This window comes from Oncorhynchus clarkii, unplaced genomic scaffold (genome assembly GCF_045791955.1).
Source record: "Oncorhynchus clarkii lewisi isolate Uvic-CL-2024 unplaced genomic scaffold, UVic_Ocla_1.0 unplaced_contig_12468_pilon_pilon, whole genome shotgun sequence".
Taxonomy (NCBI): Eukaryota; Metazoa; Chordata; class Actinopteri; order Salmoniformes; family Salmonidae; genus Oncorhynchus; species Oncorhynchus clarkii.
This window is the reverse complement of record NW_027261138.1, coordinates 351,875-603,372: the sequence shown is the minus strand read 5'-3', so window position 1 is coordinate 603,372 and position 251,498 is coordinate 351,875. Positions and strand designations below refer to the sequence as shown.

The 251,498-nt window shown below is 44.2% G+C and overlaps 5 protein-coding genes, 1 non-coding gene and 1 pseudogene across 8 annotated transcripts in view; 3 read left to right on the top strand and 4 right to left on the bottom strand.

Annotated features, from left to right (window-relative positions):
- The first annotated feature begins 13,611 nt into the window (after positions 1-13,611).
- On the top strand, positions 13,612-22,282 carry LOC139405196 (sodium-coupled monocarboxylate transporter 2-like). The gene is made up of 8 exons (XM_071147627.1): positions 13,612-13,687; positions 13,959-14,071; positions 14,909-14,976; positions 15,068-15,154; positions 15,607-15,800; positions 16,936-17,039; positions 19,520-19,641; positions 22,062-22,282. The coding sequence occupies exons 1-8, from the start codon at positions 13,617-13,619 to the stop codon at positions 22,230-22,232; spliced, it is 930 nt and encodes a 309-aa protein (XP_071003728.1). The 5' UTR covers positions 13,612-13,616; the 3' UTR covers positions 22,233-22,282.
- A 10,754-nt stretch (positions 22,283-33,036) lies between these two features.
- LOC139405187 (anoctamin-3-like) lies at positions 33,037-114,003 on the bottom strand. Its single transcript, XM_071147614.1, has 26 exons — positions 113,851-114,003; positions 110,324-110,375; positions 107,722-107,727; positions 106,033-106,160; positions 105,311-105,466; positions 100,344-100,444; positions 100,057-100,101; positions 99,098-99,232; positions 92,594-92,700; positions 89,321-89,376; positions 81,486-81,607; positions 80,062-80,196; positions 77,916-78,012; positions 71,422-71,482; positions 62,613-62,695; positions 62,215-62,355; positions 60,713-60,877; positions 59,111-59,147; positions 58,491-58,602; positions 58,101-58,158; positions 52,302-52,399; positions 42,684-42,853; positions 40,866-41,018; positions 37,140-37,287; positions 34,727-34,922; positions 33,037-33,222 (listed from the first exon to the last, which is right to left on the bottom strand). Exons 1-26 carry the CDS (start codon positions 114,001-114,003, stop codon positions 33,037-33,039), a joined length of 2,901 nt encoding a protein of 966 aa, XP_071003715.1.
- Positions 114,004-159,171: 45,168 nt separating this feature from the next.
- LOC139405188 (small VCP/p97-interacting protein-like) lies at positions 159,172-166,147 on the top strand. 3 transcript variants are annotated; one of them, XR_011633864.1, is made up of 5 exons: positions 159,208-159,562; positions 159,894-159,944; positions 161,238-161,302; positions 163,109-163,228; positions 165,211-165,229. XR_011633864.1 is itself a non-coding variant. In XM_071147615.1 (4 exons), exons 1-4 carry the CDS (start codon positions 159,500-159,502, stop codon positions 165,217-165,219), a joined length of 243 nt encoding a protein of 80 aa, XP_071003716.1. In that variant the 5' UTR covers positions 159,172-159,499; the 3' UTR covers positions 165,220-166,147. The 3 variants fall into 3 exon arrangements, 1 of the variants encoding a protein (XP_071003716.1); XM_071147615.1 differs by lacking the exon at positions 161,238-161,302 and having other exon boundaries at positions 159,172-159,562; positions 165,211-166,147; XR_011633865.1 differs by lacking the exons at positions 163,109-163,228; positions 165,211-165,229 and having other exon boundaries at positions 161,238-161,851.
- Positions 166,148-166,772: 625 nt separating this feature from the next.
- On the bottom strand, positions 166,773-166,963 carry LOC139405198 (U2 spliceosomal RNA). Its single transcript, XR_011633868.1, has one exon. It is a non-coding gene; the product is annotated as a U2 spliceosomal RNA (small nuclear RNA).
- A 14,810-nt stretch (positions 166,964-181,773) lies between these two features.
- On the bottom strand, positions 181,774-229,848 carry LOC139405193 (growth arrest-specific protein 2-like). Its single transcript, XM_071147623.1, has 8 exons — positions 229,583-229,848; positions 208,077-208,240; positions 201,839-201,978; positions 193,939-194,080; positions 191,333-191,396; positions 189,938-190,151; positions 189,379-189,486; positions 181,774-182,520 (listed from the first exon to the last, which is right to left on the bottom strand). The coding sequence occupies exons 2-8, from the start codon at positions 208,219-208,221 to the stop codon at positions 182,311-182,313; spliced, it is 1,023 nt and encodes a 340-aa protein (XP_071003724.1). The 5' UTR covers positions 208,222-208,240; positions 229,583-229,848; the 3' UTR covers positions 181,774-182,310.
- Positions 229,849-231,442: 1,594 nt separating this feature from the next.
- Positions 231,443-240,412, top strand: LOC139405195 (uncharacterized; annotated as a pseudogene).
- A 288-nt stretch (positions 240,413-240,700) lies between these two features.
- The window catches only part of LOC139405190 (2-oxoglutarate receptor 1-like), a 14,712-nt gene continuing 3,914 nt past the window's right edge, over positions 240,701-251,498 (bottom strand). Inside the window, exons 3-8 of the mRNA XM_071147618.1 lie at positions 250,198-250,283; positions 249,922-249,939; positions 245,960-246,326; positions 245,392-245,770; positions 242,358-242,415; positions 240,701-240,708 (exon numbers count right to left, since the gene is read on the bottom strand). Of these exons, the coding sequence (XP_071003719.1) occupies positions 240,701-240,708; positions 242,358-242,415; positions 245,392-245,770; positions 245,960-246,326; positions 249,922-249,939; positions 250,198-250,283 (916 nt within the window). The remainder of the gene's footprint in view (positions 240,709-242,357; positions 242,416-245,391; positions 245,771-245,959; positions 246,327-249,921; positions 249,940-250,197; positions 250,284-251,498) is intronic.

Sequence of the window (251,498 nt, the reverse complement as noted above, 5' to 3'; positions counted from 1 at the left end):
CTACTACTACTACTACTACTACTATCTATAATGTCTCTGGTTGTCCCTTTATACAGTTGTACACCAGACCAGGTTATCTCTACTATCTATAATGTCTCTGGTTGTCCCTTTATACAGTTGTACACCAGACCAGGTTACCTCTACTATCTATAATGTCTCTGGTTATCCCTTTATACAGTAGTACACCAGACCAGGTTATCTCTACTATCTATAATGTCTCTGGTTATCCCTTTATACAGTTGTACACCAGACCAGATTATCTCTACTATCTATAATGTCTCTGGTTGTCCCTTTATACAGTTGTACACCAGACCAGGTTACTACTACTACTACTATCTATAATGTCTCTGGTTGTCCCTTTATACAGTAGTACACCAGACCAGGTTACCTCTACTATCTATAATGTCTCTGGTTGTCCCTTTATACAGTAGTACACCAGACCAGGTTACTACTACTACTACTATCTATAATGTCTCTGGTTGTCCCTTTATACAGTAGTACACCAGACCAGGTTATCTCTACTATCTATAATGTCTCTGGTTGTCCCTTTATACAGTTGTACACCAGACCAGGTTACTACTACTATCTATAATGTCTCTGGTTGTCCCTTTATACAGTTGTACACCAGACAAGGTTACCTCTACTATCTATAATGTCTCTGGTTGTCCCTTTATACAGTATTACACCATACCAGGTTACTACTACTATCTATAATGTCTCTGGTTGTCCCTTTATACAGTTGTACACCAGACCAGGTTACCTCTACTATCTATAATGTCTCTGGTTGTCCCTTTATACAGTTGTACACCAGACCAGGTTACTACTACTATCTATAATGTCTCTGGTTGTCCCTTTATACAGTTGTACACCAGACCAGGTTACCTCTACTATCTATAATGTCTCTGGTTATCCCTTTATACAGTTGTACACCAGACCAGGTTACTACTACTACTACTACTACTATCTATAATGTCTCTGGTTGTCCCTTTATACAGTTGTACACCAGACCAGGTTACTACTACTACTACTACTATCTATAATGTCTCTGGTTATCCCTTTATACAGTAGTAAACCAGACCAGGTTATCTCTACTATCTATAATGTCTCTGGTTATCCCTTTATACAGTTGTACACCAGACCAGGTTACTACTACTACTACTACTACTATCTATAATGTCTCTGGTTGTCCCTTTATACAGTTGTACACCAGACCAGGTTACTACTACTACTACTACTATCTATAATGTCTCTGGTTATCCCTTTATACAGTAGTACACCAGACCAGGTTACCTCTACTATCTATAATGTCTCTGGTTGTCCCTTTATACAGTTGTACACCAGACCAGGTTACTACTACTACTACTACTATCTATAATGTCTCTGGTTGTCCCTTTATACAGTTGTACACCAGACCAGGTTATCTCTACTATCTATAATGTCTCTGGTTGTCCCTTTATACAGTTGTACACCAGACCAGGTTACTACTACTACTATCTATAATGTCTCTGGTTGTCCCTTTATACAGTTGTACACCAGACCAGGTTACCTCTACTATCTATAATGTCTCTGGTTATCCCTTTATACAGTAGTACACCAGACCAGGTTATCTCTACTATCTATAATGTCTCTGGTTATCCCTTTATACAGTTGTACACCAGACCAGGTTATCTCTACTATCTATAATGTCTCTGGTTGTCCCTTTATACAGTTGTACACCAGACCAGGTTACTACTACTACTACTATCTATAATGTCTCTGGTTGTCCCTTTATACAGTAGTACACCAGACCAGGTTACTACTACTACTATCTATAATGTCTCTGGTTGTCCCTTTATACAGTTGTACACCAGACCAGGTTACTACTACTATCTATAATGTCTCTGGTTGTCCCTTTATACAGTAGTACACCAGACCAGGTTACTACTACTATCTATAATGTCTCTGGTTATCCCTTTATACAGTTGTACACCAGACCAGGTTACTACTACTACTATCTATAATGTCTCTTGGGTTCCCTTTATACAGTAGTAAACCAGACCAGGTTATCTCTACTATCTATAATGTCTCTGGTTGTCCCTTAATACAGTAGTAAACCAGACCAGGTTATCTCTACTATCTATAATGTCTCTGGTTATCCCTTTATACAGTTGTACACCAGACCAGGTTACTACTACTACTATCTATAATGTCTCTGGTTGTCCCTTTATACAGTAGTACACCAGACCAGGTTACTACTACTACTATCTATAATGTCTCTGGTTGTCCCTTTATACAGTTGTACACCAGACCAGGTTACTACTACTACTACTACTATCTATAATGTCTCTGGTTGTCCCTTTATACAGTTGTACACCAGACCAGGTTACTACTACTATCTATAATGTCTCTGGTTGTCCCTTTATACAGTTGTACACCAGACCAGGTTATCTCTACTATCTATAATGTCTCTGGTTGTCCCTTTATACAGTTGTACACCAGACCAGGTTACCTCTACTATCTATAATGTCTCTGGTTATCCCTTTATACAGTAGTACACCAGACCAGGTTATCTCTACTATCTATAATGTCTCTGGTTATCCCTTTATACAGTAGTACACCAGACCAGGTTATCTCTACTATCTATAATGTCTCTGGTTATCCCTTTATACAGTAGTAAACCAGACCAGGTTACTACTACTACTATCTATAATGTCTCTGGTTGTCCCTTTATACAGTAGTACACCAGACCAGGTTACCTCTACTATCTATAATGTCTCTGGTTGTCCCTTTATACAGTAGTACACCAGACCAGGTTACTACTACTACTACTATCTATAATGTCTCTGGTTGTCCCTTTATACAGTAGTACACCAGACCAGGTTATCTCTACTATCTATAATGTCTCTGGTTGTCCCTTTATACAGTTGTACACCAGACCAGGTTACTACTACTACTACTACTACTATCTATAATGTCTCTGGTTGTCCCTTTATACAGTTGTACACCAGACCAGGTTACTACTACTACTACTACTATCTATAATGTCTCTGGTTATCCCTTTATACAGTAGTAAACCAGACCAGGTTATCTCTACTATCTATAATGTCTCTGGTTATCCCTTTATACAGTTGTACACCAGACCAGGTTACTACTACTACTACTACTACTATCTATAATGTCTCTGGTTGTCCCTTTATACAGTTGTACACCAGACCAGGTTACTACTACTACTACTACTATCTATAATGTCTCTGGTTATCCCTTTATACAGTAGTACACCAGACCAGGTTACCTCTACTATCTATAATGTCTCTGGTTGTCCCTTTATACAGTTGTACACCAGACCAGGTTACTACTACTACTACTACTATCTATAATGTCTCTGGTTGTCCCTTTATACAGTTGTACACCAGACCAGGTTATCTCTACTATCTATAATGTCTCTGGTTGTCCCTTTATACAGTTGTACACCAGACCAGGTTACTACTACTACTATCTATAATGTCTCTGGTTGTCCCTTTATACAGTTGTACACCAGACCAGGTTACCTCTACTATCTATAATGTCTCTGGTTATCCCTTTATACAGTAGTACACCAGACCAGGTTATCTCTACTATCTATAATGTCTCTGGTTATCCCTTTATACAGTTGTACACCAGACCAGGTTATCTCTACTATCTATAATGTCTCTGGTTGTCCCTTTATACAGTTGTACACCAGACCAGGTTACTACTACTACTACTATCTATAATGTCTCTGGTTGTCCCTTTATACAGTAGTACACCAGACCAGGTTACTACTACTACTATCTATAATGTCTCTGGTTGTCCCTTTATACAGTTGTACACCAGACCAGGTTACTACTACTATCTATAATGTCTCTGGTTGTCCCTTTATACAGTAGTACACCAGACCAGGTTACTACTACTATCTATAATGTCTCTGGTTATCCCTTTATACAGTTGTACACCAGACCAGGTTACTACTACTACTATCTATAATGTCTCTGGTTGTCCCTTTATACAGTAGTAAACCAGACCAGGTTATCTCTACTATCTATAATGTCTCTGGTTGTCCCTTTATACAGTTGTACACCAGACCAGGTTATCTCTACTATCTATAATGTCTCTGGTTATCCCTTTATACAGTAGTACACCAGACCAGGTTACTACTACTACTATCTATAATGTCTCTGGTTGTCCCTTTATACAGTTGTACACCAGACCAGGTTACTACTACTACTACTACTATCTATAATGTCTCTGGTTGTCCCTTTATACAGTTGTACACCAGACCAGGTTACTACTACTATCTATAATGTCTCTGGTTGTCCCTTTATACAGTTGTACACCAGACCAGGTTATCTCTACTATCTATAATGTCTCTGGTTGTCCCTTTATACAGTTGTACACCAGACCAGGTTACCTCTACTATCTATAATGTCTCTGGTTATCCCTTTATACAGTAGTACACCAGACCAGGTTATCTCTACTATCTATAATGTCTCTGGTTATCCCTTTATACAGTAGTACACCAGACCAGGTTATCTCTACTATCTATAATGTCTCTGGTTATCCCTTTATACAGTAGTAAACCAGACCAGGTTACTACTACTACTATCTATAATGTCTCTGGTTGTCCCTTTATACAGTAGTACACCAGACCAGGTTACCTCTACTATCTATAATGTCTCTGGTTGTCCCTTTATACAGTAGTACACCAGACCAGGTTACTACTACTACTACTATCTATAATGTCTCTGGTTGTCCCTTTATACAGTAGTACACCAGACCAGGTTATCTCTACTATCTATAATGTCTCTGGTTGTCCCTTTATACAGTTGTACACCAGACCAGGTTACTACTACTATCTATAATGTCTCTGGTTGTCCCTTTATACAGTTGTACACCAGACCAGGATACTACTACTACTATCTATAATGTCTCTGGTTGTCCCTTTATACAGTATTACACCATACCAGGTTACTACTACTATCTATAATGTCTCTGGTTGTCCCTTTATACAGTTGTACACCAGACCAGGTTACCTCTACTATCTATAATGTCTCTGGTTGTCCCTTTATACAGTTGTACACCAGACCAGGTTACTACTACTACTACTAATACTATCTATAATGTCTCTGGTTGTCCCTTTATACAGTAGTACACCAGACCAGGTTACTACTACTACTACTATCTATAATGTCTCTGGTTGTCCCTTTATACAGTAGTACACCAGACCAGGTTATCTCTACTATCTATAATGTCTCTGGTTGTCCCTTTATACAGTTGTACACCAGACCAGGTTACTACTACTATCTATAATGTCTCTGGTTGTCCCTTTATACAGTTGTACACCAGACCAGGATACTACTACTACTATCTATAATGTCTCTGGTTGTCCCTTTATACAGTATTACACCATACCAGGTTACTACTACTATCTATAATGTCTCTGGTTGTCCCTTTATACAGTTGTACACCAGACCAGGTTACCTCTACTATCTATAATGTCTCTGGTTGTCCCTTTATACAGTTGTACACCAGACCAGGTTACTACTACTACTACTAATACTATCTATAATGTCTCTGGTTGTCCCTTTATACAGTAGTACACCAGACCAGGTTACCTCTACTATCTATAATGTCTCTGGTTATCCCTTTATACAGTAGTACACCAGACCAGGTTACCTCTACTATCTATAATGTCTCTGGTTGTCCCTTTATACAGTTGTACACCAGACCAGGTTACTACTACTACTACTACTATCTATAATGTCTCTGGTTGTCCCTTTATACAGTTGTACACCAGACCAGGTTATCTCTACTATCTATAATGTCTCTGGTTGTCCCTTTATACAGTTGTACACCAGACCAGGTTACTACTACTACTATCTATAATGTCTCTGGTTGTCCCTTTATACAGTTGTACACCAGACCAGGTTACCTCTACTATCTATAATGTCTCTGGTTATCCCTTTATACAGTAGTACACCAGACCAGGTTATCTCTACTATCTATAATGTCTCTGGTTATCCCTTTATACAGTTGTACACCAGACCAGGTTATATCTACTATCTATAATGTCTCTGGTTGTCACTTTATACAGTTGTACACCAGACCAGGTTACTACTACTACTACTATCTATAATGTCTCTGGTTGTCCCTTTATACAGTAGTACACCAGACCAGGTTACTACTACTACTATCTATAATGTCTCTGGTTGTCCCTTTATACAGTAGTACACCAGACCAGGTTACTACTACTACTATCTATAATGTCTCTGGTTGTCCCTTTATACAGTTGTACACCAGACCAGGTTACTACTACTATCTATAATGTCTCTGGTTGTCCCTTTATACAGTAGTACACCAGACCAGGTTACTACTACTATCTATAATGTCTCTGGTTATCCCTTTATACAGTTGTACACCAGACCAGGTTACTACTACTACTATCTATAATGTCTCTGGTTGTCCCTTTATACAGTAGTAAACCAGACCAGGTTATCTCTACTATCTATAATGTCTCTGGTTGTCCCTTAATACAGTAGTAAACCAGACCAGGTTATCTCTACTATCTATAATGTCTCTGGTTGTCCCTTTATACAGTTGTACACCAGACCAGGTTATCTCTACTATCTATAATGTCTCTGGTTATCCCTTTATACAGTAGTACACCAGACCAGGTTACCTCTACTATCTATAATGTCTCTGGTTGTCCCTTTATACAGTAGTACACCAGACCAGGTTACTACTACTACTATCTATAATGTCTCTGGTTGTCCCTTTATACAGTTGTACACCAGACCAGGTTACTACTACTACTACTACTATCTATAATGTCTCTGGTTGTCCCTTTATACAGTTGTACACCAGACCAGGTTACTACTACTATCTATAATGTCTCTGGTTGTCCCTTTATACAGTTGTACACCAGACCAGGTTATCTCTACTATCTATAATGTCTCTGGTTGTCCCTTTATACAGTTGTACACCAGACCAGGTTACCTCTACTATCTATAATGTCTCTGGTTATCCCTTTATACAGTAGTACACCAGACCAGGTTATCTCTACTATCTATAATGTCTCTGGTTATCCCTTTATACAGTTGTACACCAGACCAGGTTACTACTACTATCTATAATGTCTCTGGTTGTCCCTTTATACAGTTGTACACCAGACCAGGTTACCTCTACTATCTATAATGTCTCTGGTTATCCCTTTATACAGTAGTACACCAGACCAGGTTATCTCTACTATCTATAATGTCTCTGGTTATCCCTTTATACAGTAGTACACCAGACCAGGTTATCTCTACTATCTATAATGTCTCTGGTTATCCCTTTATACAGTAGTAAACCAGACCAGGTTACTACTACTACTATCTATAATGTCTCTGGTTGTCCCTTTATACAGTAGTAAACCAGACCAGGTTACTACTACTACTATCTATAATGTCTCTGGTTGTCCCTTTATACAGTTGTACACCAGACCAGGTCATCTCTACTATCTATAATGTCTCTGGTTGTCCCTTTATACAGTAGTACACCAGACCAGGTTACTACTACTACTATCTATAATGTCTCTGGTTGTCCCTTTATACAGTAGTACACCAGACCAGGTTACTACTACTACTATCTATAATGTCTCTGGTTGTCCCTTTATACAGTTGTACACCAGACCAGGTTACTACTACTACTATCTATAATGTCTCTGGTTATCCCTTTATACAGTTGTACACCAGACCAGGTTACCTCTACTATCTATAATGTCTCTGGTTATCCCTTTATACAGTAGTACACCAGACCAGGTTACTACTACTACTACTATCTATAATGTCTCTGGTTGTCCCTTTATACAGTTGTACACCAGACCAGGTTACTACTACTACTATCTATAATGTCTCTGGTTGTCCCTTTATACAGTTGTACACCAGACCAGGTTATCTCTACTATCTATAATGTCTCTGGTTGTCCCTTTATACAGTAGTACACCAGACCAGGTTACTACTACTACTATCTATAATGTCTCTGGTTGTCCCTTTATACAGTTGTACACCAGACCAGGTTACCTCTACTATCTATAATGTCTCTGGTTGTCCCTTTATACAGTTGTACACCAGACCAGGTTATCTCTACTATCTATAATGTCTCTGGTTATCCCTTTATACAGTTGTACACCAGACCAGGTTACCTCTACTATCTATAATGTCTCTGGTTGTCCCTTTATACAGTTGTACACCAGACCAGGTTATCTCTACTATCTATAATGTCTCTGGTTATCCCTTTATACAGTAGTACACCAGACCAGGTTACCTCTACTATCTATAATGTCTCTGGTTGTCCCTTTATACAGTTGTACACCAGACCAGGTTATCTCTACTATCTATAATGTCTCTGGTTATCCCTTTATACAGTTGTACACCAGACCAGGTCACCTCTACTATCTATAATGTCTCTGGTTGTCCCTTTATACAGTTGTACACCAGACCAGGTTACTACTACTATCTATAATGTCTCTGGTTGTCCCTTTATACAGTTGTACACCAGACCAGGTTATCTCTACTATCTATAATGTCTCTGGTTATCCCTTTATACAGTAGTAAACCAGACCAGGTTATCTCTACTATCTATAATGTCTCTGGTTGTCCCTTAATACAGTAGTAAACCAGACCAGGTTATCTCTACTATCTATAATGTCTCTGGTTGTCCCTTTATACAGTTGTACACCAGACCAGGTTACTACTACTACTACTATCTATAATGTCTCTGGTTGTCCCTTTATACAGTAGTAAACCAGACCAGGTTATCTCTACTATCTATAATGTCTCTGGTTATCCCTTTATACAGTTGTACACCAGACCAGGTTACTACTACTACTACTACTACTATCTATAATGTCTCTGGTTGTCCCTTTATACAGTTGTACACCAGACCAGGTTACTACTACTATCTATAATGTCTCTGGTTGTCCCTTTATACAGTTGTACACCAGACCAGGTTATCTCTACTATCTATAATGTCTCTGGTTATCCCTTTATACAGTAGTAAACCAGACCAGGTTATCTCTACTATCTATAATGTCTCTGGTTGTCCCTTAATACAGTAGTAAACCAGACCAGGTTATCTCTACTATCTATAATGTCTCTGGTTGTCCCTTTATACAGTTGTACACCAGACCAGGTTACTACTACTACTACTATCTATAATGTCTCTGGTTGTCCCTTTATACAGTAGTAAACCAGACCAGGTTATCTCTACTATCTATAATGTCTCTGGTTATCCCTTTATACAGTTGTACACCAGACCAGGTTACTACTACTACTACTACTACTATCTATAATGTCTCTGGTTGTCCCTTTATACAGTTGTACACCAGACCAGGTTACTACTACTACTACTACTACTATCTATAATGTCTCTGGTTGTCCCTTTATACAGTTGTACACCAGACCAGGTTACTACTACTACTATCTATAATGTCTCTGGTTGTCCCTTTATACAGTTGTACACCAGACCAGGTTATCTCTACTATCTATAATGTCTCTGGTTGTCCCTTTATACAGTAGTACACCAGACCAGGTTACTACTACTACTATCTATAATGTCTCTGGTTGTCCCTTTATACAGTTGTACACCAGACCAGGTTACTACTACTACTATCTATAATGTCTCTGGTTGTCCCTTTATACAGTTGTACACCAGACCAGGTTATCTCTACTATCTATAATGTCTCTGGTTGTCCCTTTATACAGTAGTACACCAGACCAGGTTACTACTACTACTATCTATAATGTCTCTGGTTGTCCCTTTATACAGTAGTACACCAGACCAGGTTACTACTACTACTATCTATAATGTCTCTGGTTGTCCCTTTATACAGTTGTACACCAGACCAGGTTACCTCTACTATCTATAATGTCTCTGGTTGTCCCTTTATACAGTAGTACACCAGACCAGGTTACTACTACTACTATCTATAATGTCTCTGGTTGTCCCTTTATACAGTTGTACACCAGACCAGGTTACCTCTACTATCTATAATGTCTCTGGTTGTCCCTTTATACAGTTGTACACCAGACCAGGTTATCTCTACTATCTATAATGTCTCTGGTTGTCCCTTTATACAGTAGTACACCAGACCAGGTTACTACTACTACTATCTATAATGTCTCTGGTTGTCCCTTTATACAGTAGTACACCAGACCAGGTTACTACTACTACTATCTATAATGTCTCTGGTTGTCCCTTTATACAGTTGTACACCAGACCAGACCAGGTTACCTCTACTATCTATAATGTCTCTGGTTGTCCCTTTATACAGTAGTACACCAGACCAGGTTACTACTACTACTATCTATAATGTCTCTGGTTGTCCCTTTATACAGTTGTACACCAGACCAGGTTACCTCTACTATCTATAATGTCTCTGGTTGTCCCTTTATACAGTAGTACACCAGACCAGGATACTACTACTACTATCTATAATGTCTCTGGTTGTCCCTTTATACAGTTGTACACCAGACCAGGTTATCTCTACTATCTATAATGTCTCTGGTTGTCCCTTTATACAGTAGTACACCAGACCAGGTTATCTCTACTATCTATAATGTCTCTGGTTGTCCCTTTATACAGTTGTACACCAGACCAGGTTACTACTACTATCTATAATGTCTCTGGTTGTCCCTTTATACAGTAGTACACCAGACCAGGTTATCTCTACTATCTATAATGTCTCTGGTTGTCCCTTTATACAGTAGTACACCAGACCAGGTTACTACTACTATCTATAATGTCTCTGGTTGTCCCTTTATACAGTTGTACACCAGACCAGGTTATCTCTACTATCTATAATGTCACTGGTTGTCCCTTTATACAGTTGTACACCAGACCAGGTTACCTCTACTATCTATAATGTCTCTGGTTATCCCTTTATACAGTAGTACACCAGACCAGGTTATCTCTACTATCTATAATGTCTCTGGTTATCCCTTTATACAGTAGTACACCAGACCAGGTTACTACTACTACTATCTATAATGTCTCTGGTTGTCCCTTTATACAGTAGTACACCAGACCAGGTTACTACTACTACTATCTATAATGTCTCTGGTTGTCCCTTTATACAGTAGTACACCAGACCAGGTTACTACTACTACTACTATCTATAATGTCTCTGGTTGTCCCTTTATACAGTAGTACACCAGACCAGGTTACTACTACTACTATCTATAATGTCTCTGGTTATCCCTTTATACAGTAGTACACCAGACCAGGTTACCTCTACTATCTATAATGTCTCTGGTTGTCCCTTTATACAGTAGTACACCAGACCAGGTTACTACTACTACTATCTATAATGTCTCTGGTTGTCCCTTTATACAGTAGTACACCAGACCAGGTTACTACTACTACTATCTATAATGTCTCTGGTTGTCCCTTTATACAGTAGTACACCAGACCAGGTTTCTACTACTACTATCTATAATGTCTCTGGTTGTCCCTTTATACAGTAGTACACCAGACCAGAGAAAGTGTGTAAACACAAAGCACCACTTTTCCCTAAAAGGTTGATATTTACTGTATCAAATATGAACTTGACAGGAAAGTGTGCGTATCTCAGACCGTAGCGTAGCACGACTCGTAGTGGTTGAAGAACTGTATTACGAGCAAACATTGTTATTTTGGGTTGTAAATGCAGGCGTTTGAATTCAAATAGTGGTAGGTTAATAAAAACATTAAAATGTAGACTAATGATAAAACAGAAGCATCGTCTAATTTAGTTATATGGGCCTAAATCATAAGCATATTTTCTGACATGACTGCTAACTACACAACCAATATTAGGTTACCATTCATCCAATAGCCAAGCACGCTTGATTACCATTCATCCAATAGCCAAGCACGTTTGGTTACCATTCATCCAATAGACAAGCACGCTTGGTTACCATTCATCCAATAGCCAAGCACGCTTGGTTACCATTCATCCAATAGACAAGCACGCTTGGTTACCATTCATCCAATAGCCAAGCACGCTTAATGGAAATAGACTGGTAGCCTAGACGTATGGCAGGCTGCGGTATTGCTGTGACCGAGAAAGGAGAGTGATGTCTCATAGCCTTTTTAATGTCAGAGCCTATATACAAATACAATATGGCTCTGATTTATGTATCAGTGAAAACATGCGTGTGATTTATCAATAAAAACATGTGTCTGATTTAAGAGCAAGAAACAGGGGAAACAAACGCTGGAAGGTTTCATGAACAAAACGAACTGGCAACAGACAAACAGAGAACACAGGTAAAAATGCACAGGGGATTTTTTATTTAACCAGGCAAGTCAGTTAAGAGCAAATTCTTATTTACAATGACGGCCTACCAGGGAACAGTGGAGTTAAACTGCCTTGTTCAGGGGTAGAACAACAGAATTTTACCTTGTCAGCTCGGTGATTCGATCCAGCAACCTTTCAGTTACTGGCCCAACACTCTAACCACTAGGCTACCGACCGCCCCAAAACAATAATGGGGAAGATGCGTGACACCTGGGGGGGGGTGGAGACAAGCACAAAGACAGTTGAAACACATCAGGGTAGGACACCTGGTTACTGTTACTATCCTTTCTACACCAATAAGTGTCTCTGGACATGTTGTGTCCCATGTCACCCTATTCCCTATATAAAGTAGGGCACTACTTTTGACCAAAGCCTTATTGGCGCTGGTCTAAAGTAGTGCACTATATAGGGAATAGGGTTCTATATGGCTCTGGTCTAAAGTAGTGTACTATATAGGGAATAGGGTTCTATAGGGCCCTGGTCTAAAGTAGTGCACTATATAGGGAGTAGGGTGCCATTTGGGACACAAACTGTTATATTTCTAGCCCTAATTAACTTGTCTTCTCCAATTCTTACTCTGTCACAGCCACAAACCACATAGGTCACTACTGTCTAATTAGTGGGGCTGTTCTACATCAAATTATATTAATCACATACACACATTTAGCAGATGTTATTGTGGTTTTTTTTGCGAAATGCTTGTGTTTCTAGCTCCAACAGTGCAGTAATATCTAACCCTTAAATTCACATCTGGTCGTTAGTGTTTACAGAGTTCGGGTTAATTCCATTTCAATTCAGGAAGTGACTGAATTGAAATGGAATTGACTCCAACACTGGTGTCTAGTGGCCGACATTGATACAGTCTCCAGTGTTTGTGTCCAGTGCTCTGCTACCCAGTACTCATTAACTTCCCCTTAAGTCTCTACTCATGCCATGACCTTTTCATGCTGTGTCTCTACAGCTCATGCCATGACCTTTTCACGCTGTGTCTCTACAGCTCATGCCATGACCTTTTCACGCTGTGTCTCTACAGCTCATGCCATATCCTTTTCACTCTGTGTCTCTACAGCTCATGCCATGACCTTTTCACTCTGTGTCTCTACAGCTCATGCCATATCCTTTTCACTCTGTGTCTCTACAGCTCATGCCATATCCTTTTCACTCTGTGTCTCTACAGCTCATGCCATATCCTTTTCACTCTGTGTCTCTACAGCTCATGCCATATCCTTTTCACTCTGTGTCTCTACAGCTCATGCCATATCCTTTTCACTCTGTGTCTCTACAGCTCATGCCTTATTTTGTCATGGAGATTCTGGGGGATTATCCTGGTCTTCCAGGGCTGTTTGTTGCCTGTGCGTTCAGTGGAACACTCAGGTTAGAGGAATCACTGTGTAGATCATTTTAAATTGACAGTTTTCCCAAAGCCTTCGTAGCTAAAGTAGGATGTTATTTTGCTCCACAACGCAGCCACAAGAGAGTCATTGTAAAATCAGTGTTTCGGAAGGTCAATCGTCAATGTATTTACAAACTAAGGCTTTGGGAAAACCCAGCCCAGAATTACAGTCTCTTGCCTTCATTGCACTCTAACTTAAGTACAGTATTCATTAGGAGATCTGAACTAATTCCCAGTCATTGCCTCTCTCAGTACTGTGGCAGCCAGCATCAATGCCCTAGCCACGGTGACCTATGAAGACTTTGTTAAGCAGTGTTGTACTAACCTCTCCAACAAAGCCAGCGGCTGGATCAGCAAAGGACTGTGTAAGAATAACTCCCTGTTATTATTATAATAGAATAACTCCCAGTTATTACTATACTAGAATAACTCTCAGTTATTACCATAATAGAATAACTCCCAGTTATTACCATATTAGAATAACTCCCAGTTATTACCATATTAGAATAACTCCCAGTTATTACTATAATAGAATAACTCCCAGTTATTACTATAATAGAATAACTCCCCGGTTATTACCATATTAGAATACCTCCCCGGTTATTACCATATTAGAATAACTCCCAGTTATTACCCTAATATAATAACTCCCCAGTTATTACCATAGTAGAATAACCCCCCAGTTATTAGCATAATATAATACTTTTGTTATTACTATAATAGAATAACTCTGTTATTACTATATTAGAATAACTCCCAGTTATTACCCTATTAGAATAACTCCTAGTTATTACTATATTAGAATAACTCCCAGTTATTACTATAAATAGAATCACTCCCATTTATTACTTTAATAGAATAACTCCTCAGTTATTACTATATTAGAATCACTCCCATTTATTACTTTAATATAATAACTCCCCAGTTATTACCATAATAAAATAACCCTGTTATTACTATAATATAATAACTCCCCAGTCATTACCATAATAAAATAACTATGTTATTACTATAATAGAATAACTCCCTCGTTATTACCCTATTAGAATAACTCCCCGGTTATTACCATAATATAATTTATCCCCAGTTATTACCCTATTAGAATAACTCCCCAGTTATTACTATAATATAGGCCATAAATTGGAGCCCAGCTTGTGAAGATTAATGCCAACGTACACACTCTACCATCTTTACCTCTGCAGGTATCGTGTTCGGCGTCGCCTGCACCACTATGGCGGTTGCTGCATCCTACATGGGAGGGGTTGTCCAGGTAAACGCTGTCCCCGTTAGTGTTTGAAGGACTAGTACGTGCATGGAGCTGATGCCTATGTGATTAATACGTCTTGATGTGTGTTTCCCAGGCAGCTCTGAGTATCCATGGTATGTGTGGTGGTCCCATGCTGGGTCTCTTCTCTCTGGGAATCATCTTCCCCTGGACCAACTCTATGGTCAGAAAACACCTCTTCGTTGTCTCCACAGCGCTTCCAGACAGATTAAGTCTAGTTCCTGGACTAAGAACCTATTTCACTATTAACAATAATGAATGATTAAGAAATTAGGCTTTAATCCAAGAATCTGATCCTGGAATTGTTTTTTTTTACCAAAACTCACTTAAAAACACAAGCAATTCTACATACATCTATATAAATTCAGTTATCAAGTAACTCATTTATAAATTATCATCTTCCTTAATTCAGTTCGTGTGCTGTACTGGCTGTCTTCAGGGAGCAGCAGGTGATAGTGGGCGTCGTCCTTGTCGTTCTGGGCAGGTGTTAACATAAGTTATTATAAGCCTTACTATGGGACATTATAAAAGTCTCATACATGCTTATATAACAAGCTGTGATAAAACCTGAATGTTGTAAAAGTGTTACTGTGACCTGTTGACGTCTGCCTTCAGGGAGCAGCCGGCGGTCTGATAGTGGGCATCGCCATGTCGTTCTGGGCAGGTGTTGGAGCCTTCATCTACCCTGCTCTAGACATCAACACTAGACCTCTGTCTCTCAGTATAGAGGGATGTCTTCAAGCGAACTCATCGGACCCCACCACCGCTGTTCCACCTTCTCACCTGGACCCTGCCACTCTACCATCAAGGTATAGTACTGTATAGTCTCTAACCTGGACCCTACCACTCTACCATCAAGGTATAGTACTGTATAGTCTGTCACCTGGACCCTACCACTCTACCATCAAGGTATAGTACTGTATAGTCTGTCACCTGGACCCTACCACTCTACCATCAAGGTATAGTACTGTATAGTCTCTGTCACCTGGACCCTACCACTCTACCATCAAGGTATAGTACTGTATAGTCTCTAACCTGGACCCTACCACTCTACCATCAAGGTATAGTACTGTATAGTCTCTAACCTGGTCCCTACCACTCTACCATCAAGGTATAGTACTGTATAGTCTCTAACCTGGACCCTACCACTCTACCATCAAGGTATAGTACTGTATAGTCTCTGTCACCTGGACCCTACCACTCTACCATCAATGTATAGTACTGTATAGTCTCTGTCACCAGGACCATGTTCAGTTCGCGAGAAAATGTAGCAAAAATATTTAATGGAAAATGGAATCTGTGTTGTTATTGGACAAGTTCAGGTTGTGCGTGACCCTCTTCAAGATATTTAAAAATGATTCCTCCCCGCTGAACACAACCCACGTTTACTAAGCTATGATACACTAGATGTATTGTATTATGTACAGTACAGTATATATACACACACACCTCTCTTTAATACAGATGGAGGATCTTAATTTGAGCCAGTTTGCTACAGCAGGAAAATAATCCTTCAGCAACAGAACATTGGTATTAATATTTGGATTATAATTAATAGATATACATTGATACATTTTTCGTAAAATCAAGTTTGACATTTTAAAAAGTGGAAATTAGAGACTTCAGAAGCCTTTTAAAAACCTTGAATATACATTCTCAGAAACAAACGAGTAATGAAATTAAGATGACATTGGATTTCCCATACTTCACATCCAAGTGATTTGTAGTTAAGGTTGCAGAATTCCAAACATTTCCCCACATTTTTGATGCTTTCCAGAAATCCCTTTTGGAAAATCCCCCCAGAGAGAATAGAATAAACAAGAAATTTGTTTTTCTCCAACTATGATTTCTGGAAAACCTGGGAATTTTGGGATAGTTAGCAACCTTTATTTTGTAGGCGATCTTGTGGACAACAGGATATTGTAACTCCTCTGTCTTCCACAGGTCGTCCCTGGCTGATCACTGGTACTCCATGTCCTATCTGTACTATAGCGCTGTTGGGTTTTCAGCCACCGTTACTGCTGGCCTGCTCATCTCCTTCATCACAGGTACTGTGTGTCTGCAGCGTTGACATATACAGTGGGGCAAAAAAGTATTTAGTCAGCCACCAATTGTGCAAGTTCTCCCACTTAAAAAGATGAGAGAGGCCTGTAATGTTCATCATAGGTACACTTCAACTATGACAGACAAAATGAGGGGAAAAAATCAAGAAAATCACATTGTAGGATTTTTAATGAATTTATTTGCAAATTATGGTGGAAAATAAGTATTTGGTCAATAACAAAAGTTGATCTCAATACTTTGTTATACACCCTTTGTTGGCAATGACAGAGGTCAAATAAGTTTTCTGTAAGTCTTCACAAGGTTTTCACACACTGTTGCTGGTATTTTGGCCCATTCCTCAATGCAGATCTCCTCTAGAGCAGTGATGTTTTGGGGCTGTTGCTGGGCAACACGGACTTTCAACTCCCTCCAAAGATTTTCTATGGGGTTGAGATCTGGAGACTGGCTAGGCCACTCCAGGACCTTGAAATGCTTCTTACGAAGCCACTCCTTCGTTGCCCGGGCGGTGTGTTTGGGATCATTGTCATGCTGAAAGACCCAGCCACGTTTCATCTTCAATGCCCTTGCAGATGGAAGGAGGTTTTCACTCAAAATCTCACAATACATGGCCCCATTCATTCTTTCCTTTACACGGATCAGTCGTCCTGGTCCCTTTGCAGAAAAACAGCCTCAAAGCATGATGCTTCCACCCCCATGCTTCACAGTAGGTATGGTGTTCTTTGGATGCAACTCAGCATTCTTTGTCCTCCAAACACGACGAGTTGAGTTTTTACCAAAAAGTTATATTTTGGTTTCATTTGACCATATGACATTCTCCCAATTGTCTTCTGGATCATCCAAATGCTCTCTAGCAAACTTCAGACGGGCCTAGACATGTACTGGCTTAAGCAGGCGGACACGTCTGGCACTGCAGGATTTGAGTCCCTGGCGGCGTAGTGTGTTACTGATGGTAGGCTTTGTTACTTTGGTCCCAGCTCTCTGCAGGTCATTCACTAGGTCCCCCCTTGTGGTTCTGGGATTTTTGCTCACCGTTCTTGTGATCATTTTGACCCCACGGGGTGAGATCTTGCGTGGAGCCCCAGATCGAGGGAGATTATCAGTGGTCTTGTATGTCTTCCATTTCCTAATAATTGCTCCCACGGTTGATTTCTTCAAACCAAGCTGCTTACCTATTGCAGATTCAGTCTTCCCAACCTGGTGCAGGTCTACAATTTTGTTTCTGGTGTCCTTTGACAGCTCTTTGGTCTTGGCCATAGTGGAGTTTGGAGTGTTGCTGTTTGAGGTTGTGGATAGGTGTCTTTTATACTGATAACAAGTTCAAACAGGTGCCATTAATACAGGTAACGAGTGGAGGACAGAGGAGCCTCTTAAAGAAGAAGTTACAGGTCTGTGAGAGCCAGAAATCTTGCTTGTTTGTAGGTGACCAAATACTTATTTTCCACCATAATTTGCAAATAAATTCATAAAAAATCCTACAATGTGATTTTCTGGATTTTTTCCCCTCATTTTGTCTGGCATAGTTGAAGTGTAGCTATGATGAAAATTACAGGCCTCTGTCATCTTTTTAAGTGGGAGAACTTGCACAATTGGTGGCTGACTAAAAGCTTTTTTGCCCCACTGTAATTGGAACCATAGAATGGGGATTCATCAGCACAAACATTAGATGACAGAATCAAATATAACTTTTTTAAACGGGTAGATCCTGGCTGATGATGGGACGAGCAGCTTTCAAAAGGTTATATTGCTGCCGTGCTTGTCTCCTGAAAATGATGTCATTGGAATATGAGGATCTGTTGTGAAGAATAGATCGTCAGCCCATTCCAGAGCTATAGAGTCACTCTGCTATTATGCTATTATACGTTTCTGTGGTCCTGCTGCAAAGAGACATTAATCAGCAGGAAGCAGTCACAGAGAACAGGAATCAATGGCTTCTGTCTGAAAGACACGGTGGTCTAAACCTCTTAAGTTATGTTGCTGTGGTTCCAGTACTCTTCTGTCATCACATGACCTGTCTGTTTCTGCAAAGGTTCAACACACACTGTCTGTCTGTCTGTCTTTAACTACATCTGCTATAGAATATGTCCCTAATGCGCGTGTGGTACTTTACACTCACACAAAGGCCATTTAGAAAACCATTGATTATATATGTACAACTGCACTGAGAAAGACTGATTTAATGATCTCATTCATTACTGATTGACCAGAGATGGAAAGTCTATTTGGCAGACATGGTATATGGTGTGCCATGTATTTACTGCAGTGGGTCTAACGTGTTGTCAGTATACCACATACCTACCAGCCATCCCATCTAGCACACGAGTGTTCCTGTAGCATCTCTTAATAGAAGGTTCTCATTTCGATAACTTGAATTCTAAATTTTCCCACAACATTCCGAGAACCAAATTGAATTAGTTTGTGTCATTCTCTGAACTTGAAAGTGGAATCTATCTCCGACCTCTGACAGGACACACCAGGAGTCAAGATGTGAAACCGTGGCTCCTACGACCGGTGTGTAACCTCTTCTGCTTTTGGTCAAAGAAGTACAAGAAGATGTGTTGGTGTGGCGTCCATCACGAATTAAAACAGGTGAAAGAGACAAAAGGCCGACATGTAAGCATGGTAATAAAAGTTAGCATATCAGAATACAGTATAACATAGCATAACCAGCATGGCCATACAAGGACCTTGTCAGCCAAACAACGTTAGGACATATGATCCTAGAAAAAAAAGTGGTAATATAAATCAAATCAAATTTTATGTTACATGAGCCCGAATATAACCGGTGTAGCCCAAATACAACCTTACCGTGAAATGCTTACTTATAAGCCCTTAACCAACAGTTTTTTAGAAAGAGAAGCGTTAAGAAAATATTTACTAAATAAACTAACGTAAAATAATTACAAAATAAATAAACACAATAAAATAAAAATAACGAGGCTATGTACACGGAGTACCGGTATCGGGTCAGTGTGCGGGGGTACAGGTTAGTCACGGTAATATGTATCAATGTCACAGTCCGGTGGCCATTTGATGAGCTATTCAGCAGTCTTATGTCTTGGGGGTAGAAGCTGTTAAGGAGCCTTGGTCTCGGTGCTCCAGGTACCGCATGCCGTGCGGTGGCAGAGAGAACAGTTTATAACTATGGTGGCTGGAGTCTTTGGTATAGAGGTTCTGGATGGCAGGAAGCTTGGCCCCAGTGATGTACTGGGCCGTACGCACTACCCTCTGTAGCGCCTTGCGGTCTGATATTGAGCAGTTGCCGTACCAGGCGGTGCCCTTTTCACGACAGTTTTGGTGTGTTTGGAACATGATTGTGGACACCAAGGAACTTGAAGCTCTCGACCTGCTCCACTACATCCCCGTTGATGAGAATGGGGGAGGCATGCTCGGTCCTCTTTTTCCTGTAGTCCACAATCATCTCCTTTGTCTTGATCACGTTGAGGGAGAGGTTGTTGTCCTGGCACCACACGGTCAGGTCTCTGCCCTCCTCCCTATAGACCGTCTCATCGTCTTCAGTGATCAGGCCCAACCATCGTTGTGTCGTCGGCAAACATAATGGATGGTGTAGGAGTTGTGCCTGGCCACCAGTCGTGGGTGTACGGGGAGTACAGGAAGCACCCATGAGGTGCCCCGTGTTGAGGATCAGTGTGGCAGATGTGTTGTTGCCTACCTTTACCACCTGGGGGCGGCCTGTCAGGAAGTCCAGGATCCAGTTGCAGAGGGAGGTGTTTAGTCCCAGGGTCCTTAGCTTATTGATGAGCTTTGAGGGTAATATGGTGTTGAACGCTGAGCTGTAGTCAATGAACAGCATTCTCATATAGGTGTTCCTTTTGTCCAGGTGGGAAAGGGCAGTGTTGAGTGCAATCATCTGTGGATCTGTTGGGGCGGTATGCAAATTGTAGTGGGTATTGGGTTTCTAGGATGATGGTGTTGATGTGAGCCATGACCAGCCTTTCAAAGCACTTCATGGCTACAGACATGAGTGCTACGGGTCGGTAGTAATTTATGCAGATAACTTTGGCTTTCTTGGTCACAGGGACTATAGTGGTCTGCTTGAAACATGTAGGTATTGCAGACTCTGTCAGGGACAGGTTGGAAATGTCAGTGAAGCCAGTTGGTCAGCGCATGCTCTGAGTACACGTCCTGGTAATCCATCTGGCCCTGCGGCCTTGTAAATGTTGACCTGTTTAAAAGGTCTTATTCACATCGGCTACGGAGAGCGTGATCACACAGTCGTCTGGGACAGCTGGTGCTCTCATGCATGTCTCAGTGTCATTCATGCAGTGTTTCTTGCCTCTAAGAGCGCATAGAAGTCATTAAGCTCCCGCCTCCCGAGTGGTGCAGCGGTCTAAGGCACTGCATTGCAGTCACTACAGACCTGGGTTCAATCCCAGGCTGTATTACAACTGGTAGTCATCGGGAGTCTCATAGGGCAGCGCACAATTGACCCAGCTATGGAGAGCGTGATCACACAGTGATTAGGGAAGGGTTAGGGAAGGGTTTGGTTAGGGTTAGGGAAGGGTTAGGTTAGGGAAGGGTTTTACTTGGCTCAGCGCGCTCTAACGACTCCCTGTGGCGGCCTGGACCCCTGCAGGCTGACTTCGGTTGTCAGTTGAACGGTGTTTCCTCCGACACATGGGTGCGGGTGTTAAGAAGCGCGGTTTGGCGTATGACTCGACCTTCGCCTCCCGAGCTTGTTGGGGAGTTGCAGCGATGACACAAGATCAAAATTTGGGAGAAAAAAAAAAAAATGGGTAAAAAATGAATAAATAAATAAAAATAAGTTGAGCATCAGAGCCGGTGTAGTAGGATTCAATCTTAGTCCTGTATTGACGCTTTGCCTGTTTGATGGTTCGTCGGCGGGCACAGCGGGATAGCGTAGCGCATAGCTGTAACTACAGTAGTACTACACCGGTATTTGAGAAACTCAATGCTAAGTCTTACCAATAAAGTGCATGTGTTCGGTCTAGTGTGACATCTCAATACCTATTTCTCTTGTATACTAGGACATGGAGTGCCCAGACACAGACACGGTTAAAGACGAAGGTCCCTTTGTCAAGGAAGATATCGGCAGGAAGGGGATGAAGAGGAAAGTACAACCTGCCAAAAACTGTTATAACCTGCAAGAGAAAGCCCATGACAACGCTGGCTTTACCGAAGACACAAAGCCTTTTTAAAAAGCCATAGAACTAGAATGACTACTGACTGTAATTCTATGTGTGTGTTAAAAGCATTATAATGTTTAGTCTCTGAAAGGTAATAAAAATGCTTAGATTGGTGACTACATGATAAAAGCAGTAACACCCACTCTCTGACACCCACTCTCTGCTCCACTTTAAACACACATTCTGTGTGTTCCAAATGGCACCCTATTCATTGGGGCTCAGGTCTAAAGTAGTGTACTATATAGGGAATAGGGTTCTATAGGGCTCTGGTCTAAAGTAGTGCACTATATAGGGAATAGGGTTCAATAGGGCTCTGGTAAAAAAGTAGTGCACTATATAGGGAATAGGGTGCCGTTTGGGACAGTTATTTTTAATACTGTAAAACCTGGCGGAAGCAATCAAGAGTGCAGGTGTTTTTCCTTTGTACACCTGGAACACAAAACGAGGCGTGAATATAAATCTACTTCCTGGAACACAAAACGAGGCGTGAATATAAATCTACTTCCTGGAACACAAAACGAGGCGTGAATATAAATCTACTTCCTGGAACACAAAACGAGGCGTGAATATAAATCTACTTCCTGGAACACAAAACGAGGCGTGAATATAAATCTACTTCCTGGAACACAAAACGAGGCGTGAATATAAATCTACTTCCTGGAACACAAAATGAGGCGTGAATATAAATCTACTTCCTGGAACACAAAACGAGGCGTGAATATAAATCTACTTCCTGGAACACAAAACGAGGCGTGAATATAAATCTACTTCCTGGAACACAAAATGAGGCGTGAATATAAATCTACTTCCTGGAACACAAAACGAGGCGTGAATATAAATCTACTTCCTGGAACACAAAACGAGGCGTGAATATAAATCTACTTCCTGGAACACAAAACGAGGCGTGAATATAAATCTACTTCCTGGAACACAAAACGAGGCGTGAATATAAATCTACTTCCTGGAACACAAAACGAGGCGTGAATATAAATCTAACACACTCAAACAAAAAGAACATTCCCGAACAGCTGATACAAAAGATAAATCCATGATTTATTACAGAAAAAGTCTGATTATATTCCATCATATTATTTTTAAGTCTTCATATCTAGGCATGTTTTTCCACGTATACAGGGATGAAGTGATAACAGTGTTCAGTGTTGCTGCACCTCATGTTAGAACAATTGATGACATGGTAAAGATAGTAAATCCAAGGTCTACTGGGCCTCCTCCTCAGGGGCGGTCTCAGGGACACACATTAAGACTAATCCTGAACTTTTTAATGGTGACTCCATTGATCTTGCTTTTTTGGTCCAGAACTAAGCTTCACCTGTGTCCGGGAAACCGTCCCCAAAAAAATCTAATCAAATCAAATTGAATTTGTCACATACGCATGGTTAGCAGATGTTATTGGTCACGTACACATGGTTAGCAGATGTTAATGCGAGTGTAGTGAAATGCTTGTGCTTCTAGTTCCGACAATGCAGTAATATCCAACGAGTAATCTAACCTAAAAATTTCACAACAATTACCTTATACACACAAGTGTAAAGGAATGAATAAGAATATGTACATAAGGATATATGAATGAGTGATGGTACAGAGCAGCATAGGCAAGATGCAGTGGATGGTATCGAGTACAGTATATACATATGAGATGAGTAATGTAGGGTATGTAAACATATGAAAGTGGCTAGTGATACATGTACTACATAAAGATGGCAAGATGCAGTAGATGGTATAGAGTACAGTATATACATATGAGATGAGTAATGTAGGGTATGTAAACAAGATGCAGTAGATGGTATAGAGTACAGTATATACATCTGAGATGAGTAATGTAGGGTATGTACATTATATTAAGTAACATAAAGATGGCAAGATGCAGTAGATGGTATAGAGTACAGTATATACATATGAGATGAGTAATGTAGGGTATGTAAACAAGATGCAGTAGATGGTATAGAGTACAGTATATACATCTGAGATGAGTAATGTAGGGTATGTACATTATATTAAGTAACATAAAGATGGCAAGATGCAGTAGATGGTAGAGAGTACAGTATATACATATGAGATGAGTAAAGTAGGGTATGTAAACAAGATGCAGTAGATGGTATAGAGTACAGTATATACATATGAGATGAGTAATGTAGGGTATGTAAACATAAAAAATAGCAAGAGATTCAACTAAAACCGTTCTAATTTCCATTACCCACCTCATTCATTTGATATTTTTTCATTCATCCTTTTTAACCTCTTGAGTCCCAAAACAATATAAACAAAACAATATTTCCAGCCAATTACAGTCTTAAACTTCAAACAAGGAAGATTTTGCTGCGTCCGTCCTAGAAACACGACTTGAGCTTTTTGTTTTTTAATACGTTGTCATTAAAGCCTTTCTTCAAAACGTCTTGGGAAGAAATATTATCAATCGGTACTTTAATCAACAATCTATTATCTCGACTGATTAACAATCATGACGAAATAAGATAACTATTTTCTTTTGACCGAATAGAGACACATTGCTTTCCAAGACTTGTTGATTTAACACAGGTAAACTCTGGCTAAAAGCAGTCATGCATAGATTTCCAATGACCAATCACATCGAAGGGGAAGATGTTTTCTGACCAATCACATCGAAGGGGAAGATGTTTTCTGACCAATCACATCGAAGGGGAAGATATTTTCTGACCAATCACATCGAAGGGGAAGATGTTTTCTGACCAATCACATCGAAGGGGAAGATATTTTCTGACCAATCACATCGAAGGGGAAGATATTTTCTGACCAATCACATCGAAGAGGAAGATGTTTTCTGACCAACCACATCAAAGGGAAGAACATTCAGAGGACACGGTTTACATTCATAGAAATATGATTACTAGAACAGGAAAAGCCCATCACAACACGGAGGATTGAAAGGGAAAGTCAGTTCTATTGATTCTATTTCTATGGTTACATTGCCTTGATTGCAGGTACAGAGACGTGAACGTCATGCTGATCGATTGCATTCAGAATCGCTACAAAAATATTACACACAATCATAAATAATACATTTGAAAAGTATATACATAGGAAAAAGTAAAACAGTTTTATAGAAAGTGTATATAGCAAAGTAAAAATAGAAAATTATAACAGTTAAACAGGAAATAATATACAATAAAAGTAACAACAAGTAGAGTTGCAAAATTCCAGCAACTTTCCCAAAATTCCCAGACATTTTCAGAAAAATCCTGCTTAAAAACAAGTGAAGTAAATGATTTGTCCCAATCAAGCCCGTCTGTAATCCCCTTAAAACCAGTCTGTAATCCCCTTAAAGCCACAGTCTGTAATCCCCTTAAAGCCAGTCTGTAATCCCCTTAAAACCAGTCTGTAATCCCCTTAAAACCAGTCTGTAATCCCCGTAAAGCCACAGTCTGTAATCCCCTTAAAACCAGTCTGTAATCCCCTTAAAACCAGTCTGTAATCCCCTTAAAGCCACAGTCTGTAATTCCCTTAAAGCCAGTCTGTAATCCCCTTAAAACCAGTCTGTAATCCCCTTAAAACCAGTCTGTAATCCCCTTAAAGCCACAGTCTGTAATCCCCTTAAAACCAGTCTGTAATCCCCTTAAAGCTACAGTCTGTAATCCCCTTAAAACCAGTCTGTAATACCCTTAAAGCCAGTCTGTAATCCCCTTAAAGCCACAGTCTGTAATCCCCTTAAAGCCAGTCTGTAATCCCCTTAAAGCCACAGTCTGTAATCCCTTTAAAGCCTGTCTGTAATCCCTTAAAGCCAGTCTGTAATCCCGTTAAAGCCAGTCTGTAATCCCCTTAAAGCCAGGCTGTAATCCCCTTAAAGCCAGTCTGTAATCCCCTTAAAGCCAGTCTGTAATCCCCTTAAAGCCAGTCTGTAATCCCCTTAAAGCCAGTCTGTAATCCCCGTAAAGCCACAGTCTGTAATCCCCTTAAAACCAGTCTGTAATCCCCTTAAAACCAGTCTGTAATCCCCTTAAAGCCACAGTCTGTAATTCCCTTAAAGCCAGTCTGTAATCCCCTTAAAACCAGTCTGTAATCCCCTTAAAACCAGTCTGTAATCCCCTTAAAACCACAGTCTGCAATCCCCTTAAAACCAGTCTGTAATCCCCTTAAAGCTACAGTCTGTAATCCCCTTAAAACCAGTCTGTAATACCCTTAAAGCCAGTCTGTAATCCCCTTAAAGCCACAGTCTGTAATCCCCTTAAAGCCAGTCTGTAATCCCCTTAAAGCCACAGTCTGTAATCCCTTTAAAGCCCGTCTGTAATCCCTTAAAGCCAGTCTGTAATCCCGTTAAAGCCAGTCTGTAATCCCCTTAAAGCCAGGCTGTAATCCCCTTAAAGCCAGGCTGTAATCCCCTTAAAGCCAGTCTGTAATCCCCTTAAAGCCAGTCTGTAATCCCCTTAAAGCCAGTCTGTAATCCCCTTAAAGCCACAGTCTGTAATCCCTTTAAAACCAGTCTGTAATCCCCTTAAAGCCACAGTCTGTAATCCCCTTAAAGCCACAGTCTGTAATCCCTTTAAAACCAGTCTGTAATCCCCTTAAAGCCACAGTCTGTAATCCCCTTAAAGCCACAGTCTGTAATCCCCTTAAAGCCACAGTCTGTAATCCCCTTAAAACCAGTCTGTAATCCCCTTAAAACCAGTCTGTAATCCCCTTAAAACCAGTCTGTAATCCCCTTAAAGCCACAGTCTGTAATCCCCTTAAAGCCAGTCTGTAATCCCCTTAAAGCCAGTCTGTAATCCCCTTAAAGCCACAGTCTGTAATCCCCTTAAAGCCAGTCTGTAATCCCCTTAAAGCCAGTCTGTAATCCCCTTAAAGCCACAGTCTGTAATGCCCTTAAAGCCACAGTCTGTAATGCCCTTAAAGCCACAGTCTGTAATGCCCTTAAAGCCACAGTCTGTAATGCCCTTAAAGCCACAGTCTGTAATGCCCTTAAAGCCACAGTCTGTAATGCCCTTAAAGCCACAGTCTGTAATGCCCTTAAAGCCACAGTCTGTAATTCCCTTGAAGCCACAGTCTGTAATCCCCTTAAAGCCACAGTCTGTAATTCCCTTGAAGCCACAGTCTGTAATCCCCTTAAAGCCAGTCTGTAATCCCCTTAAAGCCAATCTGTAATCCCTTTAAAGCCACAGTCTGTAATTCCCTTGAAGCCACAGTCTGTAATCCCCTTAAAGCCAGTCTGTAATCCCCTTAAAGCCAATCTGTAATCCCTTTAAAGCCACAGTCTGTAATTCCCTTGAAGCCACAGTCTGTAATCCCCTTAAAGCCAGTCTGTAATCCCCTTAAAGCCAGTCTGTAATCCACTTAAAGCCAGTCTGTAATCCCCTTAAAGCCAGTCTGTAATCCCTTTAAAGCCACAGTCTGTAATCCCCTTAAAGCCACAGTCTGTAATCCCCTTAAAACCACAGTCTGTAATCCCCTTAAAGCCAGTCTGTAATTCCCTTAAAGCCACAGTCTGTAATCCCCTTAAAGCCACAGTCTGTAATCCCCTTAAAGTCACAGTCTGTAATCCCTTTAAAACCAGTCTGTAATCCCTTTAAAGCCAGTCTGTAATTCCCTTAAAACCAGTCTGTAATCCCTTTAAAGCCAGTCTGTAATTCCCTTAAAGCCCGTCTGTAATCCTTTTAAAGCCACAATCTGTAATTCCCTTAAAACCAGTCTGTAATCCCCTTAAAGCCACAGTCTGTAATCCCCTTAAAGTCAGTCTGTAATCCCCTTAAAGCCACAGTCTGTAATCCCCTTAAAGCCAGTCTGTAATCCCCTTAAAGCCTGTCTGTAATCCCGTAAAGCCAGTCTGTAATCCCCTTAAAGCCAGTCTGTAATCCCCTTAAAGCCAGTCTGTAATCCCCTTAAAGCCACAGTCTGTAATCCCCTTAAAGTCAGTCTGTAATCCCCTTAAAGCCACAGTCTGTAATCCCCTTAAAGCCAGTCTGTAATCCCCTTAAAGCCTGTCTGTAATCCCCTTAAAGCCAGTCTGTAATGCCCTTAAAGCCAAAGTCTGTAATCCCCTTAAAACCAGTCTGTAATCCCCTTAAAACCACAGTCTGTAATCCCCTTAAAGCCACAGTCTGTAATCCCCTTAAAACCAGTCTGTAATCCCCTTAAAACCAGTCTGTAATCCCCTTAAAACCAGTCTGTAATCCCCTTAAAACAAGTCTGTAATCCCCTTAAAACAAGTCTGTAATCCCCTTAAAACAAGTCTGTAATCCCCTTAAAACCACAGTCTGTAATCCCCTTAAAGCCACAGTCTGTAATCCCCTTAAAACCAGTCTGTAATCCCCTTAAAACCAGTCTGTAATCCCCTTAAAACCAGTCTGTAATCCCCTTAAAACAAGTCTGTAATCCCCTTAAAACAAGTCTGTAATCCCCTTAAAACAAGTCTGTAATCCCCTTAAAACCAGTCTGTAATCCCCTTAAAACCAGTCTGTAATCCCCTTAAAGCCACAGTCTGTGGCCTTCAGGGCCGTACGTGTGATTGGTCTCTGGGCCTTCAGGGCCGTACGTGTGATTGGTCCCTGGGCCTTCAGGACTGTAAGTGTGGTTGGTCTCTGGGCCTTCAGGGCCGTACGTGTGATTGGTCTCTGGGCCTTCAGGACTGTAAGTGTGGTTGGTGTCATGTACAGTACAGTTCACTACAGGACTCACATTTTGCTGTTGCTGTTTTAGTTCTCTACTTTGCTGCACTATAATCAGAGGCAAATAAATACCAGAGTTTAACAGTGTATATAGTGTTTATCTTCATATCACATTCCTCCAAACAGAATCCTTGGGGGACAGACATTTCAGAGTTTGTTGTTGTAAAAGCCACAATGGAGAAAAAAAACGACAAGAGTATATTTTCTTGCATGTACAGTAAAGCATTTGAGGCACAAAGAGGGACGTGTGATGTTTGTGTCACATTTTGTGGTTGGTTAAAACTGTAGTATAGTAACCACATACACCATATTAACATCCCAGCCCAGGACAATCAAACTCAACAGTCTGTATAATAATGTCTAACATTTACACACAGAATAGAAACGTACAGTAAATAAAGACATGGATGTTGTCTGTCCAGAAATACCAAACTAAATGAACCATGTGTTTTATATGATTTAAATAAAGACAATTAAACTTCTATCAGATGTGTTTTTTTTCCCCAGCTAAATGAACCAAAAATACTTGAACGAATCAGCATGCTTTGAGGGCAATATGAATTAGAATGATTTAGCATAAACAACACTATTATTGTCCATTGTTATTTTTGATAGCCACATACATATGTCACCAGAAGCACTTAGCAACAAGAAACATCACTATTAAGATCATAGAGCAGTAGGGCACACAGCTAGTTACTAGCCTATCCAAGTCCACAAGGAGACAAACACAACTAGTTACTAGCCTATCCAAGTCCACAAGGAGACCAACACAGCTAGTTACTAGCCTATCCAAGTCCACAAGGAGACCAACACAGCTAGTTACTAGCCTATCCAAGTCCACAAGGAGACCAACACAGCTAGTTACTAGCCTATCCAAGTCCACAAGGAGACCAACACAGCTAGTTACTAGCCTATCCAAATCCACAAGGAGACCAACACAGCTAGTTACTAGCCTATCCAAGTCCACAAGGAGACCCACACAGCTAGTTACTAGCCTATCCAAGTCCACAAGGAGACCAACACAGCTAGTTACTAGCCTATCCAAGTCCACAAGGAGACCAACACAACTAGTTACTAGCCTATCCAAGTCCACAAGGAGACCAACACAGCTAGTTACTAGCCTATCCAAGTCCACAAGGAGACCAACACAGCTAGTTACTAGCCTATCCAAGTCCACAAGGAGACCAACACAGCTAGTTACTAGCCTATCCAAGTCCACAAGGAGACCAACACAGTTACTAGCCTATCCAAGTCCACAAGGAGACCAACACAGCTAGTTACTAGCCTATCCAAGTCCACAAGGAGACCAACACAGCTAGTTACTAGCCTATCCAAGTCCACAAGGAGACCAACACAGCTAGTTACTAGCCTATCCAAGTCCACAAGGAGACCAACACAGCTAGTTACTAGCCTATCCAAGTCCACAAGGAGACCAACACAGCTAGTTACTAGCCTATCAAAGTCCACAAGGAGACCAACACAGCTAGTTACTAGCCTATCCAAGTCCACAAGGAGACCAACACAGCTAGTTACTAGCCTATCCAAGTCCACAAGGAGACCAACACAGCTAGTTACTAGCCTATCCAAGTCCACAAAGAGACCAACACAGCTAGTTACTAGCCTATCCAAGTCCATGGGAGACCAACACAGCTAGTTACTAGCCTATCCAAGTCCACAAGTAGACCAACACAGCTAGTTACTAGCCTATCCAAGTCCACAAGGAGACCAACACAGCTAGTTACTAGCCTATCCAAGTCCACAAGGAGACCAACACAGTTAGTTACTAGCCTATCCAAGTCCACAAGGAGACCAACACAGCTAGTTATTAGCCTATCCAAGTCCACAAGGAGACCAACACAGCTAGTTACTAGCCTATCCAAGTCCACAATGAGACAAACACAGCTAGTTACTAGCCTATCCAAGTCCACAAGGAGACCAACACAGCTAGTTACTAGCCTATCCAAGTCCACAAGGAGTCCAACACAGCTAGTTACTAGCCTATCCAAGTCCACAAGGAGACCAACACAGCTAGTTACTAGCCTATCCAAGTCCACAAGGAGACCAACACAGCTAGTTACTAGCCTATCCAAGTCCATGGGAGACCAACACAGCCATGTTGTGATCTGCACCAGACCGGACCAGAACGGAGTGTGGTAGGTCATAGCAGGATGCTAGTCTAGTTGCAACATAGAAATAGAGTGACATAGAAAGGGACAGACAGCAATACCCCTCATACCACAGCATTTTGACTGGTACACTCAACATGGCTACCAGTCAATACCCCTCAGATCAAAGCACTTTGACTGGTACACTCAACATGGCTACCAGTCAGTACCCCTCAGACTACAGCACTTTGACTGGTACACTCAGCATGGCTACCAGTCAATACCCCTCAGACCACAGCACTTTGACTGGTACACTCAACATGGCATCCAGTCAAAACCACCGAGGACCAGTGAACTGATCTGCAGACCTTGTTCTGCATAGTCAACATTACAGTAGTATTACGGTAGTTATGGGGACAGGGACACGGGGACAGAGAAGGGTGGGGACAGAGAGAGATAGAGGATGGGGATAGAGGCAGAGGATATAAGATGGGGACAGAGGATATTTGATGGGGACAGAGGACAGGGACAGAGGACGGGGACAGAGGATAGAGGATGGGGACAGAGGATAGAGGATGGGGACAGAGGATAGAGGATGGGGACAGAGGATAGAGGATGGGGACAGAGGATAGAGGACGGGGACAGAGGATAGAGGATGGGGACAGAGGACAGGGACAGAGGATAGAGGATGGGGACAGAGATAGAGGATGGGGACAGAGGATAGAGGATGGGGACAGAGGACAGGGACAGAGGGTATTTGATGGGGACAGGGATAGAGGATGGGGACAGAGGATAGAGGATGGGGACAGAGAACAGGGACAGAGGATGGGGACAGAGGATAGAGGATGGGGACAGGGATAGAGGATGGGGACAGGGATAGAGGATGGGGACAGGGATAGAGGATGGGGACAGGGATAGAGGATGAGGACAGGGACAGAGGATGGGGACAGAGGATAGAGGATGGGGACAGAGGACGGGGACAGAGGATATTTGATGGGGACAGGGATAGAGGATGGGGATAGAGGATGGGGACAGAGGACAGGGACAGATGATGGGGACAGAGGATATTTGATGGGGACAGAGATAGAGGATGGGGACAGAGGACAGAGGATGGGGACAGAGGATGGGGACAGAGGATATTTGATGGGGACAGGGATATTTGATGGGGACAGGGATAGAGGATGGGGACAGGGATAGAGGATGGGGATAGAGGATGGGGACAAAGGATATAAGATGGGGACAGAGTATAGAGGATGGGGACAGAGTATAGAGGATGGGGACAGAGGATAGAGGATGGGGACAGAGGATGGGGACAGGGATAGAGGATGGGGACAGGGATAGAGGATGGGGATAGAGGATGGGGACAAAGGATATAAGATGGGGACAGAGTATAGAGGATGGGGACAGAGTATAGAGGATGGGGACAGAGGATGGGGACAGAGGATGGGGACAGAGGATGGGGACAGGGATAGAGGATGGGGATAGAGGACGGGGACAGAGGACGGGGACAGAGGATGGGGACAGAGGATGGGGATAGGGGACGGGGACAGAGGACGGGGACAGAGGACGGGGACAGAGGACGGGGACAGAGAAGGGCCTCTGGTAACCGAAGAGGGCTTCTTTGGTGTGCAGAAGGGAGAATGGGACTGCTTATGTTGTGTGTGCGTGTATGTTGGTGTGTGTATTTTGGTGTGTGTGTATGTTGGTGTGTGTGTGTTGGTGTGTGTGTGTGCATGTATGTTGGTGTGTATGTTGGTGTGTGTGTGTTTGTGTGTGTGTGTGTATGTTGGTGTGTGTGTGTGTTGGTGTGTGTGTTGGTGTGTGTGTGTGTGTGTGTGTTGGTGTGTGTGTGTGTGTGTGTGTGTGTGTGGGTGTGTATGTTACTGTGAGTGTGTGTGTTGGTGTGTATGTTGGTGTGTGTGTTGGTGTGTGTGTGTGTGTGGGTGTATGTGTGTGTGTGTGTTGGTGTGTGAGAGAGAGCATGTTAGTGTACTGTATATGCTGTAGGTATGCCGACGAGGTACTGTAGTACAGGGGAACGTAACACGACTGACACTAAGGCCACTCGTGGTGATATCTCCTGCCGTTCTTCTTCTTCTTCTCCTCCTGCAGGTGCTCCAACTCTGCTTCATACATCATCTCCTGCGTCAGGTACTTCTCCCGCCGCATGCGGTCACACAGACTCTTGGGCATGTCCGGGATCAGGTACGCGATGAACGACTTGACTCCGAACACCAGGTGCTGAGGAGTGAGAAACGGAGGATGAAAAAAAAATAACTTTGTTTTTGACATTTTTTCAGATCACAGAAAATCAACAAACACAAACTCAACCGAAGAGTCTTATAGGCTAGGTGCCATAGCGTCTAGGAGGACGCAAGGACTGGTGAACCTCTAAATCTCGGCAGTATGTGAAATATGCGCAGGTCATTGCGTCCTGCTGCCTTACCTCTGACACACCTAATCGGTGTCTGAGACAGATTGAGGTGCCTGTCTGTCTGTCTATCTGTCTGGCATGTCCTGGCTGCAAGACTTCAAGGTATGTCAGCCTGGTCTGTCTGTCTGGCACGGTCTGTCTGCCCACCTGGCCTTCATCCTAGTCTTCGAGGTACGTCAGAAATCCCTTTCTTACTCTGTCCTATCGACACTGATTATAGCTATCAAGACCCTTCAGATGGGCAAACATCAAAGGGTTAGAGGGCCATCGTCTTCTCTTTGTCTGAGATCCGTCTCTGTGGTAATTATCTCTCGATAGATAGATAGATAGATAGATATGGCTCTCAAGAGAAGACAGGCTATGTGCACACTGCCCACAAAATGAGGTGGAAACTGAGCTGCACTTCCTAACCTCGTGCCCAATGTATGACCATATTAGAGACACACATTTCCCCTCAGATTACACAGATCCACAAAGAATTTGAAAACAAATCCAATTTGGAAAAACTCCCATATCTACTGGGAGAAATTCCACAGTGTGCCATCACAGCAGCAAGATTTGTGACCTGTTGCCACGAGAAAAGGGCAACCAGTGAAGAACACACACCATTGTAAATACAACCCATATTTATGCTTATTTATTTTATCTTGTGTCCTTTAACCATTTGTACATTGTTAAAACACTGTATATATATATATAATATGACATTTGTAATGTCTTTATTGTTTTGAAACTTCTGTATGTGTAATGTTTACTGTTAATTTTTATTGTTTATTTCACTTTATATATTCACTGTATATATTATCTACCTCACTTGCTTTGGCAATGTTAACACATGTTTCCCATGCCAATAAAGCCCTTGAATAGAATAGAATAGAATAGAATTAGATAGATAGACAGAGAGACAGAGACAGAGAGAGAGAGACAGAGAGAGAGAGACAGAGAGAGAGAGACAGAGAGAGAGAGACAGAGAGAGAGAGACAGAGAGAGAGAGACAGAGAGAGAGAGTCACACCAGAGATAATTACCACAGAGACGGATCTCAGACAAAGAGAAGACGATGGCCCTCTAACCCTTTGATGTTTGCACATCTGAAGGGTCTTGATAGCTATAATCAGTGTCGATAGGACAGAGTAAGAAAGGGATTTCTGACGTACCTCGAAGACTAGGGTGAAGGCCAGGTGGGCAGACAGACCGTGCCAGACAGACAGACCAGGCTGACATACCTTGAAGTCTTGCAGCCAGGACATGCCAGACAGATAGACAGACAGACAGGCAGACAGACAGACAGAGCGTGGGTGTGCTGTCGTACCTCGAAGACGATGATGAAGGCTAGTCTTGCAGCCAGGACGTGCCAGAACTGCAGAGTGAAGTCGTATGGTACTGGGCTCCAGGGAGAGGCTCTGTAGTCTCTGTACCTGCAGTATCTACTCTGCTCCTCACTCACGTTCCAGCGTTCGCCCATGTCGAACACAGACAGACTGCTGTTCATGTAGCCTCGCAGACATCTGACAGGAAGAGAGACGGGGCTCGGTCAGAACCGTCGACTACAAATCGAAAGTAGCCGGCAGTCTAAATCTAGCACATTTACAGAAATGAACAGTGATCATTGTCCTGTCCAATAAGCCTACAGTAAAGTAACAGTGATCATTGTCCTGTCCAATAAGCTTACAGTAAAGTAACAGTGATCAATGTCCTGTCCAATAAGCCTACAGTAAAGTAACAGTGATCATTGTCCTGTCCAATAAGCTTACAGTAAAGTAACAATGATCAATGTCCTGTCCAATAAGCTTACAGTAAAGTAACAGTGATCATTGTCCTGTCCAATAAGCCTACAGTAAAGTAATAGTGATCATTGTCCTGTCCAATAAGCCTACAGTAAAGTAATAGTGATCATTGTCCTGTCCAATAAGCCTACAGTAAAGTAACAGTGATCATTGTCCTGTCCAATAAGCCTACAGTAAAGTAACAGTGATCATTGTCCTGTCCAATAAGCTTACAGTAAAGTAACAGTGATCAATGTCCTGTCCAATAAGCCTACAGTAAAGTAACAGTGATCAATGTCCTGTCCAATAAGCCTACAGTAAAGTAACAGTGATCAATGTCCTGTCCAATAAGCCTACAGTAAAGTAACAGTGATCATTGTCCTGTCCAATAAGCCTACAGTAAAGTAACAGTGATCAATGTCCTGTCCAATAAGCCTACAGTAAAGTAACAGTGATCAATGTCCTGTCCAATAAGCCTACAGTAAAGTAACAGTGATCATTGTCCTGTCCAATAAGCCTACAGTAAAGTAACAGTGATCATTGTCCTGTCCAATAAGCCTACAGTAAAGTAACAGTGATCATTGTCCTGTCCAATAAGCCTACAGTAAAGTAACAGTGATCATTGTCCTGTCCAATAAGCCTACAGTAAAGTAACAGTGATCATTGTCCTGTCCAATAAGCCTACAGTAAAGTAACAGTGATCAATGTCCTGTCCAATAAGCCTACAGTAAAGTAACAGTGATCAATGTCCTGTCCAATAAGCCTACAGTAAAGTAACAGTGATCAATGTCCTGTCCAATAAGCCTACAGTAAAGTAACAGTGATCAATGTCCTGTCCAATAAGCCTACAGTAAAGTAACAGTGATCAATGTCCTGTCCAATAAGCCTACAGTAAAGTAACAGTGATCATTGTCCTGTCCAATAAGCCTACAGTAAAGTAACAGTGATCATTGTCCTGTCCAATAAGCCTACAGTAAAGTAACAGTGATCATTGTCCTGTCCAATAAGCCTACAGTAAAGTAACAGTGATCATTGTCCTGTCCAATAAGCCTACAGTAAAGTAACAGTGATCATTGCCCTGTCCAATAAGCCTACAGTAAAGTAACAGTGATCAATGTCCTGTCCAATAAGCCTACAGTAAAGTAACAGTGATCATTGTCCTGTCCAATAAGCCTACAGTAAAGTAACAGTGATCATTGTCCTGTCCAATAAGCCTACAGTAAAGTAACAGTGATCAATGTCCTGTCCAATAAGCCTACAGTAAAGTAACAGTGATCATTGTCCTGTCCAATAAGCCTACAGTAAAGTAACAGTGATCATTGTCCTGTCCAATAAGCCTACAGTAAAGTAACAGTGATCATTGTCCTGTCCAATAAGCCTACAGTAAAGTAACAGTGATCATTGTCCTGTCCAATAAGCCTACAGTAAAGTAACAGTGATCATTGTCCTGTCCAATAAGCCTACAGTAAAGTAACAGTGATCATTGTCCTGTCCAATAAGCCTACAGTAAAGTAACAGTGATCATTGTCCTGTCCAATAAGCCTACAGTAAAGTAATATTGAGACACACATTGCCCTGTCCAATAAGCCTACAGTAAAGTAATATTGAGACACACATTGTCCTGTCCAATAAGCCTACAGTAAAGTAATATTGAGACACACATTGCCCTGTAGATTGGCACATTTACATGTTATAGGTAAAGTAAAAGGCCTGTTGAAACACAAGTCACCCCGTAGACTAGAATGTTCTGCTTCGTACGAAGAGACGAGAACAGACAGTAGACATAGATGACCAACGCGGGAGTAGAGGACATAGATGACCAAAGTGGGAGTAGAGGACATAGATGACCAAAGCGGGAGTAGAGGACATAGATGACCAAAGCGGGAGTAGAGGACATAGATGACCAAAGTGGGAGTAGAGGACATAGATGACCAAAGCGGGAGTAGAGGATGGACCTACTCGTCCTGACGGTATCTCTTGTCCACACAGGGTCCGTATTTGAACGCGTAGACGAAGCGGGGGATGTAGTCGGAGGTGATGGCGATGACGAAGGCGTTGGTGATGACAGACAGCACGCCGATCCCCTCCAGGATACCGTGCCAGATACCTGTTAGAGTAGGGACAACAGCCTGTCAGACAGGGAACAACAGCCTGTAGGACAGGGACAACAGGGATCAACAGCCTGTCAGACAGGGAACAACAGGGACAACAGCCTGTAGGACAGGGAACAACAGGGACAACAGCCTGTAGGACAGGGACAACAGGGATCAACAGCCTGTCAGACAGGGAACAACAGGGACAACAGCCTGTAGGACAGGGAACAACAGGGACAACAGCCTGTAGGACAGGGACAACAGGGATAACAGCCTGTCAGACAGGGACAACAGGGAACAACAGCCTGTCAGACAGGAACAACAGGGAACAACAGGGAACAACAGGGAACAACAGGGACAACAGCCTGTCAGACAGGGACAACAGGGAACAACAGGGAACAACAGGGAACAACAGGGACAACAGGGACAACAGGGAACAACAGGGACAACAGGGAACAACAGGGAACAACAGGGACAACAGGGAACAACAGGGAACAACAGGGAACAACAGGGAACAACAGGGAACAACAGGGACAACAGCCTGTCAGACAGGGACAACAGGGAACAACAGGGAACAACACTACAGCTGGTCCGCAGAGAAACTCAGAAAAAGGGCTCAAGAGCAAAATGGTAGGAAATGGCATTTCCGACTTGGGATTTGACTATGCTCCTAACTATGCTAATGTGTATGTGGGTTACATGGAGAAACAGTCAATTTTCAATCCTCTCCAAAATGTTTTCTTGCCTCACATCATTATGTGGAAACGGTATATTGATTATATTTTTGTTCCATGGAGGAGTGATGCCAAACAGCTCCAGGCATTCTATGGAGGAGTGATGCCAAACAGCTCCAGGCATTCTATGGAGGAGTGATGCCAAACAGCTCCAGGCATTCTATGGAGGAGTGATGCCAAACAGCTCCAGGCGTTCCATGGAGGAGTGATGCCAAACAGCTCCAGGCATTCCATGGAGGAGTGATGCCAAACAGCTCCAGGCATTCTATGGAGGAGTGATGCCAAACAGCTCCAGGCGTTCCATGGAGGAGTGATGCCAAACAGCTCCAGGCGTTCCATGGAGGAGTGATGCCAAACAGCTCCAGGCGTTCCATGGAGGAGTGATGCCAAACAGCTCCAGGCATTCCATGGAGGAGTGATGCCAAACAGCTCCAGGCGTTCCATGGAGGAGTGATGCAAAACAGCTCCAGGCGTTCCATGGAGGGGTGATGCCAAACAGCTCCAGGCGTTCCATGGAGGAGTGATGCCAAACAGCTCCAGGCGTTCCATGGAGGAGTGATGCCAAACAGCTCCAGGCGTTCCATGGAGGGGTGATGCCAAACAGCTCCAGGCGTTCCATGGAGGAGTGATGCCAAACAGCTCCAGGCGTTCCATGGAGGAGTGATGCCAAACAGCTCCAGGCATTCAATGGAGGGGTGATGCCAAACAGCTCCAGGCGTTCCATGGAGGAGTGATGCCAAACAGCTCCAGGCGTTCCATGGAGGAGTGATGCCAAACAGCTCCAGGCGTTCCATGGAGGAGTGATGCCAAACAGCTCCAGGCGTTCCATGGAGGAGTGATGCCAAACAGCTCCAGGCGTTCCATGGAGGAGTGATGCCAAACAGCTCCAGGCGTTCCATGGAGGAGTGATGCCAAACAGCTCCAGGCGTTCCATGGAGGGGTGATGCCAAACAGCTCCAGGCGTTCCATGGAGGAGTGATGCCAAACAGCTCCAGGCGTTCCATGGAGGAGTGATGCCAAACAGCTCCAGGCGTTCTATGGAGGGGTGATGCCAAACAGCTCCAGGCGTTCTATGGAGGGGTGATGCCAAACAGCTCCAGGCGTTCCATGGAGGAGTGATGCCAAACAGCTCCAGGCGTTCTATGGAGGGGTGATGCCAAACAGCTCCAGGCGTTCCATGGAGGAGTGATGCCAAACAGCTCCAGGCGTTCCATGGAGGAGTGATGCCAAACAGCTCCAGGCGTTCTATGGAGGGGTGATGCCAAACAGCTCCAGGCGTTCCATGGAGGAGTGATGCCAAACAGCTCCAGGCGTTCCATGGAGGAGTGATGCCAAACAGCTCCAGGCGTTCCATGGAGGAGTGATGCCAAACAGCTCCAGGCGTTCTATGGAGGGGTGATGCCAAACAGCTCCAGGCGTTCTATGGAGGGGTGATGCCAAACAGCTCCAGGCGTTCCATGGAGGAGTGATGCCAAACAGCTCCAGGCGTTCCATGGAGGAGTGATGCCAAACAGCTCCAGGCGTTCCATGGAGGAGTGATGCCAAACAGCTCCAGGCGTTCCATGGAGGAGTGATGCCAAACAGCTCCAGGCGTTCCATGGAGGGGTGATGCAAAACAGCTCCAGGCGTTCCATGGAGGGGTGATGCCAAACAGCTCCAGGCGTTCCATGGAGGAGTGATGCCAAACAGCTCCAGGCGTTCCATGGAGGTGTGATGCCAAACAGCTCCAGGCGTTCCATGGAGGAGTGATGCCAAACAGCTCCAGGCGTTCCATGGAGGAGTGATGCAAAACAGCTCCAGGCGTTCCATGGAGGAGTGATGCCAAACAGCTCCAGGCGTTCCATGGAGGGGTGATGCCAAACAGCTCCAGGCGTTCCATGGAGGAGTGATGCCAAACAGCTCCAGGCGTTCCATGGAGGGGTGATGCCAAACAGCTCCAGGCGTTCTATGGAGGAGTGATGCCAAACAGCTCCAGGCGTTCCATGGAGGAGTGATGCCAAACAGCTCCAGGCGTTCCATGCTTTTCTTAACTCCTGTTCTGAGCATCTGAGATTTACTATGCAATCTGATACACATCAAATCAGTTTTCTTGATCTTCTGATCTTGTGTGAAGATAATGTTCTATACACTGATCTTTACAGGAAACCTACTGATCGTAAGCAGCTTCCCTTGAAAAACAGTTTGCCCTACAGCTAATTCTGCAAAAACCAAATGAGATTGACAGAAATATTGGCTGAGACGCAAAGAAAATTCAAGGAGAGGGGGTACAAAAATGACCAGATTAATAATACCGCCGTTGAGAAAATTGAAAACAAAACATGACCCTTTTTCAAGGTCAGTCTCGCAAAAATAAGCATTCTTGGGAATCGTTCACAAACATTGGCACATTCTAAAATCCGATGATAGTCTCGGTAATGTGTTTTCAGACCCTCCCTTGGTCGTATTCTCACTCGGGGCAGAAACCTCAGAGATCAGCTGGTAAACTCTGATTTACCACCCCAAGATATCCCTGCACAACGTGTAGTTGCGCCTCTACTGGATGGAAACTACAAATGTAACGGCTGAGCGCAACGCAATGGCACTTACACATGAGTCATCCATGCTGTGTTTGTCTTTATACCCGGATGAAGGCAGCTTGTCGGTCTAAACGTTTTTTTGCATCTGAGCTCCTAGAGTGTGCTGCTCTCCTTTATTTCTATACAAATATATGTTTTAAGTGTTCCACTCCGCTTGCCAGCACCTGGCACTAAAAAGGTGTGCGTTTCTTTCGACATCCCCGACTTGGGATTTGAAACCAGCAACCTTCCGATTGCAGGCCCGCTACCTACCGGTTCAACAGAGTTTTCAGTACTACTGACCTATGTCTGTGGCTCTGGCAGGCATGGGCCTCCTCCACTGGGTGACAAACTTGTAGGCATCCAGACGGATCTCAATGATGTTGTTGAGCAGAGCCAGGAGAGGAGCCAACGGGAACGCAGCTACGAAGATGGTGATGAAACCAAACTGGAGAACTGAGGAGGGAAGGAGGGGGGGGGGGGGGGAAAGAGAAGGAGGAAGAGGAGGAAGTGGTTGTGGTCAGGTTTTGAACATCCTGTTGTGGTGGGCCTCAGTAGAAGTCCTCTGTGGAACACAGTGACCTCAGTCAAAGGCGAACTGAATACAGGCGCAAGGCAACGTAACAGATTTAACCAAACACATTTTTATTGATTTAAAAAAAACACAACATAAAAACATCACAGAACCATCAAAGACCACATTGGAATAAGCGTTGTCCTCTGGGCTTTGTACTCTTTCACTGTACATTATTGTTATTTAATCAGGGAAGTTCATTGAGATCAAAGGTATTTGCCAAGGTGACATAAATAGCTGAAATGTCTGACCCATCTGCAGGTACTCATCCACCAGTCCATGGTAACATGGCTAATATGTCTGACCCATCTCCAGGTACTCATCCACCAGTCCGTGGTAACATGGCTAATATGTCTGACCCATCTCCAGGTACTCATCCACCAGTCCATGGTAACATGGCTAATATGTCTGACCCATCTCCAGGTACTCATCCACCAGTCCATGGTAACATGGCTAATATGTCTGACCCATCTCCAGGTACTCATCCACCAGTCCATGGTAACATGGCTAATATGTCTGACCCATCTCCAGGTACTCATCCACCAGTCCGTGGTAACATGGCTAATATGTCTGACCCATCTCCAGGTACTCATCCACCAGTCCGTGGTAACATGGCTAATATGTCTGACCCATCTCCAGGTGCTCATCCACCAGTCCATGGTAACATGGCTAATATGTCTGACCCATCTCCAGGTACTCATCCACCAGTCCATGGTAACATGGCTAATATGTCTTACCCATCTCCAGGTACTCATCCACCAGTCCGTGGTAACATGGCTAATATGTCTGACCCATCTCCAGGTACTCATCCACCAGTCCATGGTAACATGGCTAATATGTCTGACCCATCTCCAGGTACTCATCCACCAGTCCATGGTAACATGGCTAATATGTCTGACCCATCTCCAGGTACTCATCCACCAGTCCATGGTAACATGGCTAATATGTCTGACCCATCTCCAGGTACTCATCCACCAGTCCATGGTAACATGGCTAATATGTCTTACCCATCTCCAGGTACTCATCCACCAGTCCATGGTAACATGGCTAATATGTCTGACCCATCTCCAGGTACTCATCCACCAGTCCATGGTAACATGGCTAATATGTCTGACCCATCTCCAGGTACTCATCCACCAGTCCATGGTAACATGGCTAATATGTCTGACCCATCTCCAGGTACTCATCCACCAGTCCATGGTAACATGGCTAATATGTCTGACCCATCTCCAGGTACTCATCCACCAGTCCATGGTAACATGGCTAATATGTCTTACCCATCTCCAGGTACTCATCCACCAGTCCATGGTAACATGGCTAATATGTCTGACCCATCTCCAGGTACTCATCCACCAGTCCATGGTAACATGGCTAATATGTCTGACCCATCTCCAGGTACTCATCCACCAGTCCATGGTAACATGGCTAATATGTCTGACCCATCTCCAGGTACTCATCCACCAGTCCGTGGTAACATGGCTAATATGTCTGACCCATCTCCAGGTACTCATCCACCAGTCCGTGGTAACATGGCTAATATGTCTTACCCATCTCCAGGTACTCATCCACCAGTCCGTGGGCGTTCATGGGCTGCAGGTTCCAGTCTTTGTCCCACTGAGGAAGCTGTACTTTGTTCTCCACATTCTGTCCCCCTCCTGTCCTCTCCTTACTCTCTGTCTGCTTCATTTTCCTGCGAGACCACCAGTTCTGAAGCAGACTAGAGAGAGAGAGAGAGAGAGAGAGAGAGAGAGAGAGAGAGCGAGAGAGAGAGAGAGAGAGAAAGAGAGGACGATCATCCTGTGAGACCACCAGTTCTGCAGTAGACTGTAAACATGGCATAATACAATAAAACTTTAGCTATCTGTAAACTCAAACCCAATTGTCCCTGACGAAGTCCTGTAGGAACACTAAGCTGAACATGCACTGAGAAGGATTCCATGTGTTTTTTTCGTTCTTCAGCTGAACAAAATACTTTTCATGTGGTAATGAGACGAGATCTTGAGCCTCTCTCCATAGCTCAGACTGTACAGAAACACACAAAACCAGACCCAACATGACGACAGTTTGTAGCTTTATGCCAAGTCTGTTTCGCTACGTTTACACAGGCAGTACAATTCTGATACTTTCCACTAATTGGTATTTTGACAATTCAGATAAGAGTTTTGGCCAATAATTGGGAAAAATATCAGAATTGTGTATCCTGTGTAGATGCAGCTTAACACACACATCCAGGACAGCAGAAACACCAGACCAGGACAGCAGAAACACTAGACCAGGACAGCAGAAACACTAGAAACACTAGACCAGGACAGCAGAAACACTAGACCAGGAGAGCAGAAACACTAGACCAGGAGAGCAGAAACACTAGACCAGGAGAGCAGAAACACTAGACCAGGACAGCAGAAACACTAGACCAGGACAGCAGAAACACTAGACCAGGACAGCAGAAACACTAGACCAGGACAGCAGAAACACTAGACCAGGACAGCAGAAACACTAGGCCAGGACAGCAGAAACACTAGGCCAGGACAGCAGAAACACTAGACCAGGACAGCAGAAACACTAGACCAGGACAGCAGAAACACTAGACCAGGACAGCAGAAACACTAGACCAGGACAGCAGAAACACTAGGCCAGGACAGCAGAAACACTAGGCCAGGACAGCAGAAACACTAGGCCAGGACAGCAGAAACACTAGACCAGGACAGCAGAAACACTAGACCAGGACATCAGAAACACTAGACCAGGACAGCAGAAACACTAGACCAGGACAGCAGAAACACTAGACCAGGACAGCAGAAACACTAGACCAGGACAGCAGAAACACTAGACCAGGACAGCAGAAACACTAGACCAGGACAGCAGAAACACTAGACCAGGACAGCAGAAACACTAGACCAGGACAGCAGAAACACTAGACCAGGACAGCAGAAACACTAGACCAGGACAGCAGAAACACTAGGCCAGGACAGCAGAAACACTAGAAACACTAGACCAGGACAGCAGAAACACTAGACCAGGACAGCAGAAACACTAGACCAGGACAGCAGAAACACTAGAAACACTAGACCAGGACAGCAGAAACACTAGGCCAGGACAGCAGAAACACTAGAAACACTAGACCAGGACAGCAGAAACACTAGACCAGGACAGCAGAAACACTAGACCAGGACAGCAGAAACACTAGACCAGGACAGCAGAAACACTAGAAACACTAGACCAGGACAGCAGAAACACTAGAAACACTAGACCAGGACAGCAGAAACACTAGGCCAGGACAGCAGAAACACTAGACCAGGACAGCAGAAACACTAGACCAGGACAGCAGAAACACTAGACCAGGACAGCAGAAACACTAGACCAGGACAGCAGAAACACTAGACCAGGACAGCAGAAACACTAGACCAGGACAGCAGAAACACTAGACCAGGACAGCAGAAACACTAGACCAGGACAGCAGAAACACAAGGCCAGGACAGCAGAAACACTGGACCAGGACAGCAGAAGGACAGCAGAAACACAAGGCACTAGACCAGGACAGCAGAAACACTAGACCAGGACAGCAGAAACACTAGACCAGGACAGCAGAAACACTAGACCAGGACAGCAGAAACACTAGACCAGGACAGCAGAAACACTAGACCAGGACAGCAGAAACACTAGACCAGGACAACAGAAACACTAGACCAGGACAGCAGAAACACTAGACCAGGACAGCAGAAACACTAGACCAGGACAGCAGAAACACTAGACCAGGACAGCAGAAACAGCAGAAACACTAGACCAGGACAGCAGAAACACTAGACCAGGACAGCAGAAACACTAGACCAGGACAGCAGAAACACTAGACCAGGACAGCAGAAGGACAGCAGAAACACTAGACCAGGACAGCAGAAACACTAGACCAGGACAGCAGAAACACTAGACCAGGACAGCAGAAACACTAGACCAGGACAGACCAGGACAGCAGAAACACTAGACCAGGACAGCAGAAACACTAGACCAGGACAGCAGAAACACTAGACCAGGGCAGCAGAAACACTAGACCAGGACAGCAGAAACACTAGACCAGGACAGCAGAGCAACACTAGACCAGGACAGCAGAAACACTAGGGACAGCAGAAACACTAGGCCAGGACAGCAGAAACACTAGACCAGGACAGCAGAAACACTAGACCAGGACAGCAGGACAGCAGAAACACTAGACCAGGACAGCAGAAACAGCAGAAACACTAGACCAGGACAGCAGAAACACTAGACCAGGACAGCAGAAACACTAGACCAGGACAGCAGAAACACTAGACCAGGACAGCAGAAACACTAGACCAGGACAGCAGAAACACTAGACCAGGACAGCAGAAACACTAGACCAGGACAGCAGAAACACAAGGCCAGGACAGCAGAAACACTAGGCCAGGACAGCAGAAACACTAGACCAGGACAGCAGAAACACTAGACCAGGACAGCAGAAACACTAGGCCAGGACAGCAGAAACACTAGACCAGGACAGCAGAAACACTAGACCAGGACAGCAGAAACACTAGACCAGGACAGCAGAAACACAAGGCCAGGACAGCAGAAACACTAGATCAGGACAGCAGAAACACTAGATCAGGACACTAGAAACACTAGACCAGGACAGCAGAAACACTAGACCAGGACAGCAGAAACACTAGACCAGGACAGCAGAAACACAAGGCCAGGACAGCAGAAACACTAGACCAGGACAGCAGAAACACTAGACAGCAGGGACAGCAGAAACACTAGACCAGGACAGCAGAAACACTAGACCAGGACAGCACTAGACCAGGACAGCAGAAACACTAGACCAGGACAGCAGAAACACTAGAAACACAGACCAGACAGCAGAAACACTAGACCAGGACAGAAACACTAGAAACACAAGGCCAGGACAGCAGAAACACTAGACCAGGACAGCAGAAACACTAGACCAGGACAGCAGAAACACTAGAAACACTAGACCAGGACAGCAGAAACACTAGACCAGGACAGCAGAAACACTAGACCAGGACAGCAGAAACACAAGGCCAGGACAGCAGAAACACTAGACCAGGACAGCAGAAACACTAGACCAGGACAGCAGAAACACTAGACCAGGACAGCAGAAACACTAGACCAGGACAGCAGAAACACTAGACACAGGACAGCAGAAACACTAGACCAGGACAGCAGAAACACTAGAAACACTAGACCAGGACAGCAGAAACACTAGGCCAGGACAGCAGAAACACTAGACCAGGACAGCAGAAACACAAGACCAGGACAGCAGAAACACTAGACCAGGACAGCAGAAACACTAGACACAGACCAGACAGCAGAAACACTAGACCAGGACAGCAGAAACACTAGACCAGGACACAGAAACACTAGACCAGGACAGCAGAAACACTAGACCAGGACAGCAGAAACACTAGACCAGGACAGCAGAAACACTAGACCAGGACAGCAGAAACACTAGAAACCAGGACAGCAGAAACACTAGACCAGGACAGCAGAAACACTAGAAACACTAGACCAGGACATCAGAAACACTAGACCAGGACATCAGAAACACTAGACCAGGACAGCAGAAACACTAGACCAGGACAGCAGAAACACTAGACCAGGACAGCAGAAACACTAGACCAGGACAGCAGAAACACTAGACCAGGACAGCAGAAACACTAGACCAGGACAGCAGAAACACTAGACCAGGACAGCAGAAACACTAGACCAGGACAGCAGAAACACTAGACCAGGACAGCAGAAACACTAGAAACACTAGACCAGGACAGCAGAAACACTAGACCAGGACAGCAGAAACACTAGACCAGGACAGCAGAAACACTAGACCAGGACAGCAGAAACACTAGACCAGGACAGCAGAAACACTAGACCAGGACATCAGAAACACTAGACCAGGACAGCAGAAACACTAGACCAGGACAGCAGAAACACTAGACCAGGACAGCAGAAACACTAGACCAGGACATCAGAAACACTAGACCAGGACAGCAGAAACACTAGACCAGGACAGCAGAAACACTAGACCAGGACAGCAGAAACACTAGACCAGGACAGCAGAAACACTACACCAGGACAGCAGAAACACTAGACCAGGACATCAGAAACACTAGACCAGGACAGCAGAAACACTAGACCAGGACAGCAGAAACACTAGACCAGGACATCAGAAACACTAGACCAGGACAGCAGAAACACTAGACCAGGACAGCAGAAACACTAGACCAGGACAGCAGAAACACTAGACCAGGACAGCAGAAACACTAATTAATTAATTTAGATGTTGGAACATTGCTGCTATAACAGCCTCCACTCTTCTGGGAAGGCTTTCCACTAGACGTTGGAACATTGCTGCTATAACAGCCTCCACTCTTCTGGGAAGGCTTTCCACTAGATGTTGGAACATTGCTGCTATAACAGCCTCCACTCTTCTGGGAAGGCTTTCCACTAGATGTTGGAACATTGCTGCTATAACAGCCTCTACTCTTCTGGGAAGGCTTTCCACTAGATGTTGGAACATTGCTGCGAGGACTTGCTGCCATTCAGCCACAAGAGCATTAGTGAGGTCGGGCACTGATGTTGGGCGATTAGGCCTGGCTCACAGTCGGCGTTCCAATTCATCCCAAAGGTGTTCGATGGGGTTGAGGACAGGGCTCTGTGCAGGCCAGTCAAGTTCTTCCACACCAATCTCAACAAACCACTTCTGTATGGACCTTGCTTTGTGCACGGGGGCAGTGTCATGCTGAAACAGGAAAGGGCCTTCCTCAAACTGTTGCCACAAAGTTGGAAGCACAGAATCATCTAGAATGTCATTGTATGCTGTAGTGTTAAGATTTCCCTTCACTGGAACTATGGGGCCCGAACCATGAAAAACAGCCCCAGACCATTATTCCTCCTCCACCAAACGTTATATTTGACTCTATGAATTGGGGCAGGGAGCGTTCTCCTGGCATCCGCCTAACCCAGATTCATCTGTCAGACTGCCAGATGGTGAAGCGTGATTCATCACTTCAGAGAATGCGTTTCCACTGCCCCACAATCCAATAGCGGGGAGCTTTACACCACTCCAGCCAACGCATGGCATTGCACATGGGGATCTTAGGCTTGCGTGCGGCTGCTTGGCCATGGCAACTAATTTCATGAAGTTCCCGACGAACAGTCCTTGAGCAAACGGTACATATAGGGACAAACATAATACTGTAGACCACAAGAGGAAGAGGACACACTTAGAGTGCATTTGCCATTCTGGTAAAAACAGGAAACCAAGAAATAACAGATGTGGGATGGACTCATATGTTGTATGTGTATAAATACAGAGCCAGAGCTCAGGGAAGGGAGTTGTTCCGCGGACCAGCTCGGCTTCTGATATTTTGTATTAAAAGCCACTGAAAGTGGCGGAAAGTCACTGAGCTCTTCAGTAAGGCCATTCTACTGTCAATGTTTGTCTATGGAGAATGCATGGCTGTGTGCTCGATTTATACACCTGTCAGCAACGGGTGTGGCTGAAATAGCCGAATCCACTAATTTGAAGTGGTGTCCACATACTTTTGTAAATAGTGTATATCAATATGGGCTATTTTCAGCCCATTCCTGCTTCTCAGAGATAGACATAATATGGAAAAGAACAAAGGAAAAAACTGAAAAACATTCAGCAGTTTAATCAGTTGATGTGTGTAAGTCTGTGTGTGCGCTGCGGGGTTGAAGCTACGAACCCTTAGGCTTGTCTCTCTCATCCCTTCTAGGCTTCTGGGAGGGAGGGTGGGTGGACAATGAGCCTGTCATAGCAGATGTAAGCAATGTCCCCACGCCCTCTGGCAGCTTTTTAATGGCTGGGATCAGTTATTTTCTCTTCTGGCGCACAGCTTCAGGATAGTCCTTGTTGCGGAAGCTGTACGTTCTTCTCAACTTGTTGGCTTATTCCAGAACAGCTACCTTCTCCTTGAACTTCAGGAACTTGACCACTATCGGCCTGGGCTAGTCACTTTTTCCAATCCTGTGGTCGCAATCCACCTCAATATTCTTGTGGTCCATGTTCAGTTTCTCCGAGATCATTTCCCTCGCTTTGTCCTCAGACTCTGTTCCAGGTCTCATGTGGCGATTCTGAAATTTTGTCAACAACAATGTTGTTCCACCTTGATTGTCCCTCTGATGTCTCAGTCATTTGACTTACAGAACGCTGTCATCTTGCTGTTCTCCTGTTTCAACTCGTCGAGCTGACCCTGGGAGAACTGCAAACTGTTCTTCAAGTCAAATTAGTTCTTCAGGTCTGGACCTCTCTATAATTTTATTAGTTGACTCCACCAGTATTTGGACATTTGAAGCTATTTTCTTGTTGTTGTAACAACTGTTTGTAGGTCTCTTTTTGTTCGTTTAAAAGATCCTTCCCCTGTGATAGAGACTATATATTATATATACTATATATTATATATGATTATATATGATTTGTATTATATATAATATATAGTATTATTATTATATAGTATTAGTATATATATATTATATAGTATTATTAGTATATATATATATATATCATATAGTATTATTATATATAGTATTATTATTACATATATTATATAGTATTATTATATATATTATATAGTATTAATATTATTATTATTATTATATATATTATGTCATATTCATACCCCTTCACTCATTCCACAATTTGCTGTGTTACAGCCTGAAATGAAAATGGATTAAATAGATTATTTTTTCTCAACCATCTACACACAATACCCCATATCAACAAAGTGAAAACATGTTTTTAGAAATGTTAGCAAATTGATTGAAAATTAAATACAGAAATATCTCAATTAAATAAGTATTCCCTAAGTCAATACCTTGAAGAAGCACCTTTGGCAGTGATTACAGCTGTGGGTGTTTCTGGGTCTGTCTGTAAGAGCTTTCCACATCTGGATTGTGCAACATTTGCTCATTATTCTTTTCAAATTTCTTCAAGCTCTTTCAAATTGGTTGTTGATCATTGCTAGACAACCATTTTCAGGTCTTGAAATAGATTTACAAGTAGATTTAAGACAAGTAACTTGGCCACTCAGGAAGAGTAACTGGTTTATTGGTAAGCAACTCCAGTGTAGATTTGGCCGTGTGTTTTAGGTTATTGTCCTGCTGAAAGGTGGATTCATCTCCCAGAGTCTGGTGGAAAGCAGACTGATCCAGGTTTTCCTCTAGGATTTTGGTCCATTAAGTTTCTTAAAAAATAATAAAAACAAACAAAACACTCCGTCCCTAACAATTTTGCCTGTACTTAGTTCCATCCGGTTTCTGTTTTATCCTGTAAAGCTCCCCAGTTCTTAACAATTACAAGCATACCCATAACATGATTCAGCCACCTCTATGCTTCAACATATGAACAGTGGAACTCAGTAATGTGTGGTATTGGATTTGCCCCAAATATAACACTTTGTAATCAGGACAAAAAGTGAATTGCTTTGCCACATGTTTTGCAGTATTACTTTAGTACCTTGTTGCAAACAGGATGTGTGTTTTGGAATGTTTTTATTCTGTACAGGATTCCTTTTTTTCACTTGTCAATTAGGTTAGTACTGTGGAGTAACTACAATGTTGTTGATCCATCCTCAGTTTCCTCCCATCACAGCCATTAAACTATGTAACTGTGTTAAAGTCACCATTGGCTTCCTGGTGAAATCCCTGAGCGGTTTCCTTCCTCTCCAGCAACTGAGTTAGGAAGGACGCCTGTATCTTTGTAGTGACTGGGTGTTTTGATCCAAAGTGTCATTAATAACTTCACCATGCTCAAAGGGATATTCAATGTCTACTTTTTATTTTTACCCATCTCCCAATAGGTTCCCTCCTTTGCGAGGCAGTGGAACATCTCCCAGGTCTTTGTGGTTGAATCTGTTTGAAATTCACTGCTCAACTGATATTTGCAGACGGGGAGAGCGCGAGAGAAACGGAGGGAGCGGGAGTGAGCGAGCAACAGAGGGAGAGACTGAGGGAGCGGGAGGGAGCGACAGGCAGAAGGAGAGAGAAGGAGAGAGCGACAGAAAGAGGGAGAGAGCGACAGGGAGAAGGAGACAGACAGACCGAGTGTGTGTGAGAGAGAGAGAGAGAGAGAGAGAGAGAGAGAGAGAGAGAGAGAGAGAGAGAGAGAGAGAGAGAGACAGAGAGAGAGAGAGACAGAGAGAGACAGAGAGAGAGAGAGAGAGAGAGAGAGAGAGAGAGAGAGAGAGAGAGAGAGAGAGAGAGACAGAGAGAGGGAGAGAGAGACAGAGAGAGAGGAGGGAGCGACAGGCAGAAGGAGAGAGAAGGAGAGAGCGACAGAAAGAGGGAGAGAGCGACAGGGAGAAGGAGACAGACAGACCGAGTGTGTGTGAGAGAGAGAGAGAGAGAGAGAGAGAGAGAGAGAGAGACAGACAGAGAGAGAGAGACAGAGAGAGAGAGAGACAGAGAGAGACAGAGAGAGAGAGAGAGACAGAGAGAGAGAGAGAGACAGAGAGAGAGAGAGAGAGACAGAGACAGAGAGAGAGAGAGAGAGAGAGAGAGAGAGAGACAGAGAGAGAGAGAGAGAGAGAGAGAGAGAGAGAGAGAGAGAGACAGAGAGAGAGAGAGAGAGAGAGAGAGAGAGAGAGAGAGAGAGAGAGAGAGAGACAGAGAGACAGAGAGACAGAGAGAGACAGAGAGAGAGAGAGAGAGAGAGAGAGAGAGAGAGAGAGAGAGAGAGAGAGAGAGAGAGAGAGAGAGAGAGAGAGAGACAGAGAGAGTAATTCCACGGTCCTTACGGATAACCCAGACAGACCGAGTGTGTGTGAGAGAGAGAGCGAGAGAGAGAGAGACACAGAGAGAGAGAGAGAGAGAGAGAGACAGAGAGAGAGAGAGAGAGAGAGAGAGAGACAGAGAGAGACAGAGAGAGAGAGAGACAGAGAGAGAGAGAGAGAGAGAGACAGAGAGAGAGACAGAGAGAGAGACAGAGAGAGAGACAGAGAGAGAGAGAGAGACAGAGAGAGACAGAGAGAGAGAGAGAGAGAGAGAGAGAGAGAGAGAGAGAGAGAGAGACAGAGAGACAGAGAGACAGAGAGACAGAGAGAGAGAGAGAGAGAGAGAGAGAGAGACAGAGAGAGAGAGAGAGAGAGAGACAGAGAGAGTAATTCCACGGTCCTTACGGATAACCCAGCTCCATGAAGTTGTTCCAGATCTGTTTCAGTACCATGATGACTCCCATTTGTAGACACAGATCGATCAGACAGCCACTGGGGTGGCACTGAAAATAAGAAACATTTTTTAAAAACGATTCATTACAGTACAAATCACTGAGTAAAAGAAACCACAAAAAAAAACTGTCATTTCCACATTGTATGCGCCAGACTTACTGCAACTGAATAAAACAGAACAAAGTAAAAACAATCCCAAAGTATTATATTAATATAAAACCTCATGCTTTATAAATGAGAGAGAGCTTCATTAAATCACTTTCAATTGACAACTCAAATTCAGCGGGTCATTTCAAGCTAATGTTGAGCGTTTGCATTGAGCACTGTTACAAACTATAATTGATTAGTTATGAAAGAGATTAATGGTGAACTTTTACGACAAAGGAATGATTTACATGTTATGCAAAAGTTATAATAAAAAATGGAATATGATGAATCACTATTGTGTGCCGTAAAATCTCCCCTCAAATGGAAAGGCAGTAAGGAGCCTTAATAGTGTTTAAATAACCTTTTCATTATGTTATTGTTAAAAAGGGAAGGGGAGATACCTAGTCAGTTGTAAAGGAAGATACCTAGTCAGTTGTAAAGAAAGATACCTAGTCAGTTGTAAAGGAAGATACCTAGTCAGTTGTAAAGGGAGATACCTAGTCAGTTGTAAAGGGAAAGGGGAGATACCTAGTCAGTTGTAAAGGGAAAGGGGAGATACCTAGTCAGTTGTAAAGGGAGATCCCTAGTCAGTTGTAAAGGGAGATACCTAGTCAGTTGTAAAGGGAAAGGGGAGATACCTAGTCAGTTGTAAAGGGAAAGGGGAGATACCTAGTCAGTTGTAAAGGGAAAAGGGGGGATACCTAGTCAGTTGTAAAGGGAAAGGGGGGATACCTAGTCAGTTGTAAAGGGAAAGGGGAGATACCTAGTCAGTTGTAAAGGGAAAAGGGGGGATACCTAGTCAGTTGTAAAGGGAAAGGGGAGATACCTAGTCAGTTGTAAAGGGAAAGGGAGATACCTAGTCAGTTGTAAAGGGAAAGGGGGGATACCTAGTCAGTTGTAAAGGGAGATACCTAGTCAGTTGTAAAGGGAAAAGGGGGGATACCTAGTCAGTTGTAAAGGGAGATACCTAGTCAGTTGTAAAGGGAAAAGGGGGGATACCTAGTCAGTTGTAAAGGGAAAGGGGAGATACCTAGTCAGTTGTAAAGGGAAAGGGAGATACCTAGTCAGTTGTAAAGGGAAAGGGGGGATACCTAGTCAGTTGTAAAGGGAGATACCTAGTCAGTTGTAAAGGGAAAAGGGGGGATACCTAGTCAGTTGTAAAGGGAGATACCTAGTCAGTTGTAAAGGGAAAGGGGGGATACCTAGTCAGTTGTAAAGGGAAAGGGGGGATACCTAGTCAGTTGTAAATGGAAAAGGGGGATACCTAGTCAGTTGTAAAGGGGAGATACCTAGTCAGTTGTAAAGGGAAAGAGGGGATACCTAGTCAGTTGTAAAGGGGGATACCTAGTCAGTTGTAAAGGGAAAGGGGGGATACCTAGTCAGTTGTAAAGGGGGATACCTAGTCAGTTGTAAAGGGAAAGGGGGGATACCTAGTCAGTTGTAAAGGGGAAGGGGGATACCTAGTCAGTTGTAAAGGGGAAGGGGGGATACCTAGTCAGTTGTAAAGGGAAAGGGGGGATACCTAGTCAGTTGGAAATGGAAAGGGGGGATACCTAGTCAGTTGTAAAGGGGAAAGGGGGGATACCTAGTCAGTTGTAAAGGGGAAAGGGGGGATACCTAGTCAGTTGTAAAGGGAAAGGGGGATACCTAGTCAGTTGTAAAGGGGAAAGGGGGGATACCTAGTCAGTTGTAAAGGGGAAAGGGGGGATACCTAGTCAGTTGTAAAGGGAAAGGGGGATACCTAGTCAGTTGTAAAGGGGAAAGGGGGGATACCTAGCCAGTTGTAAAGGGGAAAGGGGGGATACCTAGTCAGTTGTAAAGGGAGATCCCTAGTCAGTTGTAAAGGGAGATACCTAGTCAGTTGTAAAGGGAAAGGGGGATACCTAGTCAGTTGTAAAGGGGAAAGGGGGATACCTAGTCAGTTGTAAAGGGAAAGGGGGGATCCTAGTCAGTTGTAAAGGGAAAGGGGGGATACCTAGTCAGTTGTAAAGGGAAAGGGGGGATACCTAGTCAGTTGTAAAGGGAGATACCTAGTCAGTTGTAAAGGGAAAGGGGGGATACCTAGTCAGTTGTAAAGGGAAAGGGGGGATACCTAGTCAGTTGTAAAGGGAGATACCTAGTCAGTTGTAAAGGGAAAGGGAGATACCTAGTCAGTTGTAAAGGGAAAGGGGGGATACCTAGTCAGTTGTAAAGGGAGATACCTAGTCAGTTGTAAAGGGAAAGGGGGGATACCTAGTCAGTTGTAAAGGGAAAAGGGGATACCTAGTCAGTTGTAAAGGGAAAGGGGGGATACCTAGTCAGTTGTAAAGGGAGATACCTAGTCAGTTGTAAAGGGGAAGGGGGATACCTAGTCAGTTGTAAAGGGAAAGGGGGGATACCTAGTCAGTTGTAAAGGGAGATACCTAGTCAGTTGTAAAGGGGAAAGGGGGATACCTAGTCAGTTGTAAAGGGAAAGGGAGATACCTAGTCAGTTGTAAAGGGAAAGGGGGATACCTAGTCAGTTGTAAAGGGAAAGGGGGGATACCTAGTCAGTTGTAAAGGGAGATACCTAGTCAGTTGTAAAGGGAGATACCTAGTCAGTTGTAAAGGGAAAGGGGGGATACCTAGTCAGTTGTAAAGGGAGATACCTAGTCAGTTGTAAAGGGGAAAGGGGGGATACCTAGTCAGTTGTAAAGGGAGATACCTAGTCAGTTGTAAAGGGAAAGAGGGGATACCTAGTCAGTTGTAAAGGGAGATACCTAGTCAGTTGTAAAGGGGAAAGGGGGGATACCTAGTCAGTTGTAAAGGGAGATCCCTAGTCAGTTGTAAAGGGAGATACCTAGTCAGTTGTAAAGGGAAAGGGGGGATACCTAGTCAGTTGTAAAGGGAAAGGGGGGATACCTAGTCAGTTGTAAAGGGAAAGGGGGGATACCTAGTCAGTTGTAAAGGGGAGATACCTAGTCAGTTGTAAAGGGAAAGGGGGGATACCTAGTCAGTTGTAAAGGGGAAAGGGGGATACCTAGTCAGTTGTAAAGGGAAAGGGGGGATACCTAGTCAGTTGTAAAGGGAAAGGGGGGATACCTAGTCAGTTGTAAAGGGAGATACCTAGTCAGTTGTAAAGGGGAAAGGGGGATACCTAGTCAGTTGTAAAGGGAAAGGGGAGATACCTAGTCAGTTGTAAAGGGAAAGGGGGGATACCTAGTCAGTTGTAAAGGGAAAGGGGGGATACCTAGTCAGTTGTTAAGGGAAAGGGAGATACCTAGTCAGTTGTAAAGGGGGATACCTAGTCAGTTGTTAAGGGAAAGGGGGGATACCTAGTCAGTTGTAAAGGGAAAGGGAGATACCTAGTCAGTTGTAAAGGGGGATACCTAGTCAGTTGTAAAGGGGAAAGGGGGGATACCTAGTCAGTTGTAAAGGGAAAGGGAGATACCTAGTCAGTTGTAAAGGGAAAGGGGGGATCCTAGTCAGTTGTAAAGGGAAAGGGGGGATACCTAGTCAGTTGTAAAGGGAAAGGGGGGATACCTAGTCAGTTGTAAAGGGAGATACCTAGTCAGTTGTAAAGGGAAAGGGGGGATACCTAGTCAGTTGTAAAGGGAAAGGGGGGATACCTAGTCAGTTGTAAAGGGAGATACCTAGTCAGTTGTAAAGGGAAAGGGAGATACCTAGTCAGTTGTAAAGGGAAAGGGGGGATACCTAGTCAGTTGTAAAGGGAGATACCTAGTCAGTTGTAAAGGGAAAGGGGGGATACCTAGTCAGTTGTAAAGGGAAAAGGGGATACCTAGTCAGTTGTAAAGGGAAAGGGGGGATACCTAGTCAGTTGTAAAGGGAGATACCTAGTCAGTTGTAAAGGGGAAGGGGGATACCTAGTCAGTTGTAAAGGGAAAGGGGGGATACCTAGTCAGTTGTAAAGGGAGATACCTAGTCAGTTGTAAAGGGGAAAGGGGGATACCTAGTCAGTTGTAAAGGGAAAGGGAGATACCTAGTCAGTTGTAAAGGGAAAGGGGGATACCTAGTCAGTTGTAAAGGGAAAGGGGGGATACCTAGTCAGTTGTAAAGGGAGATAACTAGTCAGTTGTAAAGGGAGATACCTAGTCAGTTGTAAAGGGAAAGGGGGGATACCTAGTCAGTTGTAAAGGGAGATACCTAGTCAGTTGTAAAGGGGAAAGGGGGGATACCTAGTCAGTTGTAAAGGGAGATACCTAGTCAGTTGTAAAAGGAAAGGGGGGATACCTAGTCAGTTGTAAAGGGAGATACCTAGTCAGTTGTAAAGGGGAAAGGGGGGATACCTAGTCAGTTGTAAAGGGAGATCCCTAGTCAGTTGTAAAGGGAGATACCTAGTCAGTTGTAAAGGGAAAGGGGGGATACCTAGTCAGTTGTAAAGGGAAAGGGGGGATACCAAGTCAGTTGTAAAGGGAAAGGGGGGATACCTAGTCAGTTGTAAAGGGGAGATACCTAGTCAGTTGTAAAGGGAAAGGGGGGATACCTAGTCAGTTGTAAAGGGGAAAGGGGGATACCTAGTCAGTTGTAAAGGGAAAGGGGGGGATACCTAGTCAGTTGTAAAGGGAGATACCTAGTCAGTTGTAAAGGGGAAAGGGGGGATACCTAGTCAGTTGTAAAGGGAAAGGGGAGATACCTAGTCAGTTGTAAAGGGAAAGGGGGGATACCTAGTCAGTTTTAAAGGGAAAGGGGGGATACCTAGTCAGTTGTTAAGGGAAAGGGAGATACCTAGTCAGTTGTAAAGGGGGATACCTAGTCAGTTGTTAAGGGAAAGGGGGGATACCTAGTCAGTTGTAAAGGGAAAGGGAGATACCTAGTCAGTTGTAAAGGGGAAAGGGGGGATACCTAGTCAGTTGTAAAGGGAAAGGGAGATACCTAGTCAGTTGTACAACTGAATGCCTTCAACTGAATTGTGTCTTCCTCATTTAACCCACATTATTGGTTAAACCCTTCTGAACCATATCGATCAGTGTCATAACCTGGGCTACATCCCACATTCTTCCCTTTTATAAAGCAGACCAGAGCTCTCTACAAGGAACAGGGTGACCAGAGCTCTCCTCGTGGAACAGGGTGACCAGAGCTCTCTTTAGGGGTACAGGGTGACCAGAACTCTCTTTAGGGGTACAGGGTGACCAGAGCTCTCTACGGGGTACAGGGTGACCAGAGCCCTGTTCAGAGAACAGGGTGACCAGAACCCTCTTCAGGGAACAAGGTGACCAGAACCCTCTTCAGGGTGACCTGAGCTCTCTACAGGGTGACCAGAGCTCTCTACAGGGTGACCAGAGCTCTCTACAGGGAACAGGGTGACCAGAGCTCTCTACAGGGAACAGGGTGACCAGAGCTCTCTGCAGGGTGACCAGAGCTCTCCACAGGGAACAGGGTGACCAGAGCTCTCTACAGGGTGACCAGAGCTCTCTACAGGGTGACCAGAGCTCTCTACAGGGAACAGGGTGACCAGAGCTCTCTACAGGGTGACCAGAGCTCTCTGCAGGGAACAGGGTGACCAGAGCTCTCTACAGGTTGACCAGAGCTCTCTGCAGGGTGACCAGAGCTCTCTACAGGGAACAGGGTGACCTTTAGAATGCAGACCATGGTTTAGTTGCTGAATTGCGTCCTGACTCCACTCACCTCCTCCAGTCTCCATCTATTGAAAAGTTTGTTATATTTCCCTGGTCTGCCGGCGAACCTAGACACAGTCAGAGTGAAGACATTAGCTTCAGTTTCATTCTCAGGACAGTTCAACACAGTACTAACTGTGAGCTGGGGGGGGGGGGGGATTGAAACTTGCACCGAACCTTACTCACACAGACAACTTATTTGGTGAATCAGCTTATTCGGGGAATATGAGGAATCATTAAATTGAATTTAGAAAAAAAACTATCACATCGAAAAAGATAACCTGCAATGGAAAAGAAAGGGGGAGCCTGTAGAACTTCTGCTGTTATATTTATTGAGGGCGGCTTCCCAAAAAAAAAGACATCTGTTACGACATTTATTAAGGTGACCTTTAATAGTTACCTTCCAAGGAAGAAAGCGATGTAGAACGTAGAGCTGTTCAAGTTTACAAACTGGAAGAGAAACATCTTGAGAGCAAAACTGTTCTCCCATTCTGACTCAGTCCGTGGGTGTTCTACAGAGAGAAAGAGGGGGAGACAGAGAGAGAGAGAGAGAGAGAGAGAGAAGAGAGAGAGAGAGAGAGAGAGAGAGAGAGAGAGAGAGAGAGAGAGAGAGAGAGAGAGAGAGAGAGAGAGAGAGAGAGAGAGAGAGAGAGAGAGAGAGAGAGAGAGAGAGAGAGAGAGAGGAAGAGAGAGGAAGAGAGAGGAAGAGATAGAGGGGGAGAGAGAGAGAGGAAGAGAGAGGGGGAGAGAGAGAGAGAGAGAGAGAGAGAGAGAGAGAGAGAGAGAGAGAAAGAGAGAGAGAGAGAGAGAGGAAGAGAGAGGGGGAGAGAGAGAGAGGAAGAGATATAGGGGGAGAGAGAGAGAGAGGAAGGAAGAGATAGAGGGGGAGAGAGAGAGAGAGAGAGAGAGAGAGAGAGAGAGAGAGAGAGAGAGAGAGAGAGAGAGATGACAGAAGGTAACATGTACTTCTGAAGCTGTTAGTGAACAACATATGTGTATCTTAACGAGGGTTATGCTCACCTAAATTGGTGAGAAGGTAAGCCACCTTTTCATATACCTGAAGAGAGAATAACAAAGTTGTTTTGAGACAGATACCCACCCAGGTACCATCACATCACAGATACCCACCCAGATACCATCACATTACAGATAACCACCCAGGTACCATCACATTACAGATACCCACCCAGATACCATCACATCACAGATACCCACCCAGATACCATCACATCATAGATACCCACCCAGATACCATCACATCACAGATACCCACCCAGATACCATCACATCACAGATACTCACCCAGATACCATCACATTACAGATACCCACCCAGATACCATCACATTACAGATACCCACCCAGATACCATCACATCACAGATACCCACCCAGATACCATCACATTACAGATACCCACCCAGATACCATCACATCACAGATACCCACCCAGATACCATCACATCACAGATACCCACCCAGATCCCATCACATTATAGATACCCACCCAGATACCATCACATCACAGATACCCATCACAATACAGATACCCACCCAGATACCCATCACATTACAGATACCCACCCAGATACCCATCACATTACAGATACCCACCCAGATACCCATCACATTACAGATACCCACCCAGATACCATCACATCACAGATACCCATCACATTACAGATACCCACCCAGATACCATCACATCACAGATACCCATCACATTACAGATACCCACCCAGATACCCATCACATTACAGATACCCACCCAGATACCCATCACATTACAGATACCCACCCAGATACCATCACATCACAGATACCCATCACATTACAGATACCCACCCAGATACCATCACATCACAGATACCCATCACATTACAGATACCCATCACATTACAGATACCCACCCAGATACCCACCTAGATACCATCATATTACAGATACCCCCCAGATACCATCACATCACAGATACCAATCACATTACAGATACCCACCCAGATACCATCACAGATACCCATCACATTACAGATACCCACCCATATACCCATCACATTCACAGACATGGTGATCAGAAAGTTACAATTTGGCTGTGGATCAATATGCAACATTATCCAGTGGATCAATACACAACAATATCCTGTACGACTATGGATGAGGTGGCTTGGCATAACAGTTTGGTAAGACATCCATCACATTCAGAGTCATTATGATCATGAAGTTGATACAGACTCTGGTGTCAGAGGGTTATAGGGCCAGAACCCACCACATTCAGAGACATGATGATCATGAAGTTGATATAGACTCTGGTGTCAGAGGGTTATAGGGCCAGAACCCACCACAATGAGACATGATCATGAATTTGATACAGACTCTGGTTCCAGAGGGTTATAGGGCCAGAACCCACCACATTCAGAGACATGAGGATCATGAAGTTGATATAGACTCTGGTGCCAGAGGGTTATAGGGTCAGAATCCACCACAATGAGACATGATGATCATGAAGTTGATACAGACTCTGGTCCCAGAGGGTTATAGGGCCATAACCCACCACATTCAGAGACATGATGATCATGAAGTTGATATAGACTCTGGTTCCAGAGGGTTATAAGGCCAGAACCCACCACATTCAGAGACATGATGATCATGAAGTTGATACAGACTCCCGTTCCAGAGGTGGCAAACTGCCAGTTCTTCTTGACAAACTCCCAGTCGATCGATGCAAACTTCTCCATGGCAATCAGTCGGAACACCACCACCGCAAACACCGCTGTCAGGACCAGAGAAATCTGGAGAGGAGATAAACATATAACCACACACACAGATACACACACAGATACACACATAGATACACACACAGATAGAAAGTGGAAGGGGCGAGAGACAGAAATATACAGCAGAACTAGACTACTTATGAAGCTGTCAGTTTTGGGGTAATACATCCTGGCTGGGTCTGGGAACGTGTTAGTTTTGGGGGTAGTACATCCTGTCTGGGTCTGGGAATGTGTTAGTTTAGGGGGTAGTACATCCTGTCTGGGAATGTGTTAGTTTTGGGGGTAGTACATCCTGTCTGGGAATGTGTTAGTTTTGGGGGTAGTACATCCTGGCTGGGTCTAGGAACGTGTTAGTTTTGGGGTAATACATCCTGGCTGGGTCTGGGAACGTGTGTTTACAAATGTCTAGACTCTGTGGAGCAACATTGTTAAACAATGACTCACTGTTACATTTCACAGACTCTTGACACGTCCTATTGCAGTTGAGTAGATGAGCAACAATACACACATCACAACAACAGAGGGGCAGAGTCACTGTTTCCAAGGAGTGGCTGTTGTATTGATGGGTTCCCTCCACCAGGGGGTGGTAGTAGGCTGCTAGAAAGCTCATCACTCTAGTAGTTAGAAAACTGTGTTCCAGGGTTGTTGTTTTTTTTGGGGGGGGGGGGTCAGTTATTTTTAAATTCAGTCAATTTAGAATGTAAACCGAAATTCCAATTCGATTTTCAATTAAAACACTTCAGTGTACTTCTAGAATGTACTGAATTGAAATGGAATTGACCCCAAACCCTTACAGTATGTACACACTGAGGACAGATCTACAGTAAAAGTCTTTGTATTTGTGTGATGGAAGGTCTTACCTGTGAAGTAGATCCCAGACACAAACAGAAAGACACAGATCCACAGTATAGCCTGATAACTCATGCGATGACAAGGTCTTACCTGTGAAGTAGATCCCAGACACAAACAGAAAGACACAGATCCACAGTACAGCCTGATAACTCATGTGATGACAAGGTCTTACCTGTGAAGTAGATCCCAGACACAAACAGAAAGACACAGATCCACAGTACAGCCTGATAACTCATGTGATGACAAGGTCTTACCTGTGAAGTAGATCCCAGACACAAACAGAAAGACACAGATCCACAGTACAGCCTGATAGCTCATGTGATGACAAGGCCTTACCTGTGAAGTAGATCCCAGACACAAACAGAAAGACACAGATCCACAGTACAGCCTGATAACTCATGTGATGACAAGGCCTTACCTGTGAAGTAGATCCCAGACACAAACAGAAAGACACAGATCCACAGTACAGCCTGATAACTCATGCGATGACAAGGTCTTACCATGAAGAAGATGCCAGACACAGAGATCATGAGTCTGCTGAGTTTGTCAGTGAAGGGCTGGAAAGGCTCTGGCTTGCCAGAGATATGGTTTACTCTCTCTAACCTGGAGTACTTGGCTTCGAACTGGGGACGCAGATTCTCCTGGGACAAAGACGCATACACTGCAGTGTATCATTTCAATTACTCTGATATTTCTGACTGAAACCAATCAAAAGATACCTCCCATCCACACAATGCTCGACTGTATCATAAGAAACATTGAAATAGCTGAATATGATGTGAAATAACCAGATATTGCTGAATGAGAAATGACTGAACACTAGTGTACATACATGTAGATGTCTCTGACATTATTTCACATGATAAAAAAAAAAACAGATACATCTGTCTGGACCAACCTCTTCCTCCTCCCAGTCGATGAGGTCCCAGTCATACGTCAGCTCCGCCCTCCTCCTCTTCCAGAACTCCAGGAACACTGTGGCTACAGGGACAACATTCCAACAGAACACGGAACACGGAACACGGAGGAGGGATCGATCAACCTTCACGGAATGACTTCGGTGATTCATTCCAGTAGCCTGAAATTCCTGAACCTGTTTTGCTAATATTCCACTCCTTGTACTCTGTGACATATCATGTTAGGCATGACGATTGGCAAGGAGTGGAACGATAGCTCTTGGGGGTGTCTGATGCCTCTTGGGGGTGCCTGATGTCTCTTGGGGGTGCCTGATGTCTCTTGGGGGTGCCTGATGTCTCTTGGGGGTGCCTGATGTCTCTTGGGGGTGTCTGATGTCTCTTGGGGGTGTCTGATGTCTCTTGGGGGTGTCTGATGTCTCTTGGGGGTGCCTGATGTCTCTTGGGGGTGCCTGATGTCTCTTGGGGGTGTCTGATGTCTCTTGGGGGTGTCTGATGTCTCTTGGGGGTGCCTGATGTCTCTTGGGGGGGGGGGGGGTACCTAAAGTCAATATCTTTGACAATTGTGGGAGGGCCCACATTGAAATTTGAATTCTCAAAAGGGGAAATATCTCTACGGCACATTCCCTAAACTCAGAAACATTGGATACACATGAGAACATGGTGACTTCAAAGAGTGATTCAAATGTATTTTTAATGTGCAGCAAGATTCAACTTGAATGGAGCTGCTTGACCCACTTCTGTTTAAAGAGAGAGAGAGTAGATGGGGAAAAACAAGCTTTAGATGTCTGGGCTCTTTCACCTGGTCTACACACCTACACGACACATACACGACACTTACACGACACCTACACAGCCAACGCTGCTGTCACATGCTAGAGACACCAATCCACTGGTCACTTCCTGTTTCACACTGTGTATTTAAATACTGTATCCCCCCAGCTCATCATAATACTTCCTGTTTCACACGGTGTATTTAAATACTGTATCCCCCCCGACGTAGCTCATCATAATATTTCTACGAGTGTATTTACACCGTTTAAATCAAATGAAATACAACAAGGTAGACCAGCAGAACTACCTGTTGTATTGAGGGCTTTTTTTTTAGTGAAACGCTTATTAACAATCCCTTAAAACCAACAACGCAGTAATACACATCATATATTTATTTACACACTGGATTCCTGACATAACTTACTCTAATATATCTACTGGTGTTCCTACCATTCTTAGTATATATTGTGTAAATTCCCCCCAGTGTAAATACACTGTATACAGTTGAAGTTGGAAGTTTACATACACTTAAAACTCATTTTTCAACCACTCCACACATTTCTTGTTAACAAACTATAGTTTTGGCAAAGTCGGTTAGGACATCTACTTTGTGCATGACACAAGTCATTTTTACAACAATTGTTTACAGACAGATTATTTCAGTTATCACTCACTGTATCACAATTCCAGTGGGTCAGAGGTTTACATACACTAAGTTGACTGTGCCTTTAAACAGCTTAGAAAATTCCAGAAAATTATGTCATGGCTTTAGACGTTTCTGATAGGCTAATTGACATAATTTGAGTCAATTGGAGGTGTACCTGTTGATGTATTTCAAGGCCTAGCTTCAAACTCAGTGCCTCTTTGCTTCACATCATGGGAAAATCAAAAGAAATCAGCCAAAACCTCAGAAAAAAATTGTAGACCTCCACAAGTCTGGTTCATCCTTGGGAGCAATTTCCAAATGCCTGAAGGTACCACGTTCATCTGTACAAACAATAGTAAGCAAGTATAAACACCATGGGACCATGCAGCCGTCATACTGCTCAGGAAGGAGACACGTTCTGTCTCCTAGAGATAAACATACTTCGGTGCGAAAAGTGCGAATCAATCCCAGAACAACAGCAAAGGACCTTGTGAAGATGCTGGAGGAAACAGGTACAAAAGTATCTATATCCACAGTAAAGCCACAGTAAAGCCACTGCTCCCAAATCACCATAAAAAAGCCAGACTACGTTTTGCAACTTCACATGGGGACAAAGATTGTAGTTTTTGGAGAAATGTCCTCTGGTCTGATGAAACAAAACTAGAACTGTTTGGCCATAATGACCATCGTTATGTTTGGAGGAAAAAAGGGGAGGCTTGCAAGCCGAAGAACACCATCACAACCATGAAGCACAGGGGTGGCAGCATCATGTTGTGGGGGTGCTTTGCTGCAGGGGGGACTTGTGCACTTCACAAAATAGATGGCATCATGAGGGAGTAAAATTATGTGGATATATTGAAGCAACATCTCAAAACATCAGTCAGGAAGTTAAAGCTTGGTCGCAAATGGGTCTTCCAAATGGACAATGACACCAAGCATACTTCTAAAGTTGTGGCAAAATGGCTTAAGGACAACAAAGTCAAGGTATTGGAGTGGCCATCACAAAGCCCTAACCTCAATCCCATAGAAAATTTGTGGGCAGAACTGAAAAAGCGTGTGCGAGCAAGGAGACCTACAAACCTGACTCAGTTACACCAGCTCTGTCAGGAGGAATGGGCCAAAATTCACCCAACTTATTGTGGAGAACTTGTGGAAGGCTACCCGAAACGTTTGACCCAAGTTAAACAATTTAAAGGCAATGCTACCAAATACTAATTGAGTGTGTAAACTCTTGACCCACTGATTAAAAAAATAAAAGCTGAAATAAATCATTCTCTACTGTTATTCTGACATTTCACATTCTTAAAATAAAGTGGTGACCCTAACTGACCTAAAACAGGGAATTTTTACTAGGATTAAATGTCAGGAATTGTGAAAAACTAAGTTTAAATGTATTTGTATAAGGTGTATGTAAACTTCTGACTTCAACTGTATACACACAAGTACAGGTATGTGAACACCCCTTCAAATGAATAGATTCAGCTATTTCAGCCACACCCATTGCTGACAGGTGTATAAAATCGAGAACAGCCATGCAATCTCCATAGACAAACATTGGCATTAGAATGGCCTTATAAAGAGCTCAGTGAATTTCAACTTGGCAACGTCATAGGATTGTTCATCAATTTTCTGCTCTGCTAGAGCTGACCCGGGTCAACTGTAAGTGCTCTTATTGTGAAGTTGAAATGTCTAGGAGCAACAACGGCTCAGCCGCAAAGTGGTAGGCCACACAACCGCCGAGTGCTGAAGCGCGTAACGCAGCACTCACTACCGAGTTCCAAACTGCCTCTGGAAGCAACGTCAGCACAATAACTGTCTTGTGGGGAGCGTCATAAAGCGTGTTTACATGGCCCAGCAGCCGTGGGTTTCCTTGGCCACCAAACACAAGCCTAAGATCACCATGCGCAATGCCAAGCGTCGACTGGAGTGGTGCATTGGGACTCTGGAGGAGTGGAAACGTGTTCTCTGGAGGGATGAATCACGCTTCACCATCTGGCAGTCCAATGGATGAATCTAGGTTTGGCGGATGCCAGGAGAACCCTACCTGTCCGAATGTAGAGTGCCCACTGTAAAGTTTGGTGGAGGAGGAATATTGATTCTGGGGCTTTTTTTCATGGTTCGGGCTAGGCCCCTTAGTTCCAATTAAGGGAAATCTTAACGCTACAGCATACAATGACATTCTAGACGACTTTGTGGCAACAGTTTTGGGACAGGCCCTTTCCTGTTTCTGCATGACAATGCCCCAGTCACAAACCGAGGACAATACAGAAATGGTTTATCGAGGTTGGTGTATCTGGCCTGCACATGACTGGCCTGCACAGAGCCCTGACCTCAACCCCATCAAACGCCTTTGGGATGAATTGGAACGCCGACTGTGAGCCAGGCCTAATCGCCCAACATCAGTGCCCGACCTCACAAATGCTCGTGTCTGAATGGAAGCAAGTCCCTGCAGCAATGTTCCAACATCTAGCTGAAAGCCTTCCCAGAAGAACAGAGGCTTTCCACTAGACAAAATGCCTTTGTAGCTCAGTTGGTATAGAGAGCATTTGATTACTGCTACAGTGCTATTTGGGTTGATAATCAGATTCGTGCCCTGCACCAATGGGCGTTGGTCAAAAGTAGTGCACTATATAGGGAATAGGGTTCTATAGGGCTCTGGTTTAAAGTAGTGCACTATATAGGGAATAGGGTTCTATAGGGCTCTGGTCTAAAGTAGTGCACTATATAGGGAATAGGGTTCTATAGGGCTCTGGTCAAAAGTAGTGCACTATATAATCACAGCGGGGCAAATATTCCCCCCCAAGCAGACACATTGATGGCTCTGAACGAACTTTATTTGACTCTTTGCAAACTGAAATCCACATATTCTGAGGCTGCATTCATTGTAGCTGGGGATTTTAACAAGGCTAATCTGAAAACAAGACTCCCTAAATTGTATCAGCATATCGATTGCGCAACCAGGGCTGGAAAAACCTTGGATCATTGCTATTCTAACTTCCGCGACGCATATAAGGCCCTGCCCCGCTCTCCTTTCGGAAAAGCTGACCACGACTCCATACTAAAACAAGAAGCTCCAGCGCTGAGGTCTGTTCAACGCTGGTCCGACCAATCTGATTCCACACTCCAAGACTGCTTCCATCACGTGGACTGGGATATGTTTCGTGTTGCGTCAGACAACAACATTGACGAATACGCTGATTCGGTGTGCGAGTTCATTAGAACGTGCGTTGAAGATGTCGTTCCCATAGCAACGATTAAAACATTCCCAAACCAGAAACCGTGGATTGATGGCAGCATTCGCGTGAAACTGAAAGCGCGAACCACTGCTTTTAATCAGGGCAAGGTGACCGGAAACATGACCGAATACAAACAGTGTAGCTATTCCCTCCGCAAGGCAATCAAACAAGCTAAGCGTCAGTATAGAGACAAAGTAGAATTTCAATTCAACGGCTCAGACACAAGAGGCATGTGGCAGGGTCTACAGTCAATCACGGACTACAGGAAGAAATCCAGCCCAGTCACGGACCAGGATGTCTTGCTCCCAGGCAGACTAAATAACTTTTTTGCCCGCTTTGAGGACAATACTGTGCCACTGACACGGCCCGCAACCAAAACATGCGGACTCTCCTTCACTGCAGCCGACGTGAGGAAAACATTTAAACGTGTTAACCCTCGCAAGGCTGCAGGCCCAGACGGCATCCCCAGCCGCGCCCTCAGAGCATGTGCAGACCAGCTGGCTGGTATGTTTACGGACATATTCAATCAATCCCTATCCCAGTCTGTTGTTCCCACATGCTTCAAGAGGGCCACCATTGTTCCTGTTCCCAAGAAAGCTAAGGTAACTGAGCTAAACGACTACCGCCCTGTAGCACTCACTTCCGTCATCATGAAGTGCTTTGAGAGACTAGTCAAGGACCATATCTCCTCCACCCTACCTGACACCCTAGACCCACTCCAATTTGCTTACCGCCCAAATAGGTCCACAGACGATGCAATCTCAACCACACTGCCCTAACCCATCTGGACAAGAGGAATACCTATGTGAGAATGCTGTTCATCGACTACAGCTCGGCATTTAACACCATAGTGCCCTCCAAGCTCGTCATCAAGCTCGAGACCCTGGGTCTCGACCCCGCCCTGTGCAACTGGGTACTGGACTTCCTGACGGGCCACCACCAGGTGGTGAGGGTAGGCAAAACGATATCCACCCCGCTGATCCTCAACACTGGGGCCCCACAAGGGTGCGTTCTGAGCCCTCTCCTGTACTCCCTGTTCACCCACGACTGTGTGGCCACGCACGCCTCCAACTCAATCATCAAGTTTGCGGACGACACAACAGTGGTAGGCTTGATTACCAACAACGACGAGACGGCCTACAGGGAGGAGGTGAGGGCCCTCGGAGTGTGGTGTCAGGAAAATAACCTCACACTCAACGTCAACAAAACTAAGGAGATGATTGTGGACTTCAGGAAACAGCAGAGGGAACACCCCCCTATCCACATCGATGGAACAGTAGTGGAGAGGGTAGTAAGTTTTAAGTTCCTCGGCGTACACATCACAGACAAACTGAATTGGTCCACCCACACAGACAGCATCATGAAGAAGGCGCAGCAGCGCCTCTTCAACCTCAGGAGGCAGAAGAAATTCGGCTTGTCACCAAAAGCACTCACAAACTTCTACAGATGCACAATCGAGAGCATCCTGGCGGGCTGTGTCACCACCTGGTACAGCAACTGCTCCGCCCACAACCGTAAGGCTCTCCAGAGGGTAGTGAGGTCTGCACAACACATCACCGTGGGCAAACTACCTGCCCTCCAGGACACCTACACCACCCGATGTCACAGGAAGGCCATAAAGATCATCAAGGACAACAACCACCCGAGCCACTGCCTGTTCACCCCGCTATCATCCAGAAGGCGAGGTCAGTACAGGTGCATCAAAGCTGGGACCGAGAGACTGAAAAACAGCTTCTATCTCAAGGCCATCAGACTGTTAAACAGCCACCACTAACATTGAGTGGCTGCTGCCAACACACTGACTCAACTCCAGCCACTTTAATAATGGGAATTGATGGGAAATGATGTAAAATATATCACTAGCCACTTTAAACAATGCTACCTAATATAATGTTTACATACCCTACATTATTCATCTCATATGTATACGTATATACTGTACTCTATATCATCAACTGCATCTTTATGTAATACATGTATCACTAGCCACTTTAACTATGCCACTTTGTTTACATACTCATCTCATATGCATATACTGTACTCGATACCATCTACTGTATCTTGCCTATGCCGCTCTGTACCATCACTCATTCATATATCTTTATGTACATATTCTTTATCCCCTTACACTTGTGTCTATAAGGTAGTAGTTTTGGAATTGTTAGCTAGATTACTTGTTGGTTATTACTGCATTGTCGGAACTAGAAGCACAAGCATTTCGCTACCCTCGCAGTAACATCTGCTAACCATGTGTATGTGACAAATAAAATTTGATTTGCGGGGTGAACACTGTATCTGGCTCTCTAGTTATTGTCAGAGCAGCTCTAAAACTATCAGTTGAGTTCAGAGATAAATATATTAAATTCTGGCCACAGTTGTGTCATCGTAAATGGTTTGTGTGTGTTTGCCCACAAATTATTGAAAATAACTAAATCTCTTGGGCCATTGGAACATGCAATTGAGAGAAAGACCCTGTTTTTCCAGATGACTGTGTGATCTCACTCTTGACCGCAAAATGCTATAGAGGGTGGTGCGGACAGCCCAGTACATCACTGGGGCCCAGCTCCCTGCCATCCAGGACCTCTATATCAGAGGGTGGTGCGGACAGCCCAGTACATCACTGGGGCCCAGCTCCATGTCATCCAGGACCTCTATATCAGAGGGTGGTGCGGACAGCCCAGTACATCACTGGGGCCCAGCTCCATGTCATCCAGGACCTCTATATCAGAGGGTGGTGCGGACAGCCCAGTACATCACTGGGGCCCAGCTCCATGTCATCCAGGACCTCTATATCAGAGGGTGGTGCGGACAGCCCAGTACATCACTGGGGCCCAGCTCCCTGCCATCCAGGACCTCTATACCAGAGGGTGGTGTGGACAGCCCAGTACATCACTGAGGCCCAGCTCCCTGCCATCCAGGACCTCTATATCAGAGGATGGTGCGGACAGCCCAGTACATCACTGGGGCCCAGCTCCCTGCCATCCAGGACCTCTATATCAGAGGGTGGTGCGGACAGCCCAGTACATCACTGGGGCCCAGCTCCCTGCCATCCAGGACCTCTATATCAGAGGGTGGTGCGGACAGCCCAGTACATCACTGGGGCCCAGCTCCCTGCCATCCAGGACCTCTATATCAGAGGGTGGTGCGGACAGCCCAGTACATCACTGGGGCCCAGCTCCCTGCCATCCAGGACCTCTATACCAGAGGGTGGTGTGGACAGCCCAGTACATCATTGGGGCCCAGCTCCCTGCCATCCAGGACCTCTATATCAGAGGGTGGTGCGGACAGCCCAGTACATCACTGGGGCCCAGCTCCCTGCCATCCAGGACCTCTATACCAGAGGGTGGTGCGGACAGCCCAGTACATCACTGGGGCCCAGCTCCCTGCCATCCAGGACCTCTATACCAGAGGGTGGTGCAGACAGCCCAGTACATCACTGGGGCCCAGCTCCCTGCCATCCAGGACCTCTATACCAGAGGATGGTGCGGACAGCCCAGTACATCACTGGGGCCCAGCTCCCTGCCATCCAGGACCTCTATATCAGAGGGTGTCAGAAACATACATTACACACACACACACACACACACACACACACACACAGCTGCTACTCTGTTCTTTATTTGACCCATAATAATGTCAGGAATGGAGTGAATGGAATGGTATCAAACATGAATACTAGAGACAGGGAGGGGAGGGGGGAGAGCAAGAGAGAGAGAGGGGAGGTTGGGAGAGCAAGAGAGAGAGAGGGGAGGGGGGAGAGCAAGAGAGAGCGAGAGAGCAAAAGAGAGAGAGAGAGAGAGAGAGACCAAGAGAGAGCGAGAGAGGGGAGGGGGGAGAGAGAGAGAGAGAGAGAGAGAGAGAGAGAGAGAGAGAGAGAGAGAGAGAGAGAGAGAGAGAGAGAGAGAGAGAGAGGGGGAGGGGGGAGAGTAAGAGAGAGAGAGCGAGAGAGAGAGAGAGAGAGAGGGGAGGGGGAGACCAAGAGAGAGCGAGAGAGAGAGTGAGGGGAAGGGGGAGAGTAAGAGAGAGAGAGCGCGAGAGAGAGAGAGAGAGAGAGAGAGAGAGAGAGAGAGAGAGAGAGAGAGGGGGGCGTCCAAGAGAGAACAAGAGAGAGAGAGAAACTGAGAAAAATGTATTTACCCCATATAGCCATGAAGATAGCAAAGAACACAGTTCCTCCATTGTCAAAGAGATGGGTCACCTGCAGAAACAGACACAGAGGTAAATAAACAATTCCCTTGGGTTGGAATCAATACTGTCATTACCTGCTGGAACGAGGCACCTTGACACAAACGTCGATGACATCCCAGCAGGCAAAACTGGTTGTAATGATGCCCTTTCAACCAGTTCAGCCCACTTCCCATTTGCCTGGAAATATATCCACAGCCCATTGGGCTCCCAAGTGGCGCAGCCGTCTAAGGCACTGCAGACACCCTGGTTTGAATCCAGGCCGTATAACAACCGGCCGTGGGGTGGTGCACGTCTGGGTTGACCCAGCGTCGTCTGGATTTGGCCAGTGTAGGCCGTCATTGTAAATAAGAATTTGTTCTTGCCTAGTTAAATAAAGGTTAAATACAAAAATACATATATTTTATGGCAGGTCATACGTCTACTAAACCTTCCAGTCGTGAAAGCTCAGCATAGTAAGTAAGTAGCCCTGCACATGCTGGAACGGCTCATAGGAGCAGGAGCTTATCTCCCGTTTCTGTAGAGTGAGGAAGCTTGATGTACAAGTAGGCCTGCACCCCCTGGACAGGACACTAGTCTATATCCTCAGTACTCCCCCCCTGGATAGGACACTAGTCTATCTCCTCAGTGCACCCCCTGGACATGACACTAGTCTATCTCCTCAGTACACCCCCCCCCCCCCCCCCCCCCTGGATAGGACACTAGTCTATCTCCTCAGTACACCCCCTGGACAGGACACTAGTCTATCTCCTCAGTACACCCCCTGGACATGACACTAGTCTATCTCCTCAGTACACCCCCCCCCCCCCCCCCTGGATAGGACACTAGTCTATCTCCTCAGTACACCCCCTGGATAGGACACTAGTCTATCTCCTCAGTACACCCCCCCCCCCCTCCTCAGTACACCCCCTGGACAGGACACTAGTCTATCTCCTCAGTACACCCCCTGGACAGGACACTAGTCTATCTCCTCAATACACCACCCCCTGGACAGGACACTAGTCTATCTCCTCAGTACACCCCCTGGACAGGACACTAGTCTATCTCCTCAGTACACCCCCTGGATAGGACACTAGTCTATCTCCTCAGTACACCCCCCCCCCCCCCCCCCCCCCCCCTGGACAGGACACTAGTCTATCTCCTCAGTGCACCCCCTGGAAATGACACTAGTCTATCTCCTCAGTACACCCCCTGGATAGGACACTAGTCTATCTCCTCAGTACACCCCCTGGACAGGACACTAGTCTATCTCCTCAGTACACCCCCTGGACAGGACACTAGTCTATCTCCTCAGTACACCCCCCCCCCCCCCCCCCCTGGACAGGACACTAGTCTATCTCCTCAGTACACCCCCCGGATAGGACACTAGTCTATCTCCTCAGTACACACCCCCCTGGATAGGACACTAGTCTATCTCCTCAGTACACACCCCCCTGGATAGGACACTAGTCTATCTCCTCAGTACACCCCCCCTGGACAGGACACTAGTCTATCTCCTCAGTGCACCCCCTGGACAGGGCACTAGTCTATCTCCTCAGTACACCCCCCCCCCCTGGACAGGACACTAGTCTATCTCCTCAGTACACCCCCTGGACAGGACACTAGTCTATCTCCTCAGTACACCCCCTGGACATGACACTAGTCTATCTCCTCAGTACACACCCCCCTGGATAGGACACTAGTCTATCTCCTCAGTACACCCCCCCTGGACAGGACACTAGTCTATCTCCTCAGTGCACCCCCTGGACATGACACTAGTCTATCTCCTCAGTACACCCCCCCCCCCCCCCCCCCCCCCTGGATAGGACACTAGTCTATCTCCTCAGTACACCCCCTGGACAGGACACTAGTCTATCTCCTCAGTACACCCCCTGGACATGACACTAGTCTATCTCCTCAGTACACCCCCCCCCCCCCCCCTGGATAGGACACTAGTCTATCTCCTCAGTACACCCCCTGGATAGGACACTAGTCTATCTCCTCAGTACACCCCCCCCCCCCTCCTCAGTACACCCCCTGGACAGGACACTAGTCTATCTCCTCAGTACACCCCCTGGACAGGACACTAGTCTATCTCCTCAATACACCACCCCCTGGACAGGACACTAGTCTATCTCCTCAGTACACCCCCTGGACAGGACACTAGTCTATCTCCTCAGTACACCCCCTGGATAGGACACTAGTCTATCTCCTCAGTACACCCCCCCCCCCCCCCCCCCCCCCTGGACAGGACACTAGTCTATCTCCTCAGTGCACCCCCTGGAAATGACACTAGTCTATCTCCTCAGTACACCCCCTGGATAGGACACTAGTCTATCTCCTCAGTACACCCCCTGGACAGGACACTAGTCTATCTCCTCAGTACACCCCCTGGACAGGACACTAGTCTATCTCCTCAGTACACCCCCCCCCCCCCCCCCCCCCCTGGACAGGACACTAGTCTATCTCCTCAGTACACCCCCCGGATAGGACACTAGTCTATCTCCTCAGTACACACCCCCCTGGATAGGACACTAGTCTATCTCCTCAGTACACACCCCCCTGGATAGGACACTAGTCTATCTCCTCAGTACACCCCCCCTGGACAGGACACTAGTCTATCTCCTCAGTGCACCCCCTGGACAGGGCACTAGTCTATCTCCTCAGTACACCCCCCCCCCCTGGACAGGACACTAGTCTATCTCCTCAGTACACCCCCCGGATAGGACACTAGTCTATCTCCTCAGTACACACCCCCCTGGATAGGACACTAGTCTATCTCCTCAGTACACCCCCCCTGGACAGGACACTAGTCTATCTCCTCAGTGCACCCCCTGGACAGGGCACTAGTCTATCTCCTCAGTACACCCCCCCCCCCCCCCCCCTGGACAGGACACTAGTCTATCTCCTCAGTACACCCCCCGGATAGGACACTAGTCTATCTCCTCAGTACACACCCCCCTGGATAGGACACTAGTCTATCTCCTCAGTACACACCCCCCTGGATAGGACACTAGTCTATCTCCTCAGTACACCCCCCCTGGACAGGACACTAGTCTATCTCCTCAGTGCACCCCCTGGACAGGGCACTAGTCTATCTCCTCAGTACACCCCCCCCCCCCCCCCCCCCCCCCCTGGACAGGACACTAGTCTATATCCTCAGTGCACCCCCTGGACATGACACTAGTCTATCTCCTCAATACACCACCCCCTGGACAGGACACTAGTCTATCTCCTCAGTACACCCCCTGGATAGGACACTAGTCTATCTCCTCAGTACACCCCCTGGATAGGACACTAGTCTATCTCCTCAGTACACCCCCCGGATAGGACACTAGTCTATCTCCTCAGTACACACCCCCCTGGATAGGACACTAGTCTATCTCCTCAGTACACACCCCCCTGGATAGGACACTAGTCTATCTCCTCAGTACACCCCCCCTGGACAGGACACTAGTCTATCTCCTCAGTGCACCCCCTGGACAGGGCACTAGTCTATCTCCTCAGTACACCCCCCCCCCCCCCCCCCCTGGACAGGACACTAGTCTATATCCTCAGTGCACCCCCTGGACATGACACTAGTCTATCTCCTCAATACACCACCCCCTGGACAGGACACTAGTCTATCTCCTCAGTACACCCCCTGGATAGGACACTAGTCTATCTCCTCAGTACACCCCCTGGATAGGACACTAGTCTATCTCCTCAGTACACCCCCTGGACAGGACACTAGTCTATCTCCTCAGTACACACCCCCCTGGATAGGACACTAGTCTATCTCCTCAGTACACCCCCCCTGGACAGGACACTAGTCTATCTCCTCAGTGCACCCCCTGGACAGGGCACTAGTCTATCTCCTCAGTACACCCCCCCCCCCCCCCCCCTGGACAGGACACTAGTCTATATCCTCAGTGCACCCCCTGGACATGACACTAGTCTATCTCCTCAATACACCACCCCCTGGACAGGACACTAGTCTATCTCCTCAGTACACCCCCTGGATAGGACACTAGTCTATCTCCTCAGTACACCCCCTGGATAGGACACTAGTCTATCTCCTCAGTACACCCCCTGGACAGGACACTAGTCTATCTCCTCAGTGCACCCCCTGGACATGACACTAGTCTATCTCCTCAATACACCACCCCCTGGACAGGACACTAGTCTATCTCCTCAGTACACCCCCTGGATAGGACACTAGTCTATCTCCTCAGTACACCCCCTGGACAGGACACTAGTCTATCTCCTCAGTGCACCCCCTGGACATGACACTAGTCTATCTCCTCAGTACACCCCCCCCGGATAGGACACCACTAGTCTATCTCCTCAGTACACCCCCTGGACAGGACACTAGTCTATCTCCTCAGTACACCCCCTGGACAGGACACTAGTCTATCTCCTCAGTGCACCCCCTGGACAGGGCACTAGTCTATCTCCTCAGTACACCCCCCCCCCCCCCCCCCCCCTGGACAGGACACTAGTCTATATCCTCAGTGCACCCCCTGGACAGGGCACTAGTCTATCTCCTCAGTACACCCCCCCTGGACAGGACACTAGTCTATCTCCTCAGTGCACCCCCTGGACAGGGCACTAGTCTATCTCCTCAGTACACCCCCCCCCCCCCCCTGGACAGGACACTAGTCTATCTCCTCAGTACACACCCCCCTGGATAGGACACTAGTCTATCTCCTCAGTACACACCCCCCTGGATAGGACACTAGTCTATCTCCTCAGTGCACCCCCTGGACAGGGCACTAGTCTATCTCCTCAGTACACCCCCCCCCCCCCCCCCCCCTGGACAGGACACTAGTCTATCTCCTCAATACACCACCCCCTGGACAGGACACTAGTCTATCTCCTCAGTACACCCCCTGGAAATGACACTAGTCTATCTCCTCAGTACACCCCCTGGATAGGACACTAGTCTATCTCCTCAGTACACCCCCTGGACAGGACACTAGTCTATCTCCTCAGTGCACCCCCTGGACATGACACTAGTCTATCTCCTCAATACACCACCCCCTGGACAGGACACTAGTCTATCTCCTCAGTACACCCCCTGGATAGGACACTAGTCTATCTCCTCAGTACACCCCCTGGACAGGACACTAGTCTATCTCCTCAGTGCACCCCCTGGACATGACACTAGTCTATCTCCTCAGTACACCCCCCCCCCCGGATAGGACACCACTAGTCTATCTCCTCAGTACACCCCCTGGACAGGACACTAGTCTATCTCCTCAGTACACCCCCTGGACAGGACACTAGTCTATCTCCTCAGTACACCCCCTGGATAGGACACTAGTCTATCTCCTCAGTGCACCCCCTGGACAGGGCACTAGTCTATCTCCTCAGTACACCCCCCCCCCCCCCCCTGGACAGGACACTAGTCTATATCCTCAGTGCACCCCCTGGACAGGGCACTAGTCTATCTCCTCAGTACACCCCCCCTGGACAGGACACTAGTCTATCTCCTCAGTACACCCCCCCTGGACAGGACACTAGTCTATCTCCTCAGTACACCCCCTGGACAGGACACTAGTCTATCTCCTCAGTACACCCCCTGGACAGGACACCAGTCTATCTCCTCAGTACACCCCCCCTGGACAGGACACCAGTCTATCTCCTCAGTACACCCCCCCTGGATAGGACACTAGTCTATCTCTTCAGTACACCCCCCCCCCCCCCCCCCCCCCCAAGTTCTCATTTACAACTGCGACCTGGCCAAGATAAAGCAAAGCAGTGCGACAAACAACAGTCTTCGGTGTGACTCGGCCAGGGATCGAACTCCCAAACTTCCAATCTCAGCTCTAACCACAAGGCCACTGAGTTGGTCAGCATAGAGAGGCCAGTCGGTTTGGTGGAACAGTGGAACAAGTCTGTTTGGTGGGAACAAGTCTGTTTGGTGGAACAGTGGAACAAGTCTGTTTGGTGGAAACACACCACTGGTGGGAAAAATTTGCATATTTCTTAGTTGCGGATTCTAGAATATTCACATGAAAATTCTGTTGCCAATTGGATGGGAACATAGCTACTGAAAAGCATTAAAGAGAATTGGAATTTCCTGAATGGACTGGAATTTAAATGTAACAGGCCCCAACCCTAGTGGGATCCTCATGGACAGTAACAGTACTAGCTAACAGTAATATTACTTCTGTTTACAACAGTACTAGCTAACAGTAATATTACTTCTGTTTACTACAGTACTAGCTAACAGTAATATTACTTCTGTTTACAACAGTACTTGCTAACGGTAATATTACTTCTGTTTACAACAGTACTTGCTAACAGTAATATTACTTCTGTTTACTACAGTACTAGCTAACAGTAATATTACTTCTGTTTACAACAGTACTAGCTAACCACAATAGTACTTCTGTTTACTACAGTACAGTACTGTTTACTACAGTACTAGAGCTACCAAGATGGATAACATAATAGAATAGCTTCATTGTTGTATTACTGACCTTAGCATAGACACAGCTGTCACTGAGTTTCCAGGGTTTGCAGTTCTGCTCACACATGGGACACATGATTGTTGTGTTGGCCTCACAGATCTCTTTACTGATGGGACAAAATAGACAGACAGATATTCATGTCTTAAAAACACTTAAAAAGGACATGAAAACCCCCAACCGAAGGGCGGAGTGGGTGGGGGGGAGATGGGGTTGCAGATGGACCTACAATTTAATGGGGGAGAATGACTGTTCTGGTCACTTTTTTTTTATTTTTAAAAAGGACATTCTACAGAATAAATGAAAATAAAATGAAGCTGACATCTAAAATATAATGACATAGAAATGACATATTGGTCCATATTATCAGTCAGGTGTGTTACTTAGCAATAAGCATCATCACCTGATGTACCCCATATCAGATGCAGCATAGTGGCTATAAATAAATAGGCCGAGGGTTGCCCATCTGCATGTACCCCGTTGGGCTAATCGTTAGCTAGATCGCAAACTCTCTAGTGTAAATAATTGGGCTAATCGTTAGCTAGAGCGCAAACTCTCTAGTGTAAATAATTGGGCTAATCGTTAGCTAGAGCACAAACTCTCTAGTGTAAATAATTGGGCTAATCTTTAGCTAGATCGCAAACTCTCTAGTGTAAATAATTGGGCTAATCGTTAGCTAGAGCGCAAACTCTCTAGTCAACTGTTCTGCCGACCTGAGCCCTAGGACCATGCCCCAGGAATACCTGACATGATGACTCCTTGCTGTCCCCAGTCCACCTGACTGTGCTGCTGCTCCAGTTTCAACTGTTCTGCCTTATTATTATTCGACCATGCTGGTCATTTATGAACATTTGAACATCTTGACCATGTTCTGTTATAATCTCCACCCGGCACAGCCAGAAGAGGACTGGCCACCCCACATAGCCTGGTTCCTCTCTAGGTTTCTTCCTAAGTTTTGGCCTTTCTAGGGAGTTTTTCCTAGCCACCGTGCTTCTACACCTGCATTGCTTGCTGTTTGGGGTTTTAGGCTGGATTTCTGTACAGCACTTTGAGATATCAGCTGATGTACGAAGGGCTATATAAATAAATGTGATTTGATTTGATTTTGATGTGTAAATAATTGGGCTAATCGTTAGCTAGAGCGCAAACTCTCTAGTGTAAATAATTGGGCTAATCGTTAGCTAGAGTGCAAACTCTCTAGTGTAAATAATTGGGCTAATCGTTAGCTAGAGCGCAAACTCTCTAGTGTAAATAATTGGGTTAATCGTTAGCTAGAGCGCAAACTCTCTAGTGTAAACAATTGGGCTAATCGTTAGCTAGAGCGCAAACTCTTTCAAAAGCTATGTTTTCCCACGACTGCATTAAGAATGTTGTCGGCTACAACGACTAGGCGTGCATACCTTCTCTCCCTGTGCTACAACAACTGGGCGTGCATACCTTCTCTCCCTGTGCTACAACGACTAGGCGTGCATACTTCTCTCCCTGTGCTACAACGACTGGGCGTGCATACTTCTCTCCCTGTGCTACAACGACTGGGCGTGCATACTTCTCTCCCTGTGCTACAACGACTGGGTGTGCATACTTCGCTCCCTGTGCTACAAAGACTGGGCGTGCATACTTCTCTCCCTGTGCTACAACGACTGGGCGTGCATACTTCTCTCCCTGTGCTACAACGACTGGGTGTGCATACTTCGCTCCCTGTGCTACAAAGACTGGGCGTGCATACTTCTCTCCCTGTGCTACAACGACTGGGCGTGCATACTTCTCTCCCTGTGCTACAACGACTGGGCGTGCATACTTCTCTCCCTGTGCTACAACGACTGGGCGTGCATACTTCTCTCCCTGTGCTACAACGACTGGGCGTGCATACCTTCTCTCCCTGTGCTACAACGACTGGGCGTGCATACCTTCTCTCCCTGTGCTACAACGACTGGGCGTGCATACTTCTCTCCCTGTGCTACAACGACTGGGCGTGCATACTTCTCTCCCTGTGCTACAACGACTGGGCGTGCATACTTCTCTCCCTGTGCTACAACGACTGGGCGTGCATACTTCGTTCCCTGTGCTACAACGACTGGCTCTCATTTGGATCATTGGTGTGACGTCTCGGATCTGTCGGGACCCGGCCCAGTTTAACCCCTGATGTGTCTTGACTGACCTGACTTGACTAGTGTCCATAGTAAGGAGTCCGTAGAGGAAGACGAAGAGACCCACCAGAGCTGCAGGGATCAGCATGCCAGTGTACCAGCCCAACCAGGCAAAGTACAGCCCAATCTTCTCCCCAAAGTAACGCCTGGAGAGGAAAGTCCAATGAACAAGATAGATTAGCAAAAGCTTGGTTGGGGTTGACCTTAAAATTCGACCCGGCTGTATTCGCCTGGCAGGAACAAGTTCTTTGTAACCAACCAGGCAAGGTACAGGCCGACCTTCTCCCTAAAGTAAAGCCCGTAGTGCATGAAAAGTCCAATAGAGAGAATAGATTAGTAAAACTCCCGACATGCATTGATTAAATTGGAGCCATTCAGACCCAGCTGTATTTGCCTGAAAGGAAGCAACTCCGTTAATATAAATGAGTACAGGTATATTTAGCACACCTATCATGTTTCCAGGTAGATGGACGAATGAAAAAACAATAAAAAGTGAAGAAACGAGATCACAGACGTGATCTCTGATGCACAACTAACAATTTTACTGCATCTCATCACAACATTTTGCTTCATCAGGAGTCCAACAAACGTAATAGATTAGGAAAACCATCACAGGTAGCGAGCTTCATGGGGTTGAATTAAAAGTTGTTGTGTTTCACTTGTGTGTTTCATACAGAGGAACGAAGCCAAGTTGTGATTCATACAGAGGAACGAAGCCAAGTTGTGTTTCATACAGAGGAACGAAGCCAAGTTGTGTTTCATACAGAGGAACGAAGCCAAGTTGTGTTTCATACAGAGGAACGAAGCCAAGTTGTGTTTCATACAGAGGAAAGAAGCCCAGGGCACAAGATATAGGCCCAGTGTCAAAAACCTCCCGACTGGGGTTTACTTTTAAAATGGGACATGTTCAGAGGAGAGAAATCCAATTGGACCGGCTCAGACCTAGCTATGGGTCAACTGGTACATTGGACCGGCTCAGACCTAGCTATGGGTCAACTGGTACATTGGACCGGCTCAGACCTAGCTATGGGTCAACTGGTACATTGGACCGGCTTAGACCTAGCTATGGGTCAACTGGTACATTGGACCGACTCAGACCTAGCTATGATCGGCTGTATTTAATTTAGATAGGACTCCTGAGAAGGGAACTTTGCTTGGGTTCCCCTGTGGAGGTTCTTTCTCACAAATTGCACACACACACACACAAACACACACACCAAAATTGTTCTTTGGCTGTTTGCATAGGAGAACTATTTTTGGTTACATGTAGAACCCTCTGTGGAAAGGGTTCTACCTGTAACCAAAATGGGTTCTTCAAATGGTTCTCCTATTGTGACAGCTGAAGAACTCTTTTAAATACTAGATAGCACCTTTTTTTCTCTAAGAGTGTACCACCACGCCACACATGCACACCACCACATACACACACACCTACCTGATAAGGTCGAGGGGTTGGTACTTGTACCACATGCCCCAGCGAGCCCACCTCTCGTACAGCAGGTGTCTGTGGTTCTGGGCACCGTGGGTATTAATAGGGTGTCGACTCCTATAGCCACCCTGGAACACAAGGACATAGAGAATGAACATAAGTGGAAGACAGGTGGTCACTGGTCTAGTCCCACCACTCTATCTACTTTTGGTATCCAGAGAATTAACAGGTGTATTCAGATGTAGGATTTTTATTTGAGCCAGTTTGCTACAGCAGGAATATAATCCCCCCAGCAACGGGATATGTGAATTATGTGGATTATAATTAAGCCTTTTTAAACCTCAAATACACTACAAGTTTACATTTCCTGCTGAGCAGGAAAGTTCTCCTGCAACAGGGTGATCAAATTAAGATCCTACATCTGTAGTGACAGACTAGTTCCATACTGTATGGGCTGTAGCCAACTATTTTGTATCCACCCTGAAACAGAGACACAGAACCTTATGTAACAGGTGGAGTTGGAGTTGATAAATCAAATCCTGCTGACTATGCCAAATACAACAGCCCCATATGGTTAGTAACACTCATGTACTGTATAGCAATCCTTATCTTTGTAATGTAATTGTTAAAACAATAACAGGGCCCGGTTTCCCGATAGCGATGGAATTTAGGCGTATTTTAACGACGCAACGGCAGAAGATATAATGTGTTTCCAAAAACACCACACAGAGAGAATGTTCGCTAAGTGCAGCTTAGAATGTTGGCTAATAGAATGTTCGCTAAGTGCAGTTTAGAATGTTGGCTAATAGAATGTTCGCTAAGTGCAGTTTAGAATGTTGGCTAATAGAATGTTCACTAAGTGCAGCTTAGAATGTTGGCTAATAGAATGTTCGCTAAGTGCAATTTAGAATGTTCACTAAATTGAGGAATTTGTCGAAAGAAAGGATTATGCAAATATTGAGGCGGCTTATTCTAATGCTTACCTTAAACTAATTTTAGATTTGCTAACTTCTTAGTAATGACTCGGACGTCGGGTTTGATACGAAAGCTTATTTTAGTAAGAATACTTGTTTACGTTACATTTAACAACTATTGTTTTGGTACAGAGCAATGCAGGTAAGATGCTGTTGCAAAAGTCAGCCACAATCCCCCGCACCTGCACATAATTGGCACGTTATCACTCATTCCTCTCGCAAGGCATTCTGGGACTTGCAGTCAAAAAGCGTAATTCAACACAACCCAATACAATTACATATGCAAATAAATCTAAAGAAATATCTTTAGATACAGCTCAAAGAATAAACTTAAACATTAACTCTGTAACACATTAAAGTTACAACATCCTCCCCCCCCGATGAACAATTGTGTTCATCTAGATCTCTAGGCAGTATATCAACTGAATAGGTCTCCTCAACAAAGTCCCTGAAGCAGTACGAACTGAACATGATCTAACTAAGCCATCTCGGCCTGGAAACAGTTCCTCAATCTTTCCTAGTTTCCAGGTTTGTCTGGGTAGGTTATCTTCTCCAATAAGTACAACGTCACCCGCTTTCAGTGGGGTGGGCTGTGGTGTGTCACAGCGGTGTGCTGACTTTAGATCCAGCAAGTAGTCTCTTCGCCAACTGTTCCAGAAACTGGTCACAAGTCTCTGCCTGTACTTCCATCTGCGTGTCATTTCCCGCTTGTGTAACGTTGGGTGCTGAGTGTCACTTGCTCCAGAATGCATCACCTTCTCATGTTGGTACTGTATCAGCATTTCTGAGTATCTGGACATATTGGGCAGAACCCATGGGTGCTGCTCTCTGAATGTGAAGTTGGACTGTTGCAGTCTTCCTCCTACACTGAGTAGTTCGTGTTCGTCCAGGAAAGGTTTCAGTTCTCTGATTTTACAGTCATTGTTTAGGCTTTTTCCTGCCTTCAGTAGTTTGATCTCCTGTCCGAAACTCTGTTGTTGTGTTACCTTAATCCAGTACTTTTCTGCATCGAACAGTTCGTCAGCAGTCAGTTCACCTTGCATCTTTATGGTTGTACGAGCATTGGCTATGAATCTCTTTATCCAGGCGGTGACTCTGAACACTCTTTTCAGTTTGCTGTACCTTTCAAGCTCCAACACAGGTTCAGTGCTATCTGTGCTGTTTGCTGCGAGTTGTACAGTAGCCTGGCAACTGGACTTGAGTTCTATATTCACCTCATCCGGAACCTTGTTATCATCAGTCTCTTCGGACTGATTGGGTGATGTCAGAATTCTGGGTCCATTCCACCATAGCTCGCTCTGTGTCAAGTTTCTAACAGTTTGTCCTCTTGTAGGGAGGTCAGCTGGATTAGTTTTCCCTTCAATATGTGACCATGACTCTGGATTGGTCAAGGACTGGATCTCCGTCACTCTGTTCGCAACAAACTGTTTCCATTTCTGAGCTGAGCTGCAAATCCAATGCAGCACGATCATCGAGTCTGTCCACATGTTAATCTGTTTTTCTTCCATTTTCAGTGTGGTCATCAAGTTGTTTGCTAGTCTCGCTCCAATCACAGCTCCCATGAGCTCCAGGCGTGGCAGCGTCATTTTCTTAAGTGGGGCTACCCTGGACTTGGATGCGACTAGACTTGTTGTTTCCCTGTCTTGTGACTCACCTTGCAAGTAAGCTACTGCACTGTAAGCCCTTTCACTTGCATCACAGAACACGTGTAGTTTCAGGGTGTGGTTATTCTGTGGCCGCATGTCTGTTCTGTACCACCTTGGTATGGTGAGCTGGTGTAACTGGGGTAGTTCTGAACACCACTGTTGCCATTCTCGTGTCAGATCAGGTGGTAATTCTTCGTCCCAGCTGAGTCCCCTCTCCCACATTTCCTGGAACATGCACTTGATCCTGATGGTGAAGGGAGTTAAGAAACCAAGAGGGTCGAAGACACGTGCAGACAACTGCAGAACACTTCTCTTTGTGTTTTCCTTTTGCCTTAGAATGCTCAGTAGCGGCCTGAGGTCAAACACAAAGTCATTCGTTTCCGGCCTCCATACTAAACCTAAAACCTTCAGCGCTAATCCTTGTGTTTCTAGCGTCAATGGGTGGTCAGTTGTCGTACTCTCCTCCCATTTTGTTTTCAATTCAGGAGAATTGGTCATCCACTTGCAGAGGTCCATGCCTGCATTCGACAGCATTCGCTTTGCAGTTGTTGTCACAAGGTAAGCCTCTTCAACATTGCGTGAACTTGCAATGAAGTCATCTACGTAGAGTGACTCTCTCAATATCTCTACAACTTCTGGTTGTTCTGTTTCATATTGTTTCAGGTGCTTCCTGATTGTAGCTGCCAGCAAAAATGGACTTGGGGAAGCTCCAAATACCACTCTTTTCATCCTCAGCACACGCAGCTCCTCTTCATTTTCTCCCCTTGGTGGGCCAGTGAGCCATAGAAATCTCACGGCGTCTCTGTCTCTCTCTGCTAGGGATATCTGCAGGAAAGCTTTCTTGATGTCTGCCATGAATGCGATCTCATGTAGTCTGAACTTTATCAGAACGCTGAGCAGATCCGGATTCAGGTTCGGTCCTGTGAGTAGACAGTCATTGAGAGATGGACAGCCATCTTCATGGGACGAGGCATCAAACACCACTCTCAGTTTTGTTGTCACCTTATCTTCTCGGAGTACTGCATGGTGAGGTAAGTAGTATTTTACGTTGTCTGTACTTGATGCGTTGTCCTTGGGCACGTCCTCTGCCATATCTTGTTGTAAGTAGTCTTCTACTACTTCATTGTATCTGCTGTACAACGTCACATCCTTCTTCAGCCTTTTCTTCAGACATTCAAACCGTTTCTTGGCGATTCTATAGTTGTCTTGGAGTTCTGGCATTTCTCGTTTCCATGGCAACTCCACATGGTATCGCCCATCTTTGAAGGTGGTTGTTTCCTCAAACCTTTGTAGAGCCTCGTTTTCCTCTGGGTTCTGTGTTTTCTCGCTTAGAATACCCAGAGACTCAAGCTCCCAGAATGCATGCAATTGCTTGGAGACTAGTGTGTCTTCATCAAGTGGGATGAACATGCAAGTTGCCTCAGCGACACTTGACATGGACACGGGTCCCTGCACCGACCATCCAAAGGTGCTCTCTAAAGCAACTAGCGTCTCCGTCAGTCGCTCCACTCTGCCTGATACTATCTGCCAGTAGTAGTCTGCTCCTATCAGGACAGAGAGTAGGATCATTGTCATCTCCTGGAAAGTCTGCGAGCTGCAGTCCCCTTTTACTGAGCTCATGCTGAATCCGTTCACCAGGAACCTTCATCACAGCTGTGCACACTTGTGGGGTTTCAATTGCCTCTCTCTATTCTCTGCTGTTTGTCCCAGACATTCTCCAAGATGACTTTCACTGTGTTGCGTTGGGATGTTGCTGGGGCAGAGGAGCCAAACGTGTGAAGAGTGAGTGCCTCTTGTCTGATTACTGGTAGCTTCAAGCCCTTCACAAGGTTTTCATGTATGAAGCTTCTCTGACTGCCTCCATCTAGTAAGCAACGAGCTATCTTCCTGCCCGATGGGCCTTCTACCCATGCCTTTGCCGTTTGTAGCAACACAGTGTTCTGTCCATCTGGTTTCATCTTCACTGAATGGGGAATAACTGAGGAAACAACAGCATCTACAGAAACAGTAGGGGGTTGCACCTCCCTCCTCTTACTGGTACAAACCGCAATGTGATGTCTGCTTCCACATGTTGCACATGACACATCTTTGACTTTACAGAATTTTGCTATGTGTCTCTGTCCTAAACATACAAAGCATCTTCCCATGTTCTTTAGTTTCTCTTTGCGTGTAGCAATATTGTAGTCAGTGCAGTTTTCTGATTTGTGGTCTGCACTGTCACAAAATAGACACGTTTGTTGTTCCTTCTGGCTGGCTGTATGCAGTGCTGCAGCAGAGGGCATGTTGGGTCTTTTTGGTATCATTTCATTGGAGAAGCATGACTTGTTCCATGGTTTGCTCTCTTTCTGTTGGTTGTATGATCTTGTCATTTGTAGTGCTCGCTCCCTGCTCTGAACCTCTTTCTGTAGGAAACTGATAATCTCAGACACTTTCCATTCATCATCTACTCCCCTCTGATGACTATAGTCAAGAGCTATGTCCTCTGGAATCATCTGCAGTAAGATTGGGAATAGTAGGCTTCCATAGGTTTCTGACATTACACCCAGTGATTCCAGGCTCCTAATCTGAATTTCACATTCATCATATAGCTGCCTCAATGCATTTAGATCAGAGGATTTCTTCACAGGTGTGAGATTCAGCAGCTTTGACATATGAGCACTAATCACAAGATCTTTCCTTCCAAATCTGCTCTTGAGTAGAGGGATTGCATTATCATAGTTACTGTCTGTTAACATCAGTCCTGCTACTGCCTTTGCAGCTGGTCCAGTGAGATATGTTTTCAGATAGGTAAACTTCTCTTTTTTACACAGTGAATCATTGTTGTGAATAGCAGTCTCATATTGGCTCCAAAACTCCTGCCACATACTGACATCTCCATAGAATTTCTCAATAATCAACTTCGGTAGCCTTACTGATTGTCTCTGTGATATGTTTGAGTTAGCGTCACTCACCCGGGCTGGTAGTGGATTGACGTCCTGTTTCTTCGTTATCACTCTTTGTGCACGGCTCTTCAGCATGATAATGCGTTCTTTGTAATCCTCCGTGCATGCAATCTCTGCCTCCAATCCGTCCAATGGCGTTAACTGTTCAATTTCACGATCGAGCTCAAACAAACTGTCCTCCTTAGCGGATAGCAATTCCAACAATGTACTCAAGTGATCGGTATCCGGATTTGACTGGGATATTTCCACGTCAATCTGATTCAAAATCCGATTCAAAACTCAATTGAATGAATATGAAATTGATTTCAATATCATTGAAATATATTAGGCGTATAGCCTATACTGTGGGTGAGGCTATTTATCTTGTAATGCAGTCGTCTCGGTTTTCATTTTAAGCATCTTTTTATCCTTCGCTTGTTTGTGATAATTGCAAAGGACATAGGCAACTCTGTATGTGTATTCAACCTCGTATCGGTCGGTCACAGAGAGACAGATAAACATTTTAGCGGAGATCTTCTGTGTATAAAATCACGGGTTAGGAGGGAAACAATTATTTTACCACACACTTAGCTGTTCTAAAAGTGGGCTGAGGCAGTCCGTAAATTAGGAGCATTTTCAAGCGCAATTTTAGTAATGAAGGTTTTGGGAAACAGCTCAGAGATTTAACAATGCTCCTTCGAAGGTTCTAATGATGGACTTAAGATACTTTTGGGGAAACCGGGCCCTGGGCCCGTATCCACAACGCATCTCAGAAAAAGTCATAGGAATCCTGTTAAAACATGTTTTAAGGCAACAACAAAAATCCCAGCTCAGAGTAGATTTTAGGATGATGTTACGACACAGCCCAGACATAGTTTGAGCCATGAGTAAAATCAACTCATAAAAGTTAAATCTCAGCTGGTTATCACGACAGTTTGAGGTACCGCAAAGGAAAAATTGTAACGACGCTCATCGACATTGTTGCAAATGATGGGGAATAATAAATTGCGCTTCAGATAACCACAGTAAATGTGACTGTCAAATGATGTAATGGTAAAAACATTTTAGCCTGACACGATCACTTTGCCTACACTTAATTCTTTGCTAACATGTTGGCGTTTGACCAAATTCTGATGGTTGTTAAAAGTAGTTTTTTTTATTTATTTTGTATTTTTAAAGCAGAAGATACTGTTGCATAAAACATTTGACATTCATTTCAAATCATATTTTTCTTTAGATTATTTAATTAACCTTCAAGTTATCCCCTTGGAGTGCAATAACACATTGTTAAAAGAAAAATCTAAGTTAACATAGACACTAGATGCCTTTAATTGATCCATTCATATGCAAGTCAGGCATATTTTTTAACAATGTGTTATTGCGCTCCAAACAGATAACTTGAAATAACACGTAGGTTAATTAAATAACCTAACAAAATATATATATATATATATATATATATATATATATATATATATATATATATATATATATATATATTTATTGGCCTATGTGGTTGTAAGTATTTAGGTATATCATGTGAAATAAGGCCCTTGTGAAATCATTTTCTAGGTGAAGCTGGTTAAGAGAATTCTAAGAGTGTGCAAAGCTGTCATCACGGCAAAGGCTGGCTACTCAGAAGAATCTCAAATATAAAATATATGTTGATTTGTTTAACACTTTTTTGGTTACTACATGATTCCATATATGTTATTTCATGGTTTTGATTTTTTTTATTTTTTTATTTTACCTTTATTTTACTAGGCAAGTCAGTTAAGAACAAATTCTTATTTTCAATGACGGCCTAGGAACAGTGGGTTAACTGCCTGTTCAGGGGCAGAACGACAGATTTGTACCTTGTCAGCTCGGGGGTTTGAACTTGCAACCTTCCGGTTACTAGTCCAACGCTCTAACCACTAGGCTACCCTGCCGTCTTCACTATTAGTCTACAATGTAGAAAATAGTAAAAAAAAATAAAGATAAACCCTTGAATGAGCAGGTGTTCTAAAACTTTTGACTGGTACTGTACATATTACATCAATGACCTCGACTAACCTGAACCCCCGCACATTGACCCGGTACCTCCTGTATATAGCCTCGTTATTGTTATTTTATTGTTGCTCTTATTTTTTTACTTTCGTTTATTTAGTAAATATTTTTTCTTAATTCTTATTTTTCTTAAAACTGAATGGTTGGTTACGGGGGTTAAGGGCTTGTAAAAGTAAACATTTCACGGTAATGTTGTATTCATGTGACAAATCAAAATTAGATTTTTAATATCATTATAACGATGTTCGTACCTCGTGTGGAGGAAATGCCGCCTCATATGTTCCATTGCCCAATAACCTGTTGATACCTACAATAGAAGAGAAAAAAACACTTAATATCGTCCTGCCAAAAAGAATCATAGTGGACCGGAAATATGTTATAATTCAAAACTCATACTCGTTTCCCTTCCCAAGACTCAAAATACATTGCTAGACCCCAATCATAATTTAGACAGAATCCTCAGTGGTGGCCTCTTGTCTAACGCTACCACAGTTCTAATAATGATTATTTCATTGCATTATATAAACAGATGTTGTGGCAGAACCTGAATTATTTAGGTAACATTGATAAATAAGATGTTTTATTAATTTTCATTAGCATGCTTATGTGGGTAAAAGTAACTTGGGCCCCAGAGAGGGGAGAGGTCAGGTTTGTCTTATCTGTGAATGTGTGTGTAACTATTCCTAAACCATGTGAAGGGATGGTGTGATTAATGGGGAATCAGATAGTTGGCTCCACAATGTCTGTGTGCCAGTCACTCCTCTCCGTGAGCTTGTCCAGGAGGGGTTGTATTTTTGATGGGAGTGTCTAGAATTGACAATTGATATATGCCATTGGATGAGGTAATGTTTGGGTCTTAAGTGGTACCAAGATAAGAACTTAGTTTAGGAGACCAAACTGAACGATAATTTATAGCCAATGCTGTCTGGCTATGTGTGTCTTTGCTATAAAGGATCTCAGTTGCCATTATGTAAGGACTCTCAGAGAATTCATTTATAGACACTGAATTGATCTGAGAGTCACAGGGCTATGGTGAAGCTCATATAATTAAAGATGGACTTTATGATAACTCTGACTTGTGTGTGGATTGCTCTCTCATGATTTGGTAATACAGGAAATTTCCACGACACAGAGAAGGTCAATGGTGAGCTAGTTATGTTCGATGGCATTAGCCCCGCCCCACAATCAAGGCAAAGCTACATATACTGCTACAGGTATTCAACAGTCGTGGGGGTAATTCCAGGTTTATTTTTATTTATTTATTTAACCTTTATTTAACTAGACAAGTCAGTTAAGAACAAATTTTCATTTACAATGACGGCCTAGGAACAGTGGGTTAACTGCCTTGTTCAGGGGAAGAACGACAGATGTTTACCTTGCTAACTCGGGGATTCGATCTAGCAACCTTTCGGTTTATACAATGCATTTGGAAAGTATTCAGACCCCTCAACTTTTTTCCACATCCCCCCCCCCAAAAAAATCTCCCTCATTAATCTACACACATAATAAATCCCATAATGACAAAGAAAAAAAACAGTTTGATCTTTAGAGATTATCAGATTATCAAATTTATGTTGAGAGTTCACACCTTTGAGTTTGAGAAAGATTGGGATGAACAGGTGCCTCTTATGTTGTTTGCAGTGTGGGAGGTTATTCAGGAATGTCTCGGTATTAGTCTTAATTAACTATTGTTTGGGACATCATGTCAGATTCATTTGATCTTGCTGAGAGAGAGAGAGAGAGAGAGAGAGGTTGTTGCAGGGCAACACATTAAACAAAAAAAAACTGAACTGTTGAAGCACGTTAGCTCTTTTCGATACAGTTTGCACCTGGGAGAAAGTGGAGAAGGCGCAAATGAAAATTAAATCGAAAAAGTCCCAAAACCGCACTTTCGAAGTGAGTCTCTCTCTCTCTCTCTCTCTCTCTCTCTCTCTCTCTCTCTCTCTCTCTCTCTCTCTCTCTCTCTCTCTCTCTCTCTCTCTCTCTCTCTCTCTCTCTCTCTCTCTCTCTCTCTCTCTCTCTCTCTCTCTCTCTCTCTCTCTCTCTCTCTCTCTCTCTCTCTCTCTCTCTCTCTCTCTCTCTCTCTCTCTCTCTCTCTCTCTCTCTCTCTCTCTCTCTCTCTCTCTCTCTCTCTCTCTCTCTCTCTCTCTCTCTCTCTCTCTCTCTCTCTCTCTCTCTCTCTCTCTACTGGGGACCTTCCAAGTCCTGGTTTTGTTACCCGTTGCAAGCTCACTTTTCAGGCCCTTACCCCTAACCCTAACCCTTACCCCATAGTGAATAGTAATAAATACATCTGGATTACATCATCAGGAGCACAGGGACCAAAAATCTGTCTGAGTCATGTCAACATGTTGAAACCATACTTCACCCGCTACGATCGGAGAAGTCGATGGAAACCGCTAGTGATGTTCTGCCTGTGGCCACTGCTGTCACCGTAGAATATAGTCTTCCTCAAGAGCACGATACAACCGTCCTTCAAAGAACTACACTGGATTTTACGCAAACTGGAAACCCCATATCCTGAGGCAACATTTATTGTAGCTGGGGATTTTTAGCAAATTTGAGTAAAACTCTATCAACACATTGACTGTAGTACTCGCCTTGGAAAAACATTGGACCACTGCTAATCAACTTTCCGCTACCATGGACTGTGGGCTCTCGCAAGGCTGCCGGCCCAAATGGCATCCCTAGCCGCGTCCTCAATTAATGTCCTTGAGTGGCCCAGCCAGAGCGTAGACTTGAACAAGATCGAACATCTCTGGAAAGACCTAAAAAATAGCTGTGCAGCGACGCTCCCCATCCAACCTGACAGAGCTTGAGAAAGTCCCCAAATACAGCTGTGCCAAGCTTGTAGCGTCATACCCAAGAAGACTCAATGCTGTAATCGCTGGAAAAAGTGGTTCAACAAAGTACAGAGTAAAGGGTCTGAATACTTATGTAAAAGTTATATTTAAGTTAATTATTTGAAAAAATTGTTTTTCTTTGTCATTATGGAGCATTGTGTGTAGATTGAAAAGGGATTTAAAAAAAAAATCTATTTTAGAATAAGGCTGTAACGTAATAAAATGTGGAAAAAGTCAAGGGGCCTGAATAGTTTCCCGAATGCACTGTAGATAGATAGATATATAGATATAGATAGCGTAGCTTCATAGATAGATAGATATAGATAGCGTAGCTCCGTAGATAGATAGATAGATAGATATAGATAGCGTAGCTCCATAGATATATAGATAGCGTAGCTCCGTAGATAGATAGACAGATAGATAGATAGACAGATAGATATAGATAGCGTAGCTCCGTAGATAGATAGATAGATATAGATAGCGTAGCTCCGTAGATAAACAGATAGATAGATAGATAGATAGATAGATATAGATAGCGTAGCTCCGTAGATAGATAGATAGATATAGATAGCGTAGCTCCGTAGATAGATAGATAGATATAGATAGCGTAGCTCCGTAGATAGATAGATATAGATAGCGTAGCTCCGTAGATAGATAGATATAGATAGCGTAGCTCCGTACCCATCTTAGACTTCCCGTCCTCATACTTGGTGCGTTGGAGAACATGGTGGACTATTCTGCTTCTGGTGGAGTTGGAGAAGAACGTCTGTCTGTTGTTGATGGTAAAACTGAGAGAGGAAAGTCAAACCAACAAAGGGTCAGCATTATTATGTGGTAAATCATCCATATAACTGAAGAGAGAACCAACAGTCACGCTTCAGTCACTCAGTCACTCCCTCCCTCCCTCTCGACGTCAGCGGTCGATTAACCACCGAACCTGGAACCCCACGTGTCACACAGTATAGCTTCGGTCCCTCTCCTCGCCTCGAACCTGGGACCCCACATGTCACACAGTATAGCTTCGGTTCCTCTCCTCGCCTCGAACCTGGGACCCCACGTGTCACACAGTATAGCTTCGGTCCCTCTCCTCGCCTCAAACCTGGGACCCCACATGTCACACAGTATAGCTTCGGTCCCTCTCCTCGCCTCGAACCTGGGACCCCACGTCACACAGTATAGCTTTGGTTCCTCTTCTCGAACCTGGGACCCCACGTTTCACACAGTATAGCTTCGGTCCCTCTCCTCGCCTCGAACCTGGGACCCCACATGTCACACAGTATAGCTTCGGTCCCTCTCCTCGCCTCGAACCTGGGACCCCACATGTCACACAGTATAGCTTCGGTCCCTCTCCTCGCTCAAACCTGGGACCCCACATGTAACACAGTATAGCTTCCGTCCCTCTCCTCGCCCCCACCTGGGCTCAAACCTGAGACCCCACATGTCACACAGTATAGCTTCCGTCCCTCTCCTCGCCCCTCTCCTCGCCCCTACCTGGGCTCGAACCTGGAACCCCACATGTCACACAGTATAGCTTCGGTCCCTCTCCTCGCCTCGAACCTGGGACCCCACATGTCACACAGTATAGCTTCCGTCCCTCTCCTCGCCTCGAACCTGGGACCCCACATGTCACACAGTATAGCTTCCGTCCCTCTCCTCGCCCCCACCTGGGCTCAAACCTGGGACCCCACATGTCACACAGTATAGCTTCCGTCCCTCTCCTCGCCCCTACCTGGGCTCAAACCAGGGACCCTCTGCACACATCAACAACACCCACCCTCGAAGCATCGTTGCCCATCGCGCCACAAAAGCCGCGGCCCTTTGCAGAGCAAAGGGGGAACAACTACTTTCAAGGTCTCAGAGCGAGTGACGTCAGCGATTGAAACGCTGTTAGCGCACACCACTGCTAACTAGCTAGCCATTTCACATCGGTTACACACACCTGGCAACCATCATTACACACACCTGGTCCCCATCATTACACACACCTGCTCCCCATCATTACACACACCTGCTCCCCATCATTACACACACCTGCTCCCCATCATTACACACACCTGCTCCCCATCATTACACACACCTGGTCCCCATTATTACACACACCTGGTCCCCATTATTACACACACCTGGTCCCCATCATTACACACACCTGGTCATCATCATTACACACACCTGGTCCCCATGATTACACACACCTGGTCCCCATTATTACACACACCTGCTCCCCACTATTACACACACCTGGTCCCCATCATTACACACCCCTGGTCCCCATCAGTACACACACCTGGTCCCCATCATTACACACACCTGCTCCCCACTATTACACACACCTGCTCCCCACTGTTACACACACCTGGTCCCCATCATTACACACACCTGGTCCCCATTATTACACACACCTGCTCCCCACTATTACACACACCTGGTCCCCATCATTACACACCCCTGGTCCCCATCAGTACACACACCTGGTCCCCATCATTACACACACCTGCTCCCCACTATTACACATACCTGCTCCCCATCATTACACACACCTGCTCCCCATCATTACACACACCTGCTCCCCATCATTACACACACCTGGTCATCATTTTCTCCCTGATTACTCCCCTTTATTTATCCCTCAGCTGTCATCAGTCATTAGGTGTTATTGTTTGTTCGTTCACTTGTATCGTTTCATTATTTCACCTTCAGCACCTGCTTCCTGACTCTCGGCGTACACATCACACCAACAACAAGTCAGCATTATTATGATACAGTATATCACCCATCAAACTGAGGAGAGAAGTAGAAACCAACAAGCTCTTTGATAAGTCATTCAACAGTCAATCATACGCTTTAAAAAAATAACTTTACATCTAATATCGCCACTAAATTAGGGATTTCCAGGACCAAATGTCAGTAATTAGATGAATTGCTGCACAGAGAGCAAAAAGCAATAACTCTTTTTTTTCAATGTTATCCAAGAATAAAAGCGTTAAAAGAGATAAGGAAACAATACATGTAAATGAGTTGAACTACTGACTTCCAACAAAGAGAGAGTTTGCATAAAGAAAGGGGGAGTTGTCATAGAGACGGTAAAAAAGGGGGAGTTGTCATAGAGACGGTAAAAAAGGGGGAGTTGTCATAGAGACGGTAAAGAAAGGGGGAGTTGTCATAGAGACTGTAAAGAAAGGGGGAGTTGTCATAGAGACCGTAAAGAAAGGGGGAGTTGTCAGAGACAGAAAAGAAAGGGGGAGTTGTCATAGAGAGTAAAGAAAGGGGGAGTCGTCATAGAGACCGAAAAGAAAGGGGGAGTTGTCATAGAGACAGTAAAGAAAGGGGGAGTTGTCTTAGAGACGGTAAAGAAAGGGGGAGTTGTCATAGAGACGGTAAAGAAAGGGGGAGTTGTCATAGAGACGGTAAAGAAAGGGGGAGTTGTCATAGAGACGGTAAAGAAAGGGGGAGTTGTCATAGAGACGGTAAAGAAAGGGGGAGTTGTCAGAGACCGTAAAGAAAGGGGGAGTTGTCATAGAGAGTAAAGAAAGGGGGAGTCGTCATAGAGACGGTAAAGAAAGGGGGAGTTGTCATAGAGACGGTAAAGAAAGGGGGAGTTGTCATAGAGACGGTAAAGAAAGGGGGAGTTGTCAGAGACCGTAAAGAAAGGGGGAGTTGTCATAGAGAGTAAAGAAAGGGGGAGTCGTCATAGAGACCGAAAAGAAAGGGGGAGTTGTCATAGAGACGGTAAAGAAAGGGGGAGTTGTCATAGAGACGGTAAAGAATGGGGAGTTGTCATAGAGACGGTAAAGAAAGGGGGAGTTGTCATAGAGACGGTAAAGAAAGGGGGAGTTGTCATAGAGACGGTAAATGAAAGGGGGAGTTGTCATAGAGACGGTAAAGAAAGGGGGAGTTGTCAGAGACTGTAAAGAAAGGGGGAGTTGTCATAGAGACCGAAAAGAAAGGGGGAGTTGTCATAGAGACGGTAAAGAAAGGGGGAGTTGTCATAGAGACGGTAAAGAATGGGGAGTTGTCATAGAGACGGTAAAGAAAGGGGGAGTTGTCATAGAGACGGTAAAGAAAGGGGGAGTCGTCATAGAGACGGTAAAGAAAGGGGGAGTTGTCATAGAGACGGTAAAGAAAGGGGGAGTTGTCATAGAGACGGTAAAGAAAGGGGGAGTTGTCAGAGACCGTAAAGAAAGGGGGAGTTGTCATAGAGAGTAAAGAAAGGGGGAGTCGTCATAGAGACCGAAAAGAAAGGGGGAGTTGTCATAGAGACGGTAAAGAAAGGGGGAGTTGTCATAGAGACGGTAAAGAATGGGGAGTTGTCATAGAGACGGTAAAGAAAGGGGGAGTTGTCATAGAGACGGTAAAGAAAGGGGGAGTTGTCATAGAGACGGTAAATGAAAGGGGGAGTTGTCATAGAGACGGTAAAGAAAGGGGGAGTTGTCAGAGACTGTAAAGAAAGGGGGAGTTGTCAGAGACTGTAAAGAAAGGGGGAGTTGTCATAGAGACCGTAAAGAAAGGGGGAGTTGTCAGAGACCGTAAAGAAAGGGGGAGTTGTCATAGAGACGGTAAAGAAAGGGGGAGTTGTCATAGAGACGGTAAAAAAGGGGGAGTTGTCATAGAGACAGTAAAGAAAGGGGGAGTTGTCATAGAGACCGAAAAGAAAGGGGGAGTTGTCATAGAGACCGTAAAGAAAGGGGGAGTTGTCATAGAGACGGTAAAGAAAGGGGGAGTTGTCATAGAGACGGTAAAGAAAGGGGGAGTTGTCATAGAGACAGTAAAGAAAGGGGGAGTTGTCAGAGACCGTAAAGAAAGGGGGAGTTGTCATAGAGAGTAAAGAAAGGGGGAGTCGTCATAGAGACGGTAAAGAAAGGGGGAGTTGTCATAGAGACGGTAAAGAAAGGGGGAGTTGTCATAGAGACGGTAAAGAAAGGGGGAGTTGTCAGAGACCGTAAAGAAAGGGGGAGTTGTCATAGAGAGTAAAGAAAGGGGGAGTCGTCATAGAGACCGAAAAGAAAGGGGGAGTTGTCATAGAGACGGTAAAGAAAGGGGGAGTTGTCATAGAGACCGTAAAGAAAGGGGGAGTTGTCAGAGACCGTAAAGAAAGGGGGAGTTGTCATAGAGACGGTAAAGAAAGGGGGAGTTGTCATAGAGACGGTAAAAAAGGGGGAGTTGTCATAGAGACAGTAAAGAAAGGGGGAGTTGTCATAGAGACCGAAAAGAAAGGGGGAGTTGTCATAGAGACCGAAAAGAAAGGGGGAGTTGTCATAGAGACCGTAAAGAAAGGGGGAGTTGTCATAGAGACCGTAAAGAAAGGGGGAGTTGTCAGAGACCGTAAAGAAAGGGGGAGTTGTCAGAGACCGTAAAGAAAGGGGGAGTTGTCAGAGACCGAAAAGAAAGGGGGAGTTGTCATAGAGACCGTAAAGAAAGGGGGAGTTGTCATAGAGACCGTAAAGAAAGGGGCAGTTGTCAGAGACGGTAAAGAAAGGGGGAGTTGTCATAGAGACGGTAAAGAAAGGGGGAGTTGTCATAGAGACGGTAAAAAAAGGGGGAGTTGTCATAGAGACCGTAAAGAAAGGGGGAGTTGTCATAGAGACCGAAAAGAAAGGGGGAGTTGTCATAGAGACCGAAAAGAAAGGGGGAGTTGTCATAGAGATCGAAAAGAAAGGGGGAGTTGTCATAGAGACCGAAAAGAAAGGGGGAGTTGTCATAGAGACCGAAAAGAAAGGGGGAGTTGTCATAGAGACCGTAAAGAAAGGGGGAGTTGTCAGAGACCGTAAAGAAAGGGGGAGTTGTCATAGAGACAGTAAAGAGAGTGTTGTCATAGAGATGGCAGCTGCCATTATGAGCTGGACTATAGCATCTTTATTTGCAGTCATTCTATTATAATTTCCTCCTCTGTTGTCTCGAATTCACACAAACAGATAACATTTCATACACGCTAGTCTATTTTACAAGTGATGGGAGGATTGAGATGCTAGCAGGGGAGATTATCATAACAGAGACAGAACACTGCCGTCACTGTCTAAAGATAACTTCATCTCTTCCTCCTCCAGTGTAGCCTGTAATAAACACACATGAGCCAGTCTATCTCACAAGCTGTTTGTGTCAGATTGACTGTTAGTGTTGGAGTGACTGGGGTAAGGGTTAGGGGGTTGAGGTAAGGGTTAGGGTGTTGAGGTAAGGGTTAGGGTAAGGGGGTTGAGGTAAGGGTTAGGGTAAGGGGGTTGAGGTAAGGGTTAGGGTAAGGGGGTTGAGGTAAGGGTTAGGGTTAGGGGGTTGAGGTAAGGGTTCGGGTTAGGGTAAGGGGGTTGAGGTAAGGGTTAGGGTTAGGGGGTTGAGGTAAGGGTTAGGGTAAGGTTAGGGGGTTGAGGTAAGGGTTCGGGTTAGGGGGTTGAGGTAAGGGTTAGGTTAGGGGGTTGAGGTAAGGGTTAGGGTTAGGGGGTTGAGGTAAGGGTTAGGGTTTTGGGGTTGAGGTAAGGGTTAGGGTTAGGGGGTTGAGGTAAGGGTTAGGGTTAGGGTGTTGAGGTAAGGGTTAGGGTTAGGGTAAGGGGGTTGAGGTAAGGGTTAAGGTAAGGTTAGGGGGTTGAGGTAAGGGGTAGGGTAAGGTTAACGGGGTTGAGGTAAGGGTTAGGGGGTTGAGGTAAGGGTTAGGGTTAGGGGGTTGAGGTAAGGGTTAGGGTTAGGGGGTTGAGGTAAGGGTTTGGGTTAGGGGGTTGAGGTAAGGGTTCGGGTTAGGGTAAGGGGGTTGAGGTAAGGGTTAGGGTAAGGTTAGGGGGTTGAGGTAAGGGTTAGGTTAGGGGGTTGAGGTAAGGGTTAGGTGGTTGAGGTTAGGGTTAGGGGGTTGAGGTAAGGGTTAGGGTAAAGTTAGGGGGTTGAGGTAAGGGTTAGGGTAAGGTTACGGGGTTGAGGTAAGGGTTAGGGTTAGGGGGTTGAGGTAAGGGTTAGGGTTAGGGGGTTGAGGTAAGGTTTCGGGTTAGGGGGTTGAGGTAAGGGTTAGGGTTAGGGGGTTGAGGTAAGGGTTAGGGTTAGGGGGTTGAGGTAAGGGTTTGGGCTAGGGTAAGGGGGTTGAGGTAAGGGTTAGGGTAAGGTTAGGGGGTTGAGGTAAGGGTTAGGTGGTTGAGGTAAGAGTTAGGGGGTTGAGGTAAGGGTTAGGGTTAGGGGGTTGAGGTGAGGGTTAGGGTTAGGTATAGAACCTACTGGTGCATGCGTGCCCTGCTGAAGGGGGCTGTATAGCAGTCTGTCTCCTCTAGATCAGGTAAGGCCTCTTTGTCCAGCTTCATGGGGTTGCTGGGTAACCAACTCTTTATCTGACAACACCTCAGATGAAACCGGCTTCAGGGAGAGAGGACAGAGAAAAACAGATTAATTAACCAGGATTAGCCTAGTAACAGAACCACATATGGTTTTAATTAACCAAGATTAGCCTAGTAATAGAACCACACAGGGTTTTAATTTACCAAGATTAGCCTAGTAACAGAACCACACAGGATTTTAATTTACCAGGATTATACCAGATATCGTTTTATTTGATCAATGATAATCATTAAAATCACATAGAAATCACATTTTGCATTTTCACAGTCAAACACTCAATAGAAGACAGCATTATTATGTCTTGTGTACTTTGCAGCAGACGCTCTTTAGTGATTCAGGGTGACTTATTATTGGGCTTAAAACAGTTTAATATCTCACATTCGTATACACAACATAACATCTTTAAGTAGCAGGATAAACTAATCATTAAATTCATTAAATCGTGCATTAATTCCTCTGGGGTAGAGCTCAATGACAGTTTGACCTATTCACCCTCCGTGATCAAATCACGGTTTACCCTCTTCTACTTAACTCCCTGATGGCCCATCTTGCATCTCAATATAACAACCAGTGTAGCAGTGGGACTCTGGACGCTTTCTGTACATCCCCACTGTTCTCTCTCTCGCCATTCTACAAATAAAAATAACAGCTACAGCTCACGGTGACGTCAACAGGGCCACTCCAGCTGTGTTACTGCGACTCGACCACGGGCTCAGCACCGTCACGGTGTTGAATGCTCCTGATCCTGTATTTCATTAGAAAGTGCTCTGCAGTGCTCAGACAGTCAAGCTCAACATCACACTGTGCCCGAACCTAATAAGATATCACGTAAATCCACTTGCCTGCCCATAACTTTGCTCTTCCAATCCGTAAAGTAAATTTTTTTCCTGAAAAAAATAAATACAAATGCAATAAATTAGAAGACGTTGTCGGTTGGGTGGAAGAATCCCAACGGATCAAGCCATACAAAGAGCTCATCAAACTTTATTGAACGAGCTGTCGTTATAGATGTTTATGAGTAGTTGTTAAGCGCTTATGTCACGTATTATAATGCATTATGTATAGTTCATGAGGCGTTATAAATGTGTTTATAATGCATTATGTAGAGGGAATTCGTAGGAAGTGCTACCTGAATGGCATCCTGATATTCATCTGCTCAGCGTATTTACAGAGAGTGTCCCAGGGAACATGGATCTTCACAAACATGATGTCGGTGTCGGTCAGAGACGGCTTTCGAGGGGACGAAATTGGAAATTAGCTTGTGACAAAGACTAGCATCTGACAATATTTGAGAATGTCGTGACGAAGACACGATGACAATATTTGAGAATATGATCACGAGTGCCACCCCCCACTGGGCAAAAAAAGGGGTTGAATCAAAGTTGTTTCCACGTCATTTCAACAACAACAACAACAACAACAACAGGTACGTGATGACGTTGAATCAATGTTGTTTCCACGTCATTTCAACAACAACAACAACAACAACAACAACAACAGGTACGTGATGACGTGGAATCAATGTTGTTTCCACGTCATTTCAACAACAACAACAACAGGTACGTGATGACGTTGAATCAATGTTGTTTCCACGTCATTTCAACAACAACAACAACAACAACAGGTACGTGATGACGTTGAATCAAAGTTGTTTCCACGTCATTTCAACAACAACAACAACAACAACAACAGGTACGTGATGACGTTGAATCAATGTTGTTTCCACGTCATTTCAACAACAACAACAACAACAACAACAACAGGTACGTGATGACGTTGAATCAATGTTGTTTCCACGTCATTTCAACAACAACAACAACAGGTACGTGATGACGTTGAATCAATGTTGTTTCCACGTCATTTCAACAACAACAACAACAGGTACGTGATGACGTTGAATCAAAGTTGTTTCCACGTCATTTCAACAACAACAACAACAGGTACGTGATGACGTTGAATCAATGTTGTTTCCACGTCATTTCAACAACAACAACAACAACAACAACAGCAGGTACGTGATGACGTTGAATCAATGTTGTTTCCACGTCATTTCAACAACAACAACAACAACAACAACAGGTACGTGATGACGTTGAATCAATGTTGTTTCCACGTCATTTCAACAACAACAACAACAACAGGTACGTGATGACGTTGAATCAATGTTGTTTCCACGTCATTTCAACAACAACAACAGCAACAACAACAACAGGTACGTGATGACGTTGAATCAATGTTGTTTCCACGTCATTTCAACAACAACAACAACAACAACAGGTACGTGATGACGTTGAATCAATGTTGTTTCCACGTCATTTCAACAACAACAACAACAGGTACGTGATGACGTTGAATCAATGTTGTTTCCACGTCATTTCAACAACAACAACAACAACAACAACAGGTACGTGATGACGTTGAATCAATGTTGTTTCCACGTCATTTCAACAACAACAACAACAACAGGTACGTGATGACGTTGAATCAATGTTGTTTCCACGTCATTTCAACAACAACAACAGCAACAACAACAACAGGTACGTGATGACGTTGGAATCAATGTTGTTTCCACGTCATTTCAACAACAACAACAACAACAACAGGTACGTGCTGACGTTGAATCAATGTTGTTTCCACGTCATTTCAACAACAACAACAACAACAACAACAGGTACGTGATGACGTTGAATCAATGTTGTTTCCACGTCATCTCAACAACAACAACAACAACAACAACAACAGGTACGTGATGACGTTGAATCAATGTTGTTTCCACGTCATTTCAACAACAACAACAACAACAACAACAACAACAGGTACGTGATGACGTTGAATCAATGTTGTTTCCACGTCATTTCAACAACAACAACAACAACAACAGGTACGTGATGACGTTGAATCAATGTTGTTTCCACGTCATTTCAACAACAACAACAACAACAGGTACGTGATGACGTTGAATCAATGTTGTTTCCACGTCATTTCAACAACATCAACAACAACAACAACAGGTACGTGATGACGTTGAATCAATGTTGTTTCCACGTCATTTCAACAACATCAACAACAACAACAACAGGTACGTGATGACGTTGAATCAATGTTGTTTCCACGTCATTTCAACAACATCAACAACAACAACAACAGGTACGTGATGACGTTGAATCAATGTTGTTTCCACGTCATTTCAACAACAACAACAACAACAGGTACGTGATGACGTTGAATCAACGTGGGAAAATTGATTGGTAAATAGTCATCAATGCTTTTTGTTTTCACTAGATGTTTCACCTAAATCAAATGGCCACAGGGTTTTTTGTTGAATTCACGGTGAATTCATGTTGCCAAATCAACCAAAGGAGACGTTGAACAGACCGTACGTGCCCAGTGGGATACCAAATTTACCAAAATAGTAAAATAATACTTGTTAAAACAAATTCAAGGCATTGTCTAAACAATTCTCTGTAGTTTCTGTATCAAAAATACAAAGACAAATGCAAACTTTGTCATTAGTATAGAGCTGTAGGAGCAATGTGGGAAGAGTATGTACTATATTAATGTAGTACACAGTAGTAGAGTATGTACTATAGTAGAGTATGTACTATTTTAATGTAGTACACAGTAGTAGAGTATGTACTATAGTAGAGTATGTACTATTTTAATGTAGTACACAGTAGTAGAGTATGTACTATCGTAGAATATGTCCTATATTAATGTAGTATACAGTAGTAGAGATTATACTATATTAATGTAGTATACAGTACTGGAGTATATACTATATTAGTGTAGTTGTAGTATACAGTAGTATAGTATATACTATATTAATGTAGTTGGAGTATATAGTAGGAGAGTATGTACTATATTAATTTAGTTGTAGTATACAGTAGTAGAGTATATACTATATTAATGTAGTTGTAGTATACAGTAGTAGAGTATATACTATATTAATGTAGTATACAGTAGTGGAGTATATACTATATTAATGTAGTTGTAGTATACAGTAGTAGAGTATATACTATATTAATGTAGTATACAGTAGTAGAGTATGTACTATAAATGTAGTATACAGTAGTAGAGTATGCACTATTAATGTAGTATACAGTAGGAGAGTATGTACTATATTAATGTAGTTGTAGTATACAGAGGTAGAGTATGTATTATATTAATGTAGTATACAGTAGGAGAGTATATACTATATTAATGTAGGTGTAGCATACAGTAGTAGAGTATATACTATATTAATGTAGTTGTAGTATACAGTAGGATAGTATATACTATATTAATGTAGTTGTAGTATACAGTAGGAGAGTATATCCTATATTAATGTAGTTGTAGTATACAGTAGGAGAGTATATACTATATTAATGTAGTTGTAGTATACAGTAGGAGAGTATATCCTATATTAATGTAGTTGTAGTATACAGTAGGAGAGTATATCCTATATTAATGTAGTTGTAGTATACAGTAGGAGAGTATATCCTATATTAATGTAGTTGTAGTATACAGTAGGAGAGTATATCCTATATTAATGTAGTTGTAGTATACAGTAGGAGAGTATATACTATATTAATGTAGTATACAGTAGTAGAGTATATACTATATTAATGTAGTTGTAGTATACAGTAGGAGAGTATATACTATATTAATGTAGTTGTAGTATATAGTTGGAGAGTATATCCTATATTAATGTAGTTGTAGTATACAGTAGGAGAGTATATACTATATTAATGTAGTATACAGTAGTAGAGTATATACTATATTAATGTAGTTGTAGTATACAGTAGGAGAGTATATACTATATTAATGTAGTATACAGTAGTAGAGTATATACTATATTAATGTAGTTGTAGTATACAGTAGGAGAGTATATCCTATATTAATGTAGTTGTAGTATACAGTAGGAGAGTATGCTACCCTTCCTCTTTCTCCAGCATCAGCTCACATGCTCCTCTAGTCTATATTACACTGAACAAAAATATAAACGCAACATGTAAAGTGTTGGTCCCATGTTTCATGAGCAGAAATAAAATATCCTATATGCACAGAAAGTGTATTTCTCTCAAAATTTGTGCAGAAATGTGTTTACATCCCTGAGCATTTCTCCTTGGCCAAGATATGCCACACCTGTCAGGTGGTTGGATTATCAACAAGCCGATTTTAACAGCCATGTTCATCACACAGGTGCACCTTGTGCTGGGGGACAATAAAAGCCACTCTAAAATGTGCAGTTTTGCCACACAACACGATGCCACAGATGTCTCAAGTTTTAAAGGAGTGTGCAATTGACATGCTGACTGCAGAAACGTCCACCAGAGCTGTTTCCAGATGATTAAATGTTAATTTCTCTACCATAAGCCACTTCCAACATCGTTATAGAGAATTTGGTAGTATGTCTAACTGCAGACCACATGTGACCACGCCAGCCCAGGACCTCCACATCCAGCTTCTTCACCTACGGGATCGTCTGAGACCAGCCACCCAGACAGCTGATGAAACTGAAGTGTATTTATGTCTGTAATAAGCCCTTTTGTGGGGAAAAACTCAGTCTGATTGCCTGGGCCTGGCTCCTAACTGGGTGGGCCTATACCCTCCTAGACACACCCTTGGCTGTTCCCCTGCCCAGTCATGTGAAATCCATAGATTAGGGCCTTATTTATTTCAATTAATTGATTTTCTTATCAGAACTGTAACTCAGAAAAACACGTTGAAGTTGTTCCGTTTATATTTTTGTTCAGTATATATACCATGGGGCAACTAGATTCAGCCGCGGGCCGATTTCTTTCAGGAGTGGAAGGCCGGAACGTAATTATAATAATTTGTACACTGCAAATTGACCACAACTAAGCCCAAAAAGAGATTACATTTGAAAATAACAATCATTTCATACCTTTATTACATTGAGAAATTATCAGATTCGTAGGAATATTAAATTCAACTTATTATTAGCTGAATTCCTAAGTGATTTTAGTTTAAAAAAATGTAAACCCAAAACCAAAACTAAAATCCCCACCCCCCAAAAAAAGTACACCTCGCGGGCCGGTTTTAGCCCGTTGCCGTCACTCTGACCCCTGTTAGAGTATAGTATATGTACCCTACCACTTTCTCCAGCATCAGCCCCTCAGCTCTCAGGTTCCTCTCAAAGGTGACTCTCTTTTCCACCAGAGGACTGGACTTCCTATAGACCAGGATGTAATCGATACGCTTCTTCCCATCTCTGAACATCAGACCGGACGGCTGCCCTGGGTTGGTCCCCTACGGAAATAACCGTTTATCAGTAATAGACCTCCATAACACATCCATAAGCAATTCATAACACACTTATGTCAACAACTTTTTTTTTTCTTCAACTAAACTCATAATCATATTAATAACCTCAAATAAATGTATGTTTTAAATAGCATTTAAGTGTGGTGCAAAGCAGAGTGACTTCATTAATGTTTGATAGTTAGCCTCAATCAAAGGTTTCAAAGCTGCGTAACTGTGAGACATTGAAAAAGATTGGTGCAGGGTCATTCTGGTTATTGGGTGGGTGTGGAAAAAATGGCCATCTGGAGCTCGTCTGAGAGGCTGGCTTTGAGCCCTCACCTGCAACGTACTTATGTGCTGATTGACATAGATCTACCAACTCTAGGGTTGTCTGGTCAGAACGCAACTTTGAGGCCCATAACTGTAAGCTTTGTCAAACGCGCTAGGAAGGAGCCCAGCTGTGCGTCCAAGCGTCCCGATTGGTTGGAATAGCCGGGTGATTGACATGCCTGACGGCCAATCAGATTGAGAGGGCCGGCCTTTCTTTTAATGTGTGCTTGTGTTTGTGGTACCTGAAGCGAATCTGCTCGTGCCTCTAATTTGGCTCGGATGGCAGGTTTCTGAATGAGAAACGACTCGTCTGTCCTTCCTGCCTTGTACGCACTAGCTTCTGACTCCTCCCCATAGTTGTCCTTCACAGCTTCTGACTCCTCCCCATAGTGGAACTTCACAGCTTCTGACTCCTCCCCATAGTGGTCCATCACAGCATCTGACTCCTCCCCATAGTGGTCCTTCGCAGCTTCTGACAGACAGATACAGGATGATCAGTAAACGGTCAAGACAGACAGACAGACAGACAGACAGACAGACACAGGATGATCAGTAAAAGGTCAGGACAGACAGACAGACAATGTGCTACACATTGTTGTTTTACCAGGCTGCACAACGCTCCTCAGCTCGGCCACAAAGAACAGCAACAACACTGTTTTCCCCCTCTGACATCAAGCGTAACATGTGCTACACATTGTTGTTTTACCAGGCTGCACAACGCTCCTCAGCTCGGCCACAAAGAACAGCAACAACACTGTTTTCCCCCTCTGACATCAAGCGTAACATGTGCTACACATTGTTGTTTTACCAGTCTGCACAACGCTCCTCAGCTCGGCCACAAAGAACAGGAACAACGGTGGTGGGGCGGCCAGTGGCACTGTTTCTTTAAAAACCCTTTTTGTTCCCATTCCTCTGTCAAAGATAGTCAACACATTTTTATTTTACATTTATTTAACAAGACAAGTCAGTTAATATGAACAAATCATTATTTTCAATGATGGCCTGGGAACAGTGGGTTAACTGGTCTAGGAACAGTGGGTTAACTGGTCTAGGAACAGTGGGTTAACTGCCTTGTTCGGGGTAACAGTGGGTTAACTGCCTTGTTCAGGGGCAGAACGACAGATTTTTACCTTGTCAACTCTGGGATTCGATCTTGCAAACTTTTCGGTTACTGGTCCCAACGCTCTAACCACTAGGCTACCTGCCGCCCCTCCACTCTAACCACTAGGCTACCTGCCGCCCCTCCACTCTAATCACAAGGCTACCTTCCACCCCACATTCCTGAAAGGTGTTAAAACGACCCGTCACGACTAAGACCAGGGTTCTACATACATTTACACAGGATCTAGCTCACAGAGATATAATGACATGGACTTGAAATGGGGATACCCATTCTAGTAATACTATTTCTGTGATCCAGTCATTATGGAACAGCCTGTACAGAGCACTAATCATCATCTTACATGACTTATGTTATGACGACGTAAAACAAAATGGTGTCGTGCAACACGATTCAGACCTGACAGCAAAATAAAACAGATCTGGCACCAGAGTGTATTTTCCCTGCTGGTTCGTGCTCAGAATAGACAGTCTCCCATCCCAAACGGCAACCTATCCCCTAGAGTGGTCAAAGGTAGTGCACTATGCAGGTGAATTTTGGGGATGCATCCAGGGACTTTTGAGTCATGCTAAACTGCTCATTTGAATGTGAATGGTATTTGAGTGAATTCTCCCACCGCTACAGATGTCCTTATTAGAGGAGAATGATTTTTCTTTCTCCCCTCACAGCGGTGACATCTATCTTATCCACTGTGGCTTAACGCGGTGTGTTGCTCACCACACCACTGCATAGTTTTCCCCCCACGCCTCACAGTGACGCTAACGTTTAAAACAACCACCGCTTTACAAAACACCCCCTGAAGATGTATCACAATCATCTCAAATCAATACCATGTCTAAGCAATGTCACTGTCACTATGAAAATCAATTAAAAGTTGTTTTAAGGTATTGGATACTCAACCAGTATAGTCAAAAGGTTAAGGTAAGGGTTAAGTTTACGGGGCTTGAGGTAAGGGTTAAGTTTACGGGGCTTGAGGTAAGGGTTAAGTTTACGGGGCTTGAGGTAAGGGTTAGGTTTACGGGGCTTGAGGTAAGGGTTAGGTTTACGGGGCTTGAGGTAAGGGTTAGGTTTACGGGGCTTGAGGTAAGGGTTAGGTTTACGGGGCTTGAGATAAGGGTTAGGTTTACGGGGCTTGAGGTAAGGGTTAGGTTTACGGGGCTTGAGGTAAGGGTTAGGTTTACGGGGCTTGAGATAAGGGTTAGGTTTACGGGGCTTGAGGTAAGGGTTAGGTTTACGGGGCTTGAGGTTAGGGTTAGGTTTACGGGGCTTGAGGTAAGGGTTAGGTTTACGGGGCTTGAGGTAAGGGTTAGGTTTACGGGGCTTGAGGTAAGGGTTAGGTTTACGGGGCTTGAGGTAAGGGTTAGGTTTACGGGGCTTGAGGTAAGGGCAAGTTTAAACGGGTATATGGTTACGGAACCATTGGAAGCACTGAAAAAAAATCTGCCTGTTTTTTTTTTTTTAATACCAGCACAACATAATGTATTTTACAGACTGCCAGAGCTAACAATGAATAAAATCATTATCACGTTGTCATCATCATAAACAAATCTCACATGATAGTGAATTAAGTACCAGTCTATTCAGTGGATTAAGTACTGATATGATAAACAGTAAACAGTCCATGAAAAACAGTAAACAGTCCATGATAAACAGTAAACAGTCCATGATAAACAGTAAACAGTCCATGATAAACAGTAAACAGTCCATGATAAACAGTAAACAGTCCATGATAAACAGTAAACAGACCATGATAAACAGTAAACAGACCATGATAAACAGTAAACAGACCATGATAAACAGTAAACAGTCCATGATAAACAGTAAACAGATCATGATAAACAGTAAACAGACCATGATAAACAGTAAACAGACAATGATAAACAGTAAACAGACAATGATAAACAGTAAACAGTCCATGCTAAACAGTAAACAGACAATGACAAACAGTAAACAGTCCATGAAAAACAGTAAACAGTCCATGATAAACAGTAAACAGTCCATGATAAACAGTAAACAGTCCATGATAAACAGTAAACAGTCCATGATAAACAGTAAACAGACCATGATAAACAGTAAACAGTCCATGATAAACAGTAAACAGTCAATGATAAACAGTAAACAGTCCATGATAAACAGTAAACAGTCCATGATAAACAGTAAACAGTCCATGATAAACAGTAAACAGACCATGATAAACAGTAAACAGACCATGATAAACAGTAAACAGACCATGATAAACAGTAAACAGACCATGATAAACAGTAAACAGACCATGATAAACAGTAAACAGTAAACAGTCCATGATAGTGAGTAGCAATTATAGTGTAGAAAGTGGACCATCAATCTACACTACATGACCAAAAGTATGTGGACAACTGAACGTCGAACATGTCATTCTAAAATCATGGGCATTAATTTGGCGTTCCAATTCATCCCAAAGGTGTTTGATGGGGTTGAGGTCAGGGCTCTGTGCAGGCCAGTCAAGTTCTTCCACACCAATCTTGACAAACAATTTCTGTATGGACCTCGCTTAGTGCATTGTCATGCTGAAACAGGAAAGGGCCGTCCCCAAATTTGCCCCAAAGTTGGAAGCAGAGAATCGTCTAGAATGTCATTGGATGCTGTTGCGTTAACTATTCCCTTCACTGGAACTAAGGGGCACGAACCACGGAAAACATCCTCAGACCATTTTTCCTCTTCCACCAAAATGTACAGTTGGCACTATGAATTTGGGCAGGTAGAGTTCTCCTGGCATTCGCCAAACCCAGATTTGTCCGCCGGACTACCAGAATGCACAATTCAAATGTAGGACAGTGTGGCTGTTGGTTAAAATAACACCAGATCCTTAACATTGACAGCCATGTCTGCCAGAGAATGTGTTTCCACTTCACAATAACAGCACTTACAGTTGACCGGGGCAGTTCTAGCAGGGCAGAAATTTGACTGACTTATTGGAAAGGTGGCATCCTAGGACGGTGCCACGTTGAAAGTCACTGACCTCTTCAGTAAGGCCATTCTACTACCAATGTGTGTCTATGGAGATTGCATGGGTGCGTGCTCGATTTTATACACCTGTCAGCAATCGGTGTGGCTGAAATAGCTGAATCCACTAATTTTACAGGGTGTCCACATACTTTTGTATATATATTATATGTCATGATGCTGTCGCCAAGAGTGAAAACTGGTCTCACCCTGCATCAACCCATCATGACCTTGTTAGACCTACAGTATGTGAGGATGTGGGTTTACTTCCTACAGGAATCACACTAAAACTGGTCTCACCCTGCATTAACCCATCATGACCTTGTTAGACCTACAGTATGTGAGGATGTGGGTTTACTTCCTGTTGTAGAATACGTCTAAAAACTCCGACAGGCTGTGGGGAGAACGGACAGACACACCGACTGACTGACCTGTCTTTGAGGGGATGAGGGTGCAGGAGGTGCTGTGACTGTGGGTCAGAGGCTGGGTCTGGGCTTGGCGCTGACGGTAGTCCTTCCCCTGGGCCTGGTGCTGTAACCAGGGGTCGACCTGCTGGGTCTGGAGCTGGGCACGTGTCTGGTCCTGGAGATACGGCTACAGATGGAAGAGGGAAAATAGATCCAGCTAGTCGGCTTTACCTGCTCCAAAACTCATCTATTTATTGTCCTGTAGCTTCTCATGGCTCTCTCTCATCTCACTGTGGTAGGCATATTTTGAGCAATATGTTTGGAATATCGAATCGCAATCCATATAGAATCATGATACATACAGTGCATTCAGAAAGTATTCAGACCCCTTGACCTATTCCACATTGTTACGTTACAGCCTTATTCTAAAATTGATTAAATAGTTTTTCCCCTCTTCAATCTACCCACAATACCCCATAACGACAACGCAAAAACAGGTTTTAGACACGTTTGCAAATTTATAAAAAATATCACATTTACTTAAGTACTAGAAACCGGAAGGTTGCAAGTTCAAATCCCCGAGCTGACAAGGTACAAATCTGTCGATGTGCCCCTGAACAGGCAGTTAACCCACTGTTCCTAGACCAGTTAACCCACTGTTCCTAGACCAGTTAACCCACTGTTCTTAGACCAGTTAACCCACTGTTCCTAGACCAGTTAACCCACTGTTCCTAGACCAGTTAACCCACTGTTCCTAGACCAGTTAACCCACTGTTCCTAGACCAGTTAACCCACTGTTCCTAGACCAGTTAACCCCACTGTTCCTAGACCAGTTAACCCCACTGTTCCTAGACCAGTTAACCCCACTGTTCCTAGACCAGTTAACCCCACTGTTCCTAGACCAGTTAACCCCACTGTTCCTAGACCAGTTAACCCACTGTTCCTAGACCAGTTAACCCACTGTTCCTAGACCAGTTAACCCACTGTTCCTAGACCAGTTAACCCACTGTTCCTAGACCAGTTAACCCACTGTTCCTAGACCAGTTTAACCCACTGTTCCTAGACCAGTTTAACCCACTGTTCCTAGACCAGTTTAACCCACTGTTCCTAGACCAGTTTAACCCACTGTTCCTAGACCAGTTTAACCCACTGTTCCTAGACCAGTTTAACCTACTGTTCCTAGACCAGTTTAACCCACTGTTCCTAGACCAGTTTAACCCACTGTTCCTAGACCAGTTAACCCACTGTTCCTAGACCAGTTTAACCCACTGTTCCTAGACCAGTTTAACCCACTGTTCCTAGACCAGTTAACCCACTGTTCTTAGACCAGTTAACCCACTGTTCCTAGACCAGTTAACCCACTGTTCCTAGACCAGTTAACCCACTGTTCCTAGACCAGTTAACCCACTGTTCCTAGACCAGTTAACCCACTGTTCCTAGACCAGTTAACCCCACTGTTCCTAGACCAGTTAACCCCACTGTTCCTAGACCAGTTAACCCCACTGTTCCTAGACCAGTTAACCCCACTGTTCCTAGACCAGTTAACCCCACTGTTCCTAGACCAGTTAACCCACTGTTCCTAGACCAGTTAACCCACTGTTCCTAGACCAGTTAACCCACTGTTCCTAGACCAGTTAACCCACTGTTCCTAGACCAGTTAACCCACTGTTCCTAGACCAGTTTAACCCACTGTTCCTAGACCAGTTTAACCCACTGTTCCTAGACCAGTTTAACCCACTGTTCCTAGACCAGTTTAACCCACTGTTCCTAGACCAGTTTAACCCACTGTTCCTAGACCAGTTTAACCTACTGTTCCTAGACCAGTTTAACCCACTGTTCCTAGACCAGTTTAACCCACTGTTCCTAGACCAGTTAACCCACTGTTCCTAGACCAGTTTAACCCACTGTTCCTAGACCAGTTTAACCCACTGTTCCTAGACCAGTTTAACCCACTGTTCCTAGACCAGTTTAACCCACTGTTCCTAGACCAGTTTAACCCACTGTTCCTAGACCAGTTAACCCACTGTTCCTAGACCAGTTTAACCCACTGTTCCTAGACCAGTTTAACCCACTGTTCCTAGACCAGTTTAACCCACTGTTCCTAGACCAGTTAACCCACTGTTCCTAGACCAGTTTAACCCACTGTTCCTAGACCAGTTTAACCCACTGTTCCTAGACCAGTTAACCCCACTGTTCCTAGACCAGTTTAACCCACTGTTCCTAGACCAGTTTAACCCACTGTTCCTAGACCAGTTTAACCCACTGTTCCTAGACCAGTTAACCCACTGTTTCTAGACCAGTTAACCCACTGTTCCTAGACCAGTTAACCCACTGTTCCTAGACCAGTTTAACCCACTGTTCCTAGACCAGTTTAACCCACTGTTCCTAGGCCATAATTGAAAATAAGAATGTGTTTTTAACTGACTTGCCTAGTTACATTTTTTTTTACCCTTTACTTTGTTGAAGCATTTTTGGCAGGGATTACAGCCTCGAGTCTTCTTGGGTATGACGCTACAAGCTTGGCACACCTGTATTTGGGGAGTTTCAGCCGCTGAAAAACATCCCCACAGCATGATGCAGACATCACCATGCTTCACCGTAGGGATAGTGACAGGTTTCCTCCAGAAATGACGCTTGGCATTCAGGCCACAAAGTTCAATCTTGGTTTCATCAGAGCAGAGAATCTTGTTTCTCCATGGTCTGAGAGTCCTTTAGGTGCCTTTTGGCAAACTCCAAGCGGCCTGTTATGTGCCTTTTACTGAGGAGTGGCTTCCTTCTGGCCACTCTACCATAAAGGCCTGATTGGTGGAGTGCGGCAGAGATGGTTGTCCTTCTGGAAGGTTCTCCCATCTCCACAAATAAACTCTGGAGCTCTGTCAGAGTGACCATCGGTTGGTTGCCAGTTCTAGGAAGAGTTCATGGCTTGGTTTTTGCTTGGACATGCACTGTCAACTGTGGGACCTTATTTAGACAGGTGTGTGTCTTTCCAAATCATGTCCAATCAATTTAATTTACCACAGGTGGACTCCAATGAAGTTGTAGAAACATCTCAACTATGATCAACGGAAACAGGATGCACCGGAGCTCAATTTCTAGTCTCATAGCAAAGGGTCTGAATACTTATGTAAATAAGGTATTTTTTTAATTTTATTTTTATAAACCTGTCATCTCTTTGTTAGTGTAGATTTATGAGGAAATACATGAATTGAATCCATTTTAAAGGTTGTAACGTGACAAAATGTAGAAAAGGGCGAAGGGGTCTGAATACTTTCCGAATGCACCGTACATAGAATCACAATATGTATTGAATCGTGTCATTGGATCTCAAACCTCTCCTCGGGGGACCCCCAGTCGTTACAGTTTGTTATCTATTCCAGAGCAAGCACACCTGATTCAAACTTGTCAACTAATCAAGGCCTTGATTAGATTAATCCGGGAAACTAGTTCAAGGCTACAACAAAATGGTGAAACTGAGGGTTCCAGAGAAGTGTTTTTTTTAAACTAGTGACTTAAGTAATGTGATAAAATACCCTGCCAACTCCCAACCCTACCGGTGTCTGGGGCTTGTCGTCGGGGGTGCAGGGCATGGACAGAACGTGGCTGAGGCTCTGTGGGTGTATCTGGTTCTGAGCCAGGCAGGGCAGACTGCGACGGGACGGCTTCAGCTTCTTCTCCTTCAAGATCTCACTGATGCTTGTGTGCATGCCTGGAGGAGGGATGGGGGGTTGGGGAGAGGAGGAGAGAGGGGGGGAGGTGTAGAGGAGGAGGAGAGAGGGGGGGGGATGTAGAGGAGGAGGAGAGAGGGGGGGGGATGTAGAGGAGGAGGAGAGAGGGGGGGGGGTGTAGAGGAGGAGGAGAGAGGGGGGGGATGTAGAGGAGGAGGAGAGAGGGGGGGATGTAGAGGAGGAGGAGAGAGGGGGGGATGTAGAGGAGGAGGAGAGGGGGGGGGGTGTAGAGGAGGAGGAGAGAGGGGGGGGTGTAGAGGAGGAGAGAGAGGGGTGGGGAGAGGAGGAGAGAGGGGGGGGATGTAGAGGAGGAGAGAGAGGGGGGGGATGTAGAGGAGGAGGAGAGAGGGGGGGGGGGGTGTAGAGGAGGAGGAGAGAGGGAGGGGGGGGTGTAGAGGAGGAGGAGAGAGGGGGGGGGTGTAGAGGAGGAGGAGAGAGGGGGGGATGTAGAGGAGGAGGAGAGAGGGGGGGTGTAGAGGAGGAGGAGAGAGGGGGGGATGTAGAGGAGGAGGAGAGAGGGGGGGATGTAGAGGAGGAGGAGAGAGGGGGGGATGTAGAGGAGGAGGAGAGAGGGGGGGATGTAGAGGAGGAGGAGAGAGGGGGGGATGTAGAGGAGGAGGAGAGAGGGGGGGATGTAGAGGAGGAGGAGAGAGAGGGGTGGGGAGAAGAAGAGAGGGGGGGGGGATGTAGAGGAGGAGGAGAGGGGGGGGGGGGTGTAGAGGAGGAGGAGAGAGGGGGGGGCGTAGAGGAGGAGGAGAGAGGGGGGATGTAGAGGAGGAGGAGAGGGGTGGGGATGTAGAGGAGGAGGAGAGGGGTGGGGATGTAGAGGAGGAGGAGAGAGGGGGGATGTAGAGGAGGAGGAGAGGGGTGGGGAGAGGAGGAGAGAGAGGGGGGATGTAGAGGAGGAGGAGAGAGGGGGGGATGTAGAGGAGGAGGAGAGAGGGGGGGATGTAGAGGAGGAGGAGAGAGGGGGGGGTGTAGAGGAGGAGGAGAGAGAGGGGTGGGGAGAAGAAGAGAGAGAGGGGGGGATGTAGAGGAGGAGGAGAGAGGTGGGGATGTAGAGGAGGAGGAGAGAGGGGGGGATGAAGAGGAGGAGGAGAGAGGGGGGGATGTAGAGGAGGAGGAGAGAGAGGGGTGGGGAGAAGAAGAGAGAGAGGGGGGGATGTAGAGGAGGAGGAGAGAGGGGGGGGGGGTGTAGAGGAGGAGGAGAGAGGGGGGGGCGTAGAGGAGGAGGAGAGAGGGGGGATGTAGAGGAGGAGGAGAGGGGTGGGGATGTAGAGGAGGAGGAGAGAGGGGGGATGTAGAGGAGGAGGAGAGGGGTGGGGAGAGGAGGAGAGAGAGGGGGGGGGTGTAGAGGAGGAGGAGAGAGGGGGGGATGTAGAGGAGGAGGAGAGGGGTGGGGAGAGGAGGAGAGAGAGGGGGGGGATGCGGAGGAAAATGTCCAATACAACATCGTTATCAACCTACTCTGCAAAAAATAATATACATTTTCGTGTGCAGATGAAACCCAGATTAGCATTGTATAATTGATTAATTTATGCATACACTTTGCTGTCTCTGAAAAATGTTGGCTAAAGATTTTAAAATGTAATGATATTGAACTCAAAAGCATGCATCTACTAGTGCACGCACCCACACATGCACACACAGCCAAACCCCCAAAACTGCAGTGCTGCCTACTGCTCAGAGCCCTGACGGAGGTGATGCCCCAGAGCTTCTCTCCGCAGAAGCGGTTTCTAAGCAATCAATGCAGTTTCTCTCTCTCTGCTTGGCAACATATCAAAGAACACAGGCTACGTCCCAAAATGGCACCTGATTCCCTGATTAGTGCTTAGGGTGCCATTTAGGACTCACTCCATCTGTTAGGTTCACAGAGGGGTGTTCAGGCGTCATTAGTGACATAAGCTAAATGTCTAGGTACTAAAACTAAAATCTTAACTTCAGTTGATATTTGCATTTCTTTTAAATTAGAGCTTTAAAAAAAAAACACTCAAAGCCTCTAAGCCCCCCCAAGACATTTCACACATTTGTTGTAAATCTGAAAGGAGAAAGAAAGGCGGAGGGGTTTGTTTTAGCGTTGTCTCATCACACCAGAATTTGGGCTTCGTTACGGATATACCAGGTTTAGTATCACGATACCATCATGATCCTCGATAACAAAACGACACCACGGTGTATTAGCCAGTCACAGAATGGCACTTGATCCAGACAGATCTGATGAGTTCAATATCACTACATTTGAAATTAATTGAATTAATCAATTAGACAACCATATAATCAATTAGATTTTTTTTTAACGTTTTTTTACCAATCGAACTAAACAACATAACGGTAAACATTTATTTGAATGGTACATTTCCATTGATAAACTGGCTAAATCAATACCTCATTGTCACGCTGGTATAAATGAGTCGGGAGACAGAAACAGGAATGCGTAATATATATTTTTTATTTATTGTAACCAAATTACGGGGTGTCGTGTAATGGACGAAGAACAAACAAACTCTATACAAAACACAGGGTTGAAACCCAAAACAAAAGACCAAGGAGTACCTCGAATAAATAACACAAGATTGATTAACACCCGGGACGAGACCCGTAATCATCTGCGCAATCCGCAAGGGCACGAAAGCCCAAAGCACAGGTACTCACACGCACCAACGGACATTGTAACAATAACGGCCAGCCCAATGGAAACCAAAGGACGCACTTATACAAGTACTAATCCGTGGGAAATAGGGGACAGGTGTGTGTCAGGAAGGTTCCGGAGGGATCCGTGACAACCATTATGACAAAGCGAAAAGGTTTTTAGAAATGTTAGCAAATGTATAAAAAAAATATAAAAAAACAGAAATATGGTATTTACATAAGTTTTATTACAAATTCAAAACAGAAATACCTTATTTACATAAGTATTCATACCCTTTGCTATGAGACTCGAAATTGAGCTCAGGTGCATCCTGTTTCCATTGATCATCCTTGAGATGCGTCTACAACTTGATTGGAGTTCACCTGTGGTAAATTCAATTGATTGGACATGATTTGGAAAGGCACACACCTGTCTATATAAGGTCCCACAGTTGACAGTTGCATGTCAAAGCAGAAGCCAAGCCATGAGGTTGAAGAAATTGTCCGTAGAGTTCAGAGACAGGATTGTGTCGATGCACAGATCTGGGGAAGGGTACCAAAAAATTGCTGCAGCACTGAAGGTCCCCAAGAACACAGTGGCCTCCATCATTCTTAAATGGAAGAAGTTTAGAACCACCAAGACTCTTCCTAGAGCTGGCCGCCCGGCCAAACTGCGCAATCGTGGGAGAAAGGACTTGGTCAGGGGGCTATCCAAGACCGGATGGTCACTCTCACAGAGCTCTAGAGTTCCTCTGTGGAGATGGGAGAACCTTTCCAGAAGGACAACCATCTATGCAGGACTCCACCAAACAGGCCTTTATGGTAGAGTGACCAGACAGAAGCCACTCTTCAGGCACATCACAGCCCGCTTGGAGTTGGCAAAAAAAGGCACCTAAAGACTGACCATGAGAAACAAGATTCTCTGGTCTGATGAAACCAAGATTATATCTGGAGGAAACCTGGCAACGTCCCTACGGCTGTAATCGCTGCCAAAGATGCGTCAACAAAGTACTGAGTAAAGGGTCTGAATACTTATGGAAATGTCATATTTCAGTTTTTTTTTTTTATTAGCAAAAAAAAACAACACATATTTTTGCTTTGTTATTATGAGGGTAAGTAAACTGACAAAATGTGGGAAAAGTCAAGGGTTCTGAATAGTGTGTATCTGTCAAAAGTTCGGACACACCTGCTCATTCAAGGGTTTTTCTTTATTTGTACAATGTTTTGCATTGTAAAATTAATAGTGAAGACATCCAAACTATGAAATAACACATATGGAATCATGTAGTAACCCCCCAAAAAAAGTGTGAAACAAATCAAAAATATATTTTATATTTGACTTTTCTTCAAAGTAGCCACCCTTTGTCTTCATGGCAGATTTGCACAATCTTGGCATGGAGGCTGTTATAGCAGCAAAGGGGAGGCCCAACTCCATATTAATGCCCTTCATTGTGGAATGAGATGTTCCGACAAGCATATACTTTTGGCCATGTAGTGTAATTTAAAAAAATATATAGAGAGGGGGATTGAAAATGATACAGATAATTAAGTTGATGGAAGCTACTATCTGCAGTATAGAAGCTGATCTACTCCCTGAGAATAAACTGGAGCTAATTATCACACAACACTGAGTCATGTAATTACCAGGTCGGTAACAGATTGTAAAGCGTAAGCAAAAAGAACACTAGGCACACTGTGTACATCGGTTCAGTGTAAAGACATACAGACGGCAGACCACACCAACTACACCCATCGGTTCAGTGTAAAGACATACAGACGGCAGACCACACCAACTACACCCATCGGTTCAGTGTAAAGACATACAGACGGCAGACCACACCAACTACACCCATCTGTTCATTGTAAAACATACAGACGGCAGACCACACCAACTACACCCATCTGTTCAGTGTAAAGACATACAGACGGCAGACCACACCAACTACACCCATCTGTTCATTGTAAAACATACAGACGGCAGACCACACCAACTACACCCATCTGTTCAGTGTAAAGACATACAGACGGCAGACCACACCAACTACACCCATCTGTTCATTGTAAAGACATACAGACCACACCGACTACACCCATCTGTATTTCTCTCCATCTGATGTCTCTCTCTCAACCATCTGTCTAGTTGTAGTTACATAACAGCACAGGTGTCCCGCTGTGATACTGACTGCGTTTCTGATCCCCTTCCTTAAAATATATATATATATATGTATCTGTGACCAACACATTAGGGAATAATATTCATTTCAACTGACTGATTTCCTTAAATTAACTGTAACTCAGTCAAATCTTTTGAAATTGTTGCATGTTGCGTTTTATATTTTTGTTAAGTGTGTGTTTGTGCACATGGAAGTCAGGGATTTATGTTTACTATAGGTTTATACAAAATGTGTGAGGGGCGGCAGGTGGCCTAGTGGTTAGAGTGGAGGGGCGGCAGGTAGACTAGTGGTTAGAGTGGAGGGGTGGCAGGTAGACTAGTGGTTAGAGTGGAGGGGCGGCAGGTAGACTAGTGGTTAGAGTGGAGGGGCGGCAGGTGGCCTAGTGGTTAGAGTGGAGGGGTGGCAGGGTAACCTAGTGGTTAGAGTGGAGGGGTGGCAGGTGGCCTAGTGGTTAGAGTGGAGGGGCGGCAGGTAGACTAGTGGTTAGAGTGGAGGGGTGGCAGGGTAACCTAGTGGTTAGAGTGGAGGGGTGGCAGGTAGCCTAGTGGTTAGAGTGGAGGGGTGGCAGGTAGCCTAGTGGTTAGAGTGGAGGGGCGGCAGGTGGCCTAGTGGTTAGAGTGGAGGGGCGGCAGGGTAACCTAGTGGTTAGAGTGGAGGGGTGGCAGGTAGCCTAGTGGTTAGAGTGGAGGGGTGGCAGGTAGCCTAGTGGTTAGAGTGGAGGGGCGGCAGGTGGCCTAGTGGTTAGAGTGGAGGGGTGGCAGGGTAACCTAGTGGTTAGAGTGGAGGGGTGGCAGGTAGCCTAGTGGTTAGAGTGGAGGGGTGGCAGGTAGCCTAGTGGTTAGAGTGGAGGGGCGGCAGGTGGCCTAGTGGTTAGAGTGGAGGGGCGGCAGGGTAACCTAGTGGTTAGAGTGGAGGGGTGGCAGGTAGCCTAGTGGTTAGAGTGGAGGGGCGGCAGGTAGTCTAGTGGTTAGAGTGGAGGGGAGGCAGGTAGTCTAGTGGTTAGAGTGGAGGGGCGGCAGGTAGTCTAGTGGTTAGAGTGGAGGGGAGGCAGGTAGTCTAGTGGTTAGAGTGGAGGGGTGGCAGGTGGCCTAGTGGTTAGAGTGGAGGGGTGGCAGGGTAACCTAGTGGTTAGAGTGGAGGGGTGGCAGGTAGCCTAGTGGTTAGAGTGGAGGGGTGGCAGGTAGTCTAGTGGTTAGAGTGGAGGGGCGGCAGGTAGGCTAGTGGTTAGAGTGGAGGGGCGGCAGGTGGCCTAGTGGTTAGAGTGGAGGGGCGGCAGGTAGCCTAGTGGTTAGAGTGGAGGGGTGGCAGGTAGCCTAGTGGTTAGAGTGGAGGGGTGGCAGGTGGCCTAGTGGTTAGAGTGGAGGGGCGGCAGGTAGCCTAGTGGTTAAAGTGGAGGGGCGGCAGGTGGCTCTAGTGGTTAGAGTGGAGGGGCAGGCAGGTAGTCTAGTTGTTAGAGTGGAGGGGCGGCAGGTAGCCTAGTGGTTAGAGTGGAGGGGCGGCAGGTAGCCTAGTGGTTAGAGTGGAGGGGTGGCAGGTAGCCTAGTGGTTAGAGTGGAGGGGGGGCAGGTAGTCTAGTGGTTAGAGTGGGGGGGCGGCAGGTAGCCTAGTGGTTAGAACGTTGGGCCAGTAACCGAAAGGTTGCTAGATTGAATCCCCCCGAGCTGACAAGGTACAGATCTGTCCCCTGTTCTGCCCCCTGAACAAGGCAGTTAACCCACTGTTCCTAGGCCGTCATTGTAAATAAGAATTGGTTCTTAACTGACTTGCCTAGTTAAATAAAAGCTTTTTTTTTTAAAGTGACAAATTAAATGGCATTTACCTGACTAAAATTATTAAGAATCATTATTCAAATGCCAAAAATAGGACTGAGACTTAATGACATGTTAGTTAACATTAATAAGACTGGGCTAAATCTAAGAAAAAGTGTCCAAATTAACACGGCCTCATCCATAGTGCACCCATCATCCCCTCAACACCACAGCAGCTTATTCGCCACATAAAAACACCATATGGTATGAGGGAGTGAGGAACTCAGGACTACCGTGTGTTTATCATAAAATATAAATCAAGTCTGCCAATGTGTCAGCAGAGATGGGCAGCCTGTCTTAGGAGAATGGAGGGAAGGGATGGTTTGACTGGCTTCAATGTGCCGCATCGGCTGTCATGACAACACCATGGTGCAGGACTACTGGGAATCAGTATAACATGGTGCAGGACTACTGGGAATCAGTATAACATGGTGCAGGACTACTGGGAATCAGTATAACATGGTGCAGGACTACTGGGAATCAGTATAACATGGTGCAGGACTACTGGGAATCAGCATAACATGGTGCAGGACTACTGGGAATCAGTATAACATGGTGCAGGACTACTGGGAATCAGCATAACAACATAACAGTACAGGACTACTGGGAATCAGCATAACAACATAACAGTACAGGACTACTGGGAATCAGCATAACAACATAACAGTACAGGACTACTGGGAATCAGCATAACATGGTACAGGACTACTGGGAATCAGCATAACATGGTACAGGACTACTGGGAATCAGCATAACATGGTACAGGACTACTGGGAATCAGCATAACATGGTACAGGACTACTGGGAATCAGCATAACATGGTACAGGACTACTGGGAATCAGCATAACATGGTACAGGACTACTGGGAATCAGCATAACAACATAACATGGTACAGGACTACTGGGAATCAGTATAACAACAACAGGGTACAGGACTACTGGGAATCAGCATAACAACATAACATGGTGCAGGACTACTGGGAATCAGCATAACAACATAACATGGTACAGGACTACTGGGAATCAGCATAACATGGTACAGGACTACTGGGAATCAGCATAACATGGTACAGGACTACTGGGAATCAGCATAACATGGTACAGGACTACTGGGAATCAGCATAACAACATAACAGTACAGGACTACTGGGAATCAGCATAACAACATAACAGTACAGGACTACTGGGAATCAGTATAACAACATAACATGGTACAGGACTACTGGGAATCAGCATAACAACATAACAGTACAGGACTACTGGGAATCAGTATAACATGGTGCAGGACTACTGGGAATCAGCATAACATGGTACAGGACTACTGGGAATCAGTATAACATGGTGCAGGACTACTGGGAATCAGCATAACAACATAACATGGTACAGGACTACTGGGAATCAGCATAACATGGTGCAGGACTACTGGGAATCAGCATAACATGGTACAGGACTACTGGGAATCAGTATAACAACATAACATGGTACAGGACTACTGGGAATCAGCATAGCATGGTGCAGGACTACTGGGAATCAGCATAACATGGTGCAGGACTACTGGGAATCAGCATAACATGGTACAGGACTACTGGGAATCAGCATAACAACATAACAGTACAGGACTACTGGGAATCAGCATAACAACATAACAGTACAGGACTACTGGGAATCAGCATAACATGGTACAGGACTACTGGGAATCAGCATAACAACATAACATGGTACAGGACTACTGGGAATCAGCATAACAACATAACAGTACAGGACTACTGGGAATCAGCATAACAACATAACAGTACAGGACTACTGGGAATCAGCATAACAACATAACAGTACAGGACTACTGGGAATCAGTATAACAACATAACAGGGTACAGGACTACTGGGAATCAGCATAACAACATAACAGTACAGGACTACTGGGAATCAGCATAACATGGTACAGGACTACTGGGAATCAGTATAACAACATAACAGGGTACAGGACTACTGGGAATCAGCATAACATGGTACAGGACTACTGGGAATCAGCATAACAACATAACAGTACAGGACTACTGGGAATCAACATAACAGTACAGGACTACTGGGAATCAGCATAACAACATAACAGGGTACAGGACTACTGGGAATCAGCATAACAACATAACAGGGTACAGGACTACTGGGAATCAGCATAACAACATAACAGGGTACAGGACTACTGGGAATCAGCATAACAACATAACAGGGTACAGGATTACTGGGAATCAGCATAACAACATAACAGGGTACAGGACTACTGGGAATCAGCATAACAACATAACAGTACAGGACTACTGGGAATCAGCATAACAACATAACAGGGTACAGGACTACTGGGAATCAGTATAACATGGTGCAGGACTACTGGGAATCAGCATAACATGTTGCAGGACTACTGGGAATCCGCATAACATGGTACAGGACTACTGGGAATCAGCATAACATGGTACAGGACTACTGGGAATCAGCATAACATGGTGCAGGACTACTGGGAATCAGCATAACATCATAACAGGGTACAGGACTACTGGGAGTCAGCATAACAACATAACAGTACAGGACTACTGGGAATCAGTATAACATGGTACAGGACTACTGGGAATCAGCATAACAAAATAACAGGGTGCAGGACTACTGGGAATCAGCATAACAACATAACAGTACAGGACTACTGGGAATCAACATAACAACATAACAGGGTACAGGACTACTGGGAATCAGCATAACATGGTGCAGGACTACTGGGAATCAGCATACCAGTACAGGACTACTGGGAATCAGCATAACATGGTACAGGACTACTGGGAATCAGCATAACAGGGTACAGGACTACTGGGAATCAACATAACAACATAACAGTACAGGACTACTGGGAATCAGCATGACAACATAACAGTACAGGACTACTGGGAATCAGCATAACAGGGTACAGGACTACTGGGAATCAGTATAACAACATAACAGTACAGGACTACTGGGAATCAGCATAACAGGGTACAGGACTACTGGGAATCAACATAACAACATAACAGTACAGGACTACTGGGAATCAGCATAACATGGTACAGGACTACTGGGAATCAGCATAACATGGTGCAGGACTACTGGGAATCAACATAACATGGTACAGGACTACTGGGAATCAACATAACATGGTGCAGGACTACTGGGAATCAGCATAACAACAACAGGGTACAGGACTACTGGGAATCAGCATGACAACATAACAGTACAGGACTACTGGGAATCAGCATGACAACATAACATGGTACAGGACTACTGGGAATCAGCATAACAACAACAGGGTACAGGACTACTGGGAATCAGCATAACAACATAACAGTACAGGACTACTGGGAATCAGCATAACAACATAACAGGGTACAGGACTACTGGGAATCAGCATGACAACATAACAGTACAGGACTACTGGGAATCAGCATGACAACATAACAGGGTACAGGACTACTGGGAATCAGCATAACAACATAACAGTACAGGACTACTGGGAATCAGTATAACAACATAACAGTACAGGACTACTGGGAATCAGCATAACAATATAACAATACAGGACTACTGGGAATCAGCATGACAACATAACAGTAGAGGACTACTGGGAATCAGCATGACAACATAGCAGGGTACAGGACTACTGGGAATCAGCATAACATGGTGCAGGACTACTGGGAATCAGTATAACAACATAACAGTAGAGGACTACTGGGAATCAGCATGACAACATAGCAGGGTACAGGACTACTGGGAATCAGCATAACATGGTGCAGGACTACTGGGAATCAGTATAACAACATAACAGTACAGGACTACTGGGAATCAGCATGACAACATAACAGGGTACAGGACTACTGGGAATCAGTATAACAACATAACAGTACAGGACTACTGGGAATCAGTATAACAACATAACAGTACAGGACTACTGGGAATCAGCATAACAATATAACAATACAGGACTACTGGGAATCAGCATAACATGGTGCAGGACTACTGGGAATCAGCATAACATGGTACAGGACTACTGGGAATCAGCATAACATGGTACAGGACTACTGGGAATCAGCATAACAGTACAGGACTACTGGGAATCAGTATAACAACATAACAGTTCAGGACTACTGGGAATCAGCATAACAACATAACAGTACAGGACTACTGGGAATCAGCATAACATGGTGCAGGACTACTGGGAATCAGTATAACAACATAACAGGGTACAGGACTACTGGGAATCAGCATAACAACATAACAGTACAGGACTACTGGGAATCAGCATAACATGGTACAGGACTACTGGGAATCAGCATAACAGTACAGGACTACTGGGAATCAGTATAACAACATAACAGTTCAGGACTACTGGGAATCAGCATAACAACATAACAGTACAGGACTACTGGGAATCAGCATAACATGGTACAGGACTACTGGGAATCAGCATAACAACATAACAGTACAGGACTACTGGGAATCAGCATAACATGGTACAGGACTACTGGGAATCAGCATAACAGTACAGGACTACTGGGAATCAGTATAACAACATAACAGTTCAGGACTACTGGGAATCAGCATAACAACATAACAGTACAGGACTACTGGGAATCAGCATAACAACATAACAGTACAGGACTACTGGGAATCAGCATAACAACATAACAGTACAGGACTACTGGGAATCAGTATAACAACATAACAGTACAGGACTACTGGGAATCAGCATGACAACATAACAGTACAGGACTACTGGGAATCAACATTACAGTACAGGACTACACTCTCAGAAAAAAGACTTCCGAAAGGTTTCTGTGGCTGTCTCCACAGTAGAACCCTTTTTGATTCCAGGTAGAACCCTTTTTGATTCCAGGTAGAACCATGTTTGATTCCAGGTAGAACCCTTTTTGATTCCAGGTAAAACCCCTTATGGAATCGGTTTCAGGGTTCTATCTGGAACCAAAATTGATTTTTCAAAGGGGTTCTCCTATGGGGACAGGCGAATAACCCTTATAAACCATCAGAAATGCCTAGATAATCTTGTTACAGCATACAATTCAGTCATATGCCTGCAGACTGTGACACTACCACTTGGTTCATTCATTTGATTTATTTCACCTTTATTTAACCAGGTGGGCCAGTTGAGAACACCTTTATTTAACCAGGTGGGCCAGTTGAGAACACCTTTATTTAACCAGTGAGGCCAGTTGAGAACAAGTTCTCATTTACAACTGCGACCTGGCCAAGATAAAGCAAAGCAGTGCGACACAAACAACAACACAGAGTTACACATGGAAATGTTTAAAGTTCATGTTTACAGTAAACAAATAAAACAACAAATACTGTATTAGCCTATAATGTGGGCTGGCACAGAACCTTCACATTGCATCATTGCAGCCAAAAGATTCAACATTTTAGACACACACAGGGTATCTCTGATACATTACCACACACACACACCTAATAAACAACAGCTCCTCATTCCCTACTAAGCACAGAGTTATACTACGTCCTCTCTGCTGAGAGGTTATCAGCCAGATAGATAGAACACTCATTACTACTCAGACAGCACCTGTCAGCCAGATCAATAGAGAGAGACTTATAAACCAATAGATCAATAGAGAGACTTATAGATCAATAGAGAGACTTATAAACCACCAGATCAATAGAGAGACTTATAAACCACCAGATCAATTGAGACACTTATAGATCAATAGAGAGAGACTTATAGATCAATAGAGAGAGACTTATAAACCAATAGAGAGAGACTTATAAACCAACAGATCAATAGAGAGACGTATAGATCAATAGAGAGACTTATAAACCAACAGATCAATAGAGAGACTTATAGATCAATAGAGAGACTTATAGATCAATAGAGAGAGACTTATAAACCAACAGATCAATAGAGAGACTTATAGATCAATAGAGAGAGACTTATAGATCAATAGAGAGAGACTTATAGATCAATAGAGAGAGACTTATAGATCAATAGAGAGACACTTATAGATCAATAGAGAGAGACGTATAGATCAATAGAGAGAGACTTATAAACCAATAGATCAATAGAGACTTATAGATCAATAGAAAGAGACTTATAAACCAACAGATCAATAGAGAGACTTATAGATCAATAGAGAGAGACTTATAGATCAATAGAGAGAGACTTATATATCAATAGAGAGACTTATAGATCAATAGAGAGAGACTTATAAACCAACAGATCAATAGAGAGACTTATAAACCAATAGATCAATAGAGACTTATAGATCAATAGAAAGAGACTTATAAACCAACAGATCAATAGAGAGACTTATAGATCAATAGAGAGATTTATAGATCAATAGAGAGACTTATAGATCGACAGAGAGACTTATAAACCAACAGATCAATAGAGAGACTTATAAACCAACAGATCAATAGAGAGACTTATAAACCAACAGATCAATAGAGAGACTTATAAACCAACAGATCAATAGAGAGACTTATAAACCAACAGATCAATAGAGAGACTTATAGATCAATAGAGAGACTTATAGATCAATAGAGAGACTTATAAACCAATAGATCAATAGAGACTTATAGATCAATAGAAAGAGACTTATAAACCAATAGATCAATAGAGACTTATAGATCAATAGAAAGAGACTTATAAACCAACAGATCAATAGAGAGACTTATAGATCAATAGAGACTTATAGATCAATAGAGACTTATAGATCAATAGAGAGACTTATAGATCGATAGAGAGACTTATAGATCGATAGAGAGACTTATAGATCGATAGAGATACTTATAGATCAATAGAGAGACGTATAGATCGATAGAGATACTTATAGATCGATAGAGAGACTTATAGATCAATAGAGAGACTTATAAACCAACAGATCAATAGAGAGACTTATAAACCAACAGATCAATAGAGAGACTTATAAACCAACAGATCAATAGAGAGACTTATAAACCAACAGATCAATAGAGAGACTTATAAACCAATAGATCAATAGAGAGACTTATAAACCAATAGAGACTTATAAAACCAAGAGAGAGAGAGCTGTGAGCTGTGTCTGTATAGCACAAGCTTAATCTAGACTGATTTTGGCAGACTCCACTCTTAAATATGGTCAAATGTTACATGTTAAATGCCTATAGGACACTGACAGGCCTGTCACCTGACCAGAGCTCTATGGGGGAAGAGGGTGTCACCTGACCAGAGCTCTATGGGGGAAGAGGGTGTAACCTGACCAGAGCTCTATTGGGGAAGAGGGTGTCACCTGACCAGAGCTCTATGGTGGAAGAGGGTGTCACTTGACCAGAGCTCTATGGGGGAAGAGGGTGTCACCTGACCAGAGCTCTATGGGGGAAGAGGGTGCCATTTGAAGCCTGTGGATGACAACATGCTGTGTGTGGATTTACTATGAGCACCACTCAAGGTATTGGCTCTGAATTATCACAGAGAGGATCTATATTTTAGTTATTTACCAGACACTCCTATCCAGAGAGATTCACACGAACAATTAGAGATAAGTGCCTTGCTCAAAGGGCACATCGACAGATTTTTCCCCCCCCACCTAGTCTGCTCGGGGATTCGAACCAGTGCCCTTTCGGTTATTGCCCAAAACGCTCGTAACCGATAGGCTACCTGTCTAGACCCAGGTAGTGTGCTCCAGTCCCAGGTAGTGCTCTACATAGGGAATAGACTGCCAATGATGATAGGCTATGAAAACAAGTGTGAAACTACCAATCAATGTGTCTGATATATGGACGCACGCAGAATTAAAAAAAGGGTATTATTTGGGCTTATTTAGCCTGGCTCATCAATATCATGTTGCATCAATAGAAATGTGATTGTTTGTCAAAAGTCAATTAATTTCAATGGTAAAATGACAACAAATGGACAAATATCCTGACATGATTTCAGACTGTAGAGAACCGCCTGCACCGTCTCGGTGTCACCCGTTCCAAGGAATCCCTGTTATCATAGCGCGCGCGCGGAGGGAATGAAGCAGAGGTGCACGCTCGTGACAGCTCGTCATTCCAGAAAAAACAGAATTCCCAAACTAGTAAACAAGGTACAAAAAGTCCACTTCGACCATCACATTAAAAAGTAACACGACTGAATCAAAACGAAACCAACACACTCATAACTACTAACCGTTTTGCTGCTTGAAGGACTGTGTGGATCCCGAGTGATGCACCATAGTACCGTTTGGTTGTTGATAATTATTTCCACCGTAAATTAAATTATACACTCCGTATTCCCGAAAAGCAAGGTTACCGAATACAATGGGAAACTATGGTGAGATTGCGTTGGTGTTCTGACCGCAGCTATCCATGTCCAGTAACCTACAGTCATCACAGCAAGGCTGAATAAAGCCACGCGGAAACCACATCAACACCTGTACCGATCTCCTCTCCTCCCTCCACATGTGGCTCCACCATCCATGGCTGTTGTCATGGTAACGGACGGGAGGGGAGGTCCCGTGATGGCCCCATGGTCCCTCCTCCCCACCCCCTTTTTCCGCACACAGCGAACCTGGTTCTGAATTTAGGCAACTGCTTCTTCTGTGTAAAACGACCAAATATAAAAAAATAAAAAATAATAATAATATCCATTCTCCTTGATAAAATATCATCATGACAAATGGTCATGACAAAGGGTCTACCACCCTCACCACACCAACCAGAACATCGACTAATTGTCTGTCCTGACTGGCAGCATTACCTGGGGGTGTCCTGGCTGGAAGCATTACCTGGGGGTGTCCTGGCTGGCAGCATTACCTGGGGGTGTCCTGGCTGGCAGCATTACCTGGGGGTGTCCTAGCTGGCAGCATTACCTGGGGGTGTCCTGGCTGGCAGCATTACCTGGGGGTGTCCTGGCTGGCAGCATTACCTGGGGGTGTTCTGACTGGCAGCATTACCTGGGGGTGTCCTGGCTGGCAGCATTACCTGGGGGTGTCCTGGCTGGCAGCATTACCTGGGGGTGTCCTGATTGGCAGCATTGCCTGGGGGTGTCCTGGCTGGCAGCATTACCTGGGTGTGTCCTGGCTGGCAGCATTACCTGGGTTGTCTTCCGTAGGGTTACTGCTCATGGGACTAGTGAGAGGATGACCTGAGATAGCGAGAGCCTATATGGCTTTGAGGCAGTTACCTGCTGTTATGAAGCCAATGAAAGTATTTAGACAGGAAGAGAGATAGATGCTCCCCATCTCATCCCATTGGGCTCTGCTACACCTGGAGTTTCCACAGGCACGCTAAACCAGGTCAGGCAGGTCAGACAGGTTAAACCAGGTTAGACAGGTCAGGCAGGCTAAACCAGGTTAGACAAGCTAAACCAGGTTAGACAGGCTAAACCAGGTTAGACTGGTCAGACAGGTTAAACCAGGTTAGACAGGTCAGGCAGGCTAAACCAGGTTAGACAAGCTAAACCAGGTTAGACAGGCTAAACCAGGTTAGACTGGTCAGACAGGTTAAACCAGGTTAGACAGGTCAGGCAGGCTAAACCAGGTTAGACAGGTTAAACCAGGTCAGGCAGGTCAGACAGGTTAAACCAGGTTAGACAGGTCAGGCAGGCTAAACCAGGTTAGACAAGCTAAACCAGGTTAGACAGGCTAAACCAGGTTAGACTGGTCAGACAGGTTAAACCAGGTTAGACAGGTCAGACAGGTTAAACCAGGTTAGACAGGTCAGGCAGGCTAAACCAGGTTAGACAGGTTAAACCAGGTTAGACAGGTCAGGCAGGCTAAACCAGGTTAGGCAGGCTAAACCAGGTTAGACAGGTCAGGCAGGCTAAACCAGGTTAGACAGGCTAAACCAGGTTAGGCAGGTTAGACAAGCTAAACCAGGTTAGGCAGGTCAGACAGGTTAAACCAGGTTAGACAGGTCAGGCAGACTAAACCAGGTTAGACAGGTCAGGCAGGCTAAACCAGGTTAGACAGGCTAAACCAGGTTAGACTGGTCAGACAGGTCAGACAGGTTAAACCAGGTTAGACAGGTCCGGCAGGCTAAACCAGGTTAGACAGGCTAAACCAGGTTAGACAAGCTAAACCAGGTTAGACTGGTCAGGCAGGTTAAACAGAGGCATTAGAGGCTGGTTATGAGGCTGTGAGAAGAAACTGCCATGCAATCAATACTGTCTCGGCTGGACTAAGGCTGCCTTCTCCTGGTGGTGCTGCCATACTCTTCCTGCTGAGGGGATCCTAGTGGGAGGAGAGAACACATAGAATATATTCATTCTCATGGACTAGATTCTACGATTCTATTCATTCTCATGGACTAGATTCTACGATTCTATTCATTCTCATGGACTAGATTCTATTATTCTATTCAATCTCATGGGCTAGATTCTACGATTCTATTCATTCTCATGGACTAGATTCTATGATTCTATTCATTCTCATGGACTAGATATGATTCTATTCATTCTCATGGACTAGATTCTATTCATTCTCATGGACTAGATTATATTATTCTATTTATTCTCATGGACTAGATTATATTATTCTATTCATTCTCATGGACTAGATTCTATGATTCTATTCATTCTCATGGACTAGATATGATTCTATTCATTCTCATGGACTAGATTCTATTCATTCTCATGGACTAGATTATATTATTCTATTCATTCTCATGGACTAGATTATATTATTCTATTCTATACCAGATTATATTATTCTATTCATTCTCATGGACTAGATTATATTATTCTATTCATTCTCATGGACTGGATTATATTATTCTATTCATTCTCATGGACTGGATTATATTATTCTATTCATTCTCATGGACTGGATTCTATGAATCTATATTCTAGATACCTAGACCGATGTTAATTCTACGTGTACAGGAGAGACTCCTGGTTTGTATAAAAATAAAAAAACACCGGATAGAGGAAGAGCTTTGGCGTCACACTGTGATATCTTATGAATCCTAGAGTTCACATCCTGAGTCATGTACAAGAACAGCTGCTCTAAAATGTTTCTCTAGTGTTTCATAACAAGGGATGGATCAAAATGGACAGAATGGGAACCTGGACGAGGTTCCCAGTCACGGGTAAGGTTGAGTATTTATGTTATTAACCTAGTCCAGAGGAGGGTCATGTCATTTATAATTGATGAAATTTGTAATTGATGAAATGTCAATATTTCTCAGTTTTAGAATTAGTGTCTTATTTGGCTATATGCAGAGTGTACAAAACATTAAATAACACCTCTCTAATATTGAGTTGCACCTCCTTTTGCCCTCAGAACAGCCTCAATTCGTCGGCCGTTGGACTCTACAAGGTGTTGAAAGCGTTCCACAGGGATGCTGGTCCATGTTGACTCCAATGCTTCCCACAGTTGTGTCAAGTTGGCTGGATGTCCTTTGGGTGGTGGACCATTCTTTATACACACGGGAAACTGTTAAGTGTGAAAAACCCAGCAGCGTTGCAGTTCTTGACACAAACCAGTGCACCTGGCATCTACTACCAAACCCCTGTTCAAAGGCACTTCAATCTTTTGTCTTGCCCACTCACCCTCCGAATGGCAGATACACAATCCATGTCTCAATTATCTCAAGGCTTGAAAATTATTCTTTAACCCGTCTCCTCCCCTTCATCTACACTGATTGAAGTGGATTTAACAGGTGACATCAATAAGGGATCATAGCTTTCACCTGGATTCATCTGGTCTGTCTAGGACTAGGTCATGGAAATAGCAGGTGTTCCTAATGTTTCGTTCCTGTGTCTCTGCTGGGCGTGCAATATCAATAGGCTATTTAGTGTGGTCTCGATCAAATGATCCATAGGCTATAGGCTATGGGTGGGCAACTCCAGTCCTCCAGGGCCTGATTGGTGTCACACTTTCTCTCCCAGCAAACACAGCTGATGAATCAAATTACATTCTAAACTGAAGATCAGGTGATTATTGGAGTCAGGTGTGTGAGCTGGGTGCAATACTGTGATACCAATCAGGCCCTCAAGGGCTGGAATTGCCCACACCTGACATATAGGATATAGGCTATGAAGTGCATGCTGGGAGAAGCACAGAGCATAGTTAGTTATATTTATAAGATAGCTGCTGGGATGGTGTAAATTAAACTAGTCTGCATTACACACTGCAATGGATATTCCCACCCTGAGCATCGCTCTTGCTGATCAAACCGTTTTTTGTGTGTGCTGCCTAACTAATTCTGTGCTGTGAAAAGGCTATAGTGGCAGTTCAGGAGGAGAGCCAAAGAATTATTCAGAAAATACATTTGATTAGGTCTAGTCCCCCCATAAATATGCAATATCTTGCAGGCATAGCATATAGCCTGTGTTCTGTTTAGTTTGAGAAGGAGAGTGCGAAGATGAGAAGAGGGACCGGATGTCAACCCACAGTTTCATCAGCTGTCCGTGTGGCTGGTCTCAGACGATCCCACAGGTGAAGAAGCCGGATGTGGAGGTCCTGACTGGCGTGGTCCCACATGGTCTGAGGTGAAGAAGCCGGATGTGGAGGTCCTGGGCTAGCGTGGTCACACGTGGTCTGAGGTTGTGAGGCCAGTTGGACGTACTGCTAAATTCAATAAAACAGCTTATGGTAGAGAAATTAAAATTCTGGTGGACATTCCTGCAGTCAGCATGTCAATTCAACAGCTCTGGTGGACATTCCTGCAGTCAGCATGTCAATTGCCCACTGCCTTGAAACTTGATACCTCTGTGGCATTGTGTTGTTGTGAGAAAAAATTGCACATTTTAGAGTGGCCTTAGATTGTCCCCAGAACAAGGTGTGTAATGATCATGCTGTTTAATCAGCTTCTTGAGATGCTCACTGACAGGGATGTAAACAAATATGTGCACAAAATAAAAATAAAAATATATTTTTTAAAGCTTTTTGTGCGTATGGAACAGTTCTGGGATCTTTCATTTCATTTCATGAAACATGTTAATGTTGCGTTTATATTTTTGTATATTTAGACTTTACTAACAACAAGAGGGATTTGCGTTGGAGCCTATTTCTTCCTATTTAAGAAATAAATATTTTTTTTGACGGACAAAATTATGCTATTGGCTGCTACGGTATACAGTGCATTCAGGAAGTATTCACACCTCTTGACTTTTTCCACATTTTGTTGTGTTAGTGCCTCGATTTAAAATGGATTAAATGCCTTCAAACAATAACCCATAATGTCTAAGTGGAATTATGTTTTTTACAAATCAGTAAGTATTCAACTCCTTTGTTATGGCAATCCTAAATAAGTTCAGGAGTATCAATGTGCTTAACAAGTCACATAAGTCACATGAACTCACTCTGTGTGCAATAATAAGTGTTTAACAGGATTGTTAATGACTACTTCATCTCTGTACTCCACACAAACAATTATCTGTAAGGTCCCACAGTCGAGCAGTGCATTTCAAACACAGATTCAACCACAAAGAACACAGAGATTTTCCAATGCCTCGCAAAGAAGGGCACCTATCGATTAAAATTAAAAAAAAGCAGACATTGAATATCTCTTTGACCATGGTGAAGTTATTAATTACACTTTGGATGGTGTATCAATACACCCAGTCACTACAAAGATACAGGCATCCTTCCTAACTCAGCTGCCAGAGATGAAGGAAACCTCTCAGGAATTTCACCAGGAAGGCAATGGTGACTTTAAAACAGTTAGAGTTTAATGGCTGTGATGGGAGGAAACTGAGGATGGATAAACAACATTGTAGTTACTCCACAATACTAACCTAACTGACAGAGTGAAAAGGAGGAAACCTTTACAGGATAAAAACATTCACGCATCCTGTTTGCAGCAAGGTACTAAAGTAATACTGCAGAAAATGTAGCAAAGCAATTGGCTTTTGATCCTGAATACAAAGTGTTATGTTTGGGGAAAATCCAAAACACATTACTGAGAACCACTCTCCATGTTTTCAAGCATTATGGTGGTTACATCATGTTATGGGTATGCTTGTAACTGGGGAGCTTTTCAGGATAAATAAGAAACAGAATAGAACTAAGTACAGAGAAAAAGCTGGTTCAGTCTGTTATCCACTAGACACTGGGAGATGAATTCACCTTTCAGCAGGACAATAACCTACAACTCAAGGCCAAATCGACACTAGATTTGGTTACCAAGAAGACAGTATGTTTCTGAGTGGCCAAGTTACAGTTTAGACTTAAATCTGCTTGAAAATCTATGGCAAGACTGGAAAATGGTTGTCTAGACATGATTCCCAATATCTTGACAGAGCTTGGCTAATTTTGAAAAGAATAAAGAACACAGAGGTGCAGAGCTCGTAGAGACTTACCCAGAAACACTCACGGCTGTAATCGCAGCCAAAGAGCAATTATCAACAACCTATTTGAAAGAGCATGACATTTTTTTAAAGATTAAATGTGCAAATATTGTACAATCCAGGTGAGCAAAGCCCTTAAGAGACTTAAAACATGTTAGCATCTCCTTTGACAGTGATTACAGATGTGAGTCTTTCTGGTTAACTCTCAGGGGTGTGAATACTTACGTAAATTAGATATGGTTTTTTTCATTTCCAATACATTTGCAAATATTTCTAAAAACATGTTTTCAGTTCGACACTGTTAAGTTAAAAATCAGGACTGGAATTGAGGGGTGTGTTATATCAGGACTTGAGGGGTGTGTTTATAGACCTACAGTACCTGAATTAAAGACAAAAAGCACAGGCCTACCCATTGTTAGGTTAAGATTTTGAAGAAAATAAAACGGATCTGATTATATAAAATTATCTATAAATGCGACTCCAATGCATATCATATTGTTTCTATCATGACACAAGGCGAGACCCAGATGCAGACACAGGAGGCAGATGGTTGGAGTCTTACAATATGTATTCATCCAATAGGAGTCTTACAATATGTATTCATCCAATAGGAGTCTTACAATATGTATTCATCCAATAGGAGTCTTACAATATGTATTCATCCAATGGGAGTCTTACAATATGTATCCATCCAATAGGAGTCTTACAATATGTATCCATCCAATAGGAGTCTTACAATATGTATCCATCCAATAGGAGTCTTACAATATGTATCCATCCAATAGGAGTCTTACAATATGTATCCATCCAATAGGAGAAGGCAAGATAATGGTCGTGGACAGGCAAAAGGGTCAAAACCAGTTCAGAGTCCAAAAGGTTGAAACGGCTTTCCTCCTGGGAAGGAGAGGAGGACCAAAATGCAGCGTGGTTATAGTTCATGTTTTTTTTTAATAAGAAAACTCAACATGAACATAATACAAAACAATGAACGTAGCAAAACCGAAACAGCCCTATCTGGTGCAACAAACACAAAGACAGGAAACAGTCCTATCTGGTGCAACAAACACAAAGACAGGAGACAGTCCTATCTGGTGCAACAAACACAAAGACAGGAGACAGTCCTATCTGGTGCTACAAACACAAAGACAGGAAACAACCACCCACAAAACCCAACACAAAACAGGCTACCTAAATATGGTTCCCAATCAGAGACAATGACTAACACCTGCCTCTGATTGAGAACCATATCAGGCCCAAACACAGACACAGACAAACTAGACATCCAACATAGAATGCCCACTCAGATAACACCCTGACCTAACAAAACATAGAAACATGCAAAGGAAACTATGGTCAGGGTGTGACAAAGGTACCGAAGGGTATGCAGAATCAAGGTCAGGGCATGCAGGATGATCAGGCAGGATGCTCAGGCAAGCGGGAAAGTAGTCCAGAGTCAGGCAGGGGTCAAAACCGGGAAGACTAGCAAAAAGAGAATCGCAAATGGAGAACGGGAAAAACACGCTGGTTGACTTGACTATACAAGATGAACTGGCACAGAGAGACAGGAAACACAGGGATAAATACACGGGTACAGAGAGACAGGAAACACAGGGATAAATACACTGGTACAGAGAGACAGGAAACACAGGGATAAATACACGGGTACAGAGAGACAGGAAACACAGGGATAAATACACGGGTACAGAGAGACAGGAAACACAGGGATAAATACACGGGTACAGAGAGACAGGAAACACAGGGATAAATACACGGGTACAGAGAGACAGGAAACACAGGGATAAATACACGGGTACAGAGAGACAGGAAACACAGGGATAAATACACTGGGGAAAACAAGCAACACCTGGAGGGGGTGGAGACAATCCCTGTCTAGAGTGGAAAGGGACGTCTACCGCCTGGGGTGGAAAGGAAGGCCTACCGCCTGGGGTGGAAAGGGAGGCCTACCGCCTGGGGTGGAAAGGGAGGCCTACCGCCTGGGGTGGAAAGGGAGGCCTACCGCCTGGGGTGGAAAGGGAGGCCTACCGCCTGGGGTGGAAAGGGAGGCCTACCGCCTGGGGTGGAAAGGGACGTCTACCGCCTGGGGTGGAAAGGGAGGCCTAACTTTTGGAAGTAGAAAACATACTGAGATGCCTAATGACGTTGAAGATGTAATTATTTGCAAACAGGGACAGTAAAGTTGTAAACACCACATACTGCTTTAGCATTGGAGAAATATGACCATCTTTCTTACCTTGTAATTTCAGTCATTAAAAAAAAAAAAAAAAATTAATATGGAAAATGACATGAAATGTTTATAAAACTCATTTTTTTTACCCCTCTGACCTGCAAATACGATGATAAATGAATGCAATGCTTTTACTATAGAAAATATCTTTCCACCACTACTATTGTCCACGGTGGTCTGTGAACCCACGACCTTCAGGCCCGCAGTCGTGTGGAGCAATCTCAAACTCCTGAGTTGCCATCTAATGCTGACAGGATGAAGAACAGATTATAAAGCGACATATCAGAAGTCTCTCGTCTGTCCAAGAAGTGACGGCAAAACGGTAAGGATGTTATCCTCTTTATATGTTTAGATGATTATTTCGGGTATAGGGGGAGGTTCACTTGTTTATTTCTTGTGTTCGGGGAGAGTTTAGGTGAAAGATATTTTGCTGAAGGGAGGTCCATCCATTTTCATTTCAAAAGGGAGGTCAGATGTTCTTCATGTAAACCCTTATTTTAAATAACAATCCTCTCTATTAGTCTCGATAATGTAGTCAGAAACACTGTCGTGTGAAATTAGAGAAGACGCCACAGAACTTCGTAGAGAAAGGGGATAGGGTTGGCGCCCCCCCCCCCCCCCCCCCCCCCCCGGGTTGTGCCGTGGCGGAGATCTTTGTGAGCTATACTCGGCCTTGTCTCAGGATGGTAAGTTGGTGGTTGAAGATATCCCTCTAGTGGTGTGGGGGCTGTGCTTTGGCAAAGTGGGTGGGGTTATATCCTGTCTTTTTGGCCCTGTCCGGGTGTATTGTCTGACGGGCCACAGTGTCTCCCGATCCCTCCTGTCTCAGCCTCCAGTATTTATGCTGCAGTAGTTTGTGTCGGGGGGCAAGGGTCAATTTATTATATCTGGAGTACTTCTCTGGTCTTATCCGGTGTCCTGTGTGGATTTAAGTATTTTCTTTCTCTCTCTCGGAGGACCTGAGCCCTAGGACCATGCCTCAGGACTACCTGGCCTGATGACTCCTTGCTGTCCCCAGTCCACCTGGCCCTCGGACCATGCCTCAGGACTACCTGGCCTGATGACTCCTTGCTGTCCCCAGTCCACCTGGCCCTAGGACCATGCCTCAGGACTACCTGGCCTGATGACTCCTTGCTGTCCCCAGTCCACCTGGCCCTAGGACCATGCCTCAGGACTACCTGGCCTGATGACTCCTTGCTGTCCCCAGTCCACCTGGCCCTAGGATCATGCCTCAGGACTACCTGGCCTGATGACTCCTTGCTGTCCCCAGTCCACCTGGCCCTAGGACCATGCCTCATGACTACCTGGCCTGATGACTCCTTGCTGTCCCCAGTCCACCTGGCCCTAGGATCATGCCTCAGGACTACCTGGCCTGATGACTCCTTGCTGTTCCCAGTCCACCTGGCCCTAGGATCATGCCTCAGGACTACCTGGCCTGATGACTCCTTGCTGTCCCCAGTCCACCTGGCCCTAGGACCATGCCTCAGGACTACCTGGCCTGATGACTCCTTGCTGTCCCCAGTCCACCTGGCCCTAGGACCATGCCTCAGGACTACCTGGCCTGATGACTCCTTGCTGTCCTCAGTCCACCTGGTCCTAGGACCATGCCTCAGGACTACCTGGCCTGATGACTCCTTGCTGTCCCCAGTCCACCTGGCCCTAGGACCATGCCTCAGGACTACCTGGCCTGATGACTCCTTGCTGTCCCCAGTCCACCTGGCCCTAGGACCATGCCTCATGACTACCTGGCCTGATGACTACTTGCTGTCCCCAGTCCACCTGGCCCTAGGATCATGCCTCAGGACTACCTGGCCTGATGACTCCTTGCTGTTCCCAGTCCACCTGGCCCTAGGATCATGCCTCAGGACTACCTGGCCTGATGACTCCTTGCTGTCCCCAGTCCACCTGGCCCTAGGACCATGCCTCAGGACTACCTGGCCTGATGACTCCTTGCTGTCCCCAGTCCACCTGGCCCTAGGACCATGCCTCAGGACTACCTGGCCTGATGACTCCTTGCTGTCCTCAGTCCACCTGGTCCTAGGACCATGCCTCAGGACTACCTGGCCTGATGACTCCTTGCTGTCCCCAGTCCACCTGGCCCTAGGACCATGCCTCAGGACTACCTGGCCTGATGACTCCTGCTGTCCCCAGTCCACCTGGCCGTGCTGCTGCTCCAGTTTCAACTGTTCTGCCTGCGGCTATGGAACCCTGACCTGTTCACTGGACGTCCTACCTGTCCCAGACCTGCTGTTTTCAACTCTCTAGAGACAGCAGGAGCAGTAGAGATACTCTTGATGACTGGGTTTCTGTACAGCCCTTTGAGATATCAGCTGATGTAAGTGCCTTGCGAAAGTATTCGGCCCCCTTGAACTTTGCGACCTTTTGCCACATTTCAGGCTTCAAACATAAAGATATAAAACTCTATTTTTTTGTGAAGAATCAACAACAAGTGGGACACAATCATGAAGTGGAACGACATTTATTGGATATTTCAAACTTTTTTTAACAAATCAAAAACTGAAAAATTGGGCGTGCAAAATTATTCAGCCCCCTTAAGTTAATACTTTGTAGCGCCACCTTTTGCTGCGATTACAGCTGTAAGTCGCTTGGGGTATGTCTCTATCAGTTTTGCACATCGAGAGACTGAAATTTTTTCCCATTCCTCCTTGCAAAACAGCTCGAGCTCAGTGAGGTTGGATGGAGAGCATTTGTGAACAGCAGTTTTCAGTTCTTTCCACAGATTCTCGATTGGATTCAGGTCTGGACTTTGACTTGGCCATTCTAACACCTGGATATGTTTATTTTTGAACCATTCCATTGTAGATTTTGCTTTATGTTTTGGATCATTGTCTTGTTGGAAGACAAATCTCCGTCCCAGTCTCAGGTCTTTTGCAGACTCCATCAGGTTTTCTTCCAGAATGGTCCTGTATTTGGCTCCATCCATCTTCCCATCAATTTTAACCATCTTCCCTGTCCCTGCTGAAGAAAAGCAGGCCCAAACCATGATGCTGCCACCAACATGTTTGACAGTGGGGATGGTGTGTTCAGCTGTGTTGCTTTTACGCCAAACATAACGTTTTGCATTGTTGCCAAAAAGTTCAATTTTGGTTTCATCTGACCAGAGCACCTTCTTCCACATGTTTGGTGTGTCTCCCAGGTGGCTTGTGGCAAACTTTAAACAACACTTTTTATGGATATCTTTAAGAAATGGCTTTCTTCTTGCCACTCTTCCATAAAGGCCAGATTTGTGCAATATACGACTGATTGTTGTCCTATGGACAGAGTCTCCCACCTCAGCTGTAGATCTCTGCAGTTCATCCAGAGTGATCATGGGCCTCTTGGCTGCATCTCTGATCAGTCTTCTCCTTGTATGAGCTGAAAGTTTAGAGGGACGGCCAGGTCTTGGTAGATTTGCAGTGGTCTGATACTCCTTCCATTTCAATATTATCGCTTGCACAGTGCTCCTTGGGATGTTTAAAGCTTGGGAAATCTTTTTGTATCCAAATCCGGCTTTAAACTTCTTCACAACAGTATCTCGGACCTGCCTGGTGTGTTCTTCATGATGCTCTCTGCGCTTTTAACGGACCTCTGAGACTATCACAGTGCAGGTGCATTTATACAGAGACTTGATTACACACAGGTGGATTGTATTTATCATCATTAGTCATTTAGGTCAACATTGGATCATTCAGAGATCCTCACTGAACTTCTGGAGAGACTTTGCTACACTGAAAGTAAAGGGGCTGAATAATTTTGCACGCCCAATTTTTCAGTTTTTGATTTGTTAAAAAAGTTTGAAATATCCAATAAATGTCGTTCCACTTCATGATTGTGTCCCACTTGTTGTTGATTCTTCACAAAAAAATACAGTTTTATATCTTTATGTTTGAAGCCTGAAATGTGGCAAAAGGTCGCAAAGTTCAAGGGGGCCGAATACTTTCGCAAGGCACTGTAGATACATTTGATTTGATAGATTTACTATTAAATTGGTGGCCATTTTTAAAATGCCTAAAGTAAGCATGCTTTCATCACTTTGGTCATCGAACAGCAGATATTTCTCATATACAACATTTAGTTGAAGGCTACAAGTAAGATACAGTATTTCCTGATGTACACGTTTCTTAATTGAGTCCATTACAAGCCATACAAGGACAACCGTAGGCAACCGTATCTTTCCTCTAAATCTTTTCTCTCTAATTCATATGGTTTCATGCTCATTTCATCATCAACATCCTTCAACGTGGAAGACAATCATTACGGATAAACAGACAGAATAAGATTCCTGCTTTAGAGGACAACCCCCCCCCCCCCCCCCCACTTAAAATACAACAGAATAGTCAGGGTTCTACCCAATCATATTCCTTCTAGGCGACAATGGAACTAACGGTCGTTCTGTCTGCCAGCCAAGGTCATTGGTCTGATTTTCAATGTCAAAGGGCCAATCACAAGTCCAGTCTGACTCCATTCACTGATTATTACAATCGGTCAATCGGCTTGTTATCTTAGGATATAGACCCTAAGATGTTGTCCTACTCATAATGAACAGAGAGGATATAGACCCTAAGATGTTGTCCTACTCATAATGAACAGAGAGGATATGTATGATTCAATTGAATTGATAACACTTTTGTGATTGTCAACTAGCAGGTCTGTAGGCTACAGTAGGCACTGCATTAAATACTTGTCTGTGGTTTGGAGAGTGGTCTGTACTGTAGTCTCTACTCCCAGACAGAAATACCATCTGGTCTCCTCACAGCTCAGCAGGCCTCTTCCATCTGTCTTTTGCTTTCTGTCTCTCCCTCGTCCCACTGTCTCTCCCTCTTCCCCACTCTCTCTCCCTCTTCCCCACTGTCTCTCCCTCTTCCCCACTGTCTCTCCCTCTTCCCCACTGTCTCTCCCTCTTCCCCACTGTCTCTCCCTCTTCCCCACTGTCTCTCCCTCTTCCCCACTGTCTCTCCCTCTTCCCCACTGTCTCTCCCTCTTCCCCACTGTCTCTCCCTCTCTGCTTCTGGGTCAATGAATAAATAATGAAGTAGCTGTTTAAATATGTATCTCCTCCATTTCTGTGTGTTAATGTTTAGATCTGATGTAGGTCAGGATTACATCTCTGCAGAGAGAGCTACTGTAGCCTGTTTATATGCAAAGGAACACTGCCACCTTGTGGTGACTGTGGTAAACTGAAGAATAACTCATTTATTTTAACCTTTATTTAACTAGGAAAGTCAGTTAAGAACAAATTCTTATTTTACAATGACGGCCTACCCTGGCCAAACCCGGACGACGTTGGGCCAATCGGGACTCCCGATCACGGCCGGTTGTGATACAGCCCAGGATCAAACTAGGGTCTGTAGTGACGCCTCTAGCACTGAGATAAAGTGCCTTAGAAAGGGATAAAGGGGATACCTAGTCAGTTGTACAACTGAAAGCCTTCAACTGAAATGTGTCTTCTACATTCAACCCAACTCCTCTGAATTAGAGAGGTGGGGGGGCTGCCTTAATCGAACCGCCCGGGGAACAGTGTTAACTGGCTTGCTCAGGGTCAGAAAGACAGATTTTTACCTTGTCAGCTCGGGGATGCGATCCAGCAACCTTTCAATTACTGGCCCAACACTCTGACCACTAGGCTACCTGCTGGCTACTGGCCCAACACTCTAACCACTAGGCTACCTGCTGGCTACTGGCCCAACACTCTAACCACTAGGCTACCTGCTGGCTACTGGCCCAACACTCTAACCACTAGGCTACCTGCTGGCTACCGGCCCAACACTCTAACCACTAGGCTACCTGCTGGCTACTGGCCCAACACTCTAACCACTAGGCTACCTGCTGGCTACTGGCCCAACACTCTAACCACTAGGCTACCTGCTGGCTACTGGCCCAACACTCTAACCACTAGGCTACCTGCTGGCTACTGGCCCAACACTCTAACCACTAGGCTACCTGCTGGCTACTGGCCCAACACTCTAACCACTAGGCTACCTGCTGGCTACCGGCCCAACACTCTAACCACTAGGCTACCTGCTGGCTACTGGCCCAACACTCTAACCACTAGGCTACCTGCTGGCTACTGGCCCAACACTCTAACCACTAGGCTACCTGCTGGCTACTGGCCCAACACTCTAACCACTAGGCTACCTGCTGGCTACTGGCCCAACACTCTAACCACTAGGCTACCTGCTGGCTACTGGCCCAACACTCTAACCACTAGGCTACCTGCTGGCTACTGGCCCAACACTCTAACCACTAGGCTACCTGCTGGCTACTGGCCCAACTCTCTAACCACTAGGCTACCTGCTGGCTACTGGCCCAACACTCTAACCACTAGGCTACCTGCTGGCTACTGGCCCAACACTCTAACCACTAGGCTACCTGCTGGCTACCGGCCCAACACTCTAACCACTAGGCTACCTGCTGGCTACCGGCCCAACACTCTAACCACTAGGCTACCTGCTGGCTACTGGCCCAACACTCTAACCACTAGGCTACCTGCTGGCTACTGGCCCAACACTCTAACCACTAGGCTACCTGCTGGCTACTGGCCCAACACTCTAACCACTAGGCTACCTGCTGGCTACTGGCCCAACACTCTAACCACTAGGCTACCTGCTGGCTACTGGCCCAACACTCTAACCACTAGGCTACCTGCTGGCTACTGGCCCAACACTCTAACCACTAGGCTACCTGCTGGCCCAACACTCTAACCAGTAGGAAACCTCTTTAGGCTACTTATAATTTACAATCTTTGGGTTACTGGCTTTCATAAGTGGTCATTTCCCCTGGTCACATGTGGGTTCCCTGTTACCCATGAGCACTGTGTTCACCCATGAGTTGACCTGTGAGTAATTTGTTAACCTGTGAGTACTGTGTTAACCTGTGTGTTAACTGGTGAGTACTGTGTTAATCTGTGTGTTAACCTGTGTGTTAACCGGTGAGTACTGTGTTAACCTGTGTGTTAACCGGTGAGTACTGTGTTAACCTGTGTGTTAACCGGTGAGTACTGTGTTAACCTGTGTGTTAACCGGTGAGTACTGTGTTAACCTGTGTGTTAACCGGTGAGTACTGTGTTAACCTGTGTGTTAACCGGTGAGTACTGTGTTAACCTGTGTGTTAACTGGTGAGTACTGTGTTAACCTGTGTGTTAACTGGTGAGTACTGTGTTAACCTGTGTGTTAACTGGTGAGTACTGTGTTAACCTGTGTGTTAACTGGTGAGTACTGTGTTAACCTGTGTGTTAACTGGTGAGTACTGTGTTAACCTGTGTGTTAACTGGTGAGTACTGTGTTAACCTGTGTGTTAACTGGTGAGTACTGTGTTAACCTGTGTGTTAACTGGTGAGTACTGTGTTAACCTGTGTGTTAACTGGTGAGTACTGTGTTAACCTGTGTGTTAACTGGTGAGTACTGTGTTAATCTGTGAATTAATCTATGAGTACTGTGTTAACCCATTTAATCTATGAGTTAATCTATGAGTACTTGGTTCACCTGTGAGTACCTATGCAACTCACTCAACAGAACCTGTCTACGTACAATGTTAATTTGTACTTTGACTATATGCGTTGACTACAGAGAGAGGTTTATGTAAAAGACGTGTTGTCAGAGATCTCACTCACCAGAGTCGCGATCCGTCTCAGTGTCTCCAGTATGAAGTCTTCTATTCAAGGAGGATCTCCAGGACGAGGAGTTGCTCAGACAGTGTCGCAGCTGGGTCTGGGGCAGGACATTCTGCCTGCCTCCCCTGGTCTTCATGGAGCCTGGGTCTGCGTCCTCCTCCAGAAGGGGCTGCTGACTCTCCTGAAAACATGACCCTGAAAGGGAGGGGTCACAACACACGTCCGTGTCAGTATAAAAACAACAAATCAACAATCTAATATATTTGGAAAGGCAAACTGTTAGTAGATCACAATAATGCTGCCCTGGTCATTTCTCTCCCTCTCGTGTTGCTGGCAGCTGGGCTAGACCTCATCCATTTTTAAACCACCTGTTTAAGATTCCTCAGCTGGACCTCATCCATTTTTAAACCACCTGTTTAAGATTCCTCAGCACGCTGATAACAGACTGCTGATCCTTGACACTAAATGGGGCCCCTGGTTTTATCAGGGCGCGTAGTAGACCCAGAGCGTATCAGAGTAGGAGTGGTGATCTAGGATCAGTTCGTCCTTTTAGCTCGTAATTATACAGACAAGGGGGGGGGATCTGATCCTAGATCAGCACTTCTACTGTGAAAAGCTTAGTGAATACGAGCCCTTGATTTTTTAAAATCAGGTTTCCAAAAGCAACTCTTTATGGAATACATAAATAAATACATTAAACTTTCCCGCTGATTTAAATATTTAGAACGCTTACAATTAAATCAATTAGCCACGAAAACTTCTAATAACTACTTCCTAAACTGCCTGGGTCAGCTAAGGCGTGTGACTGCAGTATAAGTGGTACAATTTGGAGACGAGATTTACAGTATACTAATAGATTGAGAAGCCACATCGTTATAGCTGGGTGACAAACCAGGCCACCTAAGATATCTCCATACACCACACACCATCTCTGGCAACAAAGCATTCCGTCTCCCAGCTCCAGCCACAGACCTAAATAGAAGCATTGATTTAATCTTCGTCTGTGTGCTTGGCTCCTGTCCTAGTTTGTTAGGTCATTTCAGTCCCAAATGAAATAGTCAAATCACACACACACCTCCCTGCAGTACTGTGGGGGGGAAATGCCATCCATTAAGATATCAGGTCATGTGAAGTCTGATCTAACTGTATCTGGACGTATGGGATGGAACCTGGATGTTTGGGATGGAATCTGGATGTTTGGGATGGAACCTGGATGTTTGGGATGGAACCTGGATGTATCTGGACGTTTGGGATGGAATCTGGTTGTTTGGTATGGAACCTGGATGTATCTGGATGTTTGGGATGGAATCTGGATGTCTGGCCCCAGGTTTGCGATGTCTGGCCCCAGGTTTGTTTGCGATGTCTGGCCCCAGGTTTGTTTGCGATGTCTGGCCCCAGGTTTGTTTGCGATGTCTGGCCCCAGGTTTGTTTGCGATGTCTGGCCCCAGGTTTGCGATGTCTAGCCCCAGGTTTGCGATGTCTAGCCCCAGGTTTGCGATGTCTAGCCCCAGGTTTGCGATGTCTAGCCCCAGGTTTGCGATGTCTAGCCCCAGGTTTGCGATGTCTAGCCCCAGGTTTGCGATGTCTAGCCCCAGGTTTGCGATGTCTGGCCCCAGGTTTGCGATGTCTAGCCCCAGGTTTGAGATGTTTACTTCATAAGAGGGCCGTTACGTAAATTCTGTGCCTTTTCACATTCGTAACTTGGTCAAAAACAACTTTTTGATTTCACCAAATTGTAACTTTATTTCATAAAGAAGACACATGCTCAACTAGTTTTCATCTCAAGGAGGTTAAATAAATTTAAAAAATACTATAGTGCGAAATAAAGTAACAGGGTTGATGATTTATGTCTTCTTAAAATCATCCAGAAATCTCTTTGTGACACGGGGAATGGAAGCTTGCTGTGTGCAACAGGGAGTAGCAATTGACTGCATGCTTAAGTTATAAAAAATTTTAAAAAACATTTCAAAACACCAGAAAAAAAAGTTTACTTTACAGTTTACTTTATGATTTGACTGTTAGATGTACAATGTTTCTTTAGAAAAATATATATTTTTTAATTGTTTCACCATATTAAAAATGAGAGCTCAGTTCACGTAACAGGGTTGACATTAAAATGAGGGACAGATGTAAATTAAATAATAAATAAAATCACAAATCTCCATGAAATAAATAATCATCTTCAGACAGTGGGTTAAAATCTTCCTACAAGGGCCACAGGGTTTACAGAGGGACATGTGGTCAGTGGTGCCGGATCAGCGCCTCATCTCGTTAAATTCAAAGGAGCAGCACATAAGATTATTCCAGCCAATGAGAAAAATCAGAACGAACGCAATGTCTTTTTCTCTTCAATCTGAGATGGCACACTGACCCAATGAGAACTGACTGTTCTGACTAATGTCTGACTGTCTGTGTTCTGTCTGACTGTCAGCATTTTACCTGTCTGGCTCTCAGTGTTCCGTCTGGCTCTCAGTGTTCCGTCTGGCTCTCAGTGTTCCGTCTGGCTCTCAGTGTTCCGTCTGGCTCTCAGTGTTCCGTCTGGCTCTCAGTGTTCCGTCTGGCTCTCAGTGTTCCGTCTGTGATTAAATTGGGTATTTCTGTAGGCTCAGTGTATCTCTACTGATCAGTCAAACATTATGACGCAGTCGGGTGTTTCGAGTTTCCTGAGAGGAGTTAGATTATATCAAGACTTAGCCGTCGAAGGGAAGTTAAGTAATTGATGTGTTTCTTGTTATGTGTTCAAGTCAAAGGAGCGTCTACCCATCGTGGCTTTTAGTTTTGATCCTATGACCAAAATATGGGCCCTGTGGTTAAACGGATGTGTAAAGGGCGACACGCTGCTTGCTTAGCGAGAAGCAGTGCTTCCTTCATATGTTGTGAAATCTGTTGTGAATGTATTGATGAGCAGGTAGACAGTACATTAGGCTGATTGATTGGAAAGAGGTACAGGTACTTCCTTCCTGGGAATATTGATGAAGTTATTCAAACAAAAGCCTCTTTAAGAGATACATTTCCACGTAACATTAAAATGGGACTGTAATGTCTCTGCTCCGGTCTCTAATAGTATGTACATGAAAAAGCAGAAGAAGGCTTTTGCTTGCTCTTTGAGGTCTAGACCAGGTTATTGTTACCTTGTGACAACTGCTAATTAGCTTTAATAAAAACGGTGACACTAACAAGAGCAATGTCCAGTTTTTGCATTTCTTTCAAGTTCTCATTGTGACCATGAACCTGCAACAAGATAGCTCAGATGTATGTGTGCCTTTTTTTAGAATTTTGGTGATTCCAAAAAAAATAAAGGTTTATACATTTTATTTATTGAATGATTTATGGTTTTTACCAGAGTAAAACAAACAACTTTCATAGCTTAAAATTGTTTCCAGCTTTTGTGTGGGGAAATTTTTAACAACAAGGCCCAATAAAATGAAATAACAAAATCAAACTCACTATCAACAGTATTTGTCCAGTTTATTCCTATAATGAACTGATGAGTTGTGTGTTTCACTATGTAGCACTGATCTATATTCTTTTAACTGGTTATTTTCTCTATTGGGCTTCATACTAGACAGAGCATTCAGACCCCTTCACTTTTTCCACAGTTTGTTACGTTACAAACCAAGATATGTGGATATAGTTTCAGCAGGCCTTTCTCAAGACCAGTCTCAATGAACGAAGCACTGTAGCAAACAGATGAAGACCTGAATGAACGAAGCACTGTAGCAAACAGATGAAGACCTGAATGAACGAAGCACTGTAGCAAACAGATGAAGGCCTGAATGAATGAAGCACTGTAGCAAACAGATGAAGACCTGAATGAACGAAGCACTGTAGCAAACAGATGAAGAACTGAATGAACGAAGCACTGTAGCAAACAGATGAAGACCTGAATGAACGAAGCACTGTAGCAAACAGATGAAGACCTGAATGAATGAAGCACTGTAGCAAACAGATGAAGACCTGAATGAATGAAGCACTGTAGCAAACAGATGAAGACCTGAATGAACGAAGCACTGTAGCAAACAGATGAAGACCTGAATGAATGAAGCACTGTAGCAAACAGATGAAGACCTGAATGAACGAAGCACTGTAGCAAACAGATGAAGACCTGAATGAATGAAGCACTGTAGCAAACAGATGAAGACCTGAATGAACGAAGCACTGTAGCAAACAGATGAAGACCTGAATGAATGAAGCACTGTAGCAAACAGATGAAGACCTGATGGGTAACAAGGGTCCATTGTGGTTACCAACGGATGATTGATGATGACAATTCCACTGTTTTCAATATGGGCCACAACTACCGACACAACTATCAACATGATGAAATTATTGCTAAAAGTTATCTTTATGTTTTTTGAGAAACTCACCCTTAGTATCTAAATTTACTGGGTGGGATGGGTGGTCCAAAATAGGGGAGGGTTGTCAAACTTATATTTTTGCTTTGTGGAACGTTGTGTTTTTGTTATTATTAGGCATAGGGGAGGGTAGTGCATTTTTTTCCCCTGGTTTACATTCACTCTTCTGCTTATATTTTCCTCTATTAACAACGGCTTGATTTACTTTTGATATTACCCTAATAAAGTTTAGAGACGTTTGTGAAGGTTTAGTTTGGTGTGGCTATTATAAAGCTTTAGTTACTGCAGGCCTATGATATGAAGGCAGTGCTCCCCCCCCCCCGGAGCACCAACAGACTCCGACAGTTGAACTTCAGGTGAGGACGACTGTTTCAGGTCTACCAGAGTTACTCCTATAAATCAAACAGTATAATGCTCATCTTTATACAAAACATTTGAATCGAATGTACAAATGACACCTTCTGTACATCTTTATCTGTATAGAAGACGCAGTAGCCATCTGACATAAAGAAAGGTATGTCTGTGTTGTAGCCATTGGCATACAGCATATCTCTGGGGTTAGGCCTAAGGGTCTCTATCTTAATATAGGATATGGACACAATTACTCATTCAAGGGTTTCTGTATTTTACTGTTAACATTGGGAATCATGTAGCAACCAGAAAGTGTTAAACAAATTATATACATTTTATATATATAATATATAATTTTTTTTAATATAAAATATATATATATATATATATATATAAATATATATATAAATATATATATATATATATATAAATATATATATATATATATATATATATATATATATATATATATATATATTTATATATAAATATATATATATATATATATATATTTATATATAAATATATATATATATATATATATATATATATATATTTATATATAAATATATATTTATATATAAATATATATATATATATATATATATATATATATATTTATATATAAATATATATATATATATATATATATATATATATATATATATATATATATATATATATATATATATATATATATATATATAATAAATATATATATTTATATATATATATATATATAAATATATATATATATATATATACATATAAATATATATATATATTTTATATATATAAATATATAAATATAAAATATATACTACAGTGTAGAAAAATGGTAAAAATAAAGAAAAACCCTTGAATGAGCAGGTATTCTAAAACTTTAGACCGGTGGCGTAAATTTACTGACATATCATATTAAATTGTATTCAATCATTTGAATCACCAATGTGAGTCACGGCACCAATGTAACAGTATAACTTTAGACCGTCCCCTCGCCCATACCCGGGCACGAACCAGGGACCCTCTGCGACAGTCACCCACGAAGCATCGTTACCCATCGCTTCACAAAAGCCGCGGCCCTTGCAGAGCAAAGGGGGAACTACTACTTCAAGGTCTCCTTTACCTCCCTTATCTCACCTCATTTGCTCACATTGTATATAGACTTGTTTATACTGTATTATTGACTGTGTGTTTGTTTTACTCCATGTGTGTCGTTGTGTGTGTCGAACTGCTTTGCTTTATCTTGGCCAGGTTACAGTTGTAAATGAGAACCTGTTCTCAACTTGCCTACCTGGTTAAATAAAGGTGAAATAAAAAATGTAGCATGTATACTTACGCTACAATATGACTCTTGAGCCTGATCAATGCTTGTGCATTGCTTGTCAATGCTGGTCTTCTTTCCAACTCGTTACTGGTGGAAACACTCTCAGGACACTCTGTTGTCTTTAGTATCTGAGGTCAGATAAAACGGATACACATTTGAGACACTACCTTCAGTTCAATATGTACAGTTGTAAACTTCTGACATCTATACTCGGTTTCACAATTCCTGATATTTAATCCTAGTAAGAATTTCCTGTTTTAGGTCAGTTAGGATCTCCACTTTATTTTAAGTTTGTGAAATGTCAGAATAAAAGGAGAGAGAATTATTTATTTCCACTTTCATTTCTTTCATCATACCCAGTGGGTCAGAAGTTTACATACACTCAATTAGTGTTTGGTAGCATTGCCTTTAAATTGTTTAACATGGGTCAAACGTTTTGGGTAGCCTTCCCACAATAAGTTGGGTGAATTTTGGCCCATTCCTCTTGACAGAGCTGGTGTAACTGAGACAGGTTTATAGGCCTCCTTGCTTACACATGCTTTTTCAGTTCTGCCCACAAATGTTCTATAGGATTGAGGTCAGGGCTTTGTGATGGCCACACCAATACCTTGACTTTGTTTTCCTTAAGCCATTTTGCTACAACTTTGGAAGTATGCTTGGGGTCATTGTCCATTTGGAAGACCAATTTGCAGCAGGTAGCCTAGTGGTTAGAGCATTGGACAAGAAACCAAAAGGTTGAAAGATCAAATCCCTGAGCTGACAAGGTAAAAATCTGCCATTCTGCCCCTGAACAAGGCAGTTAACCCACTGTTCCTAGGCCGTCATTGAAAATAAGAATTTGTTCTTAACTGACTTGCCTAGTTAAATAAAAGGTTAAATAAATTAAACTAAAATTTGCGACCAAGCTTTAACTTCCTGACTGATGTCTTGGGATGTTGCTTCAATGTATCCACACAATGTTCCTCCTCAAGATGCCATCTATTTTGTGAAGTGCACCAGTCCCTCCTGCAGTAAAGCACCCCCACAACATGATGCTGCCACCCCCGTGCTTCATGGTTGTGATGGTGTTCTTCGGCTTGCAAGCCTCCCCCTTTTTCCTCAAAACATAATGATGGTCATTATGGCCAATAGTTCTATTTTTGTTTCATCAGACCAGAGGACATTTCTCCAAAAAGTACGATCTTTGTCCCCATGTGCAGTTGCAAACTGTAGTCTGGCTTTTTTATGGCGGTTTTGGAGCAGTGGCTTCTTCCTTTCTGAGCGGCCTTTCAGGTTATGTCGATATAGGACTCATTTTTACTGTGGATATAGATACTTTTGTACCCGTTTCCTCCAGCATCTTCACAAGGTCCTTTGCTGTTGTTCTGGGATTGATTTTCACTTTCGCACCAAAGTACGTTCATCTCTAGGAGACAGAACGCGTCTCCTTCCTGAGCGGTATAACGGCTATGTGGTCCCATGGTGTTTATACTGCATACTATTGTTTGTACAGATGAATGTGGTACCTTCAGGCATTTGGAAATTGATCCCAAGGATGAACCAGACTTGTGGAGGTCTACAATTTATTTTCCTGAGGTCTTGCCGGATTTCTTTTGATTTTCCCATGATGTCAAGCAAAGAGGCACTGAGTTTGAAGGTAGGCCTTGAAATACATCTACTGGTACACCTCCAATTGACTCAAATTAGCCTATCAGAAGCTTCTAAAGCCATGACATCATTTTCTGGAATTTTCCAAGCTGTTTGAAAGGCACAGTCAACTTAGTGTATGTGAACTTCTGACCCACTGGAATTGTGAATTCTAAGTGAAATAATCTGTCTGTAAACAGTTGTTGGAAAAATGACTTGTGTCATGCACAATGTATATGTCCCAACCGACTTGCCGAAACTATAGCTTGTTAACAAGAAATTTGTGGAGTGGTTGAAAAACGAGTTTTAATTACTCAATGACTGAGAAAATATGTAATTATGATAGCTAGGTCTATTTAACCTGAATGGATCATTAGTCATGTTAGCTAGCTAGCTTTTTACTTACAGTTTTTGGTCAGCCACAATGCCTTTCCCATTTGTCCAGCAAAAAGCAATTCCATTCAGCGCTGGCTGCACGCGCTGCTAGACTTGCTAAACAGCTGCAACAATCCTCATTGACAAGTTTGCCTGATCACTTTGACCTTCTGGATTTGGTGGGAGAATTAACGCAGCATCAATAACCTTTAACAATCCAACCGTGCTCTTGCTAAAGAAAGCAACCCAACTAACTGACCCAACGCCTGCAACCACCAGTCATCCAAACAACCCAGCGTTTTGTGTAGTGTGAATGCATATGAATATATTGAAGGGGAGAAATAAAGGGGGAAAGATGTAGTCTAAACAATTTCCCAATTACTGTTTGCATGGTCAAATAAAGTGCAAATTATATATTTGTTATTATTGGAAATAGATTGACATTCATGTACAGTACCAGTCAAACGTTTGGACACACCTACTCATTCAAGGGTTTTTCTTTATTTTTTACTATTTTTCGACATTATAGAATAATAGTGAAGACATCAAAACTATGAAATAACACATATGGAATCATGTGGTAACCAGAAAAGTGTTAAACAAATCAAAGTAACCACCCTTTGCCTTGATGACAGTTTTGCACTCTTGGCATTCTCTCAACCAGCTCAACCAGCTTCACCTGAAATGCTTTTCCAACAGCCTTGAAGGAGTTCCCACATATGCTGAGCACTTGTTGGCTGCTTTTCCTTCACACTGCGGTCCAACTCATCCCAAACCATCTCAATTGGGTTGAGGTCAGGTGATTGTGGAGGCCAGGTCATCTGATGCAGCACTCCATCACTCTCCTTCTTGGTCAAATATCCATTACTGTCACGTCTGCTCCCCCTCTCTGGAGCTCGAGGTCACCAGGCTGCTCATCCTTATGCACACCAGCACTTCATTGGACTCCATCACATTATTGAAAGTGCCTACCCTATATCTGTCACTCCCTCAGTTTCATTCCCATGTCTGCATTGTTGTTGTTTTTGTTTCTCTTGTCCAGATGCTTTGTTTCATGTCTATTATTTATTACATCCGAACCCTGTACTCGCATCCCATCTCCCAGCGTCTGTAGTTACGGAACTGTTACACTTACACAGTCTAGAGGTGTGTTGGGCCATTGTCCGGTTGAAAAACAAATGATAGTCCCACTAAGCGTAAACCATATGGGATGGCGTATCGCTACACATGCAGAGATCATCCGCACACCTACTATGCGTCTCACAAAAAAATACATTGTTGTTTGGGACCAAAAATCTCAAATTTGGATTCATCCGACCAAACGACAGATCCACTGTTCTAATGTCCATTGCTCGTGTTTCTTGGCCCAATCAAGTCTTCTTATTGGTGTCCTTTAATAGTGGTTTCTTTGCAGCAATTTGACCACGAAGGCCTGATTCACGCAGTCTCCTCTGAACAGTTGATGTTGAGATGTGTCTGTTACTTGAACTCTGTGAAGCATTTATTTGGGCTGCAATTTCTGAAGCTGGTAACTCTAATGAACTTATCCTCTGCAGCAGAGGTAACTATGGGTCTTCCTTTGCTGTGGTGGTCCTCATGAGAGCCAGGTAACTCTAATGAACTGATCCTCTGCAGCAGAGGTAACTCTGGGTCTTCCTTTCCTGTGGCGGTCCTCATGAGAGCCAGGTAACTCTAATGAACTGATCCTCTGCAGCAGAGGTAACTCTGGGTCTTCCTTTCCTGTGGTGGTCCTCATGAGAGCCAGGTAACTCTAATGAACTGATCCTCTGCAGCAGAGGTAACTCTGGGTCTTCCATTATTGTGGCGGACCTCATGAGAGCCAGTTTCATCATAGCGCTTGATGGTTTTTGCAACTGCACTTGAAGAAACTTTCAAAGTTCTTGAAATGTTCAGTATTGACTGACCTTCCTGTCTTAAAGTAATGATGGACTGTCGTTTCTCTTTGCTTATTTAAACTGTTCTTGCCATAATATGGACTTGATCTTTTACCAAATAGGGCTATCTTCTGTATACCATCCCTACCTTGTCACAACACAACTGATTGGCTCAAACACATTAAGAAGGAAATACATTTCACAAATTCACTTTTAAGAAGGCACACCTGTTAATTGGAATGCATTCCAGGTGACTCCCTCGTGAAGCTGGTTAAGAGAATGCTGAGTGTGCAAAGCTGTCATCAAGGCAAAGGGTGGCGATTTAGAAGAATCTCAAATAGATTTTGATGTGTTTAACATTTTTTTTGGTTACTACATGATTCCATTTGTGGTATTTCATGTCTTCACTATGATTCTACAATGTAGAAAATAGTTTTTTTTTAAAAAGAGAAACCCATGAATGAGTAGGTGTCCAAACTTTTGACAGGTATTGTATATTATTAGGCTAGCGCGTAACATTCCAAATTAATAGCACCGCGCTGCATTGTGCCTCCGAAATAATTTGTGATCATCGAAATTATAGTGGCTGAAATCTAATTCATGAGAAATGGAAACGGTAGAGTCAACACGAGAGTCGCTTCGCTTTTTTAGGAAAACTTATGTCAGACAAAAAAAGGCTATCCCCGTGCCATTGAAGCGGAAGATAACCCCTTTATAATTATTCCAAAAAGAAAGTATTTTAAAAGTGAAGTTGGTGGTAGCCCTACCTGTCGGCGTTGAGGAGAGTTCGAGTCCGGGATCCACTGAATGAAACTGAATTTGAATATTCATGACGCAATTCCGGTAGCCTAACCTCGGAGAAATGACGCCATTAGGCTAACTGATACACATGAAATTAAATATGGTTCCCCGAAACGGAGGACATTGACGCACTGGCCTTTGACATGTTCAGCATAGCGGTATTCATGGGTGGGGTTTGAAATTCGATTGGTTATGGGTCTGACAGCATTACATAATAAAACGCCTATTGATTATTGATTGGTGAAGTGGTGAAATCTGTGGAGAAAATACTAGCCTACTTAACTGAACAGGGCTAATCAAAGATGACAAAATGTGATCATAGGCTATATTTCAAATCATCTCATTTACAGGAATATTTACATATACTATACAAGTCTGTACAGATCTCTTGATTTACATGTACATGTCAATGGATTACACACATAAAGATGCATAGCTGTGAAGTCTATCCATCTGAAATGATCTTGTCCAGGATATACTTTTGTAAATAACATGTAGGCAACAGTAGTACAGAAGAGTGTATTTTTTTTCATTATACATGTCCTTTTTTATTGATTTTGAAGGAACAGGTCACATGCCCCTCCTATGCTCTCTTAAACCCCAAATCATGCAGCAAAGGGATGACGTTCCATGAGAGAAACTAAAAATAATTTAAAAAACGGACAGTGGAGTCGTTTTTTTGGGCTATGATAATGAAATCAATAATATTCTATTTGCTGGACACCCATCCCAACTGCATGAAAACACTGGTGTTCCAATACTTATTTTTGCAGTTCGACACAGAATGTCAGATCTCACAACACCTGCATAGACGCGCAGAATTTTGCCTTCAAAATAAAAGGCGGCGGTATGACGCTATGTGTGAACTAATATTTTTTTGCAGCTTTGAATAGTGCATAATGTTAAAATGATGTAAAATACTACATTATATAAGATAGATAACATTATAAGGTTTAGCACATTGAGGAAAGGTTGGAGTTGAAGTAAATTAATGTCAAGAACATAGCCTACTGGTAATTTTTTTTATATACAAATACATACAGATTTAAATAATAAAAACATTTATTTTGATTGTATGATTCCTGTTTATTTACTGGTGCTATTGTTCAAGGGATGCAATTTTGAAATGTAATGTTTAAGAAAAGTCACTGTCTTTTTGTTGTATGGCACAAACAAATTGCACTTTACAAGAAAAACGGTTGATTGTGTGTCCATAAAACCCAGGTTTAGTCTACTCACTAGAGTCCCTAGTCCAGTCTACTCACTAGAGTCCCTAGAATACAAATCATTTTAAACAAAATGCTAGGTCATAGGAAATGTTGCTGGACTTTTACTGTGGTCAAACAGCTTAAAATGGGATGCCTGGAAACTATACGGTACAAACATAGCACTGTACAGGAAAAACGATTAATACGGAATAACACAAGAGTGTTGCCAGCCTTTCTCCACCCATTCCCATTGACCACGATACAAATCACTGTATATGTAATACATAGTGGCAAAACTCCGTATTATTCAGAACCCCATGACATGACTCTGATATATACATTCTACAGACACCCCTGAGTATTTCCTACAATACTTTTACTGAGGCACCCAGAATATTTGTTGCTCTATTTAGCAGATATGTATTCCATTTGCGGTGATTCGCATTGGGGACATTCATTTGACCTTAGAACATATTTAAAAAAACAAATGCAACTTAAATATGAATATATGAATATAAATATGAATCATTGTTAATGTTTAGACAATAGTTGTTCATATATCATGAATAAATACACATTTTTCTAATATTACTTCGGGGACTTTTATTTTGAACGTTTCTTAACTCCCGTACTGCGGAAGTACTTTTTTGTGTGTGTGTGTGTTGCTGACGGCAAACTGGTGACTCGTGGTCACGGGGCGGCAGCTTCGATCGCACATGGCAGACTACAAAGGGGTTGTGTTTCAGATCGCAAAGCCGCAAAACGGTTCACAAATATATTCAGAACACACTATGCAGTGGTTTTGGTTGGACAGTTGGAAAAACCTGCTGATGAGAGTGGTTGGAGGTTGGCCCTTCCGTGGTGATTAAGGTCTGTTCCTCCATGGTTACTCCCCAAATCCTGTTGTTGATCTAACCTTGGTAGAGAAAAGGAAAGATTGGTCAGAAGTCAGTGATATAGTGAAACTGGTTGACAATTATATTGGTAGAAGGTTTTTTTATGCATTTTTACCACTTTTCACAGATGGATCCAAGGACCCAGATAGTGGGTGCACATTTACATTCCTGAATTTGATGTGCAGAAGACAGATGATCTGTCAGTATACTCAGATGAACTGTTGGCGATTAGTACATTTACATTTGAGTCATTTAATAATAATAATAATTGTTTTAATCAGCTCGGGGGCTTGAACTTGCAACCTTCCGGTTACTAGTCCAACACTAATCACTAGGCTACCATTTAGCAAAGCAACTTACAGGAGTAATTGGGGTTAAAGGCACATAAGATTTTCCACCTAGTCGGCTTGAAGATTCAAACCAGCAACCATTCGGTTACTGGCCCAACACTCTTAACCACTAACTGTCACCCTAGTTGCCCTCCAGTGGGTGGAGGACGTACAACCTGTTTAGAATTATAGTATGATCATATTCTCTGTCTGTATCAAATAGTTTATCACCTGGTCAATCTAATAGGAGTGACCTACTATTGGAGGAATTCATGTTATCATGGAGAATGGAGAGACTGGGTGTAGTAGTGAGATACTGTTGGGTCCCAATACATTTGGGAATTAAATTGTAGACCAGTTAGCCAAAAGAGCTTTAAAACTAGATATAATTGATATTAGTGTTCCACTGGGTAGAGGTGAGGCCAAATGTAAGATCAGAGCAATTTTGATAGATGTGTGGCAGAAGAAATTGGATTTGGAGCCCAAGGGCCGGCATTTATATGCCCTCCAAGAAAGGTTGGTGGACCAAGATTCTAAGGTCAGATTAGGAAGGAAGAGGTGGTGTTTGCTCGACTGCGCCTAGGACAGTGTTGGGCCAGTAACTGAAAGGTTGCTAGATCAAACCCCTGAGCTGACAAGGTAAAAATCTGTTGTTCTGCCCCCTGAACAGGCAGTTAACCCACTGTTCCTAGACCAGTTAACCCACTGTTCCTAGACCAGTTAACCCACTGTTCCTAGACCAGTTAACCCACTGTTCCCCAGTAGGCTGTCATTGTAAATAAGAATTTGTTCTTAACTGACTTGCCTAGTTAAATGAAAAAAATTGTACATTGAACTGGTCATTACATCTGTTTGGCAACATGTGAATGGTTTGTGTCTGGAGTGTATGGTCAATGACACGATGGAGCATGTATTGTTGTAAGTATGTTGAAGAGAGGGAAAGACTGAAGTGTTGGATTGAGGTTGGAGAGGTTTGGAAGGGGGATGAGGGAGGTTTTTTGTAGAAGTTAGTAGGGCTCTTTTTTCTTTTTTTCTCAGAAGTACTGAGTTAGGTAGGAGGATTTAGAAATGTGGAGCTAATGTTGTGATTGATCAGACACTCCAGCACAATAGGTGGTGGTAAACACCTTTTAACGTTTGTTTGCGGACCCCCGTTATATCATAGAAGAATAACAAGCCCGTCTGAGTTGTTATTTGTTCTTGAACACAGCTCATATTCTGTGTTTACATTGGCGAAGTCTTCCCCTCCCACCCTGTCTTTCAAGTGGACGTTTTTCCAAATGACCCCGTCGTTTCAACAAGTGGTTAGATGGAGAGAAAATATATATCAAGTGCTTATAGTTAGTTAGCTCGTAGATTTATCAAAAGCAGAGTGGGTAGACACTTTCTGTCGATGTGCACAAGACTAACTAACTAACTTAACTAGCCCATTTCGCCTGCTGGGTTCTTCTAGATGTAGCGAACTAACGTTAAGTAGCTCAATTTAGTCAAGTAATTTAGTCAACAAACATTCAACACTGAAAGTAAACATTTTGATTTCCTTGCTCAAATATGGGGATGTGTTTACCGTGCCTTGGTGGATCTGGAAACGACTTGTCCCCCACACCAGATCGAGTAAGTAACTAGTTACAGTAGCTAGGTTCATTATTAGCTTGGGTGCTGGCGGTAACTAGCGAGTTACACTTTATATATTTATACACACTATTGTCCATGTTTCAGGTCAACATCGTAAACAAATTGTACATATAGTTGGATTCCAAAATGAAACAATGTAACATAAAACAGCATTACCAACAAACACCAAAACAATCAGATTTATACGTTCCCATTCAGATCTCTGCTCTTCAGGTCTCTCGTTTAATATATATTTTTTCTCATGAATTTCATTAACGTTGTTTTTAAAAATGTTCCTTATACTCAACATCATGTTCTGCTTCCTTCCCAGGAGACAAGGAGAAGTCAGCTGACAGAGACAGCTGAGCAGAGACAGAAAGAGGTATGACTGTTTTGGACCAGTTTTTATGACAACCATATAAGGTAGGCTTACACTGGTACAGCGAAGGGCTGGTTTCCCGGACACAGATTAAGCCTAGTCCAGGACTGAAAAGCATTTTCCATGGAGATTCACTGTTAAACTTTTCTTTTTTTTTTAGACCAGGACTAGGATTAATCTGTGTCCAGGAAACCAGTCCTATATAGCCTACACATGGTGGTCCTGTGTGGCTCAGTTGGATTAGGGTGTGGTGAGGTTGTGGGTTCAGTTCCCACAGGGATCCTGTACACCACTGTACCATGAGTCATTTAGCTTGGATGGGTGTCTTCTAAGTGGCATACTGTAGACAACCACTGAACAGTCAGTAGAGCTGGGCGATACGGACAAAAATCAATATTGGGATAAATTGCCTGAATTGATGCAATAACGATAAAGTTTATAACAAAAACATTTTAAACTACTACTAGTTGGATGGTTGTAGCCATTAATTGTTCCATTAACAATCAGTCATATTTCATTTCAAACACATTTCTCTAGTATAGGCTACTTATCGTAATGAACGATATCTGCAAAATGCCTGTGATAAGTGATCGGTATGGTTTATCATCTCAACTCTACTAGTTAATCTCAGCAGCCAGCCACTCTCCAAGTCTTGTTATTCGTATAGCGTAGAAGAGCTTACTGAGTCTGCTGGGAGAAGAGAGAAGGCTATCCTTTTTACACTGTCGTGTTAACTGACCGAAAAATCCTACTGTGCTGGCTCCAATCCTTTCCCAGCACGGTTCCAGCAGCTACAGATGTAGGATCTTACTGTGATCACCCTGTTGCAGGAGAACTGTCCTGCAATGCAGGTCATTTAAAACTTGCAGTGTATTTTGAGATTTAAAAAGTATTGTGAAGTTTGTAATTTTCGCTGTGAAATTTCAGACTCGATTATTCCCTTATGAAAAATTTATCAACTCCTACAAAAAAATGTCCATTTAATTATAATACACATAATCATTCACATTTCCTGTTGCTGCATGATTAAGTTCGGGCTGTAGCAAACTGTCTCAAATTAAGATCCTACATCTGTACGGTAGATGTGCCGTGTAACCAGGTCAGCACACTGCAGCTTGATTCGGCTCAGTAGTGTGAAAAGGTTAGCCTATAAAACGAGCCTTGAACCAAGAAATCCAATCTAGAAATCCAATTTATGGTGTTTGTACCCTTTTGTTGCAAGGCTACTAAATTCTCTTCAATCATAATGTTTAGTAGCTCCTCATAAGACTGGTGGGTATTTTTACTGTTATACAGAAATTCTTCAGTCAAAGCCAATTGTATCCAACCCATAAAGCATGTCGGCCTACTAAAGCATCGAGGTGAGTATGAAGACCATGTTCTCAATGTCTTGACCTGGCTGGTATTTCCTCCCACCTCCCACACCACCCACCTCTCACTTCTGACGCTGCACACTTTGTCATTCTGTCTTAACCTTTTAAAAACGTTCCTTACCCTAGTTCCCAATCTGTTTGTGCTGTCTTGCCAGCTCCAATGGTTATTGTCATTCCTTTGACCACAGGAGTTGGCAAGATGGCACAAAGAGATCTGGAACCAGGCTATAGCTTATGCTTTCCCTGACACAACAACACTTTATACTGGAGCTTAATGCCTCTAACAGATCTGGGACCAGGCTATAGCTTATGCTTTCCCTGACACAACAACACTATATACTGGAGCTTAATGCCTCTAACAGATCTGGGACCAGGCTATAGCTTATGCTTTCCCTGACACAACAACACTATATACTGGAGCTTAATGCCTCTAACAGATCTGGGACCAGGCTATAGCTTATGCTTTCCCTGACACAACAACACTATATACTGGAGCTTAATGCCTCTAACAGATCTGGGACCAGGCTATAGCTTATGCTTTCCCTGACACAACAACACTATATACTGGAGCTTAATGCCTCTAACAGATCTGGGACCAGGCTATAGCTTATGCTTTCCCTGACACAACAACACTTTATACTGGAGCTTAATGCCTCTAACAGATCTGGGACCAGGCTATAACTTATGCTTTCCCTGACACAACAACACTATATACTGGAGCTTAATGCCTCTAACAGATCTGGGACCAGGCTATAGCTTATGCTTTCCCTGACACAACAACACTATATACTGGAGCTTAATGCCTCTAACAGATCTGGGACCAGGCCAATGGCGAGCACTATCCTCTCTCAGGAAGTCTGACATCTGGCTGCTCTGTCCAATGGCGAGCACTATCCTCTCTCAGGAAGTCTGACATCTGGCTGCTCTGCCCAAGGGCGAGCACTATCCTCTCTCAGGAAGCTCAGTTTGATATACAACGCTTCTGTATCTAGCATTTAACCGTACAAACAGAATTATGTTCAACATAATATTTCTAGTCAGATAATGACATGCACATGTAGGCCTGTATTCTAGTAAAACTCTTGTCTGTAAAAGCTCTCAGTTATGAGAGACCCATTTCTGAAAAGATCAATGAAGTGAAGTGAACGGAAGACAATGAATTAACTTGTTTCAACTGAACACATGATGAGAGACGTTAGTGTTGACTATACTGTTACAAGTCTATGGGCCATGGTCTAAAGTAGTGCACTATATAGGGAATAGGGTTCTATAGGGCTCTGGTCTAAAGTAGTGTACTATATATAGGGAATAGGGTTGTATAGGGCTCTGGTCTAAAGTAGTGCACTGTATAGGGAATAGGATTCTATAGGGCTCTGGTCTAAAGTAGTGCACTATACAGGGAGTAGGGTTCTATAGGGCTCTGGTCTAAAGTAGTGCACTATACAGGGAGTAGGGTTCTATAGGGCTCTGGTCTAAAGTAGTGCACTATACAGGGAGTAGGGTTCTATAGGGCCCTGGTCTAAAGTAGTGCACTATATAGGGTTCTATAGGGCCCTGGTCTAAAATAGTGCACTATATAGGGAATATGGTTCTATAGGGCCCTGGTCTAAAGTAGTGCACTGTATATAGTGAATATGGTTCTATAGGGCTCTGGTCTAAAGTAGTGCACTATATAGGGAATAGGGTTCTATAGGGCACTGGTCTAAAGTAGTGCACTATATAGGGAATAGAGTGCCAGTGGGGACACAACCGTGTGTCTGTAGCTGCCATTCTGACCTCTCCATCTCCTCTTAGACAACCTCCAGGGGCGTCAAAAACCCCCAAGCAGTTGAGAGAAATAAAAAGAATAAGGAGATGGAGAAACAAGAGATGAGACCGTCTCCACCTGGAGGAGGAGGAGGAGGAGGGCTGAAGGTTAGTCCTCGTATTTTCAACACAGTGAACACAGATTATGTCATGTCACAGTCTGCCTGCAACTTCAAGAAGTGAGTCTCAACGAATCGGCACACCTTTGAGAAAGGCAAGATGGCCTAACCTTGTATTCTTTGCTGGCTTATAGATATTATATAAAATAAAATGAATGAATCATATACAGTGGGGAGAACAAGTATGACACACTGCCGATTTTGCAGGTTTTCCTACTTACAAAGCATGTAGAGGTCTGTAATTTTTATCATAGGTACACTTAAACTGTGAGAGAAGGAATCTAAAACAAAAATCCAGAAAATCACATTGTATGATTTTTAAGTAATTAATTTGCATTTTATTGCATGACATAAGTATTTGATACATCAGAAAAGCAGAACTTAATATTTGGTACAGAAACCTTTGTTTGCCAATTAGAGATCATACGTTTCCTTGACCAGGTTTGCACACACTGCAGCAGGGATTTTGGCCCACTCCTCCATACAGACCTTATCCAGATCCTTCAGGTTTCGTGGCTGTCGCGGGGCAATACGGACTTTCAGCTCCCTCCAAAGATTTTCTATTGGGTTCAGGTCTGGAGACTGGCTAGGCCACTCCAGGACCTTGAGATGCTTCTTACGGAGCCACTCCTTAGTTGCCCTGGCTGTGTGTTTCGGGTCGTTGTCATGCTGGAAGACCCAGCCACGACCCATCTTCAATGCTCTTACTGAGGGAAGGAGGTTGTTGGCCAAGATTTTGCGATACATGGCCCCATCCATCCTCCCCTCAATACGATACAGTCGTCCTGTCCCCTTTGCAGAAAAGCATCCCCAAAGAATGATGTTTCCACCTCCATGCTTCACGGTTGGGATGGTGTTCTTGGGGTTGTACTCATCCTTCTTCCTCCAAACACGGCAAGTGGAGTTTAGACCATTAAGCTCTATTTTTGTCTCATCAGACCACATGACCTTCTCCCATCCCTCCTCTGGATCATCCAGATGGTCATTGGCAAACTTCAGACGGGCCTGGACATGCGCTGGCTTGAGCAGGGGGACCTTGCGTGCGCTGCAGGATTTTAATCAATGACGGCGTAGTGTGTTACAAATGGTTTTCTTTGAGACTGTGGTCCCAGCTTCAGGTCATTGACCAGGTCCTGCCTTGTAGTTCTGGGCTGATCCCTCACCTTCCTCATGATCATTGATGCCCCACGAGGTGAGATCTTGCATGGAGCCCCAGACCGAGGGTGATTGACCGTCATCTTGAACTTCTTCCATTTTCTAATAACTGCGCCAACAGTTGTTGCCATCTCACCAAGCTGCGTGCCTATTGTCCTGTAGCCCATCCCAGCCTTGTGCAGGTCTACAATTTTATGCCTGATGTCCTTACACAGATCTCTGGTCTTGGCCATTGTGGAGAGGTTGGAGTCTGTTTGATTGAGTGTGTGGACAGGTGTCTTTTATACAGGTAATGAGTGGAGAACAGGAGTCTTCTTAAAGAAAAACTAACAGGTCTGTGAGAGCCGGAATTCTTACTAGTTGGTAGGTGATCAAATACTTATGCAATAAAATGTAAATTAATTACTCAAAAATCATACAATGTGATTTTCTGGATTTTTGTTTTGGATTCTGTCTCTCACAGTGGAAGTGAACCAATGATACAAATGACAGACCTCTACATGCTTTGTAAGTAGGAAACACTGCCGATTTTGCAGGTTATCAAATACTTGTTCTCCCCACTTGTAGGTAATTTGTTTTGAGTTAGAACAGTTAAATGATGCAGCCCGAAACATAAAGGCTTTTTAATGTCTCCGACTACATGAATGGCTGGATCTGGTTTATGTAGGCCACATATCACCCACTTGTTGTTCGGATGTTTCCTGTTTCTCTCAACGGGTCATTTATTTGTCTGAGTACACTTTTCCCCTTTGAGGAGATGAGCTGTGTCTATTCCAATCCTTTAATACCAGTTTTTCTTCTGTTTTGTAATGGCAGGTAGGCTAAAGATGGACATGGAGAGATCCTGGAAGTCTCAATCTAGACTGAGGTTCAGCTAACAACATGAAGAGTGTTGGTACCAGTTGACTTGAAAAGGCTTTTTTTGGGTGTTGGCCCTTCTACTACATTTTTTAAATATTTTTAAATGCAAGCTTATTTTTTTAGAGGGGATTGTTTGCCAGGCTTCGGCACTGGTAAATGAATAAAGATTCTACTGCCCAATGTTGGCAGTGTGAATCACAGGACATGCCTCCCTTAATGCCAAGATATACAAGAGAATATGCAAGCCAGCCAATGGAGCTTTGGAACAGACAGGGTGGCATAGCTATGAATCGAATATACACACTCAGAGGAAATATGCTCACACTACATCTATAAACTGTACCAGGCATCTTGCCTCTCTCTTTGTCCTCTCTCCTCACGCTCCTCCTTCTTTCTCTCAGCCATTTCAACTTGGCCAGCTTTAACACCATGGTGCTTACTTCTTCTGAGGAATATTCTCATTATTGTGACCTATTTACTGTATAATACATTTTCCTTCTAAAATGATTTTATGCAACAAAGTCCTTTTAATGTTCAAAATAGGCCTAGATGATTCAAATGACGTTTTCATGCACCAGCACTATTCAGTTTACTTGTCTATTGTAGATCAGTGTGAAAAGAACTACATTTCCCATAGCTACTGATGAACCACGTGAATGTTTTAGAGTTCATGCACCAGCACTATTTGTTTGTATGTATCTACTCGGATTTTGAAAATACAAACTAACTTTCTGTTTTGTCTGCTTGGACTCAAGAGACAAGTATAGTCGCGTTAATCTTTTTTTGCAAGCAGTCGTGTTCTTTCGATTAATGTATTTGCAATTTGAACGGTATAATATAATTTTGATGAATGCATTTTATGTTTTAAAAAGACAACTACATTTTGAAAATCCATGTACTGTTTTGCAACAGCTCTCTCTGTTTTATGGATGCTGTTTTGACAACCTTGTTCCAAAAAAACCGAATGGTTTAGACCGTTGTTCCCTGATTTAAATAGTTTAAGAGTACAGGTGCCATGAGGGACAGAAATGCTGACAGCACCTGGTATTCCCAGGCAGTCTCCCATCCTAGGACTAACCAGGCCTGACCTTGCTTAGCTTCCGAGACCGGGCGTATTGTATTGTAATGTGTATATATGATGCACGTAAACACTTCACTGTACCGTTTACACCCTGTATCCTGTGCACGTGACAAATAAACGTTGATGATGATCAACTCACCATTCCTATCAGTTGTCATAGTCAATATAATGACTAACCTGTACCCCCTCACATTGACTCGTTATTGTTACTTTTTTAAATGTTCTTAAAACTGCATTGTTGGTTAAGGAATTGTAAGTAAAATATTACGGTAAAGTTGTATTCGGCGCATGTGACAAATATAACTTTCTTAGATTAATTGGGTGACTGACTTGACCACCACTGTCGAGGCTTCATTGACATAGATTTACTTAAACGCATCATGATTCTGATAAAAGAACCATCTGGTTAACTTAATCTACTTTTCCTTTACAACGGCAGGGGTGCACCTTTCCTGGAGATACTGCAATACCAAGTCGATGCGTGGAGTGGACGGAGCAAGCCCCTATTCCATCTCCCTATTCCAAAAAACAATTTAATATATGGTCCCCAGATAGGGGACGTATCAGATATTAAACTGATAAGAACAGAAACTACACTTGATCTTAGCCAAAAGGCCGAGAAGCGATACCGCAATGCTTTCGGGAGGAAGGTGCCGTTCTCAGACACGTCAAATCCGGTAAAGGTTACACCTAAATGAGCGCTGTACACTTTACAACAAATATCAAAGATGATGCTATTTAAATAAAATGGTGGCATAGACTGGGAGTTGATCAACGTCGGGAAAAGACACTTTTCACTGTTACAATGTAACATATTGGAAGGTTCCAAAGTGACGTGGACATCCGCCCTCCAATCGGAAACGAGACAAATCCTTATTGAGTTCAAACCAGATTTACAGCTAAATTGGAATAGGAATCTATCAAATAGGGGTGGAAAAAACAATTTGTATATAATAAAACTGACATAACATGTTATCTTTTATAAACTGTCTCTGGACACGTTGATGCCACAAGGAACTAAAATAATTGTCCACTTGGTGGCGCCCGACTTCCACCGACCGTCGCCTTGTTCAAGCTGTACTATGTGTTCAATCAAAATGCATTTTAATGTTGAACCACTCGACTTCAATTCCAACGTCATCAACGTCATCCAACGTCTCCTGCGCTGGAGAGATGAGAGTTGCAGGCTCATGTCTATCAGAGCAGAGAGAGAGAGATCATAGAAAGTGAATCTCATTCTAGTTTGGTGAGAGATACAGGGGGTGCGGGAGAATAAAGGAAGAGGAACCGTTTACACCCTGTATCCTGTGCACGTGACAAATAAACGTTGATGTGACGAGTTCATCATGTTTCCTCTTATAGAATCACAGCCACGCGAAGGGTTCTGGAGGAGCTGCAGCACACATGAGAAATTAAAATAAAAAGTGCCAAAGTTATAGAGTTACTGCTGTCTGTTCAGAAATACATTTAATAATTCAGAATAGCCTTCTACACTATGACAACGCCTAAACTTCAGCCACAGAGGATAAATGGCTTATTTTCAATAATAGCCTATTAGAGTGTAGCCCAATACAAGGCATAGTCTACAGTCGGGGATGCGCGGTGAACATGTTAGTGAACAAACAGTATGCAGACAAAACTGGCCTTTCGCAATATTTAAAATGCCTACAATCGCGGAAAAACACAGGTCGGAAAGCAAATGGTTCTTGCTAAAAAGAGAATAATCTAATTTGTCAGCTGTTACCAAAATATTTGATCAACTTCCAACTTTTACAAAGTACAAAGTAAAACAGGAGAGTGGCGTTTGGCACGAGCGCATAGGCCATCACCAGCGAGTGAGATGCGCATCTTTGGGTGAAACTGAATTGAAACTGAAACTGAATTTCCTCCTCATATTGTAGCCTAATGTGTCTCCACACAACTAGACATTGGCTATTGATGGATTCAAGAAGAGGTCGTTTTCATTGATCTCGGATTCTCAGTTTGTCATTTCGCTCATTGACTTGTAGTAAAACCACTACAGACTCCATCAACACCTATTCTGACTGACCTCCAGACATTGACCCGAAAATCACCTGATTACTTCAGACTCATTCTGAACAAGTTGTAGTCTACGAGGATACTTGGTTTTCTTCCCTTGGAATGCACGCTTGGGTAAGCATAAACGCACATGTACAAAGGAACATTCAATGAGGATTTATCCTAGGATCACATAAAAACCTCTTAGGACTAGGGAGCAGTGTTCGGAAGTTCGGATGAATGACGTGCCCAAAGTAAACTTCCTGTTACTCAGACCCAGAAGCTAGGATATGCATATAATTTGTAGCATTGAATAGAAAAGTAGTCATGTTGCGCACTCTTCGTTATTTATCTTCTCTATTGAACACGCTATTCTCTGTCTTAAATTGTATTGTTTATTTAGATATTAGAATACCTGAACATTTATTAGGAACCTCGCTTCACTTGTTTGGACGAACTTTAGCGGTAACTTTTTGGAATCGTATGCATGTTGAACAGGTGGATTACTGAATCAAGCCGATATTTTTGGGATATAAAGAAGGACTATATCGAACAAAACGACCAATCATTGTGTAGCTGGGACCCTTGGGATTGCAAACAGAGGAAGATCTTCAAAGGTAAGTGGTTTATTTTATCGCTATTTGGGATTTTGTGATGCTTGTGCTGATTTGGAAAGGTATTCTGGTGTGGGGCACAGTCCTCAGATAATCGCATGGCTTTTGCCTTTTTGAAAATCGGACAACGCGGTTGGGTTAACAGGAAGTTTTTAAATGATGTAAGACACTTGATGAATGTTTAATACTACAATTTTGTAATTTGAATTTGGCGCGCTCCAGCTTCACCGGATGTTGTCGATTTTCATCCCGCTAGCGGGATCCGTGCGGTAAGGGTTAAGGGTCCGAGCAAAACACCAGCCTGGGGAAACATTTTTTACCCTGAGGCCTTTGATCCTACAGCTAACGTACTAAGCAGTTTCTCTCCAGAAGTCCATAGGTCATCCCTGTAGACTGCCCAAAACTAGTGCCTCACAGCTGTAGACTTATCAACTTAGGATAGTGCCCTAAGCAACACACAGCAAATTAGGAACGCCTAGATATGACATTAGACAATGCCATGATAGGGTCATTTTGACAAGACCATGGATATATATACAATACAGTCCAATTAGATGAATAAGATGGGAGAACTATATTTTGTTTTGTTATGCTTTCATTCATTTTGTTTCATTTTCTTTGACACTTAGGAACTGTTAGAGCCATAAACAACTTCCCCATACAACCATCAATTAGTGCCACAACGCCACTTATTTGGGAGGAAATGTAATTATATATTTTGTGAGTGTGTGTGTGTTGTTAACTTCCTCGGGCTAGGGGGCAGTATTCGGAAGTTTGGATGAATGAAGTGCCCAAAGTAAACTGCCTGTTACTCAGGCGCAGAAGCTAGGATATGCATATAATTGGTAGTATTGGATAGAAAACACTCTAAAGTTTCCAAAACGGTTAAAAGGTGAGTATAACAGAACTGATATGGCAGGCAAAAACCAGAGGACAATCCATCCAGAATTATTTTTTTCTCCATCTCACCATTGATAACAATGGCTGGGAATGGGAATATAAAAGGAAGATGTCCCAGATTTCAGTTCCTCGGGCTTCCACTAGATGTCAACAGTCTTTAAAAAGAGTTTAAGGCTTGTTTTGTTTTTAAATGAGCTAGAATTTGTAGTTTTTCTAAGTGGCTCCCATTTTGGCTGTAGTGTTTGTAGCGCATTCCGGGGAGTGCACGTACTTCGTTATTTATCTCCGGTAGTGGTCTCCGGTATTCTCCGTCTTAAATTTGATCTTAAATTTTATAATTTATTTATATAATAGGGTACCTGAGGATTGATTAGGAACGTTGTTTGACTTGTTTAGAAGAAGTTTATTGGTAATTTACGGGATTCACCAGGGAAACCGGTGGATTACTGAGTCAAGCGTGCCATTGAAACATACTTTTTTTGGGATATGAAGGAGGACTTTATCGAACAAAAGGACCATTTGTTATGTAGCTGGGACCCTTGTGATTGCAACCAGATGAAGATCTTCAAAAGTAAGTGATTTATTTTATCGTTATTTCTAACTTTCGTGAAGCGTCTGCTTGGTTGAAACATTTTTGTAATGCTTTTGTGTGCGGGGCGCTGTCCTCAGATAATCACATGGTGTGCTTTTAAAGCCTTTTTGAAATCTGACAACGCAGTTGGATTAACAATACATTAAGCTTTTAACCTTTTGCGTGTAGGGGACAGTATTTTTTGTTTTTGGCTAAAAAACGTACTCATTTGAAACTGCCTATTTCTCAGCCCCAGAAACTAGAATATGCATATAATTGTCAGATTAGGATAGAAAACACTCTAAAGTTTCCAAAACTGTCAAAATATTGTCTGTGAGTATAACAGAACTGATATTGCAGGTGAAAACCTGAGGAAAATCCAATCATGAAGTGCCTCTTATTTTGAAACCTCTCTGTTCCTATGCATGAATGTTTAGTATTACGATTTCTGTAATTTGAATTTGGTGCTCTGCAATTTCACAGGATGTTGTCGAGGTGGGAAGGTAGCGTCCCAATGATCCGTAAGAAGTCAACATCTGCCTAAGTTACTGCCCAGATCTTCCAGTCTGGATGACCAGACGACAGGTCCGGAACGGCAATTCCCAACCTGGACATACCCTGGCCATTCCTGTGGTGCTTTGCAGCTTCCAGAAAACCTACCAAGGTAGACCACCAGAGGGGGGTGGCAACAGCGATCACCAACTGGACATCCGCTGCCCAGACTAGGAGCAGCCTGCTTCATTCGCAGAAACCTACCTGGGTCAACCACCAGAGGGACACCACAACCAGGACAACCCATGGTAATTTTTATGTTGGTTTGCAACAAGGATAATTGCAAGATTGAACCCAACAAAGGGGGACTGTCATGACGTTGCCCTGTTGGGTGAGGTTTATGACCCCCCCATAAATACCTTTACCCCTTCTCCCTCCACTCTACAGAATGGACTCTTGGAAAGCCCTGTGTTACCACAGAGAAAGTATGGTAACATCAAAAGGTTGGGGAATGGAACCATATTTCAGTAATCCAACCAGTTGATAGTGTCCGTTGGTACTTAAAGAATATGATCTCAGATCAGTTGTTGCCTGGGACATTATATCTGATGATAGGATGACATAAACTGTATCTTGGAAAGTCTACACAAGTCTACACATTCAGATTCACATAGAATTGTTGTGCAATTTAAATGTTTAAATATGAAACTATTTGTGAAAAGATTAAATGTAATTTTAGCCTCCTAAATAAGAAACACTTAGTCAGTGCCCACACCCAGTCAGTGCCCACACCCAAGTGAACAGACATTGGTTGAGAACTATGAAACACGCCCTTCTCTCCCCCCAGTACAAAAGCCTGTTGACAGAAGTCAACCTTAGTTTCCGATGATGTGAGGAAAGGGCTAAAAGGGCTAATTTCAACTACAACCTAATGAAATTTACATGAGCCAAGATAACGTGGAGGTGACGATCGCCACGTTAGAATTGTGAATTTCGACTGGACCAGCCAGAATACAGCGCAAGCTGATTATGGCAGAATGGTATGAACTTTGAACTATTATTCACTAAAGAAGAAGTGATTACATCCTAGTCGTTGCGGTTATCAGCTGCAGTTGAGAACGCGGCCTAGGACGAGGACAGTCAATCTCCTAAGAACTGAGGGTACTTCAACGTATCCGCTCTACAACACTACGACCAGAAAGATTCTTCGGTGATCAATGGTGATCTCTGCTGGGCAAACCAGTCTTCCATCCTCGACCCATCTATCGATGTACAGCTCAGAGTAAATATATATCTTGCATTTTCCTTTTCCGAATGGGCGGTTATTAGAATGCATAAGATTCTGTATTTAGCATTGCTTCTCAAGGTCCAATAGAGACCCAATTCTGTTGTCCCTCAGTCTTCCTGCTCTTTCATTCAAACCTAACCCCCTTCCTTTGTGTAACCAGCCATAATATCGGATTAGACCACCAGGGACTTTTCATGACATGATTAGTAATCAATGTATGATCTATTCTGTGTATATCTATGTAATTCTGTGTGATTATTTAGGTATTTAGTAAATAAATAATTAATTCAGAAGACAGCAGCTCTATAAACACTCTTCCGTGGTGCAACAGGTTATTATTAATAAGTTAATTGTTGCATGGTTGAATTCAATGATGTAATCAATTAAACGTTAGGAAATTGATTTGATAAAATAGCCTGTCATCTCATTTAATCATAGTCAGAGACGCGACACTAATTATCCAACCATGTGACACACCACAGGATATCTTGGCCATGATAGATGCACCTGTCACGACGTCTGCCGAAGTCCGCCCTTCTCCTTGTTCGGGCGGTGTTCGGCGGTCGACGTCACCGGCTTTCTAGTCACCACTGATCCATGTTTGATTTTTCGTTTAGTTTTGTCTGTATCACACACACCTGGTTTCAATTCCCATATCACGTTCCTTATTTAACCCTCTGGCAAACATTTCTGTTCTGTCCGTGATTGTTGGTGTCTTAAGTGGTTGTTGTATGTGCTAGTGTGCATGTATGTTCCTATTTTGAATTTTTGCTTGACTTTTTGAGTAAACTCCGTTGTGTTGCTCAAAACCTGTGTCCTGCGCCTGACTCCGCTACATCTCTGCACCCAATCGGTGACAGAATCACGGACCGTTCAAATGGAGTCAGCAGGTGCAGCCAGCCCTTCTCTCCCAGTAGAGGAGCGTGTCCAGCAGCACGCAACCATGTTACAAAGTCTAGGGACAGCCATGGACGCGTGCTGCAAACAATGGACAGATGGGAGAGAGGAGGCTTTCCTGTAAATACTACATCATCACCTCCGCCCGCACCTCAACCTACACCGATGTCCACCTCTCAGTCGTCAGGACCCAGTGGGATTCGGCTCTAGCTCCCAGGAGCATATGACGGAACAGCTGCAGGGTGCCAAGGGTTCCTACTCCAGCTGGAGCTCTACCTGGCAGCTGTTCAGCCGGCCACTTCGGGACGCGAGAGAGTGAGCGCCCTTATCTCCTGCCTGACTGGAAAGGCCCTGGAGTGGGCCAACGGTCTTCCCTTGTTCGGCCTCTCATGATCCTATTATTTCGTGGCAACAGAGGGCTCTCAAGGAATGATCCTGTCAGTGTTCAGTGAGGTGTGTAGGTGTTTCCTTAGGTGCCACTACGGTGGAAAGTTCTAACCAGGTTTCCACCATGCACATTCCCCCCCGAATATGCCGATTTGGCACTCACCATCTGTAAAAAGAAGGCGACTCAATTACCACCCCATCGACAGGGGGATTGTGCGATAGATCTCTTGGTAGAAGCTGCACTTCCCAGGAGTCACATGTATCCTCTGTCACAGGAGGAGACGGTGGCTATGGAGACATGTGCCACCGAATCTCTGGGACAGGGATACATTCAGCCTTCCATCTCACCTGTCTCCTCAAGTTTATTTTTTGTGAAGAAAAAGGATGGAGGTTTGCGCCCGTGTGTGTATTGATTATCGAGGTTTGAATAAGATCACGGTAAAATACAGTTACCTGATACCGCTGGTGCGTATCCGGGCGGGAGATGAGTGGAAGACAGCATTTAGCACCACTTCTGGGCATTATGAGTACCACGTCATGCCGTACGGGTTAATGAATGCTCCATCAGTCTTCCAATCCTTTGTAGATGAGATTTTCAGGGACCTGCACGGGCAGGGTGTAGTGGTGTATATAGATGACATTCTAATATACTCCGCTACACGCGCCGAGCATGTGTCCCTGGTACGCAGGGTGCTTGGTCACATGACCTGTACGTTAAGGCTGAGAAATGTCTGTTCTTCCAACAGTCCATCTCCTTCCTAGGGTAGCAGTTTTCAGAGTCAGGGGTAGAGATGGAGAATGACCACATTTCAGCCGTGCGTAATTGGCCGACTCCAACCACGGTGAAGGAGGTGTAGCAGTTTTTATGCTGAAAGGGGGACCGGTGCGACTGCAGTGGACAGCTGGGGCGGACAGGGCTTTTGGTCACTTGAAGGCTCTGTTTACCTCGGCTCCCGGTGCTGGCTCATCCGGATCCCTCCTTAGCGTTCATAGTTGAGGTGGACACGAGGCAGGGATAGGGGCTGTGCTGTCTCAGCGCTCGGGTACGCCACTAAAGCTCCGCACAACTATGATGTGGGGGACCGGGAGCTGTTGGCTGTTGTCAAGGCTCTGAAAGTGTTCTCATTTGGACTGACCACCGCAACCTGGAGTACATTCGAGCAGCGAGGAGACTGAACCCTCGCCAGGCAAGGTGGGACATGTTTTTCACCCGCCTTTCTTTCACTCTCTCCTACAGACCAGGTTCCCAGAACGTTAAGGCAGACGCACTGTCCCGGCTGTATGATACAGAGGAGCGGTCCACGAATCCCACTCCCATAATTCCAGCTTCTCGCCTGGTGGCACCGGTGGTATGGGATGTGGACGCGGACATCGAGCGGGCATCACGTGCAGAGCCCACTCCCCCTGAGTGTCCAGCTGGGCATCTGTACATTCCGTTTGATGTCCGCGATCATTTGATCTATTGGGCCCATAAGTCCCCCTCCTCTGGTCATCCTGGCATCGGTCGGACGGTGCGCTGCCTTGCTGGGAAGTACTGGTGGCCCACTTTAGCTAAGGACGTGAGGGTTTATGTTTCCTCATTTTCGGTATGCGCACAGTGCAAGGCACCTAGACAATTGCCCAGAGGGTAATTACAACCCCTTCCCGTTCCACAACGACCGTGGTCACACCTATCGGTTGGATTTTGTGACGGATCTTCCCCCGTCGCGGGGTAACACCACGATCCTGGTCGTTGTGGATCGGTTTTCTAAGTCCTGTCGTCTCCTTCCTTTGCCCTGCCTCCCTACGGCTCTACAAACTGCGGAGGCCCTGTTGACCCATGTATTCCGGCACTACGGGTTGCCTGAGGATATAGTTTCTGACCGGGGTCCCTAATTCACGTCTAGAGTCTGGAGGGCCTTTATGGAACACCTGGGGGTCTCGGTCAGCCTTACCTCAGGTTTCCACCCCGAGAGTAACAGGCAGGTGGAAAGAGTCAACCAGGATGTGGGTAGGTTTCTGCGGTCCTATTGCCAGGACTGGCCGGGGGAGTGGGCGGAGATGGCCCAAAACTCCCTCCGCCACTCCTCTACCAACCTATCACCGTTTCAGTGTGTGCTGGGTTATCAGCCGGTCCTGGCACCATGGCATCAGAGCCAGATTGAGGCTCCTGTGGTGGATGAATGGTTTTGGCACTCAAAGGAGACATGGAATGCTGCCCATGTGCGTCTACAACGGGCCGTCAGGATGGGTAATGTAGTATTGACTCTTGGTTGACAGTGTTGTGGATGGGTAATGTAGTCTTGACTCTTGGTTGACAGTGTTGGGGATGGGTAATGTAGTCTCGACTCTTGGTTGACAGTGTTGGGGGATGGGGAATGTAGTCTTGACTCTTGGTTGACAGTGTTGGGGGATGGGTAATGTAGTCTCGACTCTTGGTTGACAGTGTTGGGGGGATGGGGAATGTAGTCTTGATTCTTGGTTGACAGTGTTGGGGGATGGGTAATGTAGTCTTGACTCTTGGTTGACAGTGTTGGGGGATGGGTAATGTAGTCTTGACTCTTGGTTGACAGTGTTGGGGGGATGGGGAATGTAGTCTTGACTCTTGGTTGACAGTGTTGGGGGATGGGTAATGTAGTCTTGACTCTTGGTTGACAGTGTTGGGGGGATGGGTAATGTAGTCTTGATTCTTGGTTGACAGTGTTGGGGGGATGGGTAATGTAGTCTTGACTCTTGGTTGACAGTGTTGGGGGATGGGGAATGTAGTCTTGACTCTTGGTTGACAGTGTTGGGGGATGGGTAATGTAGTCTCGACTCTTGGTTGACAGTGTTGGGGGGATGGGGAATGTAGTCTTGATTCTTGGTTGACAGTGTTGGGGGATGGGTAATGTAGTCTTGACTCTTGGTTGACAGTGTTGGGGATGGGTAATGTAGTCTTGACTCTTGGTTGACAGTGTTGGGGGGATGGGTAATGTAGTCTTGACTCTTGGTTGACAGTGTTGGGGGGGATGGGGAATGTAGTCTTGACTCTTGGTTGACAGTGTTGGGGGGGATGGGGAATGTAGTCTTGACTCTTGGTTGACAGTGTTGGGGGGGATGGGGAATGTAGTCTTGACTCTTGGTTGACAGTGTTGGGGGGGATGGGGAATGTAGTCTTGACTCTTGGTTGACAGTGTTGGGGGGATGGGTAATGTATTGTATGCTCGAGTGCCAAATTAACACAAATGTGTTTCTATTTGCCTTTGTTACTTCATTTGGATATTTCTGAGTCTTATTTTGTATCTAGATTTTTATATCGTTTTTAATGTTATGATGATTTATTTGTGTTGTTCCTAATTTCTGAATAAAAATGACAGTTAGTGCAGAATGGTGCTTTTTTGTTGGGGGGGGATGGGTAATGTAGTCTTGACTCTTGGTTGACAGTGTTGGGGGGGGATGGGTAGGGCGCTGAGGGAGCAATACCAGCTTGAACCACCACTGCCTATGCCACACCGATGGCTGCGCCCCCACAACACCCAGGGCTGCGCCCCAGCCCAGTCGCAAAGTCCAAAGATTAGGGCCTAATGCATTTATTTCAATTACCTGATTTCCTCAAGGAAACTGTAACTCCGTACAGTTGTTGGATGTAAGCGTTTTATACACTGCTCAAAAAAATAAAGGGAACACTAAAATAACACATCCTAGATCTGAATGAATGAAATATTCTTATTAAATACTTTTCTTTACACAGTTGAATGTGCTGACAACAAAATCACACAAATTATCAATGGAAATAACATTTATCAACCCATGGAGGTCTGGATTTGGAGTCACACTCAAAATTAAAGTGGAAAACCACACTACAGGCTGATCCAACTTTGATGTAATGTCCTTAAAACAAGTCAAAATGCTCCTGATGAGGTGGCAGATGGTCTCCTGAGGGACGTCCTCCCAGACCTGGACTAAAGCATCCGCCAACTCCTGGACAGTCTGTGGTGCAACGTGGCGTTGGTGGATGGAGCGAGACATGATGTCCCAGATGTGCCAAATTGGATTCAAGTCTGGGGAACGGGCAGGCCAGTCCATAGCATCAATGCCTTCCTCTTGCAGGAACTGCTGACACACTCCAGCCACATGAGGTCTAGCATTGTCTTGCATTAGGAGGAACCCAGGGCCAACCGCACCAGCATATGGTCTCACAAGGGGTCTGAGGATCTCATCTCGGTACCTAATGGCAGTCAGGCTACCTCTGGCGAGCACATGGAGGGCTGTGCGGCCCCCCAAAGAAATGCCACCCCACACCATGACTGACCCACCGCCAAACCGGTTGTAGTGTCTTAACACTTAGTACTTATTGATGTAATAAGAAAGACTCTGAATACAAGCAATTGAACTGGAGCTTCACATTGACTCAAACAAGTTAGTACCAGAATAACATAGAACAACACTGCGCATGACCAAGGGTGCTCCCGCCTTAAAGGGGACATCAGTAATTAACAGAACATAACACCGGTCATGCTGGAGGATGTTGCAGGTAGCAGAACGTTCTCCACGGCGTCTCCAGACTCTGTCACGTCTGTCACATGTGCTCAGTGTGAACCTGCTTTCATCTGTGAAGAGCACAGGGCGCCAGTGGCGAATTTGCCAATCTTGGTGTTCTCTGGCAAATGCCAAACGTCCTGCACGGTGTTGGGCTGTAAGCACAACCCCCACCTGTGGACGTCGGGCCCTCATACCACCCTCATGGAGTCTGTTTCTGACCGTTTGAGCAGACACATGCACATTTGTGGCCTGCTGGAGGTCATTTTGCAGGGCTCTGGCAGTGCTCCTCCTGCTCCTCCTTGCACAAAGGCGGAGGTAGCGGTCCTGCTGCTGGGTTGTTGCCCTCCTACGGCCTCCTCCACGTCTCCTGATGTACTGGCCTGTCTCCTGGTAGCGCCTCCATGCTCTGGACTACGCTGACAGACACAGCAAACCTTCTTGCCACAGCTCGCATTGATGTGCCATCCTGGATGAGCTGCACTACCTGAGCCACTTGTGTGGGTTATAGACTCCGTCTCATGCTACCACTAGAGTGAAAGCACCACCAGCATTCAAAAGTGACCAAAACATCAGCCAGGAAGCATAGGAACTGAGAAGTGGTCTGTGGTTATCACCTGCAGAACCACTCCTTTATTGGGGGTGTCTTGCTAATTGCCTATAATTTCCACCCGTTTTCTATTCCATTTGCACAACAGCATGCGACATTTATTGTCAATCAGTGTTGCTTCCTAAGTGGACAGTTTGATTTCACAGAAGTGTGATTGACTTGGAGTTACATTGTGTTGTTTAAGTGTTCCCTTTATTTTTTGAGCAGTGTATGTTTGTTCGGTATAGTTTAATGTTCTGTTTTTGGCCCGGTTTCCCGATAAGCAATGGAACTGAGTGTTTTAATGATGCATCTTTCCTACAACGGCGTAACATGTAACATGCGTTTCCCAAAGCACCACGCAGAGAGAACGTTCACGACGTGTCTACTGATAGGATCGAAAGAAAAGGGAGCGCTGCTCTATGATAATCGCTCTTCATTCAAATCTTACTTTAACATAATTATTTCCCAATACCGATGACGGATCAACTCTTAGAGATTACCACATACGGCTGCAAATAGAAGCGGTTTATTGTAATGCTTGTGCATACCCAATAAAATGCACTGAATCACAGATTTGACACATTGCGCACGTTAGGCTACCTATCATTAAATATATTGAGACAAATTACAGACAGTAAGTAGCCTTCAAGTAACAAAATATAATTCAATTGATTGAACATTACATGTATTTAAATAGGATTAAAATGGGCCTATAGCTTGTTTGTATAAATTGCAAAGGCATTGGAAACTTTGTATTTGTAGTCAACTTTGTTCAGATGTCATTGGCGGTGACAGACGGAAAACCCCATGTGATTCTAGGTTCATATTTACCGGAGATCTGTGAATAACAAAAACATGTAACGTCGCATTTAGCTGTTCTGAGGTAGTTTATTAGATTACGAGCGTTTTCCGGTGCAACGTTAATAACAATGGCTTTGTGAAACCGCCCGGGAAATTGTACGATGCTCCTACGAAGGTTCTAACGATTAATTTATCCTTAACATACTTTTGGGAAACCGGGCCCTATTCTGTTTGAATGATTCTAATCTAATGCACTCTTCTAATGTTCCGTCCTCTTTTAAAATAAATTCAATACATTGTATTATAAAATGGATGTGTTGTCTTGGTGATTGTTTGTGTATTCTAGTAGTTTGTGTGAATAAAGTGATGTTATTGAATTCTAGTAGTTCCTGGTTGGTTCACAGTTCTAATCAGTAATGTAACCCAGCAGTGATCTGTCGGTGCTACAGGCTCTACCAAAAAAAAAAAAAGATTCCCTGTCATGTACATTTTAGAACACAACCCTAGGGGGTCCTGTTCAAAAGTAGTGCACAGCACTATAGGCTAGAGTGTGTAAAATAGACATTTTGTTCTGTGACTGAATAACCTTGATGAAGGATAACGACTCCAATTTATATGCTGTTGTAAAACAGGTTACATTGTAAATGTGAATAAAAAAGAGGATTAGACCTGACTGGAGGTTGCTCTGACGGGTTGGTTGAATAAAAAGGTCTGTTAGTCTGGTTTCGCAAGGCTACTTGGAACAGGCCAGTGCCAGTCATCACGTTGTAGTTGTGGATGGCCATTTACAGTACCGTAACATACCAGTAGGTGTCAGTAAAGTAGCAATCAACACTAGTATTGTCCACCAGCCAGCTCTCTAGCAATTTGGTCAGGGGATGAGGTTGAATGGACACAAATCTAAGTTATCGTAGACCGACCGACCGACCGACCATACAATACATGTTATCTGGATCAGTCCTATTGCCATTCACAAGAATTCAAGTAAATATTCTACATTTGATTGTCTCTTTAATCCTCAGAAATAATCTTCTCACAATAATGATGTTAATTAATAGCGTTCCTAAAATTAACAAATTATCAAAAGCTTTTAACTTCAAAAAACAGGAGAGACAAACTAGCTCATGGAAAAAAAGAGAAATCACACATAATAGCACATTGGAGAAATTAATAGACATTACAGAGATACATAATCATAACAAACACATCCTACGTATAAGCTATTCATATTAGTCAGGACTTTTAACATAATAAAGTAGCACTATTTCAAACAGATTTTAAATGTTGACTTCCATTAGAATGAATGGTGGAACCCTTTGGTCTTTAAAGCAAAAAAGCTCAAGCCAGAGACAGGTCCCTGGGCGTGGTAACCAGTAAGCCTGTACTGTGACCGATGGTGGGATTACATTTAAAAAACATATTGTTTTAGCCATGATTATCTTCCCTTGTGTGGTGTAGCTGCATATTTAGAAAACAAGGAAAGGAGAAAGCCCATGATTGGTGGAACCGTAGGAGGAACATGATTGGTGGAACCGTAGGAGGAACATGATTGGTGGAACATGTCCAGATTTAGCTTGACCAGTATCCAATCATTATTCAGAATATATCCATTATTACAGAAGTCATACTATACTTTCACACTATTAAATGAATGAATGACAAAAGTCAAACAAAATACACACAAGGTAACATTAGAAAACATGCTTTTAGTACCAAATATACCAGCCTCAATCCCCGGCTAAAAATGATTGTCAAAATGATTGTCAAAATGATTGTCAAAATGATTGCATAGATAATTCTCAAAGGCTGTAAATCCAAATCAAACTGTCACGTTGACGCTAGTTCGCCGTGACTGCTAGGACAGGAGATATATACCTGCTGGCCACTGTCTGTTCTGTAGCTCAGGTGGGCCGGCTGTGGCTTACATCAACTAGAAGACAGCAACTGGTTGGAATCTGGTTGGAATGACACTGTGTCAGCTGGCTTTACCCTCTGTGTCACTGTCATTTCAATCAGTTTTGCTAGTTGGGAAAGGCAAGAGGTCATTTCCTCAGGTCCTCATGAATGTCTTTACTTCTTGTTGCGGTAGTAGGCGGCCATCTTTACTTCTTGTTGCGGTAGTAGGCGGCCATCTTTACTTCTTGTTGCGGTAGCAGGCGGCCATCTTTACTTCTTGTTGCGGTAGCAGGCGGCCATTTTTACTTCTTGTTGCGGTAGTAGGCGGCCAACTTTACTTCTTGTTGTGGTAGCAGGCGGCCATTTTTACTTCTTGTTGCGGTAGTAGGCGGCCAACTTTACTTCTTGTTGCGGTAGTAGGCGGCCAACTTTACTTCTTGTTGCGGTAGTAGGCGGCCATCTTTACTTCTTGTTGTGGTAGTAGGCGGCCATTTTTACTTTTTGTTGCGGTAGTAGGCGGCCATCTTTACTTCTTGTTGCGGTAGTAGGTGGCCATTTTTACTTTTTGTTGCGGTAGTAGTTGGCCATCTTTACTTCTTGTTGCGGTAGTAGGTGGCCATCTTTACTTCTTGTTGCGGTAGTAGGCGGCCATCTTTACTTCTTGTTGCGGTAGTAGGCGGCCATTTTTACTTTTTGTTGCGGTAGTAGGCGGCCATCTTTACTTCTTGTTGCGGTAGTAGGCGGCCATTTTTACTTTTTGTTGCGGTAGTAGGTGGCCATCTTTACTTCTTGTTGCGGTAGTAGGTGGCCATCTTTACTTCTTGTTGCGGTAGTAGGCCACCACCACCATCCTCGCATTGCTCAAACTGATCCCCTTGGTTGAAGCGTCAGTTGACTTTTTGCTGCGGTAGTGTACGGCCATCTTTACTTCTTGTTGCGGTAGTAGGCGGCCATCTTTACTTCTTGTTGCGGTAGTAGGCGGCCATCTTTACTTCTTGTTGCGGTAGTAGGCGGCCATCTTTACTTCTTGCTGCGGTAGTGTGCGGCCACCACCAAGTAGCTGTCTGGGGTGAGGTCCTTGGTGTTGGGGGACTTGGGGGACATGGGAAAGGCCTTCCCCTCCACTCTGGAGATCTGGAGCATCCGACATGGGTCGTGTTTCAGCAGGTAGCTCTCAAAAGTCTCCCAGCCTCCTCCCACACGCACCATCACATGCTTGTTGTGTAACATCTAGGACAAGAAGAAGAAGATATTATTTCACGGTGTAGTACAAGGGTATTCAAATCCCAGCCCGGAGGTTCAGAGTACTGCTGGTGTTCTGTTCTACCTGATCATTCATTGCACTGACCTGATATCCCAGGACTAAACACAGACCTTGATTAGAGGGGAAGAATGCAAATCACAATGGGAATGGTCTTTGAGGTCCAGATTTAGTGTAGTAGATGGACATCTCTAGTAACTCACAGCTAGTACAATGGCTTTGTTTGATTCCTTTTCACTAATAAATGACTCCAAAACTAAACTACTGTAAACACTAGTCCTGCTGCTACCGTCTGTAAGGTGGTACTACTGTAAACACTACTCCTTCTGCTACCTGCTACTGTCTGTAAGGTGGTACTACTGTAAACACAACTCCTGCTGCTACCGTCTGTAAGGTGGTACTACTGTAAACACTACTCCTGCTGCTACCTGCTCCTGTCTGTAAGGTGGTACTACTGTAAACACTAGTCCTGCTGCTACCGTCTGTAAGGTGGTACTACTGTAAACACTACTCCTGCTGCTACCTGCTCCTGTCTGTAAGGTGGTACTACTGTAAACACTAGTCCTGCTGCTACCGTCTAACGTGGTACTACTGTAAACACTACTCCTTCTGCTACCTGCTACTGTCTGTAAGGTGGTACTACTGTAAACACAACTCCTGCTGCTACCGTCTGTAAGGTGGTACTACTGTAAACACTACTCCTGCTGCTACCTGCTCCTGTCTGTAAGGTGGTACTACTGTAAACACTAGTCCTGCAGCTACCGTCTGTAAGGTGGTACTACTGTAAACACTACTCCTGCTGCTACCTGCTCCTGTCTGTAAGGTGGTACTACTGTAAACACTAGTCCTGCAGCTACCGTCTGTAAGGTGGTACTACTGTAAACACTACTCCTGCCTACTACCTGCTACCGTCTGTAAGGTGGTACTACTGTAAACACTACTCCTTCTGCTACCTGCTACCGTCTGTAAGGTGGTACTACTGTAAACACTACTCCTGCTGCTACCTGCTCCTGTCTGTAAGGTGGTACTACTGTAAACACTAGTCCTGCAGCTACCGTCTGTAAGGTGGTACTACTGTAAACACTACTCCTGCTGCTACCTGCTCCTGTCTGTAAGGTGGTACTACTGTAAACACTAGTCCTGCTGCTACCGTCTAACGTGGTACTACTGTAAACACTAGTCCTGCTGCTACTGTCTGTAACGTGGTACTACTGTAAACACTAGTCCTGCTGCTACCGTCTAACGTGGTACTACTGTAAACACTACTCCTGCTGCTACCGTCTGTAACGTGGTACTACTGTAAACACTAGTCCTGCTGCTACCTGCTACCGTCTGTAACGTGGTACTACTGTAAACACTACTCCTGCTACCTGCTACTGTCTGTAAGGTGGTACTACTGTAAACACTAGTCCTGCTGCTACTGTCTAAGGTGGTACTGCTGTAAACACTAATCCTGCTGCTACCGTCTAACATGGTACTCCTGTACGTTTTCCTGTGTTGGTTACCATGGCAACATCTACACCAGACAAATAAATAGCGGGACAGAGGAATAAAAAAAGGCGCTATTTCCATATCCACAATGCGTTGTGATTCCATTAAACTACCTAGCTATCCTGCCGCTATCAATCCTCATTTACAGTAGAAGGTCTTCAGAGCCCAAGCTTTCAATCCAAGCAGTAATGAGTGCCTGCAGAAAGCCCCGTTTGACAGTGACAGGAAGTACCAGTTAACCCATGAAGTGTACGTGCATGGAGCGTGCTGCTGACTGTTGACATTAAATGGCCAAATACAAACAGAACGTACTGTATATTAAATATGGCTACTGAATTCCAAGTCGACACTCAATCAAGCCTGAATGGCTAGTAGCAAGTTAGATTGTGTGGCCCATAGAATTACATATATAATTTAATAGGATATCTGTGGTATGGCCTGTCCTCTTCTATACACTATAGACAACACTCTCTTTCTCTCTCTCTCCTCCAGCAGCATAACACACATTTATAAGCCTCTTTAACAGAATCAATCAACAGGCCATTGGCAGGGCACTCGTTCCATGAATGTGTGCCCCCTCAGGCATTGTGACCAGGGACATAATGGGCTTTTGGCACAGAGGGCTTTTCAATCATGTCTCTATGGTGCTGGGAGACAGGGGGACCCAGCTAGGCCTGCACCCAGGAGAGAGCAAGGAGTCTGGGGGTGAACAAGTGTCCCGGTGGCCTGTTAGCAAAGCATTTTATTGGAGAAGAGAGACAGTGGAAAAAGAGAGGGAGAGTTGTTTTTTTTGGGTATCTGTATTTTACTTTACCATTTATATTTTTGACAACTTCAACTTTAACTTCACTAGATTCCTAAATATAATAATGTACGGTGCCTCAGGAAAGTATTCAGACCCCTTGACTTTTCCCAAATGTTGTTACATTACAGCCTTATTCTAAAATTGATTAAATACAAAAAATGCCCCCAGCAATCTACACACAATACCCCATAATGACATCACAATACCCAATAATGACATCACAATACCCAATAATGACATCACAATACCCAATAATGACATCACAATACCCCATAATGACAATGTGAAAACAAGTTGTTAGAAATTTTTGCAAATGTATTAAAAATAAAAACAGAAACACCTTATTTACATAAGTATTCATACCCTTCGCTATGAGACTTGAAATTGAGCTCAGGTGCATCCTGTTTCCATTGATCGTCCTTGAGATGTTTCTACAACTTGATTTTAGTCCACCTGTGGTCAATTGGACATGATTTGGAAAGGCACACACCTGTCTATACAAGATCCCACAGCTAACAGTGTATGTCACAGCAAAAACCATGGCCATGAGGTCGAAGGCAGGATTGTGTCGAAGGCACAGATCTGGGGAAGGGTACCAAAACATTTCTGCAGCATTGAAGGTCCCCAAGAACACAGTGGCCTCTCTCATTCTTAAATGGAAGAAGTTTGGAACCACCAAGACTCTTCCTAGAGCTGGCCGCCCAGCCAAACTGAACGATCGGGGGGGAAGGCCTTGGTCAAGGAGATGACCAAGAACCTGATGGTCACTGACAGAGCTCTAGTTCCTCTGTGGAAATTGGAGAACCTTCCAGAAGGACAACAGACTCTGCAGCACTCCACCAATCAGGCACTTATGGTAGAGTGGCCAGACGGAAGCCACTCCTCAGTAAAAGGCACGACAGCCCGCTTGGAGTTTGCCAAAAGGCACCTAAACACTCTCAGACCATGAGAAACAAGGTTCTCTGGAGAGACCTGAAAATAACTGTGCAGCAACACTCCCCGTGCAACCTGACAGAGCTTGAGAGGGTCTGCAGAGAAGAATGAGAGAAACTCCACAAAAACAGGTGTGCCAAGCGTGTAGCGTCATACCCAAGAAGACTCGAAGGCTGTAATCGCTGCCAAAGATGCTTCAACAAAGTACTGAGTAAATGATCTGAATACTGATGGAAATGTGATATTTCAGTTGTTTTTGTGGGGATAAATGAGCAAAAAATTTCTAAACCTGCCTTTGCTTTGTCATTATGGGGTATTGTGTGTAGATTGATGAGGGGAAAAACGATGTAATCCGTTTTAAACTAAGGCTGTAACGTAACAAAATGTGGAAAAAGTCAAGGGGTCTGAATACTTTCCGACGGCACAGTACTTTTTTACTCCATTCATTTCCCCCAATAGTAGTCTTTACATTTTAAATGCTTAGCAGGGCAGATTTTTTAATATTTTTAATTCACACATTTATCAAGAGAACATCCCTGATCATCCATTCTGCCTCGATCTGGCAGACTCACTAAAGAAAATGGATTTGTTTGTAAACGATGTCTGAGTGTTGGAGTGTGCCCCTGGATATACATTATTTTATTTATTTATATAATAATTGTGCTGTCTGGATTGCTTAATATAAGTAATTTGAAATGATTGATACTTTTACTTTGGATACTTAAAGGTGTACTATGCAGAAATCACACCACCATTTCCTGGTTGCTAAAATTTCTAATAGTTTGCCTAATTTCAGTTTGTGACAAAACAAGCAAGTATATTGTACAGAATCTAAACCGCTTTGAAATATATTTTGCATAAACAAAAATATTAATATTGTATTTAACTGTTTGAAGTACAAAACCGAAAGTAAAATACACAGAAACTAAACTTAAGAACGAGACGCATAGAAATAGCACACATAGAACATATCTACCACTTCTTAGACTTTCTTTCAATTGTGAATGACAGTTCTATAACTGACATTTCTATGTGAATTTGGTGGGTCGCCCAAAAAAAGTGACATATTGTAGCTTTAAATTTATTTTAGCAATTACATTTACCTGTGATACTTAATATAAGTAATATTCTAACTTTCATTTATATTTAAAACGGAATACTTTAGACATTTACTCAAGTAGTATTTTACTGGGTGACACCTTGACGTGAGTCATTCTCTTTACTTTTACTCAAGTATGACAATTGGGTACTTTTACCACCACCATTGCTAGCTGAGAACCAGAGTGAGATGGAGGTTCACACTTTCTGTGACTTACCAGGCAGCCCATATTGAGAGCACACAGAAACAGACGTTTCATTTCATCCAACACTCTAGAGTCCAAGAAGCTCATTCTTGGAATTGAACAGTCATGGACAAAGAAGAATCAAGACTCGTCTTCGTTGTGACTTGTCCTTGGTTGCTCAGCAACCCTTATGGATGGTTGAAAGAAACGTCGATCGTACAAAAGATGTCTGGGTTCCCCCTCTGAATAGTAGAAAACATTTTATTTAGGATATCTACTTGACAGCAGAGGGCACTATGGGAACAAACGGTTTATTTTAGACCCTGAACACTGGCCCATGTCCGTTAAAACCAGGCTAACATACAACCTTTCTCTTATTCTGCATTTGTGATCCTCAAAGAGCTATCCATCCAGAAACGGTGATACTGTGTGCTACCAGCAGGGGTCATTCTAGAGCGTATTGTCAGCCCTTGTTGACCTACAGTCCAGATCCTCCTTCAACAGCATTTTTAGACATGTGAATCCTGGTTGTGAATCCAAGATTCCAAGAGCACCAATGATACTTCACCAATCTGTATTTGTAAATAGACTTCATTTTTGCAAGGCAATTGTTTTGTAGCAAGGTCTGTTTGAGTTAGGGGCGGTAGGTAGCTTAGTGGTTAGAGTGTTGGGCCAGTAACTGAAAGGTTGCTGGATCGAATCCCCGAGCTGACAAGGTAAAATATCTGTCATTCTGCCCCTGAACAAGGCAGTTTAACCCCACTGTTCCTAGGCTGTTATTGTAAATCAGAATGTATTCTTAACTGACTTGTCTAGTTAAATAAATAGAAAGTTACAGTATTTATTTACATAAGAACATTTATATTTTATGTAAACGAGGAAACAATTAAGAATAAATACAAATCATGGCGATAGCTCATTGGCAAGAATAACGGCATATACATTATCGTAGAGTATCTTAGTGTTTTAGAAAAAGGGCTATTCTAACCCTAACCCTAACCCTCCTAACCCTAACCCTAACAACCCTAACCCTAACCTAACCCTAACCCTTCTAACCCTAACCCTTCTAACCCTAAACCTAACCCTAACCCTTCTCACCCTAACCCTAATCCTTCTAACCCTAACCCTTCTAACCCTAACCCTAACCCTTCTAACCCTAACCCTTCTAACCCTAACCCTTCTAACCCTAACCCTTCTAACCCTAACCCTTCTAACCCTAACCCTAATGTATTATTTATCAAGCCTGTTGATCCTGAGGGCTCTCTTTTTTCCCCCCCGAACCCCATCAACCCTGGCTGGCCCATAGAGGTAAGAAAGAGGAGTCTAGATGGATATAAACTTCTTTTTTTTTAAAGCATGGATAATACAAAGAGGAGTTCTCTTTCCATCTCTATGGTGCCACAGGAGACAGACACAGACATAGTTGGAATACCATCACCAGTAAATGAAGCCTCAAAGCAGCAGAGGAGTTGCTACCAGCAGGGACAATGGACGCCTGTCATCCACACAGTCAGGCAGTCCAAATAACAACACACTGCTGTGTGTGTGTGTGTGTGTGGTGTGTGACTCAGTTCACATTGAGATGAGAAACGTTATTGTTGTTGAACTGAAAACCTCATATAACTCCAACCTGGATTAAAAAATGTAAAAAAAATCCTGCCAAAAGTGAAAGGTCAATTAACAACAAATTCCTGGAAAAACGTGGGTCAGCCAAAATCCAGACTCATACAATTCAGACTCATAAAATCCAGACTCATAAAATTCAGACTCATCAAATCCAGACTCATAAAATTCAGACTCATCAAATCCAGACTCATAAAATTCAGACTCATCAAATCTCAGAACAAGGAGGAAAGAGTGGGTTTGTTATGAGGACAGAATTGGCTGTCATTCAACAGCCATCTATTAGTCATCAATGGTCTATGGTCCCAGAGGACACTGAGGAGCAATGGACCTGAGTAAGTAAGAAAGTATTTCTGTACAATCCGTATTCATATCTGCCATGTCAATATAATATTCACAGCAATATGAAATGCCACAACCCCAGTATAAATCACTTACAGTACAAGCCAGCCATGTGCAAAATTATTGACACCAGATTTCAACACTTCAGATTTGACCCCACCGAACCCAAAACATTTGGTCAAAGATATTTTGGCAGGCACAGTCCAAGCCCAATTTAAAGTCCAGCTGCTGTTAACTATGTGGCTGAGTCGTAATGCAACTAGAAATTCATGTTACAAAAAAAAAACAAAAAAAACATGGCGTTTGTGCCAGAGAAAGTGAGTAAAAAGATGAGGAGGGTTGGCACACACCCGGATGAAGAGCATCTTCTCCCCGACGCGATAGCGGCCCTGAGCCTGTCTCTCCACACAGAATTTATTGGGACACTTGCAGGGAGGCTCCTCAAAGATATGCTTCACCTGAGACGCACACATGCACAAACAAACATCATTAGATTAGTAGGGAGGTCAATCCAACAACCCTCCCCAAATTCCTGGTAATATTCATACATTCCTGGTAATCCCCATAAATTCCTGGTAATCCCCATAAATTCCTGGTAATCCTCATAAATTCCTGGTAATCCTCACAAATTCCTGGTAATCTTCATAAATTCTTGGTAATCCTCATAAATTCCTGGTAATCCTCATAAATTCCTGGTAATCCTCATAAATTCCTGGTAATCCTCATCAATTCCTGGTAATCCTCATAAATTCCTGGTAATCCTCATAAATTCCTGGTAATCCTCATAAATTCCTGGTAATCCTCATAAATTCCTGGTAATCCTCATAAATTCCTGGTAATCCTCATAAATTGAAAACGTAATTCAACGTAATTTCATGACATTGTGTTGACCTTGTGTACCCTACTCACAGCCTCATCCAGCAGCTTCCCTGTGCTCTTCTTGCTAGACGACAAGCACTTGGTTGGAGAGGGGAATGGAGAGGTTGGAGAGGGGGATGGGGGGTTTGGAGAAGGGGATGGAGAGAGAGATTGGGAGGGAGAGACAGGTGAGGGTAGCGATACTTTCTCCTCCTGTTCTATCTCCTTCTCCAGCTTGATAAGCCCCGGAGGCTCCACGTTGTACCTAAAGATAATAGGACAACAGTTTACATGAAGGTATACATTATAGTGGCCTAGGGTCAAATACATTATAGTGGCCTGGGGTCAAATACATTATAGTGGCCTGGGGTCAAATACATTATAGTGGCCTGGGGTCAAATACATTAGTGGCCTTGGCTCAAATACATTATAGTGGCCTTGGCTCAAATACATTATAGTGGCCTGGGCTCAAATACATTCTAGTGGTCTGGGCTCAAATACATTATAGTGGCCTGGGCTCAAATACATTATAGTGGCCTGGGCTCAAATACATTATAGTGGTCTGGAGTCAAATACAGTACAGTGGTCTAGGGTGAAATACATTATAATGCCCTGGGGTCAAATACATTATAGATGACGCTGGGCCAATTGTGTGCCGACATGTGGGACTCCCAATCACGGCTGGTTGTGATACAGCCTGGAATCAAACCAGGGTCTGTAATGACGTCTCTAGCACTGAGATGCAGTGCCTTAGACCGCTCCACCACTCGGGAGCTAGGGTGGTCTGAGGATCAAATATATTACAGTGATCTAGGGTGGTTTGGGGTCAAATACATTATAATGGCCTGGGGTCAAATATATTGCAGTGGCCTAGAGTGGTCTGGGGTCAAATCATGTATACCTCTGCATCATGGGGTTGAATTTCAGCACACTAATCATATGTACCACTGCAGCATGGGGTTGAATCTGGCCCACTGCTATTTCAGCGCAGTCTCTCCTCTTTCTCTCTGCTCCATACCATAAACTAATAAAAAACATGAGCTGGCGCACACCCAGGGAATTTTTATTTATTTAAAAAGGTGCTGACTAACGGCGAATAAACTATAAGCTATGAAAAATAGAGTCACACACTCTCTCTCTATATATATATATATATAAACTACCAGTAATGTATTGGGTAAATCATCCAACGTTTCAGTATTCCTGTGCCTTCTTCTGTACAATAAACTACAAATATGTTAGGAGAGGGACTACCCCACTCCTTTTGAATGTTTTCTTTGCAAAATCATTTCTAAAGAGAATATAATCAAAGGATAATTAAACTTCTACTTGTAATATATAATGCACATACAAATTCAATTAAAATTGAAAGCTTTTTAAGTGAATAATTTAAATCAAGGCGAAGAGGGGAAAATCCCTTACGGGAAAGAGGGGAAGATCCCTTACCGAGACGCTATCCTTCCCAGCTGTAGGAGACAGAGGCATACTTCCCGTGGCTGTTTGTGAAGAACTAAGGGGGAGAAATACATGGAAAAGAGTGCATGATCTTCACTGTGTTCCTTACAACCCATCTCAATTACAGGGTGGTAATATTATCCCTGTCACATTGAAACTTGCGTTAAAGTGATGTGGGAAAGTGGTTTTAATAAAACACTCTTACGCACATGCCAGTGGGTATAGAGAAAATGAGAAGTGTTCTTTGTGATAAGTGGTGATTGAGTTATTGATATTGGTGTGTTAGCGTGAGGTGAACATAAGTGTGAGCTCAAAACAGCTACAGAATTTTTTTGTTTTTGAAGATCAACAAGCAGCAATTTCACAAAAGACTAAACTACATGAAATAATGTGCCAGGCAAGTAAGATGATTGATGGGCATGTGACGTGACACAGCACACCATGCATCATGACAGCAATAGTTCTCCAAACCTGTTGTCGTATGCTGATGCACTTTTCAATCCATCACAGTAGAAGGAAAAGAAGAGGAAAGAGAGGGAACAGGATAGTTAGCTAGCTACCCGGTTGTCACGCACGGTGCACTAGCCTTGGATGGACAATCAAGTTCCATTCTATTCATATTACATTCTAATAAATTATAGTCTAATTAGTAAGTTATCCATCATTTCACCTAAATAAAATGTCTAAGGGGGCCAGCTGGTTGGGGTTGAAAGTAGAGAAGAATAAACCAATCGTTAGCCAGAAAACTGACAAGGAGAGAAAAACACAAGAATCGTCTGTACCTCCGACCGCTGACACGGCCTTATCACTATGGTTTAATAGGTATTAACTGCCTGCATTTTGCTGCACCCCAGGAAGCTGCTGCCTTGACAGGAACTAATGGGGACCCATAATAAACCCCAGGAAGAGTAGCTGCTGCCTTGACAGGAACTAATGGGGATCCATAATAAACCCCAAGAAGAGTAGCTGCTGCCTTGGCAGGAACTAATGGGGATCCATAATACACCCCAGGAAGAGTAGCTGCTGCCTTGGCAGGAACTAATGGAGATCCATAATAAACCCCAAGAAGAGTAGCTGCTGCCTTGACAGGAACTAATGGGGATCCATAATAAACCCCAGGAAGAGTAGCTGCTGCCTTGACAGGAACTAATGCGGATCCATAATAAACCCCAGGAAGAGTAGCTGCTGCCTTGGCAGGAACTAATGGGGATCCATAATAAACCCCAGGAAGAGTAGCTGCTGCCTTGACAGGAACTAAATGGGGATCCATAATAAACCCCAGGAAGAGTAGCTGCTGCCTTGGCAGGAACTAATGGGGATCCATAATAAACCCCAGGAAGAGTAGCTGCTGCCTTGACAGTAGCTAATGGGGATCCATAATAAACCCCAGCAAGAGTAGCTGCTGCCTTGGCAGGAACTAATGGGGATCCATAATAAACCCCAGGAAGGGTAGCTGCTGCCTTGACAGGAACTAATGGGGATCCATAATAAACCCCAGGAAGAGTAGCTGCTGCCTTGGCAGGAACTAATGGGGATCCATAATAAACCCCAGGAAGAGTAGCTGCTGCCTTGACAGGAACTAATGGGGATCCATAATAAACCCCAGGAAGAGTAGCTGCTGTCTTGGCAGGAACTAATGGGTATCCATAATAAACCCCAGGAAGAGTAGCTGCTGCCTTGGCAGGAACTAATGGAGATCCATAATAAACCCCAGGAAGAGTAGCTGCTGCCTTGGCAGGAACTAATGGGGATCCATAATAAACCCCAGGAAGAGTAGCTGCTGCCTTGGCAGGAACTAATGCGGATCCATAATAAACCCCAGGAAGAGTAGCTGCTGCCTTGGCAGGAACTAATGGGGATCCATAATAAACCCCAGGAAGAGTAGCTGCTGCCTTGGCAGGAACTAATGGGGATCCATAATAAACCCCAGGAAGAGTAGCTGCTGCCTTGGCAGGAACTAATGGGTATCCATAATAAACACAAATACATAACATTGCCCTACTTTCTCTCTCTCCAGCTAGCTAACGCCCCACTGTCTGTCTTCTCTCACTTTCACTCTGTGTTTCCTGGGACGTTCTGTACAGCGAACGACTGTTTAAAATCCACATAACTGTTCATATCATTCATCTGGTAAGCCAAGACAGTCACGGCGTTCTCAGAACATAGCCTGCTGTCCAAGTGGGTATTGTGTGAAGTCAGGGTATTGTGGTTGGAGTCTGTGGACAACAGAAGAGGAGCTTGTGTACGAGGAGAGGAGAGGAGATGCCTTTGTGTCTCTCTCTCTCTGCATCCCACCAGTCAGTCCACCACCCATAGACGGCAGTCTGGGTCTATCCTCCTCCCTGGTAGTGCTGCTGACAGCCTGAGGTAGATCCGGACAAGGCCATATTTATTAAAGGAAACTGAAACTTGATTATCTGTGACCAGAGTGGTGTACTGTTCTCACCAGGGTTTTGGGGTTAATTCCATTTCAATTGAGTGAATTCATGACACTTCTAAAGGCAGTGTTCTAGAACCTAATGATTTGTTCTGTTGTGTTCAAACTTGAAAGAATCAAAACGGAGCATTAATGCAAACTGACATACATCCGTACTCACCCAGTCCCTCAGACTCAAACAGGCAGGTCTCTCCCACCCCCACCTGACGACACCAGGTCAGGAAGTTAGCTGTGTTGTCCCTGGCGAAGAAGGACCCGGAGGGAGCGCTGGCACGACACGGGATCCTCCGGCATGGGATGGCCTGGTGGAGGGAGACATTAGAAGAAAATAGATTCCTTTGTGTGAGAAATGGAAGTGCCCCTAGGTGGAAGGAGAGGTCAGAGGTTACAATGGCAGTGAAGACACATTAGGAAGAGAGAAACATTTACATTTGAGTCATTATCCAAACTTACCATAGTGAGTTCATACATTGTCATACTTTGCCCTGTACTGGTCCCCCATGGGAATCAAACCCACAACTCTGGCATTTGCAAGCACCATCCTCTACCAACTCAGTCACACGGGACCCCAACCATCAACCACAATATCAGTTGGTGCTATTTGTGAATAGCAACTTATTAATACAAAAGCAACGTCACAGAGAATTGTCTCGGCGGATATCCTAGAGGGTGGAGAGGTGGACCAGCAGCCCTCCATCCAGGGATGCTGTACCCTGACTGACCCTGTACCTCTCAACGTGTGTGTCTGAGGGCGAAAGGAAACAAGGGCTGTTTCTGTTTTCATCAAATGGACAATAAAATATCTATTGTATTCTCAACAGAACAGCAAGGCTGTGATAGTGATATTCTGTAATGATTTATCCCCAAAGACAAGGGGGGGGGGGGGGGGTGGGGGGGAAGATTTTCAGACTGTGACCACAAACTGTTGCTACATGGCCAACTTCAGGCCCAACAGAAGTTGGTCGGACTTCATTGTTCCTTTCAGAGAAAAGACAGTCCTTGTTAATTCACTCAGTCTCTGACCGAATCTGAGCTTCCCATCCCCCAACCCCCAGTCAGTTGGGTTCCCATCAGAACACACTATAACCATCTACCCCCATAGACTTATGTCCCTAGTACATATGCCACCTGTCTTTTTCAGATTTGTTCTCCATATGTTGAGGGGCTCTGGTTTCAGCTCTGGTTCGAGGAACTTTTCCTTTCGCAGATCAATATTGGGCTAGACTACTACTGCACCAGGCCTGGTCTGGTATGGGAGAGAGGAATGAAGGAGGGGAGGAGGAGGAGGGGAGGGAGTGCTAGACTACTACTGCACCAGGCCTGGTCTGGTATGGGAGAGAGGAATGAGGGGGATGGAGGGGAGGAAGTCTAGACTACTACTGCACCAGGCCTGGTCTGGGAGAGAGGGATGGAGGGGAGGAGGTCTAGACTACTACTGCACCAGGCCTGGTCTGGGAGAGAGGGATGGAGGGGAGGAGTTCTAGACTACTACTGCACCAGGCCTGGTCTGGGAGAGAGGGATGGAGGGGAGGAGGTCTAGACTACTACTGCACCAGGCCTGGTCTGGGAGAGAGGGATGGAGGGGAGGAGGTCTAGACTACTACTGCACCAGGCCTGGTCTGGGAGAGAGGGATGGAGGGGAGGAGGTCTAGACTACTACTGCAGCAGGCCTGGTCTGGGAGAGAGGGATGGAGGGGAGGAGGTCTAGACTACTACTGCACCAGGCCTGGTCTGGGAGAGAGGGATGGAGGGGAGGAGGTCTAGACTACTACTGCACCAGGCCTGGTCTGGGAGAGAGGGATGGATGGGAGGAGGTCTAGACTACTACTGCACCAGGCCTGGTCTGGGAGAGATGGGTGGGGAGGAGGTCTAGACTACTACTGCACCAGGCCTGGTCTGGGAGAGAGAAATGGGGGGAGCAGGGGAGGAGGAGGGGAGGAGGAGAGGAGGAGGGGAGGAGGGCTAGACTACTACTGCACCAGGCCTGGTCTGGGAGAGAGGGATGGAGGGGAGGAGGTCTAGACTACTACTGCACCAGGCCTGGTCTGGGAGAGAGGGATGGAGGGGAGGAGGTCTTGACTACTACTGCACCAGGCCTGGTCTGGTCTGGGAGAGAGGGATGGAGGGGAGGAGGTCTAGACTACTACTGCACCAGGCCTGGTCTGGGAGAGAGGGATGGAGGGGAGGAGGTCTAGACTACTACTGCACTAGGCCTGGTCTGGGAGAGAGGGATGGAGGGGAGGAGGTCTAGACTACTACTGCACCAGGCCTGGTCTGGTATGGGAGAGAGGGATGGGGGGAGCAGGGGCGGAGGAGGAGGAGGGGAGGAGGGGAGGAGGAGAGGAGGAGGGGAGGAGGGGAGGAGGGCTAGACTACTCCACCAACAGGTCTGGTCTGGTATGGTCTGACTTGAGGATCAAATGACACTTGAGGCTCCACACAGGCAGCAGCCCCCCACCAAACCTGGGTTCAAATACGATTTGAAAATCTATTCAAAATGATGGATCTGTGCTTGATTGAGTTTTCCTGGCTCGATGGAAGCAATTAAATAGTTCCAAAACCGCAATAGGGACTCCAGGCAGGCTTAAGCAAATACGTAAAGTATTTTAACAATTTCGAATAATATTTGAACCCAGGTTTAAGGTCTGCCCCCCCCCCCCACACGATGAGGTAGATTTATGCTCCTCGCTATGGTTTAATACAGGATGTGTGCGTCTCCGAGCCGAGAGAAAGAAAATCGTCCCTAATGGCACCCGATTCCCTATATAGTGCACTACCTTTGACTGGCTCTATATAGGGAATACAGTGCCATTTGGGATGCAGACAAAGAAAGGTACAATGAGGTCATGGTGGAAAAAATGCAGTGTTTTCTTTCATTCCAGGCTCTTCTAGTTGGCTCCTCTCTGGGAGGGACTCTCTGCCTTTCTCCATTCATTCCAGGCTCTTCTAGTTGGCTCCTCTCTGGGAGGGACTCTCTGCCTTTCTCCTTTCATTCCAGGCTCTTCTAGTTGTCTCCTCTCTGGGAGGGACTCTCTGCCTTTCTCCTTTCATTCCAGGCTCCTCTAGTTGGCTCCTCTCTGGGAGGGACTCTCTGCCTTTCTCCTTTCATTCCAGGCTCTTCTAGTTGGCTCCTCTCTGGGAGGGACTCTGCCTTTCTCCTTTCATTCCAGGCTCTTCTCGTTGGCTCCTCTCTGGGAGGGACTCTCTGCCTTTCTCCTTTCATTCCAGGCTCTTCTAGTTGGCTCCTCTCTGGGAGGGACTCTCTGCCTTTCTCCTTTCATTCCAGGCTCTTCTAGTTGGCTCCTCTCTGGGAGGGACTCTCTGCCTTTCTCCTTTCATTCCAGGCTCTTCTAGTTGGCTCCTCTCTGGGAGGGACTCTCTGCCTTTCTCCTTTCATTCCAGGCTCTTCTAGTTGGCTCCTCTCTGGGAGGGACTCTGCCTTTCTCCTTTCATTCCAGGCTCTTCTAGTTGGCTCCTCTCTGCTATTGCCACATTTTAGCTTGGTTGAAGGTTATGCCCGCATCATTGTTTTAGTGGACCACCGTACTAGTATGAGCTACTCTGTACACGACCAACTCAGTGGTCTTGTAGTTAGTGTCCTCCCCGAGTTGGCAAGGTTGGGAGATCAATTCCCGGCCGGGTCACTAAGACTAAACTACTGTCTCTGCTTGGCACTCAGCATTAAAGATATAGAATGGGGCTAAGGTCCTGTGATAGACTAACGTCATGTCCAGAGGATGCCTGGTTACATACTGCTATGGATACTGTAGCTACCTGCAGAATCCTCCTCGCCTGTCTAGTTAATATTAAGTATGGATGGAGATGGGAACCTGTATAGTTAGTATTTGGAGCGGTTTGGAGCAGGATGGAGCGGTTTGGAGCGGGTTGGAGCGGTTTGGAGCGGTTTGGAGCGGTTTGGAGCAGGTTGGAGCGGGTTTGGAGCAGGTTGGAGCAGGTTGGAGCGGGTTTGGAGCAGTTTGGAGCAGGTTGGAGCGGTTTGGAGCAGGTTGGAGTGGTTTGTAGCGGTTTGGAGCGGGTTGGAGCGGGTTTGGAGCGGGTTGGAGCGGTTTGGAGAAGGTTGGAGCGGTTTGGAGCAGGTTGGAGCGGTTTGGAGCAGGTTGGAGCAGGTTGGAGTGGGTTGGAGCGGGTTTGGAGCAGTTTGGAGCAGGTTGGAGCGGTTTGGAGCGGGTTGGAGCGGGTTTGGAGCAGGTTGGAGCAGGTTGGAGCGGTTTGGAGCGGTTTTGGAGCAGTTTGGAGCAGGTTGGAGCGGTTTGGAGCGGTTTGGAGCGGGTTGGAGCGGGTTGGAGCGGGTTGGAGCAGGTTGGAGCGGTTTGGAGCAGGTTGGAGCGGTTTGGAGCAGGTTGGAACAGGTTGGAGCGGGTTGGAGCGGTTTGGAGCGGGTTGGAGCGGGTTGGAGCGGTTTGGAGCGGGTTTGGAGCAGGTTGGAGCAGGTTGGAGCGGTTTGGAGCGGGTTGGAGCGGGTTTGGAGCGGGTTGGAGCGGTTTGGAGCAGGTTGGAGCGGTTTGGAGCGGGTTTGGAGCAGGTTGGAGCAGGTTGGAGTGGTTTGGAGCGGGTTGGAGCGGGTTTGGAGCAGTTTGGAGCGGTTTGGAGCAGGTTGGAGCAGTTTGGAGCGGGTTGGAGCAGGTTGGAGCGGTTTGGAGCGGTCTTCTCTGTCTTCTCTGTATTTTAGGATAACTGGGCCTTTTAAAACTAAACTGTTCTGAATCTGAGTAGAGATAACTGGGCCTTTTAAAACCAAACTGTTCTGAGTCTGAGCAGAGATGACTTTTAAAAGTAATAATTTAAAAATAATTGCAGGAGACATTGTGTAACGTCAGATTGTTTAAATGAAATAAAATAAAAAGCCCGGTGAAATAATGAATTGACAAGTCCTGGAGAGAAATTGGCCCCAGGTATCCTGTGTAACTCAGGTATAAGTAATAAGCCTGAACTGACTGACGGGCTGGGCTGACTGGCTATCTGGCTGACTGGCTGGCTGGCTATCTGCCTGACTGGCTGGCTGACTGGCTAGCTGTCTGACTGGCCGGCTGACTGGCTAGCTGGCTGACTGCCTTTTAAGTCCAGTCTCTATCCAAACATGATCTATTGACCTCAGAGATACAAATATTTTTCCCCCTATTTTCTTTTAGGGGGAGTGAACATAATTTCTAGGTCAGACAAGCCCAAATAAACCCAAACCATTTTCTCCAGAGTTCCTGTCTCTGCCTCTCTCTCTCCTTCCCCCTCTCCCTCAGTATCTCCCTCCCTCCCTCCCTTTCTCTCTCTTTCCCAGATCAATAGACTGCTCTATATTCACAAGGGGCCTCCCTATGGCAATTGACCTCAAGTATTTCCACACATCTGTGCTGCTAGCTGATCTACTCACACCAGCATCAGGAGACCCACCACAAGAAGCCCTGTAACAGACTACCACCAGCATCAGGAGACCCACCACCACCAGCCCTGTAACAGACTCTACCAGCCTCAGGAGACCCACCACCAGCCCTGTAACAAACTACCACCAGCATCAGGAGACCCACCACCAGCCCTGTAACAGACTACCACCAGCATCAGGAGACCCACCACCAGCAGCTCTGTAATAGACTACCACCAGCATCAGGAGACCCACCACAAGAGTGCAAAAGTGTTTGCACTTTTGCAAGCTGTATTCTATTTCTAGATTCTATTGGTTCCAACCAGTATTCTATTTCTAGATTATATTGGTTCCAACCTGTATTCTATTTCTAGATTCTATTGGTTCCATCCTCTATTCTATTGGTTCCAACCTGTATTCTATTTCTAGATTCTATTGGTTCCATCCTCTATTCTATTTCTAGATTCTATTGGTTCCATCCTCTATTCTATTTCTAGATTCTATTGGCTCCATCCTTTATTCTATTTCTAGATTCTATTGACTCCATTACAACAGGCAAGCTCATTCAAGCCCACCTAAATGACTCCAAATTATTTCAAATACTATTTGAACACTATTGAAAATGTACAATGTAAACTTCATGCTTGGTGTATTTCACATCAACGATTCTAACAAAATTAACCCGTTTCTGTCATTAGTTTCGTATGAAACAGCATGGTCGGAGTTTTACAAGCTATACACTACCTTCCTATACAGTTTAACAAGCTATACACTACACCTTCCCATACAGTTATTCTCACTCTAACCTCCAGCATGTGGCCTCTACTCAAATATGGGGCCCCATAATGGGGACAGCTTGTACCAATAGCTATTATATACAGCCATGGTATGACATACCAAAGACCTTGCAGAAACAGACTTACTTAAATACCTTTAAAAGAGACATTTTGCCGAAGACTCACTAATCACAAAACTGGCCTATCGGGTCATGAAATATACTGCAGGACTACTAGTCTCTTATGTGAAGGTTAGCGAATTGGCTTTCAGCTGGCATAAGAACTGATTGCAGTTCAGCTGGCATAAGAACTGATTGCAGTTCAGCTGGCATAAGAACTGATTGCAGTTCAGCTGGCATAAGAACTGATTGCAGTTCAGCTGGCATAAGAACTGATTGCAGTTCAGCTGGCATAAGAACTGATTGCAGTTCAGCTGGCATAAGAACTGATTGCAGTTCAGCTGGAATAAGAACTGATTGCAGTTCAACTGGGATAACAACTGATTGCAGTTCAACTGGAATAACAACTGATTGCAGTTCAGCTGGAATAACAACTGATTGCAGTTCAACTGGAATAACAACTGATTGCAGTTCAGCTGGAATAACAACTGATTGCAGTTCAGCTGGAATAACAACTGATTGCAGTTCAGCTGGAATAACAACTGATTGCAGTTCAGCTGGAATAACAACTGATTGCAGTTCAGCTGGAATAACAACTGATTGCAGTTCAGCTGGAATAACAACTGATTGCAGTTCAGCTGGAATAACAACTGATTGCAGTTCAGCTGGAATAACAACTGATTGCAGTTCAGCTGGAATAACAACTGATTGCAGTTCAGCTGGAATAACAACTGATTGCAGTTCAACTGGAATAACAACTGATTGCAGTTCAGCTGGAATAACAACTGATTGCAGTTCAGCTGGAATAACAACTGATTGCAGTTCAGCTGGAATAACAACTGATTGCAGTTCAGCTGGAATAACAACTGATTGCAGTTCAGCTGGAATAACAACTGATTGCAGTTCAGCTGGAATAACAACTGATTGCAGTTCAGCTGGAATAACAACTGATTGCAGTTCAGCTGGATGAAGTGGTTTGGATACCGATACTGTTTTACATGTTTAACAAAAAATAATTTAAAAAAATGGTTAAATAATCTCTCTAACCACAGACTAATATTATGTCTAGGTTTCAGATAGGCTAACTATGAACACTGTCCTGTGTAATCATAGATTGGCTAAACATGGAACACCGTCCTGTGGTATTCTAGAAGCTTTCACATCCAAAGCAATATCCTGATTTTTAATCTGAAGATCTCTGAGGTTTTTTCCACAATGACATTACATGAGCCTGGTTGTAATCTTAATATTCTGATTCAAATTATTTTATTTTAAGGATTATATTCCAAGGTGGCGGTTAGTTCATGAATAAATAAATAAATAAATAAAGATTAGCACTGCATGGGACAACCTAGCCTCAACTAAATTAGTCTTGTTTTCACCACTATGATTCTTAACCTGGTCCCAGATCTGTTAGTGCTGTCTGGCCACTTTCATGGTCATTGGCATATCAAACCAACAAACCAACCAACCACAGGAGTTGGCTATAAGGCACAAACAGATCAGGACTCGTAAGCAAAAAGCATCTCAGATTATTAAGTGCTGATCTAGGATCAGGTTCCCCCCTGTCCACATAATGCTATTCATTATGATTTAAAAAGGCAAAACTGATAATCCTATGTCAGCACTTTTAGTTTGAGACCCCAGACTAGATCCCGGCCTTGGTTTTTTTTCTGCTCCGGTGTAGGTTCCCCCAAAGCTTTGCCGTTTTCCCGGGACCAGCCACCATTGGTTCTGATTTATGATTCGGGTCAGCGTGATAGTGTGAAAAGGGCATAGGTTTCTCAGTACCTTTCCATTGCCAAGAGGCAGTTCTCCACGGTTCTGAGTCTGGTTCTGCTTGAACTTCTCCTGTAGCGTCTCAGCCAGCTGGCACAGCAGGAAGCCATTGTCCAAACGCTCCATGAAGCTCTCTGCTGTGATCTCCAGACCTGGGGTGGAGAGGGATGTGGAGGGAAGGAGACCCATTAAATATATGATTTTTCATTACGAGCCCATTATATATATATATATATATATTTATATATATTTACAACTTTTGAACGGTAGTATATATACTACTGTTCAAAAGTTTGGGTTTACTTAGAAATGTCCTTGTTTTTGAAAGAAAAGCAACATTTTTGTCCATTAAAATAACATGACATTGATCAGAAATAGAATGTAGACATTGACTATTGTAGCTGGAAACGGGTGATTTACATTTTTTTGAATATCTACATAGGAGTATAGAGGCCCATTATCAGCAACCACCACTCCTGTGTTCCAATGGCACGTTGTGTTAGCTAATCCAAGTTTATCATTTTAAAAGGCTAATTTATCATTAGAAAACCCTTTTGCAATTATGTTAGCACAGCTGAAAACTGTTGTTCTGCTTAAAGAAGCAATAAAACTGGCCTTCTTTAGACGAGTTGAGTATCTGGAGCATCAGCATTTGTGTGTTCGATTACAGGCTCAAAATGGCCAGAAACAAAGAACTTTCCTCTGAAACTCGTCAGTCTATTTTTGTTCTGAGAAATGAAGGCTGTTCCATGTGAGAAATTGCCAACAAACTGAAGATCTGTGTACTACTCCCTTCACAGAACAGCGCAAACTGGCTCTAACCATAGAAAAGAGGAGTGAGAGGCCCCGGTGCACAACTGAGCAAGAGGACAAGTACATTAGAGTGTCTAGTTAAATAGTACCCTCCAAACACCAGTCTCAAAGTCAACAGTGGAGAGGCGACTCCGGGATGCTGGCCTTCTAGGCAGAGTTGTAAAGAGAAAGCCATATCTCAGACTGTCCAATAAAAAGAAAAAGATTAAGATGGGCAAAAGAACACAGACACTGGACAGAGGAACTCTGCCTCTCGGAGTCGCCTCTTCACTGTTGACGTCGAGACTGGATCTTTAACCCGGAGATAATTAAGAGCCCAAGTATGTCGTGTTGGTAAAGCCTATCAGATAATGGTGAAGAAATGTAAGATGACAGTAGCCCACAGTTCCTAAAGCAGGTGTGACTGAAAACACTGTACGTCATAAGAGAGAGCAACAAAGACACAGTCTGACTGATAGTAAAGGCCATATGAGCAGCCCATAGACCTAGCATGCTGCATAACATGACTGTCAGACTAATACAGGCCAGGGGCCATCTGATTCTGCACAGCATTGATACACTCTCCAGAGATCACTCACACACACACACACACACACACACACACACACACACACACACACACACACACACACACACACACACACACACACACACACACACACACACACACACACACACACACACACACACACACACACACACACACACACACACACACACACACACACAGAGATCAACATGTGGTATTTCTAGTTGACTGGCATCCAGACGACCATTCCTTCTTAGTTAGATCATTCTGACTGCAATAGGAGGTGGCGGGGGGGCGTCTAACTGTGGAAAAGAAACCAGGGGGATTTCTGTCTTCATCTATTTTTCTTTGGTAGAGGGAGGAGAGGGCTGGAGAAGGAGGAGGGGGGTTAGGGTTTGGTAGATGGGAGGAGGGGGCTGGAGGAGAAGGAGGGGAGGTGGGTTCAGGGGTTTTAATGAGTTCCAAATGTTGTAATTGATCCCAGAGGATGGAGGGAGAGACAGGGAGATGGAGAGAGAGAGAGAGAGAGAACTTGGGAAATACCCTATATTCCTGCCTTATTCTTATTCAACACTTTCTATTAACTATCCTTTATAAACCATACATCATTAGAAAATAAATACTGTTAACAAATGATTTTATAAATGTTGTTAAAGATTAGTACATTATTAGCAACTATATTAGTTAGTTAAACATTCATGTAAATATATTTACTAATAATGTAGAAATTATTTGTTAATATTTAGTTAATTATTTACTAATGAAATATACCTGGCTTATAAAGCCTAGCTTATTATAAAGTTTTACCGTCCCCTCCCTCATCAGAGAACTGCTGCTCTGAGATTTACATTTTTAATTTAACCTTTATTTAACTAGGCAAGTCAGATAAGGAGAACAGTGGGTTAACTGCCTTGTTCATGGAAAGATTTTTACCTTGTCAGTTCTGGGATTCGATCCAGCAACCTTTCGGTTACTGGCCCAATGCTCTAACCACTAGGCTACCTGCCGCGCCAAAGTACAAATATTATATGTCTTGTTTATTGTGGCCTTTTCAAACATATCTACAGTATTAAGAACAACAACAAAAAAAAACTTTTAAGTGAGAAGTAGGCATTGGTCTGAAGCCGAAAAAGAAAGGAAATTCACGAGCACCACAACACGTACCTCCCCCATGCTCTACCAAGGTTTCCCAGCACACAGCTTCAGCTTACTTTGCCCTAAGTTGCTCTAATAGAATATCAATCAAAGTGTAAGATTGCTTAGTATTCAAACCTTCTGAAAAACAGCCACATTCTCTTAGAGGAAGTGCTCCTCAAAAAAAAGATGATTTGTACTGCATCAGACTTGAATTTCAATACAGATGAAAGCTTTAATCAAATCCAGACATATTAATATGCTTTATATGCTTTAGAACGATACTTCTGGTTTGGAAAGTCCAAACAATCTGCCAATTGTTTATTCAATGGTCACTTTATGGACACTGGTCTCGTTTTTAATCTGATGTCTAGAAATTGAGCTAGGTAGGCCGCAGAAAATACTCTGAAAACTAAATTGCTAACGACCCTGTTAAAAATACGGTGGGTTTTTCTCGGTAAAGGCCGCACGGCTCATGACGTTAGGCAGGGAGTGTGTTGTGTATCTCCAATCAGGTTGATTTGTGAATTTTCATTGAAATTGATTTACATATGATGCTTTAACCAATGTCATACTATTGTGGGGGGGGGGATCTTTTTCATGTAATTGTCAAATCTAGACCAGAGATGAACATTCTGGAAGATCATCAAGGAAGATATCATCATCAGCTGCTGATTATTTGCAAACTGGTAGGGAGCACGAGGCCAGATTAACCGTGTGATGTATCTACTTCCTGTAGTCCCCCCCCCCCTCCCCCAGACCACATCAGAGGCCATACCTAATATCTCAGCTCAGCTGGCTACCCAATGCTAACAGTTAGGGACTGAAAATGCACATGCACACAATTCCCAATGCTAACAGATCGGGACTGACACAGATAGGAAGAGTGTGTCAATATAGGGTCAGATAGGATCAAACGGAATATGCTGATTTGAAGCACTTCCTGGAATAGGAAGTGTTGAACAATCAAGAGGCTACTGAGACAGTAGTCTACAGCTAAACTTCTTTCTATCGTACATTGTGCAGTTGGCTACTAAAGATGCTAATAATAGCCATTATTCAATTAGGAGAAGGTTACAATGTGTGTGTGTGGCGTACTGGCCGACATGCCGGATGGAATGGTCCATTTTAAGCCCAGTGGGCCTGTCTAATTATTATTATCTGGCTAATAATGAGGGCCTCAAGGGGGGAAAAAAAATGGGCTGATGTGTTAGAAATGCCAGGGCCGATTTCTGGTCCCAGTCCGCCCCTTGGACACAATCTCCATTCCAGACTCATTAACGATTGATTGGTAATGACCTTCAGATCAACAGGATAATGCAAGTCCATTGAGAATCCATTCAAATTAAAAGAAATAGTGAATAATGGCTGACGCTGATTAGGCTACAAAAGTAACTAACACAATAACTAACTACCTAACTGCAAACAATAGTCCATCACCTGTGTTTAAGGTTTAACACAACGTGGTGTAACACAGTTAGATGATTGTTTGTTGAACAGGATATGATTTGGACAGCTTTGCTAATCAGACACAGCAACATCAAATTGCTTCCTGAACTATGATCAGTCACAGGTACAAACAACCCCATGACTGAAACAGCCTGTAGAGACTGGTTTGGCTGTTGTATTTTTACAAACATGTTTACCTTTACTCAATACAACACACATGTTCATTAGATATCATGCCTCAGTAACCCAGCCTGGATCCCAAATAGACAATGCCTCAGTAACCCAGCCTGGATCCCAAAGAGACAATGCCTCAGTAACCCAGCCTGGATCCCAAAGAGACCATGTCTCAGTAACCCAGCCTGGATCCCAAAGAGACCATGTCTCAGTAACCCAGACTGGATCCCAAAGAGACCATGCCTCAGTAACCCAGCCTGGATCCCAAAGAGACCATGCCTCAGTAACCCAGCCTGGATCCCAAAGAGACCATGCCTCAGTAACCCAGCCTGGATCCCAAAGAGACCATGCCTCAGTAACCCAGCCTGGATCCCAAAGAGACCATGCCTCAGTAACCCAGCCTGGATCCCAAAGAGACCATGCCTCAGTAACCCAGCCTGGACTTGAAAGAGACCATGCCTCAGTAACCCAGCCTGGATCCCAAATAGACAATGCCTCAGTAACCCAGCCTGGATCCCAAAGAGACCATGCCTCAGTAACCCAGCCTGGATCCCAAAGAGACCATGCCTCAGTAACCCAGCCTGGATCCCAAAGAGACCATGCCTCAGTAACCCAGCCTGGATCCCAAAGAGACCATGCCTCAGTAACCCAGCCTGGACTTGAAAGAGAAAGCTGAAGCACAGTGGCAAGGGAAAACTCCCTGGTAGAATTAAACCTTTAGAGGAACCAGACTCAGAACAATTATTCTTATACATCTGCTACACTGAGAGATGTAAAGAGATCAGCTAGAAAGATGTGTCGGCATTGAGTAATTGTCTCTGGCCCCCTCCCAGTTAGGGGGAGTGATGAGCTCTACAGCAGAGTCTCACAACTCAATTGCTGGTTGAAAACTGTTTTCTGCCCCTCCCAAAAGATAGAATTTGTAGATAATTGACCCTCTTTCTCGGACTCACCCACAAACAGGACCAAGCCTGGCCTGTTGAGGAGTGACGGACTCCACCCTAGCTGGAGGGGTGCTCTCATCTTATCTACGAACATAGACAGGGCTCTAACTCCCCTAGCTCCACAATGAAATAGGGTGCAGGCCAGGCAGCAGGATGTTAGCCAGCCTGCCAGCTTAGTGGAGTCTGCCACTAGCACAGTCAGTGTAGTCAGCTCAGCTATCTCCATTGAGACCGTGTCTGTGCCTCGACCTAGGTTGGGCAAAACTAAACATGGCGGTGTTCGCCTTAGCAATCTCACTAGGATAAAGACCTCCTCCATTCCTGCCATTATTGAAAGTGATTGAAGATATCCCTCTAGTGGTGTGGGGGCTGTGCTTTGGCAAAGTGGGTGGGCCCTGTTCGGGGGTCTCATCGGATGGGGCCACAGTGTTTCCTGACCCCTCCTGTCTCAGCCTCCAGTATTTATGCTGCAGTAGTTTATGTGTTGGAGGGCTAAGGTCAGTCTGTTATATCTGGAGTATTTCTCCTGTCTTATCCGGTGTCCTGTGTGAATTTAAGTATGCTCTCTCTAATTCCACCCCTCATAGCCTGGATCCTCTCTAGGTTTCTTCCTAGGTTTTGGCCTTTCTAGGGAGTTTTTCCTAGCCACCGTGATTCTACACCTGCATTGCTTGCTGTTTGGGGTCTTATGCTGGGTTTCTGTACAGCCCTTTGATATATCAGCTGATGTAACAAGGGCTATATAAAAAAAAAAAGATTTGATTTCTTGATGACAGCTAACCACCTCAAGGCCATTTCCAGAGCAGTCAATAATATAATGAAAATACATGTCATTTAGCAGACGCTTTTATCCAAAGTGACTTACAACAGCGAGTGCATACATGTTGGTATCGATGTCCCTAGTGGGAATCGAAGCCCCAATCCTTACCCAGCATGTTGGTATCGATGTCCCCAGTGGGAATCGAAGCCCCAATCCTTACCCAGCATGTTGGTATCGATGTCCCCAGTGGGAATCGAAGCCCCAATCCTTACCCAGCATGTTGGTATCGATGTCCCCAGTGGGAATCGAAGCCCCAATCCTTACCCAAGCATGTTGTTGAGCCACATGTCCTCCATCATGAGCAGTAGACCCATACATACTGTAGGATCCACATATATGTTAATCTATATATGAATGTATATATTCTATACATCACATAGAACTTACCCAGCATGCTGGTTAGCCATAGGGCTAGGTCTTCCTTCATTGGCAAAAGGCTGGCTTCATGGCGGCTGGCCAGCCATTGGCTATACTGCTGCATATCCGTCAGGCCTGGGCCAATCGGCTGCTTGGGACTCAGAGAGCTGCACATGGTGGGTCTCTCCCGTCACCTTGAGAGAGGAGAGGGTCGGACAGTCACAACAAAACACTGGCCTTGAGAGAGGAGAGGGTCGGACAGTCACAACAAACACTGGCCTTGAGAGGAGGAGAGGGTCAGACAGTCACAACAAACACTGGCCCTGAGAGAGGAGAGGGTCGGACAGTCACAACAAACACTGGCCCTGAGAGAGGAGAGGGTCAGACAGTCAGAACAAACACTGGCTTTGAGAGAGGAGAGGGTCAGACAGTCAGAACAAACACTGGCTTTGAGAGAGGAGAGGGTCAGACAGTCACAACAAACACTGGCCTTGAGAGAGGAGAGGGTCGTACAGTCACAACAAACACTGGCCCCGAGAGGAGGAGAGGGTCGGACAGTCACAACAAACACTGGCCCTGAGAGGAGAGGGTCGGACAGTCACAACAAACACTGGCCCTGAGAGGAGAGGGTCAGACAGTCACAACAAACACTGGCCCTGAGAAAGGAGAGGGTCGGACAGTCACAACAAACACTGGCCCTGAGAGAGGAGAGGGTCGGACAGTCACAACAAACACTGGCCCTGAGAGGAGAGGGTTGGACAGTCACAACAAACACTGGCCCTGAGAGAGGAGAGGGTCGGACAGTCACAACAAACACTGGCCCCGAGAGGAGGAGAGGGTCGGACAGTCACAACAAACACTGGCCCTGAGAGGAGAGGGTCGGACAGTCACAACAAACACTGGCCTTGAGAGAGGAGAGGGTCAGACATCACCTGCTCTCCATTTAAGTCTGTCTTCACTTGAACCACACCCTCTTTCCTTCTATCGGTCCTTCCGCTCCACTCCTATCCCTCTCATTGTCCTCTACAGGTCATTTCATCACTCCATTCAACCTCTATCCCTCTCATTCCCCTCTACTGGTCATTTCATCACTCCATTCAACCTCTATCCCTCTCATTCTCCTCTACAGGTCATTTCATCACTCCATTCAACCTCTATCCCTCTCATTCCCCTCTACAGGTCATTTCATCACTCCATTCAACCTCTATCCCTCTCATTCCCCTCTACTGGTCATTTCATCACTCCATTCAACCTCTATCCCTCCCTCTCTCATCATCTTCCAGTTACTGGTTCTTCACCCACACTGTCCGACTAAACCCACACTGTCCGACTAAACCCACACTGTCCTACTAAACATAGCTTTCTCTACCTACACTGTCCTACTAAACCCAGCTCTCTTTACCCACACCGTCCCATTGACCCTCAGAACTCAAACCATCCTACTAAATCCAGCTCTCATCCCACTCAAATTCACTGACCTCTTAAAACTACCATATAAACTTAATTTTTTTTGATGTGAGTTTTCAGAGTGTGAACTGTGATATCAGATGAGATGTGAGTTTTCAGAGAGTGTAAACTGTGATATCAGATGAGATGTGAGTTTTCAGAGAGTTTGAACCATGATATCAGATGAGATGTGAGTTTTCAGTGTGAACTGTGATATCAGATGAGATGTGAGTTTTCAGAGAGTTTGAACCGTGATATCAGATGAGATGTGAGTTTTCAGAGAGTGTAAACTGTGATATCAGATGAGATGTGCGTTTTCAGAGAGTTTGAACCGTGATGTCAGATGAGATGTGAGTTTTCAGAGAGTGTAAACTGTGATATCAGTGTAAGGAAAGGCCTCTGTTATACTGTACCCGTGGATTGCCAGGACACTTCACCTTGGCACGTACTGTAGACATTTTCTTCATTAGTATGTTTCAAGTTTTATTAGTCATTTGTACGGGATACACTTGGTATACACCCTTCCAACGAAATGCTTACTTGCAGGTTCCTTCTGGACAAAGCAACAAGAATAAAACATAATGAAAGATAAGAATAGGAACATAAAGTAAATTGCTCAGTAGAATATATATTTTTTTATAGCATAAGTATTATACAGGAAGGCACAACTGATGTGTATGTAATCACTGTGGGAATTGAACCTCAACCTTGGCGTTGCTACGATATCGCCACACTCTTACCAACTGAGCCACCTTTAATTCGGTAATATAAGCAGGTCTCAGTTAGTTTAACCTGAATGTCTCTTATCTGAGGTTTGTTGTTTACCCATTCTGTCCTCCTAAAGAAGATTTAGCCCGACTGTCTCTTATCTGAGGTTTGTCGTTTACCCATTCTGTCCTCCTAAAGAAGATTAAACCTGACTGTCCCTTATCTGAGGTTTGTCGTTTACCCATTCTGTCCTCCTAAAGAAGATTAAACCTGACTGTCTCTTATCTGAGGTTTGTCGTTTACCCATTCTGTCCTCCTAAAGAAGATTAAACCTGACTGTCCCTTATCTGAGGTTTGTCGTTTACCCATTCTGTCCTCCTAAAGAAGATTAAACCTGACTGTCTCTTATCTGAGGTTTGTGGTTTACCCATTCTGTCCTCCTAAAGAAGATTTAGCCTGACTGTCCCTTATCTGAGGTTTGTGGTTTACCCATTCTGTCCTCCTAAAGAAGATTAAACCTGACTGTCTCTTATCTGAGGTTTGTGGTTTACCCATTCTGTCCTCCTAAAGAAGATTTAGCCTGACTGTCTCTTATCTGAGGTTTGTGGTTTACCCATTCTGTCCTCCTAAAGAAGATGTTTTTATTTCAACTTTATTTAACAACCTGTCCTACTAAAGCAGAAGAGTAGGAGAGTATTCCAACGGAAGAACACAATCAGGATTAGGGAATCTTTGTCCTCCAGGCCAAGACCTGGCTGTACCTAATGCTCTGGGCCTGGTGTGGTGTACATTGCTGTAGATACAGAGGTTTTCAAAATGTTCTTGCCCAGGGACTGCCGGCCCAGGCAAACCGGTGTCTCCCAGGACCCCATCATTTGTTAGCAAAAAATGTAAAGAACACATCCTGTCTTATCATCAGGTGAATGATAATGCGAAGTAGAAGTAATCAACATTTTAAAATGTGAAGATTTGGTAGACAGTAACATTATTTTGACCTTCCCACCATTCATTGGAATTGAGAATTAACATAGTTTATTAGCTAGAACGGTACCTTGGTCGCGTAGGGAAAATTTGTGCAGTTTAAAGACAATTTCCATCAATTCTACACATTTTGCCTTGGCTAATGCTGTGTTCCTCTGCTCAAACATTATAACTTAATCAACGGGCATGCCTGGTTTGGGAAGTGTTCGATTCTCCCAGACTGTCTAGTTTTTATTTGATTGTTAGTTCTCAAAGATGGTTTTATAAAAAAAATATATAGTTTGTATTAGATTGTATTCTGTTGCAGCTAGGAATTTCAATTTTTAAAAATTATATTTTTCAGATAAAATCCCACCCCAAAAATGTCCTGATATTTCTCTGGTGTGGTTTACACTTCACAGTGAATCTAATGTTCTGGCCGTGTTGGTCTAGGATCAGTTTCAGATCATAATAAATTAGATTATATTAACAGGAGAGACCTGATCCTAGATGCTATGTGAATATGGGCCCTTGTCGTGCCCCTGGTGTGGTTTACAGTGGTTCTAATGACACAGAACATTCTCAGTAACCCTGACAGGCCAGTTCCTATTCCCATCATTATATCCCACCTAGAACACTAGTCTGTTTCATATAGCAGCCAACACAGGACAGTAGGACTTCTATCTACTGTAGCAGACCAACAGAGAAGAAAGGAGAGGCTAGATGACGATATCTGTGTTATCTAGCTACAGTGAAACCTGAAACAGCAGCTCTCCAGTTGTCAGTTTATTTCCACTCTTTGTCATTGTTAACCCTACACCACCCAAGCCCAACACTAACCCAACCCAGAGCCCCGCAACACTAGCCCAACCCAGAGCCCCCCCAACACAACCCAAGCCCAACGCCATCCCAACCCAGAGCCCCCCACCACAACCCAAGCCCAACACTAACCCAACCCAGAGCCCCGCAACACTAGCCCAACCCAGAGCCACCCACCACAACCCAAGCCCAACACTAGCCCAACCCAGAGCCCCCCCCCACCACAACCCAAGCCCAACACTAGCCCAACCCAGAGCCCCCCACCACAACCCAAGCCCAACACTAGCCCAACCCAGAGCCCCCCCCACCACAACCCAAGCCCAACACTAGCCCAACCCAGAGCCCCCCAAAACAACCCAAGCCCAACACTAGCCCAACCCAGACCCCCCCCACCACAACCCAAGCCCAACACTAGCCCAACCCAGAGCCCCCCAACACAACCCAAGCCCAACACTAGCCCAACCCAGAGCCCCCCCACCACAACCCAAGCCCAACACTAGCCCAACCCAGAGCCCCCCACCACAACCCAAGCCCAACACTAGCCCAACCCAGAGCCCCCCAAAACAACCCAAGCCCAACACTAGCCCAACCCAGAGCCCCCCCAACACAACCCAAGCCCAACACTAGCCCAACCCAGAGCACCCCAACACAACCCAAGCCCAACCCAGAGCACCCCAACACAACCCAAGCCCAACCCAGAGCCCCCCAACACAACCCAAGCCCAACCCAGAGCCCCCCAACACAACCCAAGCCCAACCCAGAGCCCCCCAACACAACCCAAGCCCAACCCAGAGCCCCCCAACACAACCCAAGCCCAACCCAGAGCCCCCCAACACAACCCAAGCCCAACCCAGAGCCCCCCAACACAACCCAAGCCCAACCCAGAGCCCCCCAACACAACCCAAGCCCAACCCAGAGCCCCCCAACACAACCCAAGCCCAAAATGATGTGACTAAACTCACCAAAAAGAAGAAGAAACTGTTTTATGAAGCTAAGATCAATGATATAAAGAATGATGGGAAAAAACTTGAAATTAAATTATTTGCAGAAAGATGGCTTACTCATCACAAAATCACTGTCATATTTTTACCCTTAACAAAGAGTTGCAGTCTGTTTTGGAATGGGTGGCCAGTAATAAACTGGTCCTTGAACATCTCTGAAACTAAGAGCGTTTGTATTTGGTACAAATCATTGCCTAAATTCTTGACCTCAGCTGAATCTGGTAATGAATGGTGTGGCTGTTGAACAAGTTGAGGAGATTAAATTACTTGGTGTTACCTTAGATTGTAAACTGTCATGGTGAAAACATATAGATTGAATGTTTGTAAAGATGGAGAGAGGTCTGTCTGTAATATAGAGATGGGGAGAGGTCTGTCTGTAATAGAGAGATGGGGAGAGGTCTGTCTGTAATAAAGAGATGGGGAGAGGTCTGTCTGTAATAGAGAGATGGGGAGAGGTCTGTCTGTAATATAGAGATGGGGAGAGGTCTGTCTGTAATAGAGAGATGGGGAGAGGTCTGTCTGTAATATAGAGATGGGGAGAGGTCTGTCTGTAATATAGAGATGAGGAGAGGTCTGTCTGTAATATAGAGATGGGGAGAGGTCTGTCCCTATTAAAGAGATGGGGAGAGGTCTGTCTGTAATAAAGAGATGGGGAGAGGTCTGTCTGTAATAGAGAGATGGGGAGAGGTCTGTCTGTAATATAGAGATGGGGAGAGGTCTGTCTGTAATATAGAGATGAGGAGAGGTCTGTCTGTAATATAGAGATGGGGAGAGGTCTGTCCCTATTAAAGAGATGGGGAGAGGTCTGTCTGTAATATAGAGATGGGGAGAGGTCTGTCTATAATAGAGAGATGGGGAGAGGTCTGTCTGTAATATAGAGATGGGGAGAGGTCTGTCCCTATTAAAGAGATGGGGAGAGGTCTGTCTGTAATATAGAGATGGGGAGAGGTCTGTCCCTATTAAAGAGATGGGGAGAGGTCTGTCTGTAATATAGAGATGGGGAGAGGTCTGTCCCTATTAAAGAGATGGGGAGAGGTCTGTCTGTAATATAGAGATGGGGAGAGGTCTGTCCCTATTAAAGAGATGGGGAGAGGTCTGTCTGTAATATAGAGATGGGGAGAGGTCTGTCCCTATTAAAGAGATGGGGAGAGGTCTGTCTGTAATATAGAGATGGGGAGAGGTCTGTCCCTATTAAAGAGATGGGGAGAGGTCTGTCTGTAATATAGAGATGGGGAGAGGTCTGTCCATAATAAAGAGATGCTCTGCTTTTTTGACACCACACTGCAAAAAGCAAGTCCTGCAGGCTCTAGTTTTGTCTAATCTTGATTATTGTCCAGTCGTGTGGTCCAGTGCTGCAAGGAAAGACCTAGTTAAGCTGCAGCTGGCCAGAACAGAGCGGAGCGTCTTGCTCTTAATTGTAATCAGAGGGTTGATATAAATATGATTCATGCCAGTCTCTCTTGGCTGAGAGTTGAGGAGAGACTGACTACATCACTTCTTCTTTTTATAAGAAACATTAATATGTTGGAAATCCCAAATTGTTTGCATAGTCAACTTACACACAGCTCTGACACACACACTTACCCCACGAGACACGTCACCAGGGGTCTTTTCACAGTCCCCAAAACCTTAACAAATTCAAGAAAACGTACAGTGTTATATAGAGCCCTTATTGCATGGAACTTCCTTCCATCTCATATTGCTCAAATAAACAGCAAACCTGGTTTCAAAAAACAGATAAAGCAACACTTCGCGGCACAACGCCTCTCCCCTGTTTGACCTAGATAGTGCATCCATATGTAAGCAACACGTGCCTTTTTAAAAATGTATGTAGTTCTGTCCTTGAGCTGTTTTTGTCTATTGATGTTCTGTATTATGTCATTCTGTATTATGTTTCATGTTTTGTGTTGGACCTCATGAAGAGTAGCTGCTGCTTTTGCAACAGCTAATGGGGATCCTAATAAAATACCAAATAACCCCCCACCCCCACCACCACCACCACCCCTACCCCACCCCGACATCAACGCCACATCACTCCTTCCCACCAACCCACATCACAGAGAAGCAATACTTTTTGGCAGTAAATTGGCAGGGTACTTGGCCGTTATATTGTCTGTATGCTGGATGGAGTAGCCGCAGTGGGTAAATGAAATACTACCCGACTCTGTCTCAACAGTATTCATTGCCAGCCATTCATAGCTTAAACACAGAGGACTGTAAAAAAAAAATGTAGGAATTGTTAATGTTTTTACTCCTAATGTTATCTCAATAAGTCTGATAAGTTACCAGGGAAAGTTGTTTCCGTTGGGGCTGATAGATAGATTTATCGACAGACCAACTGCCCGACCGAACGACCAACTGGGAGCCAGATGTACAGGCTATAACGCCTGACAAATTGTCATCAACAGCCAACTCCGTACAGAGTTTATTTTCTCAGAGAGGAGATTGGGGTATAGCAGGGGTCTTATGCATTCAGTGTGTGACTCACCGTGTCTCTGACAGGATGTGAAGATTATAAAAACAATACGCAAAGAATCTATTCTGAGGCAGACCTGGACTGCTAGATAGACAGGTTTTTGCAAATTTGGGACTTTTACATTGGTTTTACAATGTGGACAATCATCCCGGTCAGGCTCAATTGACCATTTGCTAAGCACAGGATAGTGACATCACAAGGATGCTGTCGACTGTTCCCATTACCACATAGGTTAAAGACATGCTCCACACATGACTTAAAACAGACAGACTTCTTGACTTTTCTCAATGATACAGCCCGTTAGAGTGGCTCATGATACAGCCCGTTAGTGGCTCATGATACAGCCCATTAGAGTGGCTCATGATACAGCCCGTTAGAGTGGCTCATGATACAGCCCATTAAGAGTGGCTCATGATAAAGCCCATTAAGAGTGGCTCATGATACAGCCCGTTAGCATGGCTCATGATACAGCCCGTTAGAGTGGCTCATGATACAGCCCGTTAGAATGGCTCATGATACAGCCCATTAGAGGGGCTCATGATACAGCCCGTTAGCATGGCTCATGATACAGCCCGTTAGAGTGGCTCATGATACAGCCCAGTAGAATGGCTCATGATACAGCCCGTTAGAATGGCTCATGATACAGCCCATTAGAGTGGCTCATGATACAGCCCGTTAGAATAGCTCATGATACAGCCCATTAGAGTGGCTCATGATACAGCCCGTTAGAGTGGCTCATGATACAGCCCGTTAGAGTGGCTCATGATACAGCCCAGTAGAGTGGCTCATGATACAGCCCGTTAGAGTGGCTCATGATACAGCCCGTTAGAGTGGCTCATGATACAGCCCGTTAGAGTGGCTCATGATACAGCCCAGTAGAGTGGCTCATGATACAGCCCAGTAGAGTGGCTCATGATACAGCCCGTTAGAATGGCTCATGATACAGCCCGTTAGAGTGGCTCATGATACAGCCCGTTAGAATGGCTAATGATACAGCCCAGTAGAGTGGCTCATGATACAGCCCGTTAGAATGGCTCATGATACAGCCCGTTAGAGTGGCTCATGATACAGCCCAGTAGAGTGGCTCATGATACAGCCCGTTAGAATGGCTCATGATACAGCCCGTTAGAATGGCTCATGATACAGCCCGTTAGAGTGGCTCATGATACAGCACGTTAGAATGGCTCATGATACAGATTAGTCTTCTGCTTTCTCTCCCCCCCGCCCCGAATACCCCCAGACACAAGGGCTGCCAGGCTCGGGGCTTGAACCTGGCTGCTGGTCTGATCTAGTCTACCTGCTGTCCTTCCGTCCTGTCCTGGTAGTTTCCTGCTTAGGCTGTTTGCTCATCGTGACCTAGAGACAGCACATCGCCCTGGCATGGCAAGCAACCAGACAGCAGTACTATAGTTGGTTCAACCAGACAGCAGTACTATAGTTGGTTCAACCAGACAGCAGTACTATAGTTGGTTCAACCAGACAGCAGTACTATAGTTGGTTCAACCAGACAGCAGTACTATAGTTGGTTCAACCAGACAGCAGTACTATAGTTGGTTCAACCAGACAGCAGTACTATAGTTGGTTCAACCAGACAGCAGTACTATAGTTGGTTCAACCAGACAGCAGTACTATAGTTGGTTCAACCAGACAGCAGTACTATAGTTGGTTCAACCAGACAGCAGTACTATAGTTGGTTCAACCAGACAGCAGTACTATGGTTCAACCAGACAGCAGTACTATAGTTCAACCAGACAGCAGTACTATAGTTCAACCAGACAGCAGTACTATAGTTCAACCAGACAGCAGTACTATGGTTCAACCAGACAGCAGTACTATGGTTCAACCAGACAGCAGTACTATAGTTCAACCAGACAGCAGTACTATGGTTCAACCAGACAGCAGTACTATAGTTCAACCAGACAGCAGGATGGTCTAAAACAAAGTGCCAGAAGGCCTTGAACAAGAAAGGATGTGAAGCCGCTACCATCACAATACAGTATGACGGTCGCCTAAAGGGGAAAAGGGGGGATACCTAGTCAGTTGTACAACTGCATGTCTTCAACTGAAATGTGTCTTCTACATTTAACCCACCCCCCCTCTGAATCAGAGAGGTGAAGCGGGGGGGGGGGGGGGGGGGGGGGCTGCCTTAATCGACATCCACGTCTTCGGCACCCCGGGGAACAGTGGGTTAAGTGCCTTGTTCAGGGCCCGGGGAACAGTGGGTTAACTGCCTTGTTCAGGGCCCGGGGAACAGTGGGTTAACTGCCTTGTTCAGGGCCCGGGGAACAGTGGGTTAACTGCCTTGTTCAGGGCCCGGGGAACAGTGGGTTAACTGCCTTGTTCAGGGCCTGGGGAACAGTGGGTTAACTGCCTTGTTCAGGGCCCGGGGAACAGTGGGTTAACTGCCTTGCTCAGGGGGCAGAACAACAGATTTGTTTACCTCGTCAACTCAGGCATTCGATCCAGCGACCTTCCGGTTACTGGCCCAACGCTCTAAAGACGTGACACATTCAGTATGAAGAGTGCCTCACAACGACAAGACTAAAGGCTTGGCTGTGGAAAGAGACCACTCTCACGTAGGCTAGTGTTTTAGCATGAGGGTTCACAGCGCAAAATACATGGTCCAAGTCATATTCAATTACAATCTTTTCATTATTTGACGAATCTACAGTATGTGAACTAAATCTTTCAACACACATCTTGTAAAAAGGTATTTGGTATTTTATTAGGATCCCCATTAGCTTTTGCGAAAGTAGCAGATACTCTTCCTGGCTGTCACGTGTGCTTCCCTCTCTGGCCTCTAGGTCACCAGACTGCTCGTTTAAGGCGCACACCTGTCGCCATCGTTACGCGCATTAGCGCATGATGACACTCACCTGGACTCCATCACATCCTTGATTACCTGCCCTATATATATATATCACTCCCCTTTGGTTTCTTCCTCAGTCGCCATTGTTTCTGTTTCATGTCCGTGCGGTGTTTGTGTTACGTGTTTGTTTCATTTATTTATTAAAATGTATTCACTCCCTGAACTTGCTTCCCGACTCTCAGTGTGCATCGTTACACTGGGGTCCGTACAAAACATGAAACATGACATAATACAGAACATTAACAGACAAGAACCTCTGAAGGACAGAACTACATACATTATATAATGGCACATACAGCCTACATATCAAAACATAGAAACAGAGTATCCAGGTTCAACAGGGGAGAGGCGTTGTGCCGTGAGGTGTTGCTTAATCTGTTGGTTTTTAAAAAAACAGGTTTGCTGTTTATTTGAACAATATGAGATGAAAGGGAGTTCCATGCAATAAGGGCTCTCTATATAATACTGTACGTTTTCTTGAATTTGTTCTGGATTTGGGGACTGTGAAAAGACCCCTAGTGGCATGTCTGGTGGGGTAAGTGTGTGTGTGTCAGAGCTGTGTGTAAGTTGACTATGTAAACAATTTGGGATTTTCAACACATTAATGTTTGTTATAAAAAGAAGAAGTGATGCAGTCAGTCTCTCCTCAACTCTCAGCCAAGAGAGACTGGCAGCATAGTATTAATATTAGCCCTCTAACTACAATGAAGAGCAAGACATGCCACTCTGTTCTGGGCCAGCTGGAGCCCAACTAGGTCTTTCTTTGCAGCACTTAACCACATGTCTGGACAATAAATAAGATAAGACAAAACTAGAGCCTGCAGGACTTGCTTTTTGGAGTGTGGTGTCAAAAAAGCAGAGCATTTCTTTAATAGGGACAGACCTCTCCCCATCTCTATATTACAGACAGACCTCTCCTCATCTCTTTAATAGGGACAGACCTCTCCCCATCTTTATAACCATTGAATCTATATGTTTGGACCATGACAGTTTACAATCTAAGGTAACACCAAGTAATTTAATCTCCTCAACTTGTTCAACAACCACACCATTCATTACCAGATTCAGCTGAGGTCAAGAATTTAGGCAATGATTTGTACCAAATACAAACGCTCTTAGTTTCAGAGATGTTCAAGGACCAGTTTATTACTGGCCACCCATTCCAAAACTGACTACAACTCCTTGTTAAGGGTTTGTGACTTCATTAGCTGTGGTTGCTTATACATGGACACACAGGCTTTGTTTAATGCCAGTGGCAGGGGGCCTAGAGAGCTGCCCTGTGGTACACCACACCCTTGTTTGACATTAGAGAAGCTTCCATGAAAGAAACCCCCTCTGAGTTCTATTAGATAGATAGCTCTGAATCCACGATATGGCAGATGTTGAAAAGCCATAAAATATGTTTTCCCAACAACAGCTTATGGTCAGTAATATCAAAGGCCGCACTGAAATCTAACAGTACAGCTCCCACAATCTTCTTATTATCAATTTCTTTCAACCAATCATCAGTCATTTGTCAGTGTAGTACATGTTGAGTGCCCTTCATGCTGAAAGTCTGTTGTCAATTTGTTTACAGAGAAATAGCATCTAGCTTGATACACAGCTAACAGTGGCAGCTAGGCTAGCTGCTACGCGAAGCAGCTCATCAGACCCTTGGTTGGTAGGATCCCTGGATAGATAGCAGCAGTCCCGGCAATGGATGCCAACAGTGTCACAGAATCCAAACTCAAAAGGTAGCTAGATAGTAACACATTTTTTTCTCCAAAAGAACACTTTTTCAGAGACTTTCACAACTTTCCAGAACAACAAACCGAGTTCTTCCTCATTCCGCTTTCAATGCGAAGTGTCACGACGAGTGGTGGAAGTCTGACGTAAAGGGAGATATATAGGGCCTATAGAGTAGCCTGAAGAACATGGAGGTTAGCATTGTAAGGGTCCCTTGTTGTGGAGGACCATGGCTTTTGACCTCGACCTCTGACCTCTAACCTCTAGCCATGACCCACATACTGACACACACAAACACACTTCCTGTCACACCATGGTGCTGAACACCTGGAACAGGGACACACACACACTTCCTGTCACACCATGGCACTGAACACCTGGAACAGGGACACACACACACACACTTCCTGTCACACCATGGCGCTGAACACATGGAACAGGGACACACACACACACTTCCTGTCACACCATGGCGCTGAACACCTGGAACAGGGACACACACACACACTTCCTGTCACACCATGGCGCTGAACACCTGGAACAGGGACACACACACACACACTTCCTGTCACACCATGGCGCTGAACACATGGAACAGGGACACACACACACACACTTCCTGTCACACCATGGCGCTGAACACCTGGAACAGGGACACACACACACACTTCCTGTCACACCATGGCGCTGAACACCTGGAACAGGGACACACACACACACTTCCTGTCACACCATGGCGCTGAACACCTGGAACAGGGACACACACACACACACTTCCTGTCACACCATGGCGCTGAACACATGGAACAGGGACACACACACACACTTCCTGTCACACCATGGCGCTGAACACCTGGAACAGGGACACACACACTTCCTGTCCCACTATAGTGGTGAACACTGGATACACTGGGCCTTGATGGCAAAGCATATCTCCCTAAAAACAACAGCTGCACACACATCGCAGCAGTGACACACATGTGCAACATTCCCATGTCTACTGTGGGACAGCCCTGACAAACAGAGCAGAGCGAAGACCAACTAACCACTGTTATCATTGTTACTGTCCTCCCATAGAGCTCTGTCCTGTTGCTTTTTCCTTTCCCAGATCATGGTTCTTGTTACTGTCCTCCCATAGAGCTCTGTCCTCCCATAGAGCTCTGTCCTCCCATAGAGCTCTGTCCTCCCATAGAGCTCTGTCCTATCTCCTGGCTGCCCGTTCCCAGGTCATGGTCCTTGTTACTGTCCTCCCATAGAGCTCTCTCGTCTCTCCCGGCTGCCCTTTCCCAGGCCTCTCACTGTACTGTGGCCTTGATCTCTATCTGCTGTAGGAGAAAGTTACACAACCATGCCCCTTGCTCTGGCTACAACCATGCCCCTTGCTCTGGCTACAACCATGCCCCTTGCTCTGGCTACAACCATGCCCCTTGCTCTGGCTACAACCATGCCCCTTGCTCTGGCTACAACCACGCCCCTTGCTCTGGCTACAACCACGCCCCTTGCTCTGGCTACAACCACACCCCTTGCTCTGGCTACAACCACACCCCTTTCTCTGGCTACAACCACGCCCCTTGCTCTGGCTACAACCACGCCCCTTGCTCTGGCTACAACCACGCCCCTTGCTCTGGCTACAACCACGCCCCTTGCTCTGGCTACAACCACGCCCCTTGCTCTGGCTACAACCACGCCCCTTGCTCTGGCTACAACCATACCCCTTGCTCTGGCTAAAACCATGCCCACCGGCCAAACACAATCCACCTAAGCCTTGTTCACATTGGCAGTTTGAAGTGACTCAAATCTGATTCCTGGCCATGCTACTTGTGTCTGAACTGTCCAAATTAGAATTTATTTGCCCTCAAAAGGTTTCTAGACTGTTATTTGGCATATCTTGTTGTTCGCTAGTTACGCTGTTGACAGTCTGACAAGAACATGTGGTAGCTAACTAGCTTGTTCATTGTTTACAAACAAATAAGTGAATATGCTAGAAAGCTACACCGCTACCTAGCTAGCTGACTGCCGTGGCTACCTAGCTAGCTGACTGCCGTGGCTACCTAGCTAGCTGACTGCCGTGGCTACCTAGCTAGCTGACTGCCGTGGCTACCTAGCTAGCTGACTGCAGTGGCTACCTAGCTAGCTGACTGCAGTGGCTACCTAGCTAGCTGACTGCAGTGGCTACCTAGCTAGCTGACTGCCGTGGCTACCTAGCTAGCTGACTGCCGTGGCTACCTAGCTAGCTGACTGCCGTGGCTACCTAGCTAGCTGACTGCCGTGGCTACCTAGCTAGCTGACTGCCGTGGCTACCTAGCTAGCTGACTGCCGTGGCTACCTAGCTGGCTGACTGCCGTGGCTACCTAGCTGGTTGACTGCCGTGGCTACCTAGCTGGCTGACTGCCGTGGCTACCTAGCTGGCTGACTGCCGTGGCTACCTAGCTGGCTGACTGCCGTGGCTACCTAGCTGGCTGACTGCCGTGGCTACCTAGCTGGCTGACTGCCGTGGCTACCTAGCAGGCTGACTGCCGTGGCTACCTAGCAGGCTGACTGCCGTGGCTACCTAGCAGGCTGACTGCCGTGGCTACCTAGCTAGCTGACTGCCGTGGCTACCTAGCTAGCTGACTGCCGTGGCTACCTAGCTAGCTGACTGCCGTGGCTACATAGCTAGCTGCCGTGGCTACCTAGCTGGCTGACTGCCGTGGCTACCTAGCTGGCTGACTGCCGTGGCTACCTAGCTAGCTGACTGCCGTGGCTACCTAGCTAGCTGACTGCCGTGGCTACCTAGCTAGCTGACTGCCGTGGCTACCCAGCTAGCTGACTGCCGTGGCTACTTAGCTAGCTGACTGCCGTGGCTACCCAGCTAGCTGACTGCCGTGGCTACCCAGCTAGCTGACTGCCGTGGCTACCCAGCTAGCTGACTGCCGTGGCTACCCAGCTAGTTGACTGCTGTGGCTACATAGCTAGTTGACTGCTGTGGCTACATAGCTAGCTAGCCAAAAAGGACTTGTTTTGAAAGTGTTCTTACACTATGATTTTGAACATTCAAAGTAACTGGGAAACGTCCATGGCGAGGCATAGAGTACTACAGCATGAGTCATAATACCCATAAAACCTAGCAGTCAAACAGGGAAATGGTTCCAATCGTTTAAATTAAGGGCTTTGATAAAAGTCACCTTGTCTGAGAGAGATTTACAAGGTAATCAAAACGTCACGCCACGGTAATCCTACAGGAAACACAGCCCTTATTTTAAGTCTTTCTAAAAATCCACTATGGGAAAAATGAATAAAACCATTTCCCTGTTTGACGGCAAGGTTTTATGGGTATCATGACACCTCCAATGTGGGGCTCTACAGTTTTAGCTTGCTACATAACTTCTGAGTGACCACTACCAATCAGCCTTCACCACTGGGCACACACCAGTTATTACTACGACAACTAGTGTAGCCATGTCAGGAAATGACTGCTGTCTGAACACACATCTGATCTGCTCACTTGTAACTTGCTGTTTGAACAGTCAATATTCCATAATGGATTTGAAAAACTAAACTGATTTGAGCATTTTTTATTTTACCTTTATTTAACTAGGCAGTCAGTTAAAAACAAATTCTTATTTTCAAAGACAGTGGGTTAACTGCCTTATTCAAGAGGCAGAACAACAGATTTTTGACCTTGTCAGCTGAGGGATTTGATCCTGTAACCTTTGGGTTACTAGGTCAACACTCTAACCACTAGGCTACCTGCCGGGAGAGAGAACAAGGCCCTGGTCTCACATGACAACTATGCATATTTTAGCTCAAGAGTTGGTCATGGCTCATTAGAATACATTCCACTGAAGAACAGGGCCTCCTGTACCATCCAATGAAATGCACATCTTTACATGCTTGTTGAGCATGTAAATTGAGCTAAGATCTTCAAAGTAAACATACAGGTAACTGTTAAAATAATGGAAACACAAATAAATTAGGGATACAAAGTATATTGAAAGGTGTGGTTCCTGAATAAATTAAGCAATTAACAGTGTCATCATAGAGATAGATAGAGGACTCATCATGGATTTAACCATTTTTAGCATGGACATTGCCATTGAGTAGTCAACTGGGTGGGGATTCCTATGAGCTTGGAGAAAAATCAGCCCATGAAGAATTAGAAGAAGAACAAATACCACTTTAGAATGGAGATAGTCCCAATGGCGTTGCCCATGCTGTCACATACACTATAATGGCACATATACAAAGATGAGTTCTCTATCCGTCTCTATGGGTCATGTATAAAAAAGAAATAAAAAAAAGAAATGGTCAGTCCATTATTTTGGCTACCATGGCTAAGCCCCCATAGGATGACAAGGCTCCCATCCACAGGGCATGAGCGGTCGATGAATGGTTTGATGAGCATGAAAACGATGTTAACCATATGTCATTGGCCGTTTCAGTCACCGGATCTGATGGTGCATTGCAGCTGTTCTGGCTCGTGGTTTCTGGCTCGTGGTTGCTGGCTCGTGGTTTCTGGCTCGTGGTTGCTGGCTCGTGGTTGCTGGCCCGTGGTTGCTGGCCCGTGGTTTCCGGCACGTGGTTGCTGGCTCGTGGTTTCCGGCACGTGGTTTCTGGCTCGTGGTTTCTGGCTCGTGGTTTCCGGCACGTGGTTGCTGGCTCGTGGTTTCTGGCCCGTGGTTGCTGGCTCGTGGTTTCCCTAGTAACACACTTTATGTTGATATTTATTGTATTTTGGCAGTTACCTGAATGTGTGAAAATTGTTACTGTTTTCAAAGTAAACATGTGTGAAAATTGTTACTGTTTTCAAAGTAAACGTGTGAAAATATAGTTAAGTTATTCAAATTAAAGAACGTGCTCCCAATAGTTCCCGCAGAGACCTTTAGGTGACCCTGGATAAGCGTAGACATAACAACATAGCATAACCCAGTTGGCTCCAGATGGGACGAGGACAGACAGGGTCTCATAAGGAATCACGGAATGCTGCTGAGTCACTCAATGAAAACACAAGCAATTATCTCTCTCCCTCGCTGTCCTTCACTGTGCTGTGGCCTGACCTCTCTCTCAACCAGAGATGTGTATTTATTGTGGATCCCCATTTGTTCCTGCCAAGGCAGCAGCTACTCTTCCTGGGGTTTATGATGGATCCCCATTAGTTCCTGCCAAGGCAGCAGCTACTCTTCCTGGGGTTTATGATGGATCCCCATTAGTTCCTGCCAAGGCAGCAGCTATTCTTCCTGGGGTTTATTATGGATCCCCATTAGTTCCTGCCAAGGCAGCAGCTATTCTTCCTGGGGTTTATTATGGATCCCCATTAGTTCCTGCCAAGGCAGCAGCTATTCTTCCTGGGGTTTATTATGGATCCCCATTAGTTCCTGTCAAGGCAGCAGCTACTCTTCCTGGGGTTTATTATGGATCTATTACTTTTCTGGGATGCTTGATTGTTTTTATTGCTTTACTGGAGATCATAAGTAGACATGCTCATGTTATTTATATTGGAGCTGCTAGTGCACGGTGAGCTGTACACAGTGGACGTCCTACTAGGGCACACTGCCTCAGTGCTAACACTATAACTCTGGTTCATAGGCACACGATTACTGTATACAATAGCTGTAGGATCGACAGAGGCTTTCAGGGCAGGTAAAATAAAATTAAGTTACTTACATTGTGTCTGCCAACGCCCCCTGGTATAATGTACATTTGCTGAAGCATTATGACAACTCAGTGACACAGTGGTAGGGATTAGCTGAGCTGGGCTTGGGTCATTGATAAGTCCTTGTTTCAACGCAGACTTGAAATGCGTGGACAGAGTTCCAGGAGCCAAGATAATTTGGATGGGCTCCGTTATTCCAGTAGAGTATCTTCTGTTTCCAGAAGGTGTCAAAGTTATCTATAAAAGTGATTCCAACAGAACTACAGTAATATTTTAGCCAGGTGTGTAATGTCAATAGCCTGCTAAATCTTTCACAGCCGCGGCTAGACGATGGTACCGGACCTGAAAAAAATTGGCCGCTTTTTGGAATCTTTCAGTGCTAGAATCAGTTTTTTAAAATCTAATTTCAGAAGTTCCGAACTAGCCCTCCTGCTGTCATTTGACCCCACATTGACTACAACTGCGTCAGCTCCCGGCATCTGTCGTATAATGGTCGGAAGTAGCCTTGTAAGGTAAGATAGGGTCACAACCATGCCCTGGTCTGGCCCACTGGCAATCACATTCCACCAAATAACAGGTTTGCCAGTAGCATCACCAAATACAACATTTACACGAAAAGAAAATAAGCCTCTCTCTCTCTCTCTCTCGTCTGTCTGTCTGTCTGTCTGTCTCTCTCTCTCTCTTTAATCTCTAATCTCTCTAACCTCTCTGTCTCTCTAGCCTCTCTCCGTCTCTCTAGCCTCTCTCCGTCTCTCTAGCCTCTCTCCGTCTCTCTAGCCTCTCTCCGTCTCTCTAGCCTCTCTCCGTCTCTCTAAACTCTAAATCTCTTTAATCTCTAAACTCTCTCTAATCTTTCTCTCTCTAACCTCTCTGTAATATCTGTCTAATAGCTCACTTTATCCTCTCTCTAATCTCTGTCTCTCTAATTTCTCTCTCTAACCTCTCTCCAATCTCTCTAACCTCTATATCCAATCTCTTTTACCTCTCTATCCAATCTCTTTTACCTCTCTATCCAATCTCTCTAACCTCTATCCAATCTCTCTTACCTCTCTAACCTCTATCCAATCTCTCTAACCAATCTCTCTAACCTCTTCATCCAATCTATCTAACCTCTCCACCTATCCAATCTCAAATCTCTATCCAGTCTCAAATCTCTCTATCCAATCTCAAATCTCTATCCAGTCTCAAATCTCTCTATCCAATCTCAAATCTCTCAGCCCTTTCTCTCTCTCTCTAACCTCTCTCTCACCTCTCAATTTCTATTCTCTCTAACCTCTCTATCCAATCTCTCCAACCTCTTTATCCAATATCTCTAATTTCTCTCTCTAACCTCTCTCCAATCTCTCTAACCTCTCGATCCAATCTATTTTACCTCTCTATCCAATCTCTCTTACCTCTCTAACCTCTATCCAATCTCTCTAACCAATCTCTCTAACCTCTTCATCCAATCTCTCCAAGCTATCTAACCTCTCTATCCAATCTCAAATCTCTCTATCCAATCTCAAATATCTCAGCCCTTTCTCTCTCTCTCTAACCTCTCTCTCCAAATCTCTCTAACCTCTCTCTCCAATCTCTCTAACCTCTCTCTCCAATCTCTCTAACCTCTCTAACCTCTCTCTCCAATCTCTCCAATCTCTCTAACCTCTCTCTCCAATCTCTCTAACCTCTCTCTCCAATCTCTCTAACCTCTCTCTCCAATCTCTCTAACCTCTCTCTCCAATCTCTCTAACCTCTCTCTCCAATCTCTCTAACCTCTCAATTTCTATTCTCTCTAACCTCTTTATCCAATCTCAAATCTCTCTGACCTCTCTCTCTCTAACCTCTCAGCCCTTTTTCTCTAATCTCTCTCTCTCCAATCACTCTAACCACTGTCTGTAATCTCTCTCTAATCTCTCTCTCTCTACCTTCTGTTTTATGTAACAATACAAAATGTAACATATCATACTAATTGGAGTGTCCTCTGATTTACGTTTACTATGTTACGTCTAGTCTATGAGACCAGGCTGGGTATTCTGCTCTAGACAAACACTGACTCACACCCTACTGGATTTCATTATTATTAAGCATTACTATATCAACATGTCATCATAATGTTATAATTGAATGTAGTACTGTACAGTGTTCTGACATTGCCTGTATAGAAAATTCATAAACATGAAAACAGTGAAATATGTTTCAGCACATTCCAAGAATGTTGTTCACTTCATGATACCATTGAGTGTGTGTGTGTGAATGAATGAAATGTGTACAGTCCTCTGCCGAGAAGTTGCATACGGCGTCAGCCGTAGAAATTGCATCATGGCACAAGTTAGGCATCTCATAATACAGCAGTGTTGATCCAGTAATGTGCTCATATAGGATTATTGGGAAACCAAATGGGGCGACAGGGTAGCCTAGTGGTTAGAGCGTTGGACTAGTAACCGGAAGGTTGCAAGTTCAAACCCCGAGCTGACAAGGTACAAAGCTGTTGTTCTGACCACAGGCAGTTAACCCACAGGCCATCATTGAAAATAAGAATTTGTTCTTAACCAACTTGCCTAGTAAAATAAATAAATACTGTTTCTGGGTGTTCCTTTCCTGGGCTGGACCCAGACAAGTCTTAATGGACATCAGGGTACCAGTGTAGGTGGCTTGGGTAATATTCATTCAGTCTATGTAGTAAGTACCATTATATTCATTCAGTCTATGGATAATACCAGTATATTCATTCAGTAATGGTAATACCATTATATTCATTCAGTCTATGGATAGTACCATTATATTCATTCACTCTATGGATAGTACCAGTATATTCATTCAGTCGATGGGTAATACCATTATATTCATTCAGTCTATGGGTAATACACAGTCTAAATGACTGAATAAACATTTGATATTATTCCTTTAAAAATTTTAATTGTATAAACTATGACAAAACATTTGGTTTTGTTTTCAATCGATAAAAGGAATACCTATTTTAGGCATATATAAATACAGAAATGACAAGCAGATTTAGCTTCTTTTAACACAGTGCCTTTCTTATTGACGTCTGCCAGCTTAGTTCACGCTAGCAAAAAGGAGCGTCTGAAAATGGTTTGTGTGCTCCTGGAAAGGGTTTGTGTGCTTCTGGAAAGGGTTTGTGTGCTTCTGGAAATGCATTTAAAGTGTTTTTGTCTCTTTTATGTCAGTGCATGTGTTAATGTCATTATGCATTTTCATTTTTACAACTGTAATATCTTTTCAAAGCGGTCTCCTCGTTTACAGTTTCTATTCCTGCCACTCATAAAAGGAACCAACCACAACAACTACACATCTAGTTCAGCCATTTTAAAATGGCATTGAAACACACACACACGCTCACACACGCACGCACGCTCACACACACACACACAGAAAAGATGAAATGTCTGACATTTGATGAAAACTTACAGTTAGATAAAAAAAACAACATAGCTATTCTGCTTGATAAAATAACACGTTTGAAGTTATTCATATGAGCTCCATTAAAACAAGTTGGGCAGCAGCTGAGGTATGGGTTCTTCTGCAAAACAAGTAGACTGACTAACTGACTCCACACACAGGCAGTTTGTTGGCAGAGAAAAGTTAAATTGGTCTTTTGTTTAAAAAATACAAAGAGAAAGATTCTAGTCAACTACTCTGAAGGGATATTTTGAGAAATCTGACTAAATATTTGCACATTGAGTTGTTTGATTTGTTTACGCATTTTGACACGGTAAGTATCGTTTATTCTAACTATTATTATTCTAAATATTTAACAAGTTTACAGCAAATATGATAATATATTTGGAGATGAATCGTAAATGCACGTATAAAAAAATAACACACTCAAAAAAACGGTATACTAGAGCATCAATCAGAGGCATGCAATTTAATCAACAGTCCTATTAGTCTTCCACTCACCCTCTTCAAAGCAACTCTTCTATCCGGACCGTTACCGTCCTCTCGTGCCGTCTCTTTGCTCCTCAGTGCGTTCTATATTCATGCTTTTCTAGCCTACCCTACGGTCTGTCGCTGAAAACAGTGGGTAGGATCGGACAATGCTAAATATCTGTCTCTCAAAGACCTGTACCAAAGTCGCTGCTGCACCGCCGATAGAAGGGAAGTTTAAGATCAGTCATGCTGGACTGGGTGGGAATGTTACGCTGCGTTCTTCCTCTCTCTCCCTGCACTCCTGACTCCAATCTGACATTGGAGAAACTCGTTCGTGCGCAAGATTGCAATTAGATCGATGTTAAAGTGGAAGTGTATTAAAGTGGAAGTGTATTAATTGGCCCAGTCATTGTGTAGTTTTAATTATTGCAATTGCTCGAGTCAATACACTGAAAGTTACACAATACAGTGACTAGATTTTAAATTTGACTATATTTAGATTTTGAATAGATTTGTTCAGTCTACAAATCTACACATATATTCAGTAATAACAATTTAAGTGAAAACTCACACGGGAAAATCATTTTATTCTCGAAGGACATCACATATGTTATTTTATATTATATCGGGCAGGTTGTATGATTTACACAACTTTTATTTTGAACGTATTAGCTTTTATTTTGAAGTGACTGTGACGCGTTCCACCCCATAACCGAAAGTGCACTCCAGAACACCACCTTGTGGGTGTCCACTAATTACCACAACCACAAAGTCTGACACTAAATCGTAACAATTCATTAAAACAAAAATGTGCTTTTTTTTGGTTATGCATAAGGTTAGCAGTGGGGTTAAGGTTAGATTTAAATGCAAAACGTAAGAAGATATTATTGAAATGGGCGGGGTTTAAGACTTTGTGGCTGTGTTAACTAGTTACAACGATGACAAATTGTTAAAACACAACACTTTTAATAACAAACTTTTAAATCAATTCAAACAACATTTTAACATTTCCAAAGACAAAAATGTGAATACGACACCGGAAACTCACGTGCAGATATTCTAAGAGCAGATAGCGCCACATGGAGGCTGTTCTGAAGAACTTGGAGAGGACCACGGAGCTACTCGCCTTGATGCAAACCGAGTAGTGGGACAATCCCAGGACAGAGCCTTCCAATGGACACAGTACGAACACCTCCACGCAAACATCGTGGAGATCTTGGAAAAACAACTACAGGCAACCAACGAAAGCTTATGAACAATTGTTCAAGGATACAACGGATATCACGTTCTCTGACCTGTAGCAGTGTCAACTCTTGCTGCTCGTGGGATTTCAAAAGAACGCATCGGTTCTAGTTTCAGAACGGTTGGAGCGAAATCGAAGGATGCCACAAGTCATTGTACTGAGCTCATTGAAATCAAATCAAGTCTTGATTGCCATTCATTTGAAACGCAGTACATCAGTTCCTAGTCCTTACGCTTCGAACACACCGACTGTGCCATTGCGTTTCGTCACACCAGAAGTACATTCATTTCCAATGGAACGCTGCATTTGCCTTCAGCAATGCGTTGCAGAGACAGTTTACTGCATTCTGTGTGGTGCATACGTTCGATTTATCGAACATATTCATCAAATTGTATGTGTAGACTTGACAGAAAATAGCAAAATATGAATGTAGATTTTTTTTTTGCACACATATTCAGTAAAAATGTGGGATTACATAAAAAGTTTGATTGCATACTTTCTTCACATTTTTTTATTAATTAATTTGCCAAGTATATTATTTATTCGATGACATCCACAAATGAATTGTGATAGCCTATAGTATAATGCAGTTTTTGAGCGAAATGCAATAATAAATAGTCAAGATAGCAGAGTAGGCTCTTTCAACAATGAGACCAACGTTGAGGAAGGTGGTCTTGATCGCGCTGTTGGGCCGGGACCAGCCCCGCCGAAAGCGCAGGTCTGTGTAGGACCAGAGATGGTTAAAGTCCCGAAAGCAGGCAGGGGAGTTCCACCGTCTCATTCAAGAGCTTCGACTGCTTGGAGAGGAATTCCGAAGTTACTTTCGTCTGGACCGAAGCCAGTTCGATCACCTGCTCCAGATGGTTGGAGCCAGGATCACCCGGATGGATACCAACTACCGGGAGTCCATCAGCCCAGTTGAACGCCTTGCGATTTGTCTCCGGTAAGCTACATTCTAGTACATTTTTAAAGCCTTTGATACCATAATTGATTGATATTTGATACATTGTTTTTATGTGCAACCTAGCTAGCTAAAGGGCTCTAGTTAATAGTCCCTAATTGACATCATATGTACTTTTACAGAATGTTCATTGGGATTATAACTTTTCCCAAAGTTGGTTTATAATTATTTTTTAATTATGCAATGTTACCAAATGAAAAGAAAGGTGCCTTCTGCCCTGATGAAGGTAGGCTAGTCTTTTCCAGGACCCATTGTTGTTCAAGACAGTTACAGTCATTCATTACATTCTTATTGGACTCACATACACTCGTAGAGAAAAAGGTTCCAAAAGTGTCCTTCTGCTTTCCCCATAGAATAACCATTTTTGGTTCCAGGTATAATACTTAATACATGGAACCCAATAGGGTTCTACTTTGAACCAAAAGAGGTACTACCTGGAACCTAAAAGGGATCTCCTATGAGGACAGCCAGAGAACCCTTTTAAGTAGACAGTACTATTCTTTCTAAGAGTAGAGTTGGCCTGGACTACAGTTTATTGATATAGTCATAGACTGAATTGTACTGTTTCAAGGCATTGTTAATGATGGTTGATGAGTATTACAATATAATTAGTAAAGCATAATAAGCAGTCATGAGGTAGCTATATATATTTTTTTAACTCTGTTTATTAAGTTTTGAACATACACACAGACAAGACAAAGCAATATAAATAATATACTCAACTAGAAAAACAAATACAAATAAAAATACAAATAAAAAAAATAGCTTTAAAGATACCATACTTTAGACAAGTTAAACACACCAGGCAGAAGGCTACAGAGGTTAAAGGGCAATCTATAGTACAGGGACAGAGCAAACACCTCACCATTGTTCCTGTAAGCCGTCAAGGGATAAGGGTGGAGAAATGCAACCACTCAGAGTCATGGCCACAGACCACTGGACAAAAAAAAAAAAAAAGTTTACAATGCTTTAAAATAAAAAATAAATAATTATTATTCATGTAGGCGTGAACAAAATGTAAAAATAACTGGGAAAAACAAGCTCACACTTCAGTCTCTGCCTGGGCAAGATGAACAAGGCATCTGCGGACCACTTAAGTCACAGACTTATTTTAGTATTAATTGGAATGCCATCAGAGGATGGACTGTTTAAAGTAAGACCGGAATGGAGCCCAAGCCTCATCAAACAGTTTGGGGTTCCCACGTGAATTTAATTTAATTTTTTCTAGTTTCAGAGAGCACAACACATCCCTCACCCAATATTTATAAGATGGGGGAGCTGCCATCTTCCAGTTCTGTAGTATTAGCCGTCTAGCTAAAAGAGTTGTATAAGCAACAGTGTCCGACTGGATTCTTGATAGGGGGTACCCATGGGCAATACTCCAAAAAGGGCTGTAAGGGGAGACGGATCTATAACAGTGTCATATATATCAGAGAAACATTTAAATATTAATTCCCAGAAACCTGACAGTTTATGACAGCCCCAAAACATATGCAACAGTGTGGCTGGTTCCACCTTACATCTGACACAGGTAGGATCAAAATCAGAGAATATTCTTCCAAGTTTGGCCCCCGACCAGTGGATACGGTGAACCACCTTGAATTGAATGAGGCTGTGTCTAGTGCTAAAAGAGGACGAGTGCACCCTGCGCAGCACAGATTCCCAGGCGTCTTCCCCAAGTTCCTCCCCCAAATCCTTTTCCCATAGAGTCTTTAAAGGCACCAAAGAAGGGTTCTGTAGGTCATGAATGATTGCATATACATCTGAAATTGCGCCCCTAGGAAGCTTGTTCAGCTCCAAGATGCTCTCTATAGCTGTATTCGCAGGCCTATTGGGAAATCCAGGTGTGTTAGCCCTGACAAAGTTTCTAGTCTGGAGATAGCGGAAAAAGTGGGATTGGGGAGATTGAACTTTTCCTGCAGCTGAGAAAAAGAGGCAAATGTACCATCAAAGAATAATTGGGCTAGCGAGGAAAGGCCTAGTGAGTGCCAAATGCCAAAAGCCCCATCATTCAAAGATGAAGGAAATAAAATGTTCTGATTGATTGGGCCTGATAGAGAAAAGCCTCGGAGGCTAAAGGCTAAACGGAACTGATTCCAAATTTTAAGAGACTGCTTTACAATTGGGTTGGCACACCTTTTGCCTAGGGACACTGGGAGAGACGAGCACAGCACAGAGTAAAGTGCTGCAGGTTTACACGATTCAGACTCCATCTGGACCCAGAGTGGTCTAGGGCCAGTAGGATCAGTCTGCAGCCAGTACAGAACGGCTCTAAAATTTGCAGCCCAGTAGTATGTCTGAAAATTTGGTAGAGCTAAACCCCCCAATGACCTAGGCTTCTGTAAATGTTTTCTACCAATCCGTGGTACCTTGCCATCCCAAATAAAATGCATGAATGTTTGATCCAGTGAAATAAAAAAAGATTTTGGAATAAAAATGGGTAAACATTGAAATAAATATAGAAATTTGGGCAACACATTCATTTTAATGACATTAATCCTTCCGATAAGAGAAAGGGGTAGCGAATTCCAAAAAGTAAAAGATTGAAACAATCTGTCTGCTAGAGCAACAAAGTTTTCCTGAAACAAATTTGAATATTTCCTTGTCACTTTTACTCCCAAGTAAGTTAATTGATCCCGGACAATCCTAAACTGAGAACTTGTGAAAGAGCACTTTAAAGCAGCCTTATTTACAGGAAAAAGCTCACTCTTGCCTAGATTCAACTTGTACCCTGAGATTGATCCAAACTTTTTAAGAACAGATAGGGCACGTGGCAATGAGGTATCGGGCTTGGAGATAAACAAAAGGAGGTTGTCAGCATATAGCGAGACTTTCTGCTCCCAGCCCGCCCTGATTATGCCTTGAATGGCATCATTAGAGCGTAGTGCAATGGCGAGAGGCTCGATTGCCAAAGCAAACAACAAGGGGGAGAGTGGGCAACCCTGTCTGGATCCGCGGTGCAAGGGAAAATAGTCAGAGGACAAGTTATTAGTCCGCACCGAAGCCATGGGGGAAAAATAAAGAATCTTTATCCACGCAATGAATTTGGGGCCAAAGCCAAATCTATAAAGGGCAGCTGTTAGGTAGTCCCACTCAACGCGGTCAAACGCTTTTTCGGCATCAAGTGAGACCACCACCTCCGGGTCCCCCGACGCTGGGGAGTACAGTATATTCATAAGGCGCCTAATATTGAAAAATAAATGCCTATTTCTCACAAAGCCAGTCTGGTCAGAGTGTATTACTTGGTGCAGCAAGCCTTCCATACGGATGGCTAAAAGCTTAGCTAGGATTTTGTAATCACAGTTTAAAAGCGAGATTGGGCGATAGGATCCACATTCCAGGGGGCCTTTGTTTTTCTTTAGTAGTAATGAAATTGAAGCCTGATAAAGACTAGGCGGCAGCTTTGAAGTATTGAGGCACTCTGCAAATAGTCGGGACAAGAATGGGCAAAGCAGACCAGAAAACGTCCTGTAAAATTCGGTTGGAAAACCGTCCGGACCCGGTGATTTACCACTTTTCATTGCGGACACTGCTGTTGCAATCTCCTCAAGCGTAAATTCTTCTTCTAGACAGTCATGGGAGTCTGTATCAATTGAAGGCATATTCAAGCCATTAAAGAAGGAGTCAATCAGCAAAGGGTCTTGAGGGGATTCAGAGGTGTATAGCGCAGAGTAAAATTGTTTAAATTGATCATTGATCTCTTTATGTATAACTGTGGTGGCACCAGACGGGGTCCTTATTTGTGGGATTAGCCGTGAGGCCTCAGATTTACGGATCTGATGTGCAAGGAGTTTACTGGCCTTGTCGCCTTGTTCATAGACTTTGTATCGAGCTCGCAAGAGTAACTGTTCAGCTTGCCTGGTAGAAAGCTCATCAAATTCAGATTGGAGTAGTTGGCGCTCTTTATGCAGATCAGAGGAAGGATCCGTAGCATACTTCTCATCCAATGTGGCTATGGACTCGCTCAGGTCCCGAAGTCGCTGGGAGCGAACTCTGTTTTGGTTGGCTGTATAAGAAATAATTTGGCCACGTAGGTATGCTTTGAGAGACTCCCATATGGTAGAGCAGGACATACCTGGTGTTGAATTAGTTTCTAGGAATAAGGTAATTTCAGAAGAAATGAAATTGACAAACTCCTTATATGAGAGTAAAATGGGGTTGAGACGCCATTGATAACACCTAGGAGGTCGCTGGGGAAACTCTAGTTCAAGCACTAATGGTGAATGGTCAGAGATAACAATACTCTCGTAAGTACACTGCCGAAGGTTAGGCAGAAGTTTTTTGTCCAAAAAGAAGTAATCAATCCGGGAGTATGTTTGATGAACATGAGAATAAAAGGAATACTGTCTATCTGTAGGATGTAGGAAACGCCAGGCCTCAAACATAGCATATTTCTGAAGAAAGGATTGAATAAGTAGGGCACATTTAGATGGGCCTGTATTTGTTTGTGAGGACTTGTCCAGAACTGGGGACATTTTACAGTTGAAATCCCCCCCTAAAATCAACAAATGAGAATCTAAATTGGGAATAGCAGACAGAAAGGAAGAAATGAAACTTGTGTCATCCCAATTGGGAGCATAAACACTAGCCAAAACAAGAGGGGTAGAAAACAGTTCACCAGTTACTATGACGTATCGTCCCTTAGGATCAGCAATAACCTCAGAAGCTACAAAGGGAGTAGCTTTATCAACCAGAATAGCAGCACCTCTTGATTTACTATGAAAGTTTGAGTGGAACACTTGACCAACCCAGTCCTTACGCATCCTAAAATGCTCACCAGTCCTCAAGTGAGTCTCTTGTAGAAATGCAATATTTGCATTCAAACCCTTTAAGTGTGTCAACACCCTCTTACGCTTCACCGGGTTGTTAACCCCTTTGGTATTCCAAGAAATGTACTTGATCGTATTATTTCGGCCCCTCTGGGCATTCCCGTTATTCAACCCTGTCATTATTTTTATTTTACCTTTATTTAGCCAGGCAAGTCAGTTAAGAACAAATTCTTATTTTCAATGACGGCCTGGGAACAATGGGTTAACTGCCTGTTCAGGGGCAGAACGGCAGATTTGTACCTTGTCAGCTCGGGGGTTTGAACTCGCAACCTTCTGGTTACTAGTCCAACGCTCTTAACCACTAGGCTACCCTGCCTAGAGCATAGAATGGAAAAGCAATGAGCGCCCAAAACCCCCAGAATAACTTGTCTCAGAGTAATAATGTACGGTGGTAAATGTTTGGAAAAAGTACAGAAAAAAAAACAGAAAAAAAAACTAAAAAGACAGAATGACAACATTAGAACTGAACAATTCAACCTGCCCCCCCACCCCCCCCCCTCCCCCCATCCCAGACAATACCTCCCCAAACGAGGTACAAGCCTAAATAGAACATGTTCTCTTCGCACAGTATGTCTGTGAGAGTGCGGTCTTAAACCTAAACCCACAGTCCCGCTCTTTAAAGTCGCGTTTTGTTCGTGGATCAAGCAGCAAAAAGAAAGATTTGTATGTATTTTTTCAAATAAAAAAAAAGGCGAATCCCTTGTGCAAACGGAATGACAAAAGCACCACTTGTAGATGTATATAATTGTATTCCCCGTCTTATAACAGGCATTGAGAGAGAAAATAAATTAAATGTATAAAGGCTCTCAGCCAAAAATCTAATTTGAAGTAAGGAAATCATAGTTAGACAATCCAAAATAATAGTAATTATAATAGTAGTCTAGTTGAAGCTGAGACAGTTTACAACCAATACCAAAAAACTACGTGTGCGCAACGTTGAACGTTTGCTGGGCATAAATGACGCTCAAAACTTTTAAAATTAAAGTGAGGCCCCAGAAACCGTGTAGCCTCGGGAGACATTTACTGTTTACTGGGTCAATACAAACGGATGCAGTAAACTAATAACCAAAACTATTTTGAGTCACTGAGACAATGTGTAAACAAACTAAATAGGTGAGCGAGATAAGGCACACACACTAGATAATCAAAACCTTAGATCACATCAAATAAGCCTGAATAGTTTCACTAACTATACAAGACTAGCCTGTTATATCTAAACATAATTGTACCACAAGTGGGGTACTTACAATCCACACTGTGAGCATATTCAAGACTTCTTGATGTGACGCTGAATGTGAGCCATAGCCTCATCCGGAGATTCAAATGTGTGGTCTTTACCCTCATGAGATATCCATAAACGGGCCAGGAATCGCAGTCCATACTTCACACTTGGATGGTCCCGAAGTACTCGTTTGGCCTGTCCGAAAGCTGCGCGCGTCCTGGAAACAGTGGGGGAGTAGTCCTGGTAAATGGAAAAGCGCTGTCCTTGAAAACTCAGAGGTATTGCGGGCTCGTCGGAGGATCTCCATCTTCTCATGAAAAAAGTGCACTCAAAGAATTATGTCACGGGGCCTCTCCCCATCCCGGGGCTTTGGGCGCAGCGACCGGTGGGCTCGATCAATCAGGGGCTTTTCATCTAAGGCAAGAACATCCTTCAGCAGCCCTGAAACGAAATCCGTGGCGCAATGCATTTCCGCGGACTCTGGGATTGATACAAGTCTCAGATTATTGCGGCGAGAGAATCCCTCTAAACTCACACAGCTCTCCTTCACCTTTTTCAAATCCGCAGCTAGGCGTTTAACTTCAGTCTCCAGGGATGTAGTTAAATCGGAGACATTGGTAGCGGAGGCCTCCAGTGCTGCAATCGTTGTAGTGTGTGACGCAGTTGTTGTTTTGAGTAATGTAATTGCCGGCACAGTCTCGTTCCGCAGGATGGTTAAATCTGCCTTTAAAGTATCAGAAACCTCCTGTATTCTGGCCTCAATCGTAGCAACCACCTGTGTTTTCATTTCAACTATCTCAGAGCGTAGTAGTTTGATGGCTTGGAGAATGTTCATTTCAGCGCCGCCAGGCCAAGCCACGCCCCCGGGTAAAGTGTGCGTCCCCGGGCCCTCAGACTCAGGGGAGGGCGGTGATGAGAGCGGGTCTTGTAGGCCGGGTTTTCTCAAAGTCATGCTCTTGGCCTTATGTTTGGTCGACATGCTGACATTCGGAAGCAAAGTAGTCTTGGTTTTTACGGAAAGGGATCACCAAATTAATATTTGAAAATAAATACGGTTCTGCTGCAGAATTCACATAAACTTTAAGAATACCACGGGAGCAAACGGAGAACACGTCAGTCACACATGGCGTCCCCTACCATCCCCCCATGAGGTAGCTATATGAGTAGATATAATATGTGGGTGGAATTCAAGTTACACACAATATTGATCATTATTTTGAATTATATTTTAGATTCTTGGCGACAGGGGACTCCTACAGGATAGAATCCATAGGATTCAGCTTCCGAGTTGGACGGTCCACGGTGGCAGGCATTGTCCCCTTTCTGGCACAAGTCATTTGGGACTGTCTGGTTGGTGAATACATGCCTGTCCCCAAGGAGGAAGCCATCGCTGCCGAGATCCTGGAGAGGTGGAATTTCCCCAACTGTCTTGGCTCCATTGACGGGAAACATGTAGTAATCCAGGCTCCACCTTGCTCAGGTTCGCCATTCTACAACTACAAGGGTACATATTCAGTTGTACTCTTGGCTGTAGTAGATGCCATCTACTGTTTCCGTGTTGTCGATGTTGGTGCTTACGACAAGGGAAGTGATGGCGGGACCCTCCGGGACTCTGCCTTCGGCCAGGCACTTCAGGATGGCACCCTGGAGATTCCACCTCCTGCATCACTCCCTGGGGCTGAAGACCTGGGACCTGTTCCCCACGTCTTCGTCGATGACGAGGCCTTCCCTTTAAGACCCAACCTCACGAGGCCTTCCCTTTAAGACCCCAACCTCATGAGGCCTTCCCTTTAAGACCCAACCTCACGAGGCCTTCCCTTTAAGACCCAACCTCATGAGGCCTTCCCTTTAAGACCCAACCTCATGAGGCCTTCCCTTTAAGACCCAACCTCATGAGGCCTTCCCTTTAAGACCCAACCTCACGAGGCCTTCCCTTTAAGACCCAACCTCATGAGGCCTTCCTTTCAAGACCCAACCTCACGAGGCCTTCCCTTTAAGACCCAACCTCACGAGGTTCTTCCCTTTAAGACCCAACCTCACGAGGCCTTCCCTTTAAGACCCAACCTCACGAGGCCTTCCCTTTAAGACCCAACCTCACGAGGCCTTCCCTTTAAGACCCAACCTCATGAGGCCCTACGCTGGACGCCAGCTGCCATTGCCAAAGCCTGTAAGGATCTTCAACAAACGACTGTCCAGGGCAAGGTTAGTTGTTGAATGCGCCTTTGGGATTCTGGAAGCCCCATGGAGAATGTATTGGAGAGTGCTTGGTCTCAGCCCCTCAACTGTCGATGCCTGCGTGAAGGCCACATGTGTTCTCCACAACTACCTGCGGAGGTAATTCCAGTGTTCTCCACAACTACCTGCGGAGGTAATTCCAGTGTTCTCCACAACTACCTGCGGAGGTAATTCCAGTGTTCTCCACAACTACCTGCGGAGGTCATTCCAGGAGCTGCTCCAGATGGCACGCCAAATGGTCACCAACCTGATGTCACCGGGAGCAGGTGCCAACAACGCTCCCAGACAGGCACTCCAGGTGAGGGAGAAGCTGACCACCTACTTCTCATCGCCAGCAGGTGAAGTCCCATGGCAGTATGCTGTGGAGTGAAACGGCTCTTTTAAGATTATTATTATTTTTTTTTTCCCCCAGATTACTTTATGTATCATTGTCTCTCTTCATTTGGAAGTTATATTTAAGTGACATTTGGGAGTAAAGACCACACCTTAACCCCTTCCCTCTCCCATTAACGTCAGTATTATACACACCTGGCATGGTACACCAGGTGAGCGGGAGCACTAATTAAGGTTATACGACATACAGTTAGTATGATAACAAAGGGAAAGGGTAACCTAGGTAACGTGGGGTCCATACAAATAGTACAGTTTACCACCATGTTCACTGGCCTGACAAAATACAGGTGGAGAGAAAACTAATTAGGAAGAGAACGTGTTTTTACTTTCATCTCGTCTGCAGCAGGTGTAGGGAAGAAATAAGCAGATTCAGTCTAAGTTAGATATTAATAAACAACTGAAACTACTGACTATGAAAACATAATTTAATAAATATTCAAATACAGGAAAGAACATGAAAGGTATGTGTGTTGTAAAAATGTTTTAAAAAAAAATTAAACCATTGAAAGAGATGTGTATATGTGTGTAAAAATAAAAAAAATGAATGTGTAGCATGTAATCAGTAAGAGAAGAACAAGAGCATGTAATTTTGTCACAACTGCAGACAGATACAGGGACAACTCATAAAGACTAGACATAGTAGGGGAACTTCAGACATGGCCATAAAGAGAGAGAGAGTGCAGGGCACTGGAGAGCTGAGGGACAGAGAGGAGTGGAGAAGAGGTGTGTGTCTCTGTCTCTGGTTAAAAAAAATAAAATGTAGCCATAACACAGCTGAACAGATAAATGGCCCCTGGACGTCCTGGGGAACATAACTTCAAACAGTTTCAACACCAAGGTTTTCAAGTGGTTTTAAATGAAAGAAATACATTCACCTTTAGTCTCGTAAGAGACCAACAAGAGCGTCTGTGAATTCTCCGGTGGATGACCAGGACCAATATGCGGAGTGGTAAGTGTCCATGGTTGTTTATTTAAACACATAAGCTGAACACTGCATACAAAAACAATAAACGTAACGTGAAACCGAAAACAGTACCGTGTGGTGTAAAGCACGGAAACAATCACCCACAAACAAACAGTGAAACCCAGGCTACCTAAAGTATGATTCTCAATCAGAGACAACTAACGACACCTGCCTCTGATTGAGAACCATACTAGGCCGAACACAGAAAACCATCCTAGAAACACAAAATATAGAATGCTCACCCAACTCACATCCTGACCAACTAAAACAAACAATTAACACAATACATTTTTTATTTTACCTTTATTTTACTAGGCAAGTCAGTTAAGAACAAATTCTTATTTTCAATGACAGCCTAGGAACAGTGGGTTAACTGCCTGTTCAGGGGCAGAACGACAGATTTGTACCTTGTCAGCTCGTGGGATTTGAACTTGCAACCTGCCTCCCCAAATAACTAGGGTCAGAACGTGACAAGTACATTGGTCTTGTTGTGTGCTGCGCAAGGAGTGGCTACTTAACATTCTTTCCTAAGATGTGCTTACCATTATTGATCTGTATTTAATTATAGATTTGATTAACACAAGGTCATTTGTATTTTTCTCCGTTGGTTCAGTCTGTTACAGAGATGTGACATGATAGATTATTGACCTCTGACCAGTCCCAGTAATGCTGCTGACATCGGGGATATCTTGTACCTGCAGCACCCTCAGACATTGATTTATTTCCTACGGTAGAATAAGACCATCCAATCTGATCCGTTGTTGTAGAACATTGGCTTTTAAAGACGCAAACCTAATCCTGGACTACAAAAGGTATTTCAATGGAGATGATCCACTGTGCATGCTTTTTTTAGTCCAGGACTAAACTTAATCTGTGACTACTGGCCCCTGAATGTTCACAAACGTAATAGTGTATCTTAATCCAGACCATAGATCTTAAAATACTTTCTGGTACTCACCTGATATAGCAAAGCCACTGAAGCCGACTGCCAGGGCCTGGAAAGAGATGGCCACAACCTTGGTGTGAGAGAAACAAACCACAAGAAGCAAAGATGCCCTCCATTTCAAACCCCCTACACACAGGCAACAACACAGGATCATTCTCTTATGTTTGACCGTTTAGCAGATTATTTTACACAATAGTTTCAATCAGTGCATTGTTATAGTAAAAAAAAAAAATAATTGTGTCATATCACAATCATTGCAATTAAAACTGTGAGTAAGAGTAAAGTGTGTTGGTTTGGCCCATACAGCGTAGTTATTATCCTTGGAGACCTGGATCAGTGATGTTCTTGGTGTTATGTATCGGTTAGGAATCTATTATGAAGTCCTTATGTAGCTTATCCTATCTCCACAGTTCCTGATCTTCCTGACATTGGTAGGAGACAGGTTGTTCTGTATAGATTATGAAAATGTTACGAAGTCCCTATGTAGCCCGTATGAAGTCACTATGTAGTCATTATGAGGTCCTTCTAAAGTCCCTATGTAGCCCTTACGAAGTCCTTGTGAAGTCCCTATGTAGCCCTTATGAAGTCATTATGTAGTCATTATGAAGTCCCTATGTAGCCCTTATGAAGTCCCTATGTAGCCATTATGAAGTCCCTATGTAGCCATTATGAAGTCCCTATGTAGCCATTATGAAGTCCCTATGTAGCACTCACCTCCACAGTTCATGATCTTCCTGACGGTGGTAGTAGAGAGGATGTTCCTGGTGCGCAGCCAGTCAGCCAGTCAGCCAGTCAGTCAGCCAGTCAGTCAGTCAGCCAGTCAGCCAGTCAGCCAGTCAGCCAGTCAGCCAGTCAGTCAGTCAGTCAGTCAGCCAGCCAGTCAGCCAGTCAGCCAGTCAGCCAGTCAGTCAGTCAGTCAGTCAGTCTTAATTCAGTCTCATCTGAAAGTTGTAAATTCTTGGTTATCTGCACGAACCCTGGCTAACAAGTTGAGTCAGCAATACAAAATTGGGTTTAATGATTTATTTACTAAATACCTAACTAATGTCACAGAATTACACATACACATAATTAAATCATAACTTGATTACAAATTACGTCATAAAGGAAAACGTCCCTAGAGGGCGGAACAGATATGACAGCTGGTGACACAAAAGAAAAGGGGCTGGGTTTGAGTGAAGGAGCGGGAAGATGCATTCAAAATTACTGCCCATTTGGAAAAGGAAAATGCAATAAATATTTACTCTGAGCTGCGCTTCGGAAGGTTGGTTGGTGGTAGGAAGTTTGGTGGTAGATGGAAGGCCGTGTTGTCCAACCGAGTCCTTTGAAGAGTCCTTTGTAGTAACGTCGTTGTGTGGTAGAAGGGATACTCTGTCTGTTCCTTCCTAACCTGCGTTTGCAGCTGCTGTTGCTAACTCAACGGCTAGGAGGTATCACTTCTGTAGTGAATAAGAGTTCAAAGTTCATACCATTCGCAACCAAAGCTCACGCTGATGTTGGCTTCGTTCTGTAGTTATTATCTGAACCATTCTGACATCGGACCGTCGTCCTCACATCCTCGGAACAGGAGGTTATATTGTCGTCAAGGCTTTATATAGAAAGGGAGAGGAGGGCGTGTTTGAACAGTTTTATAGCCCATGTCCCTTCACAGGGGCGGGCCACTGATTGAGCAGAGACCTTATGAAAACCCAAATCTCACATTTTAGAAGTTAAAATCACATTTCATCCCATCACGAATAATTTCATATTCAAACAGTTAAATTGAACAACAATTCTATGTGAATCCGATAACTCTGATGTGTAGACTTTCCACTGTAGAGTTTATGTCATCTTATCATTGATGAGAATGTCTCAGATGACCACCGAACTGACATCATATTCATTAAGTACCACCGCATATGTTCAATTGGTCGGATTACCAGAATATAGTTCATTTCCCCCCACCTTCTGATGTTCCCAGAATCTCTATGTTAACCAAGGGTTTTGCAAAGGTAACATCAGTAGGTTAGAGAGAGGAAAAAGGGGGGAAGAGGTATTTATGACTGTCATAAACCTACTCCCAGGCTATGAGGACGACACGCAGCTGTACATTTCGATAAAACATGGTGAACCCCACCTAATTGCCTACCCAGGAAGTCTGTGTTTCAGACATATGGAAGTGGATGGCAGACAAAACAGAGTTCTGTTAGTTCTACGTCCAGATAGTTCTAGGTCCCAAGAAACAAAGCGATCTGCTGTTGGATTCTGACAATTAATCTCAATGGTTGTACAGTCGTCTCAAATAAAACTGTGAAGAACCTCGGCGTTACTCTGGACCTCGATGTAGAATATTTTAAGGGCAGCTTTTTCCATCTTCGTAACATTGCATAACTCTACAACTTTTTGCCCAAAAATTATGCAGAAAAACGAATTCATGCTTTAGTCACTTCTAGATTAGACTAATCAGGCTAGGGCTGATTTCAAGGTTTTACTGCTAACTTACAAAGTGTTTCTTGCCCCTACCCATCTCTCTGATTTGGTCCTGCCGTACATGCCTACAAGTACGCTACTTTCACAAGATGCAGGCCTCCTTATTGTCCCTAGAATTTCTAAGCAAACAGCTGGAGGCAGGGTTTTCTTCTATAGAGTTCTCCCCTCCCTGAGGACCTGAGCCCTTGGACCATGCCTCAGGACTACCTAAAAGTGACATTCATACCAATTCCATGCTCAGTACAAAATAAAGTAAGGAAGACAACCACCCACAGACAGGGTCGTTGCTGTGATTTTTAAGATGTAAAGAACTTCCTCAGGCATTGTGTCTGAGATCTGATCATCTGTGTGGTCCAGCTGCTATAAAGACAACCCCCCCCCCCCCCCGCCAAGTATTTTCCAATCAAGGGAGGCGATGGGGAGATGGATTTTTTAAATAATTGAGATGGTCATATACCATGGTCTGATCCTTCAGCATTCACAGTGGAGTGACAGCAGCCAAACCCTGGCCACCATGCCCCTCTCTCTCATGCCCTATGGTCCTCTGGTTCCTCTTTCTCTCAAACAACCCTGTTACTGACGTCACATGATTCACCGCTGATTGCTGTCGTTGACTCTTCCAAAGCTGCAGCCAAGCGAACCCAAAGGTATCCTGGAACTCCTTTCTAAACTGCCGTCCCACGAAGCAAGTAAACAGCGGGTTGACACAGGTATTCAGGCTACATAGACAGATCTCCAGGCAGAATGCCAGGTCTACGGGCTGCCAGAACGCCGGCCTGCCCAGGTACATGGCATGCATCACGATGGCCGCGTTCCTGCTTAGGTGGTAGGGCAGGTAGAACAGGGCAAAGAGGGTCAGCACGGCGGTCAACACGCGGATAAGACGGAGACGTCGCCCCTTGTTTTTGTGGAGGTGTACCTGTGGCCGGCGGCTGCGGAGGCGCAGCTCCCTGATGCTGTGGAGACAAAAAAAAGCACGTTGGAGAGGTGTTGTTTGACAGAATAGTAAATATAATATATTAAAAGAAAGAAATATAGCCAAATCAAACACTCTATATTATAGGCTGTGTTTCCAATAATTTAATAAATCAGGATCAATCAATCAGTGAATCAACCAATCAACCAATAATTGAATGGGTAACCACCTGCGGAGGCAACAGTAACAGATGGAGTTTAGAGGGAAGAGGAAGCCGATGGTGGTACAGCAGATTGAGTAGGGTAGGCTCTCCTCAGTGTCGTCCAGTAACATATACAGGGTACACACGGTACGATTATTGTCTCCGGGGCAATGTTGTAGCAAAGTCATGTGAGCTACAGGGACACTTATCACCATGGAAATCGCCCAGATAACGGCACAGAGGAAACAGGTCTGCCGGCGGCCGAGTAACACCACAGAGCGCAGCGGGTGGACGATGGCGAGATAGCGGTCCACGCTAACGCAGGAAACGAAGAAGATGCTGAGGTAGAAGTAGTTGTGGTAGAGCAACCGAAGGGTCTTGCAGAGCGACACACCTACAATTAGACAAACAGTCCTTTTGATCCTTTTGAGATTTGATTTAGACTTTTTTTTTTTTTTTTTTTAAATGTGGAACTCAGTCGGGTCTCAATTTAGGCTAAGATTCCATCAGATCAAGTTGTTAACCAGCGATAACAGACACCCGCATAGCAGATGTTTTGGCAGTGTTAGATGTGGTGGAACTGCTTGGAGCTGTCAAATAGGTGATCATTGTCAAGAACCCGCCCCCACCTGTGATAGAAGTTCAGAGAAGAAGAAGAAGAAAGTGTATATGCAAAAAAAAAAAATCCAGGTTAATTCACCTGTCAATCTACAGTTGAAGTGGGAGGTTTTACATACACTTCGGTTGGAGTCATTAAAACTCATTTTTCAACCACTCCACAAATGTCTTGTTAACAAACTATAGTTTTGACAAGTCGGTTAGGACATCTACTTTGTGCATGACACAAGTAATTTTTTACAACAATTGTTTACAGATTATTTCACTTATAATTCACTGTATCACAATTCCAGTGGGTCAGACGTTTACATACACTAAGTTGACTGTGCCTTTTAAACAGCTTGGAAAATTCCAGAAAATGATGTCATGGCTTTAGAAGCTTCTGATAGGCTAATCAACATCATTTGAGTCAATTGGAGGTGTATCTGTGGATGTATTTCAAGGCCTTTCTTCAAACTCAGTGCCTCTTTACTTGACATCATGGGAAAATTATAAGAAATCAGCCAAGACCTCAGATAAAACAATTGTAGACCTCCACAAGTCTGGTTCATCCTTGGGGACAATTTCCAAACACCTGAAGGCATCACGTTCATCTGTACAAACAAGAGTACGCAAGAATAAACACCATGGGACCACGCAGCCGTCATAGCGCTCAGGAAGGAAACACTTTCTTCTCCTAGAGATGAATGTACTTTGGTGTGAAATGTGCAAATCAGTCCCAGAACAACAGCAAAGGACCTCGTGAAAATGCTGGAGGAAACAGGTACAAAAGTATCTATATCCACAGTAAAACGAGTCCTATATCGACATAACCTGAAAGGCCGCTCAGCAAGGAAGAAGCCACTGCTCCGAAACCGCCATAAAAAGCCAGACTACGGTTTGCAACTGCACATGGGGACAAAGATCATACTTTTTGGAGAAATGTCCTCTGGTCTGATGAAACAAAAATAGAACTGTTTGGCCATAATTACCATCGTTAGTTATGTTTGGAAGAAAAGGGGAGACTTGCAAGCCGAAGAACACCATCCCAACCGTGAAGCACGGGGGTGGCAGCATCATGTTGTGGGGGTGCTTTTCTGCAGGAGAGACTAGTGCACTTCACAAAATAGATGGCTACATGAGGAAGGAAAATGATGTGGATATATTGAAGCAACATCTCAAGACATCAGTCAGAAGTTAAAGCTTGGTCGCAAATGGGTCTTCCAAATGGACAATGACCCCAAGCATACTTCCAAAGTTGTGGTAAAATGGCTTAAGGACAACAAAGTAAATGTATTGGAGTGGCCATCACAAAGCCCTGATCTCAATCGCATAGAAATTTGTGGGCAGAACTGAAAAAGCGTGTGCGAGCAAGGAGGCCTACAAACCTGACTCAGTTACACCAGCTCTGTCAGGAGGAATGGGCCAAAATTCACCCAACTTATTGTGGGAAGCTTGTGGAAGGCTACCCGAAACGTTTGACCCAAGTTAAACAATTTAAAGGCAATGCTACCAAATACTAATTGAGTGTATGTAATCTTCTGACCCACTGAGAATGTGATGAAAGAAATAAAAGCTGAAATAAATCATTCTCTCTAGTAGTATTCTGACATTTCACATTCTTAAAATAAAGTGGTGATCCTAACTGACCTAAAACAGGGAATTTTTACTAGGATTAAATGTCAGGAATTGTGAAAAACTGAGTTTAAATGTATTTGGCTAAGCTGTATGTAAACTTTTGACTTCAACTGAAGCTAGTTAGACTATCTTATACATCATGGTTGGACGCTTATCCTTCTCTTCTCACTGATGCCACGGTTGCCCTTAGTTTGAAGGCGTAATCTGTAGACAGGTGTTTTCTCCATCTCCTTAGCTACTCTAATTCCACTGATTTCAAAACTCGGCCCTCTAGAAAGTGGAGAACAACACTTATGCAGTATAATAAGATTTTTTTTTTTTTAAAGCTGCGTTAGACCGGATTACCTACACAATCTAACCAGCTAAAATAGACAGAAGCGTGCTATATGGCAGACCAATCCGAACTCATCTCTTGGCATGTCCAGCCCACTTATTATCTCAGCCAATCATGGCTAGCAGGAAGGTGGCTGTATTGTTTTAGTGGCTTAACCAACTGGGCTTGTAATTTGAAAAATTTTATTCGTATTTACAGATGGCATACATGTCTGTTATTAAGGCACATGAAAGTTCACATGTCCCAGAAGGCATTTCTACCCAAAAAACGCATTTTGATCAAAAAATAATAATAATATTACTTTCAAATGGCTCTTGTGTGAAGTAGTGACTCGCAACATGCACATAGTTTCCTGAAACGGGTCACATACTCTATGGAAAGATGAGACTCACGAACACGATGGTGTTCTCTGTTTTGCTTTACAACCCTCACAAGTGTCATGGGACACATCCCATACAAATTAATGGAAGTACGAAGGTCATTTTGTGCCAACAAAAAAAGAGGTGTTACATTTGAGTTTTTCTGGAAACATATTTATCTTGAGTTTTCTTATCTCTCCTAGATATTGGATAGACACTTCAAAACCTTACTCCTTATGATCATTTTTTTTGTGTGTGTATTTTTTTTGTTGCCATTTATGAATGTGTTATTCAATGCGTATCTATTGGCTATAGTAGTGAAGGCCATATTCAATAATTTATCAAATCACTTTAAAATAGTTTTTTTTAATACCTAAAGGTGGCCTAAACTTCTAAATCAAATAGATAAATGATCCACGGTATGAACATCTTAAAACAATTCCACATGTTATCTTAGTAGAACCATCTTAAAACAATTCCACATGTTATCTTAGTAGAACCATCTTAAAACAATTCCACATGTTATCTTAGTAGAACCATCTTAAAACAATTCCACATGTTATCTTAGTAGAACCATCTTAAAACAACCCCCCCCCCCCCCCCCCAAATAAAGAAACAAAACAATGAGGATTTCTATAATACTAAATAAGGTTTAACCTCACATTCTAGTGTTCCAACTTGAAAACAAGGGGGTGGGACTCCGTGCAGCCAATGGCAATGTCCGCTTCAGGTGTATAATTTCAGGAGCCACTAGTGGATTTGACAACTCTAGCGCAGTTCCACCTCCTATACTGAATACCGTATCCCAAAACAAAGACTATGTGGATGTCGGCTACAGCGGATCTGATTGAATAGATTCCTTACAGTGGAGAGTTAGAATTAAATAATACACGAAGGTGCAATTTCAAAACTTGGTTGTACATCAGCAGTTTTCCTCTTGTCACATGTCACTCTCTCTGATAGTCACTCAGTTATACAAACGTGCCTTGCGTCATAACGCAACCGCTATACAGGACATGAAAACAACAGACAATATTGGCAATTGGATTTACTTAACTTACCCAGACCCCAGTGGAGACCTGAAGAGGACCACAATGGTTGTTAAACTTGATCGTTAATCCTCAAAGATTTTAAATGCAGTGCAAGTGTATCTACACGCTAGACTAGTTCCAGATCTGTTTTGTGATGTTTTTGTGTCAACTCTACTGCTGCCATTGATAAGCCAAAAATGACGGAGTGTTGGCAACTTGGTATGCTAGCACAAACAGACTGGCACCATCTATGCGGTTGAATTGTGTCTTTTTTAAATAGTCAAATGAATGATATGAAATCCAAACCGTTTAGGTGGTAGTGAATGAGGAAGGGTAGAGCCAGCAGCCAAAGGGTGTCAGCCATGGCCAGGTTGAAGAGCAGGACACTACTCCTGAAGAAGAAGAAGAATACCTTATGAATTTAGACCAGAAATATGTTTTCTACTGTGCCTAACCCATCCGACACACACACACGCACGCACGCACGCACGCACGCACGCACACACACACACACACACACACACACACACACACACACACACATACAGTACAGCACGCAGTGAGCAGTTTAAGGGTTAAGAAGTGCCTTGCTCAAGGGCACAACAGCAGGAGATGCTCTATTGCTAGGATTTGTCACTAACAACACTCTAGTAGTCAAATCCCTCAGATCCCAACCTCAAGGCTAAATGGACCAGTGTTTCAGTCTCCCCTCTAGGCTACTTGGACCAGTGTTTCAGCCTCCCCTCTAACCTCTAGGCTACTTGGACCAGTATTTCAGCCCACCCCTCTAACCTCTAGGCTACTTGGACCAGTGTTTCAGTCTCCCCTCTAGGCTACTTGGACCAGTGTTTCAGCCTCCCCTCTAACCTCTAGGCTACTTGGACCAGTATTTCAGCCCACCCCTCTAACCTCTAGGCTACTTGGACCAGTGTTTCAGCCTCCCCTCTAGGCTACTTGGACCAGTGTTTCAGCCTCCCCTCTAGGCTACTTGGACCAGTGTTTCAGCCTCCCCTCTATGCTACTTGGACCAGTGTTTCAGCCTCCCCTCTAGGCTACTTGGACCAGTGTTTCAGTCTCCCCTCTAGGCTACTTGGATCAGTGTTTCAGCCTCCCCTCTAACCTCTAGGCTACTTGGACCAGTGTTTCAGCCTCCCCTCTAGGCTACTTGGACCAGTGTTTCAGTCTCCCCTCTAGGCTACTTGGACCAGTGTTTCAGCCTCCCCTCTAACCTCTAGGCTACATGGACCAGTGTTTCAGCCTCCCCTCTAACCTCTAGGCTACTTGGACCAGTATTTCAGCCCACCCCTCTAACCTCTAGGCTACTTGGACCAGTGTTTCAGTCTTCCCTCTAGGCTACTTGGACCAGTGTTTCAGTCTCCCCTCTAGGCTACTTGGACCAGTGTTTCAGCCTCCCCTCTAACCTCTAGGCTACATGGACCAGTGTTTCAGCCTCCCCTCTAACCTCTAGGCTACTTGGACCAGTGTTTCAGCCCACCCCTCTAACCTCTAGGCTACTTGGACCAGTGTTTCAGCCTCCCCTCTAACCTCTAGGCTACATGGACCAGTGTTTCAGCCTCCCCTCTAACCTCTAGGCTACTTGGACCAGT

Bases quoted from the DNA above. Each gene is read 5' to 3' on its own strand.
- LOC139405196 (XM_071147627.1), top strand. From the start codon at position 13,617: ATGGAGATTCTGGGGGATTATCCTGGTCTTCCAGGGCTGTTTGTTGCC. The intron at 14,072-14,908 runs GTAAGAATAACT...TTACCTCTGCAG, and splicing joins CTGGATCAGCAAAGGACTGT to GTATCGTGTTCGGCGTCGCC. The intron at 15,801-16,935 runs GTATAGTACTGT...TGTCTTCCACAG, and splicing joins CCTGCCACTCTACCATCAAG to GTCGTCCCTGGCTGATCACT.
- LOC139405187 (XM_071147614.1), bottom strand. From the start codon at position 114,003: ATGCACACAAGCATCAGTGAGATCTTGAAGGAGAAGAAGCTGAAGCCG. The intron at 105,467-106,032 runs GTACCACAAACA...TTATTTCCGTAG, and splicing joins CACGAGCAGATTCGCTTCAG to GGGACCAACCCAGGGCAGCC. The intron at 100,102-100,343 runs GTAGCACTTCCT...TATTTTTTTCAG, and splicing joins AATATCAGGATGCCATTCAG to GAAAAAAATTTACTTTACGG.
- LOC139405188 (XM_071147615.1), top strand. From the start codon at position 159,500: ATGGGGATGTGTTTACCGTGCCTTGGTGGATCTGGAAACGACTTGTCC. The intron at 159,563-159,893 runs GTAAGTAACTAG...CTTCCTTCCCAG, and splicing joins TGTCCCCCACACCAGATCGA to GAGACAAGGAGAAGTCAGCT. The intron at 159,945-163,108 runs GTATGACTGTTT...ATCTCCTCTTAG, and splicing joins CTGAGCAGAGACAGAAAGAG to ACAACCTCCAGGGGCGTCAA.
- LOC139405193 (XM_071147623.1), bottom strand. From the start codon at position 208,221: ATGTGCAGCTCTCTGAGTCCCAAGCAGCCGATTGGCCCAGGCCTGACG. The intron at 201,979-208,076 runs GTAAGTTCTATG...TCTCCACCCCAG, and splicing joins ATGGCTAACCAGCATGCTGG to GTCTGGAGATCACAGCAGAG. The intron at 182,521-189,378 runs GTGTGTGCCAAC...TTCTTGTCCTAG, and splicing joins AGAAGATGCTCTTCATCCGG to ATGTTACACAACAAGCATGT.